Source organism: Symphalangus syndactylus, chromosome 9 (genome assembly GCF_028878055.3).
Source record: "Symphalangus syndactylus isolate Jambi chromosome 9, NHGRI_mSymSyn1-v2.1_pri, whole genome shotgun sequence".
NCBI lineage: Eukaryota > Metazoa > Chordata > Mammalia > Primates > Hylobatidae > Symphalangus > Symphalangus syndactylus.
In genome coordinates this window covers 7,113,709-7,402,066 of record NC_072431.2, presented here as the reverse complement: position 1 = coordinate 7,402,066, position 288,358 = coordinate 7,113,709, and the positions used below count along the sequence as shown (strand labels likewise).

The 288,358-nt window shown below is 35.8% G+C and overlaps 2 long non-coding RNA genes across 2 annotated transcripts; both read right to left on the bottom strand.

Moving 5' to 3' along the window:
* Positions 1-80,866: 80,866 nt before the first annotated feature.
* On the bottom strand, positions 80,867-96,571 carry LOC129490513 (uncharacterized). The gene is made up of 3 exons (XR_008660271.2): positions 96,464-96,571; positions 86,531-86,590; positions 80,867-81,076 (listed from the first exon to the last, which is right to left on the bottom strand). It is a non-coding gene; the product is annotated as an uncharacterized lncRNA (long non-coding RNA).
* A 35,742-nt stretch (positions 96,572-132,313) lies between these two features.
* LOC129490511 (uncharacterized) lies at positions 132,314-247,779 on the bottom strand. Its single transcript, XR_008660270.1, has 3 exons — positions 247,732-247,779; positions 164,591-164,709; positions 132,314-132,387 (listed from the first exon to the last, which is right to left on the bottom strand). It is a non-coding gene; the product is annotated as an uncharacterized lncRNA (long non-coding RNA).
* Positions 247,780-288,358: the final 40,579 nt, after the last annotated feature.

Below are 288,358 nucleotides of genomic sequence, written 5' to 3'. Positions count from 1 at the left end.
AATAAGTCAAATAAGATTAGAGAAAAAATAATGAAAAGGAATGAACTAAACCTCTGAGAACTATGGGATTGTATTAAAAGACTGAACCTAAGACCGACAGGGGTACCTGAAAGAGACAGGGAGAACAGAACCAAGTTGGAAAACATGCTTCAAGATATCATCCAGCAGAACTTCCACAACCTAGAAAAACAGGCCAATATTTAAATTCAGGAAATCCAGAGAACTCTGGTAAAATACTCCATAAGAAGAACAACCCAAAGACACATAATCATAAGATACTCCAAGGTCAAAATGAAAGAAATAATGTTAATGGCAGCTAGAGACAAGGGCCAGGTCACCTATAAAGGGAAGCCCAGCAGAATAATAGCAGAAGCCACAGAAACCCTACAGGCCAGAAGAGACTGGGGGCCAATTTTCAACATTCTTAAAGAAAAGAATTTCCAACCTAGAATTTCATATCCGGCCAAACTAAGCTTTATAGGTGAAAGAGAAATCTTTTTTTGTTTCAGACAAGCAAACGCTGAGGGAATTCATCTCAACCAGGCCTGCCTTGTAAGAGCTCATGAAGGAGGCACTAAATATGGAAAGGAAAAAACTGTTACCAGCCACTACAAAAAAACACACTGAAATACACAGACCACTGACACTGTGAAGTAAAAACATAAATACATCTGCAAAATAACCAACTAGTATCACGATGTCAGAATCAAATTCACACATAACAATATTAATGTTCAATGTAAAAGGGCTAAATGCCCCAGTTACATTTGCCTCAATTACAATTACACAGTAATTGTAATTGCCCCAATTACAGCTACAGTAACCCAGTGGCAAGCTGGATAAACAGTCAAAACCCATGGGTGTGCTGTTGAAGATACCCATCTCACATGCAAAGACACACATAGACTGAAAACAAAAGGATGGAGGAAAATATATCAAGCAAATGCAAAACAGAAAAAAGCAGGGTTTGCAATCGTAGTTTCTGAAAAAATAGACTTTTAACCAACAAAGATCAAAAAAGACATATTGGTAAAGGGGACAATTCAACAAGAAGAGCTAACTATGCTAAATATATATGCACCCAATACAGGAGCACTTAGATTCATAAAACAAGTCCTTAGAAACCTACAAAAAGACTTAGACTCCTATACAATAATAGTGGAAGAGTTTAACATTCCACTGTCAATATTAGACAGATCATCGAGACAGAAAATTAACAAAGATATTCAAGAACTGAACTCAGCTCTGGATCAAGTGGACCTGATAGATATCTACAGATATTCCCACCCCAAAGACAACAGAATATACATTCCTCCTCGTGCCACATGGCACTTACTCTAAAACTGATCACATAATTGGAAGTAAATCACTCCTCAGCAAATGCAAAAGAACTGAAATCGTAACAAAAAGCATCTCAGACAACAATGTCGTCAGATTAGAACTCAAGAGTAGGAAACTCACTCAAAACCACACAACTACATGGAAATTGAACAACCTATTCCTGAATGACTCCTGAGTAAATAATAAAATTGAGGCAGAGGGAGCCAAGATGGCCGAATAGGCACAGCTCTGGTCTACAGCTCCCAGCGTGAGTGACGCAGAAGACGGGTGATTTCTGCATTTCCATCTCAGGTACTGGGTTCATCTCACAAGGGAGTGCCAAACAGTGGGCGCAGGACAGTCGGTGCAGCGCACCCTGTGCCAGCCGAAGCAGGGTGAGGCATTGCCTCACTCGGGAAGCGCAAGGGGTCAGGGAGTTCCCTTTCCTAGTCAAAGAAAGGGGTGACAGACAGCACCTGGAAAATTGGGTCACTCCCACCCTAATACTGCACTTTTCCAATGGGCTTGGAAAATGGCAAACCAGGAGATTGTGTCCTACACCTGGCTCGGAGGGTCCTATGCCCACGGAGTCTTGCTGATTGCTAGCACAGCAGTCTGAGATCAAACTGCAAGGTGGCAGGGAGGCTGGGGGAGGGGCGCTTGCCATTGCCCAGGCTTGCTTAGGTAAACAAAGCAGCCAGGAAGCTCCAACTGGGTGGAGCCCACCACAGCTCAAGGAGGCCTGCCTGCCTCTGTAGGCTCCACCTCTGGGGGCAGGGCACAGACAAACAAAAATTCAGCAGGAACGTCTACAGACTTAAATGTCCCTGTCTGACAGCTTTGAAGAGAGTAGCAGTTCTCCCAGCACGCAGCTGGATATCTGAGAACGGACAGACTGCCTCCTAAAGTGGGTCCCTAACCCCAGAGCAGCCTAACTGGCAGGCACCCCCCAGTAGGGACAGACTGACACCTCACTTGGCCAGGTACAAAACTTGAGACAAAACTTACAGAGGAACTATCAGACAGCAGAATTTGTGGTCTCACGAAAATCCACTGTTCTGCAGCCACTGCTGCTGACACTCAGCCAAACAGGGTCTGGAGTGGACCTCTAGCAAACTCCAACAGACCTGCAGCTGAGGGTCCTGTCTGGTAGAAGGAAAACTAACAAACAGAAAGGACACCCACACCAAAAACCCATCTGTACATCACCAGCTTCAAAGACCAAAAGTAGAAAAAACTACAAAGATGGGGAGAAAACAGAGCAGAAAAACTGGAAACTCAAAAAGGAGAGCACCTCTCCTCCTCCAGAGGAACGCAGTTCCTCACCAGCAATGGAACAAAGCTGGATGGAGAATGACTTTGATGAGTTGAGAGAAGAAGGCTTCAGTTGATCAAACTACTCCGAGCTACAGGAGGAAATTCAAACCAATGGCAAAGAAGTTAAAAACTTTGAAAAAAAACCAGATGAACGTATAACTAAGATGACCAATGCAGAGAAGGGCTTAAAGGAGCTGATGGAGCTGAAAGCCAAGTTTTGAGAACTACAGGAAGACTACAGAAGCCTCAGTAGCCGATGTGATCAACTGGAAGAAAGGGTATCAGTGATGGAAGATGAAATGAATGACATGAAGCGAGAAGGGAAGTTTAGAGAAAAAAGAATAAAAAGAAATGAACAAAGCCTCCAAGAAATAAGGGACTATGTGAAAAGACCAAATCTACGTCTGATTGGTGTACCTGAAAGTGACTGGGAGAATGGAACCAAGTTGGAAAACACTCTGCAAGATATTATCCAGGAGAACTTCCCCAATCTAGCAAGGCAAGCCAACATTCAGATTCAGGAAATACAGAGAACGCCACAAAGATACTCCTCGAGAAGAGCAACTCCAAGACACATAATTGTCAGATTCACCAAAGTTGAAATGAAGGAAAAAATGTTAAGGGCAGGCAGAGAGAAAGGTCGGGTTACCCGCAAAGGGAAGCCCATCAGACTAACAACTGTTCTCTCGGCAGAAACTCTACAAGCCAGAAGAGAGTGGGGGCCGATATTCAACATTCTTAAAGAAAAGAATTTTCAACCCAGAATTTCATATACAGCCAAACTAAGCTTCATAAGTGAAGGAGAAATAAAATACTTTACAGACAAGCAAATGCTGAGTGATTTTGTCACCACCAGGCCTGCCCTAAAAGAGCTCCTGAAGGAAGCACTAAACATGGAAAGGAACAACCGGTACCAGCCACTGCAAAAACATGCGAAATTGTAAAGGCCATCGAGGCTAGGAAGAAACTGCATCAACTAATGAGCAAAATAACCAGCTAATATCATAATGACAGGATCAAATTCACACATAAGAATATTAACTTTAAATGTAAATGGGCTAAATGCTCCAATTAAAAGACACAGACTGGAAAATTGGATGAGGAGTCAAGACCCATCAGTGTGCTGTATTCAAGAAACCCATCTCATGTGCAGAGACACACAGAGACTCAAAATAAAGGGATGGAGGAAGACCTATCAAGCAAATGGAAAACAAAAAAAGGCAGGGGTTGCAATCCTAGCCTCTGATAAAATAGACTTTAAACCAACAAAGATCAAAAGAGACAAAGAAGGCCATTACATAATGGTAAAGGGATCAATTCAACAAGAAGAGCTAACTATCCTAAATATATATGCACCCAATACAGGAGCACCCAGATTCAGAAAGCAAGTCCTGAGTGACCTACAAAGAGACTTAGACTCCCACACAATAATAATGGGAGATTTTAACACCCCACTTTCAACATTAGACAGATCAATGAGACAGAAAGTTAAGAAGGATACCCAGGACTTGAACTCAGCTCTGCATCAAGCGGACCTAATAGACATCTACAGAACTCTCTACCCCAAATCAACAGAATATACATTTTTTTTCAGTACCACACCACACCTATTCCAAAATTGACCACATAGTTGGAAGTAAAGCTCTCCTCAGCAAATGTAAAAGAACAGAAATTATAACAAACTGTCTCTCTGACCACAGTGCAATCAAACTAGAACTCAGGATTAAGAAACTCACTCAAAACCTCTCAACTACATGGAAACTGAACAACCTGCTCCTGAATGACTACTGGGTACATAACGAAGTGAAGGCAGAAATAAAGATGTTCTTTGAAACCAACGAGAACAAAGACACAACATACCAGAATCTCTGGGACACATTCAAAGCACTGTGTAGAGGGAAATTTATAGCACTAAATGCCCACAAGAGAAAGCAGGAAAGATCCAAAACTGACACCCTAACAGCCCAATTAAAAGAACTAGGAGGGCAAGAGCAAACACATTCTAAAGCTAGCAGAAGGCTAGAAATAACTAAAATCCGAGCAGAACTGAAGGAAATAGAGACACAACAAACCCTTCAAAAAATTAATGAATCCAGGAGCTGGTTTTTTGAAAACATCAACAAAATTGATAGACCACTAGCAAGACTAATAAAGAAGAACAGAGAGAAGAATCAAATAGATGCAATAAAAAATGATAAAGGGGATATCACCACCGATCCCACAGAAATACAATCTACCATCAGAGAATACTACAAACACCTCTACGCAAATAAACTAGAAAATCTAGAAGAAATGGATACATTCTTCGACAAATACACCCTCCCAAGACTAAACCAGGAAGAAGCTGAATCTCTGAATAGACCAATAACAGGCTCTGAAATTGTGGCAATAATCAATAGCTTACCAACCAAAAAGAGTCCAGGACCTGATGGATTCACAGCCGAATTCTACCAGAGGTACAAGGAGGAACTGGTACCATTCCTTCTGAAACTATTCCAATCAATAGAAAAAGAGGGAATCTTCCCTAACACATTTTATGAGGCCAGCATCATCCTGATACCAAAGCCTGGCAGAGACACAAACAAAAAAGAGAATTTCAGACCAATATCCTTGATGAACATTGATGCAAAAATCCTCAATAAAATGCTGGCAAACTGAATCCAGCAGCATATCAAAAAGCTTATCCACCATGATCAAGTAGGCTTCATCCCTGGGATGCAAGGCTGGTTCAACATACGCAAATCAATAAATGTAATCCAGCATATAAACAGAACCAAAGACAAAAACCACATGATTATCTCAATAGATGCAGAAAAGGCCTTTGACAAAATTCAACAACCCTTCATGCTAAAAACTCTCAATAAATTAGGTATTGATGGGACATATCTCAAAATAATAAGAGCTATCTCTGACAAACCCACAGCCAATATCATACTGAATGGGCAAAAACTGGAAGCATTCCCTTTGAAAACTGGCACAAGACAGGGATGCCCTCTCTCACCACTCCTATTCAACATAGTGTTGGAAGTTCTGGCCAGGGAAATAAGGCAGGAGAAGGAAATAAAGGGTATTCAATTAGGAAAAGAGAAGTGAAATTGTCCCTGTTTGCAGATGACATGATTGTATATCTAGAAAACCCCATTGTCTCAGCCCAAAGTCTCCTCAAGCTGATAAGCAACTTCAGCAAAGTCTCAGGATACAAAATCAATGTACAAAAATCACAAGCATTCTTGTACACCAATCACAGACAAACAGAGAGCCAAATCATGAGTGAACTCCCATTCACAATTGCTTCACAGAAAATAAAATACCTAGGAATCCAACTTACAAGGGATGTGAAGGACCTCTTCAAGGAGAACTACAAACCACTGCTCAATGAAATAAAAGAGGATACAAACAAATGGAAGTACATTCCATGCTCATGGGTTGGAAGAATCAATATCATGAAAATGGCCATACTGCCCAAGGTAATTTATAGATTCAATGCCATCCCCATCAAGCTACCAATGACTTTCTTCACAGAATTGGAAAAAACTACTTTAAAGTTCATATGGAACCAAAAAAGAGCCCGCATCACCAAGTCAATCCTAAGCCAAAAGAACAAAGCTGGAGGCATCACGCTGCATATCTACAACTATCTGATCTTTGACAAACCTGACAAAAACAAACAATGGGGAAAGGATTCCCTATTTAATAAATGGTGTTGAGAAAACTGGCTAGCCATATGTAGAAAGCTGAAACTGGATCCCTTCCTTACACCTTACACAAAAATTAATTCAAGATGGATTAAAGACTTACATGTTAGACCTAAAACCATAAAAACCGTAGAAGAAAACCTAGGCAATACCATTCAGGACATAGGCATGGGCAACGACTTCATGTCTAAAACACCAAAAGCAATGGCAACAAAAGCCAAAATTGACAAATGGGATCTAACTAAACTAAAGAGCTTCTGCACAGCAAAAGAAACTACCATCAGAGTGAACCTACAAAATGGGATAAAATTTTCGCAACCTACTCATCTGACAAAGGGCTAATATCCAGAATCTACAATTAACTCAAACAAATTTACAAGAGAAAAACAAACAACCCCATCAAAAAGTGGGCGAAGGAAATGAACAGACACTTTCCAAAAGAAGACATTTAAGCAGCCAAAAAACACATGAAAAAATGCTCATCATCACTGGCCATCAGGGAAATGCAAATCAAAACCACAATGAGATACCATCTCACACCAGTTAGAATGACGATCATTGAAAAGTCAGGAAACAACAGGTGCTGGAGAGGATGTGGAGAAATAGGAACACTTTTACCCTGTTGGTGGGACTGTAAACTAGTTCAACCATTGTGGAAGTCAGTGTGGCGATTCCTCAGGGATCTAGAACTAGAAATACCATTTGACCCAGCCATCCCATTACTGGGTATTTACCCAAAGGACTATAAATCATGCTGCTATAAAGACACATGCACACGTATGTTTATTGCAGCAGTATTCACAATAGCAAAGACTTGGAACCAACCAAATGTCCAACAACGATAGCCTGGATTAAGAAAATGTGGCACATATACACCATGGAACACTATGCAGCCATAAGAAATGATGAGTTCATGTCCTTTGTAGGGACATGGATGAAACTGGAAACCATCATTCTCAGTAGACTATCGCAAGGACAAAAAACCAAACACCGCATGTTCTCACTGATAGGTGGGAATTGAATAATGAGAACACATGGACACAGGAATGGGAACATCACACTCCGGGGACTGTTGTGGGGTGGGGGGATGGGGGAGGGACAGCATTAGGAGATATACCTAATGCTAAATCATGAGTTAATGGATGCAGCACAGCAACATGGCACATGGATACATATGTAACAAACCTTCACATTGTGTACATGTACCCTAAAACTTAAAGTGTAACAATAATAATAAAAAAAAATTGAGGCAGAAATTAAGAAGTTCTTTGAAACCAATGAAAATAAAGAGACAACATACCAGGATCTCTGGTATGCAGCTAAAGCAGTGTTAAGTGGGAAATTTACAGTACTAAATGCCCACATTAAAAAGCTAGAAAGATCTCAGTTGACACCCTAGTATCACTACTAAAAGAACTAGAGAACCAAGAGCAAATAAATCCCGAAGCCAGCAAAAGACAAGAAATAACCAAGATCGAAGAGGAACTGAAGAAGATAGAAACACGAAAGACTCTTTAAAAAAATCAATGAATCCAGAAGCTGGTATTTGAAAGAAGTTAATAAAATAGATTGACTGCTAACTAGACTAATAAGGAAGAAAAGAGAAGAATCAAGTAGACACAATAAAAAATGATAAAAGGAATATTACCACTGACCCCACAGAAATACAAATAGCCATTAGAAAATACTATAAACAGCTATGCAAAAAACTAGAAAACATAGAAGAAATGGATAAATTCCTCAACACATACACCCTCCCAAAACTAAACCAGGAAGAACTTGAATTCCTGAATAGACCAATAATTCTGAAATTGAGGCAGTGATAAATAGCCTACCAACCAAACAAAGCCCAGGACCAGATAGATTTACAGCTGAATTCTACCAGAAATACAAAGAGGGGCTGATAACACTTCTTCTGAAGCTATTCCAAACAATTGAAAAGGAAGGACTCCTCTCTAACTCACTCTATGATGCCAGCATCATCCTGATACACAAACCTGGCAGAGATACAACAAAAAAAGAAAAGTTCAGGCCAATATCCCTGATGCACATCAATGCGAAAACTCTTAATAAAATATTGGCAAACTGAAACCAGTAGCACATCAAAATGCTTATCCACTACGAGCAAGTTGGCTTAATTCCCGGGATGCAAGGTGGCTCAACACATGCAAATCCATAAATGTAATTCATCACATAAACAGAACCAGTGACAAAAACCACATGATTATCTCTATAGATGCAGGAAAGGCCTTTGAGAAAATTCAACATCTCTTTATGTTAAAAACTCTCAATAGACTAGGTATTGAAGGAAACTATCTCAAAATAATAAGAGCCATTTATGACAAACCTACAGCCAGTATCATACTGAATGGGCAAAAGCTAGAAGCATTCCCATTGAAATCCAGCACAAGACAAGGATACTCTCTCTTGCCACTCCTATTCAACATAGTGTTGGAAGTTCTGGCCAGGGCAAGCTGGCAAGAGAAAGAAATAAAGCATATTCAAATAGGAAGGGAAGAAGTAAAATTGTCTTTTTTTGCAGATGACATGATCCTGTATCTAGAAAACCCCATTGTCTCAGCCCAAAAGCTCCTTAAGTGGATAAGCTACTTCAACAAAGTCTCAGAATACTAAATGAATGTGCACAAGTCACAAGCATTCCTATATCCCAAAACAGACAAGCAGAGAGCCAAATAATGAATGAACTCCCATTGACAATTGCTACAAAGAGAATAAAATCCTAGAATACAGCTAACAAGGAAAGTGAAGGACCTCTTCAAGGAAAACTACAAACCACTGCTCAAGGAAACCAGAGAGGACACAAACGAATGGAAAAAGATTCCATGCTCATGGATAGGAAGAATCAATATCATAAAAATGGCCTTATTGCCCACAGTAATTTATAGATTCAATGTTATTCCCATTAAACTACCATTGATATTCTTCAAGGAATTAAAGAAAAACTATTTTAAAATTTGTATGGAACCAAAAAACAGCCCGTATAGCCAAGACAACCCTAAGCAAAAAGAACAAAGCTGTAGTCATCATGCTGTGGGACTTCAAACTATGCTATAAGGCTTCAGTAACCAAAACAGCATGATACTGGTTGAAAAACAGATATATAGACCAATAGAACAGAATAGAGAACTCAGAAATAAGATTGCCCATCTACAACCATCTAATCTTTAACAAACCAGACAAAAACAAGCAATGGGGAAAAGGATTCCCTATTTAATAAATGGTGCTGGGACAACTGGCTAGCCATATGTAGAAAAGTAAAACTGGAACTCTTCCTCACAACTTATACAAAAATTAACTGAAGATGAATTAAAGACTTGAATGTAAAACCCTAAACTATAAAAACCCTAGAAGAAAATCTAGGTGTACATGCATTCAAGACATTGGCATGGGCAAATATTTCATGATGAAATCGCCAAAAGCAATTGCAACAAAAGCAAAAATTGACAAATGGGATCTAATTAAACTAAAGAGCTTCTGCACAGCAAAAGAAACTACCATCAGAGTGAACAGGGTATCTATAGAATGGGAGAAAATGTTTGCAATCTATGAATCTGACAAAGGGCTAATATCCAGAATCTACAAGGAACTCAAACAAGTTTACAAGTAAAAAACAAACAACCCCATTAAAAAGTGGGCAAAGGGCATTAACACACACTTCTCAAAACAACACTTTCATGCAGCTAACAAACATATTTTAAAAAGCTCAGCATCACTGATCATTAGAGAAATGCAAATCAAATCCACAGTGAGATACCATCTCATGCCAGTCAGAACAACCATTATTAAAAAGTTAAGAAATAACAGTTCCTGGAGAGGTTGTGGAGAAATAGGAACATTTTTAGACTGTTGGTGGGAATTTAAATTAGTTCAACCATCGTGGAAGACACTGTGGCAGTTCCTCATAAATCTAGAAAAAGAAATACCATTTGACCCAGCAATCCCATTTCTGGTTATATACCCAAAGTAATATAAATCATTCTATGACAAAGATACATGCATGCATATATTCATTGCAGCACTATTCACAATAACAAAAACATGGGATCAACCCAAATGCCCATCAACAATCAGCTGGATAAAGAAGATGTGGTACATATACAGCATGGGGTACTATGCATTCATAAAAAGGAATGAGCTCATGTCCTTGGCAGGGATGTGGATGAAGCTGGAAGCCGTTATCCTCAGCAAACTAATGCGGGGACAGAAAACCAAACACCGCATGTTCTCACTTATAAGTGGAAGCTGAACAATGAGAACACATGGACACAGGGTGGGGAGCAACACACATTGGGGCCTGTCGGGGGGGTTGGGGGAGGGAGAGCATTGGGAAAAATGGCTAATTCATGGGGGCTTAATACCTAAGTGATCAGTTGATAGATGCAGCAAACCACCATGGTACATGTTTACCTGTGCAACAAACCTGCACATCCTGCACATGTACCCCAGAACTAAAAATAAAAATAAAAAAAGAAAAACATTCCATGCAAATGGACTAAAAGAACAGCTATCATAGAAATAGGCATACTCCCCAAAGCAATTTACAGATTCAATGTTATTCCTATCAAACTATGTCATTCTTCACAGAATTAGAAAAAACTATTCTAAAATGTATATGGAACCAAAAAGAGCCTGAACAAAAAAGCAATCCTAAAAAAGAACAAAGCCAGAGGCATAAGACTACTCAACTTCAAACTATACTGTAAAGCCACAGTAACCAAAACAGCTTGCTCTCTTTTCTTACGCTATTTTTCTTTACTATTACATTAGTAAATACAAACCACTTACTCATAAAACTTCTCTTAAAGGATGTAGAAAGTCATCTAGTCAAATAATAAATGCCTTTGAGAGGAAATGTGTGAACCTATTCTATGTAATCTCTATGAATGATCATGAACAGGACACAGCAAATATTTCTTACCTATTTCCTCTGCTTCATATTCACAAAGATATTGTAAGAATTCAAGTGCATAGCATACTCTACATTCACTATTTCAATGGCTTTCTTATTGGTGTCTTTGCCATTATTTTCTCTTACCCTAAATTTAGCCTATATGCTGATGACAACATACATTTTCTAAAGGAGTGACATTCAGTTTTCCAACAAGGAAGTCTAAACTCCTCAACTAACATTCAATAATCTACATGAGTTGCCACCACCCTGCTGTTCATATCTTACTTTTTATTATTATACTTTGTATACAGTATTCTCCAGAGGAAGATGAGTTTGGTTAGGCTGACAATATGCTTAATTTTCCAGTCACTGTCCTGTACTTAAGCATTTCTCCTCCACTGGAAATGATTCTTTCTTCAACTTCATGATCTCTCCTTTTTAAAAGCTTTTAAAATAATCACACCTAGCTCGAATGATTAATTCTCCTATAAACATTCCTTGATAGCTTATATCACTATTCTTTTCCTTCACTTGGGGGTTTCCTCAGGATATTTGTTCTTTTTATTGAAAAATTTTATTCTTAAAGCTAATCTTCTCTACTGGATATTAAGCTTCCTGGAGTATATCCGGAATCTTAATTTTTCTCCAAATCCCAGTAACTAGCAAAGTATCTGGAATATAGTAGGCCTTTGATACACATTTATTTTCATTAAAGATTATAATAATATATATTTATGTGTGTGAAATAGTAAATCAAAAGTAAATAATACTTATATTTCTGAGTGTTATTTCATAAGAGCAAGTATCACTTCATATTTAAAATGTAAATTTGTTTCCTCGAGATAAACATGAAAAGTACCATTGTTGGGAAATACAAAAATAGTATAAGACATAGGAAATAAAAGAATTATATTTTAGGCCGGGTGGGGTGGCTCACGCTTGTAATCCCAGCACTTTGGGAGGCCGAGGCGGGCGGATCACGAGGTCAGGAGATCGAGACCACGGTGAAACCCCGTCTCTACTAAAAATACAAAAAAAAATTAGCCGGGCGTGGTGGCGGGCGCCTGTAGTCCCAGCTACTCGGAGAGGCTGAGGCAGGAGAATGGCGTGAACCCAGGAGGCGGAGCTTGCAGTGAGCCGAGATTGTGCCACTGCACTCCAGCCTGGGCGACAGAGCGAGACTCCGTCTCAAAAAAAAAAAAAAAAAAAAAAAAATTATATTTTAAAATTAATAACATGATTAATATGTACTATAAACATATGCTATTACTTGATGATTACATCTTATTTAAACTAAATCCAATTAAAATTAAGTGCTACTCCTTATTTCAAAACAGTAAAGGATTAGAATTAGGTTTTGGAATTACATTTAAAATTATGTTATTATGTTTAATATTTTGAAATGGCAAGAAAAGTTTTGTATTTGGATATTTTTTTCTATTATCTCTATGATGCTTGATGTGGTAATCCCATGCTTATCATTTTTCTCTGTATTAGCATTATTTATGATTATATGATTTTTGTTTGCTTGTATTTAAGCTCCATTATTAAAACATGTTCACTTAAGTTCTTCATTTTGCTTCTATTTTTTGGTGCATGTGTACATCATTTTGCTTCTATTTTGTGAATGCATATGTACATCATTTGCCTCCATTGATTTTTAGGAGGCGAGATAAATTAGTAGTTGGTGAGAAAATTTATATCAGCACAAACATGCACAACTATGAGGGCAAGAACAAGATAAATTTAATGGAAATAAATTTCCATAAAAGAGAGCAGAAGAGAGAAACAGAGTGATATTAAAGACAGGTCAGAGTAAAAATATACTTCAGGGTTACTGGCTCAAGAGAAGATATGAAGGTAACAATATAGATTGCCAAGAGGAAATAATGCAAAGGCTGATTGACAGGTTAAATTCCAGTTCTGGTACGTACTACAGGTAGGATCTTTGGCAGGTTACTTAGTATCTCTGTTCCTTAGTTCCTCTGGCAAAGTATTATGATAGTGGCTACTCAGCAGGGTTGTGTTATTAAATTAGTTGATTTACATTAAGCACTTTGAACTTACCAGTTGTATGTAAATGATACATGTTATTATGTCATAAAAACTTCAAATATCCAGAGATAATAGAATAATAATGATAATAATGGAGTATAATATAATATCTAACCCTTTTTGTAGAACTAACTCTGCTAGGCACTGGACGCATATTACCTCCTTTAATTTCTTCAATTACTCTCTGGGTGCCAACAGGAAAATAATGGCATAATTTAAACAAATGATACAAGGAGAGCTGAATCTACCTCAAGAAGGGCACTGAAGCATGGGGCTAGCATAGTGGAAGTCTTTTACCATCCCTAGACCTGAAGGGGCAAATGAAAGGAGGAATTAATGGAATCTATAGTTATATGAATTGTTGCCAACCAGAAGCTATGGCCCTTGATTGGTGAATGTAGCCAATGTACAGTAACTTGGCAAGAAGAAAGGAGAATAAATACTCTTACTTCACACTCCACCTCCTTCAGCTCTGGTCCAGTTGGAAGCTATCAGGCAAGAGAACTCAATGATTCCATTCACATGAATAGACCTCCCTGGGCACAGAACAGACTGGAACTAGGTTCAGAGGGGAATCTGGTGGGCAAATATAAGATACACAGCACAAAGCCTTATGAAATAGGAACTACTGTTCTACTCAGGTACAGATGAAGAAACTGAGGATCAGGAACTTTAACTGATTTGATCAGTGCCACAACTACTAAACCAGTGGTAGACTCAAGGTTTGCACCCAGACAGTCTGGCTCTGAGACAATGGTCTTAAACACTGTACCATGCTGCACAGTGTATGTTTACTGGAGGTTACACTCAGCAAAAGCAGAAATCAAATGAAGCCACACCCATTTTTATCAGAAGAGTAATTTTAGAAGATAGAGAAAGTCATGAGAAAGGTATTGCTGCTATATTTTATTTAAACTGATCAGGAGTAGTTGATGGAGGAAGTAGAAGTTTTAGGAAATGGGAGTTTTGAAGTTCATAAAAATCTTTAAATAAAATATAGAGCAGAGTGGTTGTAACCTTCAAGTGGTAAAGAATTTTGTCTAGGGATAGAAGGCTTTATATAAATTGTAAATTTACATAAAATTGTCAGAAGGAGGAATAATGGGAATAATATTTATAGAAGTAGACATCAACACTGTAAGTACAAACTCTTGAAAAAGAGTACTCATTTTGAATGATATAGAGTACTTTATATTTGAGTAAAACCTTAAAAGTGCTAAACAGGGAAACAAGGCATGTTCATACTTTGGACTTGGTACAGGAAGAAAAACTTGGGACAGAAAGTTGTATAGCTTGAAGAAATCTATTACATTATTTGAGATTGTTCCCATTTTCTTCTAACTTCTCTGTTAGGAGCTCACAGTCTGAAGCGAATCATAACAGGGGAATGAATCCCAAGACAGTTAAGGAGATTGCTCAACAGAATTGAGCCACATTGAATGGATTTAAATCCCCAGCTCCAGATAAATTAACATTGTAAGGACATTTCTACAGTCTTAAACTTTTTCCAACTCCATGAAGGACATTTTAACACAATAAAGGTGTCTAATTTTTAACATTTAAAAATAAAAATAGTTCATCTTCCATCCCCAAATGTGCTCCTATTTCTCTTTTTTAGAACCTAGTCTCTTAGTTCACATGATTCTCCCAGTCATGTGTTCCTCCTTGTATCAGCTGTCTTTCCCATTTGATGAATCTGTATGGCCAATCAAGTGCCAGATGCTGACAGCAAGCCTTCCACTATTTCCTAAATCTCCTAGATACTGCGCAATTTCACTCAGGTAATTCTAGCTCAGTCTTCAGTTAAATTAATGCAATAACTACTTATTGAGCATGTATTATGTACTAGGAAATATGATTAATAATATACTGCTTATGCTATGAAATATCTCATACTTTAATCTGTTTGGGTCCCAGACTATTGTAGTCACATCTTTTCTTGTCCTCTTTTACCCATTCTGGAAGCAGTCTGACTTATCCTGGAGATAAGAACGCTAGAAGGATGTCACCAAATTTACATAAAAATTGTCAGAAGGAGGGATAATGGGAATAATATTTATAGAGGTAGACATAGACATTATATGTACAAACTGTTGAAAAAGGATGCTGATTTTGAATGATATAAAGTACTGTATATCTGAGTGAAATATAGTCCAAAATAAAGATCGGATCATGTCATATCCTAATCTTCTTTGCAGGTATCTCTCTTAAATCACCAAAGTTCCATTATGGCTGAATAAATAGCATGAAACTTGTCCTAATGTTTCCTATTTTCTCAATGGGAAGTTCTTGGGAGAGGTGGTGAATAGAGAAAAAGAAAAGTACCTTCTCTTGTAGGAAAATCTCTGAACTCTGAATATCCTACACTGCTAGGTGATGAGAAAAGAAAAGCTTTAAGAAACTCTTTATAGGGCTAAAATCTGGTTTATGAATTTGGACAAACATATATTTTTTCTAATTATTTTAAGGTTTATGATTTTAAAAGTTTTACAGAAGAAAGTGGGACTATAACCTTCAAACATTAATTATGCAACATTTAATAGGATTTTTTTATGCTCACTTCTCTTTTAAGAATACATAAAACAGAGAGAAAATAAAATAGCAAATTGCTGTGTTATAGGCTAAACTATAAAAAGAATAAATGCTTAAGTGGTTTCTTTCCTAGAACTGCTAAAACTGCTCTTAAATTCTATAATGAAGTTATGATTTTATAAATTTAACTACTCTAATGATATTAATGATATTAGATCCAGCCACTTCCATCATTTCTATTTAAACTTTCCTAATTTAAAGAAACAAGAGGGAAGAGAAGATATACAGTGATGGACATCAGGGTGTTGATTTAAAGAAATATTATTGTCTCTCAAAAATAAGTATTTCTCTCCCAAGCAGTGCCCAGATAAGGCAATTCTAATTATTACAATCCATTAGATTTAATAATTTTACACACAACAGCATGAGACAGTTAAAATGTTTTTTCACAGATAAGGAAATTGAGGTTTATCTCAATAAATATATCAAAAAAATTATCTCGATAGAACTGAAATAAGTTGCCCAGGGTCATATTGCTATTAAGAGGTCAAGCTGAAAGTTAAACCACAGTTTTTTTTTTTTTTTTGTCGTATTATACATTCCAAGATCTTTTCACTTTGTACCATTCTTCCAATCAATATTTTTACTAGACTATTTATCACTGCAAATATTCCAAATCTAATTACAGAAGCACTCAGGGGTGAGTTAAATTTTGGCCTCTAATTGCTGTTGATTGGGAATGTGGTAATTTTCCCTCAAGAATTGGATGGATTTATCTTCTTTAGTCTTTCCCCTTGGCTTGTTTCAAAGTGCTAAAATGCTGCTTCAACAAATATCTCACTGTCCTATTATCAACGGTATTTCTAAGACTTTCCTACACCAGCAACATATTCTTTCAGACTCATTTTTTTCTTGACTTCCATTTCTTCTGAATAATCTTTTTTCTATGTTTCTTTCATTTTCTCCACACAGCCTATGACTCACTTTCATTTCTTCTTTTCCATTCTACAACCATTTGCTCCTGTTATTACTTTGCTTCCTGTAGTGGTATTTTATTTTCTGTTTCCAGTCGTCATGTAAAGGATCATTTCTTTTGCTTTAAAGACCTCAACGTTTAGAGTGAAACATCTTATTCCTGAGTAAGCCCCATGAGGAAAACAAATACTCTTGAAAACATCACAAATGTCTTCATTGTGATTCTTTTTCTCCTCAAATTTAAACCACCTTCTGCTCACATGAACATTTACATAAGTATCTCAAAGATTGTTAGAAAGAATGCCAACATGATGAATTAGTAAATTTGACTTTTAATCTTCCACTGCTCACCCACATTTACATGTGTTCAACTTACATTAAACTACATGACTCTTCATGATATAAATTATTTGGTTTACCTTGGTAATTAGGTTTAGAAAATAATACAACGCTGTTAAATAATTGTTGTAGTTTGCATGTGTACCCTCCAAAATTTATGTGTTGAAACTTAACCCCTATCATGGTGGTGTTAAGAGGTAGGGACTTTTGGGACGTTATTAAGTCATCAGGGTAGTGTCTTCATGAAATAATTAGTGCCTTATAAAGGGGCTGGAGGGAAGTAATTAGGCCCTTTTTGTTCTTAGACTTTCTTACCATGAGAAGATATAGCATTTGTCCTCTTTTGCCTTTCTCTCCCTTCTGCCATGTGAGAACACGTAGACAGCACCATCTATGAGCAATAGGCCTTTACCAGACATCAAACCTGCTGGTGCCTTGATCTTGGACTTCCCAGCCTCTGTAATTGTGAGGAATACATTGCTGTTATGTATAAGTTACCCAACATTAAATATTTTGTTATAGCAGCACAAATGGACTAAAACAATACTATTTTGTTTTCAATAACTAAAATCCATTTAAGACTTTACTATTGACAAACCCAGAATAATTTTTATTATTTTTAATTTTAGTTTTTTGTAAAGTTTAGATTCAGAGGTTATATGCATGGTTTTGTTACATAGGTATATTGTGTGATGTTGAGGTTTGGGTTTCTATTGATCCTATCACCCAAATAGTGAACATATTATCCAATAGGTGGGTTTTCAGCTTTGTCCTTTCCTTTTCTCTCCCGTTTTAGAGTCCCCACTATCTACTGCCTTGCATCTTTATGGCCATGTGTACTCAGTATTTAGCTCCCACTTATAAGTGAGAACATGCAGTATTTCCTATGTTAATTCACTTAGGATAATGGTCTCCAGCTGCATCCACGTAGCTGTAAATGACATGATTTCATTCTTTTTTATGGCTGTCTAGTATTCCATGATATGTATGTGCCACATTTTCTTTATCCAATCCACCATTGAGGGGCACCTAAGTTGATTCCGTGACTTTGCTATTGTGGATAGTGCTGCAGTAAACATGAATACAGGTGTCTCCTTTGTAGAACAACGTATTTTCCTTTGGGTATATATCCATTACAGGGATTGCTAAAAATAGAATGGTAGTTTTGTTTTTAATTATTTGAGAAATCGCCAACCTACTTTCCACAGTGGCTGAACTAATTTACATGTCCACCAACAGTGAGTGGGCATTCCCTTTTCTCCACAACCTCACCAACATCTGTTATTCTTAAACTTTTTAATAATAACCATTCTGACTGGTGTGAGATAGTATTATATGGTGCTTTAAATTTGTATTTATCTGATGATAAGTGATGTTGAGCATTTTTTCATATATTTGTTGGTCATTTGTATGTCTTCTTTAGATAGGGGTATGTTCATGTCTTTTACCCACTTTTTAATGTTTTTTCTTGTTCATTTGTTTATGTTTCTTATAGATACTGTATATTAGACCTTGTGGGATGCATAATTTTTGAATATTTTCTCCCAAGTACAAATTTTAAATAACTAGATTTCTTAACCTGAGTGTTCATATTATTTGAATTGCTTGCTCTTTTACCTTTTCTCTGGAAAGACGCTAGAATAAGTATTATTCTAGGGATAGAACATAATAAATATTTCCTAATTATTTCCTCTGATACAAATTATGCTTAGAACAAATCATTTCATGTAATTTCTGTGAATTTTGAGAATATATACTAGGCAAAATAAGAATCATTGAAAACTGTAGGAATTCTAAAGAGTTTTCAGAAAGTTTGTTTGAATAAGCAAGTCCTGCTAAGTAACTCATTAAAATAAAAAGCATACTTAGTATACCTTAGAAAATACCCTAACTGATTTAGTCTTTTGCAAGGCCTGGGTGCAATAGGTATAAGTCTTTTGTTTATATTTTATCAACTTGTATCAATTCCAGAAGTCAGGTAGAGATGCCCTGAAAAAATTCTAAATCAGGAAATTAGAGGATAGCTTCTTTGGGTTATGGAAGATTTTAGTTAAATCCTACCAAGATCACAATGTACTGAGATCTTATGGTAGTAATTAGAGTGTCTGGTGGAATTTTATTGCTGTTTAGAGACTATCTTGGTGTCGCTGATCCAATTCTCCTAACATGGGCAAGTAGTAGAGCAGCAAGGTTAGCTCTTTGATTATCACTTTCTAATCCCTTCACTATGGGTCTTGAGCAGCTACAGTGCCAGACAGGTCATCCGGTAGGAAGTGTATTTGATTTAACTGAAGGGAAGCTAGCAGGTAATCCTAGTTATTTTGCCTAGGGGGTAGGTCTACAGGACAAGGAGTAGTGGTCAGGCACTCAGGCATACAGAGATGAGGTGTGACATTCAGCAAACCAAGTGATGCAGAAATCAAATTCCTATGAAAGTGATTAGTGGACCAACATTCTTTGCACAATCAAAGAGTAATGTGGAAGACTTGGCACTCAGATTATAACTAGATATGAAGTGCATTATTGTTACATAGTAAATATAGCTTACAGTTGAGTGTGTGTGTGTGTGTGTGTGTGTGTATTATAAATAATGACTTTTGCTCTAAGGCATCATACACATTCATTATTTCATCTAATACTTAAAACCACCTATGGAATGTTCCTCTTTTATTGAAGAGAGTAACAGGAGGTTACTGAAGTAACAAGAATGGAGTTGACATTTGGCCATATATTCCCAGGCAAAATCTTTATACAGTTTGCCATGGTTACTTATGGATTCCACATCTGTAGATTCAACCAATTGCAGATCAGAAATATTTGGATGAAATCCAATGAAAAAGTACAAATTAAAAATACAGTATGTGTTGGAAACAGGCCCCAAAATCTGGCCATAAACTGGCCCCCAAACTGGCCATAAACAAAATCTCTGCAGCACTGTGACATGCTGGTGATGGCCTTGACGCCCATGATGGAAGGTTGTGGGTTTACCGGAATGAGGGCAAGGAACACCTGGCCTACCCAGGGCGCAAAATTGCTTAAGTCATTCTTAAACCACAAACAATAGCATGAGTGATCTGTGCCTTAAAGACATGCTCTTGCTGCAGGTAACTAGCCCAGCCCATCCCTTTATTTTGGCCCATCCTTTTATTTCCCATAAGGGATACTTTTAGTTAATCTGTAATCTATAGAAACAATGCTTGTCACTGGCTTGCTGTCTATAAATATGTGGGTAAATCTCTGTTTGAGGCTCTCAGCTCTGAAGGCTGTGAGATCCCTGATTTCCCACTTCACACACGATATTTCTGTGTGTGTGTCTCATTCATCTAGTGCTGCTGGGTTAGGGTCTCCATGACTGAGCTGGTCTCGGCCGTGTGAAAATGACTTACTCAGTATTTACATTGTGTTAGGTATTATAAGAAATCTAGAGATGATTGAAAGTATACAGGAGCATATGTGTAGGTTATACTCAAACTATGCCATTTAATATAAGAGACTTAAGCATCCATTGATTTTGGTACATGTGGGAGAAAACATCAAATTCCAATACAAATACTGGAACCAATCCCACATAGATACAGAGGGATGATTGTACTTGTTTTATGTCCATTGCTATAATTAAGTTTATGCCTTAATTTGCACATGAAGTTTAGGAATATTTGTAGAAAGGTAACCACACAATCCTAACCTTGTGATTTGTTCCTAAGCAGAATAGATATGTTCTTGTATTTGGATGCTCTAGGTCTGATGGGGCAGAAAATTACGTGGAAATCATGTTATGCTCATATTGTGGTAAGAGCTTTTGCGCAAAAACGAGGCAAACTGGATTCCATATGACCAGACTGTAAAAGAAAAATGGTGTTATGGCTGGGCACAGTGGCTCATGCCTGTAATCCCAGCACTTTGGGAGGCTGAGGCAGGTGGACTACCTGAGGTCAGGAGTTCAAGACCAGCCTGGCCAACTTGGTGAAACCCTGTCTCTACTAAAAATACAAAAATTAGCCGGGTGTGGTGGAGGGTGCCTGTAATCCCAGCTACTTCGGAGGCTGAGGTGAGAGAATCACTTGAACCTGGAAGGTAGAGGTTGCAGTGAGTCAAGATCGTGCCACTGCACTCCAGCCTGGGTGACAGAGCGAGACTCTACCTCAAGAATAAATAAATAAATAAATAAATAAATAAATAAATAAAATGGTGTTTTTCACAAGTAATTACTAAACACCGATGCTGTGGCGCTGGAACTAGTGATATTTATCTACATATACATTGATTTGATATTTTGTGTGAAATGAGAAAAATAAATATGTTTAGTTTCTCTTAGGCTCAATTTATTACATATAAAGTACTATTCTTCAGCTTAATACATTTTCTGCACTTCCAAGAAAATTGCATTTTACTCCTCTTTTATAAAACAGGAATACAAAATACTAACACGTAATGAAAATAAGCTATTTTTTAAATAGTAGAGACTATGTGCTAGGCACTGTACTTAGTTCTTTGCAAGTATTACTCCTGAGGTAGATACCTTACAATGGCCAGAAATTATTTACTGCTTCTCCCATTAAGATGTGCAGTTTATTTCTTTCCTTTCCAAATCCTTGTGATTTGCTATGACCAATCCAATGAGAAAGAACTAACATTTTGTTACTTATCAGTCTCAGCCTCAAGGGATTTTTACAGATTCCCCTCTCTCCCACTTGGAATGTTGCTTGCCTCAATGTAAGAAATCCCAGCAGCCCTCTCACCAGACCTCCTGGAGGAGATTCAAGGCACCCAGCTAACCCACCAGATAGATATGCGAGCGAGGCCATCTGGAACTAACTACCTAACTCTTGTGAAACTTCTAGATTGTGACAACTACATGAATAACCCCAGAGACAGAAAGCAGTAGAAACAGGCCTGTTGATTCCAGCCCACATTTTAGAATCCTGAGAAAATTAAATGGTTGATATTTTAAGCTGCTTACATGGAGGCTGGTTTGTTATGCCACAAGAAATATCTGATACACTTTATTATCTATTATCTACTGTGCTACTATTAGACCTTTTTATTATGCTATTATTATCTCCATTTTACAGATGAAGGAACTGAGGCTCAAGATATTAATAACTTGACTAAAGTCCTAATAACTTACCCAATGCTCTAAGAAGTCACATTCTTTACATCCAGATATAGGTGACATTTTCGAACCTAGGATTATAAGAAGATGATTATCTTGTTTTAAATGTTCATACTTGCTAAAAAAATAGTTGTCAATGCTACATTAGTCCTTTATTTTTTTAAAAATTTTGCCTGTTGGTGAAATTAAGAAGCCTAGAAATTAGTCTCTTAATATTTATCATGTTATAAAGTAGGAGACAATTATATTCAAAAAAGACTCTCAATGTGTTCATTGTTGTATGTCTTGTTTCCTGTCTTGTCTCAGGTTCCTGAAAGCCAAGACTAAGGGAGGGTTTGGCATGCAGGTAGTTTATTTGGGAAATGATCTCAGGGAGCAGGAGTTAAGTAATAAAACAGGAAAATGAGCAAACAATCAAGTTGGCATTTGTTACTAGCCACCTGAGCTTTATGCAGGTGGACCTCCCAAGGAGTTTTAGTAAATTAGCTCAGGAAACTGTACAGTTGGAAGGGGAAACATTGATCTCCATTAGTTGAGAGCAGTTTCATAGTTGTTAACTCTCCATACTTCTTGGCAACCCATGTATCCCAGGGCAGAAGAGAAAAAATACAGGACATTGGCATGAGCCAAGGCATTGCCACATTTCCAAGTGCATCTTCACAAAACTGGTCAAAGCTTGCAAGGACATGGTGACCAGAACAATGGCTTAGGAAGCGGCGGAGCCAGAAGGATTTGAGGTGATTATAAGAGGCATCTTATTTACATAGGTAAATACATACATTTCTCTGAAAATGCAAGAACATCGCTTTGTAAAGATGCCCAGTAAGGTTAAATAACCTTAGGTTGAATGCTTTAAAACCCAAATTAGAAATATTAGCACAGCGAAGAAGGCAGAAACACTCTATCTGACTTCTAGACACTTGCTTCCTGCCCGATGTCACGAGCAAGTGAAAAGAGGCCTTAAACTGCATGTGGTATTTGACCTTGCTTGAATTTCACTAGTTCGCAGCCCCATATCATTTTTTTCCGTCTGAAAACCAACCATTAGTAATATATCCATGCAGGAGAAATGCTACAATTCTTCTAATGAGCTACCCTTGCATTCAGTTATATAAGGTCAAAGATAAATGCACTTTATATTTGAGCCAAGCCAACTACTCACAGCAATGTCAGTGCAAGAGAACCAATTCGAACTTAAAATTAATTAGCTTTTTAGTGGGTTGTAAAACTTGCTTAAGGTATGAAGTACTTCCTAATTATAGGAGATTATGGTCATATTCTGAAGAACTGAGGCAGAAAGAGCCTAAATAAAGCAAACTGCATTTAGTTCTTAATTACAAGGAGGTTCAATGTGTTTCATATCTTTGAGAATGTTTGGAGATGATTTTAATATTGTGAGTTTTATAAACTTTTAAGAGACAACAAACAATTGCATTAGACATGTAATGGCTAAAGTGTAAGTTTATATTTATAATTTATAATAAGGTACATGAAAAAAGATTTCTTAACACCTGGTACTGGCTAAATTTCTCAAAGAAATCAGTTTACTCACTGCAGTTATAGTTTGGTACTGACCATGTATTATTTAGCAAGGGCATGCTTTTACATTTATGGGCAAGAGTAATTTATGTTCTCATTTTTGAAAGGGGCAGTTGCTTTGCTCTTCACAAGAAACATAACTTTGCTGTAACTAAATATTCACATGACATACATTGAGTATTACTTCCAAGACAAACACCAATTTCCTTCCTTAAAAAGCATTTTGGATTTTTATCTAGTGTCCCTGAGGTGAATTATGATCAGGAAGGTTGATGCGGAGTTGGTGAAATTTAGAGATAAATGTACATGAGAATAGATACAGCTACTGAGTGACGCAAACTTACTTCTATTATATGCACCTAAGCCATTACTGAAAGTGTAAATAACTTTTGTGAAATGCTTTTGAAATTATTCTCGAACTCTAGTGAAGGATGCAAAAGAGATGTTCAAGTAGCATTCACAAGTGTGTTTTACCAATACTAATTTAGTTTACATTTTTAAACTTACACGAGGAAGAATGAAGCCCAGTGTTTACCCTCCTTTGCTTTCTAAGAACTTGTACATGTTGTGATAGAAGTGGACGTAGCTTACAGATAATGTTTTCCCCAAATCACTGAATGACATTGATTTGGAGTGATATAACAAAGGGCTCCTTGCTTTGCAAAGAAATGTTGATAGCTTTAGTGACTGTATTGGTATGTGAGGTATTAATTGAGGACTCAGTCCAGGAATCTTTCAAATCTGAAAAAGATGCTGACTCATTCGTTAGTGATCAAGTACAGTCTGTAATCAGCCTTCACCTTGAGTCTGCAGAGAACAAGAGTAGTGAAATGGGGATGAAGATAGAAAGTTAAATTTCAAGAATTCACTTGTGTTATTTATTTGAATTCTAAATATTACAGCCATGTTACAGAATTTGTAACGGCATGATTGGTTGGTCCTTCGATTTGATCTAGAAATCAAATGTTTTCTTTTGGAATCAAAAGCCAGGCTTCCTTTCGTGACCCCCTCTTAATTACTCCTGTGAGTGCATCTTTAGATAGAATTCAATGTCACATTTAATATCCATATTATCAGCAATTCAGAACCACAGGCTTAATAAAAAAAATGTCAGTGGTCCCAATATCATCTTTAACTTCTAAGCAAGGCCTGACCTTTACTTATTTGCATAGGTTAAAGGGATCTTTCACACACATATATGTATGTAAATACATTAAATTTTGAAAATATAAAGCAATTTCTTCTTAGTGACTGATAAAAAGACACATTTGAATTTACAAATAAACGCAAAAGGAACGTTTATTACAAAAATAAATCACTAAAAATTTAGGTCCATTTCATTTCAAAAACCACAAACAAGCAATAGATTCTGAGGACAAATGTCAATCTTATAAACACTACAGAATCTCAACATTAGAAGACTTCAAAATTTATAGATTCGCAAACTTTTATATAAAACCTTCAATAAATTGTGAAATGGCACCTATAAACTAATTAATGAAGGTATACCACATATCCAGATACATTAGGATGGCCTAAATGTTAGAATATTTTCCAAAAAACATAATCTCTTACCATCTAAAACTAGACTTTGAAATAGTCGTAGAAACCAGGGCAAATGCTCCATATCCGCCTCCCCGTCACCTTCACCTCAGAGAACATGTTGTTAAACATTTGTCAACACACTACCTTGTTTTAGATTTATTATGTTGTGTTGATTAATAGTTCACTAATTTTTATTGTTGAGTAATATACCAGAAAATTAATATACCATGTTACTCTATCTCAGTGGGTCTCAACTGAGGTAGTTTTTGTGCCCTGATGGTACATATGGCAATGTCTGGAGATATTTTTGATTGTCATAACTGTGAGATTGCTAGAGACATTTAGTGGATAGAGGCCATGGATACTGTCAAATCCTATAATCCACAACATAATTCCCACAAAAATAATTATTTGGTCGAAAATGTCAATATTGCCACTCTTAAATAAGCTGGATTATTTTCTCCTCTTGGTGGAAATTTGGCTTGTTTCCTGTTTATGGCAATTATAAATAATGCAGTCCGAGCATTTTTAATATCTTCCTGGAGACATAGGCATTTATATTTCTCGGATAAATAACTAGGTGTACAGATGCTAGTTGTCAGGATATATGTATGTTCAGTTTTAGTAGATACTGACAACAGGTGTCCCAAAGAGGTTATTCCATTTTACACTCCTATCAACAATGTATAAAAAGTATAGCTATTCTGTATCCTCATCAACACTTGAACTTCTTGGACATTTTTCTTTTTGAGGTAAGATTTACATAAAGTGATAAATTCATATCTTGTATACCCTTTGATGAAATTTGACAAGTGTTACAATGTAGAATATTTCTATCAACTCAGAAAATTTCTTTTTCTCTTCAGAGTAGTCCCAGTCTCCATAAACAATCACACTTCTGATAGTATTATACTCACATATGTTACTTTTGCCATATATGACAATGCTTAAGATAATGCTAACATTATATTGAGGTTCATGCCTGTTGCTGCATAAGTCAGCAATTCATTTTTATTTCCTAAGTAATATTCCACTCTGAACATATCAGAATTTTTAAAACCCATTCTCCTGTTGATTGACATTTGGCTTTTTGGCAACTAATAATAAATCTACCAAATATTTTATCTGTAATCATTTAACAGTACATCTGTTTTACTTGAGGGGATAGCCTAACAAGTGAAACTGTGGTGTCATATGGTACACATGTTTAGCTTAATTTTAAAAAACACAATTTTCAAAGAGATTGTACAATTTTACACAGCCCCAGTAATGTAGGAATGTTCCAATTGCTCCATATCCTCTCCAGTGTTGATGCTGACATTTAATTTTAACTATTCTAGTAGATGAGAAGTGGTATGTCATTGTACTTTTAATGCCATTTCATGGATGACTAAAGATATGGAGCACTTTTTCATACATTTATTCCCAATTTATGTCTTTCTTTAAATTTTCTGATGTTTTTTGTCCCAATTTGGTTGAAATTTTTTAAATGCTTTATTCGAGTTATTCATATATGTTTTGAATAAAAGAAGTATTTTATCACATATGTGAGTTTGCAGATATGTTCTTCCAGTCTGCGGCTTCTATGTTTTTATTTCCTTAATGGTGACTTTTGATGAGCAGAAGTTTATGGTATCAATGGAGTTCAGTTTTATCATGTTTTGTGGTTAGTGCTTTTTCTGACATTTCAGTTTTCTAAGAAAACTTTGTTTACTATAAAGTGTATACTAGGTTTTCTTTCAGAAGCTTCATAGTTTTAGCTTTTTATTTGGGCTTATGAATAATTTCAAATTATTTTACTTTCATGATGTGAGATCAGGGTCAATATATCTCCTGAATTTATGCAAGTGCTCCAGCAACACAACCTGAAAAGAGTTTCTTTATTCCACTGAATTGCCTTGGAGATTTTGTCAAAAATCTATTTATATTATATGTGTAGGTTAATTTAAGGACTCTATGTTCTGTTCCATTGACATATTTATCTTTCCTCATGCCACTACCATACTGTCTTGAAGGTTGTTGCTTTATTTAAGTTTTGAAATCACATAGCGAGTGGAAATAATATTTTACATTTTCATTTTGTAAGATTTTTTTTTTTTTTTTTTTTTTTTTTTTGAGATAGAGTCTTGCTCTGTCAGCCAGGCTGGAGTGCAGTGGCAGGATCTCGGCTCACTTTAACCTCCATCTCCCGGGCTCAAGCAATTCTCCTGCCTCAGCCTCCTGAGTAGCTGGGATTACAGGCATGTGCCACCAAGCCCAGCTAATTTTTGTATTTTTATTAGAGACAGGGTTTCACCATGTCACCCAGGCTGGTCTCAAACTCCTGACTTCAGGTAATCTGCCCACCTCAGCCTCCCAAAGTGATGGGATCACAGGCGTGAGCCACCGTGCCCGGCCCAAGACATTTTTATCTATCCAGGTGTTTTTCATAGCCACATAAACTTTAGAATGAGCTTGTCCATAAGCATGACTTGATATTTTAAATGATATTGTGTTGATACTATTGAGCTATTTGCAGAAAATTTACATATTTACAATTTAATTTTCCCACCCATGAACATACTATAACTTCTCATACATTTAAATATTACTTAATTTATCTTTGCAATTGTTCATGTTTTCAGTTTGAGGCTCACAAGCCTTCTGATAAATTCGTTTCAATATTTTTTTTATCTTTTTTATTATACTTTAAGTTCTTGGGTACATGTGCACAACGTGTAGGTTTGTTACATATGTATACATGTGCCATGTTGGTGTGCTGCACCCATTAACTCGTCATTTACATTAGGTATATCTCCTAATGCTATCCCTCCCCGCTCCCCCCATCCCACGACAGGCCCCGGTGTGTGATGTTCCCCTTGGACACAGGAAGGGGAATTCGTTTCAATTTTGATGTTACTGTAAGTCCCACTTTTCCCCTCAATATTGTATTTTAATATTTTTCTGCTAGTATAAAAATATATACTAGATCTTGTACACTGTACCTTTCTAATTTCATGTCCTAGTCACAGAGGATTTTTGGGTAGACTCCTGGGATTTTATAGTCAATCAAGTGATCTGTGAATAAGACAGTTTTTCTATTTCCTTTCCACACTGTATGTCTTTTATTTTTTATGTGCTTTATTGCACTGACTAGCATCTCCAGTACAGTGTAGAATACAAGCAATGTAAGCAGATGTGCATGCCTTATTTATGGAACTGTTTTAAATTATGAATTCAATTTTTTAATTCATATAGAGTTGTGTCCATTTACTGATTTTTTGAACCTTTATGGTTAACTTGTGCCTTTCAAGAAATTTCTCCAAGTCAGCAAAGATGTTGAATTGATTAGCATAAAGTTGCTCATAACGTTAACAATATATTACTTGATGTCTAAAGAAACTATAATAATTTATCCACACTCAATCTTGGTACTGGAAAACATGTCTTTTCTCTACATCTTTTTTTTTTACTACTATTCCTAGTGATTTAACAATGTTATCAGTCTTTTAAAAGAAATAACTTGTTTTCATTGTTTTTCTCATTTTTTTGGTTTGCTATTTATTTAATTTTTACTTTTTAATTTTTTCTTATTTACACTTACTTATTTTACTCTTCTTTTTTAGTTGTTTAAGGCAGAAGCTTGGATACTCAATTTTAGACATTTTAAATTTTTGAATATGAACATTCGAAGCTATAATTTTACTAGCAGAAACTAATAGCCTGAAACTTAAAGCAAGAGGGATACTGTGAGAGGTCAAAAGACTCAGCAGTCCTCAGTTCCAACAAGACCTAGGTTGCAAGATAAGTTAACTAAATTTATTGCTCATGTATGTATTGACAGTGGGTGGGCAGGCATGGTCACCTCTCATACAGTGATTCCTAATAATGTCAGTTTTGCAAATTACAGAAAGAAACTAATGCCTCAAGTAATGTAAGCCTACAGTAAAACAAGTAATAAAACCAACACACAAAGGATATCTTCATTAGAGTCATGAAACTTCCTGCTACAAAAGAAACTTCTAACTGTAGTTAATTCTTATTACCTACATACAACTGTACTTCTTAGCTGGCCCCTCCAAAAAATTATAGTAAATGAGGTCTTTCCCTTTTCTTACTTACTCTGACCTAAATATTTTTAAAAACATAAACCAAACAGATACGTTAATATAAACCCATACACTTGAGCAGAAATGACTTTACTGTCTCTAGATATTATACATACACAGGGAAAACAAATATGAAGTTTATTGGATATGTGAAAAGACAAGGAGGAAGCCACAGTAAGGAATCAGACACAAATTCTTCAAGTGAGCTTTACCTTGATAAAATGTTTCCTTCATATTAAATTGTTTTAAAATGAACTTCTAGATGTGCAGATAGAACTAAGTGAGAATTATTTATTTATTTGTTTATTTTTATTTTTTTAGATGGAGTTTTGCTCTGTCACCCAGGCTGGAGTACAGTGGGTCGATCTCAGCTCACTGCAGCCTCTGTCTCCTGGGTTCAAGCGATTCTCATGCCTCAACCTCTCGAGTAGCTGGGATTACAGGTGTGTACCACCACAACCAGCTAATTTTTTGTGTTTTTAGTAGACATGGGGTTTCACCATCATGGCCAGGCTGGTCCCAACTCTTGGCTTCAAGTGATTCACCCGCCTGAGTCCCCCAAAGTCCTGGGATTACAGGTGTGAACCACAACGCCCGGCCCTATGTTAAATTTTGAGGAAAAATTAAATTTGCCAGTTGTCCAGTGGATACCCTGTTTATTGGGAGTATATTCCCAATAAAGATAAAGATACAAAAGGTTCTTTTACAGATATGCTGCAAAACATATATTGTTGCAAAATCTAGGCTGGAAAAAGATGTCATTGAATTCATGATAACAGCTGACATAATTAAGAAGAAAAGTTAGATGTCACATCATAGCCAAAAAGCCTATGGTATCATTCTCAATCATTTGAAATAACTTTAAGGTACTCGCGTTACTACTGTTCTTTGAAATATGCTTTATATCAATAAGAATAGTAATTATTATTATGGTCTGGTTTTTATCCCCAGATGATATGGATGAGTAAAATTGAAGTGAATATTTATTAAACAACATTATATGTTTCTATATCAATTTTAATCTTTTGCCATTTCCTTTAATCCACTTTCAGGAAATTAAAGTTTTTCAAACATGTTTAAATGCTAACATTTATGTTTTTAAAACATTAATAATTTCAGATCTGCTGTAAGATTCTTCCAGGCTGGGCAAACTCAACAGTGCCTCCAGGATAAAACAAGTAAACTTGCAGGCAGTCATCCCTTGTTTTACAGCAAGAATAATTCATGTTTGTCCTGGAACTAGTGCTCTTTCCTGAACGAAATTAGTGCCACCTAATTTGCTTTTTTGCAAAACACAAAACATTATACAGTTATTAGTAGATACAATTGGAAGTAAGAGAATGATAGCGTTTTTAGGGAGAGCTTTGTGGGGAGGTAGTAGTAAAAACTGGCTAGAAGAGGAATGATTTAATGAAATAGCATGTTGTCCCAAAGAGTTCACTACACAAAAATCATGCTAAGAAAACTGCAGGCTCCCAACTTAGCGTTGACTCTTCCTATGAATCAAGACTTACTCCCCTATCTGTGTAACTAATAAAGTCATCATTATTACTGGGCGTTAACGTTCAAAAGAAAGCAAAGCCATTCCTTAAAGAAAAAGAAACTAAACTACATAGGAAAATTGAGTATAACCTAGATTGAATTTTTATTTCATTCACACTATATAACTTTAAGAGGCATATTAGCTATTAAAATGAGACTTTAAAAATTTGTTTAGTTCAACTGAACAATTTTTTCAAAAAATTGTTCAATACTTCATTCAAAGGTGTATATTATGTCATTATTATCATTCCTAATTAGGGCATTGTGAAGTTTTGATACATGATCAATTCTAGTTTAATTGTCTGAGCTCTTGATCGAAAGGTACATAAAAGAAGGAAATTTACCCTTAGTGAGGGCTGACAGTGGACTGTTTAATAAATTAGTCATCTTTATACCTTATCTTCCTTAATTCTTCAAACCTCAAAGTTATCCAAATTTAATGATACAAAAAAACAACTATTATATTATGCTCATGATTTCCTTGAGTCAGCAATTCAGACAGCATACATGAGGGCTTGTCTCTGTTCCATGTCTGCAAGCCTACTGGCTTCCCACTGGAATAGCAGGAGTTATTTGAATTGCTGTGGGCTAAGATCATCTAAGAACTTACCTCAAATGTCTGATGCCTGGACTGGGATGAATTTAAGGCTAGGCTATGTAAGGTAGTCACTTGGAGACCCCCAGTTGTGACTTCATGAGATTCAGGCTTCACAAAGAATGGTAACTGCATTTCTGGGGAACAAGTGTTCCAATGGACATAGCCAGAACCTGTAAAACTCCTTCTGACCTAGTCTGAAGAGTCGTATGGCATCACTGTTGCCACATTCTGTTGGTTACAAGCAAGTCACCAAGAGCGGCCCAGGTTCAAGGAAAGAGAGACGACACTCTACATCTTGAAGGGGAAGTGGTAAAGTCACATTGAAAAAGCATGTGGAATGTGAGATACTGTGCTGACAGCGTTTGGACAATAAAGTCGGCTAAATAAAATGTTACAATGTTAATTTTAATCAGAAGAGCTACCGAGCAGATAGATTGGAACCATCACCAGAGTGTTTTCATTCCAAAGCCCATGCTCTTTTACTGTTGTGTAAACTGCAGACCAAGTTCCATAAAAAATGCTGTGTTATGACTTTTTGTCACTTTTTTTTGGCTAGGTAGATATTTCTTCACTTAGCAATAATCTGATTGTGTTGTATATGATTAAATTCAAAAATTTTAAAAAGCCTTATTTTATAAATTAGGGTGCATCTAGAATGCTAGTTCAATTGAATAGGTAAAGTGTTCCTTTTGAAAACTTGTGGCATCTGGTATCTTTAATTGTAGCCAGTCTAGTGACTATTAGACTTGTAATTTAAAAGTTATGGGAAAGCAGGAGAGATTTCTATTAAATTCCCTTGCCATCTTTCAGTTCCTGTTTCACAATTTCCCCTAAAAGTGTAATAGCTTATATAATGGAGATATATCTTTAGTTGCCTTCACGTTAATTTGTAAAACAATACTGGAGTTTGTGAACCAACCCTTTAATTCTTTGTGACTTCGTCCCCCTTGCCAGCCTTTATAGCCAATTTTCACTTACCTATTGCCATTTCCTGTTAACCCATTGCTGTGAAGGTAATAAGGAATATGATTGGTCCAGTGAAGGTAATATTTATTATTCCATTGTCATACCAAGTAGGAAGTGAAGTGAGTGCCCTGATTTGATGAAATGCAACTAAGAGTCCGGGCACAGTGACTCACACCTGTAATCCCACCACTTTCAGAGGCCAAGGCGGGTAGATCACTTGAGGTCAGGAGGTTGAGACCAGCCTGGCCAATGTGGCAAAACACTGTCTCTGTTAAAAATACAAAAATTTAGCCGGGCAGATCACTTGAGGTCAGGAGTTCGAGACCAACCTGGCCAACAAGGTGAAATCTCATCTCTACTAAAAATACAAAAATTTAGCCGGGTGTGGTGGTGGGCACCTGTAATCCCAGCTACTCGGGAGGCTGAGACAGGAGAATCACTTGAACCCCCGAGGTGGAGGTTGCTGTGAGCCAAGATTGTGCCATTGCACTCTAGTAAGGGCAGCAGTGTGAGACTCCATCACAAAAAGAAAAAAACAAAAATACAAAAATTAGCCGGGCATGGTGGTCCATATCTGTAATCCCAGCTACTCAGGAGGTTGAGGTGGGAGGATTGCTTAAAAATGGGAGGTGACTGGGTGACAGAGTGAGACTCCATCTCAATAGCATTGGCTTCAGTCACTAGTTTGCAGAGCCAAACCCAAAATATACACAAATCTATTTAAGTTCACCTGGAACAATAGATAAAGGGCCACAATTATCTATTTGCCAGTAATGTTCTTGACCTTGACCGTTGAGAATATGTTCCAGAGTGAACTGCTGATTCCATGTTACTTGATGGAAAACAGGACTAATTTTATTAAACCTTTGAGTTTCAGAAGAGCCAATCATATTTATTGCTTTTACCCTTTATTTAATTGTGTCTTTAAAGTGTTTTTTGTTTTTTTGCTTTTTGGCTAGGCAGCATATTGGTGACTCACTTTTCTATCCAGTCTGGTACTCTCTGCCTTTTCAATGTGCTGGGTAGGCGATTTTTACATTCAACATGACTATCAGTATGGTTACCTTTGAATCTATAATCTTCCTATTGCTTTTTGTTCATTCCATTTATTCTTCATTTGTTTTTCTCTTTCTTTGCCTTTTTTGTGTCTGGATCAAGTAAGTACATTTTATAGTTCCATTTATGTGTTTTGTTGGCCTATTAGCTATAAATCTTGTTTTCTTATTTTAGTGGTTGCATCAAGGTTTAGCATATGTATAATTATCTTATTTAAGTCTACTTTCAAATGATATATTACCTCATACAAATTATTAAACCTTTCAACAATATAATTCCATTCTTTCTCTCCAAGCCATTTGTTCTTATCGTTATACATTTTAAATCTATATGTTTAAATCTCACAACACATCATTTTTGTTAAACAATTATTTCTCTTTTAAAGACTTATAAATAATACAAAAATACATTGACTTACATAGTTACCATTTTCAGTGCTATTCATTCCTTTGCATTGATTTATATTTCCATTGGGTATAACTTTCTTTCTGCATGAAGGAGTTCCTTTAATATTTCTCATAGTTCAGACCCTCTGGTGAATAATTCTTTCAGCTTTTCAATGTCTAAAAGGATTTTAGTTCATCTTTGTTTTTGAAAGAGATTTTTCACTGGATATAGAATTTTAGGTTTATAGGATTTAAAAAAAATCAGTACTTTTAAAAAGCTACTTCATTATCTTTTCACTTGCAATGTTTTCAAAAGAAATATGCCATTCTCCTTATTTTTGGTTTTCTGTATGTAATTTATGCTTTTTCTCTTTTGCTGCCTTAGGATTTTCTCCATATTACCAATTTTGAGTGATTTGATTATAATGTGCTTTGATATATTTTTTCTTCTGTTTTTGTGCTTGAAGTTTGTTAGACTGGGGGGGATTTCTAAGTTTATAATTTTCTTCAAATTAGAAAAATGTGCATATACTTTTTCTCTCCTGTCCCTCCATCCCACTGTTTCTCCATTAGGGACTCCAATTTTAGTTTCTAGGTCATTTGCATTTGTCTCAAAACTCTCTGATGCTACTGTCTTAATTTTCTTTCTGTATTGTTTCAATTTGTGCTTCACTTGGACTACCATGTCTTCAAGTTCACTATTTTTTTCTTTTGCGAGGTCTAATCTACTATTAATTCCATCTAGTATTTTAATAACAGATATTAGAATTTTCATTATTACAAGTTTGCATTTTTTATATCTTTATGTTCTACTAAGCTTTTGAACATATCAAATAGGGTTCTTACAACTGTTTTCTTGTCCTTGTCTGATTTTTTTTTGAGACAGAATCTTACTTTGTCGTCCAGGCTGGAGTGCAGTAGCACGATCTCATCACAACCTCCGCCTCCCGAATTCAAGCGATTCTTATGCCTCAGCCTCTTGAGTAGCTGGGATCACAGGCACGCGTCACCACACCTAGCAAACTTTTTGTACTTTTTAGTAGAGATGGGGTTTCACTATTTTGGCCAGGCTGGTCTCAAACTCCAGACCTCAGGTGATCCACCAGCCTTGGCCTCCCAAAGTGGTGGGATTACAGGCGTGAGCCACCTCATCCAGCCTTTTTCTCTTAATTTTAACATTGATGTCAATTCTTAGTCAGTTTCAAATTTTGATTTGTTTTGGGGGAAGTGGTGTAAGAATCTAAATATAGAACATACACAACCATGAATTAACTTTAATATACTGAAAGAAATCATATTGTCCACACTGCATAGAGATAAAGTTACCTTGCTAACCTTCAGCAGATATATTCAAGGAGGAAATTTTTATCCTAACACAAAGTTTAGCAATCTACATTAAATTCAGTTATGTATCTGTCATCGTCTATATATTATTAACTTCCTTATATAGTAATCGGTGTGTGGCTGTGTTCATGTGCATGCTCATAACCTTACTCCTAGCATAGTCTCTGCCATGTGGTAGGCTCTCAATTAAAATTTGTTGAATAAATAAATGTACACATGAATTAGTGAGTGAATGAATGAGAACTTGGTGGTTTAATACACTTATTCATTACAGAAATGTTTGGAAAAAGATGTTTTTCCTTGTATGCTGATTGAGGAAATGAAGTTGAAAAATCAGATTAAAGAATACACTGAACTTTCTTTGAGATATATATTACACTCTGTAGAAGCACTGATTAAAATTATTGTATCATTTAATAAAAAACATTCTCTCTACTCTAGGAATCCATGTGAACTCTGGTGTTTAGAAGACTGTTTAGTCTTTATAATTTTTAACAAATGATTTATATTTTATATGACATGAACCTCATCTTGAATAAATGGACCTCGAAAGTATATTTCATTTAACATATTTTGAAAATCAATCACACATGAGATTCATGCTCAGATAAAATCCATAAAAATATAATCATATATAATTTGTGATCATCAAAATCCCAGTATTGTGGTGCTGGGATAACTGGCTAGTTACATGGAAAACATTGAAACTGGACCTCTTTCTTACACCATATACAAAAATCAACTCAAGATGGATTAAACACAAAAATATAAAACCTGAAACTATAAAAACCCTGGAAAATAACCTAGGAAATTCCATTCTGGACACAGGCCCTGGCAAAGATTTTATGACAAATACTCCAAAAGCAATTGCAACCAAAACAAAAATTAAGAAATGGGACCTAATTAAACTAAAGAGCTTTTGCACAGAAAAAGAAACTATCAACAGAGTAAACAGATGACCAAATGATGGGAGAAAATATTTGCAAACTATGCATTTCATAAAGTTCTAATATCCAGGAATCTATAAGGAACATAAACAAATTAACAAGCAGAAAACAACCCCATTAAAAAGTGAGCAAAAGACATGAACAGATATTTTTCAAAAGAAGACGTACACATGGTCAACAAGCATATAAAAATGCTCAACGTCACTAATCATTAGAGAAATGCAAATCAAAACCACAATGGGATGCCATCCCACACCAGTCAGAAGGGCTATTATTAAAAAGTCAAAAAATAAAATAACAGTGCTGTCGAGGTTATGGAGCCAACAGAGTGCCTATACACTGCTGGTAGGAATGTAAATTAGTTCAGCCGTTATAGAAATCAATGTGGTGATTTCTCAAAGAAGTTTAAGAAAGGTACCACTCAACCCAGCAATCTCATTATTGGTTATATACCTAAACGAATAGAAATCATTTTATCATAAAGATACATGAATGCATATCTTCAATGTAACACTATTCACAATAGCAAAAACAAAGAATCCAACTAAATGCACATTGATGATACACTGGATAAAGAAAATGTGGTACATATACACCATGGAATACTACATAGCCATAAAAAAGAAAGAGATCACATCCTTTGCAGCAGCATGGAAGAAGCTGGAGGCCATTACCCTAAGTGAAAAAACACAGGAACAGAAAACCAAATACTGCACGTTCTCACAAGTGGGAGCTAAATATGGAGTACACATTAACACAAATAAGGGAACAACAGACTTTGGGGCCTACTTGGGGGTGAAGGGTGACAGAAAGGTGAGGATTGAAAAATTACCTATTAGGTACTATGCTTATCACATGGGTCATGAAATAATCTGTACACCAAACTGCGGTGACACGCAATTTACATATGTCACAAATCTGCACATATTCTCCTGAACATAAATAGTTTTTTAAATAGCAGAAAATAAAAATATAAATGTGTAAACTTTCAGACTAAAAAAGTATATCATCATTCAGATTTCTTAGGTTAATAAAATATTTTACTTCATGCATAACTTCTAAGAAAATATATTAAAAATTTCTGTTTTCTAAAAGATAACTTGACTTCTTCTGGGACACTTGAGTAATACCTAATTTTATAAATACACTTTTACTATAATATTACTATGAATTTATAGATATTACCTTTTTATTCAAGAATTCATGTAATGTGCAGTTTTTTCTCAGTGCCATTTAGCATTTAAATCAAAACAATTAAATTTAGAATTTTAAACAAAAGCATTTATGATGAATTTATTCTAAAGTGTACTAGGCTCTCAAGAAGCTATTATAACACACAGGTATATTATGTCATATATGTATGACATACATATAGTATATTTGATAATGTATGATTATAAAAATTAAAGATATAAAACATTTTCTAAAAAATAATTTATTCAGGATTTTTGTATCTACGCTTATTTGCAAATGGAAAATGATGCTTTTTTTTTTTTGCTTTTTTTTTTTTTTTTTCAGGCTGGGTCTCATTCTGTCACCCAGGTCTCATTCTGTAGTGGTGCAACCCTCACTGCAACCTTCACCGCCCAGGCTCAAGCAATCATCTCACTTCAGCCTCCCGAGTAGCTGGAACTATAGATGCACATCACCATGCCTAGCTGATATTTGTGTTTTTTGTAGAGATAGGTTTTTGCCATGTTGCCCAGGCTGGTCTCAAACTCCTGGGCTGAAGCAATCTGCCGACTTTGGCCTCCCAAAATGTGGGGATTACAGGCATTAGCTACCGTGTCTGATCAAGAATTATTTTGTGTTATTCATTTAATTCTCACCCATTTCCAAATAGAATGAGAAATTGGTCAATGTGTCTATTTTTGCCATTTGTTTTAGACCAGGTGGCTTGTCAATTCAGCTCACCCAAAGGGGGAGAAACAAGCTAAAAACGAATCAAATATTTGGAAATTAAATTATTCCAATTAGTTGTTTATTAAGATGGCTTTCCTGAGTGTTTTCTTCCTTTACTTGCTAAGTAGACTGTCACTGTAATCAGGTTCATGTGTGATTTTTCAGGTGCCTGGGGCTAGATTACAGAGAGGGATTCCTGTATCATATTTATAAATATAGTCATCTATCACTTAACGACAAGGACATGTTCACAAAAATGTGTCAAGCAGTTTTGTGTTCATGAGAACATCATAGAGTACACTTACCCAAGCCTAAATCGAGTGCACTTACCCACACCTAGGCAATATGGGAGAGCCTACTACTCCTAGGCTACAAACCCGGTATACATCTGGCATATCTCAGCCAATAGAGTAGAATCTTCCTTGTGATCACCTCTGTTTCTGTAGAATACTTGCAGGTTTTCAGAGCAAATGTGTGTGTGTGTGAGTGTGTGTGTGTGGTGGGGGAATGGGTGTTTAACCCTTATTTGCTAAGATCTGCATAGGCCATTGATCTGCCTCTGAATGTATATCTCTTGATTGTACATCTCCATGCCAACTTTCCCAATCAACAGAATGATATTCTCACCATATTAGAATTCTCTGGAGGTGACTTAGGGTGTGAAGTGGAAAATCTTGGGGGTCTAGAGACAGATGGAAGAAAGCTTCCAGACCCTTGCACCTGTTTCACATAAAGATATCTGCTTTTATCTGTTACATATCTTGAGATATTCCTATGATTTCGTTTGAGAAAAAGGTGTTTTATTTCAAACATCTGAAAACACCTGGGCAAATGCCATTAATTTAGATTTCAGGAAACTGTTGTTGTATATTTATGAATCAAAGTCATTGTAAGATTTTAGTCATTGCTATCATTCAAATACAGTTAAATCAAGTATAACCAGTGTCTCTCCTTTTGATAAACTAGAAAAATTTACCTAGACAATATAAACAGAAATTAATACAAATCTTATATCTGTAAAACAGGAAATGAAAAGAAATGAAATGAAATAAAAGGAAATGAAAATTCTTTTATAATTAACAAAACAGGTATCTTTGAGGAGACTGACCGTTAAGGGGATATCCGAAAAAATTTATATAAATTTCACAAAACCTAAGGAATATTGATTGAAGGCTGTAGAAAATGCTTAAAGGAAACTGTCAATGTATTCATCATGAAATATATCTCCTATTATAAACTAGATGAGAGACATTGCGCTGCTTCAACTGCTCTTTTTGTGAGTCTCTCTATGGAATGAATGATACCATTTTTACACACGATTAGCAAACTGGCAAATATTTTAGATAATTGAAGAATCATATTGAAGTAGTTGGGGCTGGTTCATAACTGGAACACAAAAATGATACAGATTTTCATTTAAGAACAAGTATAAATAAATAGGAGCAAAGCTTTTACATATAATGGTTTAAATGGCCTGATACAATTTGTAATCACATTTTATTACTATTTTACTATACATGTATTAAAGGAGACAGCACTAAAATACATTATATCAACAATCATAACTGGTACAGTGACTCACGCCTGTAATCCCAGCACCTTTGCTGGCCGAGGCAGGAGAATAACTTGAGCCAAGGAGTTTTGAGACCAGCCTGAGCAACACAGGGACACCCTATTTCTACAAGAAATTTTTAAAAACAGCTGGACATGGTGGCATATGCCTGTGATCCCAGCTACTTGGGAAGCTGAGGCAGGAGGACTGCTTGAGCTGAGGAGGTGGAGGTTATAGTGAACTGTGATGGCACCACTGGACTCCAGCCTGACTGACAGAGTGAGACCCTGCCTCAAAAACCAAACCAAACCAAAACAAAACAAAAACTAGAATTGTGATTAAGCATGTTTGTTCCCCTGTTCAGCATAAATTCCAGTTCCCTTTATCCCTCTTTAGAAGTGTCTGTTTTTGGCTTCTGACCTGAGGCTATGCTTCCCAGCCTATCAGAATGGCCACCTTGCAGGCTGCAACCCTGTATGAGAAGTAAAGCTCTCCTTTCTAAATTAAAAAAAATGAGTTGTGATTATTCTCATCTCATATTAATGATAAATAACTTCATAAATAACTTTCATAAGCAATGGAAGAATTTTGCTTTAGGAGAATCCATCATTGCAAGTCTTTTAAAATTGCTTCATATTTCTCAGACTGTCTTGCTTGAAAAATTAACTCGTCTCTGTGCCATGAGGATTGTCAGCAAGATTGACAACATGCTGAAGGACAGCAAACAAAGAATCATGAAAAATAGTAGACTGTCAAGTTAAAGGGAGCTCATATAGGGATTGATCTTAGCATAAGTTTTATTAATGATCTGGGAAGTGATGCAAATGGAAACTAAATCTTCAAGTAATATATGATTTACTTAATGTTATAAAAACAGAGAAACACATGTAACCCTTAAGAAGTTAAAAAAGTAACAGAGAAGCACCACATAAGACTGGAATATCAATTGTTCTTCATATTAACAACATTGAAATACACTTCTACTTGTTTAAAATAAAATAAAAGTAGGCAGTAGTAAGAGATATGGAGATCAACTATAAATGAGATTAGTCATGGCCAATTTGGTACCGTTTGGTATCATCTAAATACTAGACGTATACTCAGATAAATATTTTCCTGAGTGACGTTTAGGAAGTAATCTTATTTCCTAGAAAGACAGTTCCTTCTTAAAAATGTGACCACTTTTTAAAATAATAGTAAACATTTCCAAATAGAGAACAGTGGGTATCAGTATTAAAGCCATAAAAACCTGGGAATATTAAAAAATTGTGACTAGACTTTATTTTCTAATAAAAACATGTAAGATATGTACTAAATACATGAACATACGAAACTCTTTGTACTAGTTCCTTCTATAATTGACACTTGAAAAACATCATGTCTTGGTGAAAGAGAAAGGAGATAATTTTTTCCAATGGAAGAAAGTGTGGATTTTATCAAAAGTCAGTCTTATACACAGAAACAAGCCTATCATTTCTATATAACTGTTGAATTATACCAATTTTTAATAAGTACTAAATTTTTGCCAATTTGTTATGGAAGTATTTGTTACTATACAATTTATTTAAAATAAATGTTTATTTTACTATCTACCTATTTGTATTAATGAAAACATTTAACCATATAATCTGATTATTAAACAGCACAGAAATAAGACGGATTGTTCTTCATAATATGTGTTTATAGCATAGTAATCTTCAAATCTATTTTGCCATGTTACACACGAATTTTGAGGTTTTCAGGACAATAAGTGGCTCCTGAATTATACTCAAGGATATGTCTGATCTTTAACATTCTTACTAACCAGTATTGTAGCTTGCATCTAGAAAGCATAGCTCATTAAAATGTGTAAAACTTATTTTTATACAGATTGTTTTGATTAAGTGATCCCAAATCACTATGAAAAATAGAAACAATTCAATGAATGATGTTTTGGCAGTTGATGTTCACATATATACAAAATTATATCCTCATTTCTTGCAATAAAAACAGATTTCAAATAAAGAGAAACATAGAAAAGAAACCCTGAAAACTTTCAGGTTATATCATGGTAGAAAATGTTTATGCATTTCTACTAAAAGTCAGTAAAAAAGTGCACTAGAAGAATGATCAAAAGCCTCTTCCTCCTATTCTCTCCTCTCCTGATTCTGCTTCATCATTACCTTTGTTTCTGAAGACCATCTCCCTTTGCTTCTCTTGTGGGAAACATGGGTGTGTCTCTCCGCAGACTTCTCACTTAAAATTCTAGACTCCATTCACTACATCTCAAGTTCAAGAATCCCAGTGAAAAATAATGATTAATTCAGCTGGCGGTTAGAGTCCCTCAAATACTTTCTATTAATTTTATCTTAAAAGGCTCCAAGGAGTAAACATTACTTTTGCCAGAGATACTGTAAGATAATCGCTCTGTGAAATCCAACCTATTGAAAGAAACATATAGGTTCGGCTTTGCTGTCTTAAAAATTCCTTGCGTACGTTAGCTCAAGGTCTTTCCAGTGGGAACACAAAGACTGATTAAATCCTTCTTCTTAGTGGTTTGAAGCAAGGTTTGAAGATAGCTCAAAGGCAAACAGAAAGGACAGAGTTGGTGCATTTTGGGTTTTACTCCTGATTTCAGCACTTATTTGCTGATGAGCTTCACAAAAGTAGTTACTTTGTTTCCCATCTGTAAAATGTATTCTAAATGTCCAGTATTGCTACATGTTCCTCTGAACAAGTAAGATTAGGTGTCTTACTATTATTTCTATGCTGTGGATGTACTCACTGAAATAAGATATCTGCCAAATACCTGCCTTCATGTTACTTAGCTTTCATTTGGGAAAAAAAATATGGACAAAAATAGTAAAATGTATAGATTATCAGATGGTGGTAAGCGCCATAAGGAAAAAAATGGGGGGTGCTGAGTATGGTTAATGTTAAAAATTGTGCAGTCAGGAAAGGCCTGATAAGTAAGGAGATGTCTGAGAAGACAGTTGAAGGAGATTTGAGGGAGATGAAACAGAAAAGCTGCAAATGCCTGGAAGAAGAGCATTCTAGGCAGAGAAAATAGCAATTACAAAGTTTCTTAGTGAGGCACAGGCCTGGAATTTTGAGAAAAAGCAGGGAAAACATTATGGCTGGGGCAGAGCTAGCAAAAGGGAGAGAGAGGTATGAGACGGGGTCAGATAGATAACAGGAGGCATATTTAGGATAGCCTTGTTTACCACTGAAAGAACTTTACTTCTATTCTGAATGCAATAGAATCTACTGGATCATTTTGAACAGTGGCAAGGTCTGATTTAGGTTTTGAAAAGGATGTCTCTAGTTGCTGTCTTGAGAATAACCTGTGTGGAGGGAAGGGAGAAGAAGGGATACCACTCAGGAGGCAACTCGGGTAATCCAAGGGAAAGATGGATCAGAATGTTTGCAGTGGAGATGGTGTTATCTGGTTCTGCCAATAGCGGGAAGACAGAATTTGCTGAAAGTGTATCTATCTAGGAAAAACTATAGGAGTAAAAGTTGACTTAAAGATATTTTACCTGAGTAATTGGAAAACTAAACTGGACATTCATCAAGAAATTGACAACTATGGAAAATGCAGTTGTTTAGGAGGGAAGGCCACAATTTGAATTTTGAACATACTAAATTTGAGATGTATATTAGACTTAAAAAAGGAGATGTTGAAACAAAAGTTTACTATATGGATGCTCATTTCAGATGAGAGGTCAAAGTTGAAGACAATATTTGAAAGTCACCAGGAAGCATACATGTACATGCACATACATACACCATGAATACATGCTTATTGATGTCTTTATAGTCAGTATTCATCTGTGTTTGCACGCATGTTTATCATTCCCTATGTTCCTCTTTTCTTCTTTCATTCTCTTGTTTCCTTCTGGATCACTTTCTTCCTGCCAGCAGAATCCACTTTACTGGGTTTTTGTTTGTTTGTTTTAAATGCAAGTTTTCTGGAAAAAATTCTTTCACTTTTTATTTGTCTCGAAATGTATTTATTTCATATATAGTTAAAATTTTTTTAATAGTTTTTGGGGTACAGGTAGTTTTTGGTTACGTGGATAAATTCTTCAGTGGTTATTTCTGAGATTCTGGTACACCTATCACCTGAGCAGTGTACATTGTAACCAACTTGTAGTCTTTTATCCCTCACCTGCCTCCCACCCTTCCTCCTGAGTCCCCAAAGTCAATTGTATCATTCTTACGCCTTTGCATCCTTATAGCTTAGCTCCCACTTATAAGTGAGAAAATACAATATTTGGTTTTTCATTCCTCAGTTACTTCATTTAGAATAATGGCCTCCAGCACCATCCAAATTGCTGCAAAGAACATTATTTCATTCCTTTTTTATGTCTGAGTAGTATTCCATGGTCTATTTATATTGCATTGTCTTTATTCACTAATTGGTTGACGGGCACTTAGGTTGGTTCCATATTTTTGCAATTGCAAATTGTGTTGCTATAATCATGCAGATTTTACATACAGTTTTGAAGATTGTTTTTGTTATAAACTTTTAGAATGGCAATCATTTTCTTTCTCCACTAAAATATGTCATTCCATTAGCTTTTGTCTGCCATTGTTTCTGTTGAGAAATTTCTCATCCTTGCTTCTTTGAAGATAACATATCCATATTTGTGCTTTAATATATTCTTTTTTCATCACCATCTCTATTTATTTATTTATTTTTAATTTTTATTTTAAGCTCATGGGTCCAAGTGCAGCTTTGTTACATAGGTAAACTTGTGTTATGGGGGTTTATTGTACAGTTTATTTCATCACCCAAGTATTAAGCCTAGTGCTCATCCTGCTTTTATATATTCTTTTAGCTTTGGGTTTTCAGCAGTTTTACTAGGATGCTTATTATAATGGTTTTCTTGGGACTTTTACTGAGCATTTATTCTCAGGACTTTCAGTTTCTTTAATTTACAGATTGATGTTATTCATGACTTTTGGAACATTTTCAGATGTTTTTCCTTTATATAATGCTTCTGATCCACTGTCTTTTACCTCTCTTTCTATGTGCATACATATAAAACTTTTACTATGTTCTACATGTCTTGTATTATTTTTCTGTATTTTCCATTTTTCCCCTTTTTTATTGCTATTTGAATATTTTCTATTGATCTGATTTCAAATGTACTCCTTTGCTGTATCCAATTTGCTGTTAATTCCATTTGCTGACTTCCCAATTCCAACTATATTATTTTTAGTTCTAATATGTTCACTTGGCTTTTTAAATAAATTAGGATTATTTGGTGAAAATGGATGACCAGTGATGTTAGTCCCTAAGACACAAGGCAGAATTTTGGTGTTAAGAAGGAGAAATAAAAGCAAGCATGAAGGTCACTGAAGCACCCAGAGTTCTCAAGAACCCTCCTCACTACTTTCTATAATGGGTTAGAGGTCTAGAGAGAGTTGGTTTTCTGAGTAAGAGTTCTGAGCTTTTCTACATAATCCTGAAAAGAAACACTTAGCATATGATGCACTTATCACATGAGTAGCTAACACATGAATAAATACTTCATAAATATTACTAGTATTAATATTACTGGACTTTGCTGATATTAGCTCCATGCTTTCACTTCTACGTTCTCTGTATCACTGAAATTTGTGTCTTGGCTGAATAAGATTACTCACCTGCGACTTCTGCTTTGGACCAGTATGGAGTAATGGACAGGATTTATATTGCAGACCCTCTTAGTCCACTTGTGCTGCTCTAAGGGAACATCACAGACTTGGTAGCTTAAACAATAGAAGCTCATCTTCTCCCGGTTCTGGAGGTCGGAAGTCCAAGATCAAGGTGCCAGCAGATTGGTTTTCTGGTGAGGGCCATCTTGCTTGCTTGCAAATGGCTGCCTTCTTCCTGCATTCTCAAGTGAGTGGTCTTTCCTGTGTATGGGTAGGGAGACAAAGGGAGAGGAAGGGAGGCAAGACAGAGAGGTAAAGAATGTATATACTCTGATGTCTCTTCTTACAAGCACTCCAATCCTTTCAGATCAGAACCCCATGTTTAGGACTTCATTTAACCTTCATTACTTCTTTAGAGGCCCCATGTCCAAATATAGCCACAGTGGTGGTTAGGGCTTCGACACATGTATTTTGGAGAGACACTGAATTTGTCCGTAACACTGCCTAAGACAATTTTCAAAAACAATACAAATATATGAGTCAATGCTTCTTAACAACGGACATCACAGCAAAGAACCACGATATCTAAAAAAAGGAAAACAGGTAGATGAGCCCTACAGTATCTCCAGTTTACTACTTAGAGAGAGACACCAGACTGTGGCACTGAGTGAAAAAGCAAGATGGAGTCTGCTACTCTACATGAGTACAAAAAACAGAACTGGGGCTCTAAGAAGGCCAAGACAGCCAGAGTTTGCAGGGCAGAGTATCAGTGATGAGAGAGTTACACAGAGAGAGAACTCCAAAGACGCAAATATCTCATGAGTATTCTGTTGAGCACTAATCAGGATGTGGATGAGGAAACTACCACACCTGGAATAGAGTTCAGAAAGGATTAGAAGGAAGAAAATCCCCAGAGCTCACACTTGGCCAGAAATAGTTCATTTTCTCACAAATCATAGTGGAAAACTTCAAAATTGATAGGATATTTAGTAGCATGTTCAATAGTGGAGAAAAATTAAGCCTCAAATAAATGTTACTATGGTCCCACCCAACAAAGTTTAAGACCAAGATCGCAAAAGATTATACTGTTTTCAACTAGTTTAAAACATCTCAGGATAAGAATAAAACATACTTAAAGAAATACAAAAAAAAAAACACCCATCACCTAACAAAGCAACATTTACAATGTCTAGCATTCAATAAAGTTACAGGCAGCCCCCTTCCCCCCAAAAAAGGAAAATTATGACCCCTCACATGGAGAAAATTTAGTCAATTAAAATCAATTAACAATGATAAAATTAGCAGCATAGGTCATTAAAATAGTTCATATAATTGCATTCCATATGTTTAAGAAATTTGGGGAATGATTTGAACCTGTTAAGTGGAGAAAGGGGAGATTTAAAAGCAACCCAAGCCAGGCGCAGTGGCTCACACCTGTAATCCCAGCACTTTGGGAGGCCTAGACAGGAGGATCACTTGAGCCCAGGAGTTCAGGGCCAGCCTGAGCAACATAGTGAGACTCCATCTCTATAAAAAATTTAAAAATGAGCCAGGCCTGGTGGGTGTGCTACTTGGGAGGCTGAGGGGGAAAGACTGCTTGAACCCAGGGGGTTGTGGTTGTAGTGAGCTGTTTGCCACTGCACTACAACCTGGGCCACAGAGCGAGACTCTGTCCCTAAATAAATAAATAAATGCAACCCAAACTGAACTTTTAAAGATAAAAACTATAATGGGAGAAGTAAAATATATGCTGGACATATAAGTGGTAAATTAGACATTGTAGACGAAATTGAAAACGACAACAAAACCAATATAAAATGAAACAGAGAAAGGGGACTTATAAAAAATTAGCTGGGCAAGGTGTGGTGGCATGTCCCTGTAGTCCCAGGTATTCCGGGGCTAAGATGCGAGGATTGCTTCAGACCAGAAGTTCCAGGTTGCAGTGAGCTAGGATTGCACCACTGCACTCTGTCCTCCAGCTTGGGAAATGGAGTCAGACTCTATCTCTTTTAAAAAATGGAAACAGATGCAAAAACAAAAAGAACATAGCAAGAACAGAGCATCAGAGAGTGCTGTGGAACAAACTGAAAACAGTGTTTCATAGTTAAGCTCTGAGAGATGGTGCTTTGAGGAAGGGGGCTGGGATGAAATTTATTAAGTAAAAAAAAAAAAAAAATCGCGAATAGTCCATAGTCTATACAAGGCATAGCACATTTGCTGATGGTGCAGTTGAGTTAGGGACAACAATCACAAGTTCAGTCGCATGTGGTTTTTCTGTTGGTTTCTGTAGTTACTCTATTTGTGTTGTTCTTGCTTCTGGCATGCTGACAATACTTCTAATTTCTCATACCTTTTGAATTTAGGGTTCTGTATATACTCATTTCCATTTTGCTCAGAATTTTTCTTAATACTGTGAAATCCTTAGAATAGTTTTTGGCACATGCTTAAATATTTGATGAATACTATTTTATTTCTTTAGTACAATCCTCCAGGAAATAATCAAGTTGTTAGGTATATTGCATTCCAACACAACAATTTACAACAAGTGACTAGAACTGGTGTTTTATATCTAATTCAAGGCCAAATATGTGTTTGGCAGACTTCTGCTCTGGGACATAGTCATAGCTAATAGAACTGTTTCAATTGGTGCAGAATGCTTCTTCATTTTTGGCAAATCATCTTAATGGGCTTGGGATGTAGTCAGTTGTCAGGAAGCAGTTAACCAGAAGTTAATATGTATACTAGAAGGTAACATATATTGGTTGGTGAAGATGTGCTGGAGTTATATTCCTGAAGAAGTTTGCTTTATTTGCTTGTGGGCTGGAGTGAGGAAGCAGGATAAATATGTTTTTCTGTGTGCTTGAGTAAGAGAGGTTATTTTTGTAATGAGTGGTTTTCATTATTGAGTTTTACTTTTGAGAGTTACCTGCAGAATTTGAGCAGCAGAGGGGAGATGCAGGAAAAATTACTTTCATGAGAAACTTTTTGAAACTTTGGGCCTAAGTACTGTTGATTTGAGGAACGGATGAATAATTTTAGCTCAGAGTTGAGAAAACAGCCATTCTCTCTGCTTACACTCAGAATCCGGCACTGCACCAAGAGTGGGAATATTGGAGTATCAGGGAGAATATCCTGGACAAGCACATCGCTGTCTCTTAAGAAATTCCACTGCCAGGTGGAAATAGCCAATCCCTTTCAAGTGATTAAAGGGACACTGGGCAGGGGTAGCTGGAGTAGCAACAAAGGAAGACCCTGTGTTGCAATTATAGAGGGCACAATACATTGTAAGAACAAGCGACACTCTCTTTTGTGAACTCTCAGTAATAATTTGGGAGCATTCTGTTTTGCTGAGAAGTTTGAGATGCAGCCAATTATGAGGAGGGAATACAAGCTTCTGTAATATGAAAACATGACTTTATATTTATTTAGATTAGTGAGCCCTGAACATGTGGGCTACTCATAATTTGCACAGCACAGTAAAAAAAAAGAAGTAGGTTCAACCAGCACATTCTGATTCTTGATGTGTATGATCAATATATAACCTTTATAAAATATGGATTATCATTGAGAGTACAAACAATTGTAGCCCAATGATCTGCCAATTGCATTTTGCTAAAGGCATTTATGCTTGAAGAAAACTTGATTAATATCAATATTAACAAAACAACTGAATAAAGAACAAAATAATATTGAAAATCTATCTGATAGTGTACGTCATCCTAAATACAGCCTACTGGCATGTTATATACGTGAATGTCCACAGAGGAGAAAATGGCACAACTGGCTGCAGTTGAGATCTCAGCCCTAAAATTACATTGCTCTCATGTACACAAATGCTAAGGATTTTTTTTTTAAAGGTAAAACATTATAGATTTTGAAGAGAGTAAAATTTGTGGAAATGATGACTTTGCAAAATGAGAAATGCTATCCTAACTGTAGATTAATTAAGCAGGGAATGTGAGTGGATATGAGTTTTAAGTTTGAGGCTTTTTAAAAAATCAGACAGCTGGGCATGGTTGCTCACGCCTGTAATCCCAGCACTTTGGGAGGCCAAGGTGGGCGGATCACCTGAGGTCAGGAGATCAAGATCATCCTGGGTAACAGCGTGAAATCCTCTCTCTACTGAAAACACAAAAAGTTAGCCTGGCGTGGTGGTGCGTGCCTGTAATCCCAGCTACTCAGGAGGCTGAGGCAGGAGAATCGCATGAACCTGCGAGGGGGAGGTTGCAGTTAGCAGAGATCGTGCCATTGCACTCCAGCCTGGGCAACAAGAGTGAAACTCCAACACACACACACACACACACACACACACACACACACACACACACACGCAAAATCTTGAGAATTAATGGGCATTTAACTAAATTCCCGCAGCAATAAGAAAATCGAGTTATTCAACAATTTAACATTTCTTACTGATATAAATGTTGCACTGAACATTTCAAACACTTTCTAAATGTTGTAACCTCTGAGGGCAAAGGATATGGATTGTAGTGTCAGTTTTCTTTCATACACAGATTTAGTTAAAATTATAGTTCACCACAGTCTGTGCCTCTCACAGCAGATCTCGCACTTAGCATGCTTCCCAATCTAACAGGCATTTTTCAAGTGAGTTTTAAAAAAACACTGGATAGGAAACACATTTCCTTGACAGGATTTGACCTCTTATTATTTGAGATTAGTCCCTGTTGCTTTCCCAAGTGGCTCATTTAAGTAGTCAATTTGTACTTTCCCCTACCTTTCAGATAAATATACAAGGGCCAGCAGCACATTTAAGAATCCACATTTTTTTGGGTGTGATTTTTTTTAACCCCTTAACATAAAAAGATGGCAGTAACAGAGCAATAAATAGGCCTGGTAATCTAAAAATATATAAGATTTAATGTGACTTTTTAAAGGCAGAATTTCCTGAAGAGAGATAGCTTATAAAATTATTTGCTACATTTCAATTTAAATTGGGGAAATAACACAGTATTAATTGTGGTCCACAGTATTTATAAGCATACAAGGGAGTGTAGATTTTAGATTTTTTGGCCACAAATTAGTAGCAATTGATTAAAAGTATAGCCTCAGAAGTGTTGAATATGCGTGTCTTATCCTGGAAACAAATGTCACTTGAATATATTCAAAACACAAACTATTTAATAATATATTTAGAAGGTAATAATAGTAAATGTGTAAATTTAGTTCATTAACATTTACCCATAAATTTATAGAAAACTAATTTTATGACTAGTATGAATAAACTCTTGCATCTTCTGACAGAAATTCAGTAAAGTTGAGGAACACAAAATCAACGTACAAAAAAAGTTGTATTTATACATGCCAACAGTTTACAATCTGAAAACAAAACTGAGAAAGTAATCCCATTTACAGTAGCTGAAAATAAAATGAAATTCCTAAAAATAAACTTTTCCAAAGAAGGGAAAGATCTCTACAATGAAAACTCTAAAATACTCATGAAAGAAATGGAAGAGATGAAATGATTAAGACATTCTATGTTCATGAACTGAAAGAATTAATATTGTTAAAATATGCACACTATCTGAAAAAAATGTACACACTATTCAAAAAATTCTACAGATTCAATGCAGTCCCAACAAAAAAACAATGAAATTCATCACAGAAATGGAAATAGTAATCATAAAACTTATGTGGAACCACAAAAGAGACAGAATAGCCAAAGTAATCCTGAGCAAAAAAACCAGAGGCATCACATTACCTGACTTCAAATTATACTACAAAGTTATAGTAACACAAACAGTATGGTATAGGCATAAAAGCAGACACATAGACCTATGGAACAGAATAGAGAACTCAGAAATAAATCCATCCATCTCCAGTGAACTCATTTTTGACAAAGGCACCAAGAACATGCCAAAAGACAGTCTTTTCAATAAAGAGTGCTGGGAAAACTGGATTTCCATATGCAGAAGAATGAAACTAGACTCCTATCTCTCACCATATACAAAAATCCAACCAAAATGGATTAAAAACTGAAATCTAAGAGTTTAAACTATGAAATAACTGAAAGAAATAATTGCAGAAACTCTCCAGAACATTGGGTTGGGCAAAGTATTTCTTAAGTAGGACCTCAGAAACAGGGAACCAAAGCAAAAATGGTAAAATGGGATCACATCAAGTTAAAAAGTTTCCGCTTTTTGGCAAACACAACAGTCAACAAAAGAATGAGACAACTTACAGAATGAGAGAAAATATTTGCAAACTACCCATCTGTCAAGAGATTAATGACCACAATATATAAGAAGCTCAAACAACTCAATAAGGAAGAAAAACCCAAATAATCCACTTTATAAATGGACAAAATATCTGAATAGATATTTCTCAAAATAAGACATACAAATGGCTAACAAGTATGTAAGAAATACTCAACATTACTAGTCATCAGAGAAATTCAAATAAAAACTACAATGAGGTATCATCTCACCCCAGTTAAAATGGCTTTTATCCAAAAGATAAGCAAAAACAAATGCTGGTGAGGATGTGGAGAAAAGGGAACTCTCGTACACTGTTGGTGGGAATGTAAATTAGTATAACCACTATGAAGAACAGCATGGCGCTTCCTCAGTGAACTAAAAATAGAACTACCATTTGATCCAGTTATCCCACTGCTGGGTATATAGCCAAAATAAAGAAAATCAGTATATTGAATATATATCTGCACTTTCATGTGTATTGCAGCACTATTTACAATAGTCAAGATATGAAAGCAACCTAAGTGTCCAATAACAGATGAATGAATTAAAAAAAATCTGTTACACACATGATCTCACTTGTAAGTGGGAGTTAAACATTGGGTACTCAGAGACATAAAGACAGCAACAATGGAAACTAGGGACTACCAGATGGGGGAGGAAGGAAAAGGGGCAAGGGTTGAAAAATCAACTATTGAGTACTATGCTCAGTACGTGGGTGACGATACTCATTGATTCTCAAACTTCAGTATCATGCAATATACCCAGGTAACAAACCTGCAAATGTAAACCCTGAATCTAAAATAAAAATTGAAGAAAAATGTGGTACATAGACACAGTGAAATATTACTTGGCCATAAAAGAATGAAATCCTGTCATTTGCAACAACACAGACGGAACTGGAGGGCGTTATTCTAAGTGAAGTAACTCAGGAATGGAAAACCAAATACTGTCATGTTCTCACTTATAAGTGGGAGCTAAGCTATGAGGATGCAAAACCTACAGAATGATATAATGGACTTTGGGGACTCAGTTGAGGGGAAGTTGAGAAGGGGGTGAGGTATAAAAGACAACATATTGGGTACAGTGTACACTACTCAGGTGACAAGGGCACTAAAATAACAGAATTCACTACTAAAAAACTCATCCACGTGACCAAAATCACCTGTGCCACCGAAAATATTAATCATAAAAAAGAAAAATGAAAAAAACAAAATGTGGTACATATACACAATTAATTACTATTCAGCCACGAAAAAGAATGAAATCTTGTAATATGCAACAACATGGATGAAACTGAAGGACATTATGTTAAGTGAAACAAGCCAGGCACAGAAAGGCAAATTTTGCATGTTCTCATTCATACGTGAGAGCTAACAAAAAAAAAAATGGACTCATGGAGATAGACAGTAAAATGATGGTTGCCAAAAGCCTGGAACAGTAATGAGGAGAGGGAGATAAAGAGGAGATGGTTAATGGTTAAAAAAGGAATAAAGTTAGATAGAAGGAATAAGATCTAGTATTTGGTGGCACAATAGGTGACTATAGTTAACAATAATTTATTGTATATTTCAAAATAACTAAAAGAATGGAATTGGAATGTCCCTATCACACAATACAATTGATGAATGCATAAGGTAGTGGATACCCCAAATACTCTGATTTGATTGTTACACATTATATACTTGTGTCAAAATACCACATATACCCCATAAATATGTACAACTATTACGTATTCATAATTAAAATTTAAAAAAAATATATACTTTAAATGAATTCATCAAAAATATATTCATTCTTTGAAGTATTTTTTCTTAAAATGCTATCCATGTTAAGGATACATTTGAGTCTTGCGCAAAAAATTGGCAGACTGGTAAGGGAAATAAAGATAGTGATTAAAAATCTCTGATAGGCCGGGCGCCGTGGCTCATGCCTGTAATCCCAGCACTTTGGGAGGCCGAGGCGGGTGGATCACGAGGTCAGGAGATTGAGACCATCCTGGCTAACACGGTGAAACCTGGTCTCTACTAAAAATACAAAAAATTAGCCAGGCGTGGTGGCGGGCGCCTGTAGTCCCAGCTACTTGAGAGGCTGACGCAGGAGAATGGCGTGAACCCGGGAGGCGGAGCTTGCAGTGAGCTGAGATCGCGCCGCTGCAGTCTAGCCTGGGCCACGGAGTGAAACTCTGTCTCGAAAAAACAAAACAAACAAACAAAGAGAACTCTGATAAACAAGGAGTTCTGGGTCTTCAGACTTTTGAGTTGTTTTTCAACTATTGAATTAGTTATGCAAAAGAATAACAAATAATTGGGGTACATTTTACTTGCTTGGATGTAAACGCAATCTCAATGCTGTGTGTTTTTTCTTTTTTTTTTTGAAAACAGGTATCATTTGGTTGCCTTTTTCTTTTTATTATCATCCAAGAATATTTTTGGAGATCTTCAGACCACTTTATCATTATATCAATCCTTCAGTATGCCTGCAGAATCCCCAGGGGTTCTATTCCCAGCTGGCAAGCAGACATTCTAAGAATTTGCACTGAATTTAAATCTGATTTACCAGACTTACAAAGCTTTGGCAGAAATGCAAAAATAAAACATTATTTTTGTTACATTACTTTTGTTCAAAGAAATTAATAAACATATAAGTATATGAAATTAATCATTATCAGACAATAGGAAAATAATACTGATGATTCTTGAATGTATTTCTTAGGTTATTTGGCATAGTCTTTGAATAATTAATAAAAATGCATTAGATATAGGCTATAATAGAAATTTAAAATGTTATTTTATTCTGTGGATTGAAGAACAATACTGAATGTGATTCAGCTATATGTGATATTATCACTTCTAATACTTTATTCTCAGTAATTGTACATGAGTATTATAGTTTTAAATTTAGAAAATAGAATGTCTGAATAATTTTCAAACAAATGGTCTTGGACTACTGATTTGAAAATTAAGGAATGGCATAGAAAAAATAGCCTGTGGCAGTTCCGTAAAAAAGACCTATAAATGTCTAACAATACTATTATCTGGCTGGTGCTATTTTGTAATAATATAGTCTACCTTTAAACAATAAACACTAGACAGAAATCACATATACATTCAAGTTTCTCTAATAATGTAGTTTACTCTTTATTTGTATAACACAAACAACCTATAGGTTTGGGACTAACATGATGAAAATAAAAATGTTGAAATACATATGTATATAATATTGGGAGCTTAATAAGTGCTCAAATATGGGTATTAGGGAGAGTTATAAGAGTGCCAAGAGGAACCCTTACCCAGAAGAAAAGCAGGAAGGCACCAGTGAAAGTTTCCAGAAAGAAGAGGCATCAAAACTGAGATATAAGCAAAATCAAAGATTAAATTCCATGTATAAAAAACGGCATAAGAGAACGCCCAGATGTGAAAAACAGCACAGAGTTTTAGAAATGAAAACAAAAAACAAACAAACAAGAAAACCCAGTGGGACTGGATTATAGAGTTGTATGTGAGAGGATGAAGGCTTTCAGGAGACTGATCTGAAAAGATAAAGGGTTCAAAAGAAGTCTTTGCATATTTTGACTTCTATGGTATCTTTAGTTATTTATTTCTGTACCTTTTATCTGTTTCATATTTTTCTGGAATTGATATGATGAACTTTAAAAAATAATTGTATGTGTTTTTAATTATTGAATTTTGTATTTTCAAATATTATTTTAACTTTTTGGAGAGTTTTTTGATTTTATCTCTTATCTTTTATTCTGTTAAGGATATTGTCATCTTTTTAATTTCTGAGAGTCTAAACGTTCTTTGTATGTTTATTTTTTATTGCATAGGCAGTAAATTTTTATATCTTTGCTTTACTTTTATCAAGCAATATATGAACAGCAGTTTCTAAATTAATGGAAATAAAATATTTAAAACAAAAAAGTCAAGAATGTTCTAGTGATGTCTTTTCACTATTCCAAAGGCTCACCCCGCATCTGCAGCATAGACTGAGCTTTTTATTTTCATATTTCCATATATCTGAATAACATATACTGTTATCTTTTGATTCATCAATTTTGGAAAAGAATATTGACTTTCTGTGATGGTAAGTAAGTATCTAGATCTTTGATGTCATTCTTTCTGCTTTTATTTTCCCATTATACTGCTACAGTTATATTAAATTTTAGTAAAGTCAATATTGAATGCCTATACTATTATGTTTACTCAAATATTACTCACAGATGAACACTTTAGTGTGCTGCAATTATGTCTCTTTAATACTTTTTGGTTTAGCTAATAATTGTCTTGTTTTATAATTTAGTCAATATCTTTGCACCCACTGAAAATTGATGGATGCATTAATTTTTTAGGTCAGCCATAACAATGTTTCCTCAAACTAGGTGGCTTAAAATAACAGAAATGTATTGTCTCACAGTTCTGGAGGCCAGAAATTCAAAAGCAAGCATTCATTCCTCAGGGCCATACTCCCTCTCAAACCTGTAGAGAGGGCTACAGTAACCAAAACAGCGTGGTACTGGTACAAAAACAGACACATAGATCAATGTAACAGATTAGAGAGCCCAGAAATAAGGCCACACACCTACAACTACCTGATCTTCCAAAAACCTGACAAAAATAAGCAATGGGAAAAAGATTCACCATTCAATAAATGGTGCTGGGAAAACTGGCTAGCCATATGCAGAAAATTGAAATTGGACCCCTTCCTTACACCATATACACAAACTAACTCAAGATGGATTAAAGACTTAAATATAAAATCCCAAACTGTAAAAACCCTGGAAGACAACCTAGCCAATACCACTCAGGACATAGGCATAGGCAAGAATTTTGTGATGAAGATGCCAAAAGAAATTGCAGCAAAAGCAAAAACTGACAAATGGTATCTAATCAAACTACAGAGCTTCTGCACTGCAAAGGAAACTATCAACAGAATGAGCAGACGACCTACAGAATGGGAAGAAAAATTGCAAACTAAGGTCAATACCCAGATCTAATATAAGCAACTTAAACAAATTTAAAAGAAAAAGCAAACAACCCCATTAAAAAGTGGACAAAGGACATGAACAGACACTTCTCAAAAGAAGACATACATATGGCCAACAAGCGTATCGAAAAAGCTCAACATCATTGATTATTAGAGAAATGCAAGTCAAAAACCCAATGAGATACCACCTCATGCCAGTCAGAATGGCTATCATTGAAAAGTCAAAAAATAACAGTTGCTAATGAGGTTGTGGAGAAAAAGGAACGCTTATACACTGTTGGTGAGACTGTGAATTAGTTCAACCATTGGGGAAGACAGTGTGGCGATTCCTAAGACCTAAAGACAGAAATACCATCTGACCCAGCAATCCCATTGGCGGGAAATATAAATAGTTCTATTATAAAAACACACGTACATGTATGTTCATTTCAGCACTATTCACAATAGCAAAGACATGCAGTCAACCCAAATACTCAGCAAAATCATGGAATCAACATAAATACTCATTATAAACTGGACAAAGACAATGTGGCACGTATATACCATGGAATACTGTGCAGCCATAAAAAATGAGATCATATCCTTTGCAGGGACATGGATGGAGCTGGAGGTAATTATCTTTAGCAAACTAACAAAGGAACAGAAAACCAAATATTGCATGTTCTCACTTATAAATGGGAGCTAAATGAGGAAAGCACATGGACATATAGAGGGGAACAACACACAATGGGGCATATTGGAGGGTGAAGGGTGGAAGGAGGGAGAGGATCAGGAAAAATAACTAATGTGTACTAGGCTTAATACCTGAGTGATGAAATAATCTGTACAACAAATCTCCATGACACAAGTTTAACTATGCAAAAACCTGCACATTCTGTACATGTACCCCTGAACTTACAACAAAAGTTTAAAAAAAAAAAAAAACGTCAGGGGAGTATCCTTCCTTGCTTCCTCCTAGCTCCTAGGGGTTTGTGTTCATTCCTTGGCTTGCAGCTGCAGCACTTCAAATTTTACCTCCTTCATCACAAGGCATGCTCCCCCAAACCTGCCACTCCTGTGTCTGTGTCTCTTTTCTTCGTATAATGACACTTGTCATATTGGATTAAGGGCCCACCCTACTTCAGTATGACTTCAATTTAACTACATACTCAACAACTCTATTTCTAAATAAGGTCACATTTTGAGGTGCTGAGGGTTAGGACTTCAGCATATTTTTCTTTGAGAGCAGGGAGGGTACACAATTTAATCCATAACAATAAATCTTCATTTTTTTCCCTCTTGGAAGCATTTCCTGTGGGAATCTCAATTCTTCTATCTGAATTACTTTCTCTTGGGTATGTTGTGCACCTATTATCCTGGGAAATTTTTCTGCTGTTATCCTGGGAAATTCTCCGTGTCCTTCTCCTGAATTGGATTATAGGGGTCTCATAATTTCTTCCAGTGGCATAATCATGTCTGTCTCATGATTCACATTTTCTCTAATTAAACAGCGACAACAGCAGCAGCAGCAGCAGCAGCAGCAGCAGCAGCAGCAAAATAAAGAGCACACTAGCACAGTCGGCACGAGTGAAGAGGAAATTAATTAGCAGTTATGTCAACAGGAAAAATTCTTTCCAAGTGCCAACAATGAGGAAAGTAAATAGAAAACATGGAAGAAAAGTCAAGAGCCCGAGAGATAATTCTAGAAATGACAACACTAGCAAATAGAACTTTCAGAAAGACAAAACAGGAAATGAACATAAAGTAAACTTCAAGGAAACAATCGAGGGAAAGTGTTCAAAACTAAATAATGTCACATCCTCAAACTAGAAGAATCCTCCTAAGTTATAAGTAGCATTAAAAAGATCAGTACAGTCTCTGGAGAAATATCAGAACACGTAAGTTGTGATGAGAATATCTTAAATGCTTCCAAAGAGAAAATATATGTTGTAAGATATTGTCAAAGTTATGAACAAAACTAGGTTTAAAAATAAAATTAGGTACTCACTCTACTATTAAATGTGAGGTCAAAATAAAGACACTTTTAGACATTAAAATTATCAGAAAATTTACCATACTTAATCTGGAAGAATTACAAAATGAAGATAAATGCCAATAAATATTTATTAAAGTATTAAATATTAAAATGAATCAATATTAATATGGTATAAAATAGACAATGATAAAATTATTATCGTTTCCATTTTGAAATTGAATTTGAATTTTGAAATTGAAATTTCAAAATTTTGTGCAGCTTTACTTAGAAAAATATACTACAAAAAATCTTAGATATTAGGTAAATATCTAAGTTGATATTTTTGAAAAAACTAAAGAGTTTATACAAATACATTAATTATAACATTTGCCAGTTTAGAATGGATCATTTCTCCAAAGAAGACATAAGAACAGCCAAGAGTTATATGAAAAGATCTTTAACATCACTAATCCTCAGGGAAAGGTAAATCAAAATCACAATGAAATATCAACTCATACCTGTTAGGAAGGCTATTGCCATAAAAATAAAATATAATAAATTTTGGCAAGCATATGGAGAAAATGGAATACTTGGTAGGAATGTAAGTTAGCACAGCTGCTATAAAAAACATGGAGTTTCTTCAAAAAATGAAAGGGGAAACTACTGTGTGATCTAGTAATTCCATTTCTGGGTACATATAAAAAAAAATGGGATATGTCTGCAACCTCATATTCATCATAGTTTTATTTATAGTAGTCAAGATTTGGAAAAAACGTAAATGTCCATCAACCGATGACAGGATAAAGACAATGTGGAATAAATGCACAATAAATATTATTCAACTATAAAAAGGAAGAAAACCCTGCCGTATGGGTAAATATGGAAGGCATTATGCTAAGTGAAACAAGCCAGTCATAGAAGGAAAATACTTTATGAATCCACTTACACGTTGTGTTTTAGTCTGTTTTGTGGTATAACAAAATACCTGAGCTTGGTAATTCTTAATGAACACAAATTTATTGGCTCACTCTTCTAGAGCCTAGGAAGTCCAAGAGCATGGCACTGGCATCTCGTGAGGACCTTCTTGCTGTGTCATCCCACGGCTGAAGGACAAAGAGAGGGTGAGGTGAGAGAGAGACAAGAGAGGGCCAAATATTCTTTTATAAGAAACCTACTCCCACAATAATAGCATTAATTTATTCATGAGAGTTGAGGCTTCATGACCTAATCACCTCTTAACAGGTTCCACCTTTTGACACTGTTGCATTGGGAATTAGTTTCCAACGCATGAGTTTTGGGGGAAACATTCAACCACAGCATGAGGTAAATAAGCAATAAGCAAATTCATGGAGACAGAGAGTAGAGTGATGGTTGTCAGAGAGTGACTGTAGGGTAAAACAAGTGGTTCCTGTTTAACAAGCGTGATTTCTTAGTTATGTAAGATGAGTAGGTTGTAGAGGTCTGCTCTAGAACATTGTGCCTGTAGTCAACTGTCAAAGAAAAATAAAAAAGAGTATTCCAAACTGAAAATATTCAAAAGTGAGTCCATGATATTTCTTCTAATATTATTCTCTTTCAGTATTCCCTACTTCAGAATATGTTTTTGTCACCCATTCAGTTATTAAAGCCTCAAATACACAAGTCTGTCCTAGCACCTTCCATTACCACAACGTCGCAAAGTTGGGTAAATTTCACCTGATAAATATATCTTGAATTAATCCTTTCTCTCAATTTCTTTTTATCTTTCTATTATTTTCTGTATGGCCTCTTTAAATTACTCTTTAAAGAGTCAATCTGAATTTTATCCATTTTAATCTCTACCCTGTGGTCAGAGTGATTATTTCAAAATTTATCTGATTATCTCACTTTCCTGCACAAAAATGTTCAATAATTCACTGTGACTTGTAGATAAATTTAAGTCCTTAAAATGCTTTTTGAATAAAATGGCTGTACATACTACATTGCCAAGGCAGTTTCAGTTTATATCTGTTATCTTAGTGGCATAATTTTCAGTAGCAGCCCTTTCATTCATAAGGGTACAAAATTTGACAATAAATTTTATGCTCACTCTAACTGTAAGGCCCTTTATTATCTGCCTTCTTCCTTCCTCTTAGGCTTCATTCTGAACCCTGATCTTTCTCACTCTCATAGCTCCAGCTTTTTGCTCATTCCTTGGTGTATGCCACACTCCCTCCCCACTCAATGTATTTGCATAAACTCTTTCATATGCCAGAGGCTACCTCTCCTTATTCTTCAGATGACAAATTGAGTGCTGCATCCCCTAATGAAGAACTATCTGACCATCTAAAATGTTCAAATCTCCCTATTATATCATGCACTTACCCTTTGTTATACTTATTACAAGAGTCATTTTAAATTATTTGTTTGAGTATTTTGTTAAATTTGCTTTGTCTACTAGAAACTTACTAGTTTCTAGCTTACTAGTGCATAAGCACCATGGCATTGCTAAATAAATAAATTGGTTAATTTTAACTCTTGATGTAAAATGATGAGAAAAAATAAAATTTCCCCCTTGTGCACAGCTCAGTTTCCACGGTCCATCATTTTAATCACTTCTTTGCACAATAACAACTTCCTTGCCCTTTTCTTCCTTTTTCATATGCATATGGCAAAATTTCAACCTTGGAAGAAACCGAATACTAATGACCAGGAGGTCTTTAGTGCCATGAGATAATGTTACTATCTTACTTTCCTGTTTTGTAAGAAAACCATTTCATGTCATATGCTCTCTACGTAAGCTGTTAACACATTCTTCCTATTTTATGCTCAGCTGACCATTTTTCTTCCTATTTCACTGAGAAGGGAACCTGTATAGTCTCCCCTAATATATGAACACATACCACCCATGTATCTTCTCTCATATCCTTATACTCTGCCATTTCTTCTGACAATATTTCAACTAGTTCCCTCTTACCTACTGAAAGGGAATTCTTTATTCTAATTTTGACATTATCATTTATTCAGTCTCCACAAAAGCATTTTAATCAGTAATTACATATTGTTCAGTATTTTTAAGGAAAAAATTATCTCCTAATACCCCATATATTCCGCAACTACTGACCTGTTATTCTCCACCACTGTACAGAAAAAACTCCTCCAAAGTCATGCCTGGACATTCTTTCTCACAAACTATTTAAAGTAGACATTTTTTCCCCCACTGCTCTATGAAAAATACTCTTCATTGGCCAGGCGCGCTGGCTCAGGCCAGTAATCTCAGCACTTTGGGAGGCCGAGGTGGGCGGATCACGAGGTCAGGAGATCGAGACCATCCTGGCTAACATGGTGAAACCCCGTCTCTACTAATACAAAAAATTAGCTGGGCGTGGTGGCAGGCGCCTGTAGTCCCAGCTACTCGGGAGGCTGAGGCAGGAGAATGGCGTGAACCCGGGAGGTGGAGCTTGAAGTGAGCCGAGATCGCGCCACTGCACTCCAGCCTGGGCGACAGAGCGAGACTCCGTCTTAAAAAAAAAAAAAAAAAAAAAGAAAGAAAAAGAAAACTACTCTTCATCACTAATCATTTGGTGTATCCAATGGTGATTGGAACTGATACCTTGCTTGACCTATCGGAGGATTTAAAAGAAAGGATTGCTCTTTTCTCTTTGATACATGTTCTTCACTTGTATTCTGAGGCTCCATGTTTGTCTGGTTTCCTCTTATATTGGTTGCTCCTTTGTCGAACTCTTTTGCTGGTTCCTTCTTATTTCCCCAAACTCTTAATATTTTCATGGTTAGAGCCCAGTCTTCAGACCTTTATCATCTTTATCCATATGAAGTCCCGCAGCAATTTCACTTAGTTAGATGGCTTTTAATACCAACTGTACTCTAATGACTCTCTGATTTATATCTCCATGTAGATGCTGTGATGTGAACTGTACACTTTCATATCCGAAAGTACACACAGCATCTCTACTGAAGATTTATAGCTGTCTCAAAATTAACATGTCCAAAACAAAACTCTTTCCTGTTCCTAAAGCTTGTACTTCCCACAATAAATTCAGTGCTAAATTTATTTTTCCAATTTGCTCATACCAAAAACATCTTTCACTCCTTTGTATTTCCTACTTAATATCCGTTCTGGTTGCAAATCTCATCGACCCAGCATTCAAAAGGCATTCATCTGAACACTTCACATCATTTCCACCACTGTAACATAGTATAAGCCACTATCATCTCTCAATGGAAATTTGCAAAACATCTTTACTGTTCTTTTGGTTCCACCCTTATCTTTCTATATTCTCTTCTCTACACTGACTTTAGAGTGACCCTTTTAAAAACATGTCATATTGTGTCACTCTTTGGCTTAGAATCCCCATAACTTATCGCCTCACTGAAAAGAAAGGCTAAAGTCCCCTCAACACCCTGTAAGGCTCTATAAAATCTCTCTTTCCTTATTTCCTTTCTGGTGATGGCTTTCATTACTCTCCTTTTTGCTCAACTCAATCTGCTCCAGACTTACCAACCTCCTTGGTATTCCTGAACACCCTAAAATGTCCACAGCTTGCGTGTGCTCTGCTGACCAGGATGTTTTTCTCTAACAACATAACTTGCCCCCTTTATTCTTCATATCCCTATTCAAATATAAACTTATTAATGAGAAATGTGTTAATCAACCATTTAAGAATACACACTCCTCGCCCCTCTTCTTATTGTCTTTTGTTTCCTCAAAACAATCATTCCAATTCGCATACTCCATGTTGCAGTTATGTTTGTTTATCTGTACCTTTCCTCTATGAAATTAGGGATGTTTTACCTCTTTTCACTTTCATTTTTACTGCTGCATTCCTCAATTTTAGTAAGGATTTTGGTACATAGTAGAACTTGACATACAAATTGTAAGTGAATGAATGAATAATTAATTAAACTAATACAGAGGCTTAGAGCCACTGATTGATATGGCTGGCTTAATTGATCCCAGCCCACTTCCTGTAGCTGCTATTGATTTTCCAAACACCAGGCATGTATTTTAAGTCAGGCGATTGGAGAGGCAAGTGAACTGATTGCTGAAGGCACAGGAAAAGGCTTATGTCATTTGAATATTGCAGCACTTCTCTCCCAGGGATTAGCGGGAACTAGGATAAATTTGGAGACAGAAGGGAGCGAGTGTTTGATGGACCTGCATAGTAGGTCACAAAGAATAAACATTCAAATTCATTCCATAAATGATAAATTACTTACTTGCACTAGACATAGAATGGAATATTATTTTGTGTCATTACTGGGGGAATTTACCTAGAACTGTGTGTGACTTAAAACCAGCCATTTTCTGATAATGATGTGGGAATTCAAGATCAGGCTGACACAGATAAATTTACAGGCCAGGACCCAGGCAGGGATAAGGGGGTGGCTGGACTGAGTACCAGATTCAGTCTGCTTAAAAGCTTGGCCCAATACTGTGCAAAATGCTGTGTGTGTGTGTGTGTGTGTGTGTGGCCGGGGTGGCGGGGGGGCTTTATATCCTTTACATTCACATTTGATATACACTAGCTTACTGTAGAAATGCAGGTTTAAAAGAGCAGACTTGCGAAGGTTAATTCAGGAAGATTTAATTTGGGAAATTTATAGCTTGCAGCAGTATTTCTGCTTTATAAATAAAGCATTCTGCCAGGAATGAGATGTAAGCTATACACAGAACTTACAACTTTGTATACAGGTATGTATCATTAGGTAGGAGTTTAAAAGATCTGATTATCAGTGCATAAATATTTTAGAGATTGCCTAACTATCTAAGCTACATAAACTATATGTATTCCTTTAAAATAGAAGCAAAAAATAAAGAGTCAGAAAGAGAGAGAGCAAATTGAAATGCATGTGGGTCAGCATACCATAAATATGTTAACTACAACCACCTCTCACAGAGAACAGTTAACACTTTTTGCATTTTGAAAAAAGACACTCCTCACCCCTCTTTTTTTAAAATACAAAGAAGATAGAGGAGAAACACAAATGGATGCAGGGAGACCCGTGAAGGGGTTATTGCATTTGTCCTGATGAGAGATAACGAAAATTGAGTTAATTTAGAGATACAATTAGACACGTATGAGATACATTAAAATGTAGAAGTGCTTGGACTTGCTACTGCTTACCTTTGGTGAAGTGTAGAGAAAGGGAGATGCTGTGAATGGCAGACTTCGGATTTTAGCACTTGGATCAATGGTGGCCCCATTCACTAAGGAAAGGAGCTAATGAGGGCAGTTTTGTGTGTGAAAGTGTGTGTGTGTGTCTGTGTGTGAATTTAAATTCAAAATTATCAAATGTGAATCGGGCTTTGAAATATCTGTGAGACATCTCATTAGAACTAGTGAAAGTGCAAGTGGATATATAGATTTAAAACCCTGAATTGTCATCTAGACTTAGTAAATAAATTTGAAAGTCATCTCTTTATAGATACAAATTGAAGGCAGAGGAGTTGATGAAATTTATATCAAAAACTATTAGAAAAATGAGAAACTGGCCTAATATTTAAAACTATAAATGGAGTCAACATTTTTTTTCTATAAATGGCCAGATAGTAAATATTTTAGGCTTTGTAGGTCAAATGGTCTCCATCGCTACTACACATTTGCCATTGTAGTGCAAAATTGGCCATAGACAATATATAAATGAATGAGCATTGTTGTGTTCCAATAAATTTTTATTAGCAGATATTAGGAAGCAAATTGGACTTGACCCATGGGCCATGGTTTGCTGAACCATGAGCTAGGATTCTGAATCTAAATATCACATAAGTGAAAATAAATTGGTAAAGATGTGGGAGAAGGCAGAAAAAGATCAATTGAGAGTTGTGTTAGAGACACAGATAGAAAAGCAAATTCAAAAAAGATAAAAGTTTTATAAATTTAAAAATCCCATTTGAGTTAGCCACATAATAGTCATTGATCACCTCGTTAAAATCTATTTTAAAGATATAGTAAAAAGTGAATGATTGTAATGGATTGAAGAAAGAGTGGAAAGAGGGTAAATGGGCACAATAAATACAAGTAACTCTTTTATGAAAATTAGACACGAAGAGGACAGGGATAAAACGTACTGGGAAAGAGAAGGGTTTTCTCAACGTACTGATTGTAAAGTGGAGCTAAAATAGACAGTCATTTATATCAAGATTGTATGTAGTCAGTATGTAGTAACATGTTTATACATCCTATTTCAAGCTCCTTACTTCATTTTGTTCTCACTAGTTTATGCTAGAGGCTTTGAGACTTGGTGCAGCAACTGCAGATGACAATGTCAATGCTCAACAAAGGTCTCTTTTCCAAGCCCTACTCATCTGTAAGGCAGTTAAGACCATTTTAGGAATAGACTTCTTTAGGACATGGAGTGGGGAAACTATTTCTTTTAGTGATTATGTCTTGTACCAGTGACAGTTCTGGATAAGAAAACAACAAAAGCGAATGACTTTTATTAAATGTAGTGGTTTTATGTTAATTCGTTAGTAAACCAGTTGTAAGCTGGCACCCCTGCAGATTCAGAAACCCAGTTAAACTTGATTTGTGATCTTTGAGAATCAGGAGGGCTCCTTGTAACTGCTGAAGATTAGCTTGTAGTTAACATGCCTATGTTATCCTCTGTCTCCACCCTGTTCTCCATCAATCTGGAACAAATAAGCAGGTGCTTCAACGTTTTCCACAAAGGATTCCTTGCACCTTGATATGGTTTAGCTGTGCCCCCACCCAAATCTCATTTGAATTGCAACTCCCACAGTTCCCGTGTGTCATGGGAGGAACTCAGTGTTGAGTGATTGAATTCTGGGGGCGTTTCTTTCGTTTGCTGTTCTCGTGATTGTGAACGAGTCTCAAGAGATCAGACGGTTTGATAAGGGAAACCCCTTTCACTTGACTCTCATTCTCTCTTTGCCTGCCGCCATTCTTGTAAGACCGGACTTGCTCCTCCTTGCCTTGCACCATGATTGTGAGGCTTCCCCAACCACGTGGAACTGTAAGTCCAATTAAACCTCTTTCTTTTGTAAATTGCCCTGTCTCAGGTATGTCTTTATCAGTAGTGTGAAAACAGATTAATACACACCTATAATTTATTGTATTCGTTTTCTGGAAATAACCACTTTCCATGACTTTTCTTTATTCAGTTTTAATCTGCTTCACTTTCCTCTGCATATGCTCCCTTGTTTTCTGGAGGGAACATACTCACTTTTCCAACTGTCTCAAGACGAATGCTTTTTGAGAACTTTTCCCTTTTTCTCCTTAAGAGAGAAGGTGCACAAACTACTAACAGTATAACAATTTCTTTATCTCATTATATTTGTGTTCACTCTTCTCTGGAAAAAATTGAGCACAGGATTTATGATAAGGGCCTTTCTCTAGCCAGATTTTTGACCTTATTTAAAAGGCAGTCCAAATTCCTACTTAAATTTATCTTTCAATTAAAAATGCACATTAAAGACTTAAGTGCAAACCTGCAGGACTGCCTTAATTTTCTTCTCTCCTCTACAATCTGAATTACATGAAGAATTAATGCAGCATTTTAAAGTAGCTAAAATACTTCCATGTTGTAGCTTTAGGCAAGCGTTGTCCTTCACACTGCTTACATTGCAGCTTAATATTATCTAACGACAATGGGCACCTTTAATGTACTCAGTTATTTACTTTATTAAGTATACCTTCATTCTAGCCTTAGAGATTGATGACTATTTAGAGTTCTAATTTATTGTAAAATGTTAAATCCATATTTTAGACAAATTCATACTGATGAGGCCAAACTCAGAAAACATCTGTTTATATGTGACCTGAAGCCACTTTATGTCCCATTGATAATGCTGTCAAATCTTTAGCTATATAACTACTTTTAGAATTCCAATTTCTTTCAGGAGATGATGCTATATTTTTATCAAGCTTTTATAGAGAATGGATATAAATTACCTATGCCATGCAAGTTAGGACCGACACAGGTATAGATTCGAATCCCAGAATCAGAATTAAGAGAGTAAGATAACTATATGTTACTAGCAGAAGCCATAGATACAGAAAAAAGTATGCTACCTAGCTTTTTAATTTTTCCAACTGTTTTTGAGAAAAAAAGATCAAGGACTCAAGGGTCCCTTGTCCTGCAATACTCTGGAAAATGTCAGGCTTCTACTTATTTAAGATGAAACAACTGAAGGCTTTAAAACCTTGCCCCCCAATACTGAGCCTAGCAGATGTATCATAACCGTGAATATCCTCCAGCCAATTTTACGTGTTTTAGAAATTACATATTCTATCAATAATTAAAGGATAAAAATGATGGTAACTGGAGATGAGGCAAAGCAGGCTCCCGAGAGTATAAGAAAACAGATGAACAACAACCATTGTTCTGGCCAGAAGTCTAAGTGAAAAAGAGTTTGAGTACATTAAACTCACCCGGGGCAGGGGGTTTCAAAAATCCTGATACTTGGAATGTACCCAGATCAATTAAATCAGAATTTCTGGGAGTGAGACCCAAGTATAGGTATATTCTTAAAGTTATCAGGTAATTCTCATATGGGCTAGGCTTATGAATCATACATTTAGAGACTTTGGCAAATAAATGCTATAGACATCAGTGAGAAATAAAGTTAATATTGTATCTAATTCTGCACACTTAAGCAAGTTTTATATTTTTTAGATTAAAAAAATCCATATTTAAAGACTATTGACCTGATACTTGCAAATAGGATCAGTAGAATTTATTGGAATTATTCAATTATGACAAGAAAGATCTGACTTGTCCTAATGACTAACCAACAACAAAATTGGGCCAGAGCAGATAATTCTAAGAATAAGAAGAGTTAGGTAATAAGTTAGAGGTCATTGTATCTACTTGTATCTAGGTATTTATATTTCTTTAAATTTGGTCTAATTTTGGATATCAGTTAGATAACTCCAAAATACTGTTTTTTTGTTTTGCTGTTTACATAAAAATTAAAACATGTAAATTGAAAGGCATGCAAAACACTTTTTTCTTAATTAATATCATTGTTTCAAGACTTATTTTTTCAATCAAAGAGCTTATGACCAGTACCTTGAGTCAGATTTTCCTATTTCAGGGTTTCTTGAAATGTGGTTTATAGTTCACATGAATCACAATAACAGTCTATTAAAACTGAAGGTTCATGATCTCTGCCTCAGATATACAGAATAATCATCTTCTAGTGAGGGGCTTTGTAACTTATTTACAACCTTCCCAGGAGATTTTGATACTCACTAAATTTTCAGAATCATTACTTTACTTCCCTCGAAGTAAAACTCTAGATTTATACTTTCAGCAGTAGGATTAAATGTTTACATGCCACAGAAGGCCAGGAGAGGGCAGCAGAAAGCTGAAATTTATGGGAAAAAAAGGGACGACTTGAGGGACCTTGGAAGGTCCCCTAGAATTTGAGAGAACATACATCTAGAAAAATAGGTAAGAGTTTGTAACTGCAACTAAAAAGTTAATCTATTGGCCCATTTTGGTAGGTAATTTAAAAAGAGAGCTGAAAAAGGTGAGAAGAGTTCATTCAAAACCATTTGTCAAAGTGGAAAGCAACTCAACTGGAAAACATGCCTAAGAAACTGATTTTTCGGCCATGAATATACCCAGAATAAAGAAGACAGGCACTAGAGGAAAGGTACTAGAAGAAACAAGCTGAACAGAAAAGTACGACGAGTTAGTGGAGATGACTGTGAAAACATAATTCCATTGATGTATTAACTCAATTCCTTAAGAAAAAAATAATGGTGTTGATGATGCTGAGGAAATAAAAAACAGAATCTTAAAGCACTGATTTCCAAAATTTTCGTAAATATAAATGTGTTAGAAAACCTTTAACTTTGTTTAATTTTTTTTGAGATTCCTTACACCTTAACAACTACTTTGTTAATCTTTAGGTTACTACTCACTCTGTGTGTGTGTGTGTGTGTGTGTGTGTGTGTTGTCTGAGCAGAACCTTTAGCTAAAAATTTGAACTTCCTTTATATTTCATGCTTAAATTTTTACATTTACCTTTCATTTTACTAATGTACATTTCCCCATTCTATTTACCTTTGTGCATAAATGGCAATTTATTTCTTGTGGACTGAGTACAAATTGTCTGGACAACTATAATAGTAACATCTCTTGCTAGAATGTTTATGAAGTTTGGCAGCACTGAAATGTTCTCCCAGTACTAAACATTCAATTGATGTTATTGGCAAGTTGATTTTTATTAGAAGGAAAAGCAGTTCCTTATCCCATTCAATCCAAACCTTCTACAAGTAATTAATTTTTTTAGATGTTTGCCTTAGACTTTGTCTGTTATTACTTATGCTGTCATCTTTTCATAACCATATTTAACATTACATATATCCTGCAGACATATTATATACATATTGCTTGTTATTCCATTATTTCATGATTAACATCTCAGTGGGAAGTAGTTTACCCTAGTGTATTGCCAAATACAGAAACAAAAGAGCGAATAGTTGTGTGCATTCAGAAATTTTAATAATATAAATAGATAAATTTTAATTATAAATACAACAAAAGGAAAATAGCTAGTCTATGACTAGTGACTAGTATTTGTTATGTAGCGATGGCAGATGGTTAAAAGATTACAGCTATTTTCAGAAATGGTTTAAGAAGAAAAGAGTGTTGTCTTTTGATGAAAGGCTAGACTTTTTAAGAATAGCTGACAACAAACACTTAATTGGAGGAAGTTTCTTACACTGTTGTAAATATTCTGCTGTATGGTAGTGAGGAAGGAAAATACAAACTAATTTTTTTCAGAAATCATTAATAGCCAATTGATCCTCAAGTAGAAAGACAAATTAAATATTTATATATGGTCTCAGAAAAATAATTCACAGGAAAAACAAAGTAACTATAAAGCTATCATAGTATATAATGCAAATATAAGACAGTCTACACATATAAAAACCTATTTGATGAAACAAACCGTTGAGGTACTTCTACTAAAAGCCCCCACCATAATATATATATGGTATCTATATATGTGGTATATATCTATATATAATATATATGGTATCTACATATTTGGCACATATCTATATATATAATATATATGGTGTATATATACAGTATATATATATATTTGTGTGTGTGTATATATCTGTGTGTATGTGTCTGTATATATATATATACACACATATATACACACACACATATATATACACCCCACACACACATATATGCCTCAAAATAAAAATATAAAAATGAATGTATTTGATTGAATAATTTTAAGTGAAGAATTTAGGAGAATGTAGAAGGTGTAACTAAACTGTGTCAAATGAACAATCAAAATATCTGTCAAAAGTATCCTATAATGATAACATAGATATAACAAACCAAGGACACAGGGTAAGAAGAGAAAATTGATGGGTTAAAATCCACCATCTTTTCAGTGCATTTTCATTACACTAAAAACTTAGGGAACCTAACACAAAGGCAGAGAGAGTTAGACAGGATTAGCTGCATTCCGTTCTTTGAAAAGCTCTTAAAAATAATGATTCTCAAAAAATAAGAAAGTAATATATTCTCAAAAGCAATAGTAGTAATACTTTGCTGAAGTTGCTTACCAGCTTAAGAAGCCTTTGGGCTGAGACGATGGGGTTTTCTAAATATAGGATCATGCTGTATGCAAACAGACAGTTTGACTTTCTTTCTTCCTATCTGAATACGCTTTCTTTCTTTCTCTTGCCTGATTGCCCTGGCCAGAACTTCCAAAATTATGTTGAATAGGAGTGGTGAGAGAGGGCATCATTTTCTTGTGCCAGCTTTCAAAGGGAAAGCTTCTAGCTTTTGCCCATTCAGTATGACATAGTGGGTTTGTCATAAATGGCTCTTATTATTTTGAGGTATTTTCCATCAATACTAAGTTTATTGAGAGTTTTTAACATAAAGGAATTTTGAATTTTATCAAAGGCCTTTTCTGCTTTTTGTTTGTTTTTCTTTTAACAGTCAGGCTCTTCTTCTGTAAGACTGCTGTGATTTGCTGGGGTTCCACTCCAGACCCTATTTGCCTGGGTTCTTCCCGCACCTGGAGGTGTCACCGGTGGAGGCTGCAGCAGCAGCAGATGGCTTCCTGCTCCTTCCCTGGGATCTCCATCCCAGAGATGCACCAACCTGATGCCAGCAGGAACGATCCTGTATAAGGTGTCTGGTGACCCCTGTTGGGGGGTCTCACCCAATCAGGAAGCACTGGATCTGGGTCCTGGTTAACGAAGCACTCTGGCTGCCCCTTGGCGGAGAGGGTGCCCCGCACAGGGTGAAATCCCACTCATCAAGATTGCCTGGATTCTTCAGAGCCAGCAGAAGGAAAGACTAAGTCTATTGATTTATGGAGAACATGGCCACCCCTCCCCTTAAGGGCTCAGTCTTAGGAAGATCAGAGTTCTTTCCCTAAACCCCTGGCTATAGTTGCTGAAACTCCTGCAGGGCGGTCCCACCAGTGAGGAGGAATGGGTGCAGGTCTGGCCTAAAGAGGCAGTCTGGCCACAATCTGCCATAGCTGCTGTGCTGTGCTGTGGGAAATTCCTCCTGGGTCCAAACTATCCAGTTTCCTCAACACTGGCAGGGGAAAAACGGCAGACAGGAGCTTCACTGATGGCTGCTGCTCCTCCCCCAGGAAGCTCAGTCAAATTAGGCAGCAGGCAGCCACAGTGATGGCAGCCGCCCCTCTCCCCACTTACTTGGTAGCCTTAGGCAGTTTCCAGCTGAGTGGCTGCTGAGAATCTGCACAGCTCTGTACTTGGTACCCAAGGGCCTGGTGGCACGGGCTCATGAGGGGGATCACCTGATCCATTGGTTTCACAGATCTGTGGAGAAAGTGTGGTTTCTCAGGCAGGGCAGCATGATCACTCACCACCTCCCTTGGCCGGGGGTGGGGGCTCCCCTTGCCACATGTGGATCCAGGTGGGCCGTCGCACCATCCTGCTTTTCCTTGCTCAGTGGGTCATGCCAACTATCTAGTCAGTCCCAGTGAAAGAACTTGGATACCTCAGTTGCCAGTGCAGGATTCACTTGCCGTTTTCATTCTTCTCAGTGAGAGCCTCTGACTGCAGCTGCTTCTAATTAGCCATCTTGGCCCCTATTTTGGTTTTCTATAAACATTTATTTTGTGTATGTAACCCTAGAATGTTGTATAAAGGATAGTTATGCCAGCTTAGACAGAAGCATGATACACTCTTTACCTATATTCAGATAAATTTAAAAAGCTTTGTATGGCTGCTGAGATGACAAATGGATGAATTGTCTGTTGTCTATTAGGCATAACCACCACATGCAAGACTGGAAACACTTCATTATCATATTCTTTCCTATATGGATCCAGGTTAGAGTTTACCAATGAGAGGAACTAATGCAGGATTTGGAAAACAGAAGTGAAGCAAAGGCTGCAATTCTAAAGAGAACATAGCTGTCAGACTGCCAGATACAGTGGCTTCATCTACATATGGTGACTTCACAGGCTGTTCCATCAGTTACATATCACAGGCTTTTCCACCAGTTACATATATAGTAATGAACTATATAAAACTGTCTATAAGCTCCCAATTCATGATGTCAGTTTGGTAGCTAAACATTTTTCCCCAACCCATAGTAGCTTTTCAAGTTACTCCAGTGCATCAGACTAAAGTAGTAATGACCTTTTTTATAATCTTGTTGTAGCCTTCCAGATCTTTATTCCTCAAATCTCTCCCACATCTGTGCAAACTCAGATTCCTATAATAAAGCGCTTCATCTGCAATAATTTTGGTTGGCTCTGTTTTACTGTTCAGGATTAATAATAGTGCCACTCTATACCATATTGGAGCCTTAGTCAAATGGGAAAAATAAGTATTACTCATTCTTATTATTCTTTATTATTTAAAATTTTATTATTTAAGTTGTTTTAATAATTTAAATATTATTTAAATTGTTTTAATAATTAAACAGTATTTACATTGTTTTAATAATTTAAATATTTAAATTGTTTAAATAAATTATTTAAATTGTTATTTTTAGAATTTTAATATTTTTCTCATGAATTTAAAAAATGTAATTTATTTTTTTAAATATTACTTGAAAATATTATTGATCCAGAGTTTTTTTTGGTGCACCTTAGCTCCCAAGGAGAGTCCCTGACTCACCTCACTTTGGTCCTCACCCTGGCCCCAGCATATGTCATAGGAAGGTGTATCATTATTCACTACTTTTTGTTTACCTTGCTCAGTCAGAACAATGATATCAATGAAGCAAACCAGAATGATATCCAAAATTCATTCCTGAAAAGTAAATTATTATTATTATAAGGCTAGACGTGAATTTATATAGCTCTTAGGTAAGATAGTAAACGTATACTGACATATATTGCATGTTATCTTTGTCAGGAGAAGGCAAACTTATCCTGTTTGTTTCTACTAGCAGATTATAATGTGTGTGTGTATGTGTGTGTGTTAGCTTGAATATTAGTTGCATATCAAGTATCAAGACAAACAGACAAGTAAAATGGGACACAGTAGTAAGAATCACTACCCCTTTCTCCTTTAAGTCTGCGATGGTAACACACAACTTCGCCATCTTTCCAGGGATGTAGCATCGGTTTTGAATTATTATTTTAATAGGGAGAAGCAGTTCTAATTTCTTTTCTCTTTCAAGTCTTACCATAATAGTTCTTACTCCACAGGTCAGGAAACTTGTAAGGAAATTCTACTGTTTGTTGAATGTGTCTATTTCGACTGTGCAGTCTGGAACTGAGATAAATAACTACAGAATGTATTTAGAAACCCATTGAACCTAGCATGAGAAAGACCAAAGCCAAAACATCACTAATAAACTAAACCCACTAGTCCCTACTTGCAGTGGCACACCAAAATAGCATTTTGGGTTTCAAGGAATTAATTTCAGTTCAGAGCCAATTTCAGTAATTTCTGAAAATTCTGAGAAGTAACCTTCTTCTAGATTCAAGTACTCAGCTTAGAAAACCAAAACAAAATGAAACAAACACCTCTATAAAGGTTTGTCACTTACAACTGAAATAAAATTTTAGTAGACTGTACATCAATTTCAACCCAAGGGACATCAACAATGGTAAGTACTGCCCCAACCTTACTGCTCATTATAGTTATTCACAATCATCTTGCCTGATTTACCTTCATGTAAGGCCAAACCTAGCAAGACTTTCATCTGAGAGCCTGGTCTGTTTCACCAGGGCCTCCTCACATGGAAGGTCTCAATTGCAATTTCTTTCTTCTTGGGCTGATGAAACAGCTAAATTCTCTGCTTATTTTTGAGAGGCTATTTAGTTATTTACTTCATTGTAAATGCAACTTTACATTTTGGCAAATGTCTTTAGGGGAAAAAGGCTTACTTATAGGCTCAGCTCTCATTCCTCCCTTCTCATTTGGCTAACTTTTTTTTCATTTTTATGTTAGGTATATGTATTTATGGTGTACATGAGATATTTTAAAACAGGCGTATCATATGTAATAATTACATCAGGGTAAATGGGATATCTATCACCTCAAGCATTGATCATTTCTTTGTGTTACAGACATTACAATTATATTGTTTTAGTTATTTTAAAATGTATAGTAAATTATTTTTGACTGTAGCCAGCTTGTTGTGCTCATTTATTCTATCTAACTATGTTTTTATATCCATGAAACATTTCCCTCCCACTCACTATCCGTGCCAGCCTCTGGTAATCATCATTCTATTCTCTATCCCTGTGAGTTTGTTTTAATTTCGTAGCTTCCACAAATGTGTGAAAAATGTATCTCACTTCTGTACCTTGCTTATTTCACTAACATAATATTCTTTCAGTCCATCCGTGTTGTTGCAAAAGACCATATCTCACTATTTTGTATGGCTGAATAGTACTCTATTGTGTATATTCTTTATCTATTCGTCAGTTGACAGACACACTGCTTCCAAATTATGGCTTTTGTGAATAGTTTTGCAATAAATGTGGGAATGGAGATATCTGTTTAATATACTTATTTGCTTTCTTTTGGCTATATACCACACAGTGGGATTTCTGGTTCATATGATAGTTCTATATTTAGTTTTTTGAGGAACATCTTAGTGGCTGTACTAATTTACATTCCCACCAACATTGTAGGAAGCTTCCCTTTGCACCACACGAGAATTCATTATTGCCCGTCTTTTGGATAAAAGCCATTTAACTGAAGTGAAATATTCCATTGTAGTTTCGATTTGAATTTCTCTGATGATCAGTGATATTGAGTATGTTTTTATATACCTGTTTGCCATTTGTATGTCTTCTTTTGAGAAATGCCTATTCTGATCTTTTGCCCTTTTAAAAATCATATTATTAATTTTTTTCTCTTGAATCGTTTGAGCTTCTTACATATTCTGGTTATTAATCTCTTGTCAGATGGATAGTTTGCAAATATTTTCTTCCATTCTGTGGGTTGTCTCTTCCTTCGGTTGTTTGGTTCCTTGGCTGTGCAGAACATTTTTAACTTAAAGTGATCCCATGTGTCCATTTTTGCTCTGGTTACCTGTACTTTTGGAGTATTACTCAAGAATTTTTTGCCCACCCAAAGTCCTGGAGAATTTTCCCAATGTTTTCTCTTAGTAGTTTCATATTTTGAAGGCTTAGATTTAAGTCTTTAATCCATTTTGATTTTATTTTTGTTATGATGACAGATGGGGTCTAATTGTATTCTGCATATGAATATCCAGTTTTTCAAACACAATTATTGAAGACACTATGCTTTTCCCAGTGTATGTTCTTGGTATCTTTGTCAAAAATGAGTTCACTGTAGATGGATGGATTTATTTCTGGGTTCTGTATTCCATTCCATTGGACTATGTTTCTGTTTTTATGACAGTACCATGTTGTTTAGATTATTATAGCTCTGTAGTATAAATTGAAGTTAGCTAGTCTTATTCATTGAGTTTTGTTCTTTTTGCTTGAGATGGTTTTGCCTATTATGGGTTTTTTGTGGTTCCAGATAAATTTTAGAATTGATTTTTTAATTTCCATAATTAATGTCACTGGTATTTTGATAGAGATTACACTAAATTTGTAGATTGCTTTGGGTAGTGTGAATATTTTAACAATATTGATTCTTACAATTTGTGAACATGGAATATCTTTCTATTTTTTGTATGTCCTCTTCAATTGTTTACATTAATATTTCACAGTTTTCATTGTAGAGATCTTTTTTTTATTATTATACTTTAAGTTTTAGGGTACATGTGCACAACGTGCAGGTTTGTTACATATGTATACATGTACCATGTTGGTGTGCTGCACCCGTTAACTTGTCATTTACATTAGGTATATCTCCTAATGCTATCCCTCCCCCCTCTCCTGACCCCACGACAGGCCCCAGTGTGTGATGTTCCACACCTTGTGTCCAAGTGCTCTCATTGTTCAATTCCCACCTATGAGTGAGAACATGTGGTGTTTGGTTTTTTGTCTTGGAGATAGTTTGCTCAGAATGATGGTTTCCAGCTTCATCCATGTCCCTACAAAGGACATGAACTCATCCTTTTTTATGGCTGCATAGTATTCCATGGTGTATATGTGCCACATTTTCTTAATCCAGTCTATCATTGATGGGCATTTGGGTTGGTTCCAAGTCTTTGCTGTTGTGAATAGTGCCCCAATAAGCATACGTGTGCATGTGTCTTTATAGTAGCATGATTTATAAGATTTTGGGTATATACCCTGTAATGGGATGGCTGGGTCAAATGTTATTTCTAGTTCTAGATCCTTGAGGAATCACCACACTGTCTTCCACAATGGTTGAACTAGTTTACAGTCCCACCAACAGTGTAAAAGTGTTCCTATTTCTCCACATCCTCTCTAGCACCTATTGTTTCCTGACTTTTTAATGATCGCCATTCTAACTGGTGTGAGACGGTATCTCATTGTGGTTTTGATTTGCATTTCTCTGACGGCCAGTGATGATGAGCATTTTTTCATGTGTCTTTTGGCTGCATAAATGTCTTCTTTTGAGAAGTGTTCGTATACTTTGCCCTCTTTTTGATGGGGTTGTTTGATTTTTTTTTTTTTTTTTGCAAATTGGTTTGAGTTCTTTGTAGATTCTGGATATTAGTGCTTTGTCAGATGGGTAGATTGTAAACATTTTCTCCCATTCTGTAGGTTGCCTGTTCAGTCTGATGATAGTTTCTTTTGCTGTGCAGAAGCTCTTTAGTTTGATTAGATCCCATTTGTCAATTTTGGCTTTTGTTGCCATTACTTTTGGTGTTTTAGTCATGAAGTCCTTGCCCATGCCTATGTCCTGAATGGTATTGCCTAGGTTTTCTTCTAGGGTTTTTACAGTTTTAGGTCTAACATTTAAGTCTTTAATCCATCTTGAATTAATTTTTGTATAAGGTGTAAGGAAGGGATCCAGTTTCAGCTTCCAACATATGGCTAGCCAGTTTTCCCGGCACCATTTATTAAATAGGGAATCCTTTCCCCATTTCTTGTTTTTGTCAGGTTTGTCAAAGATCACTGATCTTTGAGGCATGCTATTTTCTTGGCGGCATACTTCATTCTTTTTTCCTTTGCCTTCTCTGACTGTGTGTTTTCAAATATCCTGTCTTCAAGCTTACTCATTTTTTCTTCTGCTTGATCAATTCTGCTGTTAGGAGACTCCAAAGCAATATTCAGTATACTAGTTGCATTTTTGAGCTTGACAATTTCTGCTTTTTAAAGATTATTTTAATCTGTTTGTTAAATTTATCTGATAGGTTTCTGAATTCCTTCTCTGTGCTATCTTTAAAATTTGTTGAGCTCCCTCAAAACAACTATTTTGAATTCTCTGTCTGAATAATCACATATATCTGTCACTCTGGGATTGGTCTCTGGTACCTTACTTAGTTTGTTTGGTGAGTTCATATTTTCCTTGATGCTTGGAGGTGTTCTTTGATGTCTAGGTCTTGAAGAGTTAGGTATTTATTGTAGTTTTCTCGGTCTGGGCTTGTTTGTACCCATCCTTCTTGGGAAGGCTTTTGGAGTATTCAAAGGGAATTGAGGCATCTAAGCCTCTAGATAAAGTTCTTCCCACTCTTCCCTCTCCTTTCTCCTTTCCTCATGCAGAGTTAGTCTTTCCCCATGGCCACCACTGCCCCAGGCCCATGGCGAGTACTGTCTGGCTATTACTGATATTCACTCAAGCCTAAAAGGCTCTTCCGTCAGCTTGTGGTAAACGCTGCTAGGCCTGGGTATCCCTCATCAGGGCAGTGAGCTCCCCTCTGGCTCAGAGCAGGTCCAGAAATACCATTCAGGAGCCAAGGCACAGAATCAGGGACCCCAGGATACTGCTAAGTGCTCTACTCCACTGTGGCCAAGCTGGTGCCTAAGCCGCAAGACAAAGTCCCCTTTACTCTTCTTTCTCCTTTCCTTAAGCAGGAGGATACTGTCTTCATGGTCAGCACAGCTGGGGATGAGCTGAGTCGCACTTGAAGTCACCACGGCCCTGGGTCTTACCCAAGGCCCACTGTGAGTGCTGCCTGGGTACTGCTAGTGTATATTCAAGGCCCATGGATTCTTGAGTCAGCATGTAATGAATCCTGCTAGGAGTAGGTCTTTCCCCTCAAGGCAGCAGGTTCCCTTTTGGCCTAGGGTGTGTCTAGAATTGACACGCTAGCTAGGGCATGGAATGTGGGCCACAGAATTCTGCCCGGTGCCCTATTCTACTGTGGCTGAGCTGGTATCCAAGTTGCAAGACAAACCCTGTTTATTCTCCCGTCTCCTCTTCTCAAGCAGAAGAAAGAAACTCTCCCATAGCTGTGAGCTGTGCTTCTTGGGGTTGGGAGAAGGGTGATGCCAGCATTCTCATGACTGTTCTAGCTGGTGTCTCACTAGGTCTTGTGCACTGCAAGTTCACTGGCTCTAAGACCAGCACAGCACCAGGATTTGCCCAGGAATTGCAATCCTGTGGCCTAAACTGCCTTCAAGTGTACGACCCCAGAGTGCTTTATGCTATGGTGGTGGAGCTTACTGGAACCCTTATTGCACCATAAAGTTGCTTCTGGGGGATGGGGAAGGGGTAGTTTCTGCAATCCAAGACTGTCTTTCCTACCATCTTCAGTGCCTCTTTTCTTGATATGATTTTAAAACCAAGTACTGTGATTGCTTATCTAATTTTTAGTTCTTAATGAAGGTGTTTTCTTCTGTGGATAGTTGTTCAATTTGATTTTCCTGAAAGTGGGACATTCACTGGAGGGTTCTCTTTTTATTGCTTTTTGTTTTTGTTTCTCAAGTCTCTTTAGCCTTCTGAATGAATTGAAACCTCTATTTCTTTTCTGCTTCTCAAAAGTAAGCTTTTCTCAGGCAAAACCCAGATTCTTGAACTCGTGCCTAGGGACCAGAATCAGAAAGTGTCCAGAGGGAAGAAGGCAATAGCCTGTCATGTCATCCCTTCACAGTTCTCTTGTCTCCTCTATTTCAGGTTGATTCTTCAGCTCTCCAAAGTCAATAAAAATATATATTTGTGTATTTTCCATCTGAGTTATTCTCAAAAGGGTCATTGGTAAGCTACAAACAACTCCTTCATACCTAGAAATACAAGTCATGTTAATTATGTGAAAGTAAATAAAATAGTTTTCATTGGATAACTGGAGAATTTTTGGGTCAACAACTGGTATGCACCACGTTTCTTCTCATATTGATTTATAAAGTTACAGATAAAAGAAGGTCATCCTGCTTTTTTTCTCATCACTTTTTTTTTCCTAGAGCAATACACAGATTCAGGTCTATGCATTTGGATATTTTAGGAATTTTACTTTTGCTTCTCTACTGTTTTTTTTTTCCTGATCTGTTATTTTTAGATGAAATTGTTTAATTTTAAAGTTCCTTATGTCCCCCATATCTTTTACTTTCTTATCCTTTGCATATTTCCATTACTGTATTTTGAATTTTGAGAAGAATCCCTCAACCTTTTTTCTATGCCAGTAATATACTTCACTAAAAGGTGAGTTCCATAGTTAGGATTTAATTTTGTTAACTCATTTTTTCTTTGGTATATGTGTCATACACATTCATACTTAAATATCAGCTCACCTTTTCTTATGCCCTTTATTATCTTTCATGAATATGAGTATTGCCTCCTTGTCAAGAATGTCAAATAAATCTTGAACAGTTTTCCTGTTTTTAGCTAAGAACCTTTTCCCAGTTAAGACTTTCTTTGAAACAATAGGAAACTATTTTCCATGCCTTTCAATTAGTTTTCAATAACGAATTATTAGGGTTTTATTTTTCTTTAACTATGTTGTAGACAGAAAAGAGTTATCTGACCAGGAGTTTGCCAATAGACAGGGCATTTGCCTTGCTTATTTTCCATTTTGAGGTTAAGTGAAAATCTTTATCACAGCTACAATGAGAGTGTGAGGTGTGTGAGGTGGTAGTTCAGGTTATACCCAATGTCCAGGACTTAGTGAGCATTCAGCTAGTGCAGAGTTGAAGTGGGTTGTTCCTTGACCACCAGACCTGACTCTTTTTATTAGTTCCTGATTTTTGACAAAGGGAATTTGTCAGTGATTGTTGCTAAATCAATACATTTGTAGGGGGACAGATGGGGAAGGAAGGTCCAGGGCTTCCCATTCCACCATGTTGCTTCTGTGATGATTCTTATATTTATTTCTGAAAATAAAGATAATGAAATGATTCAATGAATGTATCATTGTATACACATACACACACATATGTGTATACATATATATGTGTGGGTGTGTGAGAGTTAAATAATGAAGAAAAACATTAGTGATTAAAAAAAGGATCATGAGAAAACCAACATTTCTGAATTTTGTAGCTGATTTAGCAATTTTTTTCAATTTTTCCATGTTATAATACATTCCTAAAAGTTTCTAAAATAAAGACTTCTAGTATACAATTTTTGTGACTATATATCCCCATTCAGTGTTTTCTTTTTTAATTTTGACTCTATGAACTCTATGAACACTTGATATCAATACAGTACTTGATTCTGTAACAAGTAAACATGACCAAGTTTCATCTCTCTCTTCCTTCCTCAAATGAGTGCTTGTGGCATAAATTAGTCCACACATGGTTATGCATCATTGCTCACTGACATCTCTATGTGACATACAATTTTAAAAATCACCTTGAGACAAAACTCAAGCTGTGAGACACCAGATGGGAACTGGATTTTAAAATATATTCTGTGATTTCTTTTCAAACTTGGCTTACAGTTATCACATAAAACTATAGAAAAATGTTCAGATATTTAAATTTTTACAGGTCAGTCAGAGACAGAGACAGTTGACAACTTTAAATAATCCAGTTATCAAATTGTAACAACGATTTCTTATTGAATGATCTGTATTGCACACATTGGTATTATATAAAATTAATATTCTCAGCCAGGCACAGTGGCTCATACCTGTAATCCCAGCACTTTGGGAGGCTGAGGCAGGTGGATCACGAGGTCAGGAGATCGAGACCATACAGGCTAATACGGTGAAACCCTGTCTCTACTAAAAATACAAAAAATTAGCTGGGCGTGGTGCCGGGCGCCTGTAGTCCCAGCTACTCGGGAGGCTGAGGCAGGAGAATGGCATGAACCTGGGAGGCAGAGCTTGCAGTGAGCTGAGATTACACCGCTGCACTCCAGCCTGGGCGACAGAGCAAGACTCCGTCTCAAAAAAAAAAAATAATAATAAAATAAAATAATATTCTGTGATTTTCTGTTAGTTACATTCTTGAATAGTCTACTTTTTATAATTTTAAATATTTGTGATCCTTCTAGACTCTTACCACCAAAATTTAGAATGTATTGTATTAAAACAATATCTTCTATTTTGGAAATAAAATGTGTTCTTCAATTTTGATGCCAGTTTTGATGCTGAAGTTGGTCGTTTCATCACATAAACTCTGAGCTAAAACCCACTCCACTTGCAAATTTAAATCATAGGAATATTTTTAGGAATACAATCTGAAATTAGAACCTTGAATGTAAGTCTTATCAAGAAGTAATGACTACTGACCTCCTTCACCTCTCTTCTTGCTGACAGATACAATACAAGCAAACTGCTGCCAGACAAAGTCAATCATATTTTGGCCATATTAGCATCATTCCACTTTTTAAAAGGAAATAATTACTTTCCCTTTCTTTTCCTTATCCTGGCTTCATATATACCTACATTAAGACAAATCACTTAATTCTAAATGTAGGCATAGTCATAACAACAGTTGAAAGAAATAATGAAATTTTAATAGTCCCTTATCTAACCCAATCAATTTATGAAACATAATCTTCTTATAAATCAGTCATCAGGAATCTGAAAAGCACATGATTAGATGATCTAAAAGTATTTCTTAGCCATCTGGGAGTGTGCAGTTAGGTAGAGCTACCACTGACATAATGATGAAAGAAACTCCTTAAAGATATTTTGATTTGAGAGGGCAGGCCAGTGGGGCATAGTTCTGGATCAATTAGGAGAAAGGAGAAGAGAAGGGAGAATGGGAGAATATGCACGAAGACTAGTCACAAGGACTAGGAACTAGGCTGGGAGTTAAGATTGAAAACATAGTTTTAGATTTGAGCTGCTTATAATTTTAGGAACGGCACGGACCATTGAGGAGTCTATTCTTGGTACAAAGATTTTATAATTTTTAAAATATGGCATTGAGCCTAAATCATAGATTTGCTAGATTTTTCCCCCAGAAAGAGTAGCTAGACAAAGAGACACATTAAAAAAATTAAGATAATAATTCTGATTCAGTTATTTCATTGATTCCTAATAGTCATTAAAACTGACAAAAAGACCGAGGGTAGCTCTAGCTGTTAAATAAGCCATTTGATACACCCCCACACTGTGGAAACTAAGATTGTGAAGAAGTTAGTCAGGATTAATGACTAGGGGTTTAAATAAATCACTTATCTTAAAAATCCAATCAGAAAAAAAATGTTTAAAAGCACGTAGAAAAATATAGTATGGTAATTGTGGCTGAGATCTGGAGTTCCATCCAGCTGGATTCAGACCATACTTTTCTGGCATTATTTACTGTGTGACCCAATTTAAACTACTTACTCTGTGAAACTCAGCTTCCTTATATAAAATGAGCATAATAATATAAACAGTATGTTTATGAGGATTAAATGAGGTAAAGCATGGTGCAGTACTTGGCACAGTGACGGGTACATATCAAATACATAATATATTTTATTTATTGTCATTACTGTTAATGTAATCATTTTGATGTCTGCTTATAGGTGACAGCTTCCCAGTTTAGAAACATAAAGGGATCATGGTTCAGACTTAAGCAAGAACAATACATTGAAACCCAATCAATCAGCTTTGTCAGGAAATCTGCTGTAGCTAGAAAGGAAACAAGGGTGGAGATTAAAATTGGAAACTAAGTGAGGCATGGCAAACCAGTGATCCTCAAAAAGATAGGGGATCAGGGGTTTGCAACCTGACTGAGCCATGTCGAAGTCATAGGGGGAGGTAAACAGAAATCTAGACAGTTTTTTTGAATGCAATATACTTCATGGACCTGAACAAAAGGAGCAAAAAAAAAAAAAAAAAAAAAATAGGTAATGATGAAGTAATAGTAGGACCAGGAATATACTGATGTCATTACCCAAGCGTGACCTAGTACTCTTTAAGTGCCTCTTGGCTATAATAACACTATTGACCAAAACCTTGTTACCAGCCATAAGTAATCACTAACTGTTGAGAAGTTCTGATATTGCAGGAATTTCAGGATAGGGAGCCACGCAAATCATTATATTGTGGGTCAGAATTTTGGAAGGGTTTTATAATAGGTTTACTTATCTTTGCTAAAAATCTCTGATACTGGCTTCAGCTTAGTCCAACAAGTGATCATGTCTTTTGAAATGCCTACCTATGACCTTACTGGCAATTTTCTTTTCTTTCTTTCTTTTTTTTTTTTTTTTCAAGTTTCTGTTAGCACAGGCAAGCTTTATGTAGATTGGTTCATTTTTCTGTCTTCCTTTATAAAAACTTCTAAAGAAATGTCAAGAGAAAATAATTTCCAATATATGACCGAACTTTGCATTTAGTTTCAAATTTCTAAAACTACAAATGACACGTGAGACAAGGAATAAACACTTTTTATAAATAAATCAAATGATGGATTTATGGATTTGGGAGTGGAAACTTAATAGAATAAATGCGGATTGGGAGATTACTAATATAAATGCTACCCATATAAGCAAATGCAATAGTGAAATCATAGAGGGAAATGAGAAAATAGAGGTCAGATACTATGATTGTAAAAAAAAAATTGGGGTACATTAAGTTTTTTCATTTTTTCTCCCGTTCATTTCTTTGCTATTCCTGTTTTTATCTGTTATAATAACTAAAAATATTACTAAAATGCAAAGGATTCACGTTTATTTCTAGTTTTACCAAAGAAATGGTGAGGTAGAAACTCTGTTTTGTATCCAGTCTTTAAAAATTATCTACAAGAGATGGAATAGGGAGTGGTAGCAATGTAGTGAAAAGCAGCCCAAATCATGTGTATGTACAGTAGAAAATAGATAAATATGAACAAAATTCGCTGATTTCAAAAAAATTTCTAGGATTCTATTTCGTTAATCTTTTCTTCTTCAAAAAAACAGATAAAATGAAAATTTATTATATAGTAGGCTATGTAGGTGACTGCTTGGCAAGATGGCATTCCAGGCTGACATGAAATGCTAACACTATAAAATATAAACATAGATCATGGCTTCTGAGTTAAGCAAAGACAATACATAGAGGCTCAATCTATTAGTCAGTTTATGTAAGAAAATATGGCTGCAGTTAGAAAGCAAAAAAAAAAAAAAGTAAATATTTACATGCACAAAAAGGAGAGAATTTGATGTGAGTGCTTTATGTACAGACAAATGCAGTACTGGCTGAGGATCGTGTAGGAAAAGATTAGTATATAAGATCTAATAGTGGGGAACTATGGTTTAAATGCCCAAAAGTAAGCAGATGATATGGCTTTAAGCCTACTCAAAATGCAGCTCAAATTAAGAAGTTTTCATAAATTGAGAACCTTCAAAGACTAATGAGCATATGAAAAGAAGAGAAGTTTTAAATCTTTGCTCACTGGTTCACGTATATCTGAAAGATTTTGCAAAGAGCCCATTAAAAGAGAACATTCATAGGATCCAACTTTGATTTCACAAGTTCAAGTTAGCTCTGTGCTTTAATACCATTTTCCATGAGAAAGAGGGGTTAAAATTATGATGACATCTAATGTGTCAATAATGATGGATATTTTAGACATGGATAGTCTCATAACGACTTTATAGATGCAAAGGACCAGATTAGTAAGGAGCTCATTCACCAAAACAAGCCAAAAAGTGGATGAACATCTTTGAAGAGTTGTTAACTATGTTCTACGAGCCTACAAATCTACTGTTCTTAGTAAGTAAAATCCTAAATACTCCATGCTCAAATACTTTTGTCGAGAGGATATTTATTTTTATGTCATCACATTGAACTGACACCAAGAATCAGTGTAACATGGGCTTGTTGAAAGCAGAGCTGCATGTTAAAGTGAATTTAACATTTGCTGTCTGCAGTTTTACCACTCTGTAAAAGAAGGATGCCCTGCTTCTCGGCCTTTTGGCTAAGATCAAGTGTAGTAAAAGAAGGATGCCCTAAACACTGCAGGCACTAAGAGAATTATTAATGGATTAGGAAACAGAAAATTAAAATACTCTATTGTGCCATGGGACAGAAAGAAATACGTCATTGTTTTTTGCAATAGAAATGTCTGTTCATAAATAGTAATACTGTGTAAGTGGTTTGTAAACAATTTACTGTTACAGTATCTGTTATTTTATAAAAATGAACAATAAATCATCACTTAACCTCATCAGTAAGTTCTTGGAAACTGTGACTTTGAGCAAAACAGTGTATCATGAAACCAATTTTACCATAGGCTTATTGATATAAACAAGAGTAAAAGTTCCTAAAGCAGATGTGTTGCCACAAAAACATAACCAAACTTCTAAATAGACTCAAAACACTTCTAATATTAAACATTGAAATAAATGTAAGCCATACTTACATTTAAGAAAGATTAATAAAAACAAGTAAAGTAATTATTTACCTTATTTTTGGTGATTTAGTGAGAGACAGTGGTGATGTCAGAAATTGTTAGGAGTTCCTCCTGTCACCATGCAATTGTGTCATTTATTGTCATGCATTTATATGATTATTGTAGACTTATTAAAAATTTTTATTTTACAATAATTTTTCATTTATTTTCTAACCCATATATTCCAGTCAAGGGAGGTGGGTGGGCTGGGCACCGTGGCTCACGCCTGTAATCCCAGCACCTTGGGAGGCCAAGGTGGGCTGATCACGAGGTCAGGAGATGGAGACCACCCTGGCTAACACGGTGAAAGCCCATCTCTACTAAAAATACAAACAACAACAACAACAACAACAAAAACAAAATAGCCGGGTGCGGTGGCAGGTGCCTGTAGTCCCAGCTACTCGGGTACTTGGGAAGCTGAGGCAGGAGAATGGCGTGAACCCGGGAGGCAGAGCTTGCAGTGAGCCAGGATCGCGCCACTGCTCTCCAGCCTGGGCAACAGAGCGAGACTCCATCTCAAAAAAAAAAAAAAGAGATGGGTGGCTGGAACCTCTCCCGGCAGTGCAGGGAACAAGATAGGAACCAGCCAGGACACGGCATCATCCCACCACAGGGTAAACACACTCATATGCCTACACTTTCTCAGACGGGGAAATTTAAACACTGGTTCACCAAACTTGCACATCTTTAGGATGCAGGAGGGGTCAACCTAAGATAATCAAAAGGATCAGAATCTAATTTAAAGAGAATTTGTTCAAGCACAAAGTATGAGGCTAGACCACCTGGAAACACCAACGCCAAAAGAATGGAGTCAGCATTCCAAAGTAGGCACGTTAAGATTTTATCTATAGGCAGAGACAGAGGAGCTTTCAGCAGGATTACATTATTTGTATTATACAAGGCTGGCACATAATTATAGCAGTTGATTGGTTATAGGCAGTGTTTCCTTTTGGGAAGGGTACATTTAGCACTTTATAAAGAGGATGTAATAATCATGGGTTTTCTGTCATCTGGTCTAAGCAAAGCAGGAGAGAAAAAGGGGAAGTTCATCGATAATAAGGGTCGCTAATTAAGAAGGCAGGAGGTTTTTGTCCCTGACATTATTTCATTCTCTCCAGTAATTGTAAAAGAAGAAAGCAAGTTAATCTATAATCTGAGAACAGAAGTTGTAATCATATGAGGCTGAGATTACAGCCCTATTTCTCTCAAAGCTTAAAATGTCTTTTGGAGTTCCAACAGCTTTTAAATTTTATTTCTTTTCACAAAGGAAACTGGTGTACCTAAAGAAAACCCAGGCAGACATGGGGAGAGCTACAAATTCCACGCAGTCAGTGGCCCCAGCCAGAAATAGATTTCTTTCTAGGCAGTGTTATGACAAAATGACATTGAATGAAATGACATTACTTGAGGAACTACTGTATATTAAGACAAAAAATACATTTGGAAAAAACGGCAATTAGAATTGTTAGAAAATGTAGATGTTAAAATGAATATGCAGAATAGTAGACATTGTTTAAGGGAAAATTATTTAAAATACCTGAAACTGTGAAATGAGAGAATGAGTATACTCAAAAAAGATGAAAATATATGGAAGACAATTAAAAGGGAAAACATATGTCTGATTAGAAGAGCCTGACCCAGTAAGTCCAAGAGAAGAGTTTCCTCTAACTATAGGTAATATAGAAATTAGATAGAGGCCTGATGCCATGGCTCATGCCTGTAATCCTTGCACTTTAGGAAGCTGAAGAGGGACGATAGCTTGAGCCCAGGAATTCGAGATCCAGCCTGTGCAACATAGCGAAACCCTGTCTCTAAAAGGAACTACAAAAATGAGCAAAGCATGGTGGCACACAGCTCTAGTCCCAACTGTTTGGGAGGCTGAGGTGGGAGGATCACTTGAGCCTGAGAGGTAGAGGCTGTAGTGAGCTGTGATTGTGCCACCGTACTCCAGCCTGGGTGACAGAGCAATATCCTGTCTCAAAAAAAAAAAAAAAAAAAAGAGACAGAAATACCTATAAAGATAGAGAGAGATAAGGAAGGGAGGGAAAGGTAAAGAAAGACAAATTGGGAAAGAGACTGAGAAAGAGAAAAAGGAGAAAATACGAAGAGAATTATGTATTCAAGTTAAAAAAATAGATCAGATAAATACTTTTCTACTAGTGTTTATAAATTATTATAAATGTTTCTAGAAAATGAACCAGGGAATTTATAGATCTATAGTATTGGATGACATTTAATTATTAATGTGACATGAATACCCCAAAACGTTTACAGGTAACGCTTCACAGTATCTTTGGGGAATAAAAAGCTCTTTCACATAAATAATCTTTCAGAGATTAGAAGAAAATAAAAACGACCCCAGGATGGACTATCTAACTCATGACATATGGGAAATTATAGTTCTAAGATGCATATATAAAATATTCTGGGTTAGATATGTTTTACAATTTACCATTTGCTTTATTTTTAGAGTGGTAATGTCTATATATTTACAAATTATGTAATATTCTCAATAATCTACAACAGTCTATTATAGTAATAGCAACCTGTTTATATGAATATTAATATTTCTATAACGAAATATATAACTATTGGCACAAAGTTAGAAAAGGACTATTATGACTATTGTTAAAGCAAACCAAATATGGCCTGAGAAGGACTCCGTACTTCTATATTTGAGTCCTTGTGAATGAACTGTAACCTAGCTTAATAGTCAGACAAAATTGAAAACTTGGCTGGGCGCAGTGCCTCATGCCTGTAATCCCAGCATTTTCGGAGGCTGAGGTGGGTGGATCATCTGAGTTCAGGAGTTCGAGAATAGCCTGTCCAACATGGTGAAACCCCATCTCTACTAAAAGTACAAAAAGCCTGAGAAGTAGAGCCTGGTTGTGGTGGTGGTGGATGCCTGTAATCCCAGCTACTTAGGAGGCTAAGGCAGGAGAATTGCTTGAACCCAGGAGGTGGAGGTTGCAGTGAGCCAAGATTGTGCTATTTGCACTCCAGCCTTGGTGATGAGCAAAACTCTGCCTCAGAATAAAAAAAAAAAAATATTGAAAACTTAATAGTATGCACGGAAGCATGGGTAGCAATAGCTGAGTGTTGTCCATACTTCAGTGGCCACACTTCCAACCACTCATAGACCACTGAGTGTTCAAACTACATTCAAACAAGGCACATGCTTAGCTGTAACCAATCTCTGTTTCTGTACCTCACTTCTGATTCCTGTACATCACTTTATCTTTTTTGTCTGTAAACTTGTTTTGACCATGAGGGATCTGGAGACATTCATTGCTGAATTAAACTCCTTTAAATTAAATTCAGCTGAAGATTTTGTTTTATCAGATGATGTCAGGAGTGGGATCCAAAATGGAGCTTCTAGAAACCCCCAGGATCACTGAGTGAACACACAAAGTACCTGCAGGACCCACTTGTGTCCATTGATCTCTCAGAGCAGCTGGAATAGTGGGTGAGCTCCTTCTTGGATTTCGAAGCTCCACGGATTTGTTTTTTGCGCTCTCTGAGTTTCTTTGAGCCAATTTCTGATCCAAAGTGGGTTTGGAGTCGAGAAAGAAACTAGACTGGGTCCAGGAATGGATTTGATCTGGGAATTAACTGGCTTAGATCCAGCTAGAGGCCTCTTACATCCGACTGGGTCAGAAAGGAACTGGTAGTAAGCAGTAATATTACACGGGTTATAAAATTTGGCTTTTGAAAATTCAGAGGGATTTTTGTGTTCTACCCCTTTGTTTCATTTTTCTTGCATGCTTAGATAAGAAAAATCATTGGACGAGTTAATCAAGAGAACCTAACCAATATTTTAGGCAAATGGGATCCTTGATTTTGGGAAAACTGAATTCCTTCTGGCTTATACTTTAGGCCTGGGAGGCAGCAAAGTCTTATAGAAACTGCAAAATCTACTAAAGGTAACTTAACAGTGGAACTTCCCGAATGAACAACAATGCATTGAAGTACATTTAAAAGTGAGGGCTCTCGGTAAAGTCCCTTCTGGCTAAGAATGGGTTTGGCACAACAGGATGTCAACTGCTGTTCTCTTTGGAATAATCTGCCTTGCACTCTTTGCTGACGGCTGTGGGTGACAAGATTAGGCATGTACAGGATCGCGGGACACGGGGAGCTTTTTCCTCCCTAAAAGGGGAAACTAGAGGTGATGAGACTGCTGGAAAAAATCCCTTTGCTACCGAGAAGCAGCCACCTGAGCTTTTCAGTGTCACTAAATAGGTGGATCTTTCTCTGGCCTCCCTGATCATTTTGCCTGCCCCACCTTGCACAGGCAATGCTTTTCTCTTTCTCCTTTCCCTTTCTTTCTTTTGTATTACTCAGGGTGACTATCTTGCCCAGAGACCGTGTGTTGAAACCCCTAGTTGGAGGTTGGATTAAAGATGTCGGGGCCCATCTGAAGGGAAATTTGAGTCTTACCAGTTTGATATTGGGTGCTAAGCAGAGTGGCTAATGTCTACCTTTTATCACATGTATTTTGCTCTGGATAATTTTCCTTTATGATGTGTCTTGGCCCCCAGTGCAATGGTGCCGCAAGCTGAGTCACTAGGGCAGCTCAGAGAAAGGGAACCCAGAAGCCTGGCATGTGGGCAAAAGGGTAAAAGTTTCTTACCAGTCAGATTTCTGGCTTCTCTCTTTCTGTGCAAATGGTTGAATGAATGGTAAAAATCACTGTTTATCTATTCTGTAAATTTTTTATTAATGAGAAAAAGAATTGTGAGGCTAGTCCTTAAACTGACATGCTATGAATTTGTTTTTCTGTTTCGAGGGGTACCTTAGGATAAAACTTGGGCTTAGGACCCCATAAGCTTGCACTCAAGACGGCCCAGCAAGCTGGTTAGTAACAAACTTTCCTGAGGTCTCTGAAACAAACCAAAAAACTAGATGCGGTCTCTAACTTGTTTTATGTTCTTGGGAGCTTGACCTTGTAACCACATGACAGTATTTTTGGTCTCCACCTTCCAGGGAAAGGGAATTTTAGGTTTTATGTCATAGTTAGCTCTAAAAATCATCTTGAGTAGTTAAAAACCTTCACAAGCTCAAAATTAACTACTCTAGACTCCTTCAGGGAAGTGTGATGGAGACTGTCCTGTGCTACAGCTCAGTAGCTAGGTTCTTTCCACTTCGCACTGGTGGTCTGAGTGGGATTCCCTGCTTAGGAAGTAAGTCCTTTCTGGTTTCATATCCACCAGACCTGTTGTCTTTAACTCCACGGACTATCTTAAATTTTCCTTTCTCTGAGCACCTGGGAGGTTACTTTGGTAAAATTCAAAAGCCAGAAATATTGGCCATTTGGCCTGGCTAAAATTGGGTAATAAGAAATTTTAAAAGGACTTTATTAAAGAGTGCTACGGTTAAAAGCAAGCTTAATTAAAACTGGATATTCAGGCTTGAACAGCCTGGACTCCATGGGAAAAACAGGAGGCACCAGAAACCCCTTTCCTGGCCCTGTTTTTCCAAGGACTCCACCATAAAGCAAATAACCAGGTGAGAATCTTAAAACAGACAAATGAAAAATCTTTCAACTACTGTAGTAATCTTCCATCTGTCTGTGTAATTATATATTGTTGTGCATAGTTTATATAAAAGAGCTCTAATATATTGACAAACAAAAATAAGCACTTACATATTTTGAAAGCAAAATAAAAAGTGTTCTTGCCTTTTAGTTCATGTGACTTAAGTAATCTTGCGGAGAAAGATAGTTTTAAGCAAGAGCAAACACATTCAAAAGCTGGCAGAAGGCAAGAAATAACTAAGATCAGAGCAGAACTGAAGGAGACAGAGACATGAAAAAACCCTTCAAAAAATCAATGAATCCAGGAGCTGGTTTTTTGAAAAGATCAACAAAATTGATAGAGCACTAGCAAGACAAAGAAGAAAAGAGAGAAGAATCAAACAGACTCAATAAAAAATGATAAAGGGGATATCATCACCGATCCCACAAAAATTCAAACTACCATTAAAGAATACTATAAACACCACTGTGGATGTAAACTAGAAAAATCTAGAAGAAATGGGTAAATTCTTGGACACATACACCCTCCCAAGACTAAACCTGGAAGAAGTTGAATCCCTGAATAGACCAATAACAGGCTCTGAAATTGAGGAAATAATTAAAAGCCTACCAACCAAAAAAAGTCCAGGACCAGATGGATTCACAGCTGAATTCTACCAGAGGTACAAGGAGGAGCTGGTACCATTCCTTCTGAAACTATTCCAATCAATAGAAAAAGACAGAATCCTCCCTAACACATTTTATGAGGCCAGCATCATCCTCATACCAAAGCCTGGCAGACACACAACAAAAAAAGAGAATTTTAGACCAATATCCCTGATGAACATCGATGCAAAAATCATCAATAAAATACTGGCAAACCGAATCCAGCAGCACATCAAAAAGCTTATCCACCATGATCAAGTGGGCTTCATCCCTGGGATGCAAGGCTGGTTCAACATACGCAAATCAATAAACGTAATCCAGCATATAAACAGAACCAAAGACAAAAACCACATGATTATCTCAATAGATGCAGAAAAGGCCTTTGACAAAATTCAACAATGCTTCATGCTAAAAACTCTCAATAAATAAGGTATTGATGGGATGTATCTCAAAATAATAAGAGGTATTTATGACAAACCCACAGCCATTATCATACTGAATGAGCAAAAACTGGAAGCATTCCCTCTGAAAACTGGCACAAGACAGGGATGCCCTCTCTCACCACTCCTATTCAACATAGTGTTGGAAGTTCTGGCCAGGGCAATCAGGCAAGAGAAAGAAATAAAGGGTATTCAATTAGGAAAAGAGGAAGTCAAATTGTCCCTGTTTGCAGATGACATGATTGTCTATTTAGAAAACCCCAGCATCTCAGCCCAAAATCTCCTTAAGCTGATAAGCAACTTCAGCAAAGTCTCAGGATACAAAACCAACGTGCAAAAATCACAAGCATTTTTGTACACCAATAACAGACAAACAGAGAGCCAAATCATGAGTGAATTCCTATTCACAGTTGCTTCAAAGAGCATAAAATACCTAGGAATCCAACTTACAAGGTATGTGAAGGACTTCTTCAAGGATAACCGCAAAACACTGCTCAACGAAATAAAAGAGGACACAAACAAATGGAAGAACATTCCATGCTCATGGATAGGAAGAATCAATATCATTAAAATGGCTATAATGCCCAAGGTAATTTACAGATTCAATGGCATCCCCATCAAGCTACCAATGAATTTCTTCACAGAATTGGAAAAAACTACTTTAAAGTTCATATGGAACCAAAAAAGAGTCCACACTGCTAAGACAGGCCTAAGCCAAAAGAACAAAGCTGGAGGCGTCACGCTACCTGACTTCAAACTATACTACAAAGCTATAGTAACCAAAACAGCATGGTACTGGTACCAAAACAGAGATATAGACCAATGGAGCAGAACAGAGCCCTCAGAAATAATACCACACATCTACAACCATCTGATCTTTGACAAACCTGACAAAAATGAGAAATGGGGAAAGGATTCCCTATTTAATAAATGGTGCTGGGAAAACTGGCTAGCCATATGTAGAAAGTTGAAACTGGATCCCTTCCTTACACCTTATACAAAAATTAATTCAAGATGGATTAAAGACTTACATGTTAGACCTAAAACCATAAAAACCCTAGAAGAAAACCTAGGCAATACCATTCAGGACATAGGCATGGGCAAGGACTTCATGACTAAAACACCAAAAGTAATGGCAACAAAAGCCAAAATTGACAAATGGGATCTAATTAAACTAAAGAGCTTCTGCACAGCAAAAGAAACTACCATCAGAGTGAACAGGCAACCTACAAAATGGGAGAAAATTTTTGCAACCTACTCATCTGACAAAGGGCTAATATCCAGAATCTACAATGAACTCAAACAAATTTACAAGGAAAAAACAAACAACCCCACCAAAAAGTGGGCAAAGGACATGAACAGACACTTCTCAAAAGAAGACATTTATGCAGCCAAAAAACACATGAAAAAATGCTCATCATCACTGGCCATCAGAGAAATGCAAATCAAAACCACAATGAGATACCATCTCACACCAGTTAGAATGGCCATCATTAAAAAGTCAGGAAACAATAGGTGCTGGAAAGGATGTGGAGAAATAGGAACACTTTTACACTGTTGGTGGGACTGTAAACTGGTTCATCCATTGTGGAAGTCAGTGTGGAGATTCCTCAGGGATCTAGAACTAGAAATACCAATTGACCCAGCCATCCCATTACCGGGTATATACCCAAAGGACTATAAATCATGCTGCTATAAAGACACATGCACACATATGTTTATTGTGGCACTATTCACAACAGCAAAGACTTGGAATCAACCCAAATGTCCAACAACAATTGACTGGATTAAGAAAATGTGCCGTATATACACCATGGAATACTATGCAGCCATAAAAAAATGATGAGTTCACATCCTTTGTAGGGACATGGATGAAGCTGGAAACCACCATTCTGAGCAAACTATCTCCAGGACAAAAAAACAAACACTGTATGTTCTCACTCATAGGTAGAAATTGAACAATGAGAACACTTGGACACAGGAAGGGGAACATCACACACTGGGGCTTGTGGTGGAATGGGGGGAGAGGGGAGGGATAGCATTAGGAGATATACCTAATGTAAATGACGAGTTAATGTGTGTAGCACACCAACATGGCACATGTATACATATGTAACAAACCTGCACGTTATGCACATGTACCCAAGAACTTAAAGTATAATGAAAAATAATAATAATAAAAATTATTGGTAAAATAGACATTTGGTCTTAATTATGCAGGTAAGATACTAAGTTTACTAAATGCTTTAAGGTTATAAACTGCTTCTTAGGCTGTTGAAAATTGTTCAATTTACCTACCTTGGAGATATTAGATTCTAGATTAGGCCTGGGAGATGTGGACTAGTTGGTCATGCCCCCTAGCTGTGCAGGAGAGGTAGTCCTTATCTGCACTTCTGCCTGGTGTGTCCTAGGGTAGACTCCACACCTAGTACTTAATTAGAATCCCTTACTTACCAAGGTTTTCACCAAAAGTAAAAGTCTCTGAGAGTTCACATTGTCATATGTAATTGAGACTACTGAAAAAAATAAGTTTACATACAAGATGTGTAAGAAGAATAAAATCTGTTTTTGTAAGAGATTATAAGAAGGTACGGGAATGTAAATTTTTGCCTAGGTTAGAGGGTTAAAGGATTGTTTCAAATTAAATAAAGCTAGAGGTTTGAATAAGTTGTAGAAGGTTTATAAAAATTAAGTGTAAGATATTTTATGTGTGAACATATCGACAAAAGTTAAAATGACATTATTCAGTTTTTTTTTCCATAAATTGGACATTGGAATAAAAGCACAACAGAGTTTTCTTGAAAAAATATTGTAAATGGTTATAAAAGGTTTATAAAAATATTACCTTTTGGTCAAACTAATTAAAACTGAATAGATTTATAAAATGTTATTAAAAACTAGCTTTAATATTTATAGTAATGAAAACATAAAATTTGTTTTTCTCTTTTCAAAATGATTTTTATGTAATAGTAAAATATAATGAAAGGTTTTTGTTTACCTTTTAAGTAAACTACAAAAGAAAATGGGAGGAAAGGAAAGAAAGCAGACGATCAGTTGGCCTCACGCTGTCTTCCCTGGCTCTTTTTTGGAAAGATAATTCTCCTCTATCAGCATAATATTTTTTCCTTTAAAAAATTTTGAATTATCATTTTGGCTAAGTAAATGACTTATGTTAACCTAAGATTCTATTTTATAATATCCAAAGTTTTAAACCTTTGGTATTTAAACCTTTAAAAATCAAGCTCTAGATTATCATGCTAAATCAGCCAATACTAAAATTGCTTAAATACACAATTTGAGTGAACTACATGGTCTAAGTCAAATTACTTATGGCAGCCCATTAGTTATCTGTGCTATGCAGCTAAATCTGAGAAACAACTGGTATTCAAGAGGACATAAGTCCGATGTTAAGCAGGGACTCATAAAGACCCAAGAAGGCCTCCTTGTCCTTCCTGAGTCCTGAAAGCTTTTACTATTAAAGGTTCTGCATTCCATGACGTCATGGAAAAGATAAAATAATCCAAATTGAATATATTGATGTGGTGACTTACAAATTGTGTAAATAGTTTAAAACCAATGTTTGGTTCCATATTCCTGGAAAGACAATCAAAGCTTCAGGTACATTTTGCTACCTGATGGGCCATTTAAAAATTTATAAAGGGATTTCATTCAATTGTTATTTTCAATGCATATTTTCTGGCTGTATAAAGCTTTCCCATGCAAGGGGGCTGATGTTGTAACAGTAGATTATTATGCCACAGTGTATTTTCACCAGGTAAAGAAAGCTTTTTATGGTTCACAGAGGACAGTTTCTTCACAATCTAGAACCTAAAGATTGGATCTTCTGAGAACATCAGAGAAAGACTGTCCTCACCATCCACACTACAGCAAAACTTTGGAGCTTTGAACCTTGGGTTCCTAATCTCACAACTGAGAAAGGTCCCGCCACATTCCTGGAACTGTACAGCCATTGGTACCCTTAAAGTAAAACTAACCAGGATAGTTTCTCCCCAGAAGAAGATGGCATCCTTGATGTGAACAGCTTTTCCCAAGATCATGGCTCAAAATGTCTACTATCACGAGACTCATCTTTGAATATTTTTCTTTGTTTATGCCTCTACGAACAATAGAAATGAAAAGGAGATTATAAGCAGTTATAGGGTATACTTTTGTGAAGAATTTTGCAGCCAGCCTTATACATGAATAAACTTATACTTTAACAGATGAAAGATGAAAACCCAATGTAGGTGAGAAACTTTAGTGGTACATATGCTGCCTCATAATCAGTCAAAACTCTTCTTAACCCACATCATAGATTAAAAAGAACATTGCCAGAAGGCCTTCACTCTTCTAGAAAGACATCATTTGTTAGGTCCTTTTCCATGGTTTAGAATAAAAGAGGAAATAACTAGAAATGTCTCCCTCATAATAGGCTCTACAGCAAATTCTACTTTAAAGGCTATTGTTACACAGTACACTTTAAATTCTCTTGTGAAATTATGCTAAATAATAGAATTGGCTAAATAGAAAAGTACCTGTGCAGCTGTTGCGCTTGTGGCCTCTGGAGAAATATATCAAATGTAGATTATAAAAAATCAGTTGTAGGGGATTAATGAAAAGACCACTTACTCAAAAGAGTAGGCTCTTTTTCTAGCTCATTCTTTAATCTAGTTAATTTTATGTGCTTTGGTTTATGAGGACCCTAGGTAAGGAGCATACTCCCACCTCTTGGTATTATCATCCTGACAGTCATAATAATAGTCTCCCTTGTGTGCTGTACTCTCTCAAAAATTTTAAATGTTTGCATGCATCCATTTCCAGAATGTCAAACGGTTTTTCTTCAACTGGAATGACAAAAGCTGAAAGAAACATGCCACCAAGAGGACACCATAACCTATGACTGACGTGCTGAGATTGGAAACCCAAAATGATGGTAACTGAGAGTGGTGCTAAGGCCCTAAGTTTTGGTCACACTCTCACCTAAGTGAGAACCTGGCAAAAAGGGGGATATCTTTTAAAACCAAATTATGGGAGGCCACTATTTTGAACTGAGCTTACGCACTAGGCCCCAACAAATCAAACCAAACTAAAATGGAGTCACTCATGCTAAATGTGACATCATCAAACTAAGGCTTCAAGAAAACACATAGATCCTGGAACAGACCAGGTTTTGTTTTTTCTCCTGTAAACAGGATGTCCCAACTTAAGCAGGTACCCTCTACTTAGTCCTTTTTCCCTCCTTGCAAAACCCACTGTTCTGTTTCCCAGTGAGTTTCAAAACCATGTAAGTACATTTATGATAATGATACTAAAGGATATGGTCATTCTCTCAAAATTGAGAAAATGACCAAAAGGGGAAAATTGTTAAAGCAAACTAAGTATGGCCTGAGAAGGACTCTGTACTCCCATATCTGAGTCCTTGTGGATGAACTGTAACCTAGCTTAATAGTCAGACAAATTGAAAACCTCGCAGGGCACGGTGGCTCATTCCTGTAATCCCAGCACTTTGGGAGGCCAAGGCGGGAGGATCACCTGAGGTCAGGAGGTCGAGACCAGCCTGTCCAACATGGTGAAACCCTGTCTTTACTAAAAATACAAAAATTAGCCAGATGTGGTGGAGGGCACCTGTAATCCCAGCTACTCAGGAGCCTGAGGAAGCAGAATCATTTGAACTTGGGAAGTGGATGTTGCAGTGAGCCGAGATTGTGGTGTTGCACTACAGCCTGGACAACAAAAGCAAAACTCTGTCTCAAAAAAAAAAAAAAAAACACCAAAAACCTAAGTTAATAGCACGAACTTGTAACAATACCTGAGTGTTGGCCAATCCCAGCAGCCATACTTCAACCACTCATAGACTTCTGAGTGTTCAGACTGCATTCAAATAAGGCACATGCCCAGCTGTAACCTATCTTGCTGTTTCTGTACCTCACTTTTGATGTCTGTACATCACTTTACATTTTTTGTCTACAAATGTGTTCTTACCACGAGGCTCTCCTGGAGTCTCTGTGACTCTGCTGTGATTCTGGGGACTGTCCAATTCATGAATCATTCATTGCTCAATTGAACTCCTTTACATTTAATTTGGCTGCAGTTTTTCTTTTATCACTATTTATGCAGATACTGTATTTTGCTAAAGTGGTAAGTGAAATAGTGGGATAAATATAAACCATAAATACTAGAAGTTCTTATTTTTAATGCATATATGTAATAAAACTTCTCACATATGTAGGTTCAAACTACATTGTATCTGTACACATATGTGCAATACACATTGATTACAAATATTTGAGGATATTGGAAACGGAGCTTTATTATTGCTGCTGTATTTAATGTGGAGTTGGACATCTCTTGACAATGATGGAATAGGGTACTTAGGGATAAAGTAACACTACAATAGTTGTTTTAAAAGCCTTTTAAAACACTATGGTATTGTTATCTGGTCCACTAATACGGTTTTCTGTCTAAGTAATCCAACTTTAATTTAATAAATGCCCTTGAATCTCCTGCTCACTGAAAAATGCTGTTCAAGGGGAGCAGTTAATAGAACATCCATTATTACTATATCACTAACAGTGGTTTTATCACCTGCATTTACATTATTTTATATCATTAACATCTTCAGGAATATCTTACGCTCACAATTATTAAACAACGGTAGAGTAATTTCCCCATTATGCAAAGAAAATATAACCAATATACCATCATCAATGTTTAGCATTTTTTGTATGTCAACTTCTAACTCATTTAAACTTTTGTCTGATAAACTTTTGGAGTAGTACAGTTTGATACTCAGTTCTCATTAATAAAGTTCAATTTCAAAGTTCTAGTTTCAATTTCAAACATTATAGGACAAATTTTACACTAAAATTATGTGTTAAAGTTCACTTATTAACATTAACATTTATTTATTATAAATTTATTATACATGAGCATCCTTAAGATAAAATTATTTCAGGAAATAATGATTCCTTGTCTTTATTCACTGCAGGAAGTATGCAGGGCAAAAAAAGTATTTAAATACAATTTCATGGGGATTAAATGTTTTTCATCAAAAAGCTCTACTTAAAATATCACTTTGGAGCTAAAGTAAATGCTGAAATCCTAGATTTTTGTAAAGAAAACTAGAAAAGGGATCAATGCTTTTCCTTTTGTTTTTTATATTAAGGTATAATTTATATTTGGTACAACTCACTCTTTTTAGTGAAGATTTCTGCAAGTTTTGGCAAATGCTTGCAGTCATGTCTATCAAAATCATTCCCCAAACTCCACAATCCTGCTTTGCAGTCAACACTTCCATTCATGCCCAGTCCCAAGCAACTTCTGCTGCACTCCACTTTCTGTCACTGGAGTTTTGTCTCTTTTAGAATGCGGTATAACCGTAATCATAGATAACTCTTTAATTGTGACTTCTTTTACTCAGCATAATCCATCTGAGATTCATTCATGTTATTGCATAGATTAATAATTTATTTTTATTGAGGAGTAGCATTATGATATAGCTATTCCACTATTGTATGGATGCACCACAATTTATTAATTCAATAAATGAAGCATATTTGGGCTGTTTCCAGTTTTTAGCAAATATGAACAAAGTATACATGTTTGCATACAGGCTTAGTATACATGTTTGCATACAGGCTTTCGTAAACAAAATTTTAATTTACTTGAATATATACTTGGCAGTTAGAATGCTGTGTCATATGGTAAGTATATGTTTACGTTTATATAAATGTGCCAAACTCTTGTTGCCAGACTTTCTCCTTAGTTCAGCTAAAAATCAAGTTCTTATTACACGACCAGTAAAGATTAGGCTCTCAGACACTTTGAAGGGTAAAGGGGAAGGGAATTTATTGGAAGCAAAGGAAAAAGGAAGAACAGCACAGTAAAGTGAGAGGGGTTACTGTTAACAGGCCCCCATCTTACCTATTGAATCCCAGGTTACCACAGCAACAGGCCGGGCCAGGCTCCTCCCATTTGCAAATATGTGTGGCTCCACCCTGTTCTCCCAGTGCGCAGCTGATTGGAGATTCTTCCGGGACCGCGTTATACTTGGCTGTCTCCCTCTGTTCCAAAGCAACTGTACTTTTTATACTTCCAGCATCAATGTATGAGAGTGCCTATTGCTCTGCAGCCTCACAAACAACGAAGTGTGTCCGGAATTGGTGGGTTCTTGGTCTCACTGACTTCAAGAATGAAGCCGCGGACTCTCGCGGTGTTACAGTTCTAAAAGCGGCCTGTCCGGAGTTTGTTCCCTCTGAAGTTCGGATGTGTTTGGAGTTTCTTCCTTCTGGTGGGTTCGTGGTCTCGCTGGCTCAGGAGTGAAGCTGCAGACCTTCGCGGTGAGTGTTACAGCTCTTAAGGTGGCGCTTCTGGAGTTGTTCCTTCCTCCCGGTGGGCTCGTGGTCTCGCTGGCTTCAGGAGTGAAGCTGCAGACCTTCGCGGTGAGTGTTACAGCTCATAAAAGCAGTGTGGACCCAAAGAGTGAGCAATAGCAAAATTTATTGCAAAGAGCGAAAGAATAAAGCTTCCCCAGTGTGGAAGGGCACCCCAGCGGGTTGCCACTGCTGGCCCGGGCAGCCTGCTTTTATTCTCTTATCTGTCCCCACCCACGTCCTGCTGATTGGTAGAGCCCAGTGGTCTGTTCTGACAGGGCGCTGATTGGTGTGTTTACAATCCCGGAGCTAGACATAAAGGTTCTCCACGTCTCCACCAGACTCAGGAGCCCAGCTGGCTTCACCCAGTGGATCCTGCACCGGGGCTGCAGGTGGAGCTGCCTGCCAGTCCCGCGCCGTGAGCTCGCACTCCTCAGCCCTTGGGTGGTTGATGGGACTGGGTGCCGTGGAGCAGGGGGTGGCGCTCGTCGGGGAGACTCGGGCCGCACAGGAGCCCATGTAGGGGGTGGGAGGCTCAGGCAGGGTGGCTGCAGGTCCCGAGCCCTGCCCCGGGGGAAGGCAGCTAAGGCCCGGTGAGAAATGGAGCGCAGCGCCGGTGGGGTGGCACTGCCGGGGGACCCAGTACACCCTCCGCAGCCGCTGGCCTGGGTGCTAAGCCCCTCATTGCCCGGGGCCGGCAGGGCCAGCCGGCTGCTCTGAGTCAGGGGCCCGCCAAGCCCACGCCCACCCGGAACTCCAGTCGGCCCGGAAGCGCCGCGCGCAGCCCCGGTTCCCGCTCGCGCCTCTCCCTCCACACCTCCCTGCAAGCTGAGGGAGCCGGCTCCCGCCTTGGCCAGCCCAGAAAGGGGCTCCTCAAGTGCCGCCAAAGTGGGAGCCCAGGCAGAGGAGGCACTGAGAGCAAGGGAGGGCTGTGAGGACTGCCAGCAGGCTGCCACCTCTCAGACGCACTTGGTATTTTCTCTCTCTCTCTCTCTGTGTGTGTGTGTGTGTGTTTTAAGTCATTTAATTAGTTGTCTGGTAGTACATAGTGATGTAATAATTTACACTTAGCTGATGACTAATGATGTTGAGCATCTGTTGATGTGTTTATTACCATTCGTATTTCTTCTTGGGAGAATTATCTGTTCAAACCTTTTGCCTATATTTAATGGGTTGATTACATACTTACTGAGTTTTGCAAAGACTGTATATATTCTGCATCCGAGCCCTTTTATCCAGTAACTTGCAAATATTTTTCTCATAGCATGGGATGTCTTTTGTTCTCTTATCAGTGTCTTTAATTTTGATTAAGTACAATTTATTTATTTTTACATGGGATTTGTTTTTGGAATTGTAGTATGGATTTTGCTCAAATCATAGCTGTAACAATTTTCTCCTGTTTCTTATAGAATTATTTTCAGATTTTATATTTGTGGTCATGAGCCATTTTGAGTTCATTTTTGTATAAGGAAGAAAGTATACATTAAGGTTCTGTTTTTTATGAGGATGCTTAATTTTTCTTGCACCATGTTTTGAAAATATTATCGTTGCTACATAGAATTGCCTTTGCATTTTTTCAGTAATCAGTTGACCATATATATGTGGTTCTCTTCAGTACTTTCAGTTCTGTTCCATTGATCTGTATCTATACTTCTCCAGTACCACATTGTCTTAGCTACTATGTCTTTAGAGTAAGTTTTGAGTCAATTGATGAGCATCATACAATTTTTAAAAATTTATTTTGACATAATTTTACATTTGCATGAGAATTACAAAAGTAGTACACAGAGTTTACTTACATCTTTAGGCAGCATTCCATCATGTTATATCTCATATAACTATTGTGCATTTGTCAAAAAATAAATTACTATTGGAACAATACTCTTAACTAAACTACAGGTTTTCTCTAGCCTTCCAGGATCTATCCAGATTACCTAGCTGCATATGATAGTAATTTACATAGGTTCATTATTCTGCTTCAGTGCATGACAATGTCATCACCATTCTGTTTTTCTGACTTAGACACTCTGAGAGTAGTAATCAGGTATTTTACAAAATGTCTTTCTCTTGTTGTTTTTTTTCCAGGTGTTTCCCCATGATTAGCTTGAAGTTATGGATATTAGGAAAAAAATAAAACAAGGTGGCATGTCCCCTTTATCACATCATATCAAGTGATACATAATGTCCACCTGACATTGCTGGTGACAGTAATGTTGATTACATGGTGTGGTGAAGGTACTATATCTTGGGTTTCTCCACCCTGAGGTTACTATTCTTTCCTTCCAAACTCCATTATTTAGAAGTAAGTCACCATTTCCACCCCAAAATCAAGAAAAGAAATTAAGCTTCTCCCAGAGAAAGCAGTATCACAGATTTTGTAGACATATGGTAAAACCACGAAAGTAATTTAACACGTATTTTGGACAAGATATTTTAAGCTTTACAATTATCCTTTGTACCTAAACTTTAGCCCAATAATTTTAGTATTCTTAAGTTCATCTTGCCTCAGTAATTGTTTCATTACTGTTCTAAAGGTGATTTTTTTCTGATTCCTTCTATATTTGTTATTTGGAATTTCTCTGTGAAAAATTGTTTCTTCTCCCTCATTTATTTATTCAGTCATTTATTTATATCAACATAGGTCAATAATATGTTTATTTTATTTTGTTTAGTTTTTAAATAATTTTAGATCTTATTTTAGATTCATGGGGTACATATGCAGATTTGTTAAATGAATATATTGCATGATGGTGAGGTTTGGGATACAAATGAGCCCATCACCCAGGTAGTGAGTGTAGTATTCTACAGTTAGTTTTTCAACACTTTCCCTCTTTCTAGCCTGTAATCCCAGCTACCTGGGAGGCTGAGACATAAGAATCACTTGAACCCAGGAGGTGGAGGTGAGCTGAGATTGTGCCACTGCATTCCAGCCTGGGCGACAGAGCAAGACTGTCAAAAAAAAAAAAAAAAAAAGGATGAAATGTCTAATTGTGATTAGTCATAAACAGTAGAATTTTTATTTCAGATATTGTAATTTTCAGCTGTAAAGATTTGACTTGAGATTTGTCTATGTCTCTACCTAACTTCTTAAACATATTGAATTTAGCTCTAGTAACTTCTTTAATATCCTTGTCTGCTAAATGTAACATTTGTTTCAATTATTGTCAAAGTCAATCAATTTATTTTCTCCTCGCTTCAGGACACACATTTGACCCTCTATATTCATGAAGAATTGGTTCTGGGATCTCTGCAGATATAAAAATTCATGGATGCTCAAGTTCCTTATTTGAACCTCCATATTCATAAATGTGAAAACCATGTATACAGAGGTCCAATTGTATTTTTTTGTTTCTCTGCATTCTTGGAGATCTTTGATTTGATCCAGACATTGTAGATATTACATCGTTGTGTGCTGGATATTTATATATTCTTACAAATACTCTTGAGCTGTATTCTGGGACACAATTTTGTATTTGGAAACAATGTGATCTTTTTATGCATTCACGGGTAAAAAGTACAATGTTTTAAAAATCTGTTAAACCAAAGGAGCAGTTGATCTAAGGTTAAATCTTCACCACTGCTGAGGCAACAACCTTGTAGATACTCTATTCAATGTCCTGTAAATTTTTAGACTTTATACTTTGATCAGGAGAAATAGATGTACCGTTTCCTCTAATCCATTTGTTTGGTTCTTTCCCTTGCCTTGAAAGATTTGCTCACATTTCTGTTCTGATCACTGCTGAATAGTCAAGTGATACCCTCTGCAGATAACAGATTCTCTGTGAAGTTCTCGTCTCTCTGGTATTCTGCCTGGTAAATACTGCCTACCTTAGTCTATGCGGGAACCTAAGCTCCATCTTCTCAACTCATGGAGTGAGCTGAACTTCACCTTGATTTCCCTTCACTGTGTCAGTGCTTGTAAACATTTTAAGTCAGTAAGTGGAGGAATTCCTAGCCTAACCCTATCTCTTTCTTGCCTCTCAGTGAACTCTATCCTTTATTGCTTGATGTCCAGTATCTTGAAAACCATTGTTTCATATATTTTATTTTTTTGTTTTTGTTTTAGGTTATTACCTGAAATTTCTACCTCATGAATAAGATAATATATATTTTATTTAAAAAGATAATTGAGTTTAATAGTAGCTTACATCAAGAATAAAATATGGAGATTATGAATTGACTTTAAACAATTAGATGATCAGGATTAATCAAACAACTCTAGCAAATCGGTGTTACATGTATGTACTTACACAATAAAATGTGCAATATAAGAAAGTTTGTTAATAATGTAAGATGACCATTTTTATCGTTATAAGTCAGCTTCAGAGACTATTAACATTAGCCCATCAACCTCATCATAATCAAAATTATCCATTTTTTACTTTTAGAGTACATAATGATTTCTTATGTGTTCACTGTGTGTTCATTTTTCATACTGAGCCAAAAATTCCAAAAACAATATTCAGGCACTGAGAACTAGAAATGCTTAAGAATTAGAACAATATAGTAATGTCTTTTCTATTGAAGAGATTAGTTCAAATTAATAATTAGATTGAGAGAGAGAAAAGGAGAGAAGCCATTATTTGTTCTAGAACATTTTCACTCTTCATATTATCTTTAATTTTGGTGACTTTAGATGTTAGATAACAATTTTTAGTGTTAAATTAATAATGTACTTTTTAATAGCAAATATACAAAGTACCTAAGAATGAGTTTAAAGAAAATATGAAAGATAAAAATAACAAAGTATTGAGAGACATTAAAGAATCAAAATAAATGGAGAGATATAGCATGTTTATACAATCATGCATCATATAACATTTCAGTCAATAGCATTCTGTGTATATTACAGTAGTCCCATAAGATTATGATGGAGTTGAAAAATTCTTATCATCTAGTATTTACTATACTACAATTGTCCCTCAGTATAAGCAGAGGAATGACTCCAGGACTTCTCACATATACCAAAATGCACACATACTCAAGTCCTGCAGTTGGCCTTATAGAACTTGTGTATATAAAAAGATGGCCTTCTATGTATATGCATATTTCACATCCTGCAAATATTGTATTTTTAATCCATGTTTGGTTGAAAAAGATCTGCTTATAACTGGACATGTACATATTAAATCTACGTTATTCATTAGATAGCTATATATTTGTTATTGCTATTTTACAGAGTACTTCTGCTTAATAAAAAGAGTTAACTATAAAAAAACAGCCGGCCGGGCACGGTGGCTCACGCCTGTAATCCAAGCACTTTCGGAGGCCGAGGTGGGTGGATCACCTGAGGTCAGGAGTTCAAGACCAGCCTGACCGAACCCTGTCTCTACTAAAAATACAGAAATTAGCCAGGTGTGGTGGCGAGTGCCTGTAGTTCCAGCTACTCTGGAGGCTGAGGCAGGAGAATTGCTTGAACCTGGGAGGCGGAGGTTACAGTGAGCCAAGATCACACCACTGCACTCCAGCCTCGGTGACATAGTAAGACTCCATGTCAAAAAAAAAAAAAAAAAAAAAAAAACCAGCCTCTGTCAGGTCTTTCAGGAGATATTTCAGAAGAAGGATTGATATTACAGGAGATGACAGCTCTCTCTATAAGTCCTATTGTCCCTGAAAACCATTCAGAGGGACAAAGGGACAAATTGTGAAGTCAGAACACAGTGACATTGATGATCCTTACCCTGTGTAAGCCTAGGCTAACGTGTGTGCTTATGTCTTAGTTTTTAACAAAAACGTTTAAAAACTAAAATAAAATTAAAAATAGAAAAATGCCATAGAATTAGGACATAAAGAATGAAAATATCTTTCTATAGTCATACAATGTATTTGTGTTTTAAGGTGTTTGTACAAGTCAAAAATTAAAATAAATAAAATGTTTATAAAGAAGTTACAGTAAGCTAAGGTTAATTCGTTATTTAACAAAAAATTAAAAAAAAATTAATATAATCTAGGTGTCCATTATTTTCAAAGTCTACATAGTGTCTAGTAATGCCCTGGGCCTTTCCATTCACTTGCTACTCATTCACTGACTCACTAAGAGGAACTTCCATGCCGGCATACTCCATCTATGTTAAGTGCCCTATTTTTATCTTTTATATCATATTTTTACTATAACTTTTCTATATTGATATGTTTAGATACACAGACACCATTGAGTTACAGTTGCCTACAGTGTTCAGTAAAGTGGCATGCAGTACAGGTTGGGAGCCTAGGAGCCAAGGGCTGTATCATAGAACCTATGTGTTTATTAGGCTAGGTTATCTAGGGTTGTATCAGTACACTGTACGATGTTCACACAGTGACCAAATCGCCTAAGGAGGCATTTCTTAGAAGGTGTCTCTGTCATTAAGTGATGCATGGCTGTATATTGAAATTTCTAGTTTTCAAAAACTCTGATACTCCAGAATTTAATTTCAGATTTAACAGAACACTATTAAAAATTCCACCACATTTTTGTGAAATTGATAAGCTGGTTCTAAAATTCTTAGAAAAATGCAAAGGACAAAGAATGCCAGTTTAGTATTTAAAAGAAAAAAAAGAGTATTTACATGATCAGATATATGTGCTAAAGATATAGCTACAGTAGTAAAGACAGCATAGATTTTGCTTGAGGATGTACATGGACTGATAGGATACAATAGAAAACTCAGAGCCACACATATATAGACAATTAAAATACAATGAGGTGCTACTGCAGAACAGTGGGACAAAGATATCATTTTAACAAAAAAGCTGATGTAATTGGGTATCTATATGGAAAAAAATTAAATTATACCTCTACCTCACTTTAAAAAAATGGGAATTCTAGTGAGATCAAAGACTTAACTGTGAAATCTAAAACTGATAATATTCTAGAATGTAATATAGAAAATGATATTCAATAACTCATGGCAAAGAATGACGTCTAGAAGAGGAGGTAATTTATTATAGCCAATTTTGTCATCATTTATTTACTAAACTAAAATTCGCTAAGAGGTAATTTGTTATAGCAAATTTTATCATTACATTTAAATAAATTACCTCTTAGCCAATAAATGCTGATAATAAAAATATTAAATCTTAAAAGAAACTTCACATAAAGGAGAAGATTATTGTTACACACACAATAGAGGACGAATAGTACCTGTAATATATAAGGAATCCACACCAGTCAATGAGAAAAAGGGAGGTGACTAGGACTAGCGAAAGTTCTTCACACGTGAAACAATGCAAAAGGCCAATAAACACAGGGAAATATTTTTCATACTATTGGTAATCAAAAAAATAAAAATTAGAAAGACAACATGTTGCTATTATTTAGCCACCAGAATGGCCAAAATTTCCACATGATAGGTAACTACTGGCAAGATTGTAGGCACCTAGTGTCTTCATGTTCTGTTAATTAGAATGTAAATTGCTTCAACCATCTCAGAAAACAGTTTTACATTATTTAACACATTTTAAGACCCACAAGCTGTCTCAAGTAGCAATTTTTCTCTTAAGTACATATGCAAACATTCTGTATATGTTCTTCCAGTTATATGAACAAATTTTTTAGAGTATTCATTCAATGTAAGAGTTTAAGCAAAGAAAATTAATAAGCAATATAGACTAAACCATAGTTGAATTTCAGAAACTTAACATTTTTGAAGAAAAAAAGCACAAAAGAATTCATGATTACATTAATCTAAAAGAATTCATTCTGTATGCTAGAGGAAATTAACTCTACCATACAGAAGATGTGCGTAATCTGATATACTTACTGATTTTTTATTATAATAGTAATCTCATTCTACAACAACCAGGACAGGAATCTAAGTTTACTGATGGCTTAACTGACTATGCTACAGAAAACTAAAAGACATTTAGCTCTCTTAACCTGTTAAAACCATAGCATAGATCAGAGAAGCAGAGTCAGAACTAGCAGAAATAATTTATGCTACTTATCATTCACTGTTAATGGTCAAAATAAATAGACAAGGTATATATTTTAAAATTTTAGTTAAAGAAAAACAAATAAAATTATTTCTTTAAATTCATAGGAAATCATTCTATTTACTGAAAAAAGATGTTAATAGTTATTTGATGGCATCCAAATGATGACAAGATGAATACAACATAAAAAATTATGTTATAACAAAACTTTAAAAATTTTCAGAAAATAGCTCAAAGAATTAATTTCAACAAAATTCCGCTATTGGGCGTTGTACATACTTTAGCAAAACATGTTCCTTTACATTAAAAAATGTAATCCATTCCTAATTATTTTTTCTTATTTATTCTTTGCCTTACTGTTCTTTTCTCAATATATGCATCTCACAATGTTATAATATTTTCCAATCTTGGAGTAAAGCCAACAATAAATAACCTGTCAGAATCAATTTCAATGTTGTATAATATACGGGCTATTTACAAAGACAGTACACCTGGTTTTTGTGCATCTGTAGTTTTATTCCATGGAAACAATAGATGATTATGAGGAAATAGGAAAGGAGTACTTGTTTTTTTTTTTTTTTTTTTTTGAGACGGAGTCTCGCTCTGTCACCCAGGCTGGAGTGCAGTGGTCCAATCTCGGCTCACTGCAAGCTCCGCGTCCCCGGTTCACGCCATTCTCCTGCCTCAGCCTCTCCGAGTAGCTGGGACTACAGGCACCCGCCACTACGCCCGGCTAATTTTTTGTATTTTTAGTAGAGACGGGGTTTCACCGTGGTCTCGATCTCCTGACCTCGTGATCCGCCCGCCTCGGCCTCCCAAAGTGCTGGGATTACAAGCGTGAGCCACCGTGCCCGGCCTAGGAGTACTTGTTTTTAATATTAACTATTGACAATCAGGTTTGATTGAAGAATAGGATCCAAATATTTTCAAATACCAGGTATCTCTATTTATGTATTTATTTATTTTTAAACTTAAAAAATTATTTTAGGCTCAGGGGTACATGTGCAGGTTTGTTATATAGGTAAATTGCATGTCCCTGGGGATTGGTGTACAGATTATTCAGTTACACAGGTAATAAGCATAGTACCCGATAGGCAGTTTTTGATCCTCACCCTCCTCTCTCTCTCCATCCTCAACTAGACCACGGTATCTGTTACTTCCTTCTTTATGTCCACATGTACTTAATGTTAGCTCCCATTTATAATAAAATGTTTTATTTTCTTATTCCTATTTTTCTTTAATATATAGAAAAGGGCTAAAGTAACAAACTGTTTGACAATTAAGGTGTAACAGTGTAACACCTCCTTTAATTGTTCTAGAAGCCAAAACTAAAATGCTTTTCTTTGTCATTCATATGTACTTAATAGATAACTTTCATTTTTTTTCTTTCTTTGCTTTCTTCTTTCCCTCTCTCTCCCAGCCCCACCAAATTGTCTCTCAAATAACATATAGCATTTTATTTTATGGTTATGTAAACTTGGAATGCACTTTCAGTTAATCTAAACATGAGCAGAAATTCACCACTAGATCTTAATTGTTTTATAACTTGAATATAAAAACATTTAAAAATGATGTCTCTTTTCTGTATGAAATAGTCAACTGTAATTTTGGCCCCTACAACTCATGTCTTCCTGTGGGCAAGTGTTGTTTCTTTCTTTAAGAGAGCGTATAGGACTCATATTATTTTGTCAACAGGCTGGAAAACTAAGTCTGTGGCTTTCACGTAATTATTTTTTCAAATAATGGTTAAATTTGTAATGGTGAGTATGAAAATTGGTGTCTATTTTTTGAAATTTTTTATAGCACTTGACCTATACAAATTTCATTTCTATTTTTATTGCAATTATTTTAGCCATTTAAAAAATTCTACTTTTTAGGCTGGGCACAATAGCTCATGCCTGTAATCCCAGCACTTTGGGTGGCTGAGGTAGGTGGATTGCCTGAGGTCAGGAGGCCGAGACCAGCCTGGCCAACATGGTGAAACCCTGTCTCTACTAAAAATACAAAAATTAGCTGGGCATGGTGGCAGGTACCTGTAATCCCAGCTACTCAGGAGGTTGAGGTAGAAGAGTCGCTTGAACCCCAGAAGCAGAGGTTGCAATGAGCCAAGATCATGCCACTGCACTCCAGCCTGGGCGACAAGAGTGAAACTCTAAAAAAAAAAAAAGAATAACTCTGCTTTTTAAAACAAAGAATTTTACTGTTAGCTCGATGATCAGTTTGATAATTTCATGTAAACTTCAGTGTTTTTTCTTATATATGTACACTGGAGAGTTCTCATACTTTTGCTCTTATGCATTTCCTACAGTAGAATGGAAAAATCCTAGATTCCACTTAAATGTGAATTTACTAAGGTAGATAATAGGAAATAAGAAAAAACACACAAAGGCAATTTTTGTAAACTACTACAAGATGATGTGTGTGCATCTATTTGTGTATTTTCATAGATTATTTCATTTCCCAGCATGGTTGACTTTGGCATTAGGCCAAGCTTCATACAGTTGTCTGCAAAATAACTCAAGAAAGGAGAACATTCTCATTACCAAGTAAGTCTCTGTAGGAGCTAAGAAACTTGGCCCCCTAAATGTTTGCCAAAAAATCACTGACATAAGGCAGATTGATTGCTAGAAGAAAAGACACACAAATTTATTTAACGTGTATCCACAGGAGGATTCAGAATGAAGACCCAAAGATACAGGGGAAATTTGCCCATTTTTGTGCTTAGGTTCAACAAAGTGTGGACAGTTATGTAGAAATGTGATTACACAAGAAGGGTATGATCTCATGCTAACAGGCTGAGTGGAAACCCAGCAACGCCTACCTAGACCTGTTGGCCTCTCTGAACATGCATTCTTTCCTTCTGCGTGCGCATAGGACCCTCTCTGGAATGGGGGTCTTATGACCCACAGTCAAACAAGTTAAGTAAGATTTCTTTATGGCCAGTTTTTACATAGAACATTTTTAGGTTTTATGGCCGGCTTTCGGGAAAAGGGGTTCTTATTTCTATGGCCTGTCTTGGCGAAGAGGGGTTCTAGGTTTAATGGCTATCCTCGGGGGAGAATGACTCAGAAAGACAAGAGGGCAGAAGGTCAGAGAAAAAAAAACAAAAACAACTTTTGTTTTTGAGGATGCTGCTGAGGCCTTCATTTTGGGGTGTTGTTTGCTGAGCCCCAACATTCCCATACAGTAGAGTATGACAGATTGTCTCAAACACAGGGGAGCTGCCGACATTCTTCAGTTCCTGTCTCAGGCTATTAGTAGCTCTGAAATATACACTCATTAATTATTGAAAAAAACATTGTAAAAGGAAAATATTAGTTTAATATGTATATAATCCGAACTTATTTTTCTGATATTTCTTTCCTATGGATTTCTTCAAAATTCTAAAAAGAAACAATATGTTACATTTGCATAACGTAATATTCAAAGAATCTAAACTAATTCTGGTACAGTGGTCCAAATCCCAGATTGCAGTTTTTCTTAATGCCCATTACAGGTTTGAATATTAATGACTTCTCAAACTAAGGAACTGCACATTTCCATCTGCCCTGAGCTCCAAGAACTCCGAATGAAATTCTCAGTTTCTGACAAATATGACAAAGAGGTTCCTCTGAGCTGCTCATATGTTCATATCTAATACGTGTTTTTTTTTATGTTAGCCATCAAGATGGCTGTTTTTCTAAAAGGAGTGTCAGTGTAAGCTACTGAAATGAATAAAACTGTCTCTAGTGTAGTGTTGTTATGGTGCTGTTATGTAAAATCTTGAAGTTACATACACGAAATGAACAAACGAACCAGAGGAGGTGCATTTTAAAATGCTATTTTTAGGCAAGAATATACAGATTAGTATGGCTGCAGCATTTGTTATTTTTTATAGGGTCTCTTTTCATACATTGGTGACTACTGTTTGAAGGAATGCTGTGAGGGCTATAAATTGGGCTCATCACTTCCACACCTTATCTAGATTATGTACACAAGTAAAGTGTAGAGGCATCTGTTCTTAAAAGTCTTTTGTTAACAATGCTAATAGCATCGGTCTTTAATGTATTAAAAGAATAGCCTCTTTAACATTACTTGCAGTTAGCATTTTACATCTCCCATCACATCTGGGAATTTCAATTTGCATAGATTTGAGGAATTGTTTAATTTTGAGAAATTAAGCTATCTCTTTTAGCTTTCATCTCACATAAATCACTTTTATGGCTACATGTTGAATAGGACAAATGTAATAAATGCTTGGGGAAAAAACAGAAGTAACTTATTTCTGTTCTTGTAAGTTGCTGTTTAACAAGATACCAGTAATGGAGACAGGTATTTTAAGAACAAAAAAAGACTTTCGGTTATTTCTAAAGTACATATACATATATGTGTATTAAATAAAAAAAGTTTACATTTAAACAGAAAGGCATAAATATAGTTAAGATTGGTATAGGAAATTAGGTGAATTTATAATGTTTTAAAGGGATGATGAAAAGAGTAACAATGTTAGCTATAATTTATTGAACATTTACTATTTAATAGATGCCAAGAGCTGCGTTAGGTGCTTGATGTGAATTATTCCTAATATTAACAGGAATCATGCGAGACGGATGGGTTTAGCTCCATTTTATGATTATGGAAATTTAAATTCAGTAAATGTAAGTAATTTATCTAATGCTCATAGCAAAGCTGATTTCAAACTCAAGTCAACTTTGTCAAAAGCCAGTGTTTTTACCATTGTGTGAGCTCAGAAGATGACTTTTAGATGAAATTTAACGGAATAACTGCTCTTTTATCTACCTTCTTCCCATATCTCCCCATCCACATCAACTCAGGAAAAGGAATACTGAAACCAAGATTAACCAAATCTTTCTAACAAGAGTACTTCGGGGTTTAGTCAGAAACATGCACAGAGTTTTCAGGGCAACATTTCTGGACACTGTTTTTCCAGAAGGGGTTCTAACACCTAAAGCTTACTGGTTTCTGAATTTTATCCTTACTGAGACCTCTTTCTAGGAAAATTAAAAGTGCCAGTTAGTGGGGTAAAGAAAAGAAGGTGATGGTGGTGATAATGTAGCTCCCAGAGGGTTCTATTTGGGTTTACATAATATTATCTCATATGGGAACCTATATATAGGCTGCTATTTTGATTCAACCAAAACCAAGACAAGAAAAGTAGTGCCTTTTTAACTTACCATCTTATATTTGATAGTCTTACGAAGCCAATTATGATTTTAAGAGCTGTCAGATGCCAAGTAGCAAAAGGAAATTACATGTGTGCCTTCAATTGCTTCTTATTTTTCAGAAGAGTAGTCTGCAGCTACCTTTTCCCTCCATGAGTTCTGAGTGCAGTCCTGTTTCAAAACAAAGGTACATATTAGCAACCCCTTTAGCCTTAAGATTCTTATTTTCAAAATTTCCCACTGTTTTTCCTTTTATCTCTTGATGAATAAAACATGCGAAACACAACATGAAATGGTGAGCAGATTTTGTGCATAGTGACAAGAATTTGCAAAAACAGAAGTTCTTCCTTTAATCTAATTTTTTATCAATTTATTTACTTCATTCTTATTTAGTGTCTGGTGAAATTTTAGAGATGTAAAATGTAGTGAATATGTATTTTATATGAATATATTCTGATTAAACCTGAACAAATTATGACCTTGTTTTTTAATCAGCTGAATGACGTGATTAGAGAATATAAACCAGTGTCAAAATGCTCACCAACAAATCAGTCTCTCCCTTGCCGAACCAGTTATAAATGGACCTCGATCACCATTACAAATACCTGTTTCTTGTTTTAGTGCCATGAGTAAGACATTAGCAAGTCAATCTAAGTTCCTAATGGTCACAAACATGGCTCCTTTGATTCACGTGTCTGTGCACTTTGTTTTCTGCCGACACTGTGGCTGCTGACAACACTCCTGTCATTTCTCTCTCACCAATTTCACAACCCAGGCAGCTGACAAGATCAGTGTGGATTCCTGAGAAGTCCCCAGTTGTGTTTCTCAATAAAACTTTGGAGCTAAAAGCTTATGGAACCCCATGAAGGGAAATGGGACCCAAGGCTTCTATACTGTACAAGTGAAAAAAACAATCCCTTTCAAAAAATAATCCCATGCCTTTCATGAATTCTCAGCTCCTCGCTCCTCTCCCATGTTGGTGAGACATAGTCATCTGGTTGCCTCATTATTTATTGAAAGCACCTTGGGGAGCAATGTGTTGTTTCCCATAGTGTTATTCAATAGATAATGAATTAAAGAACAGAGGAGCAAAGAGATTTGTGCCTCAGGAGGGAAGCAAAATAGACTAGGAGAAAAGAATAAAGAGGAAAAGTTCCTAATGAATGTAAAAAGAAGTCATTTTTGTCCCCATACCTTGCTTTTTTCTGTCACGTAACAAAAATATTAAAACAAAATAATATGTAACAATCGTAATATCAAAGAGGACAGGTGGATGAGGATGAATTGTCATCTTTTGTGTCTTTATAGTGATTTAATAAACACATTGAAAAAATACAAAATGCTTTAATTCAATCAATTGAAATTATTTAGTAAAAATAAATAGCTCAAGAACATCTAGTCGTCTATGTGAAAGCCAATATAGTTTCTCTATGGTAAACAGAAGACTAATCCACAGACTTGGTGGCATTAAAAAACTTTTTTTTTAATTTTTAATTCAACAATGGACTCCTTATGAGATATTATTGCTCCTCTAATGTGAAGATGTTTCCCTTGATCCACTGTTTTCTTCCAGAAGCTCAGAAATGTTAACACTGCTGGATATTCTCTTTCATAAATCTTTCTTGTGGCTTCTTTGGGCATGAACAGATCTGCAGAACTTTTGCTAAATGATCATTTTTTATCATGTCTATTGTGGTTTAATAGATAAAACTTATTCATATAGTGTCCAAAACCAATCAACCTCTAGTGAAAAGTGTTTTATCAAATTTCTTATGTAACTGTTATAATTAATATAAGAATATCTGTTTAAAAATCAAATATTCAGTAAAAAATTACTACATAGAATCCCATTCCAAATATTTCTTACTATAAAGCTGAACATAAGAATGATACTCTCTGATGCTACACTTTTCTTCCCCAGAAAAGAAAGAGTTGTTTCTTTCCACCAAATAGTTTGAAAGGGTTTAGCAATAACACAGCAAGTAGAAACAATGCTTGCTTATGTATTTACGTGACAGGTCAGTGTGCATTTGCATAAAACTGAAGATAATGTTACATATACACATACATATACACACACAGGGGAAGGAGTTAGGAAATCTGCTTTTTAGAGCCATCTAAGAGTTAGGGTGGAAGAAGTTCAAGGATAACTTCCAAAGAGTATGAAATGTTAATAAAAGTAAAATTATTTAAACATTTGAAAGTGTGCAATTGAAATGAGGAGGTGTGCAAAGAAGAGATTATGAATCTATGAGACAAATCAAGACCATCATGAAAAAGTAAGGCATGAAGACAGTGTCTGAAGGGTCAATGTCATTGTTCTTGTATATAAAAATTTATAAGTGGTATTAATTAGAGTTGACTTGCATGAAACTTTTTAACAATCAACTTAAGCACATAAAATAAATATAATCACATGATTATACTTTTATTGTTATTCATTATTTTAAAATATTTTTAATCTTTTTAGTTTTATTTTTTTGTGATCTTTTAGTCCATTTTCTTTAATTTTTGATTCTAGTTCTTCAGTGGTGTTAGTATTTTATTTTCATTATTTCCATTAGAAGTCCTTGTTAATTATTTTTCTTTTATACTTTTTTCTTTTTTTGGTACTGTTATTACTTTTAGCTTTTAATTCTTGTTCATTGGTTTTTTGTTTATCTTATTTTACAGTATTTTCAATGTAAATCTTTAAAAAGATAAATATAAAATGTAATAATGTTTCTTATGAAAATTTACACAAATCTCACCTGCAGAGATTTAGAAGCAATTGATTTAAGGATGGTTAACAATAAGCTCACTTTCTTCACCTGATCTCTGACACTCTATGTCCAGGGCTCTTCAATTAATCACTTTTGCAAGCAAACAAATAAATCTTTCCATGGATTTTATAGAAAACTTGCTAGTTACTTCAGGCCCTTTCCAGAAGATTCATAATACACTCAACATATAGTCCACTTGAATGGCCGAAGTGTTGAGGCTTGATATGTACCATCCAAAATCTTTATTCGTAGCTCTGTGCTTTGAAATCTATCTGATATAAAGGCCCCAAATTTTGCACAAACTATGCTCAGAGTCTCCTCTCATTTTAAGGCATTTTTAGAATCCAGACAAAGGTGAGACAGCTGTTCTTTCCAGATGATTCCCATAATTACTGAGCTCATTAGAATTCTACTACTAATGTAGAACGCATTTCCACTTTTCCATGTCTTCAAGCCTAAAAATCGTAACAGAAATCTCAAAATAATGGCTAACAGCAGAATCCAGGCTTCTTCTCTTGCTCCTGGAGGAAACAGGAAGATGTCCTAATGTTTCATAACCATTCCAATGATATTTTCCTGCCAGCCTTTAATTGTGAAATTCCCCATAGCCACACTCTGGCTGGGGATCTGGCTTTTCAGACATTTCCTATCCAATTCCTTTTACCATTTTCACTGTGATCTCGGGCAAGGCGAGTGAGAGCACTGATACATTGTCTTGCTTATACAGTACATGACTTTAATTCAGTTTCCTTTCATGCCGAATGTAAAATTCTGCCTTACTGTTTATGAGATGTCTTTAGTGATATGACAACTTACAGTTTGCACGAGTCATTCTATTTAAAATAAAAATTCCTCTGAAACTTCCAAATGCTTTGTTTTTTGTCTTTTGGTAAGTATTTATTTTCAGAACTTGGAAGGACATGGTATAATTTTAGTCATTTATTTTATCTCTGTTAAAATATATACAATCAGAATAAAAATAGAAAAAGCAACATAAGATTTTAAGATCTTTACAATGAGACTAAAAAATAGAAAATAGAGATAATGAAAAACTTAAAAATGCACACACCAAATACTACATAGAAACAAGTGGCATATACCATTTCAGATTATTTATCATGTCCATAAAAACATTACTTTAAATACATCAGTTCATTATTTAAAATGTTTCATATATGATATGTTTCACATGTGCTATAGAGGGCTGAGAGTCTTATATTGGAGTTTTTATCTTTTTCTTTGTCCTGAGTTTTCTGCAGGTCATGTTGGTGTGGCTGTTTTTAATATAAATGCTTGGATTCTAACTATTGGATACTTAAATTCTCTTAAGAAAATGTATAATATTTCTTCTATTACTAAAATATATTTCATTATTTTTACCATGCATACAATAAATATTTGTTTATAACTCATGTTACACAAATTCTTATAATGAGGGAAATACCTATACATTATTTATTTCAAACATAAACATGATATACAACTAGCCTTGGCTAATGCTTCTATAGATATTTGTGGGTTTTTGGAAGGGAACCACTAATTCTACACTTTTAATGACTACCAAACACTCCTCTGGTATTAAAATCACAAATGTTAGATTTGGCCTATTTTTCTGAAATAGATTGAGTCTACTTCCAACATTAAACATCTGGGGGATTTAACGTTTACATCTGTATTGCTATTTCTCCCCACAAAATTTAGGGTTCTAACAATACTAGACACATTGGATTATAAGCTGTGACTACCACATTGCAGCTGGTTTGCGCACTTCGGTTCACCACAGTACGCTACTCCCTACTGAAGATACAGACTACTACCCCTCCCTATTAAAGGTATCTTACTCAGTGGTTTTTTTTTGTTTGTTTTTCTTTCTTCTTTTCTTTTTTTAGAGACAGAACCATGTCACCCAGGCTGCAGTGCAGTGACACGATCATAGGTCACTGCAGCCTTAAACTCCTGAGCTCAAGTGATCCTCCTGCCTCAGTCTCCCAAGTAACTGAGACTGCAGGCATGCATCACCGTACCAGGCTGATTTTTTAAAATTTTATTTTTGGGTAGAGACAGGGTCTTGCTATGTTGCCCACACTGGTCTCAACTCCCAGCCTTAAGCAATCTTCTCACCTTGTTCAACCAAAGTGCTAGGATTACTGGAATGAGCACCCGTGCCTGGCAAAGACTGTGCTTTATGATAACCACTTGGCCCCTGTGTACATTTCAAGTGGTGATCCCAGCTTTATTGCTTTTTCCTGTCTTTCTTGTGAGACAATCACTTTGATCCCCTGAGGTTACTACATTTTGTCATACCTGGTTAAACAGGCTGCTTAACTGCTTAAATGTAACATGCTCATTATATCAAGGCTGTAAATACATTTATAACAAATATGATTTTCTTTGTAAAGGCACAGGAGTATCCTTTATTTTCCAATTAGAAGCACTAATGACTTCTGATTGTGATTATCGTGGAATGTATCCCTGAAATATAGTAGATCATTGATTGTATTAAATTATACTCTTCTTGTGGTAGTAAGATAATAGTAAAAGCCTAGCTTGGGCTCATGCTCACAAATGTTCCATCAAAGGCAAAATGCAAAGGCAGACCTCAGGGATCACTATTACACTACTTAACCTTGGAGATGGTTTTGTGATAACAAACAGCAGGGGCTAATGAGAAATGGCAGCTTTCCACTTTCATGAGGATCAGCCTGGCCATCAGGGCCCAAAGACTGCTAAAATAAAGCCAGGAAGTGAAAAGGTTTGAAATCATTCCAGGAAAGTCCAGGGGAATTAATAATTCAGGAAAAGCTAGAATTAGAAAAATATAATATGTGGAAAAGAGAATTTGGTGAAATTTTGTAAGAAATAAAATAGGCAAAATGTTGAATGGTGTAATTTGTAGTGACTTTCGAGTAGGAAAATGTGGGTTTAGATCCTTATGCATTTGATATTTAGCTGTTTAGATATGTATTTGTTTAGCTGTTTGATAGTTATTAGACTGGCAAAATTTGTTATCTTCTCTAATTGTTTCCTCATCTCTATGTGGCAACTATACCTGCTTAGCGAAAAAAATTTAAGATACTTTCACATATTTATGTGTGTATGTGTATTTTTATATATGTACACACATATAGTAGGCATATAATTAATTGATATCAGGCAGTGTTGCTACTATGTCTATTATATTGATCCCTCCTACTCCTATTACCGTGTGCTGTGTTCTTCCACCTATCAGTCTCTACAACATTGAGCAAAAGTTGTGAAGTGGGATAAACTTTTCCATGTGCTATATGGAGACAACTTTTCACAATCTAAAATTGATGATCCATATGTTTTATTTCATTAATTATTTAATTGTATTTAATTACAACTTCTAGAAGAGTCTATTTTAAAAAATCAAAAACAAAACAAGATGACCTCTTCTAATTCCTGATGAGATTTTAGGAATTTTGTACCAATATTCATATTAGACTTGCTCCCCCATTCAGCACCCGACTGTGTGAACTCTTTTCCAATATTCCAGTATCAACAAAAATAATCCCAATTACTTATAAATCCAACAAGATATTTGCTAGAAAAAAAGAGGAATGCTATGTATGAAAAACAAACAAACAAACAAAGACCTCTGTTGCTACTGACTTGAAAGGATCTCAGGTACTCTTCTCCCTGCATAGCTTCCCTGAAATTCAGAATTCTGTATCTTCACCCTTGAGCTCAGGGAAGAAAGGGAATCTAGAAGCTGGATTTGGTTCATGAGGTCCCATGCAAATCTGTAGCCCATGCCCAGGGACTTTCTTTTTTTTCTTTTTGATCAGACTTAGAAACGTATCTTTCAAATGGTCCTTGCCATTTATTCATTGGTCATTTCAGTCAGAGAAGGAAAGGAATATTAGTTGGATTCTAAACCTCAGAAAAATTTTAGAAATTTTGTTTTCTTTTTACTAGAGGTGATATCAAATGTAGGAATGAGGACTGAGTTAAACTTGGATTAATGTAAATATTTGGTATTATCAGCTGAATATATTTACTTTACCTTTAAGAAATCATACGTTTTTATTTTCAAGACTGCGCTTAGAGGCTTTTAGCATGCCTCAGCCACTTGAGAATATAAAATAGTACAGAAAGAACAACTCTGCGAGCTTTATTTATTTTATTTTATGTATTTTTATTTCACTTTAAGTTCTGGGATACACGTGCAGAACGTGCAGGTTTGTTATATAGGTTTACATGTGTCATGGTGGTTTGCTGCACCTATCAACCCATCATCTAGGTTTTAAGCCCCAGGTGCATTAGGTATTTCTCTTAATGCTCTCCATGCCCTGGCCCCGCAACCCCCGAAAGGCCCCGGCGTGGGTTGTTCCCCTCCCTGTGTCCATGCGTTCTCATGGTTCAGCTCCCACTTATGAGTGAGAACAAGCAGTGTTTGGATTTCTCTTCTGTGTTAGTTTGCTGAGAATGATGGCTTCCAGTTTCATCCATGTTCTTGTAAAAGATATGATTTCATTCCTTTTTATAGCTGCATAGCATTCCATGGTGTATATGTGCCACATTGTCTTTATCCCGTATATCATTGGTGGGCATTTGGGTTGGTTCCATGTCTTTGCTATTGTAAACAGTACTACAATAAACATACGTGTGCATATGTCTTTATAGTAGAATGAATTATAATCCTTTGAGTATATACCCCGTAATGGGATGCTGGGTTAAATGGTATTTCTGGTTCTAGGTCCTCGAGGAATTGCCACGCTGTCTTTTGCAATGGTTGAACTAATTTACATTCCCACCAATAGTGTAAAAGTGTTTCTGTTTCTCCACAGCCTTGCAAGCATCTGTTGTTTCTTGACTTTTTAATCATCACCATTCTGACTGGCCTGAGATGGTATCTCTTTGTAGTTTTGATTTGCGTTTCTCTAATAATCAGGGATGATGGGCTTTTTTTTGTATGTTTGTTGGCCGCATACATGTCTTCTTTTGAGAAGTGTCTGTTCATATCCGTTGCCTACTTTTGATTGGGTTGTTTATTTTTTCTTGTAAATTTATTTAAGTTCCTTGTTGATTCTGGATATTAGACCTTTGTCAGATGAGTAGATTGCAAAAATATTCTCCCATTCTGTAAGTTGCCTGTTCGCTCTGATGGTAGTTTCTTTTGCTGTGCAGAACCTCTTTAGTTTAATTAGATACCATTTGTCAATTTTGGTTTTTGATGCAGTTGCTTTCGTGTTTTAGTCATAAAGTCTTTGCCCATGCCTATGTCCTGAATGGTATTGCCTAGGTTTTCTTCTAGGGTTTTTATGGTTTTGGGTTTTACATTTAAGTTTTTAACCCATCTTGAATTAATTATTGTATAAGGTGTAAGGATGGGATCCAGTTTCAGTTTTCTACATATGGCTAGCCAGTGTTCCCAGCACCACTTATTAAATAGGGAATCCTTTCCCCATTGCTTGTTTTTGTCAGGTTTGTTAAAGATCAGATGGTTGTAGATGTGTGGTGTTATTTCTGAGGTCTCTGTTGTGTTCCATTGGTCTATATGTCTGTTTTGGAACCAGTACCATGCTGTTTTGGTTACTGTAGCCTTGCAGTATAGTTTGAAGACAGGCAGCGTGATGCCTCCAGCTTTGTTCTTTCTGCTTAGGATTGTCTTTGCTGTATGGGCTCTTTTTTGGTTGCATATGAAATTTAAACTATTTTTTTTAATTCAGTGTAGAATGTCAATGGTAGTTTGATGGGAATAGCATTGAATCTACAAATTACTTTGGGCATTGGGGCCATTCTCACGATATTGATTCTTCCTATCCATGAGCATGGAATGCTTTTTCATTTGTTTATGTCCTGTCTTATTTCCTTGAGCAGTGGTTCGTAGTTCTTCTTGAAGAGGTCCTTCATGTCCCTTGTAAACTGTATTCCTAGGTATTTTATTTCCTTTGCAGCAGTTGTGAATGGAAACTCATTCATGATTTGGCTCTCTGCTTGTCTATTGTTGGTGTATAGGAATGCTTGTGATTTTTGCACAATGATTTTTTATCCTGAGAGTTTGCTGAAGTTGCTTATCTGCTTAAGGAGTTTTGGGCTGAGACGATGGGGTTTTCTAAATATAAAATCATGTCATCTGCAAACAGAGACAATTTGACTTCCTCTCTTCCTATCTGAATACACTTTATTTCTTTGTCTTGCCTGATTGCCCTGGCCAGAACTTCTAGTACTATGTTGAATAGGAGTGGTGAGAGAGGGCATCCTTGTTTTGTGCTGTTTTTCAAATCAAATGCTTCCAGCTTTTGCCCATTCAGTATGATATTGGCTATGGGTTTGTCATAAGTAGCTCTTATTATTTTGATGTATGTTCCACCAATATCAAGTTTATTGAAAGTTTTTAACATAAAGGGATGTTAAATATTTTTCTAAGGCCTTTTCTGCATCTATTGAGATAATCATGTAGTTTTTGTCATTGGTTCTTTTTATGTGATGAATTACATTTACTGATGTGAGTATGTTGAACTAACCTTGCATCCCAGGGATGAAGCCAACTTGATCATGTTGGATATGCTTTTTGATGTGCTTCTGGATTTGGTTTGCAGTATTTTATAGAGAATTTTCACATTGATGTTCATCAGGGGTATTGGCCTGAAGTTTTGTTTTTTTGTTGTGTCTCTGCCAGGTTTTTGTATGAGAATTATGCTATTCTCATAAAATGAGTTAGGAAGGACTCCCGTCTTTTCAATTGTTTGCAATGGTTTCAGAAAAAAAAATGGTACCATCTTGTCCTTGTATTCTGGTAGAATTCAGCTGTGAATCCACCTGGTCCTGGTTTTTTTTTTTTTTTTTTTTTTTGGTTGGTAGTCTATTAATTACTGCCTCTATTTCAGAACTTATTATTGGATTCAACTTCTTCCTGGTTTTGTCTTGGGAGGATGTATGTGTCCAGGAATTTATCCATTTCTTCTAGATTTTCTAGTTTGTTTGCATAAAAGTGTTTATAGTATTCTCTGATTATAGTTTGCATTTCTGTGGGGTCAGTGGTGATATCCCTTTATCATTTTTTATTGGGTATATTTGATTCTTCTCTCTTTTCTTATTTATTAGTCTATCTAGCCTCTATCTATTTTGTTAATTTTTTCAAAAAACAGCTCCTGGATTCATTGATTTTTTGTGTCTCTCCTTCAGTTCTTCTCTGATCTTAGTTATTTTTTTGTCTTCTGCTAGCTTTTGGATTTGTTTGATTTTGCTTCTCTAGTTCTTTTAATTGTGATGTTAGGGTGTCAGTTTGAGATCTTTTCAGCTTTCTAATGTGGGCATTTAGTGCTATAAATTTCCCTCTTAACGCTGTTTTACCTGTGTTCTAGAGATTCTGGTATGTGGTCTCCTTGTTCTCCTTGGTTTCAAAGAACTTCTTGATTTCTGCCCTAACTTCATTATTGTCCCAGGACTCATTCAGGAGCAGGTTGCTCAATGTCCATGGAAATTATGTGGTTTTGACTGAGTTTCTTAATCCTGAGTTCTAATATTTTTGTGCTGTGGTCTGAGAGACTGTTTGTTATGATTTCAGTTCCTTTGCATTTGCTGAGGAGTGTTTTACTTCTAATTACATGGTTGATTTTAGAATAAGTGCCATGTGGCACTGAGAAGAATATATATTCTGTTGATTTGGGGTGGAGAGTTCTGTAGATGTCTCTTATGTCCACTTGATCTAGAGCTGAGTTCAAGGCCTGACATCTTTGTTAATTTTCTATTTCAATGATCTGTCTAATATTGACAGTGGGGTTTTAAAGTATCCCACTATTATTGTGTGGGAGTCTAAGTCTCTGTAGGTCTCTAAGAACCTGTTTTACAACTTCAGATGCTCCTGTATTGGTATATCTATATATATATCTATATCTATATATCCATGTATATAGATATATATATTTAGAATTGTTAGTTCTTCTTGTTATATTGATCCCTTTACCATTAGGTAATGCCCTTCTTTGTCTTTTTTGATCTTTGTTGGTTCAAAATCTGTTTTGTCCAAGACTAGGGTTGCAGCCCCTTATTTATTTATTTATTTATTTTGCTTTCCATTTGTTTGGTAAATATTCCTCCAATCCTTTATTTTGAACCTATTTGTGGCATTGTATGTGAGATGGGTCTCCTGAATACAGCACACTGATGGGTCATGACTCTTTATCCAATTTGCCAGTCTGTGTCCTTTAATTCGGGCATTTAGCATGTTTACATTTAAGGTTAATATTGTTATGTATGAATTTGATCCTGTCATCATGATGCTAGCTGGTTATTTTGCACATTAGCTGATGCATTCTTCATAGTATCATTGTTCTTTATATTTTAGTGTGTCTTCTGCAGTGATTGGTACTGATTTTTCCTTTCCACATTTAGTGCCTCCTTCAGGAGCTCTTGCATGGCAGGCCTTGTGCTGATGAAATCCTTTAGCATTTGCTTTTCTGGAAAGGATTTTATTTCTCCTTTGCTTATGAAGCTTGGTGTGCTGGATATGAAATTATAGGTTGAAAATACTTTTCTATAAGAATATTGAATATTGGCCCCACTCTTCTGGCTTGTAGGGTTTCTGCTGAGAGATCTGCTGTTAGTCTGATGGGCTTCCCTTTGTGGGTGTCCTGGTCTTTTTCTGTGGCTCCCCTTAACATTGTATCCTTCATTTCCACCTTCGAGGGTCTGATGATTTTGTATCTTGGGTTTGATCTTCTGGTGGGGTATCTTAGTGGTGTTCGCTGTATTTCCTGAATTTGAATGTTGGACTGTCTTGCTAGATTGGGCAAGTTCTCCTGGATAACATACTGAATTGTGTTTTCCAACTTGGTTCTATTCCCCCTATCTTTTTCAGGTACTCCAATCAATCATAGGTTCGGTCTTTTCATACAGTCCCATATTTCCTGAAGGTTTTGTTCATTTCTTGTCATTCTTTTTTGTCTAACCTTGGCTGCATGCCTTATTTCGGCAAGGTGGTCTTCAAACTCTGATATACTTTCTTCCGCTTGATCAATTCAGCTATTGATACTTGTGCATGCTTCATGAAGTCCTTGTGCTGCGTTTTTCAGCTCCATCACATCATTTATGTTCCTCTCTAAACTGGCCTATTTAGCAGTTCCTATAATCTTTTATCAAGGTTCTTAGCTTCTTTGCATTGGGTTAGAATATGCTTCTTAAACTGTGATCTTTAAATCAAGAAGGAAAATGAGAATACACCACAATTGTGAAGGACACCTCAGATCCTCCAGATCCTGGCGAGGAGAACATAGACAAACAGCCCCTGTGATGGCATCTGCCTAATAAAATTGAGTAAAGCACCAGTACATGAGAGAGACGGAGAACTTCCCTCTGTGACTCACCTTTCCACTGGGGATCCAAACCACCCATGCCAAGGGAGAGAACTTTGTTTCCTATCTGCTTATATCATTTCTGAGTGCCTGAGCTTGCTCACCTAAGATCAATGGTGCAGCAGGACCCTCCCTACTTCATCCCTTGGCAGAAATCTTAGAATTTGGAGCACACACTTGCCTGGATCAGCAGCTTGAGCCACCTCACCATTCTGTTGAAGAGATTGTGTTTCAGTGGTGCCGTCTCTGCTCCACACCCAGGCAGATCTTCAAGCATTCAGACCATTCAGATGCTATAATCATGCTTACATAACTCAGCAGCCTGAGCCACCCCACCCTTCCTGTGCATAGATTATGGTGCAGTATGGGCCCTCTCTGCCCCATTCCCAGGCAGATCTCTAGGAATTGAGAACACCTGCTCCCCCAGAACAGCATCATGAGTCACCCCACTCCTCCTGTGGCAAGATCCTGGTGCATGATGGCCCTCTCTACTCTATTCCCAGGCTTATCTCAAGGAATTGAAAGCACTTGCTCACCCAGAAAAGCACCCCCACTTAAAGCACAGAGAGGCAAGTTGAAGGAAAAAAAAAAGACCTATCTGTTTGCTATCTTCAAGATACCCATCTCACACATAAGCACACACATAGGCTCAAAGTAATGAATTGGAGAACGATCACTCAAACAGAAAACAAAAAAGAGCAGGGGTTGCTATTTTTATATCAGATAAGACATACTTTAAGCCAACAACAGTAAAAATGGACAAAGAATAACATTACATAATGGTAAAGGGTTTAATTCAACAAGAAGACTTAACTATCCTAAATATATATGCACCTAACATTGGAATATATATGTATATCAACCTAGATTCATAAAGCAAGTACTACTAGACCTATGAAATGACTTAGACAGGCAAACAATAATAGTGGGGGACTTTAATACCCAACTGACAGCATTAGACAGATTATCAAGGCAGTTCATGATGTGGGTAATACAGATAAAACTAACACTGTGGCACACTGGAGATACTTCTAAATTGAAAAGGTAAATTTCTGTGTTATAATCTTTTCCCTATCACTAATCAACAGATTAATCTGACATGTCATGAAGCCATGGAATATCAAGTAGTTTTATTTGCCTAAACGTAAGTGGGATCAGGGTGGAGGAGGTTGGGGGGAAGTGGAAGGAGTAGTAGAGTTATGAGATCCGAGGCTGGGCACCAGATCCTAGCACCAGATCATGTCATACTTTAATGAGAAATGTTTAGAAACTTGCAGTTGATCTAAGAAGTGATGAGGAGAGAAAGAAATATTTTAAATTTGACATTATCAGTAATGTAATTTAAACAATCACTAGCCAGGCTGTTGAAGAGAGTTTTTACATTGTACTTAAAGACAGAATACTAAGCAAGCTGTGATAGAAAGACAAATAAATAGAATAAGTCAGTAGTAGTGGAAACATAGAGATAAATGATGAAGACTTAGGAAATATTAAGAGGTTTAAACTACTGGACTTGATGCTTAAATATAGGAAGACAAAACATGGGAGACATGGGATCCAATTTACAGGTTTTTCTTTTTTTAGGATGAATGATTTTATGATTCATTGAGATGGAAAATACAAGAGGAGTAAGTACAATGACTAAGAGATATAGAACATTTTTCTTCATTACTTAACAAACTAGCAATTCTAGTTTTCTGTTCTGCTTTTTTTTTTTAACTGAACTGATGATCTGATATTTGTTTCAATGGTTGGATAGAGCCAATCAATTTAGATCTGTAAAAGACTTGTGATGTTGTATTCATGCTTTACAGAAATCTCCATGAATAAAGAGACCCTCTTAGGAGAACTGAGCAGTTTAAACTAAATAAACTAATTTCACAGCTGATGACTTGAAAAATCTAACCAGGCTCTGTATGACAGCTTCTTGTTCGATGTTTTAAGGGGATTCTATAATGTAAATAAAATTTCTAGAGGAAAGCTGTCAGTCTTTCAGTTTTGCTTGGCTTTAATCTGTGGAAAGACTCTGATAACCAGAAGCACAGGATTGAAAATGATGCATGAAATAAAATGTACAAAATATATTGAAAAGTGAAAAGAATGATGAGTTTAGATATGTATAGTAGTTATCAATCTGTCTCTCTTCCTAAAGAGCCACATCTAACAGAGACCTAACATTTCTTCCAGTATACTTATGCTGTCCACCTTAATCCATACTCGTACTGGCATACCCAATACAATAGAAATTTTGGTTGTTCTAACTCTTTGTGATTAAAAAAAAAGTTCCTTCTTACCTAATTTCTAACTTGCTCCCCGCATCTTGCTATATAAATACCATGCAAACCAGGAGATAAGGGACATCTAATACAGTGAATGGCTGCAAAGGATGTGTGAGATTAGTAGACAAAGAAAATGCATCTGAATGAAAACAGCATGAAATTTGACAATAGATATATCTGGGTTTATATCTAGGTTGTGAGCCTTTGTGGCTGTGTAATGATGATCATATATCAACGTTACTTTCCTCGCGTAAGCTGGAACTAATACTGAAGACATTTTAGAAGTAGTGGGTTAGTGCAACTAAATAGATATCTGAAATTTAATAGTATTAGAATGACAATATCATTAGAACATTTATAAAATAATTGGTCTAACACAAATACTACTTAAGACAATGTTAATAATGCTTTGAGAAATTTGTTGTTCTCAAAATGTTAATACCATTAAGTATTTTTGCTTAATGCACATTTTTTACATACAGTGTTAAATTTTTTTAGTTTATTACATCTTACTTTAAACACCATGTGTTAGGCTGTTTGTGTTGCTATAAAAAGTATTTGAGGCTGGGTAATTTATAAAGAAAAGAGGTCTAATTGGCTCACATTTCTGCAGGCTGTACAAATGTGGTGCTGGTATCTGCTTCTGGTGAGAATCTCAGGAAGCCTACAATCATGGTGGAAGGCGAATGGGGAGCAGACATCTCACATGGCAAGACCTGGAGCAAGAGAGCAAAGGGGGAGGTGCCACACACTTTTAAACAACCAGGTCTCACATAAACTAGCTGAGCAAGAACTAACTTATCACCAAGGGGATGGTGATAAGCCATTCCTGGGGAATCCACCCCCATGATCTAATTACCTCCTACCAGACCCCACTTCCCACACTGGGAATTATATTTTAACATGAGATTTCCAGAGAACAAATATCCAAACCATATCACACCATATTTGGAATAATTTCAAAGTTAAAAACTTAAGTGGAAATTTTAAAAAATAATATCCATGAAAATTATATACGATCAAAATAACCCTGGGACTGAAATATCCAACATTTAAAATTATTTTAACTTTAAGAACAATTATGTAGGTTTAATATATAAGTGAAGCTTCATATGTACTCTACTAAAAAGAGTTAAATAAGAAGTACAAAATTACTTAAAAACTGTGATGTATTGCATTAAGGATATTCAAGTTTATTTTACTAATCTCTGTTGGTTATACAATCTCTACTATACACCTCCTATAGAAAACTGTCTTGAATTTTTGTATATTTATCTGTGTGTATGTTCCTGTCTGTATGAGAGGAGGGATTGTCTATTTCCCCTGAAATATGTATGCATTTTTCATTTCTATTTGAAGAATTCCAAAACTGAAAAATACACTAGTGACATTCCTTAAATTTGAAGTGTTTCATGCTTCTAGAATAAATTGTGTTTAACATTATTATTTTGATACCATCATGATTTATTTTTCAGTATTGCTGCCCAGTAAATAGGTATTAAAGAAGGAAAAAATAAGAGGAGAAAAGAATTCATTAAAAAGCAATAAAATCCGAAAAACAATGCTGGAAACTTGATGTAAATAAATTTCCAGGACCAGATAGACTTTTCTCAAGAGTTTTGAAAGAAGTCAAGGGTGAGATTGTTAGCCAAAGTACATTACCTGTTGGAGTAAAATCTGCAGTGTCAGGGTACAAAAGCCTGCCAATGTTATCGACACACAGAAGGCACTCTGCAAACACAATTGTTGAGATTTCATTCTTTGGTGCCTATTTTGGTGTAATATATATCTTAAAAATGCATTATGAGAAAGAAATTTCAATTCTAGAAGCACAAATATACCTTACTAAACTTTTCCTTCATAAATTAATGTATCCAGTATTCCAATGGGACTTTTTTACATGATCTTTTTCCAAAGATTATGAAATACTTCTCTTTCTGGGAGGATTATTTTCATCATGTGTACTATATACAGACAAGAATTAAAAAACAGTTCATATGCCTATATGTCAATGTCAATAGTGATGCTTCACTGTAAACCATGTTGTCTTTAGGCTTACCTATATTTTAAAACATTATTAGGAAAATAGAGTACAAATAGTTAAATTCCTATTTTACTAAGTTCCTAAAATTCCTAGTAAAAAAACTCTTAAAAATAATTTTAAGAGTTTATGGAAGGTTAGACAACACATTTTAGGTATGGAAGTCATTGCCAAATGGCGTTACCTAGTCACACATACACATGCACAAATGTACATAATGTAGGACTCAAGTCCTACACTGAAATAAGCACTATTTTTGTCAAATAAAACCAGCAGCTGACAAATTTAATAGTATCATTATCCAAAGTGCCACTGAACGCTGAAAATACAGACTCGAAGACGCTGAACTTAACTCAGAGTTAGCCAGGTTTTAACATGAAATCGGAGATACCCGCCTGAAAGTTCTTAAACCTTGGAAAATTTCTGGGCTAGACAGATTATTGATTAGACACAGGGTATCATTAAGTTATTTACCTGATCATACAGACATGTCTAATATCTAATTTTTGTCACTTTGTTATAAATATATGGAAAGAAAATCAATCTTAAAGGTTTGGGATCACATTGAGTATTTAAATAATAGTGTATTTAAATAAGTTATTTGGTTTGTTAGTGACTGATGATAGAAAACCAATAGGAGACATTTCAGGTCCTTGAAGGTCACAGTTAGGCATTAAATACAGCAACACTTAGGTAAATATTACATCTGTCTCTTTACTTGTGGCTTTAGTCATGACACCAAATGTGAGTGCTCCAAAGATGCATTTTATCTAGTGTTTTCTGGGAGGTAAAGAGCGCTTTGAGATACTAAGGATCTGGATCCACACTAGGCAAAGTCCTGGGCCTAATTCTCTATAGGGGTTATTCAATCCTTTATCCTATAGTTGATTTCTCTTTAATCTAATGAGAAAACAACAACAGAGAAAGGGTTGGGGGGAAGCAATCACCATTTGTTTGATATCGGTGATAAGGGTATGGCATGTAGAGCTAATCTCTCCTATGAACAGAATTTTCTTATAGTCTCAAGTAAGAAAAAAAATCTTTCAAGGAAAAGGGAATTCTCATTCACCAAAAGGGAATGGCACATACACATATATTTGGGGGTAAACCTGAAACAGGTATCAGAAGTGAAACGTACCCAGAATGAAAGTTGGCTTCTCCAGGAGGTAGCATGGAAAATGCAAAAGAAAGAAAAATGGAAAGTAAAGCTGTTTCATTTTGTTGAATTTTCTTGAGAGATGTTAAATTTCAGCAAGTTGTTTTGTTTTCAAAACATCTGCCCAAGTGTGTTCTCCTGTGATTCTTACAATTGTTTTGATAGTTAGCACTGCTTCTGGGTTTGCATATATGGAACTGATTATTTGTCACAGTGGGAGTGGGTACATTTACATTTCTTCTTGGCTGCAGAGAAAAAAAAAATGTGCTGCTTTATGACAGTACAAAGAGGGGTCAGAGAGATCCAGATATTAGAATCATTTCCAAACACATAGTGCTTGCTATTCTTTAAGTTGCAGGGTGACATTTTTTTAATGCTATTTAAATGCATCAGATTCTACCACACTGTTCAGCATGCATGTATTCATGAGAAAGTCTACATTTTGTGCATAATGCATGGAGTTTTAAGCTAATCATGTCCCATTTTTACATAGTTATTAAGTATCAAAAATATGTTTTCATTAATCAGCTAGCATTTAGTTAATATAAAATATCCATATGATTATATCTCAATTAGTTGCCTATTCAAAACAGTGACATTTTGTGTATTATTGGACAACCTTACTGCCCACACATATGGTATGCAATAAAAACATTAGCCAAATATTATATCATGACTGGTTGAACAAACTAAAGCACATTCATCTTAATAAAATACAATATAAATCAGGCCTCTGCAGAAATCCAACAATGAAATCATTATCAAAACAGATTGGTGTTCACTCTAACATATGCTGCCAATTGAACATATTTTGCATTTGTGTGTGTAACAAGCAGATGCAGATGTGTAATATTCTGTCTTTGATCTTGAGCCCATTTTACTTAACATTAAACAACAAACACAAAAGCAGATGGATTATAAAGTTATGAATTTGAGTATATCTTATGACCACTTGGAATACACATCATAAGTATGCTATTAAAATTATTTAAAATAATTATTAACTACCATGTGAATACTCATTAGTAAAATAATATCCTTTTTTATTAGTAGTAAGATATTTGTATGAAAATATTCCTAAAATAGAACACAATTCTTAGTAATAATCATAATAAACATTCATTATTAGTATTAGTCTTACAGTTTTTAACTAGATTATGCCTAGGTTTTTATCTAGGTTTTATCTAGATTATGCAATTAAATACTTATAAAAAACGGAAAAAAGATTAATTACCATCTAGACTTTTCTGATGAAGAAACAAGCATAAAGAGATAAATTAAATTTTCCAAAGTTATACTAAAAATAGCTGGTCATGAGGGTAGGATTCAGATCTAGGTAGACTAACTCCAAAACCCATAGTTTAAAGAAACAGCTATACTTTCTCTTCAAATATATTCACTCAAAGTCATGACATCAGTGTTGAACTTTATTATTACTCTCCATAGAACCACTTTATATAATAAACCTTAAGGTCATCAAGTAAAGAGATAATTCTTATTGATTTCTGTAACCTGGATACCTAGCATATTGCCTAAAATAAGAGTAGACATTCAATATGCTTAAATGATTGAAAGACTAAATGAATGAGCTACTGATGGTTGAGTTGCTGATATACATGGTGGTGTCCTGGGAAACATCGACTTTTTAAGACATACTTGTTGGTTGTATCCTCACAAATATGTGCTGATTTTCTGGATTGAGACTTAAAATTGCAAGAGCCCTCAGAAATGCACATATATAAATGTATACAACTACACACATATTCATAAATACACATTACACATATATGTACACAGAGATGAAAATATATTTTACATATTATTGTAATGAACAAAAATATTGAACTATTTGCCATTTGCAATAGATTCTCTTACTCTTGTCTATTCTCCTCGGTTAAAGGAAAAATTGTTTACAATATAATTTTAGAAACTGAATGCATTTTGGCAAATGAGTGAAGGCAGTAATTGCTGACTTATCACCTTATCTGTGACAAAAATCTCTCTTAGCCATTAGCTGGTATGAAAGCTTTTGTTTCTCAGTTTTCCTCTAATGATGCAGCTCTACTTATTCTTTTTTTTCTGAAGAGCAAGGGTGAGTTGGTTAAGATTCATATAAACAGTGTCTTGACAATGAAGAATTACATGGCCCTGTGGAAACCATATACTAAATAGCACCCAATGCTTATATTTAAATACCCATATACAATTATCACAAACCTTAAGATTTATTTCTGTTTTATTTCCACATGCTTTTAATTAGTGGAGCTATCAGGCACATTTTCAGTATTTTTTAAAGCAGTGATCTCTGTAGTTCACAGAAATCCATTTTTCACCATAGCATTTCTCTAAATTATGATTTGGTAAAGTTATAATCTTTCTAATTCTTTGTTCATCATTCAGTGAATTGTTAAGTCTAAAATTTCCTTCATAAGCAGAAGCATTTCTTTGGTAAGTATTAGTCTATCTGATTCCATTTTTCTCCAACTCTCTCTTCTAATTCATTTTTCACATCACCTCTAGATTGATGTGGTTTATAAAATGTCTCTATATGTAACTATCTATCTTCCAAAACCTATATTATCATCATTGCTACAAGGACAAGCTCCCAGTTCCATCTCACAGCAAGAAATGGACATCAAAGTTTGATTCTTTCTCACCACCCTTCTTCTTAACTAATTATTAACTTTGTTCATTGGCTGCAATATTCTTCTCTATTTAGGATTTGTCTCTGAGACAAAAAAGACCAATTGAATGGGCCTCAGGATCACCTGTGACTTGGAGGTTCACAAGAAATAAAGTCAGATTGAAGTAGCATTCCTAAAAGAAATTACTAGAGTATTTCTGAAACAAAGACACAAGGCTGTATTCAAGAGGAAAGCTGTGTTAATAATCAGAAGAGAGTTATGTACTGAGGTCTGCTGAGAAGGCAAATATCAGAATAAGTAGAGAAGTCAGTGAACTGGAAATCTAAGAAACATAGGAACAAGAGCAAAGTATGAATTCAATTGAGCAGTATGAGTTATTCATCCAACTGTGATATATTATAAGACATCCTTTTATTCAGTGTCCACACACTGGATTTAGGTGTCGGGGGGCGCGGTCAGCACAGCTGCTTAAACACTGAGTTGGAGGGAGCTTAAATCCACTAAGACTCTCATTTACAAACTCTTCTAAATGTGCTCCTTGAAAGGCTGTAGCACATTTAAAAAATCCTTTAAGAGTAAAATGTGAGCTCTCCCTGACCCTAAAATTGAACTGACATCTGTGGTATCATGAAACTTGAACCACTCCTATGGAACACTTCAGTTCTTTTTTTAAAGCCTTTAATCTTGATTGTCAAGGCAGAATTGTCAAAATGGAATCACGAAATCTGGGTTCAGAAGAGAACAGTAAAATATAGGCTGAGTATGCTTGAGGGTAAGTAACTATAAGCTCTAAAGTTGGGATTGATAAGACTTTATATATTTCCTGGAATGGACCAAAGCAGCATGGCTGAGTACTGGAATGGGATCCTCAGGAAAAAGTATTTCACAAAAAGACCTGATAGCAGTGTGGTCCCTAGAAATGGCCTTTTAGAATTTTATAAGCCTAGATCACTTTAGTTGTCAGGAAGTTTCTTCATTCTATGTGACATTTTAGGAAAAACGATCAATGGGTAAGGGATCATAATTGCCATGGTGGTGAGTTGAAATTTACGTTGCAACTTTCATAGGTAGACTTGATTATGAAGAAAGGGTTGACATGATTATCTGATTGGGAGGAGACATATCACATAAGGATGCTCAAAACATTAACAGCATCTTCCATCTAGATTTTGGTCTGAAAGGAGCAAATATTGGAACCAATAATTTCTAGAGGGACATGAAAAGAAACTGACTAACATGTCCAAGAATACTATAAAATTTATATTGCTATTTTAATAACATATTCTTAATTATGTTTAAGCATCTCTATTGGTGTATAGAAATGTGAAATAGAAATATTGATCTTTTATCATTTTGTAAACAGAAAACCTCAATGGAGCTATAGATTTTATTGGAAATTATAGGAATTTTACAAATGATATAATCATTTGTAATGAAAAATGAATAGCAACAGTTTTGTTTCTTTCCAACCCTTATAACTTTCATATAATTTTCTGAAATTGTTACTTGGCTAAGTCCACCAATACATGTTCAATAGGAACTATGTCAGATTTCGATTTTTGTTGATGATTTAAAAATATTATCATATACTTCACTAGTGTTATAATTGTTGTAAAGTTTGATAGGTACTTGTTAGCAGATTTAGCATGCTGCCTTCTGTTAATATTACTAATTTTCTAAGTTATAATTTTTTATTAGTTTCAAGAATGAAAGATGAAATATATTACTTTTTCTGCATCATTTGAAACATTTTTTCCTTTAAGCCCGTTGTATAATCAGTTACATATTTTTAAAAATAGTTTCATTGTCTTTTAAAAGTCATCCTAGATTGGGTGGGTATTTGTTAAAAGCTTTGCATCTGTCTTCATTAGTAAGATTAGTTTATAATTTTGATTGCTTTGACAAACAAGATTATCTTAGAGAGATGAAATGGAGTTTCTCTTATTCTTTCTTATTTAAAAGAGTTTATATAAGACTCACATTATCTCTTCTTTGATACTTTGTCTGAATTCACCTTCATACCAACCTGAGTTGATATTCTTAACTATTTTTTCAAGTCCTTAATGTCTCTGTAATTTTAGGGGCTTTTTAATTCTTTGTAAGATTTCACTAGTTACATTCTTTCTAAGATTTTATCTTTTTCATCTGCTTTTAAAGTTACTGGCACAAAGATTTTAACAATATTATATATCATATTTTTCCATCTTTGAAAACTTTTTATTTCTAACTTGGTTCATTTGTCTTCAATAATTGATTAATATCACCAGATGCAGGGCTTTATTACCAGTCTTTAACAAAACAACCTGTGCAGTGATATCAGCAAGATGGCAGCGTAGGAGGTTCCCTGTTCATATTCCCTCAAAGCAACTACAATTTCACAGCCATCATGGACAAAAGAGCCTTTGTGGGAGCTTTGGGATTTGGGTAGGAAACCTGGTGAAGCCGAAGACCTCAGAGGACTCTTTTAAGAGGACAGACCTCCCCACAGGTGGTAGGCTCACCGACTGTACTCGTGAATCCAGATACAGAAATGGCCTGTCACCCTGTGGACTCAGCTACAGTGTTATTTGGCCTTGGTCCTGCTACCAGAACCATCCACCACTGGATCTGAGAGAAGTCATGCCCACTTGTGCTTGCATGACAGGCCCACTGACATTGGTTCCAGCTGTGGACCCTGAAGCCTCGTAATACAGTCCAGCCCTTCTTGGCTGCGGTCTGAAAGTAGCGCTGCTGACACAGGGAGCTAGCGCCCATTGTGTCCCTAGGACAGGCTTGCAGACTCCAGCCAAAGCAGATTCTGAAATGGTCCTATAGCGTGGCCCCCACCCCTCAAAGCTATGGTCTGAGAGTAGTTCCATCTGCTCACTGACCTAGAAGACATGCCAGTGTGTTCCCTCAGAGACGGCCCTGTGACTCAGTTCCAGACCCTCTTAGCCATGGTCTAGGGCTGAAGACTCACCCAGTGACCCAGGGGGAGCCCTTCCAAGGAATAGAGGAAGTCACACTGGCCACACATCTAATAACAGCCTTGCTGTCTGTGGACCTTGAAGTGCATGCTCATCCCACTGTCAGCCTTACTGATAAAAGTATTAGAGGCATTCCAGTCTACCAAGAGAAAAGACAGGATGAATGCCCACTTGAGCCCCTAGTAACAGGCCTGCCAACTGCAGACCCTAGTGTGAACCCAGTAGCACCACATGATCCAGCTCCAGTTCCACTCAACCGTGATCCCAAAGGCAATCCGATGAGCCTGGAAATGCAGCAGGAGAAGGTCTTTACTTACTGAAACCAGTCTGTAAGGACTGGAAGAGGTGTTTGCTCCTTCAAATGCACAGACACCAACACAAGGCTACACAAATGAAAAAGATATAGGCAAACATACCACCAAAGGAAACTTGTAAATCTTCTGTAACCTAAATTTGTGGGATACAGCAAAAGTAGTTCTAAGAGAAAAGTTTATAGCAATAAATGCCAACATTAAGGAAAGGGTAAAATCTCAAATAAAGAACTTAGCTTCACACCTCATGGTACTGGAAAAGAAAGAATAAATAAAGTCCCAAATCAGCAAAAAGAGGAAAATAATAAAGATTGTAGCAGAAATAAAATAGAGACTAGAAAGACAATTGAGTTTTTTTTTGAAAAGATAAATAAAATGGATATCCTTTTAGCTAGACTAACCAAGAAGAGAGATGACTCAAATAAATAAAATTATAAATGAAATAGGAGGCATTAAAACTGATATCACAAAAATATAAAGAATCATAAGAAACTACAATGAACACTTATATGCAAAAAAATTGTCTAACCTAGAAGAAATTGATACATTCCTAGAGATACACAACCTACCAAGACTGAATTACAAGGAAGTGGAAAATCTGAACACAGCAATAGCAAAAGGAGATTGAATGAGTAATCAAAAAATCTCCCAACAAAGAATATTCTAGAACCAGATGATTTCATGAATAAATTATGTCAAGCATTTAAATAATGATTAATCCAATCTTTCTTTAATTCTTCTAAAAAAATTAAAGAGGGAGACAACTTCAAAACTTTCATAAGGCCAGCATTATCCTCAAAGCAATGCCGTCCAAGAACACTGCAAGACAAGAACACTACAGGCTGAAGAACTTGATAAAGATGGACGCAAATTTCCTCAAATATATTAGCAAACTGATTCAACAGTACATTAAAATGATCATGTACCTTATTCAGGTAAAATTTATCCCTGGGATGCAAGGATAGTTTAACTTACTCAAATCAATACAAGTGATACTCCTCATTAACACAATGAAGGGCTAAACATCACATGATCATCTCAATTTATGCAGAAAAAGCATTTGACAATATTCAACATCCTTTCATGATAAAACTCTCAACAAATATGGTATAGAAGTAATGTGCCTCAACACAGGAAAAGCCATGTAGGCAGCTTACAGTTAAAATTGTACTCAGTAGTGAAAAGCTGAAAGCTCTTTAGGAAAACAAGGGTGCCCACTCTCACCATTTCTTTTCAACATAGTGATGGAAATCCTAGCCGGAACAATTAGACAAGTAAAAGAAAAACATCCACAGTGAAAAGGAAGAAATTATTTTTTTTCTGTTTGTAGATAACATGATCTTATATTTTAAAAAGACTTTACCAATAAACTGTTTGAAATAATAAATTAAGTCAGTAATGTTGCAGGACCCAAAATCACTATTTTTAAAACATGCCATGTACTTTTGAACAAAGTTATATTATCTGGTATTTGGGTGCAGAATTTTATGAATGCCTATTAAATTAAATTGCTTACATGGTTTAAGTCTTCTATATTTTTACTGCTAAGTACTAAGCAGAACAATAATTGAAATAACTGTATCAAAACCACCCAAAATGATGTTTGTCTACTGGTCACTTTACTTCTTCTTTTTTTTTCTTAATTTTTTTATCATACTTTAAGTTTTAGGGTACATGTGCACAACGTGCAGGTTTGTTACATATGTATACATGTGTCATGTTGGTGTGCTGCACCCATTAACTCGTCATTTAGCATTAGGTGTATCTCCTAATGCTATCCCTCCCCCCTCCCCCCACCCCACAACAGTCCCGGGAGTGTGATGTTCCCCTTCCTGTGTCCATGTGTTCTCATTGTTCAATTCCCACCTATCAGTGAGAACATGTGGTGTTTGGTTTTTTGTCCTTGCAATAGTTTACTGAGAATGATGATTTCCAGTTTCATCCATGTCCCTACAAAGGACATGAACTCATCATTTTTTATGGCTGCATAGTATTCCATGGTGTATATGTGCCACATTTTCTTAATCCAGTCTATCGTTGTTGGACATTTGGGTTGGTTCCAACTCTTTGCTATTGTGAATAGTGCCGCAATAAACATATGTGTGCATGTGTCTTTATAGCAGCATGATTTATAGTCCTTTGGGTATACACCCAGTAATGGGATGGCTGGGTCAATTGGTATTTCTAGTTCTAGATCCCTGAGGAATCGCCACACTGACTTCCACAATGGTTGAACTAGTTTACAGTCCCACCAACAGTGTAAAAGTGTTCCTATTTCTCCACATCCTCTCCAGCACCTGTTGTTTCCTGACTTTTTAATGATGGCCATTCTAACTGGTGTGAGATGGTATCTCATTGTGGTGTTGATTTGCATTTCTCTGATAGCCAGTGATGATGAGCATTTTTTCATGTGTTTTTTGGCTGCATAAATGTCTTCTTTTGAGAAGTATCTGTTCATTTCCTTCGCCCACTTTTGATGGGGTTGTTTGTTTTTTTCTTGTAAATTTGTTTGAGTTCATTGTAGATTCTGGATATTAGCCCTTTGTCAGATCAGTAGTTTGCGAAAATTTTCTCCCAATTTTTAGGTTGCCTGTTCACTCTGATGGTAGTTTCTTTTGCTGTGCAGAAGCTCTTTAGTTTAATGAGATCCCATTTGTCAATTTTGGCTTTTGTTGCCATTGCTTTTGGTGTTTTAGACATGAAGTCCTTGCCCATGCCTATGTCATGAATGGTAATGCCTAGGTTTTCTTCTAGGGTTTTTAAGGTTTTGGGTCTAACATGTAAGTCTTTAATCCATCTTGAATTAATTTTTGTATAAGGTGTAAGGAAGGGATCCAGTTTCAGCTTTCTACATATGGCTAGCCAGTTTTCCCAGCACCATTTATTAAATAGGGAATCCTTTCCCCATTGCTTGTTTTTGTCAGGTTTGTCAAAGATCAGATAGTTGTAGATACGTGGCATTATTTCTGAGGGCTCTGTTCTGTTCCATTGATCTATATCTCTGTTTTGGTACCAGTACCATGCTGTTTTGGTTACTGTAGCTTTGTAGTATAGTTTGAAGTCAGGTAGCATGATGCCTCCAGCTTTGTTCTTTTGGCTTAGGATTGACTTGGTGATTCGGGCTCTTTTTTGGTTCCATATGAACTTTAAAGTAGTTTTTTCCAATTCTGTGAAGAAAGTCATTGGTAGCTTGATGGAGATGGCATTGAATTTATAAATTACCTCGGGCAGTATGGCCATTTTCACGATATTGATTCTTCCAGCCCATGAGCACGGAATGTTCTTCCATTTGTTTGTATCCTCTTTCATTTCATCGAGCAGTGGTTTGTAGTTCTCCTTGAAGAGGTCCTTCACATCCCTCGTAAGTTGGATTCCTAGGTATTTTATTCTGTTTCAAGCAATTGTGAATGTTAGTTCACTCATGATTTGGCTCTCTGTTTGTCTGTTATTGGTGTATAAGAATGCTTATCCTTCTATGAATTTTGTAAATGCATTCGAGAATTTATTTCATGAAATTTCATAGTTGTTATTTTGATCTAGTAAATTGTACTTTTTAATCATTTATTTTGTATGTATAATTCAAAATCAATTCGAGAGAAAAAACATAAAACTCAATATTATATATATTTAAAAATACATATTTAAAAGTGTTAGTTAATAGATATGTAAGATATGAATGGGAGATGGAAAACAAGAGGTCTATTTTAACAGTGAAGACAGTTTAACTGAAAAATAAAACAGGAATGGTACCTCATTCAAACTGGTAAATTGCCATAAATTGAAGGATAAGACTCACTCCGTGAACTATGTACCTAAGGCCCAAGAGAAAAAAAGAGGCTGGGCACCGTGGCTCACAGCTGTAATCCCCACACTTTGGGAGGCCAAGGTGGATGGATCACTTGGGGTCAGGAGTTTGAGACCAGTCTGGTCAAATGGTGAAGCTCTGACTCTACTAAAAATACAAAAATTAGCTGGGCGAGGTGGCACGTGCCTGTGATGCCAGTTACTTGGGAGGCTGAGGCACAAGGATCACTTGAACCCAGAAGGTGGAGGTTACAGTGAGCTGAGATGCATCACTGCACTCCAGCCTGGGCAACACAGCAAGATTCTGTCTCAAAAAAAAAAAAAGAAGAAGAAGAAGAAGAAGAGAGAGAGTTAGTGTAGAGGAAGAGAAGAAAAAAGATTACTGTGTATTAATTACTGAAGTTGGTGGCAATGTTTTTTGAAAAAAACTCTCTAAAATTCTGAAAAATTGTTTAAAAATATGAAAATAAAATCTAAGTGCCAAATCATATACAAATGATAATGTAGAATAATCTTTTCATTGAAAATGAGACAGAAAATGCAAAAACTAGGATATTCCTTGTTTAAAATCTTGGAAAGAAAAGCAAATACCATTACTTTCCTCATCCCCATAAGGAAAAGCTAACGTGTAAACTGTCTTTGTGGTAAATGTTTTTCCAGCCTGTTAAATATTTGCCTACACATTAAGTTATCGATTTATTGACAAATATTTTCCTCACCATAAACATGGCAATCAGACTTTATAACAATATACACTCATCTAAGAGAAGGACAGTGGGCTTTACTAACTATTGGAAATCATCTATTGTTTTTGGATTTAAAAACAACTTCTTAATTATAAAAATAATACACGTTTATTTTATCAAAACTTTAAAAATACAGATAAGCAATTAAAAACAGTGAAGAAAGACTTAATTTCTAGGAGAGATAACTATAGTTGGTGTACAAACTTACACACAGTCTTTGTATGTATATGGAGAGACAGGTCATGAAGGTCATTCCATATCAACGAATGTCAATGACCAAACTGAATCTTAATAGGTGAAAGTATCCCATAGCGTGTTGATTTATTTACTTTGGGCATTTGTGTTGTTATTTACCACATGATTTCAGTTACTATCCTATATTGCAGGTTGAGCAGCCCTAATCAGAAAATTTGAAATGCTCTGACATCCAAAATGCTCCAAAATCTGAAACTTTTTGAGTGCTGTGATGGTGCCACAAGTGGAAAATTTTACACCTGCTGTCATGTGACAGGTCACAGTCTAGATGCAGCCAAAACTTTATTTCATGCACAAAATTATTAAGCACAAATTACCTTCAGATTCTGTGTATAAAGTTCCATATGTATGAAGCATAAAAGAATTTCCTATTTAGACTTGGGTGCCATCCCCAAGATATCCTATTATTTATATGTGAATATTCTAAAAAAATTCCAAAAGTCTGGAACACTTCTGGTCTGAAGCATTTTGGATATGGGCTATTCAATCTGTATTTTCTGAGATTTGCCTTCAGAAAAAGTATTACTGGAGTGAACAAAACAAATGCTTTTAAGGATTTTAAAAAAAAATTTGGTAAAGTTGGACAACTTAAGAAAAGTCTGTGTCTCTGTACACCTGTGAACATTGTGAGGGATTTTTCCTTTGAAAGTGAAACTCTGAGAATTATATGTAACTGTGCATGTATGTGTATAAATAGAAAGGTGATAGACTTTATTAATATTGTTGCACAATTATCTGTTTGAATGGAAAATTTCCATATTGAATAAAATAATTTTATATTATAAAGTAATGAATCATTAGTCATAGATGGCAGAAATATACTGATGACTGTTTTTTCTTCTGAAATATATTTTACATATATTTGATTTTTATGTTTGTTTTGCTGTCATGAATCTATAAAATATTTATTTAATTTCTTTCTTTGGTAAATGATTAATTTTGATTTTAACTTTATGTATTTAAGAATTATTGGCTTCCCTACATGAACAAATTAGAGCTTACTGAATGTACTGAAAGATGATAAAAATAAATAAATATATTTTAAAACACGGGAGTTAAAAGTGCTTTCTGTTTTTGAGCATTTGGCTTGAAATAAAATCAAACAACATTTAAATTTAAGAAAAAGTAGGGGGTTGGTTATGAATATTATTGTGAGATATGAATAAACTTTAGAACTATGTCAACATTTTAAAATATTTTATTGGGATTTTATTAGATTTTAAACTGATACAAATAACTAAGACATTTCTTAGAAAATAGCTTTCAGATAGTAAACTTAATTTAATGAATTGTTAGTAATCATATTGTTTGTGATACTGTCACTGTGAATTCATGAGAAACATGCTACTTAATATGGAAATTAATAGCACTGTATTTCCTATCCCTGATTCCAAACTTTTTAATTTTTCTGAGAATAGAAATTAAGGGACTTGTCAAAAATTAAATTGCAGTCTAGTACTTGCTCTATCATTTAATTTTGGTACAGCAGTTTTATCTTCATGATGTTACTAAGTAATTTTATTACTTTTGATACTCCCCCCTGCCCCGGGGCAATCGTTAGTTCGGAAAACTCAAGCTAAATAAAGTCCACTGACACAGAGCCCATAATATTTCATCACAGCATCTGGTTTTCAAAATCTTTCAAAGGAAATATCATTATTGTAACCGTTTCTTTATTTTTTAGCTGGGACTATCTGACTTCTCTACTAAGCTCCATGAACCTAAAAGCACATCATCTTGATCACTGCTATATCTCTTGAGATAAGTGATTGTATGAACAACATACTCTTTTATGTTTAAATTTAGATACCAACAGAATCATGCTTACCTCTATTTAAAATTGTTTCAAATTTCTACAAAGAAGAGAAAAGAGGCAAGTGGCTAATGTGGGGGTGGGAAATGGTGAGATGTTCCTCAAAGTTTCAGTGTACAAAGGGTATAAAGTTTCAGTTAGGAGGAATAAATTCTGAGAGTCTATTGTACAACATAGTGACTATAGTTAATAATAATGTATTGTAAATTGAAAATTGCTAAAAGACTAGATCTTAAATGCTCTCACTACACACACACAAAGATAAATATGTGAGGTGATGGATATGTTGATTAGCTTGATTTAACCATGTCACATATGTCAAAACATCACGTTGTATACCATAAATATATGCAATTTTTATTTGTTAATTATATCTCAATAAAGCTGAAAAATAAATAAATGAGAAAATAATAATACTGAAAATTATACTGTTTCCTTGATAGTTTATGTGGAACAAAGAACCTAGCATTTCTGTTGGTAACAACAACAAATAATTCCTAAAAATGTGTTCTAATTAAATTATGTCATCAACCTATAGGTAGTTGCTTGGAGATGAATCAGCACATGATTCTAGACTGAGCGTTTTTAAAATCATTCTTTTGAAATGTAGAGGTAGATCAGGAGTGGTGGCTCACACCTGTAATCCCAGCACTTTGGGAGGCCGAGACAGGAGGATCACTTGAGGCCAAGAGTTCGAGACCAGCCTGGCCAACTTAGCAAGATTTTATCTCAACAAAAATAAAACATAGAAACAATTAGCCAGGCGTGGTGGTGTGCACCTAGAGCCCAGCTACTTGGGACACCTGAGCCCAGTGTTTCAAGTCTGCAGTGAGCTATCACTACACTCCAGCTTGGGTGACAGAGTAAGGCTCTTTCAAAAAAAGAAAAGAAAGAAAAAGAAAGAAAGAAAGAAAGAAAAATGTGGAGGACTAAAGGGTGGGAAGGTAAATTTTTATCTACCAATGCTGGCTGTGCTAAAGTTGCCAGAGAAGGTATAGTGGACTTTCAAAGAATTAGAATAAGCTACCCACATTAGGAAGTATAAATGTGGTTATAAAATGTATCCTTAATATCTGTATGGCTATTTTCATGCTTATATCTTTTGTTCTTTTTACTTTGCAGTATTTTCTTCTAAATACTTATTTTGGAGTTACTGTTTGAAGAGTTTCTTCTTTGAAATTAATACTCTCATAATACACCTTGCAAAACTTTTCAATATTATCTTGTACATTCGATTTAGATAGTATCTTTCATATACATTAATATCATGAATATGAAATCTGCTGGATTCTCCCATAGAACTGATGTTTATGGTTATTTTGAATCAACATAGAAATTGCCCCTCTCAGTCTTAAAAAATAAGAAAGTTATAGTTGTCTTATCAGCATTCCTTTCTGAGGAGACCAACTCTCAGACCTCCCAGATAGTAACAAGGATCTGAAACTTACCAGAACACCACATCTGAACAATGAGATGCCAGACCCCTCACCTGTCATGATTGCCTAACCAATCACCTGCTCTTGTTGACCAACTCCTCTTTCTCACTCCTCCCTAATTCCTATTTACTTGCATAAATTTACATTCCTTCCCTACTATATAACCCCCCGGTTGTAGTTGGACAGAGAAATGGATTTGAGACTTTATCTCTCATTCTTCTTGGCTACAGCACTTGAATAAAGTCTTTTTCATCATCAATGCTCGTTATTTCAGAGATTGGCTTTCTTTGATGTGAGCAACAGACCTAGACTGGATCCCTGGTGTTGCGTAATGAATAAATATCTATTGAGTTTTATTTTTTTCAGTGATGTGACTTGACTACTATTTTTCTTAGTAAATGTAAGTTACAATTTTTTTTGGAACTAAAAAGTCACAAATAAACTGTAAAACTTCCTTCAGGATTACTATTTCACACAATTCATTTTAATATCTATATATACACATTTTTAATGAAAAATATTAAATATGTTCCATAAAAGTCTATAATGGATGTGTAGTAATTTTATTAAAGCAGTCTTTTTTCCTTTTTCTTTTCTCTCCCTTTTCCTTCTATTTTCCCCCCACCCATATCAAGTAACCCATATTAACAACCTAGTTTGTACCCTTGTATATTTTTCTATTTGCCCTGATAGTTCTAGAAAGATTTTTATAAATATAGTGGGTTTGGAGGTCAACATTTGACAGAAACATGTTCATAGTATGGTTGTTCTGCATCTTGTTTTTCTTACTCAAAACATGTCATGGAAATCCACGTATATAACCTTGTATAACTCAATTATCATTCATGTAGTCTCTTACTGACTTCCGAAGATTGTATCATTAATCTTAAAGTTATTTTTGTGTGTCATGTGAGAGCCAGATACAATGATTTTTCCCAAATGAGTAGCCAATTATGCCAAAACTGTTTACTAAGTCATCTATCACATATTAAATACCTTTATGCATTGGGACCGATTTTGAAATTTTCCTAACCATTGAAATATATTTCGATTACAGTGGCTTTGTAATATGTCCCTCCAACTAGTCTCCTTTACTCAGATATTTGCGGAATAGTCTCAGCAATTATTCTTTCATATTATATGTAATATTGCTCTATCCATATTAAGCATCAATGTTATAATTAATATTAGGGAAACTGAAAATACCGTGATAGCCCTACCACTGAAGAACATGGTACATTTTCCATTTTTTTATGTTGGTATTATGTCTTTAAGTATTTCCTAAGTGTTTACACTTATTTTTTATTTTGAATTTTTCTATTTTATATTTCTGAGTTCCCATTTCTAGTCTAAAGAAAATGCTGTTTTTGAATATATTTACCTCATATCAAATCATATTATCTTGTAAATTATAGTAGATATTTATAGCTATTCTTGACATTTTAGATATGTGTTAATATTAGTAGCAACAAACACATATATATATATTTTTAGTAGCGATGAGGTTTCACCATCTTGGCCAGCCTGGTCTTGAATTCCTGACCTCAGGTGATCTTCCCGCCTTGGCCTCCCAAAGTGCTGGTATTACAGGCATGAGCTACTTTGCCCGTCCTGGAAAAAAAAAAAAATTCTTCTCCTTGATCTTCCTGGCCGTAATTTTATGTCAACAGTGACAGTTAACTCGTTCATATGACTTACAGTTTTAGTTGGGAACTACGCATTTTTGCAATTTGTATTTTTATGAATACTGTTATTCTTATTTATGGTGTTTTTTGCTTCCTCTGTCTTTCCTATTTTAGAGCATACTTTGTTTTCTTCTGTCTTCTCTTTCTTGAGTAGATTGGCTTTGCAAAAACTATTGTTATTTTCCTCTGTCACCTCGTTGGGGCTCAGGTTTAGTTGATGACCTCAGATAAAGAGAATCTATGGGCAGGCTACTATTCCTCCATGAAAGCACCAAAAGGAAGTCATCTCGCTCTGTGGTCTTCTAGGACTTTGCCAGTCCAGGAATAGCAAGGATCTAACCCCATCTCTCAGTCCTTCCTTAGGTTCTTGGTGGCCTGTGAGACTAGACCCATTCATGTTGGGTGGTGCCAAATTTCAACAAAGGATAATGATTGTAAAGGATAGACTGTCTGGAATCCCTGTGTTCTAATCTTTACCAAACATATCCTTAGTAATAGAATGATCTCTAGGCCATTATCTACTGACCCAGAGAGAAGAAAGTGCCATAGTAGCTCTTCCTCCTGGGAATTCTGTACTGTCCCAGACCTTATTATCAACCAGGCTCAGCAGGCTCAGTAGATTCCAGGTTCTGGAGAGACATACAGATTCAGAGGGAGGGTGCTGGGAAGAATTCAGTTTCACCATTGTCACAAAAATTCTCAACCACGATTCCACTGATTAGGTAGAAAAACATGAGCTAGCAAAAATGACAGGTTATAATCAAGTAAATATTTTTAAAATAATAGCATTTTACTCGCATATAGACAATGTGCCTTTTTTCTCTTCAGGGGCTGAATAAACAAGCTCATACTATTTCAAAACATGCACAAAAACATGTATATGCACAGGCATAATTCATATTTATGATCATATATACATACTCCTCATTTTATTTTGTTTTATTGCTTACAATGCCCGTTGTAGCCATCAGCCCTGGTACACTCATAGAAGGGAATAAGAATTCTCTGCTTGTGTTTGGAACTATTGCACTATAAACACAGTTGTATGTTCTCTAGAAATAAACCTCTCTTTATTGATTCTTTAGGTTGTTTTCTACTCTAAGTTATCAGAAACATTTTTACTGGGCATCTGCATCAAAATTCATGTGCAGCTAGCCTGCCTAGTGAAGCATTATATTCTTTACTGTACATTCAAGATAGTTGAGTGATTCCACTTCGTTTGAGTGGCACTCTGCCACACACACATTATCGGACGAGAAGAACTCAGAAGAATCACTGAAGCTAACCATACATTACATGCATGGCGCACTCAGCAGATGTCTCTTCTCACTTTGTTATGGTTTCATAAAGCTACACTGACACTGTCATTACGTTCAGCAATTTGATTCTGCTCACTTTGCCATCTTTCAAATAGATACCTCTGAAGGTTGTTGCTTTAACAAATAGAATTTGCACCTACAGTTCTATCACTAACATTTGTAAATAATTATGTTATTCCACTTATTTATAATAAGTCATAAGAGAGTAAATGCGGGAAGAAGAAACCATACCAGGCAAGAGCATGAAGAAATTCTGTAAATTCTACCACTGAGCTTTCTCTCCTACAGCATTCTAAAAACGACAACAACAGCAACAACAGCAACAAACCGGTTCCTGCCTCTTTTACTCACTTACGGAGGTGTTTGTTTTTTATGCTACATATTAACATATATGACTGAGACTGTAAAATGCCACAAATTGGATCAGAGTGAAGCATTCTCCTCATTAAAGTTTGTGTAGCTCAGTCACATGGCTGAATTTGGCTTTGTGGTATAAAACTAGAAATACTGATCTCAATTTTGCCATTGTGGGCGTTCATTCTTCTGGACCTGATTATCTAAGCCTGCCTAGGTGATGCTGTGACTGTCTGAAGCATGGGGAAATACTCTTGCTTAGAGCATTGCTTTTCCATCAGGCCATATACACTACAGGTATTTCAACTATTGACGTTTTCCACTAATCAAAAAATCATTCAAGATTATATCATATCATTTTTATAAATAACCATTATATATAAGGATTGAGTGTGGAGATAATTAAAGGATTCAATTTTTTTCATTTGTTTGTGTATTTTTGCATAAGGTCAGCTTGGGATTAACTTATTATTAAACAATTTCTGTATTTATTCATTATGCTTTGATAGCTTTCTGCCAATTAAATTGTGAATTTAAAAATATATATTATTTAAATACATTTCACTGTCATTGAATTTACTACTAATATCTCACTTATTTCATTTCATTCTCCAGTTTACATGTTTAGAAATAAGAGTCCTGGAGACTGGTGCTTGATTACTAGCCCTCAGTACTTCTCCTCTTCAATATACATTTATTTGGCATTGCAAGTGTATGTGAATGACAATTCTTCTTAAGTGATTAGATTTCTTTCCATGGAGCATAGATATTTATTTGTGTTTTTTCCTATTAAATATGCTATTGTAAATTGTTAATTCTAATGTTTATGGAGAATAATTTTTTATGGTAGTTTGGACTTAACCTCATCTATTTATTTTCGGCATTATCTTGCTTTAGTTTACTTTTCCTGCTCCTTCCTGCCCTTTAGATGTCACAGATATTTAAACATGTTAAAAGTAGGGTTCAACAATACATATACTACTCATTCCATTTTGATTTTCAATATATTTTGAGAAAGCTAAAGTGGAAAAACCTCTTATTCTCTATTTGGATTGTTGAATATTGTAGTTTTTCACCTTTATTGTTATTGAATAATAGTATTATACAAAGAGATGTATTTAAAAACTTATGACATGATAAGAATTCCAAATTCTCTAGAGATGACTAAATTCGTATTATGTCTATATTATGGGATAAAATTTACTAATCTTTTTCTATTCAATATTTAATGTGATTCATTTTCTCTTGCATTTTAATAATAAAGCTATAGTGGTATATATTAATAAACTGTAACATATTATGAAAGTAACTTTATTTTTGCCTCTGACTTTCCTTTTAGGTTTCAGCAAATTGTCCTTTCATGCCCAAGGTCAATGACTCAATAATCACTCTTAAATAATAAAGGTTGCATTTTATTTCTATTTAAAAAACAAATGTTCAGCTCAATAATTAAAATGTCTACTCACATGTATTAATCAGAAGTTCTTTCTTGATTTAAGGAGACCTCTCTCGACACCCTATATGGGATGCTTATAGGTCCTGAGACCATAGATGGGAGCATGGCATGGCTAATTTTTAAATTTTTCCTTATCTAGTGTTTCCACTTGTGACTTCTTGAAGATGGAAGCATATAGAGGTAAGAGGTATGAGAACAGGATAGTTCCTTCCTTATAGATACGTCAAGGTGATCTGGCATCAGTGCCCTCTGAACTAAACAAATGCTCAAAGATGACGTTTTGTGGGCTGTCTGTTAACTTCTGATTTCCAAGGAATCTTTTGTCAGCTCCTCGTAACCAGTTTTTGGGTGGCTGTGAAAGTTCTGCCAAAAATGTATAAATACTGTATTTCTAGTGGTAGCAAAGCATTTCAAAGTTCTTGTCAATTTTCTTATTCTATCTCATATAATAAGCAAGTATATTTTATATAATAAGCAAGTATCTTATTATATCTGATATATCGGCAATGAATTATCTTTGTGTGTTTGCCTATGTTCTCCTTCAGCGGAAACAAAGCTCTGTAATGATATGAACTGTTTTGTATCTATTAATACCCTTTCAGGTTTTATCACTATTTTAAAATAGCTAGTTCATGGATGTTTGCTGCTTGAAGGGAATAGTTTCCTACTTTTCATTTTTATTTTAATTTATTGTTATTATTTTTAAATGTTTGGGAAATAGTCCAAGCACTGTTGTTTGTTTTTGTCATAATAATATTTCATTAATTTTCCTTTGAAATCTATTCATTCGTAGGCCACGTTTTTTTTCTATGTGATTTCCTGAAACATAGTTTTATAGATAAATATACTTATTTATACTTATTTCTGTGGTAAGGATAGAAATATATATTATTTTTATATGATAAAACTTGCGTTAATGTGCTCTGTGACTTTGAAATGCATTGCTACCACTAGAAATATAGTGACTATACATTTTAAAAATATTTTGAAATTGTGGGAGGGACTCTATCCTGCTCACATAAAAATCTTCCAACAATTTTTTTTTTTTTTTTTTTGGAATTGGAATCCTTTTCTCATTGCCAATGCAAAAACAAAATAGGATTTATTAAATGTCCTTATTTGTTAAACTGACTTGTAATAACATGTTCTTTACTAAAATTGTACTTGTGAAGAAATATCCACTTGGTTTTTGTATCTACTTTAGAAAGTGGTGGTTTACTTGTTTAAAGCTAAGATTTACAGTCATCATTAGGAATGGATTGTAATTACTGACATGTTGGTGCATGTACATCCTAAGAGATAGCATGGCGGAATTAATGAGACACATGCATTGGTACAGAATTTGCAAATCATCATGACTAATTTTATCATAATAAGTTAAATAATATCTCCTGAGTTACCTTCAGTTTAATTCTTAGTATTAATCTAATTTATGTCAGAAATATATGAACTATAAAAATTTTCTTTTCAGAGATGTCTATTTTTAATTTACTTAATAATTACTAAGCATGAGTAGAACATCCCCTATGTACCATGCACCATGTCAAGCACTGGGGATACATAGATGAGTCAAACAGTCTCCATATTAAAGGAGCTCAAAGCCTACTAATGAGAATGAAAATAATGAGATAAAGTAATTTACTAGAGTAATTACAAAGCTCTTATTATGCAGAAAACATTACTGAAGCAGAGAGAAGATTGTGTACAAATTCTGGTGAAGTCAGGAAAGTTTTCCTGATCATGAAAAAACCTAAGTTGAAACATAAATATGTCTATTTTTCTTAATTCTTATTTATATCTTAAACCAAAACTAAGCTGAATCTACATGGCTGTTTTGCAGGTAAGAGCAAAGCAAAATGTGCTGCTGAAATCTGTTTACAATCAGGCTAGAGAGCAGGGAATGGATGAATACATTTTCATTGCATTCAAGAACTCAGGAACAAAAACGATCTCCTCATTCTTAAATTTGTCTATGATATTTAGATAACAAGTCAGTTTGACAAATTGAAAAAATATGTGAATTGTTTGAGTTGGCCAGGAATAGAACAAGAAGGGGTATGATAGCCAGCAAATGTAAGATGAAGAAAAGAAATCAATCATTGCAAAAAATTGTTAGAAAGGTAGGACATTTTCTTTGAAGAGAAAAGAATTCCTAAAATGAAGAAGAAGCTGAGCAAGATGAGAACGATAATTATTTTAAAATTCCATTCATTCAAAAAATCAAAATCCTACAAAGATGCAAAAACGGTTCATATGATACAAGCAGACATGTCAACTTTCTTTCCCTAGTCTCATTAGGTCTATTGAATTCTTAATTCTGAATAATCTGTTCTCTTATTTCTAAATTTTGAAATTCTGAGACTGACCCTGTGGTAGAGTGTTGTTCATCTAAATGCTATTTTACATTTGTTTTCCTCAAAATCTGCTAAACTTTAAAGGTACAAGTTCTGCTAACATCTAAAATATTTCAGAGTGAGATCACAACTTTCATATGCAGTTCTCAGATTCACTGCCAGCTTTTGATCACTGTTACCTTGGATAACTACTGTCTTTTATACTTTGCAGAACACTTTAGCTTATGTGTTCTAATTTTACATCCAAATAACATTTTGAAAGTTATTAAAAATAATTTCAGATAAATGCATTCATTCATTCCCTACATTGCACTGCCGCTTGTATAGACTACACAAGCAGTACTGACTTCCGGAAATTTAATTATGTTACTTATTATTTACATTCATGCTACCAGCTAACTACATCACAGAACTACCATATATTTATTAACTTCTTCAGTTATTCTATTTTATGTAATTCATAAAACTTCACAATGTAACTTACGGCAGAGGCTGGAAAGTCCTGAAAGAATGACATGAATGGAATCAAGATAAATAATATAGCGGTAGGAAGAAAGGAGTAAATATAAAGAACAATGGAAGTTGTATCCTTAATATAAAAAAGAAAATTAATTTTGTTTCTTGTGTATAATTTTATAGCTGTGGTAATAATTCCATTAGAGCATTTCTGAGATGTTTTAAGATTCAGCAATATTATTTGAGTAAGATTTCCACTTTTCTGAGTAATTCTATAAAGGATGATTGTGAAGTAGGGGGTTATATTTTGATATTATTCTGAAAAAAAGAAACTCCAATTCAAACATTAAAATTCACATAACAAGAATGAAAATGGTGTCATAAAAATAAATAGGCTATTTTAATAGAGGATCAACATATGGATCTTAATATATTTTAAAGGTACCTGTGCTTGAGATTGAAAGATCAAATTTAGTTGATTTTCAGACAAAATAGGAATTTCAAATCTGAAATTACTTAGCGAGCATTCAAAACAAATATGAGACATTTTGACCATAAAATAATTTTACATAAGATTAGATGTAAATCTTACAGACCATTAAGGAAAGTAAGAATTTGCTATTGTGTTATAGCAGCAAATGAGCTCTCTGTTCTTTACCATTAGTGTCTCAAGAAGAAAATATATGTTCACTTCTGCACCAGTCATTACAATAACCAATAAATTAAATGCTGTTGGCTGTCAATCATAGGAGAAATTCACAAAATTGAAAAAGAAATCAACAGAAAATTGTAGAACTGTTTCTAAAATTGCCGTTGGATAAACCAACTTGTTTTTTAAAACTTCCTTGAAGAGATCAGTGAAACATTATACAAAAAAATCTTCCATGATTTTGGCAAAGGAGTTTCTTTACTATCTAATTTTGCCATAAAAATAATGTAGGAATTATATAAACAATAACTATTTCTTTAAAATATAGGTTCAGTAATATACTAAATCAAATTGTACATAATTGATTTCTAATATATCATTGTTGGTGCATTTTTAAATTATTTTAATTTTTATAATACAGCTAAGCATATGTAGATCAATAATTTGCCTAGTCAATTTAATTATTCTTTTTATAACAAAATACCAATAAGAAGTCTACTCTCTAGATAGTAAAATCAAATTTGAATTTATCAGTTCAAGTCCCAGCAACTATTAGAGAATAAAATCCTATTTAAACAGGATAACTCTATTCTGTTTGAGATTTCTTCTTTGCATGATTTTTTGATGATAAATATCTTTCTTCCTGTAGGGACATAAACTTGAGATCCTTTTTATAGCATTTTGAAAATAATATGCTGATGATAGCATATCCTTCTCAAATTGTGAAATGTTGAACATATCCAGTCAATAAGAGACACTTGGGTAGTGAATTTTGTTCTAGATTCTAAAATTGTGAAATAACAGAACAAGTGTGCAAGGACCCTGAGGTGGGAGCATCCTGGATAGTGTGAGAAACAGTGTATGATGCTTGAAGGGTGGGGGTGGAGGGAAATCTAGGGGTGAAGGTAGTGGCAAGAGAAGAGAAGGAGAGTAGAATGAGACAAATTTAGAGAAGTAACTGGGTGGGGGTAGTAAACACAAATAATGTAAAGTCCCTTTATTTGTAAATTGACAATAATCATATAGCCTATGGCATGGCATTCTGGTGAATATTAAGTGAAGTAATATTTATATCAAAGACCTTAGCACAATTCCTTGCAATTAGCTAGTACTATTATTCTTCTTTAAATGCCAGCATTAAACAGTAGCATTATATAGAATGCTACTGTTGTTTTTGGTCTATATATTTATAGTCACATTTAAATGGAAAATAATTAAATTTTGTATTCATATTACTGGGTGTGAAACTCTTCAGTTTGTTTAAATCAAAGACTAACCTACTGACATCAGGACACATTTACAGAATCATGGGCTAAGAATTTGGATATAACAAGCATGTTTACAAAGCCAGTCAGGGTCACTATGTACAATAGGATGTTAAACAATGAATGATGATAAGGTAAATTTTATTTCTTTCATAAAAGAATTTATAGATAACAGTGGTTTTAAAATAATAAGGTGATAGTAATCACAAAATAAGTAAATTTGAAATCAAAAGATGAAGATGAAAAATGTTATTAGTATGATAAAAATGCAAATGGTAGAAAGTGCAGTGTTTTTGTATATAAAAAACTGTAAAGGTTAATTGAGAACAAGAACTGAAGAAAACTATTAATGAGAATTTGGCAATTTTCAGAACATTGTGGAGAAACGATTAAATTTCAGTCAAATGCCTACATCTACTAAAATTCATATGTATATTTCTCCCCTAATAAGCTTTGTGAATATTTCGCAAGCATTTATAATCTGCATGTTTTATGAGGAAAGTTAAGAAATTTTAAAAAAAGACACTTGAAAATTTAAAACAGAAAATAGCATTTTGAATGGATTACAGGTTGGTGGGAAGACATTATAGATATCTATCCATGGTAAAATTAGATTACATCCCTCAAGTACTTATCCAAGGGTATATAAATAATTATAATTCTATACTTTTCCTTCTATAGAGATGCTTACAAACATCTCTATAAAATCTGAAAGATTTCCTCTTTGGGATAAAGCATTGCCAGGTCCCAACACTTCTTAAGGAATGTATCTATGTTAGCTTTCCAGCTGTCCAGAAAGCCAATCTTCTGCAAAAGTAAAATAAGACAAAGAGTAGGAATAAAATATGCCTTTTAAATGTAAAAGCTAATTATATGTATTTTCCAGATCAAAATCCACAGTGTTTTATTTCCTGATTTTAAATTAAAATGCATTACTTTGAAATTCTCAAATTCACCTGATTTGATAGCCAAACATTGTATTACTGAAATGATATACTCTGATGAAAAAGTCTATATTTCATTGATTTACCTACCTAAAATGTGCTTTATTTTTCTCTGATATTCCACTATACAGTAATTCCGTCGCAAATAGAATATCCTTATTTCTTCCCTGTGATTTTATAAGCTTTGTGTCTCTAAATAGCAATTGTCAAAAGCAAATTAGCTTTAACAATCTTCTAGTAGGCTTATTTTTATCCCATGGTAAATAATTGATGGGAAATGCTTTTTACAATATAACAACTCATTATTGTTCTTAAGTGTGCTAGTATCCTATGAACTATGATTACAAAAATAAATGAACTAATTTAATATTTAAAATGCTATTTTCCCAAGCAATGTACCTCTTTATGTAGGTTGAAAATTGATTCAAATGAATTGTAACTGGCTCGGTAACAACTGAATATTTAGGTAAATTTCAGCTTTCATTTTATCAGATGTTGTTTTCATTCATATGAATAGTTTATTGATTAAAGAAGAATTGGACCCAATTTTACCACTGAACTTGGGATAAAAATTATGGAGTATTATCTTCGACAGTTGCTAGTTATATAGCTTAGGAAAGTCACTTAGCCTCACTTTCTTAAACCATTATGAAAATTTCAACGCACTGACTCCCTACTATAAATTTCTGGCTCAGTTTTGGAACTATAAAAGGTTTTTTTTCTTTTATTTTCCTTCTAAACACTAAGCTGTGACATGTTTACATAAAGTGAAGACCCACTGATTCCATTCTTCTGTAATATTGTACACTAGGATCTAAGTATAAATGTATTGATATCAGTGCTATTTATAATTGCCCCAAACTGTCCATATGGTAATTAACAGAAGAGATAAAAGTATTAATGCGCAGTTCTTAAATGGAATTATATACAACAATAAGAATAATCAAACGAGGTACATAGAATAACACTTATAAATCTCTATATTTTAATGCTATTTTTCTGTTCTATAAAACAAATAATGTCACCCTAATGCAATATTTCTTGAGGCTATAAAAAATTATAAAGCATTTGATCAGACAAATTCAAAGTGATTTATTTTCTAGTAAAAGGCATATATTTTGATAAAAGCTATATGCCTAAGATGGGTCTAATTAAAAGTCCCATTATAAAGATTTTAGATCTATTAGAAAGACATTAAAATTTCATGATTATATGAAAGCAAATAGAAACCTATTATTGTTGCAGTCAGAAAAATTGGAACTCCTGATTTCACAAACATGTTTTTCTTCCTTCTTGCCTTTGTTCAAGTGTTGCCTGTACCTGGTGTGCTCTAAATCCTATCTGATTCAGTTCAAATTCTTTTTTCATGGACTGTTTAATTTATTGAAAACCTATCATGCACCCAAAATCACGTTTGGTTAGACTAAGGCTTTCTTCTAGTATGTTAGATAAACCCACGCCAAAAGAAGTTAATGTTATATTTTGAAGTTTCTGCCCTGAATCATATCACATTTCCAGTGAAAATATAATTCTCTTAAGATAGAGTTAGAATCGATCATCAGACTAAAAGGAAAAAGAGAGTCTGATGCATATTCCTCTTACTCTGATGTATATTAGTCTGATGTGTATAAAACGCATAATTGTTGCAAATTTTCAGCATGTGAAGGATAGACTAAAAATCCTGATTTTATTTAGTTCAAACATTTTCTAAATAAGCATGAAGATGACTTTCCAAAGAAAGGACTTGTTTTGTAGCAGTTGGCAAAAGGTACACAAATGTGTACCAGGTAGGTTCTCACTCCTGCAAAATAACTTAAGAGTAAGTACACTGTGATCCTGTAGAGCTTCTAAGTGTCCTTAGGTTTAGTAAGTAGCTCCTTCTTATAGGGTGAATGACTGTCAAGTGAAGTCTCAAATCATAGGCTATGAGCTAAAGAAACTCCTGAGATAACCAGGTAATTAGCAGTCTAGGTAGATAGCACAGTGGTTTTCAAAACAAAGAAAGCAGACTAACTTTAATTCTGTTATACAGTACAATCACACAGAGAGCTTATTTCCATTTGAAATTAAAAACTGAAACTGAGTGCAAGCTGATGGATATAACATTTTGTTTGATATGCACAAATTTTAGTTTATATGGAAACTTTTACTAAAGTGGAATATAACCTTCAAAAGTAAAATATCTCTTAAAATTGCTTCTTTTGAAACTAAGGAATGAGTAATCACTATACTGATTATTTCATGGTTATTATTAAAGACAATTTTTCATTGAAAAGGAAGGAGTATAGAAACCCAAATCCATTCAAGTGTCAAAAGTGCTAAGCATGCCACTGATAAAAGAACAAACCATTTTTCCAGCTTGGCTAAATGTTAGGTAGAAACTTAAAGATTGATATGGAGATTTTAATAGAGATGGTTTTGGAACTCTGTCTTGATGTTTTTTATCTCTCTCTTTGTAATCTATTTACATAATTACTTACTTTTAATGTGTGATAAAGCAGATGAACAAATTTATGCCCCAACTGTGGTCATTAAAGACAGAGGGAAGCCTGATCTATCTGACAAGTTAATAGGATCAGCTTATGTAGTTCTATGCGTACAAAGAAATCAGTGACCTTCTGGAAAAGAACTGATTAAAAGAAAAAAAATAATTGAGGGATATAAGTTGGGATCAGGGTTCAGGGAAGAGTAATTTGGATTCAGTGTTATTAGCGCATATTATTCAGATTATTTGCCTGCTTAATTAAATAAGCCCACAACTATGTGCTATAGTTAGGAAAGCACAATAATAACGTGTAGACTAACTAAAGCCCCTAAGGGATGAACTAAAGTACTTATCTACAATTTCACAGGATGTTAAAAACAAAACAATTAGAATCCAGGATTGCCATTTGGTAGAGCTTTCAGTCGCATCAGCTACAATGGCAATGGGAAGTAATGTGGCAGGTGAATAGTATCACCACATCTCAAGGCTTTGGCAGCAAACACTGGTGCTATTGGCCTGTGTCTTTTGCCCTGTGGATTGATCTCCACAGCAGCTGTATTAGACAGATGATTGCCTTAACAATAGCGAAGTCCATAGATTTTGCTTCAATGAGCCCGAGTGGGAAGAAAATGAAAGCCAAATATCATGGTTCAGACTATTAGTTCTCTGTACTTAGGTAAGACTTTTAGTTAACTATTAAGAAGAAGTTAGCAAGGAATGAGAATACCAAGTGAAGATGGAGCTGGAGAAGATGAAATAATATTGTCTTTATTTTTTTCAATGTACTTATGATGATAGAAAATATAAACTCAGCCAAGTTTGTTACTTTAGGCTATTTTAATCCTAGGGAAATTTCCCTTCATATGTAATAACTACTGTGTTCTTTAAGGCAACTAAGATGAGAACTAATGCCTTAGTGATGTCTATTCTGTAATATTTATTATTAAAAGATTTCTATTTTCCCTTGCCACATTTTTTTCCTACTGACTAATGGTTAATTTTGTGATTAATAAATTTGAAAGAGAACTTTAAGTATTGCTTAAATGTTGTTAAAATGTAACTTTTCTAAGCTACTTTTAATCAAAGTGAGCTCACTAAGACTCCGGAATTCCACTCGTTATTTTCCCCTGGAAAAAAATTAAAAACTGACAAGATAAGTATCCTATGCTACTACAGTTTAAGAAAGCAAGTAAAAATAGTGTTTTATCCCTGGTTTTCTAGGACAGCTTGGGCTGGAAGCATTGTAAGTCTTTCTGCAAGAAGAAAATGGTCATAAATTGTCCAGAAGGTTAAAGTAAGTGAGTTCTGGAAGAAGCAATGTTTGATCTTCTTAAATTAAAAAAAAAGTACATTGAAGTTTTAGAAAAACAAAATGAGTTTATTCCAAAATTCATTATAAAATGGACCTTCCTTTTTCATCACACACTACAAAAACATGTTCTGATTATTAATATATTATTATATATTGATATAACATTCCTATTGGCCATATTTTGCTGATAGATTGATTTATGAAATATTCCTGTTCTCACAATTTAGATTTCTTAACCCTCAATTAAATATTTATATTAAAATTATACAGAGTGTAGATAGGAAATAGGCAGAAAGCTTGCATACACATTGCATAAGTTTAACCCTGATCTTATATACAAATTTTGTTAGCTTTATTCTTGTCTTGTTTCCAATGCACACTTCTTGCTAGTCATCTATATGGCACCCTCTGTCCCTTAGGTTTGTGATCTGTATGTGTCAGGATAAATTTATTTATGCTGGTAAGAAAGATATCCAAAATATCAATGACTCAACACTATATAAATTTATTCTCCCACATACTGTAGGTTCCATATAGATCAGGTAGTTCTTCGATAATCAAAGTCACTCATATTCCCAGGGAGTCAGAGGCACTGCCACAGTGTAGTTACGTGATTATGTAATAAGTACCTTCCTCTGTTGCTTAAAGATGGAAAGACAAACCTGGGGAATCACCCGTGGGGTTTTCAGCACCTTAGCTAGGAAGTGTCAAATTCCTTCCACTCAAGTTTCACTGGCCAGAACTAGCCACAAGATCTCAATCTAATTGCCAAGGAGGCTAGGAGAGGTAAGGGAGGAAACGGGGGAATTTGGTGAACGCCACTATCTTTGTCACAGTGTTCTTCTTGTCACAATGTTCTTCTTGCCAATAACTAAATTTATATATCTGAAACCAGCACAGTGTCTTGGAACTAATCTCTCATCTTTCTCATCCTTGTGCGAATTTTCAAACATTGTCTGCTTCTGTATTCTATACCTCAGCTTTTAAAATGCTCTCCTGATAATCATGTATTGGATGTAAGAATTCCTTATTACCTGTTGTAAAAATGACTATACTCATTCAGTGTCTCTGTGCTCTCTGATATGTGCAAAAATCTCAAAACAGACATTAAAATCGATTTTTAAAATGTGTCTCTATTCTAAAATTTGGTAAACTTTTTATTACAGCTAATTCCTCTGATTTCTGTGCCCAGAGTTGTTTGGAAGAGTTTGAAATCCTCCAATGATAGATATACAGAGTCAAATTTTCCTTCTCTTCCTCCTCACGTGGTTTTCTTGTTCACAACCCTTCCTGCCCAGAACATTGTTTCTCTATTTATATGAATTTTGAAAGTACATTGAGGAAAAAGACGAATTAAATTAAGTCAAGAGACGAATGTGGAATTTGATAGAGATTCAGTTGGTAGGTTGGTTTCCCTTTAAGAAAATTTGCTCTTGAGATTTTCATGATACATCAGTGAAGTGAAGATTTAGGTGAAATATAGGAACAGATAAAGCTTACATTGTGAAGGATACAAGTATGGGTATGCTCTGAAGATAAGCTAGCAGGAAAAAGAGATAGGAGAAAACAGGCTTAGTTATGGCACCTAAACTGTTCAATCAAATAAATAATCACTCCTGCCTTGAAGAGAAGACAGAACTGGGGAAAATGGTAACGAGTGCTATTCTAATGAAGGGTCCTTCACATGAAAAGTAGTAAGAAAGTAGAAATAATATTCTCTAGTTTTTAAAATTCTTAAACCTTTACAACTTAGCCATCTATAATTAACTGAGGATATGCTTAATGCCCCATAAGAGCTTCTGTTCCTTTCTTCATGAGGCCAACTTCCTGGAAAGACCATAGTTTCCTGTATTTATCATGCAATAAACCATAGGAGATAGCTTAGCTAGCCCACAATGAATTCCTTCTTTTATTTTTCATCTCAAATTGTGACCAGAAAATTCCTGTTCTGACTGATAATGGGTAATAGAGGCCGAATACACCCTGCCTGAAATAACAGCAACAGTAGCAAAAGAATGCCAAAAAAGTTGTAACATTTTCACAATACTGGACATTAGGCAATGAAGGAGAAGAAATGGGAAATAAATAAGGTGAGCCCTAAGATTGCCCAATCTACTGCTTTTAAGGAGGCTCCAGGCCACAGTGCAGAATCCAGCACATTTCCTAAGTTGAAGGGACAAGGCTAAGAGTCGGGAGAGACCTAGGCAGCTAAAATTCACAGGGCAGAGTAACAGAAAGAGGAGAGCATAACAGAGAAGGAGTCCAGGAGACTTACAGAGGGTCCTCCGAAAATATTCAGAAAAGTTCTAATCAGAACATCCATGTGAAAAAGAACCCAAAGGCAGGGTAAAAACAATCTATTTAAAAAAATAAGATAATAACACTCAAACAAGGCCATGGACAGTGTCTTCTCCCATCAGGTAACCTGAAAAAGTTCATAATTTAGGGAACATTGAACAGTGTCCAGAATGATAGTGATTCAGCAGTGGGGAAATGAGTCCTAGACTAAGCAGCACGCCAGACCCACAGGGCGAGGCACAAGGGCAAGCTCCCGAAGAGCACACCATTTCCAAGTCACTTCGTTGCACTCAGAACACAGCTCAAGAAACAGTTTAAGAAGAAACAATGACTCATCTTGGAACAAGGTAAAATTCACAATGTCGGAACTCCTTCAAAGATTACCAGGCTTACAAAAAGGCAAAAAAGGAACCCATGAAGGGAAGATAAATCAATCAATCAAGACCCAGAATTGGCATTCATGTTTGAATCCCCAGGAAACAAAAATTGTTAAAACAGTTAGCAAAATCGTAATAAAATGTAGAGCTATGGAAGATATTTTTTTTTTTTTTTTTTTTTTTTTTTGAGACGGAGTCTTGCTCTGTCGCCCAGGCTGGAGTGCAGTGGCGCAATCTCGGCTCACTGCAAGCTCCGCCTCCCGGGTTCACGCCATTCTCCTGCCTCAGCCTCTCTGAGTAGCTGGGACTACAGGCGCCCGCCACCACGCCCGGCTTATTTTTTTTTTGTATTTTTAGTAGAGACAGGGTTTCACCTTGGTCTCGATCTCCTGACCTCGTGATCCGCCCGCCTCGGCCTCCCAAAGTGCTGGGATTACAAGCGTGAGCCACCGCGCCCGGCCGGAAGATATTTTTTAAATATAAAAAATTAGTTTTTTAAAGAGGAAAACTGTGATGCTTGAGAAGAAAAAGTACTGAATGAGGTAATGGTGTATTTGACGTTGTAAAATAAAATATTAATGATCATGAGGACACAGCAATAGAAACTATTCAAAATGAAATACAGAGAGGATAATTTTTTTAAGAAATCAAAGGAGCATCAGTAATGTGGGAAAGAAGGTGCCAGATGAGTTGGTCTCCCCTGTGTAAGACACCCGTGGGGAGCCATGGGTGGCCTGTGAGGAGAAAAGTCTCCTTATTGCCTTCATGTCTTTATGCCCTGAGAGCATAACCACTCAGGGGCATTCCACAGGTTGCTCAGGGAAATAACACTCCCTTGAAGCAGTGGAGTAAAATCAAACATCCTGGCTCCTTCTGAAACCTGCTCCCACCCATTTCAGTCCTGATAAGTTAAAGATCGTAAGTAGTTTAGAGAAAAGCTTAAAACAGCTGAAGATAAAGCACATGTTTTATACAGAGAAGCTAAGATGTGGATGAGAGAATTTCTCATCTGAAACATGCATGGAAGAAAAAGGTAATGAAATATCTTTAAAATAGTGAAGAAAGGTTAAGAGTGGAAGATGAGGTTATATATGAAGATATAGCCCTTATCATGGGGACTGTTATCAAAGAGATAACATGATACTCGACTCTGCACATTTGTCAAAATCTGTGAAACTGTACACTACAAAGAGTGATTTTTAGTATCTGTGAACAACAAAAATAACAGTAAAAACAAAACAGATAGGACGTGGACTTACAAGAAATGTGTCTAACCATATTACAAATTATTCACATAGTCACACTGAAGTGAATGGGGAAGAAAGTAGGTGACTTAAGTAAAATTAGAAAACAGTGTTTTGGGCCACATGGAGTGGGTCATGCCTGTAATCCAAACACTTTTGGAGGCTGAGGCAGAAGGATCACTTGAGCCCAGGAGTTGGAGATCAGCCTGGGGAATATAGTGAGACTTCATCTTTACAAAAAATTGAAAAATTAGCCAGGTGTTGTGGCGAGCACCTGTAGTTCCAGCCAGTCAGGACTCTTGAGACGGGAGGATCTCTTCAGTTAGGTAGGAGGTGGTTGTAGTGAGCTGAGATTCTGCCTTTGCACTCCAGCCTGGACCATAGGGTGAGACCCTGTCTCAAAAAAAAAAAAAAAAAAAAAAAGAAATAAAGAAAGAAAACAATGTTTTGACTGCATATTATAAAGCTGAATATAAAACCAAGTAAAAAAATTAAAAATGGTATATAAAAACAGTGTACTCATATTTTTCTGCATTTAACATGCAGAGCTTGATATTAACTACCAAATGAACTGTCACTAATATTCTCCATTTGGGCTCTTTTTATCCTGTATTTCACAAAAATGGCTAGAAAATATCTTCAGATTTGCAAGGTATTTGGTATTTGGGGTTTTGGTGTGACAAACTTATAAACTATAAGATAAGCTGTAATAATCAAAACTAGTTTTCAGGAACCCTAGGAAGCACCTGCATTAAGACTGAAGTGCTGTGGTTATGATATGACCTTACCGTGTATGTCAGTTAAGATGGGGGCAGATACAGGACCATTGGTAGTGAGTAGGTCTAGGAACTGATAAGCAGAGCTATTGGAAGGATGATTTTAATCACATTACTATGGTGTGATTTATGATGACAAAAGTAAAGGTTACCATATGTGTTATTTGCTATTGAGCATTTTGAATTCCTTGTATATTTTGAATATTAATATTTTATCAAATATGTAGTTTGCTAATATTTTCTCCCATTCCATGGATTGCCTTTTCATTCTGCTAATTGTCTCTCTTGCTGTGCAGGTTTTTAGTTTGATGCAATCCACCTTGCCTCTTTTTTGTAACATAACCAGTTGCTTGTGCTTCTGGTGTCATATCTAGCATAATTATAATAAAAAAGACAAAGGCTAACAAATGTTAGAAGGGACGCAGAGAAACTGGAACACTTGAGCACTGTACATGGAAATGTAGATTGGTACAAACATTTTGGAAAACAGTTTGGAGGTTTCTCAAAAAGTTAAAAATGAAACTATCATATGATATAGCAATCCTACTTCTGGGTATATATCCAAAGGAAATTAAATCTGGATCTTAAAGAGACAGGTGCATTTTTATGCTCATTGCAGCATTATTCACAGTAGCCATGATATGGAAACAATCCAAATACCTAAATGTTCATCAACAGATGAATTGGATAAACAAAATGTAGGGTGTGTGTATATGTGTGTGTGTGATTGAATATTACTCAGCCATAAAAAAGGAGATTCTGCCTTTTGCAATGACACGGATGAACCCGGAGGACATTATGATAAGTGAAATAAGCCAGACACAGAAAGACAAATCCTGCTTGATCTCAGGGATACATGTAATATAAACTAGTTCAACGTATAGAAGCAGAGAGTAGAATGGTGGCTGCCAAGGATAGGAAAGAGGAAACGCTGAGATGCTCGTCAAAATCTTCAGTTATGCAAGATGAATATGTCCTGGAAACCTAATGTACATCATGGCTACTACAGTTAAAAATACTGTATTGATCATTTTCAGTTTGCTAAGAAAACAGATCTTAAATGTTCTCACCACAGAGGAGAAAGAAAGAAAGAAGAAAGGAAGGAAGGAAGGAAGGAGAAAGAAGAGAGAAAGAAAGAAGAAAAAGAAAGAACTATGAAAAGTGATGGATATGTTAATTAGCTTGGTTGTAGTGATCATTTCACAATGTATACATATATTAAATGATCAAGTTGTATACTTTAAATATATACAATTTCTATTTGTCAGTTATAGCTCAATGAAGTTGAAAAAAAGAAAGCAAATATGGTTATATTGAACGGAGAGACCTGAGAGTTGTTAAAACCTAAGTAAGGAACAAAAGGAACAGCAATTAGAACATATAGAGGAGAATTGAACTTACCCAAATTGTCTTTGTTCATGTGGGAAAACATTACAAAAGTACAGCTATTTATTTATAGATAATAAAAATATCACTTTGATAGGCCTTATATTATCAGTGTTAAATAATTCTATAGGAAACAATTCTTATAACGAACTTCTTAACCTAGCAAAATATTCAAATCCTGCTGATAAGAAAAAGCAGAAATTATATTTGTTTAAAGACCATAAAATCTGGCTCCAAGGAGCACATTTATCTTTCCTGGAAGTAAGATTTACCTGAACAGATGCTCTGGTACTTTTATTTGAAGTAGTAAGTGAGGCCTCATGTATTTGCAGAATTAGCACATATAAAAGATGAAAATTGGAAGTTGTACCCATTTTCACTGTTATGGGGTTTGTTTTATGAGACACCCCAGATGTTACTCTTTGGCAAACAATTGTTATTTTTTTTTTTGTTTTGGGCTCAGAAGATTATCTTATGATTCTGGATATGTACCAAACTTACTCTCCAAGCATCTGGCCTAATTTAGTCAAGCAGATAATATAAATGGACTTCCTTACTAGCAAGGTTATGTGTAAAATGACGGTTCACATGGTTTGGGAATCGTTCATGAATAATGCTGCCTCTCCCATGCAGGGTGATGTACTTTACTGTTTAATGAATGATGGCTGTTTGTAGAACAGAAGGCTCCATGTTCAACACAGAGACAAATTTCTTAATTTATACTGTGTGTTACAACTTCCTTTGGGCTCTGCTTGCTTTCATTATAGTATGAGATTTTAATAGATGCTGAAAAGTGGGCTGATTTTGATCCAACAGCATTATTTGGTTAGATTTCTTTTCATATACATGTGTAAAATGTCACATTTTTCCATAATTTCAATTTGTATTTTTAATATTATTTATAATATCCTTTAATTTATTTGCTTAGCATTCAACCTATTTATTGAATCTTGGCAATAAACCAGATAGGTGCCACACATATATCTGTGTTCTGTCATTCTCCTATCTCGGTTCAATATCCAAAGTTGGTTTCATCTAGCCAAAATATGTCATGTGGAAACTTTCTTTTTGCCTCACTAATATTCTAAAGAGATGATGCCTCACTTTTCATTCCAAGTACTTAAAACGTTATCTAGGCTGCTGGATGAATGTTTTCTCACGTGGGTCAGATGGCCACAATAAAAGAGCCAGAAGTACTCATCTGTTTCACTTCAGAAATCACAACCAGCATAACATCCAGTACTACAATAATTACCACTTAATTAACATCATACTAGTCCATTTGAATCTATCATGATCCATCTATTTTTGCACAGGTCATGCAGGCAAAATGAATAGAGATATGTTGAGAATCACCACTTTGTATGTAAGATTTTAAATGTGGCTCTAATCTCTGCAATGCCATCCTATGTGTATTGTAGCTTATCTTGGCTAGGAAGAGAAAGCAGTTTCAGGAGTTTCCATTTCACTATTCTTAATGTGTGATTCCTATAGATTAGGGAAATAAAATCAGAATTCTCTTAACTTCAAAGCATAACCATGACAATTTGGTACTCATAATGCAGGCAAATAACCATAGGTTGGGACCAGAATTCATTGGAGAATCTGTGAGACATATTTTGGCAACAGTACATATATCAAATGAACTTCATAGTCTGCCAACTTAACCTGAGGGTCATGGCAGCATTTCATATAATCTAGTAGTAGAAACTATTCGCACATTGTACGCAAGGGCTTTCAGAAGATCTGGGTATTCTCTCTTCCCCCAGAGTATACATTTAGTCTGATAATGACACCAGGTACATTTGGAGAAGGGTTGGGAGAATATTTACTTGTGGTGGAATTATAGAGTTCTTTTTAAGATTTCCGTTTTAATTTGATGGCCTCTGACTAGGAACTGGCCCAATGTTGGAAACTAGATGGAACTTACACTCACTAGGGTTTTTTTATTTATTATTATTATTGTTATACTTTAAAAGTTCTAGGGTACATGTGCACAATGTGCAGTTTTGTTACATATGTATACATGTGCCATGTTGGTGTGCTGCACCCATTAACTCATCATTTACATTAGGTATATCTCCAAGTGCTATCCCTCCCCCCTGCCCCCACCCCACTACAGGCCCCAGTGTGTGATGTTCCCCTTCCTGTGTCCAAGTGTTCTCATTGTTCAATTCCCACCTATGAGTGAGAACATGCAGTGTTTGGTTGTCTGTCCTTGCCATAGTTTACTGAGAATGATGGTTTCCAGCTTCATCCATGTCCCTACAAAGGACATGAACTCATCCTTTTTATGGCTGCATAGTATTCCATGGTGTATATGTGCCACATTTTCTTAATCCAGTCTATCATTGATGGGAATTTGGGTTGGTTCCAAGTCTTTGCTTTGTGAATAGTGCTGCAATAAACATACGTATGCATGTGTCTTTATAGCAGCATGATTTATAATCCTTTAGGTATATACCCAGTAATGGGACAGCTGGGTATATGGTATTTCTAACTCTACATCCTTGAGGAATTGCCACACTGTCTTCCACAATGGTTGAACTAGTTTACAGTCCCACCAACAGTGTAAAAGTGTTCCTGTTTCTCCACATCCTCTCCAGCATCTGTTGTTTCCTGATTTTTTAATGATGGCCATTCTACCTGGTGTAAGATGGTATCTCATTGTGGTTTTGATTTGCATTTCTCTGATGGCCAGTGATGATGAGCATTTTTTCATGAGTCTTTTGGCTGCATAAATGTCTTCTTTTGAGAAGTGTCTGTTCATATACTTCACCCACTTTTTGATGGGGTTCTGTGATTTTTTCTTGTAAATTTGTTTAAGTTCTTTGTAGATTGTGGATATAGCCCTTTGTCAGATGGGTAGATTACAAAAATTTTCTCCCATTCTGTAGGTTGCCTGTTCACTCTGATGGTAGTTTCTTTTGCTGTGCAGAAGCTCTTTAGTTTAATGAGATCCCATTTGTCAATTTTGGCTTTTGTTGCCATTGTTTTTGGTGTTTTAGACATGAAGTCTTTGCCCATGCCTATGTCCTGAATGGTGTTGCCTAGGTTTTCTTCTAGGGTTTTTATGGCTTTAGGTCTAACATGTAAGTCTTTAATCCATCTTGAATTAATTTTTGTATAAGGTGTAAGGAAGGGATCCAGTTTCAGCTTTCTACATATGGCTAGCCAGTTTTCCCAGCAGCATTTATTAAATAGAGAATCTTTTCCTCATATCTTGTTTTTGTCAGATTTGTCAAAGATCAGATGGTTGTAGATGTGTGGTATTATTTCTGAGGGCTCTGTTCCATTCCATTGGTCTATATCTCTGTTTTGGTACCAGTACCATGCTGTTTTGCTTACCAAAGGCTTGTAGTATAGTTTGAAATCAGGTAGCGTGATGCCTCCAGCTTTGTTCTTTTTGCTTAGGATTGTCTTGGTAATGCGGGCCCTTTTTTGATTCCATATGAACTTTAAAGTAGTTTTTTCCAATTCTGTGAATAAAGTCATTGGTAGATTGATGGGAATGGCATTGAATCTATACATTAGATTTGGGCAGTATGACCACTTTCACAATACTGATTCTTCCCATCCATGAGCATGGAATGTTATTCCATTTGTTTGCATCCTCTTTTATTTTGTTGAGCAGTGGTTTGTAGTTCTCCTTGAAGAGGTCCTTCACAACCCTTGTAAGTTGGATTCCTAGGTATTTTGTGCTCTTTGAATCAATTGTGAATGGGAGTTCACTCATGATCTGGCTCTCTGTTTGTCTGTTACTGGTGTATAGTAATACTTGTGATTTTTGTACATTGATTTTGTATCCTGAGACTTTGCTAAAGCTGCTTATCAGCTTAAGGAGATTTGGGGCTGAGACGATGGGGTTTTCTAAATAGACAATCATGTCATCTGCAAACAGGGACAATTTGACTTCCTCTTTTCCTAATTGAATACCCTTTATTTCTTTCTCTTGCTGATTGCCCTGGCCAGAACTTCCAACACTATGTTGAATAGGAGTGGTGAGAGAGGGCATCCCTGTCTTGTGCCAGTTTTTAAAGGGAATGCTTCCAGTTTTTACCTATTCAGTATGATATTCGCTGTGGGTTTGTCATAAATAGCTCTTATTATTTTGAGATACCTCCCATCAATACCTAATTTATTGAGAGTTTTTAGCATGAAGCATTGTTGAATTTTGCAAAAGCCTTTTCTGCATCTATTGAGATAATCATGTGGTTTTTGTCTTTGGTTCTGTTTATATGCTGGATTACATTTATTGATTTGCATATGTTGAAACAGCCTTGCATCCCAGGGATGAAGCCCACTTGATCATGGTGAATAAGCTTTTTGATATGATGCTGGATTTGGACTGCCAGTATTTTATTGAGGATTTTTGCATCAATGTTCATCAGGAATATTGGTCTAAACTTCTCTTTTTTTGTTGTGTCTCTGTCAGGCTTTGGTATCAGGATTGTGCTGGCCTCATAAAATGAGTTAGGGAGGATTCCCTCTTTTTCTATCGATTGAAATAGTTTCAGAAGGAATGGTACCAGCTCCTCCTTTTACCTCTAGTAGAATTTGGCTGTGAATCCGTCTGGTCCTGGACTTTTTTTGGTTGGTAAGCTATTAATTATTGCCTCAATTTCAGAGCCTGTTATTGGTCTATTCAGAGATTCAACTTCTTCCTGGTTTAGTCTTGGGAGGGTGTATGTGTCCAGGAATTTATCCATTTCTTCTAGATTTTCTAGTTTATTTGTGTAGAGGTGTTTATAGTATTCTCTGATGGTAGTTTTTATTTTTGTGGGATTGGTTGTGATAACTCCTTTATCATTTTTTATTGTGTCTATTTGATTCTTCTCTCTTTTCTTCTTTATTAGTCTTGCTAGCAGTCTATCAATTTTGTTGATCTTTTCAAAAAACCAGCTCCTTTATCCATTGATTTTTTGAAGAGTTTTATGTGTCTCTATCTCCTTCAGTTCTGCTCTGATCTTAGTTATTTCTTGCCTTCTGCTAGCTTTTGAATATGTTTGCTCTTGCTTCTGTAGTTCTTTTAACTGTGATGTTAGGGTGTCAGTTTTAGATCCTTCCTGCTTTCTCTTGTAGGCATTTAGTGCTATAAATTTCCCTGTACACACTGCTTTAAATGTGTCCCAGACATTCTGGTATGTTGTATCTTTGTTCTCATTGGTTTCAAAGAACACCTTTATTTCTGCCTTCATTTTATTATGTACCCAGTAATCATTCAGGAGCAGGTTGTTCAGTTTCCATGTAGTTGGGTGGTTTTGAGTGATTTTCTTAATCCTGAGTTCTAGTTTGAGTGCACTGTGGTCTGAGAGACAGTTTGTTATAATTTCTGTTCTTTTACATTTGCTGAGGAGTGCTTTACTTCCAATTGCGTGGTCAATTTTGGAATAAGTGGGATGTGGTGCTAAGAAAAATGTACATTCTGTTGATTTGGGGTGGAGAGTAGATGTCTATTAGGGCCACTTGGTGCAGAGCTGAGTTCAATTCTTGGATATCCTTGTTAACTTTCTGTCTTGTTGATCTGTCTAATGTTGACAGTGGGGTGTTAAAGTCTCTGATTATTATTGTGTGGGAGTCTAAGTCTCTTAGTAGGTCTCTAAGGACTTGCTTTATAAATCTGGGTGCTCCTGTATTGGTCGCATATATATTTAGGATAGTTAGCTCTTCTTGTTGAATTGATCCCTTTACCATTTTGTAATGGCCTTCTTTGTCTCTTTTGATCTTTGTTGGTTTAAAGTCTATTTTATCAGAGACTAGGATTGCAACCCCTGCTTTTTTTTTTGTTTTCCATTTGCTTGGTAGATGTTCCTCCATCCCTTTATTTTGAGCCTATGTGTGTCTCTGCATGTGAGATGGGTCTCCTGAATACAGCACAGTGATGGGTCTTGACTCTTTATCCAATTTGCCAGTCTGTGTCTTTTAATTGGATAATTTAGCCCATTTACATTTAAGGTTAATATTGTTATGTGTGAATTCGATCCTGTCATTATGATGTTAGCTGGTTATTTTGCTCGTTAGTTGATGCAGTTTCTTTCTAGCATCAATGGTCTTTACAATTTGGCATGTTTTTGCAGTGGCTGGTACCGGTTGTTCCTTTCCATGTTTAGTGCTTCCTTCAGGAGCTCTTGTAAGGCAGGCTTGGTGGTGACAAAATCTCTCAGTATTTGCTTGTCTGTAAAGGATTTTATTTCTCCTTCACTTATGAAGCTTAGTTTGGCTGGATATGAAATTCTGGGTTGAAAATTCTTTACTTTAAGAATGTCGAATATCGGCCCCCACTCTCTTCTGGTTTGTAGAGTTTCTGCCAATAGATCCGCTGTTAGCCTGATGGCCTTCCCTTTGTGGGTAACCCGATCTTTCTTTCTGGCTGCCCTTAACATTTTTTCCTTCATTTCAACTTTGGTGAATCTCACAATTATGTGTCTTGGAGTTGCTCTTCTCAAGGAGTATCTTTGTGTCATTCTCTGTATTTCCTGAATTGGAATGTTGGCCTCCCTTGCTAGGTTGGGGAAGTTCTCCTGGATAATATCCTGAAAAGTGTTTTCCAACTTGGTTCCATTCTCCCCATCACTTTCAGGTACACCAGTCAGAAGTAGATTTTGTCTTTTCACATATTCCCATATTTCTTGGAGGCTTTGTTCATTTCTTTTTACTTTTTTCTCTAAACTTCTCTTCTCACTTCATTTCATTCATTTGATCTTCAATCACTGGTACCCTTCTTCCAGTTGACTGAATCGGCTACTGAAGCTTGTGCATGCGTCATGTAGTTCTCGTGTCATGGTTTTCAGCTCCATCAGTTCATTTAAGGCCTTCTCTACACTGGTTTTTCTAGTTATCCATTTGTATTCGTCTAATCTTTTTTTTTTTTTTTAAGATGGAGTCTCGCTGTGTCACCCAGGCTGGAGTGCAGTGGCACACTCTCGGCTCACTGCAAGCTCTGCCTCCTGGGTTCTTGCCATTCTCCTGCCTCGGCCTCCTGAGTAGCTAGGACTACAGGCGCCCGCCACCATGCCGGCTAATTTTTTGTATTTTTAGTAGAGACAGGGTGTCACCGTGTTAGCCAGGATGGTCTTGATCTCCTGACCTCGTGATCCGCCCACCTCGGCCTCCCAAAGTGCTGGGATTACAGGCATGAGCCATGGCGCCCGGCCTCGTCTAATCTTTTTCCAAGGTTTTTTGCTTCTTTGCAATGGGTTCCAAGATAGTCAAATAGGAACAGCTCCAGTCTACAGCTCCCAGCGTGAGCGACGCAGAAGATGGGTGATTTCTGCATTTCCAACTGGGGTACCGGGTTCTTCTCACTGGGGCTTGTCAGACAGTGGGTGCAGGACAGTGGGTGCAGCCCACCGAGTGAGAGCAGAAGCAAGGTGATGCATCACCTCACCAGGGAAGCGCAAGGGGACAGAGAATTCCCTTTCCTAGCCAAGGGAAGCTGTGACAGATGCCACCTGGAAAATCGAGTCACTCCCACCCTAATACTGTGCTTTTCCAATGGTCTTAGCAAATGGCACACCAGGAGATTATATCCCACGCCTAGCTTGGAGGGTCCCACACCCACGGAGCCTTGCTCATTGCTAGCAGAGCAGTCTGAGATCGAACTGCAAGGTGGCAGGGAGGCTGGGGGAGGGGCGCCTTCCATTGCTGAGGCTTGAGTAGGTAAACAAAGCTGCCAGGATGCTCGATATGGGTGGAGCCCACTGCAGCTCAAGGAGGCCTTCTTGCCTCTGTAGACTTCACCTCTTGGGGGAGGGCATAGCTGAGCAAAAGGCAGCAGAAACTTCTGCAGACTTAAATGTCCCTGTCTGACAGCTTTGAAGAGAGTAGTGGTTCTGCCAGCACAGAGTTTGAGATCTGAGAACGGACAGACTGCCTCCTCAAGTGGGTCCCTGACCCCCGAGTAGCCTAACTGGGAGGCACCTTCCGGTAGGGGCCAACTAACACCTCACACGGCCGGGTGCCCCTTTGAGACGAAGCTTCCAGAGGAACTATCAGGCAGCAACATTTGCTGTTCTGCAATATTCGCTGTTCTGCAGCTTCCGCTGGTGCTACCCAGGCAAACAGCATCTGGAGTGGACCTCCAGCAAACTCCAACAGACCTGCAGCTGAGGGTCCTGATTGTAAGAGGCAAAACTAACAAACAGAAAGGACATCCACACCAAAACCCCATCTGTGTGTGACCATCATCAAAGACCAAAGGTAGATAAAACCTCAAAGATGGGGAGAAACCAGAGCAGAAAAGCTGAAAATTCTAAAAATCAGAGTGCTTCTTCTCCTCTAAAGGAACGCAGCTCCTTGCCAGCAAGGGGAAGAAAGCTGGACGGAGAATGACTTTGATGAGTTGAGAGAGGAAGGCTTCAGATGATCAAACTTCTCCAAGCTAAAGGAGGATGTTCAAACTCACTAGGGTTTTTTTTTTTGTTGTTGTTGTTGTTTTTTCCTGGTTCTACAATTAAAGTTATACATTGTTGGCGACCTACTATCCTATACCAAGTTTATTAATGGATTTCTAGTTTCCATTTCACACTTTCTTCTTATGATAGTAATTATATCCACCTTGCCTCTGAAATGTAAGCAGTATAGTGACTGTACTTTTCTAAATCCAGAATTCTATAACTCATATTGGACTAATGAGGTCAGTTCCAAGGCATCATCTCATTCTATCAACCCTGGGGTTTAGGAGACAGCGCCCCAGAGCTCGTCAAGTGTGCTGCCACATTTGTTCACTCCTTATTTTATCTCAAATTAAAAACACAATTTTAACATGCCCATCAGACTGAGCCTTTAGATGCCTTTACAATACACTAGGACTCATCACTTAAAACAAATGAGGTGGCACTTACGTAACTGGTGAGTGATTCATTTCTAGAATGCTATCACAGAAACTGCTTTTAATAATTTATTTCACAAACTCACTTAGTTTGGGTTTTCCTGAAAGCAGAACCTGAGATAAGCACTTAAGTGGAGTTCAAATTTTTTGGGATGTGACTCCAGGAAGTCAGAGTGAAAAAGAGGAAAAATAATTAGGGAAGCAGTAAAGCCAAAGAGTGCATTACTGAGGTACCACCACAAGCAGTGGAGATATAATTTACCATACTTCCTGAAGGGTCTTCAGAATGCCCACCAGAGGTGTCTGCTTGAAGGGAGGGATGCTTAAATATCTATCCACAACTCCCATTGCCATTTGTATGAGCTTTTGCCTTCTGGTCTGTACTTACATGTTGAATGAAGCATCAAGGAAACTTTGGAGGAGAAAATGAAAATGTATGAATGGTCTGCAACCTTTGGAACCAAATTCTTGGTGCAAGGGAAGTCTGAGTTTGCAAGCAACTATGCATTGGATATGTGGCTGAAATAAAAAGTAAGTCAATGTACATGAGGCTAGACTCTTATCCAATGACAAAGAAATAAAAAAAAGTTTAATGTAATAAATCAGAGAATACTGTACTTTTGAGCCCTTTTTGAAGAATATTTTATAGGATGAATTTCACCCAACAAAGAAAGAACTTGGGAAACTTTAACAACAACAAAAAACAGCTAGCGAGAATTAAATATATTTGATTGGAGATTCAAGACTAACATAAAATGGGAACAAAGGTGAAAAATAGTATGTAAATATTATACATCCTGAAGAAAATAAAATAACACAACTAGGTAATAGGTGGAAGCTAAAGTGTATCATTTGAATATGGCAAGCCAAATTGTTGGAGCCAAAGTAAGAAAAAAAAAAGGAATTAACAACAGCAACTAGGAAAAAACTAGAAAACCTTTCAATGCAAACATAAAAATTGAACCACATGAAAAAAGAATGAGCAAATATGAATAATATGGTAAAGTTTTGAGCAAACATTTCAGTCCTCTTTGTTAATGTAAATGGGTATTACTCATCTATCAAGAAAGAGATTCTCAGAATGGCTCAAAAAAAGAAAAGCCAGACTCCATTCTTTGTGTAATAGAAATACCTAAGAAAAGTTTTTAGAAAGTTAAATAATAAATATACGTATATGTGTACTTACACAAACTCAGATGGTATAGCCTACTCCACACCATGGTTATGTGGTATAGCTTACTCCTAGGCTACAACATGCTTCTGTACAGCTTGTTACTATACTGAATACTGTAGGCAATTGTAACACAATGGGATGTATTAGTATATCTACACATACCAAAAATTGAAAAAGGTACAGTAAAAATATTGTATTATAATGTCATGGAACCATATGTGGTCCGTCATTTACTAATGATGGATATTTAGTGGCACATTGTTATGTAGCACATGACTCTCTCTCTGTGTCTCTCTCTCTCTCTCAGTGTGTGTGTGTGTGTGTATGTGTGTAGTGCTAGCCTGTTTCATTAAAGAAACTAAAAATCTAACAGCATAAACACCATTATATCAAAAGCCACAGCTAACATCCATGTTTTCTTTCTAAATTCATCTTTCAACTGAAAAGAACCAGGGATTTGAAGAAATGGCTGATATCAGTCCTAAAACAAAGAAAGAGCAGGGTGAGTCTGAAATAATCTTAGGAGCAAAAGCAAGGGCATATTCCAAAAACTGACAGAGGCATGTCAAAAGTTCAAGTGAGCCTTCCTAAGGGCTCCTACCTGCCAAATTTCTATGAGTAAAGCATTAAAATAAAAAAAGATGGCAATTAATTAATTTAGTACAAGAGAATAATTCATGAGTTCATAACGATATTCAAAATTAAAGTTGAGAGAAATCCTATTTTCAGAAGAATACCAGCAATAAATGTATAGTAATAAGGGAATTAAAAAATCACCATTTCATATCCACCAGTGTAATTAATGATACTGCTAAGACACCAGTAAGGATAATCAATAGATTCTTAAACCATTCAATGAAATGTTTGGGAAAACAAATACATTCACGTGGTCCCAACTATAACCTATGGGTTACTCATGTATTAATTGCAAAACTGAAAATGTGCACCACCTAACCCAAATGATCTAATTTAACATTATCAACATGGGACAAACTGATATTGTGTATCTCCTTGTGGAATATAATGTCAAGTACAAGATGTCACACAAATGGCATTCCTGTCAAAAGATTTAATCTGAAGTTCATTATTAGAAGTCAATCAAATCCAGACTGTGGGACTTTTACAAGATACCTGGACAAGACTTTTTAAAAATGTCAACGTCATCAATGTATTAGATTATACATACATATATATTACATATATGTTACACATATATGATGTATTTAGAGAATATAAAGAATGTCTTCTCAAATATATAAGCTATATTGGCAGAACCTGAAAAATTTTATATATATTTCACATTAGATAATGTTATGCCAATGTTAATTTTTTTGTTTCTGATTTGATTTTATAGAACATATAATCAAGTGGAGTGGTATCCTATTCTTGGGAAATACATGTTGAAGCATCAAGGGAAGAAGCTCCATAGTATTTTTGACTTATTTTAAATAATTCAGCAAAAAGGCACACACACATATGGATGATGTATATGTGTGTATTGGTTGTGTGATTTACGTACAGAGATTGAGAAAGAGAATGAACAAAATGTTAACATTTACTAAGTCTAGATAAGATTTACACAGTTGTCAATTATATTGTTCTTCCAAATTTTCTGTAGGTTTAAAATTGTTTTTAAATAGTTGAAAAAATTTCAATGTTTGGAAACACATCTATAAGTAATTTGCTTTATCATCCCACCATGAAAAGAACACAACATAGCACTGTTGCTATCCTTAAGCGCCCTCAGTCTAAGTCATCTTATATGCTGCAAATACTCTTCTTTTCAGAAACAGAAAAGGAATTGTGAGCAATCAATCATAGGTCTTCATGCATTTAGCAAATGTAGCTTTTAATTGAAGGACAATGAACTACATAATAAATCAATAAAATTTTAATGTTGCAAGCAAAATAAAATAAATATCTTTTTTTTTTTTATTATACTTTAGGGTTTTAGGGTACATGTGCACAATGTGCAGGTTTGTTACATATGTATCCATGTGCCATGTTGATTTCCTGCACCCATTAACTCGTCATTTAGCATTAGGTGTATCTCCTAATGCTGTCCCTCCCCCCTCCCCCCACCCCACAACAGTCCCCGGAGCGTGATGTTCCCCTTCCTGTGTCCATGAGTTCTCATTGTTCAATTCCCACCTATGAGTGAGAACATGCGGTGTTTGGTTTTTTGTCCTTGCGATAGTTTACTGAGAATGATGTTTTCCAGTTTCATCCATGTCTCTACAAAGGACACGAACTCATCATTTTTTATGGCTGCATAGTATTCCATGGTGTATATGTGCCACATTTTCTTAATCCAGTCTATCGTTGTTGGACATTTGGGTTGGTTCCAACTCTTTGCTATTGTGAATAGTGCCTCAATAAACATACATGTGCATGTGTCTTTATAGCAGCATGATTTATAGTCCTTTGGGTATATACCCAGTAATGGGATGGCTGGGTCAAATGGTATTTCTAGTTCGAGATCCCTGAGGAATCGCCACACTGACTTCCACAATGGTTGAACTAGTTTACAGTCCCACCAACAGTGTAAAAGTGTTCCTATTTCTCCACATCCTCTCCAGCACCTGTTGTTTCCTGACTTTTTAATGATGGCCATTCTAACTGGTGTGAGATGGTATCTCACTGTGGTTTTGATTTGCATTTCTCTGATGGCAATACCATTCAGGACATAGGCGTGGGCAAGGACTTCATGTCTAAAACACCAAAAGCAATGGCAACAAAAGCCAAAATCGACAAATGGGATCTCATTAAACTAAAGAGCTTCTGCACAGCAAAAGAAACTATCATCAGAGTGAACAGGCAACCTACACAATGGGAGAAAATTTTTGCAACCTACTCATCTGACAAAGGGCTAATATCCAGAATCTACAATGAACTCAAACAAATTTACAAGAAAAAAACAAACAACCCCATCAAAAAGTGGGCAGAGGACATGAACAGACACTTCTCAAAAGAAGACATTTATGCAGCCAAAAAACACATGAAGAAATGCTCCTCATCACTGGCCATCAGAGAAATATCTTTTAAAATATTTTCTTATTATTCCTCAGCCAAACATTTTCTGACATTATTCACACTTTCAGTGAATAAAGCATGATTTCCCTGTGTGGTTTGTGCAATACATTGAAGTTTTAATATTTCGTAGTTTATTTTTGATTTTATGAAGTATATTACTGTGAGTCTATTAACTTATATAGCCATTAAAATTATGAACTTAATATCGGATATTAGATATCCATCCTTTGAGACAAATCTCTGCCATTTACAACCTTACTGAGTTTCCTCAAAATCTCATTTTTTTCATCTGTAAGACGAGGAAAATAATGTTATCTATATCATATGTGATTAATATTTTAAAATGTCCATCTAAAACACATACACCAGGATTTGGCACATTATACACACTCAATAATCATTAATTACACTTATCGACCGTTATATAGATATGATTTACCATACCTGCAGTTTGAATTTAACCCATTTACATATATCCTTATTTATTGTTTTTTCAAATGTCAAGATAACTCTCACCTATCATCTGTAACAAATGCCCGCTTCTAAATAAATGACATGAACAATGTGCAAGATAATTCCATTTGAAGACTAATTATAAGTTATGAAGCTGTTTCTTACTGGCTTTTCCAGTTATTGACCACTAGGGTCTTAGATTACGCCAAAATCTCTGATTAAATACTGGGAGCTAGAAAGAAGGTTACTGAAATTGCTAGATTGTAATTAGGGCAAAATATACCCTTAGAGTTAAAAGTGCTTCTGTTACTTGGCAAGAAACTGAGTAGTTCACACCCTTAGGAATGCTCTTTCAGTTCCTTCCTTGTCTTCATCTGACAATTTGGGTGCAACTATTGCTGAGAACAATTACAGTCCTGGTTGGGCAACATGAGAAAAACACTTTAGTGAAAAGGTTGCTCTTTATCAGCCTACATTCTGCTGGGGCTGCCCTGGATTTATTACCTGGATCCATATTTCTAATTTTCTCTACCTTTTATCACTCCAGCCTTTTATCCCGGGTAACTGATATATGCCTATTGTCTCAGTTTCGGGTTTTCTTGCTTCCTCTCCAAACAAATCTACCAAGGCTAACCTAGAGTAAACAAATACACGTATACACATATGACATGCTTGCATATGTGTCTCTGTATGTGTATATGTGTGCATATGTTAAAGTTAGCTTCCTAACACTGAATACATTTGTCCAAGCTATAGAATCGTTGGTGGAGGGAAATCTAAAGATCTAAGTCTAGAATCTGGGGCTATTTTTCTGTGGCCTAACCCTGCATTGTTATGTGCAACACACCATGTTGCATGCCTTACTCACATAATTTTTGGTCCATGGAACTTATAATAATAAATTTTGAATTAATGATAGCTTAATCTGCATATATGTTATAATCATAGAATTTGATATGGGGTGGGATTTAAAAGTTATTTGGTCCAATCTTTTCTGTCAAGGCAGGAACTCTGTCTGGCACATCCCTGACAGAAGATAATTTAAACTTTTATTTATAGTATGCAAGAAAGAGGTCCCTCAAAACCTCATAAATGAGCACGTAAGAAGAAAATTCTATTCACATAGAAAAATACTTCCTTAATTTGAATTGCCCTTATTTTTCTCAATATATCTGCTATGGCCCTAACTTTTATTTATAATTGGCTAATTTGCTAATGTATATGAGAGTGAAGCAATCTCAAGTTACTTATTATCTATCTATCTATCTATCCATCATCTATCTATCTATCTATCTATCTATCTATCTATCTATCTATCTATCTATCATCTATCTCTATCCATCCATTCATCCAATTACCTACCTATCCCTATCCATAATCTATGTATTCAAAGTAGGTAAGAAAGACAGAAAATTCTCTAAATCCATATATAATCTAAACGTACACTTTAAACAGACAAGACTCCAAGAACACTAGGAGAAAATGAAGGAATACAAAGCTTTTAACCACATTTAAATGAAAAAAGCCTCATAATCTACTTTTGCCTCACAGAGGAAGTCTTAAATACATAAATAGCAATTTTCCACCTGACAAATGTGACTACGAACAGAGCACATTTTACAATTTTAATTCTTTACATGAGCTTTCAAGTACCCCGAGCTATAATAAATGACATTTTGGTGTCTGTCTTAAAGCATTCGGAGAAGGGCTTTCTACATGATCATGCTATTTTTCTTATTTGCTGAAAAATAATAACCTATGGTGTGTATATATATTTCCCCAAGATTTATAAGACATATGCCTGCCTCTATTATTCCCAAACACAATCTGTTACAGTACTTATGTTTATCATTATTATGCCCGTCAATTCTTTTTGTTATTATTACATATTTACCTCAAAATTTTGATGCATCACAGAGAGAACATTCCTGTTGAGTCAGACTCAGTTTAAAAGTATAAAAAGAGAATAAAAAATATGTATGTTTTGTTAAAGATTTTAAATCAAACAAGAGAATGTGATATGGGCATCTATTCTTAAAAAAATCCAAATATTTCTTATAAAATGTGCTTACCTTTTACTACTGGAATTGTGAAACTTCAGGATTCATTAAATCAGTGCCATAGAGGTTAGGATAACTCCTACATTTAAAAAGCACATAAGTTTTCCCATTAGGATATAGTATATTCATTATAATATACCCTTTCTTCAGCATATCTAAGGCTTTGAACTTCAAATAACTGCAATAAAGAGGTGAGAAGAAAGGGTTTAGGGAAAAAGTTGACATCTTGCCCATACCATGGTAGGAAAGGCAGATAAGAACACAATGGACTCCCTTGTTAACAACTATATCTCCTCTAAACAATGGAAACGAGGATCTGATATATTTTAGTTATAAGCATTTTATTTATCTCCTTATTCAAAAATCTCAGCAGGATCACATTCTTCCAGAATAAAACATTCTCATCAATACTTACAACACTGAATAGAGTGAAGATACAATGTGATACAATAAATAATAAGTTAAAGAAAAGATCCCTGATGTAACTATTTTTTCCTACAAACCAACTTTTTTTTTACAATTGTGCCATTTGCTGAACATATTTTATGTATTTAAATAGAAGCTGTTGACCTCTCTTACCCCAATAATATTCACTCACTACCTAATCAAAACTCTGTATGCAATTTCTCACATTTGTTTCTTACTAGAATTTATAACTTATTTCTTCTATATGGTGGCTCAAAGAAGAGAGTCTTTTAAAAATGTGTGTACTATTAAAATTTTATTTCCAAAACAGTCAAGCAATGTTAATTTTTGAAAACAATTAATAACTTTTATTTATGTGGTTCAATTGATCATGGAGATGGAATACCACAAAAGAAACATTTGAATTTCAAGTTATCTATATCTAATCATTTTAAACTATAACAATATATTATTGTAGTATAAATAAAACACACAATTCAACTAGTGATAAAGGTCTAGTTATCCTTCCATGCCTTCTCTATTGCTCATACAAACATACACAACCTATATACACTTAAGTGGGAGTTTTGCTGTTGATTTATTTCCTAAGTGGAATTATACTATATATAGTATCCTGCCTTTTAATCTTACCCATTTTTAATGGATATCTCTGTAAGTTAGTAGATAGAGACATAACTCAATATTTTCTAGTCCCTTGTGTACATAAATAGGTATACATATTATCACACGTGTTAATGCATTTAGTTTTCTTTTCTCTTTTTTTTTACTTTTTTTAAAAACAGTTCCTCTCTTCTCTCCTCTGCTTGAGCCTTTTTTAAGCCAGTTAACCTTAGTTAACAGTTCAGTGTATATTCTGTAGTACTTTCCAACACGCTCAATCTATACTTACAGAAACATGCACAAAGGGTTTTTTTCTTCACTGTGTAATATCTTATTTAAAACAGTCTAATTTTCTATATGGGTCACATGAGTGTGACACATAATTTGTATTGGTTAGTTCCACCATCATTCTAAGTCCTGTCAAGCATAACTTCTTGTAATGAAGCAGCGGAAAGAGCTGACACCGTGTTTTCCTGACTTCTCTGTAGCTAGTGTTCTGCTGTGGGAAAGAAGCTGAACACAAGGCAGTCATTCTGCTGGCATGTTTCAAGGTGGAGACAGTAAGCTTTTGGAGTAGTAGCTTTGGCAGAACCTTTATGATTCCTAAGGTGCTTGATCATGGCTCTCTGACCTTGCCAGTTGAGCAGTGTGGTTTTGGAAATCACTCAGTGGTGTGCTGACAGCCAGCTCACACCAGCAGATGAGGGCTTATTTTGCATATCTCATCTCTACCTTGTCATATTGGTGGATTAAAATGGGCCATGGTGGGGGTGTTTGCACTGCTACCTACAATGGACAAATTATATGAGGAAATTTCTAGCTTCATGATTTTTTTTTTTGAGACAGAGTCTCGCTCTGTTGCTCAGGCTGGAGTGCTGTGGTGTGATCTCAGCTCACTGCAACCTCCGCCTCCTGGGTTCAAGTGATTCTCCTGCCTCAGCCTCCCAACTAGCTGGGATTACAGGCACATGCCACCACACCCAGCTAATTTTTATTTATTTATTTTTTTTGTATTTTTAGTAGAGATGGGGTCTCTCCATGTTAGCCAAGCTAGTCTTGAATACCTGACAGGTGATTAGCCAGCCTCGGCCTCCCAAAGTGCTGGGATTACAGGTGTGAGCCATAGCACCCAGTCCGGCCTTAGGATTTTACCCTTTTAGCTTAACGTGGTTGTAGAACAATGGAGGGTTTTTTTTTTTCTTTTTAAAATTTCCGGGAATGTAACTCACCACTTCTTTTAGAGATTCTGAAACTATAATTAGGAGAATTTGTGTCTCTCTGCATGGAGTTTAATTTTCAGCGTCTTCTATTTCATTATGTGACAAGTAGAAAATGAATAAGAAACATTGGAACCCACAGAACTACAACCATGATGCTTGGAAGAATTGGAAAACCTCAAGGTAATCCATATTAGCAGACTCCCTTGAGCTCCCATTAGTGACAAAATTGGCCTTTTCTCACCTGTCTGAGGATACCAGTCTTGCCTTCCTGGAAGACCATATAAGAACCATCCAAGTCGATAATCTTTTTTTTTTTTTTTTTTTTTTTTTTTTTAATTATACTTTAGGGTTTTAGGGTACATGTGCACAATGTGCAGGTTTGTTACATATGTATCCATGTGCCATGTTGATTTCCTGCACCCATTAACTCGTCATTTAGCATTAGGTGTATCTCCTAATGCTGTCCCTCCTCCCTCCCCCCACCCCACAACAGTCCCCGGAGCGTGATGTTCCCCTTCCTGTGTCCATGAGTTCTCATTGTTCAATTCCCACCTATGAGTGAGAACATGCGGTGTTTGGTTTTTTGTCCTTGCGATAGTTTACTGAGAATGATGTTTTCCAGTTTCATCCATGTCCCTACAAAGGACATGAACTCATCATTTTTTATGGCTGCATAGTATTCCATGGTGTATATGTGCCACATTTTCTTAATCTTGTAAGACGATACCAACTTCCTTAATGCCCCACCACTACCACCTGTCACTAACTACAGATCTATAACTTGAAGTCAGATCTGTGCATGGTCCAGGTACAAATTATGAAGTATAATTAATTCTGAAGGGGAGACACAGATTTTACTAACTTAAGTCGCTCTCAAGCTGAAGAGTATATACAGAAAATGAATTTAGAGTTTACTAAACAAAAGAAGATGACATCAAGTCATAGTTCAGACTGAATTTATTACTACTGATGTACTTCCCAGGGACTATTAATTAATCTATGTGGTAAGAGTGGTCTCATTATGTGTTTGGCTGATTGGCCAAACCTACACTCATGGTGGCCTATGACGAATAAATTTGAGAGGAAAAACTTATTTGGTTGTTATTTAGTGTAGAACACATTTTCTCCTATTAGAATCCACGTGTGTGGTGATATTGATCCACTCAGACTACAATGTAAAAGTGTGAAGGTGAGACTTAGGGTGGCTGGAAGTCCAGCATGACTGCCAATATTATCATTTTTTATGTGTGCCACCACAGTTTTGGAAGGCTTAGGAAGCCTCAACTGAAAAATGCATTTGCAAACTTTTGAACATGACAGTGTTATACTGAATTTCCTATGAATACTCTGTTATTTGCGATTTAACTGTTTTCTCTGGAAAGCCGAGATAAAATTTTCTTTAACAAACCCTAGAAAATACACTGGAAAAGAGAGTACAAGTGTCCATGACAGAATCTTCCATAACAGGAAAGCAGGTTCATCCTCTATAGTCTGGAAATAAGGGTGGGAGATGTTACCACTGTAACAGGTTTACTGATTTCAACTTGGAAAAAGAATGCCATGAGCTCTTAGGGTATCAAGATCCCTTTGAAGGAAGAGGAGACAAGTTACAATTGAGAAATGGCCTTACTAACATCATACCTGCTATGCCGTAAATGTTTCTTCTTTTTATCTGCAAAGGGAGCTGTGCTCTTTATCAGAGTAACTATGCAATATAAAAGAAATAAGCAAAATTTAGGGGATGCTTAGAGAGACGGTCACGGTGATGTACTCATGAGAGGGGGGCTTATGAAATTTAGATAGTAAGTATAGTTGTGGTACAACCTTGTCTCATGTTGGTTTCAGCGGGATAGAAGAGGCAATGAACCCATCCTATGGTTATTAGTAACCATTATAGTTGGTATAAATTTAAAATAAATGGGGTACTCACCCCGTTTCCATGACTCATTTCCAAGAGTGCTATCAGGATAAAAAGGTTCAAGTGGAAACCTCTAGATCATTCCCTCCTTATAAGGATTACTCTGAAGACAAGGCACGTTTTGTTAGAGTATCAGAGAGACAGATCACCACTAAAGACTTGAAGCTCACAAGTGTAGTGATGGTTATTACATCCATACTTAGCTACCATATTTATACTCAAAGGAAACATGATGGTGGAGAATGGTATTGATAATTGAAAACTGAATCTTATGTGATGAATCCAATTTCTTCTGTGTTTCAGATATGTTATCCTAATTGGAACAAATCAACAGTCTCCATCATCTGATATATAACTACTGAGTTGGAAATGATTTAAATTTACTTTAAAAAAATGTCTCCCCAAATTGATTTCTCTGGCACCACTGTGCCTTTTGTTTGCATCAATTTTCCTTGTCTGTGCCATAATTTAGTTTTTCCAAGTACAACTATTTTCGTGAAATAGGTAATAATCATCTCAGTGCATGTTTTACCCTTTTACTTCATATGGACGTATCCACAAACATTAGGTATTATTTTAAAATTTGTTACATAAACAGTGGTCTTCTGTAACAGGCTATGATTTATTTTCCTTTAAACAATGTTTTTCAGATTTATGTATGCTAATGCATGTAGCTTTAATTTACACTCCATATTTAACTTTTATATTTGTTAATTATATCTATATCTACACATGTATAATTTTAACCATTTTTATTAGGGACATTTATATTTTTTCAAAGGTTTTATAATACGGATTACTACAATGAATATTCGTCTCCCTGGGCACATGGGCAAAATTCCTTCTAGATTACAAAATGAAAATAGGATTATTGAGTCATGGGATATGTAAATGTTCATTTTACTATTACATTCAAAATTACATTTATAAGTGGTTATGCAAATTTATACTTACTAGAGTATTGTATAAAAATTCCCATTGTTCTACAGCTTGCCAAAATTTTGTATTGTAAGACTTAAATAATTGGCAATCTAATGTGTATGAAGTTTCGTACCAATTGTATTTGGTATCAATTCATATCCTTTATATATAGGAAATTTGGGCATTCTCTGTGTATTTTATGTTCATGTCCTTTACTGGGTCAAATGGTAGTTCTGGTTCTAGATCCTTGAGGAACTGCCACACTGTCTTCCACAATGGTTGAACTAATTTACATTTCCTCCAACAGTGTAAAAACGTTCCTATTTCCCCACAGCCTCACGGGCATCTGTTGTTTCTTGACTTTTTAATAATCACCATTCTGAACTTGCGGGAGATGATATCTTATTGCGCTTTTGATTTGCATTTCTCTAACGATCGGTGATGTTGAGGTTTTTTTTTCATATGTGTGTTGGCTGCATAAATGTGTTCTTTTGAGAAGTGTCTGTTCACATCGTTTGCCCACTTTTTGATAGGGTTTTTTTTTCTTGTAAATTTGTTTAAGTTCCTTGCAGATTTTGGATATTAGACCTTTGTCAGATGGGTAAATAGCAAAAATATTCTCTCATTTTGTAGATTGCCTGTTCACTCTGACAGTAGTTTCTTTTGCTTTTTAGTTTAATTAGATTCCATTTGTCAATTTTAGCTTTGTTCTAATTGCTTTTGGTGATTTCATAATAAAATCTTTGCCCGTGCCTTTGTCCTGAACGGTATTGCCTAGGTTTTCTTCTATTGTTTTTATAGTTTTGGGTTTTACATTTAAGTCGTTAATCCATCCTGAGTTTATTTTTGTATAAGGTATAAGGAAGGGGTCCAGTTTTAACATATGGCCTATGACTAGCCAGTTTTCCCAGCACTATTTATTAAATAGGGAATCCTTTCCCCATTGCTTGTTTTTGTCAGTTTTATTGAAGATCAGATTAATGTAGATGTGTGGTGATATTTCTGAGGTCTCCATTCCATTTCATTTGTCTATATATCTGTTTTGGTACCAGTACCATGCTGTTTTCGTTACTGCAGCCTTGTAGTATAGTTTGAAGTCAGGTAGTGTGATTTCTCCAGCTTTGTTCTTTTTGCTTAGGATTGTCTTGGCTATACGGGCTCTTTTTTTTGGTTCCACATGAATTTTAAAGTAGTTTTTTTCTAATTTTGTGAAGAATGTCAATGGTAAGTTGATGGGAATAGCATTGACTCTATAAATTACTTTGGCCAGTATGGCCATTTTCACAATATTGATTCTTCCTATCCATGGGGATGGAATGTTTTTCCATTTGTTTGTGTCCTCTCTTATTTTCTAGAGCAGTGGTTTGTCGTACTCCTTGAAAACGTCCTTCACATCCCTTGTTAGCTGTATTCCTAAGTAGTTTATTCTCTTTGTAGCAACTGCAAGTGGGAGTTCATTCACGACTTGACTCTCTGCTTGTCTATTGTTGGTGTATAGGAATGCTTGTGATTTTTGCACATTGATTTTGTATCCTGAGATTTTGCTGAGTTGCTTATCAGCTTAAAGAGTTTGGGGGCTGAGACAATAGGGTTTTCTAAATATAGGATCATGTCATCTGGAAACAGAAACAATTTGACTTCTCTTCCTACTTGAATACACTTTATTTTTTTTCTTTTGCCTGCTCGCACAGGCCAGAACTTCCAATACAATGTTGAATAGGAGTGGAGAGAGAGGGCATACTTGTCTTGTGCCAGTTTTCAAAGGGAATGCTCCCAGCTTTTGACCATTCAGTATTATATTGGTTGTGGGCTTGTCACAGTAGCTGTTATTATTTGGAGATATGTTTCATCAATACCTAGTTTATTGAGAGTTTTTAACATGAAGTGATGTTGAATTTTATTGAACGTCTTTTCTGCCTCTATTAAGATAGTCATGTGGTTTTTGTCATTGGTTCTTTTTATGTGATGGATTACATTTATTGATTTGCGTATGTTGAACCAGCCTTGCATCCCAGGTATAAAGCTGACTTTTTTTGTGGTGGATACGCTTTTGGATGTGTTGCTGGATTCAGTTTGCCAGTATTTTATTGAGGATTTTCACATCGATGTACATCAGGAATATTGGCCTGAAGTTTTCTTCTTTTGTTGTGTCTCTGCCAGGTTTTGGTATCAGGATGATGCAGGCCTCATAAAGTGAGTTAGGGAGAAGTCCCTTCTTTTCAATTGTTTGCAATATTTTTATAAGGAGTGCTACCAGCTCCTTTTTGTTTCTCTAGTAGAATTCAGCTGTGAATCTGTCTGGTCCTGGGCTTTTTTTTGTTGGTAGCCTATTTATTACTGCCTCAATTTCAGAACCTAGTATTGGTCTATTCAGGGATTCAACTTCTTCCTGGTTTAGTCTTGGGAGGCTGTACATGTCCAGGAATTTATCCATTTCTTCTATATTTCCTAGTTTATTTGCATAGAGGTGTTTATAATATTCTCTGATGGTAGATTGTATTTCTGTGGGGTCAGTGATAATAACCCCTTTATCATTTTTTATTGTGTCCATTTGATTCTTCTCTCTTTTGTACTTTATTAGTCTACCTAGTGGTCTATTTTGTTAATTTTTTCAATAAACCTTCTCCTAGGTTCATTAATTTTTGAGAGGGTTTGTGTGTCTCTATTTCCTTCAGTTCTGCTCTGATCTTAGTTGTTTCTTGTCTTCTTCTAGCTTTTGGATTTGTTTGCTCTTGCTCCTCTAGTTCTTTTAATTGTGATGTTAAGATGTTGATGTGAGATCTTTTTAGCTTTCTGATGTGGGCATTTAGTGCTATAAATTTCCCTCTTAACACTGCCTTTAGCTGCATCCCAGAGATTTTGGTGCATCATCTCTTTGTTCTTCTTGGTTTCAAAGAACATCTTGATTTCTGTCTTAATTTTGTTATTTACCCAGGAGTCATTCAGGAGTAGGTTGTTCAATTCCCATGTAGTTCTGTGGTTTTGAGAGAATTTCTTAATCTTGAGTTGTAATTTGATGCACTGTGATCTGAGAGACTGTTATGATTTCAGTTCTTTTGCATTTGCTGAGGAGTGCTTCACTTCCAATTATGTGGGTAATTTTAGAGTAAGTGTTATTTGGCACTTAGAAGAATGTGTATTTTGTTGATTTGGGTTGTTGAGTTCTGTAGATATCTATTAGATTCACTTGATTCACAGCTGAGTTCAAGTCCTGAATATTTGTGTTAATTTTCTGTCTCATTGATCTGTCTGATATTGACAGTGGGATGTTAAAGTCTCCCACTATTTTTGTGTGGGAGTCTAAGTCTCTAAGAACTTGTTTTATGAATCTGGGTGCTCCTGTATTGGGTGCATATATATTTAGGAAAGTTAACTCTTCTTGATGAATTGAACCCTTTACAATTATGTAATGCCCCTCTTTGTCTTTTTGGATGTTTTTTGGTTTAAAGTCCGTTTTGTCAGAGACTAGGATTGCAACCCCTGCTTTTTTCTGTCATCCATTTGTTTGGTAAATTTACCTCTATCCCTTTATTTTGCACCTATATGTGGCTTCGCATATAAGATGGGTCTGTTGAATATAGCACACTGATGGGTCTTGACACTATCCAATTTTCCTGTCTGTGTCTTTTTATTGTGGCATTGAGCCCATTTACATTTAAGGTTAATATTGTTATGTGTATATTTGATCCTGTCATCATGATGCTAGCTGGTTATTTTGCATACTAGTTGATGTAGTTTCTTCATCGTGTCATTGGTCTTGATATTTTGGTGTGTTTTTGCAGTGGCTGATACCAGTTTTTCCTTTCCACATTTAGTACTTCCTTCAGGAGCTCTTGCAAGGCAGACCTGGTTATGATGAATTCTCTCAGCATTTGCTTGTCTGAAAAAAAATTATTTATCCTTCACTTATGAAGCTTAGTTTGGCCAAATATGAAATTCTCGGTTGAAAATTCTTTTCTTTAAGAATGTTGAATATTGACCCTCACTCTATTCTGGCTCATAGGGTTCCTGCTGAGAGATCTGCTGTTAGTCTTATGGACTTCTCTTTGTAGGTGACCTGGCCCTTCTCTCTGGCTACTCTTAGCATTTCTTCCTTCATCTTGACCTTGGAGAATCTGATGATTATGTGTCTTGTGGTTGATCTTCTTTTGGAGTATCTTAGTGGTATTCTCTGTATTTCCTGAATTTGAATGTTGGAACTGTCTTGCTAGGTTTGGGAAGTTTCCTGGATAACATCATGAATTGTGTTTTCCAACTTGGTCCCACTCTCCCCATCTCTTTCGGGTACTCCAGTCAGTCATAAGTTCTGTCTTTTTACATAGTCCCATAGTTCTCGGATGTTTTGTTCATTTATTTTAATTCTTTTTTCCTCTAATTTGTCTGCCTGCCTTATTTCAGCAAGATAGTCTTCACTCTGATATTCTTTTTTCCACTTGATCTATTTGGCTGTTGATACTTGTGTATGCGAAGTATACACGAAGTTCTTGTACTGTGTTTCTGAGCTCCATCAGGTCATTTATGTTCCTGTCTAAATGAGTTATTCTAGTTATCAGCTCCTGTAACCTTTTATCATGGATCTTAGCTTCTTTTCATTGGGTTAAAACATGCTCCTTTACCTCATTGAAGTTTGTTATTACCCATCTTCTGAAGCCTACTTATGTCAATTTGTCTGTCTCATTCTCCATCCAATTCTGTGCCATTGCTGGAGAGGTGTTGTGATCTTTTGGAGGAGAAGAGACACTCTGTCCTTTTAGGTTTTCAGTTTTGTTGTTGTTGATTCTTTTTCATCTTCATGAGTTCATCTAGTTTTGATCTTTGAGGCTGTTGACCCTTGAATGAGGTTTCTGTGGGAACTTTTTTTGTTGATGCTGTTGTTTCTTTCTGTTTGTTTGTTTTTCTTTCAATCATCAGGTCCCTCTTCTGCAAGGCTGCTGTGGTTTGTTGGGGGTTAGGTTTGCTATTTTGTTGAGGATTTTCCCCTCTATTTTTGCCAGGGATATTGGTCTGTAGAGCGTGTGTGTGTGTGTGTGTGTGTGTGTGTGTGTGTGTGTGTGTTTGTCTGGTTTTGATATCAGGGTAATGCTAATTGTGAAGAATTTGTTAGGGAGAATTCCCTCCTCTTCAATTTTTTTTGGAATTATTTGAGGATAATTGGCGATAGTTCTTCATTGAAAATTTGGTGGAATTCAGCAGTGAAGCTATTCAGTCCTAGACTTTTCTTCACTGGGAGACTTTTGATTCAATCTCTTCAATCTCACTACTCCTTTCAGGTTTTCTATTTCTGCCTAATTCAAATTTGATTGATTGTATGTGTCCAGGAATTTATTCGTTTTTCTCTAGGAGTTTCTGATGATCTTTGTGTTTCTGTACTATTCATTGTAATGTCTCATTTTTTTTTAGTTTGTTTGTTTCTGATTTTGTTTATTTGGTTCTTCTCTCTCTCTTTTTTTGTTAGACTAGTTAGTGATGTATTGATTTTCTTTATATTTTCAACAAACTAACTCTCGGTTTTATTGATCTTTTTATTGTTTTTTTATTCTAAATATATATATTTTTTAGTTCTGCTCTGATTTTTATTATTTGTTTTCTTCTACCAATTTTGGGTTTGGTTTGTTCTGCTTTTCTAGTTCCTTAAAATGAACAACTAGTTTATTTGGAATCTTTCTACTTTTGTGAGGTAGATGTTTATTGCTATAAGTCTCCCTTTTATTACTACCTTTACTGAATCCCATGGGTTTTGGCATGTTGTGTTTTGATATTCATTCGTTTCAGGAATTTGTTTTATTTCTTTCTTGACCCAGTGGTTATTTAGGAGCATGTTGTGTAATTTCCATGTATTTGTACAGTTTCTAAAGTTCCATTTGTTGTTGATTTCTAGTTTTATTCTATTGTGGTCTGAAAATATAATTGATATGAAATCAGTATTTAAAATTTTGATGAGACTTGTTTTGTGGCTTAACATGTGGGCTATTTTGGATAATTTTTACTGTGCCGATGAAAGCGATGTGTATTCTGCAGTTGTTGGATACATTTTGTGAATGTCTGTTTGGTCTGTTCAGTCTAAAGTCCAGCTTAAATCCAGTGTTTCTTTGTTGATTTTTCCATCTAGATAATCACTATAATGCTGAGAGTGGCGTATGAAAGTCCCCAACAATTACTCTAATGAAGAGTATATCTCCTTTTAGATCTAATAATATTTGCTTTATATATTTTGTGGCTATGGTTTTCAGTGCATAGATATTTAGAACTGTTATATCCTTTTGCTAAATCAATCTTTTTATCATTATATAATGACCATCTTTGTGCCTGTTTATTGTTTTCTACTTAAAGACTGTTTATCTAACATAAGTATAGCTATTTCTGCTTTTTCTGTTTCTTTTTGAATAAAATATCTTTTTACATCTCTTTACTTTATGACTATATGTGTTTTTACAAGTGAAAGGAGCCTCTAGTAGGTAGCACAGAGTTAGTTAATATTTTTTTAATCCATCCAGCCAGTCTAATCTTTAAGTGGAAAATTTAATTCATTTACACTCAAGGTTATTATTGATATGTGATGACTTATTTTTGTCTTTTTGTTAATTGTTTTCTGATTGTTTCATGTATCTCATGTTCATATCTTTCTCTCTTACTGTTTGCATTGGAGTTTGGTGGTTTCCCGTAGGGGTAACATTTTAGTCTTTTTTCTTCCTCATTTGTGTGTTTGTTCTACCACTAAGTTTTATGCTTTTGTGTGTTTTCATAATGGTAGATAGTGATAGCCTTCTTTTGCTTCCAGATGTAGGACTGCCTTAAGTATTTCTGGTAGGGCTGATCTATTGGGTGAAATCCTTCAGTTTTTTCCTGGTCTGGGAAAAACTTTTTCTCCTTCGTTTGTGAAGGATAACTTTGTTGGGTATAGTATTTTTGACTGGCAGTTTTTTTTTCTTTCAGCACTTTGGATATATCATTCCATTCTCCCCTAGCCTATAATTTTGCTGCTAAGGAATCTATTTTTAGTTTGATTAAATTATCTTACATGTGACTAGACGTTTTTCTCTTGCTGATTTTAGAATTCTTTTTCTATGACTTGACAGTTTTACTCTAATGTGTTGTGACGGTTAATACTGAGTGTCAACTTGATTGGATTGAAGGATACAAAATATTGATCCTGGGTGTGTCTGTGAGGGTGTTGGCAGAGGAGATTAACATTTGAGTCAGTGGGCTGGGAAAGACAGACCCACCCTTAACATGGTTGGGCACAATCTAATCATAGTTGCCAGTGCTGCTAGAATATAAGCAGGCAGGAAAATGTGAAAAGTGAGACTGACCTCACCTCCCAGCCTATATCTTTCTCCTGTGCTGGATGCTTCCTGCCCTCGAACATTGGAATCCAAGTTCTTCAGTTTTGGAACTCAGACTGGCTCTTTTTTTTCCTCAGCCTGCAGATGGCCTATTGCGGGACCTTGTGATCATGTGAATTAATACTTAATAAGCTCTCCTATATATATTCCATTAATTCTGTTTCTCTAGAAAACCCTGACTAATACATCTGCCTTGGAGAAGAAGTTTTTGGATTATATCTACTCAGGATTCTTGGTGTTCCTGTATCTGAATGTGTAACTCTATTCTAGACTTGGAAAGTTTTTTGCTAATATTTCATTAAATTGGTTTTATATGCCTTTGACCTTCTCCTCACCTTCTAGAACATGAAAATCTTGAATATTTGGTCACTTTATATTGTCCCATATGTCACATAGGTTTTTTTCTTTTTTTGTTTTTTTTTTTTTAGTCTTTTCTATTTATTTATTTATTTATTTATTTATTTATTTATTTTGGTATGGCTGGGTTATTTCAAAAGACATGTTTAAATTCTGATATTTTTCTTCTGCTTGATATAGTTCGTTGTTGAAGCTCTCAACTGTATTTTTAAATCTCATTCATGGAATTATTCAATTACAATTCAATTTGTTTCTTTTTAATAATATCTATCTCTTTGGTGAATTTCTTATGTATATCCTCAACTGTTTTTCTGATTTATTTGTGTTCTTTATCTATGTTCATTTGTGTCTTTCTGAGCTTAACGTTATTATTTTTTTCTTCAGGCATTTTCTACATTTTTATTGAAGTCTGTTATTGAATAATTATTGTGTTCCTTTGGTGGTATCATTTTTTTTTTTGCTTTTTCATGTTTCTTGTGTCCTTACATTGACATCTGCACATTTGGTGTAACAGTCACTTTTTTTCCAATTTTTTGGATTGGGTTTTATAGGGGAAAACTTTTTCCTGTCGATGTATCTATGGTGTTGGCTGGGTAAGTTACTTTAGCTTTGATTTTTGGTGTGTGTAGAACTGTAGTTTCTGCACGATTTCTTTGTCTTTAAACAATGTCAGTAGTGTTTGTAAATATCTCAGTGGCTTAAGCTGCACTTCTTAGTGGAAGCTGCAGTGAGGCTTTGCTGAAGATGGGATGCCAGGTAGGCTAGTCCTTGGGCCCCAGTGGTACCTGCAGTAGACTGTGTTCCTATCCTTGAACCAGTGGACATCAGACGTGATCACTAGTGTTAGCAGGTCTATGTGGCCTAATTCTTGAGCCTCCAGGTGGCTTACTTGGGTACTGGCAGTGGTCTCAGTGTGCCAAGTAGGTTGATCATTCCTTGGAATCTATAGCAGCATGTGTGGCATAGACAATGGCAGTGGTGGCATTACCCTTGGGCTTCCAAGAGGCACACACTTATGTTAATTACAGCTAAAATGGGGAGGGTGAGTGAGTCCCAGGCCCCCAGTTGGTGCATGCAGGTAGATGCTGGCAGTAGTAGTAGTTGCAGGCTGGTTGCCCAATCCTCAGGCACCCAGGAGAAGTTCACAGATGCCAGCAGTGGTGGCTGGGTGTGAAGATCCCCAGGCTTCTTGACAGCATACTCAGCATACTTAGGCACTGGTAGCAGGTGTTCTGGGCCAGTTGTTAGGCCCCTGGTGTTGCACACCCATGCTTGGGGCCAGCAAAATGGCAGGGCAATGCCCAGATCTCCTGGTGGACTGCATAGCCACTGAATGGAGGCAGTGCCAGGCTGAGTGATTCTGTCCTTAGACAGCCCCAGTGTTGTGCATGTGCGTGGGTTGTGGTGAGCAGAGAAACCATATGTAGACAATTCCTGCAGCCAGGATAAAGAATTTTAGTGATTTTCTCTGCATGCCATCATCTATAAAAGTGTGAGAAGCACTGCTGTAGGGGACCTGAAAAATTCAATTACTTTATGAAAGATAGTATAAATGGATACACAATTACTTTATTTGTTTACATTTATCAAATAGTTATTATTTAAAATATATATTTATTAAAATTTATTATTTAACAGTCATTTATTAGATAAGAGTTTTCCACGGCACACATTTAAAATTATATATATATATGTGTTTGTATGTATGATTATGACTCATTAATGTTTAATAAAGGCATACCTAAGCTATATTCCAGGGAAATGGAAACGTTGCCAAGAATATATTTTAAAATAACTTTAAAAGAGCAAACCAGAGGCATAGCTTAAGGGCAATAACAGTCATCTTACAGACAAATTGGTGTTGAATTTTTAACTATTATGTATAAAAAGAAAAAGAAAAACATATTGATGACTGGCTGTTAGTACATAGCTCAGAGAGAAGGAATCTAAAATAGTACTGGGAAAATATTAACCTACTTCACCTTAATTGTTGATGAAAGATTTAGGCATGCCTCAGGACTTGCTTAACATGCAAGTTATAAAAGTAAGGTGTTCTTATGTCTACGAAATACATTAATAAACTCTATATTTTCCCAAGTGTTACAACTTGCTATAATACTATGGTATTTATTATACCTGTAAAAGATAAAAATGATGATTGAAATAGTTATCCACATGATTCTGGAAATGACATGTGTGTCTGTTTTGCCTTAAGTTTTGTGTTGGGTCTTGTTTTGTTTTGAGTAAGTGTATCATATCCTGGATAATAGATAATATCCATTATTAGAAATATGTCTAATATGACTTCTTTATTTTACTTGTAGGTAAACTTATTTATGGAATAATAGAATCTTAGAACCGAAAGGCATCATCTCTCTCTGTCCCTTATATAGCTATGAAAATCAAGCTGAAAATAGGTGAAGTACTTTCTTCACTCTTTAACCTCTCTAATTTTTATGTATCCTCCCTTCATATCATTGAAGATAATGAGAGTAGATCTCAATTTTTTTCAGCATACAAGGACAACGAAACAAGAGTTAATATTCATTGAATATGAACATATGCAAGGCACTGCTCACGGTGCTTTACACATTTTATCATTCAGTCCTCGCAACAATACAAACACTTTGAAAATAACATCAATACTTCACAAAAGAGGAACCTTTATCTATCAGTGAAGTTTTACGTATGATAACCAATTTGTAGCTATTAAGTAGCAGACGTAAAATTTGAAGCAAAGACGTCTGGTTCTCTAGATCTGATTTTCTTACCACAGTAAAAAACCCTTTCCATGAGCACAAGATGGTATTAGTGACAATTCTTCAGTTATATTCCTTTCTATTCCACTTTTACGGAAGCATATATGATAGTTCATGAGCAAAAGTAAAAGTTTAAGATTGTAAGAGTGGTAACTGGTGTGTGTGTGTGTGTGTGTGTGTGTGAGTGTGTGACAGGGAGAGAGAGAGAGGAATAGAGAGAGATTCATAATTGGAGCTACTGAATTTGGGCTTATGTATCAAAATGATACAAGACACAGTTTAAAAGTGAGAAGTGTGTTTAATTAGAGCTCATTGATTATGCTTGAGTACTTAAAGCACCAGATTTTAAGGAGAGTCATCCCTCTCAAGAGGTGATCTGAAACCTGAAGTGTTTATGAAAGCTGGGGCCCAGGGGTTCAAGACTGCAGGGAGCTATGAGCTCGCCCTGCACTCCAGCCTGGGTGACAAAATAAGACAAGACCCCATCCTTAAAACAAACAAATAAATACATAAAATTTGTATTAAAAGCTGAGACTTTCATTTTTACTGATTAAAAACTTTTACCTTTGAGATTTAAAAGGCCGATTCTTCACATTCCTGTTTACTTTTTTATAACCAGAATCCCAAATTTTCCAGATGATTCATTATCACAAAGATGCTTATTACCATACTCCTTTTATATTATTTAATCTGGTCCTAGTAAACTTCACTTTCTGCTAGCCCAATCCTTTCTATTCTGACCTCTGAAGTGCAATGTATTTTTCCAATTTTCTTTTATGCTATGGTGATAGCTCACATCGTAACACAGTAAGGTCAAAACAGTGACAATTAGTGGGGTAAGACCATTCCACTTAAACATACAAACTCAATCGCTTGGTGGACTCTGGAAAAATATGTCACTGTAGGGGAAGAGTATTCTAACAAAAACTAGTATTCTTAACTACAAATCCCAAAAAAACTGAAGTATACATTTTTTTCTTATTTTTAAGTAAAAGAGAGATTTCCAGAGAGTTGTTCTTTTTACATACAATAAACACTGGTAGTTGTGGAAGAGAATATTGCCCTAACTGTAGAAGAGAATTCCAAATGCCCCCAGATAGTTAGGTTGGTCAATCACCAATATTCTTTTAAGGAACTGGCATTTTTTTTTTTATGTTCTAAGTCCATCCCATATGGTATACACACATGCACACCCACATACACTTTAAGTTACACACACGTTGTGTATAGAGATGTGCATGTGTGTGTATGTACAGGCCATTTGGCCAATTAACTTCATTTCCTTCCAGTCTACATATCTGTGATAGAATAATAGACTCTATCATCCTATTATCATCTAGAATTGTTTCATCCCTAAAATTCATCTCTAAAACTATTCTTCTCCCTCCCTGGCCATTTCACTATCTATTGGTCTGATCTTCATTCTAATTATACTTGTATTATTCCCATACCCTACTACTGGACTTTTTTTTTTAATAGTCTGCACAAAGCCCCAATGTACCATCAATCCAATGGCTGTTTTGCTAATACTTGTTCTCCTTAACTCTGGTATTCCATTATTTTACCAGAAAGAATCTCATCCCCAATTGATTCAAGTTTCATCGTATGTGTTTCTTTGCACAAAAATGATACATGCATCAAGAAAAAATTACAAAATATATCAATGTTTTAAGAAATACAATTTTCATCGAAATGATAAAATAATGAGTATAAAGACAATCTTGCTAGCAAAAACAGGAAAGTACATTAGTTTTCTCAGTTGCTCACTTATTTGTATGTGAAATAGAATCCCAATAATCTGTTGCAAAAGTAGAAAGAATATGAGATGTGTGGCACACAGAAAATATTAATGGACATGGGAGAAACAGAAGTTATGTTTTATTTCTATATAAAATATAAATTACCTTTGACTCTTGTTACTTCTATTTTCAATGAGTTATGTTCTCAGATTTTCTGAGAACACAGCAGAACAAGAGAGACAGACAGCACTTACTCTCAAGAAGCTTAGAATCTATGAGGAAACAGAGGTACTTTTAAAGGATAGAAATTATAAAAATAATTATTCATTTATAGTTGTAATAAGTTCCTCAAAGCAAAAGCAAAGTGTACAGTGAGAGCATGAAATATAGGTGACTGAATTGACCTGAGGTAATTTCCTGAAAATTGATGGAAAAAAAGTTGCTAGTTAGAAGAAAAATATTATGGGGAAGGAGAAAAGAATATTGCAGCAATTAAGCTTAGCATGTAAGAAGACAATAAAATAGGAAGGAGTTTGTTTGCAAACGAACAAACTAGGCTCCTGGAAACAGTGATCAAGGGGAAAGGGTGTTTCCCGAGGACTCTGGGTGATTGACAGGAGGCATGTTGTAAAGTTATCTTTGCACATTTTAAAAATTTGGAACACGTAACAGGAAGATATTTACACTACAAGCATTTGAATAAGATTGAAATATCTACATGTGCCAGGCGCGGTGGCTCACGCCTGTAATCCCAGCACTTTGGGAGGCCCAGGCGGACGGATCACGAGTTCAGGAGATCGAGACCATCCTGGCTAATACAGTGAAACCCCGTCTCTACTAAAAATACAAAAAATGAGCCGGGCGTGGTGGCGGGCGCCTGTAGTCCAGGCTACTCGGGAGGCTGAGGCAGGAGATTGGCGTGAACCCGGGAGGCAGAGCTTGCAGTGAGCCGAGATCGTGCCACTGCACTCCAGCCTGGGTGACAGCGAGACTCCGTCTCAAAAAAAAAAAAAAAAAAAAAAAAGGGAAAAGAAAACGAAAAAAAGAGAGAAATATCTACATGTTAGCAATTTAATTCTAGCTATTTAGCTATTCCAGTGACAGTTGTTGGTTTGGAAGAGAAGACAGGATTACACAGGTAGAAACTTGTTAGTAGATTATTGCACTACTTCCATTTAAAAAAATGATAAATTGCTTCTTAGAGTGCAGATAGTGATGGTCTTTCTTTTTCCTATGCGTATCTGGATGTAATGCGTGAAACAGCTGCAGCCATCATGCAATCGGCTGAGGATGAAGCCACACAAACTATGAGCAAGCAAAAAGAAAGAACCTAAGTCCTATATAATGTCATTGAGTCCTAGAATCAATTAAGCCTGACGTTGCACTAGGATTTCTAGCGACCAGAATTGAGGCCTAGTAAAAAGACCTCTGTGGTAGAGTACAGACTTTAGTGAAAGCTGAACAAATGAAATTTCTTCAGAAGTAAAGATCTCTTCTTGTGTTAGAAAATTCCGTAGAGAGTTATAAGCAATGCCTTGAAAGTTTAGAATTTGAACTAATCCTATTTGAATCTAGAGTATCAGATGCTGTTTTGATCAGAGGCTCAGGCTTGACCTTATAAATGAAAGGTCATTTATAGGCAATTATAAGGAACACTGGTTTACAGTTAGAAATTAATAAAATATATTCTTTCTATCTGAAGCTCCAATATAATGAAAGACTGAAAAAATATATTGGATATGTCAAAATCCAAGAGAAGTAGTTGATGATGATAATGACATGATTTAGTTTCCCGGATTTTCTCTTTACAAGTCCAGAATTATCATGAAACAAATGCTTGCACTTAGGAGCTACTCTATATTTGTTCTTCAGGGCAATCTTACCGATTGTGAAGTTGATGAACTCCTCCAGATAATCAGAGTCCAACAGAAGCACTGACCTAAACTTATCAGAGAAGAATTAGCACAGCTAAAAAATCAGATATTGAGTGAATCTTAGTAAGAACTGATGAATCAAGAGCACTCAATGAAGAAGGAAAGATTTGCAGAGAGCTGTGACACTAAGTCACCAAGAAATTGACATGGAAGATGAAGAAACACATCTCCATGAGGGTATTTAGCTCAGTATGCAAGGTAGTTTCAGAATATATTTCAAGATAGTTTCAGAATATGTTTCAAGATACTCCACAGACATCAAGTATAAATATTGCTACAGAAGAGAAGAGAAGCCTACTTAGAAAAGTAAAGTAATTACTTTAAAAAATTAAAATTATATAGATACATAGCTAAATAGCTAGACAGCCAGATACTTAGATACATAGATGTTAGCTTGGGATATAATGGCAGCAGTTGATCTCTGGTCAGAGGAAATTGATTAGAAAGGAGCGTGAAGAAGCTTTTTGGCGTGATGAAATATTGTATGCCTTGATCGGATTGGTCATTACATTGGAGTATAAATTTATCAAACTCAAACAGTACAATTAAACTATGTACATCTTAGTACATATTATTTATTATGCTTCAGTAAACAAACTATGTAAACTTCAGTAAACAAATTATGCTTCAGTAAACAAACATTTTGAAAAAGTTAATTTATTTCATGTAAAAAGTTGACAAAGAAAGTGAGGAAAAATAAGTATGATTCAACTCCTGTTGCCTCAATAACTGTTCTGAAGAGTAATTTCAGTGAAGAAAGATAAAGCTTGGTGATGTGTGGTAGATTAGGGGAGAGGATTTTTTCACTTATTGAACTTTTTGTTCCTGAGATTATACAGACAGACATAAGGAATTGGATCTCAGAGAAAATTGTAGTTCAGTTATAAACCTGGAAAGACTGAAGTATGTGGGAATTGACAACCTAGGGATAATGTTGTGTGTGTTGAGTGTGTCTAGGGTGAGAATATAACAATGAACAGAGAAAAAAAACCTAAATTCAGATCTGGAGGACTTTCAAGATTTTAACATTAGGCCAGAAAGAGAGACTAATTAGGCAACAGCCATAATAATGAGAGAAAAACAATTTAAATCTCAGCTTTCAATAAGGAGAAGATGACCAAATCAATTAGTTCTAATAAAAATACAGAATTAATGAAGACCGAAACACGTCCATTACATTTAGGAAATTGGAAGTTATTAATGATTTCAAGTATAGTAGCTGCAAGGTTATGTCATATACAAGGAAGCCTATAATTCTTAAGTCTGGAGATATCAGAGAATGTTTAAATGCTGATGGAAATTATCCAGTACGAAGTAAGAGGATTGAAGATACAGGATAGGAAGAGATAGATAAAGGTTTAACCTTATTGAAAGAAAACAAGGGGCTAAGATCCAGAAGAACGGTAACATATGAGACTGGTGATTGGCGTTTTTTTTTTCATTTTTATTGGAGGAAATAATAATGATAAGTAGAGATTAAGGTAAGTGCATTGATTTGAAGCCAAAATTGCAGAAGTTTTAATTGGATTACTTTTATTTTCTAAATGAAGTGCATTACAAGGTCACCTTCATAGTGTATGGTTAGAGAGTGAACACAGTACAGTTGGTCTGATAGCTCCAGGGAGATGCGGGAGTGAGCTAAGGACAGATTACCTTGTAGAATTGAGGATATGTTTGAACTCTTCAGTGAATTTCTTTACATTTTTACAACATATAAATACATGGGGATAAATGCAATTGAAGTTCAAGTGTGGCTTTTTCTTAGACAATAACATTTTAGTTACCTAGAATTTCCATATGGAAATAGAAAGATTTGCTTGTCACACTAATATTTTGTACATATTGACTAAATATTTATAATGATGTGTTAAAAGTATATCTGGGGGATTTTAATTGATGGAGGCAACCTAGTGCCAACATAAAGAGGTCAATGCCATTGAAAGAAGATTTTATTACTCACATTTCCCAAGAGAAGGGGACATGCCAGGCCACATAGGACCACAAAGGAAATTCCAGGTTTGGTTAGCCAGAAGCAGGAGCAAGGGAGAAGCCTACACCAAATCCTTTACTGGAGTTTCTGCAGGAAAGGTAAAGCATGGCAAAGTAAAATGTTAAGGATTGGCTGGCTTCAATAGTTTCCAGGGACAGTAGGGGTGATCTCTACTGGAAACTAATCCTCCAGTGATTCAGGGCAGGGAAAATCTTGGGGTGTGAGAGTTAAGGAGGTGGTTGGACTACAAGATTGGGATTGGCTGGTTTGCATATAAAAGACATGCTCCTACCTGGCCAACCTTTTTGCCATCTGGAATTGGCTAGACCTGGGAGTGGCAGTCTATCAACTGATAGCAAGTTCTTTTAGATGTCAAAAACATAAAATATAGAAAATTTAAAAACATAATTAATTTAAATGGTGTTAATTTACATTTTTGTGTTAGTTTTCTCTGAGAAATTCCAATCATTTGTTTTAAGTCAAAAAGAAAATGAATTTTGAATTTTCCAGGAATTCTGAGGACAAAGAGCAAAGGATTTAAAATAATTTTGAGAGAATTGATTACATTGACAAAAAGTGAAATTTAAGGTAGGTAGGAAGAGACAGTTACAGAAGGAGATAAAGGAGAAAATGACAGGTGGGTTTCTGAGTAAGAAAATTGGAAGTGTTAGAGATTTTGTTCAGAAAATGGGATGTTTGACTTACTGATTTTGTGGGTAATAAGTTTGAATATTGACAGGTGGAAAGATTTAAGAAAGGATAACTTCACTGAAAATAAAGTGTCCAAGGATATGAGAGGTTAGAATTGGACACATCATCAGTGTGGAATTTGAAGACATCTAGGATGATGACAGAAAAACTGTGGGAGAGAGAAAAGATTACAACTGAGTGATTGAAGTTTTTAAATAATGAGAGATGGCAAGAAACTATGTATCAGAAATAAGAAGACAAATGTAATTTTATAACCTAGAGTCTCAGTGGAGCAGGGGATGGATAAGTAATATAATTAGAATGACTTTGGGATCAAGACGTTGAAGCAGTACAGGTAAATGGTGTAAGATGGTCATCATTTGAATTTCAGAGATGGAAATAAAATTCAGAGATGGAGAAGAAAGAGAATTTCAAAAAATATTTCCAGTAGGAATTCTGAAAGACATAAAGAAAAATTTAGCCAGGAGATGAGGAAGTGGGAATTGGATACAGAGCAAGAAAGAACAAATCATTTAAAGGATTATACTAGACTAGAATATAAATAACAGGAAGTGGTGTTACTATGGTGGTCATTGATCCATAAGAGATGCATTGGAGTCAGCATAGATATTTTCTTGATGATGCCTTGGCAGGTTTGTTATTTATGACAAATTCTCTGTATTCTGAGAAGGGAGTCCTGCTGTTTGCTATGAAGTAAAGTATGATTTTCTTCTGTAGGAGTTGGCATCTGCATGGGTACAATAAATATGAGAGGATGACATAAATGCTTTTTGGTCACTGGAAGAAACAAAAGTTCTCTAAGAATATAAGCCTTAACTTCAAAAGAAATTCAAATAAGATTATTGTCAGTGCATTACTGTTAAAAGTCCATACGCTGCCTGGGCGACAGAGCGAGACTCCGTCTCAAAAAAAAAAAAAAAAAAAAAAAAAAAAAAGTCCATATGCTAAATATTATTGAAATTATAAATCATTCTATTTCAACGTAGAATTTATTAATCCTGTCTTGATGTCAGCTTCTTGGAGGATTCAAGCTAACAAGGATACCAATTTTCAAAATACTATTAGAGATAAGAACACTATAGATTCTAAAGAATATGATGTCATTGAGTTTTAACATTGGGCATATTTTGTATGTCACAGTAGGCATATACTTTTGATAATATTCTATTTCTAAATAAACCATGTTTATATTACTATATTTAAATATAGCTTTCAAGAAGTAGTAATGAAATTATAGTTTTATCCTAAAAAACGTAACTAAATTTGCCAAAATGATCCTCAGTAGGTGTATACGTGAAATCTGTAATGACAGTCAAAAGATGCCTACAATATCATTTATTGCCAAATAATGTATTAGAATATTAATTTAGGAAACTTGTAATTTTACAAATGTATTTTATGTAAGAATGTCATGGAAACGAAAGCAAATATGTCGAACAGTTGATATATAATACATCCTCACAAAAGTATGTTTTAATGTGTCCTTTTATGTAAAAATTGCTTTTTTGAAGCTAAAAAGAAATCATGGATGTCAAAAATAAGATAGGCATGGAAAAATAAACTTTGTGAAACAAAATATAATTTCCACAGAAAATATTTGCAAAAGATATCTGATAAAAAACTGTTATCAAAAATAGACAAAGAACTCTTAAAACTCAATACTAAGAAAACTAACAACTCAATTAAAAATGGGCAAAAAGATCTGAACAGACACCTCATCAAGGAAGATGTACAGATGACAAATAAGCATATGATATGATGCTCCACATTGTATGTTACTAGGGAAACGCAAATGAAAACAACATGAGATATCATCACACACCTATTACAATGGCGAATATTCAGAACACTGACAACACAAAATGTTGGCAGGGACGTGGAGAACCACGCACTCTCATTCATTGCTAATGGAAATTTAAATAGGCACAGCCACTTCGGAAGAAAGTTTGGCAGTTTCTTACAGAACTATCTTCTTATCATATCATCTAGCAATTGCATTTCTTCCTATTTACCGAAATGAGTTGAAAACTTATGTCCACACACAAAAAAACACACAAAGATTTATAAAGGCTTTATTCATAATTACCAAAACATGTTAGCAACTAAATGCCCTTCAGTAGGTGAATAGATAAATAAATTATGGTACACCCAAACAATGGAAAATTATTCAGCATTAAAAACAAATGAGCTATCAAGCCATGAAAAGATGGATTAAACTTAAATGTATATTATCTAGTGAAAGAAAGTGTATTCGTCCATTCTGCGTGGCTAAAAGGAATACTGATACTGGGTAATTTATGAAGAAGAGTTTATTTGACTAGCATTTCTGCAGACTGTACAAGGAGCATGGCACCAGCATCTGCCTGTGCTCAGGACTTCGGAAGTTTTACTTGTGGTGAGGAGTGAAAGGGAGTAAGTGTGTCGGATGGCAAGAGATGGAGCAAGAAATGAGGACAAGAGAGATGCCAGGCTCTTAAATAACGAGATCTCACACAAACTCATTAGTTTGGGGAGGGCAGCAAGCCATTCATCAGGGATCTGCCCCCATGACCCAAACACCTCCCACCAGGCCCCACCTTTAACATTAGGGATCACATTTTAACATGAGATTTGGAGGGGACAGGTATCTAAACTATATTGGAAGGCAATTTGAAAATGCTACCTACTGTATGATTAAAACTATATGATATTCTGGAAAAGGCAAAACTAGGAAGATGGTAAAAGGATCACTGGGCCAGGCGTGGTGGCTCACGCCTGTAATTCCAGCACTTTGGGAGGCCAAGGCGGGCGGATCATGAGGTCAGGAGATCGAGACCATCCTGGCTAACACGTGAAACCCCGTCTCTACTAAAAATACGAAAAATTAGCCGGGTGTGGTGGCGGGTGCCTGTAGTCCCAGCTACTCGGGAGGCTGAGGCAGGAGAATGGCGTGAACCCGGGAGAGAGAGCTTGCAGTGAGCCTGGGCAACAAAGCGAGACTCCATCTAAAAAAAAAAAAGAGATCATTGCTAGGGGTTGGAGGGAGGAGAGGGATAAAGAGGTGGAACACAGAGGATTTTTAGAGCAGTCAAACTATTCAATTTGGTGCAATTATGTATTCAAATTGGTGTAATGATGATACTATAATGGGGGAAATCTGCTAGAAACATGTTATGCACACTAAGAGTGAACTCTAACATAAAACTTTGGGTGATAATCACATGTCAATGTAGGTTCACCGGTTGTAACAAATGTGCCACTCTGTTGTGGGATATTAGTAATGGAGAAGGCAGTGCATATGTGGGAGGAGATACATGGGAACTCTCTGTACTTTCTGTGCAATTTGCTGTGAACCTAAAAGGGCTGTTAAAAAGAAATAAGGTCTATTAAGAAATCAATCAATCAAGATAATCCTCTGATAAAGTAGGATTCAAATACACAAACCATAATGTAATCTATGCCATTATATATAAAACACCCCTCAAACAAATAGGCTGTTCATGAAAAAGCTTAGAGTGAATTAGCTGGAATGGTAATGTAGCATAGTTTAAAAAAAAAAAAAAGAGGCTGGGCTCGGTGGCTCACACCTGAATCCCAGCACTTCGGGAGGCTGAGGCGGGCAGATCACCTGAGGTCAGGAGTTCGAGACCAGACTGGCCAACAAGGTGAAACCCCATCTTTACTAAAAATACAAAAATTAGCAGAGCATGGTGGTGGGCGCCTGTAATCCCAGCTACTTGGGAGGCTGAGGCAGGAGAATTCCTTGAATCTGGGAGGCAGAGGTTACAGTGACCTGAGATCGCACCACTGTACTCCAACCTGGGTGACAGAGCAAGACTCTGTCTCAAAAAAAAATAATAATAATAATAATAATTGCCTAAAAATTCATTCTTCCACCTATCTACATATCAAATTCAAATGAACAGAATTTAGAACTGTCTCATTCTCTCCACGATGCAAGGAAGGAAGCATTAGCTGTACCTTGAAAACTGTTTTCTTACCTCCAACTATCTGTTTTGCAATTATGTCAATGCACATAATGCTGCGTCCACTATTGAATTAAAAATGCAAAATGCAGGCTTTGTCACAAACATCCCCATTCAGAGTTCAATGAAATAATCCAGTATTTGAGCTGTTTTAGATGTGTATTGTTAACTTAAAAAATAAATTGGGAAAGGAGAGGAGGCTTTATTTTCCATAAAGGGTTACAGCCTGCAAGGCAGCCATCCTTCAGGTTGGGAATCGTAGCCTCCAGCAAAGACCAGAGACAGGCACTTCAAAGGAGGAGCAGTTAGGGTAACAGTTTTATACTGAAAAGGTTTGTTCAACATACATATTCAACAGGTTATAGGAGAGGTTATGAATATTCAGGAAGGTGGTCCTGACACATGCATATTGAACAAACATGCATGTAACGTATGACCCACGTTTACCTTGGGGTGGAGATTTAACATTCAAATGTATTACAAATAGGCTCAAGAAGGTATGTTCAGGACACGAAGGCACATAAGTGTGCAGCCTCTGTAAACTGGCCAGAAGCAGTCCGTGGTTGGAGGTCTTCTTATCAGGAGAAAGCTACTGAACTCAGTCTCTTGTGCAGTCAAAGCTGTAGTTAATGGCTGGTGGAACAGGGGTTCCGTTAACAGCTGTGAGTTGCGTAAGTTGTAATTGTTTTAATATTGCTTATCTAGAGGTCAGTGCTTATTTAGCTACTACAGAAAAGGAAAAGCCTCCTAGCAGTTGAAACAGTTTATGTGTGTCTAGGAGTGTGTGAATGAACCCTTGCCTGGACGTGCTCTCAGGTCCTGTTTATAATTTGGCATCTTCCTGCCACAAAGAGTGTCTTCTGTCATTGTTATGGCCTCTGTTTGAACACGAATCCTGGACAGTTGTTGTGTCTAAACTGGGAAAGGAAGGACTTCCTGTCCTGTCATAGGCAGGAACTCAATTTTAAGGATGTATATGCCCAAGAGGGGGTCCATCCAATCGTTGGGGAGGGGATTAGGATTTTATTTTTAGTTTTAGTTTACAATATGCTCATCTAATTCCTTTACCTTTTTCTTTCTGTTCTATGATGAATGCGCTCTTATAATTTTACACTTGGTCATGTGCTCCGTAACACATTTTGGTCAATGGCAGATTCCACATATGAACTTGTTCCCATAAGATTATAATGGAGCTGAAAAATTCCTATCACCGAGTGATGTGGCCATCCTAACGTCACAGGGCAACATGTTACTTGTGTTTGTGGTGATGCTGGTGTAACTAAACCTACCTCACTGTCAGTCATATAAAAGTATAGCACATATTATGTACAGTACATAATACTTGATGATAATAATACAAGACTAAATTACTGGTTTATGTTTTTACATAAACAAAAAAGAGGCATTACAGAAGAAGGCATTATTATCATGAGATGACAGCTTCATGCATGTTATTGCCTCTGAAGACCTTCCAGTAGGATAAGATGAGGAGGTAAAAGACAGTGATGTTGATAATTTTGACCATGTGTAGGCCTACGCTAATGTGTTAACAAAAAGATTCAAAAATTAGGAAAAGTAAAAAAGGAAAAATAGAAAAATGTTATTAAATAGAATATAAAGAAAGAAAATATTTTGGTACAGCTGGACATTATGTTTTAAGCTAGATGTTATTATTAAAGAGTGAAAAAGTTTAAAAAATTAAAAGTTTATAAAGTAAAATGTCACAGTGAGCTAAAGTTAATTTTTATTTTAAATAAATTGAGTGTAGCCTAAGTGTACAATGTTTATAGTCTCCAGTAGTATAAAGTAATGTCCTAAGCCATCACATTCACTCACCACTCAGACACCAACTTGTAGTCCTGTAAGCTCCATTCATGATAAGTGTCTTACACAGGTGTACCATTTTCATATTTTACACTATATTTTAACTGTATCTTATCTATGTTTTGATACACTTAGATACATTAACACTTACCATTATATTACAATTGCCTAAAATATTCAGCACAGTAACATGCTGTACAGGTCTGTAGCCTAGGGTCACTGGGCTATGCCAGATGGCGTAGGTGTGTAGTAGGCTATAACATCTATGCGTAAGTACCTTTGTGATGTTCACACAACGATGAAATCATCTAATGACACATTTCTCAGAATGTATCCCCATGTTCAAGCAATGCATGAGTGTATTTTCATATTGTGTTAAGGAAGCCATAAAAGCTAACTGCAGAGGTGAATTTCTATCTCCCGTAATATCAGGAATTAATACTTCTGATGTGACTGTTTACTGAATTAAGTCATGGAGGTCTTTTAACTAAACACATATCTCTTTTCATTAAGTTCTAGGTGCCATTTGAAGTTTCAGGTTGCTGACTAAATGGAATATCTTCCTCATTAGTGTCTCTCAGGATATCACTTTCCTTATTAATGCCTTAGACAAATAGAGCATTAAGCCACTGATTACATTTGCTCCAGTTTAAATAAAAGCACATGTAATAGAAAGCAAATTTTCATGGTGTGTAAGATAGAATTATCCTAGAGCTTAATAAGGACAGTTCTGTACTTATCATCAAGAATGCCATGGTAATGAATTTTGTCTAGGATAAGGATAGAATGAGCTATCAAATAATTTATAAAATGCTATTCATAACCTCAAGTTTAAAACCCTAAGACAGTCCCCAGGACCAGCTTGTTTAGAGTTATAACTTGTAAATCGATGACAGAGACCTGATTTAACTGGTTACAAAGTCCCACTTGGCTGCATAATCAATGGGGCAGAAAAGACCCCACTAAAAAATCCTACTCAAGCTCTTGAGAAACCAAAATTTCTCACACTCATCTTAGTGGCTTATACTCCAGAGACAAAGTGTGTCCTGTGTAACTGAGAAAGAATCCTGTGGAGCTGTGGACGTCTCTCAGCTCCTGATGCCTGCTTGTGCTTTCTTTCTCCCGCTATACTGTATTTATTACCTTGATTCAAGCCTATCATTAGTACCCCCTGAGAAGTCTTGCGACTGCTTCCAAATACCTGACCCTGGCGAAATTGTTACAGATGGCTTTCGAAAAAATAGTAATAATTTCTTTAGTATTTATTGAGCTCCAAGTACATTTCTCCCAACACTAAATTTCCATTCGAAATAAAATGTTTTGGGGCTGGGCACAGTGGCTCTCGCCTGTAATCCCAAAACTTTGGGAGGCCCAGGCAGGCGTATCGCTTGAGGTCAGGAGTTGGAGAGCACTCTGGCCAACATAGTGAAACTCCGACCCTTCTAAAGATACAAAAATTAGCTGTGTGTGGTGGCTAGTGCCTGTAATCCCAGCTACTTGGGAGGCTGAGGCAATAGAATCGCTTGAACCTGGGAGGCGGAGGTTGCAGTGGCCCTAGATTGTGACACTGCACTCCAGCCTGGGTGACAGCATGAGACTCTGCCTTAAAGAAAAAAAATTCAAAACATTTGACAAAGGTCAACACTTTCTTTTGATAACAACCACAGCTAACTTTGTAATCAATGGGAAGAAATGGAAAACTTTTCCTCTAAGATCTAGTACAAGGCAAAAATGTTCACTTTCATTACTTCTATTCAACATAGTACTGACATCCAAATGAGAAAGTAAGAAGTAAACTTATTTCTTTATGCAGTTGATGTACTGCATATGGAGAAAGCTCTAAAAACTCCTTCCAAAAACAATTCAGAACTAACAAATGCATCAAGTAAGTTTGCAGGATACAAAATCAACATACAAAAATCAGTTGCTTTTCTTTATACCAATATATCCAAAAAGGAAATAAAAACAACCTCATTTACGATAGGATTGAAGATAAAATATTTAGGAATACATTTAACCAAAGAAGTATAACCTTCATGCTGAAAACTATAAAACATTGGCCTGGCACGGTGGCTCATGCCTGTAATCCCAGCACTTTGCAAGGCCAAGGCAGGCAGATCACCTGAGGTCAGGAGTTCAAGACCAGCCTGGCTAACATGTTGAAACCCCGTTTCTACTAAAAATATAAAAAATTATTCGGTCGTGGTGGTGTGTGCCTGTAAACCCAGCTACTCGGGAGGCTGAGACAGGAGAACTGCTTGAACCTAGGAGACGGAGGTTGCAGTGAGCCAAGATCACGCCATTGCACTCCACCTTGGGCAAGAAGAGCAAAACTCCATCTCAAAAGAAAAAAAAAGAAAAAACCACCTACAAAACATTAATGAAAGACTTCAAAATTTATTTCTCATTTCTAACTGACACTTTATACCCTTTGATTAGCAACATCCCATTCCCTTTCTGCCTCCCAACACCCAATCTCTGGTAACCAACATTCTACTCTCTACTTCTATCAGTTTAATTTTTTTAGATTCCACATATAAGTGAGATCATAAAGTATTTGTCTTTCTTTGCATAGCTTATTTCTCCTAACATAAAATATTCTCTGGGTGTATCCAAGCTGCCACAGAGGGCAGAATAACTTTCCTTTTTAAGGTTGAATAGTAAGTATTCCATTGTGTGTGTGTGTGTATATGTAGATACACACACACATATATGTATACCATATTTTCTTTCAAATAAATAGAAAGATATCTGTGTCCATTGATTTGAAGAATAAATATTGTTAACCTATTTATACTATTCCAAGCAATATACAGATTACATTATATATACAATATGTAGATTACAGAATTGGAATTTTGCTTGCAAAATTCCAATGACATTTTTCAAAGAAGTATGAAAAAAAATTCTAAAATTTGTATGTAACCAGAAAAGACCCTGAATATATAAAACAATATTAAACAAAAACAACAAAGTTAGAAGCATCACACTTCTGATTTCAAGTTATATTACAAAGCAATAGTAATCAAAACAGTATGATACTGGCAAAAAAATAGAAATATAGGTCAATGGAATATAATTGGAAGCCCAGAAAGAAACCCAGACATATACAGATAACAAGTTTTTAACAAGGCAACCAAGAAGTCACACTGAGAAAAAGATATTCTCTTCAATAGAAGGTATTGGGATAACTGGAAACCTCCAAGTAAAAATTTAAGTTAGAACCTTACCTCACACCACAAACAAAAATCAACCCAAAATGGATTAAAGACCTAAATTTAAGACCAGAAACTCTAAAACTCCTAGAAAAAAAAATAGAGGAAAAGTTATTTATCACTGGCCTTGGCAATAAGTATTTTGGATATGACATCAAAAGCAAAGACAAAGAGGTAAAATAAACAAATGGGACTACATCACATTAACAAGCTTTTGCACAACAAAGGAAATACTCTACATAATAAAAAGGCAGCCTACATCTTGGAAGAAAATATTTGTGAATGATATGTCTGATAAGGGATTTGTATTTAAAATATATGGAGAACTCACACAAATCAATAGTAAAAGATAAATAACCGAATTAAAATATGGGCAAATAATCTGATAGACGTATTTCCAAAGAAAACATTAAAATGGCCAACAAGTATATGAAAATGTGCTCAACATCACCAATTATCAGGCAAATACAAATCAAATGTAAATGAGATATCTCCTCACATCTGTTAGGACGGCTATTCTCTAAAAGATAAGAGATAGCAGGTTTTGGCAAGGGTGTGCATATAAGAGATCCCTTGTATACTACTAGTGGGAATGAAGATTGTTGAAGTCATATGAAAAACAGTATCAAGGTTCCTCAAAAAAGTAAAAATAGAACGACCTTGCCACCCAGCAATCCCTCTTCTGGAAATATGCCCGAAGAAAATAAAATCACCATTTCATAGAGGTAACCGTGCTCTCATGTTCATCGCAGTAGTATTTACAATAGCCGAGACATAAAAATAACCTAAGTATCTGCTGATGGAAAAATGGATTTTAAAAATTGTGAAACACACACACACACAGACACACACACACAAGGGATATAATTCAGACTTTATAAGAAAGAAAAACCTGCCTTTTGCAACAACTTAGATGAAATTAGAGGACAGTATGCTTGTAACATAAGCCAGACACAGAAAGAGAAATCCTGAATAATCTCACTTATGTATGGAAATTTTCTTTTACCAGTTAAAAACATAGAACCAGAGAGTGAAACAGTGGTTACAGGGGGGTGGGAGGAATGGGGAAATGAGGTCAAATGAGACAAAGCTATAGTTATTTATGTAGGATGAATTAACCTAGACAGATAATGTACAGGATAAAACTATAGTTAGTAATAACTTAATAACTGGAAACTTGCTGATAATTGATTTTAGAGCTCTTATCACGTTCTGCCTCACACCCCCCCCCACAAACACACACACAGAGTAACCATGTGAGATGATGGCTATGCTAATTTTCTTGAATGCAGTAACAATTTCACTGGATATACCAAAACATCATGTTGTATACTTTAAATACGTAATAAAAGTTTAAAATATAAACACAATAATGTTGTTTTTAATTAAAAAGAAAAAAACATTTTAAAAACACATGAATACACACACAGAAAACTTATTTTTCATTTAAAATATATTGGAGTCAAGAATTAAGGTTCTGGACCCTTTTCTAAAGAAGACATACATGAGGTCAAGAAGCATATGAGAAAAAGCCCAACATCATTGATCATTAGAGAACTGCCAATCAAAACCTCAATGAGATACCATCTCACACCAGTCAGAATAGCTGTTATTAAAAAGCCAAAAAATAACAGACGCTGGCAAGGGTGCAGAGAAAGGTAACAGTTATACACTGTTTGGGGAAGTGTAAATTAGTTCAACCATTGTAGAAAGCAGTACGGCGATTCCCTGAAGAGCTACAATTCGACCCCGGAATCCCAATACTGGGTATATAGCCAGAGGGATATAATTCATTCTACCATAGACATAAACGTGAATGTTCATTGCAGCACTATTCACTATAGCAAACACACGGAATCAACCTAAATGTCCATCAATGACAGACTGTATAAAGAAAATGTAGTACATATACACCATGAAATACTATGCAGCCACAGAAACAAAGTCATGTCTTTTTGCAGGACCATGAATGGAGCTGGAGGCCACTGTCCATAGCAAACTAACACAGGAACAGAAAGCTGAATACCACATGTTCTCACTTATAAGTGGGAGCTAAACGATTAGAACTTATGAACATAAAGAAGAGAACTAGAGACACTGAGGTCTCCTTAAGAGTGGAGGGGGAAGCAGAGAGAGTAGTAGAAAAAATATCTATTGTGTACTAGGCTTATTACCTTGGTGATGAAATAATCTGTATAACAAACCCCCATGACACAAGTTGACCTATATAACAAACCTGCACGTGTACACCCAAACCTAAAATAAAAGTTAAAAAAAAATTAAGGCTCCATATTCTCCATTCAGCATTATGATTAAGAGCCTGAAATTCACATTCTAAGCTAGATTTTTATCTGACAAGGCCTCTTATTAACTCTGTGACCATGGGCAAATAATATAACATCTCTATCCTCAATTCTCTTTTATGTAAGATGTGGATAATACTAGTATCTAACTCATAAGTGTCTTGGAGGAATATATTAAATAACAAATTAGAACTATGTAGATAAGTGTATCATAGCATTTAGATATGTCATTATCATTTTTAATAAACAATAATCTGGTCCTCTTTATAATCCTATAATCTATGTAGACAAAGCCAGAAACACCAGCAGCTAATTATAAGTTTTTTTTATTATTTTCTGGCTACTTCATCTTCTTCTTGAGGCAGAAAAACATAGTTCCTCAGAGCAGTTGTTAAAACATTCAAGCTTGCCATACTGCCATGAACCAAAAAAAGGACAATCCAATTTCTGTATGAATTAACAGCTTGTGGGATTCACTGGATAGAGAAATTCAGTTTCTTTTATCCACATCCAGTTATTTACTTGGAATATCTAAAATAGTTACAATATGTATGTACTTTGTTCTTGACACTACTCAAAGGCTACTAAGGATATAAAGTCTTAAATAAGAAATGTATGTTTCGCATTATTTAAGCACAAATTTGGGCTTTGATAAATATTGACAGATTCTATTGATCATGCAAATAACAGAACCAAACATATATAGCATACTATATTGTTCAAAAAACCCAAACTTTTCATTACATGATGCATATCATTTGACAGGCAGTTTTTATTATATAACAGCACATACCATTTTAGCCCTCTGCATTTTCACTATAGATTTACCATGCACTCTGACAGTAACTCAAAACATCATATGCAAAAGACATTTATTATGGTGCCATTGAAATTATCAAATAAATTGTGAATAAATCATAAGTTCAAAACTAAAAAAAATTTAAGGACACAGTAGTATATCTGCTTATTTTAATGATTTATAAAACCAAAAATGATAGTTTTCAAGAATATGTTACAATTTCCTCCATGATACGCCCATGTATAAAATAAAAAGGAAAAGTTGCGAATATTGAATCCATACTATGATTAGAGCCAGGTTAAAAATAATTGAAAATGTAAAAATGATTAAAATGGCAAATTTTATGGTATGTGTATTTTACTTTAATTTAAAAAATAATAATTGAAAAGACTTTTCACTTCTGCCTAGGATGTAGAATGCCAGAAAAAGTTTCACTATACTTCAATCACAAGTAAAGTGCTAGATAATCTTTAAAATATATCACATTTCTGCAGATAGGTAGGAACAATAAGACTCAATGGGGGGAAAATGGTAACAAAGATAAAGAAAGACTTCAATGAATTCATCAGAAAATTCAATAAGAAAAAAATCATCCATTTTGATGACAGGTCAATAGAAATTACCAAAACTAAAACGCAAACATTTTAAAAAGTGAAAAAAGATTTTTAAAAATGCAACATTCACACTTTGTGGAAAACCATCAAATGGTCTTACATACATATAATTGGAATTTCGGAAGAAGAAAGAAACAAAGGAGAAGAAAAATTCTTGAAGAGAAAATGCATTAAGGTTTCCCCAATATAATGACATTTTCTTAAATCCCAGATAGATAAAGCTCAGAGAACACAAAGGAAAGAAAAATACCAAACAGAAAAACTTCCCAAAAATGAAGCTATATATAACATTTACAAACTTGTAAGGAGAAAAACAGAAATTTCTTGAAGGCAGCTAGAGAAAAAGACAAATTATATATATAGGAACAAAGATAAGAATTATGGTAGACTTCTCATCAGAAGATATGCAACATAACTATCAATGAGGCAACATCTTTAAAATACTAAAATAGAGAAATCGCCAACCCAGATTTCTACATCCAGTAAAAACATCTTTCAAAAATGAAATTACCAGGAAATATGTGGTAAGCACAATGTTTGAAAGTTAGTATCTAGTATCTAGATAGTAACTTGAATATACCAAAAAGAAACTAAGATCACTGAAAATGATTAAAATGAAAGTAAATGTTAAGAAAAAAGTTCTCAAATGTAATCAGTTTAAAAGACAGTTGAGCATCTAAAGCAAAATGTCATCAATGTCCTCTGGGTTTAGAGCTTTTGCAACAGCAGGATCTGTGATTATAATAGTGCAATAGAGGGCCGGGTGCAGTGGCTCACACCTGTAATCCCAGCACTTTGGGAGGCTAAGGCAGGTGGATCACGAGGTCAAGAGATCGAGACCATCCTGGCCAACACAGTGAAACCCCATTTCTACTAAAAATACAAAAAATTAGCTGGATGCGATGGCACACCCCTATAGTCCCAGCTACTCCGGAGGCTGAGGCAGGAGAATCTCTTTAACCTGGGAGGCGGAGGTTGCACTGAGCTGAGATCGCACCACTGCAGTCCAGACTATTGACGGAGTGAGACTCCATCTCAATAAAACAAAAAGTGCAGTAGACAGGAGGGAAAAATTAGGTGGATCCTATGTAAGTTTCTTACATTACATCTGAAGCAGTATAATATTATTTACAGAACTGTTTTGATTAATTAATTAAAAATAGATTTTAGACCCCTGGAAGATCTTCTATGAAGATCTTCTAAAAATTAAGAAAACACTTAAACAATCAGTTAGGAAAATATTAAATATAATCAGTCAATTCAAAAGAGAACAGAAGAAAAGAGAAACAGAAAAGGTAAAAATGAAACAAATGAAAGATGGCAGATTTAAATTCAACCATTTCAATAATCACATTAAAATAAATATTTAAACAAAATTTTAAAAGACAGAGAATATCAGAGTAAGTAAAAGAAGCAAGACAACTATCATTTATATAAAGTAAACCAATTCTGAATATAAAAAGAAAGGGAAAAAAAGATGACCATGGAATAGTAAACAAAAGAGCAACGGAATACCTCTATGAATATACAGCCAGATGAAGTGAACTTAAAAGCAAGGAATATCTCTAGGAATTAAAAGAAAGAGTATGCAATTCTCTAAGAAGAGTCCCTTCTCTAAGAAGGGTCAATTCTCTAAGAAGAAACTCTTAAATTTATATGTGTCTAATAGCAGAGTTTTATAATACAAACAACAAAAACTGATACCACTAAAAGGAGAAGTAGACATATACAAAGTTATAGTTGGAAACTTCAACACTTCTTCCTCAATAATGGATGAAAGAGAAAGTTAGTAAGGTTGTATATGACCTGAACAATACATCAACAACCTTGATCTAATTTACTTTATGGGGCAATCTATACAACACAGCAGGATACACAGTATTTTCAAGTACATATGAAATGTTCAAGAAGATATATAGTATTCTGGGCTATAAAACAAATCTCAACAATTTTTAAAATTTAAAATAATATATAGTATTCCATGGTGTATACATACTATGCAGCCATTAAAAAGAATGAGATCATGTCTTTTGCAAGGACACAGATGAAGCTGGAGACCATTATCCTTAGCAAACTAACACAGGAACAGAAAACCAAATACCACATGTTCTCACTTGTAAGTGGTTGCTAAATGATGAGAACACATAGACACACAGATGGGAACAACACATACTGGGGTTTTTCCAAGGCTGAAGAGCAAAAGGAGGGAGAGAATCAGGAAAAATAACTAATGGGTACTAGGCTTAACACCTGGGTGATGAAATAGTCTGTACAACAATGCCCATGATGCAAGTTTACCTATGTAACAAACCAGCACTTTTACCCCTGAACTTAAAATAAAAGTTAAAAAGTATAAATTATATTCTATAACTGCAATGGAATTAAACTAGAAATTGAAAATAGAAACAGCTGAAAAAAATTTCGAATAGTGTAAATTCAATCAAAATGCTTCTAATCCCTTGGGGAATAAGCAGATTTCAGAGAATATTATAAAATATTTTGACTTTAATGAAATTAAAAATACAACATTTCCGAATTTGCTAGACACAGCTTAATCAGAAATTCAAGGGAAAATTGTAGCATTAAATGCTTACGAAACAACAAGAAATATCTCCAGTCAATGATCTCAGCTTTCATGTCAAGAATCTAAAAAAATAAATGAGCAAATTAAGACCAAACAAGGTATGAGTAAGGATATTTTAAGCAAAAGAGAAAAAAAATCAATAATTTTTTAAAAAGAAAAAGAATAGTGAATTTCAGTGAAACCAAACTCTGATTCTTTGGAAAGATTGTTAAAATTGATAAACCTCTAGTAAGAATAAACAGGAAAAAAGATAAAAATTTCCCATATGAGGAACGAACACAGAAATATAACTATTAATGTTCTAGGCAGTAATATAAGGAAAAATTACTGACAACATCATGTACATATGTTCCACAAATTCCTTGAAAAAAATGCAAACTACTAAAGGTCACTCAAGAACCAATACATTATCTGAATGTTTCTCTCTTTTGATGAAATTAAATTTGTAGCCAAAATCTTTACAACCAAGGAAACTGTTAATCTAAATTACTTCACTGTCAAATTTGCAGACATTTAAGAAGGAAACTATATAAATTTTAAAGAAATTCCCCTGGAAAATATTACTCAAATATCAAAATCAGACAAATAAGGCAAAAGAAACTGCATTGACTTAAACAATCCTCAACCAAATATTACCAGGTCAAATGTTGTAATATATAAAAAGGATAATACATTATAGCTGATTTCATTCAATGCTAAGGTAGACAGGTTTTGTTAAGCTAGATAAAAAGAATCTATCAAAAACGACAAGAAGAGAATGTCAAAGTGAAGGAGGAAAACGAAGAAGAAAATGGAGAAGAACAAGGAGAAGAATAAATAAAGCCCTGACTACAACATACTTATTGGTAAAGGGCAGAATGCTTTATCTAAAATCAGAAACTAAGTAGTGACATCCATTTTCATTACTCCTATACATCATCATACTAGAGATCCTATCCAATTCAATAAAGCAAGAAAAAGAATGGCAATGCATACCATGTTTACAGTTCAAAAGACTCAATATTGTTTAGAGGTCAATCATCCACAAATTTATCTATATATTTAAGGCAATACCAATAAAAAATCCTAGTAGTACTTTAAAAAAAAAATCCAAGTTTATATGGAAAGGTAAATGAAATAAAAGAATCAAAGCAGTTTTGATGTAGAAGAACTAAGTTGGAGGTTTCACAGCACAGCATATGCACTAGTAGAAATCCTAAGAGAACATGGTACAGTTGGAGAACAGAAGTTTTGTTGTATGGCAGAATAATTTGGTGAGGCTGACAGAGTTTTCATTGCAATACCACTTGCATGCAGATGACTTTAAAACCTGTATCTCCAAATTAGATTTTGCTTCTTAGCACCAGAATTGCAGATTTATCACTTCTAAGTCAGCATTTTCCTCTGTAACAGACAAACCTCAGAGATACTGCAAATTTGTTTCCAGACAGCAATAAAGTAAATATCTCAATAAAGTGAGTGAAGTATTTTTTTGTTTTCCAGCGTATATAAAAGTTTTTACAATATACTATAGTCTATTCAGTGTGTAATACCATTATGTCTAAAAAAATACAATGTACATACCTTAATGAAAGTCGGGGCCGGGCGCGGTTGCTTACGCTTGTAATCCCAACACTTTGGGAGGCCGAGGCAGGCAGATCACGAGGTCAGGAGATCGAGACCACGGTGAAACCCCGTCTCTACTAAAAATACAAAAAAAAATTAGCCGGGCGTGGTGGCAGGCGTCTGTAGTCCCAGCTACTCGGGAGGCTGAGGCAGGAGAATGGCGTGAACCCGGGAGGTGGAGCTTGCAGTGAGCCGAGATCGCGCCACTGCACTCCAGCCTGGATGACTGAGCGAGACTCCGTCTCAAAAAAAAAAAAAGAAAGTCGGGGTGGCTGTGTCACTTTATTAAAATAAGAAACAGTGAAGTTTGGCACATAAATTGACTCTTCCTTCCACAAAAGATTTCTCTATAGCATGAGATGCTTTCTGACAGCATTTTATCCACAATAAAAATTTCTTCAAAATTTGAGTCAGTCCTCTCAAAACCTGCTGCTGCTTTATTAGCTAAGTTTACATAATATTCTAAATCCTTGGTTGTCATTTCAACATGTTCACATGATCTTCACCAGGATAGTATCAAGAAATATCTTTCTTTGCTAATCCATAAAAGTCACTCCCCATTCATTTAAGCTTTATCATGAGATTTCAGCAATCCTAGTTATTTTGTGATTTCTACAACATCTGCAGTTACATTCTCCACTGAAATATTGAACCTCTCAAAGTCATCCAGGAGAATTGGGATCAACTTCTTCCAAACTTCCATTAATGTTGATATTTTGACCTCCTCTAATGAATCAAGAATGTTCCTAATGAAATGTAGAATAGTGAATCATTTTCAGAAGATTTTCAATCAACTTTGCTCAGATTCATCAAAGGAATCACTATCTATAGCAGCCATAGCCTTATGAAATGTATTTCTTAATAATAAGATTTGAAAGTGAAATTATTCCTTGATCCATGGGCTGCTGAATCGAAGTTATGTTATCAGGCCTGAAAACAACATTATCCTCCTTGTACATCTTTATCAGAGCTCATGGGTGACCAGGAGCATTGCCAATGAGCAGCAATATTTTGAAATGAATCTTTTATTCTGAACAGTAGGTCTCAACAATGGGCTTAAACTATCCTGTAAACCATGCTGTTAACAGATGTGCTATTATCTAGAATTTGTTGTTCCATTTTTAGAGTGCAGGCAGAGAAGGTTTCACGTAATTCTCAAGGGCTCTAGGATTTTCAGAATGGTAAATAAGCATTGGCTTTAACTTCAAGTCACCAGCTGCAATAGCCCCTAACAAGAGAATCAGCCTATCCTTTGAAGCTTTGAAGTAAGCTATTGACTTCTCTTTTAGCTATGAAAGTCCTAGATGGCATCTTCTTCCAATAGAAGGCTGTTTTGTTTACATAGAGAATTTGTTGTTTAGTGTAGCTACCTTCATCTATGATTTTAGCTAGATCTTCCAGATGACTTGCTGCAGCTTCTACATCAGCACTTGCTGCTGCAACTTGAGCTTTTATGTTATGGAGTTGGCTTCCTTTCTTAAACCTCGTGAACCAGACATAACTTTTGACTTTTCTTCTGTACCTTTTTCACCTCTCAGCTTTCAAAGTGTTAAAGAGAGTTAATGACTTTGCTCCCATAACTTTTCGTTTGCATTCATAACTTAGCTAACTGTTGGGTACCAGAGGCCTAGCTTTGTCCTATCTTGGCTTTCCACATGCCTTTATCACTAAGCTTAATCATTGATAGCAAGCACTTAAGGGCATTGCAGGGTTATGAATTGGTTTAATTTCAAAATTGCTGTGTCTCAGAGAATGGAGAGGCTTGTGGAGATGGAGAAAGACAGGACAATGACTGGTTGGTCGAACAGTCAGAACACACAAAACATTTATCAATTAGGTTCACAGTCTTATGAGGGTGCAGTTCATGGCACCCCAAAACAATTACAATATTCACATAGAAGAACACTAATCATAGATCACAATAACAAATATAATGATGGTGAAAGAGTTTAAATATTGCAAAAATTTCCTAAGTGTGATACAGAGACACAATATGAGCACCTGTTGTTGGAAAACTGATGACGATTAGACTTGTTTGATGCAAGGTTGCCACAAGCCTTTAATTTATATCTTAAAAAGTCATCTGCAAAGTACAATAAAACTGAAGTGCAATAAAACATGATATCCCTGTATCTCAACTCAGTATCTCTAAATCTTTGTCCAATCACCCTGCTCTCAACTTCTTCTTTTTCTAAGTTCTCACTGCTGAAATTAAAGTATATCAAAACAAAAGCAGAGGAATAGTTTTTTACTTCTCCCAATCTCCACATATTCTTCTCCCTAATTTTATTACTTTTATGCAAGCGCTAAGTTTATCTTCTCTCCATGTGTCTCTCTTCCTAGTTTAGACCTTCATTGTTTTACTTATTTATTATAAATATTGATAGAATTTTAACTTGCCTCCAGTCTTGTTTCCTCTAGTAACCATTCTTAGTCATGTAACTCAATCTTCTATTTAGACACCAGAATGTGCTTGTGTTTGTGCATCTGTTTGTATTATTATAAAATACTACCCTACAACTCTGAATTGTGAAATCTCTCATTAGAGTACTTTCTTTTTCAAAATACAATTTGTGTCATGGCATAAAATATACTTTATGATAAAATTCCTGTCCACATTTTGATGGTTCACTTCTTGTGCTTGCTTATATTATATAAATACTGAACTACACCCCATTTTTTGTTGTACCATAAGCTGGGCTTTTACACCTGTATATTGAATTAATCCTCTTCCTACAGCTGTTTCATTTTTTCTTCATTATTTCATTGTCTAACTTGTCCTCATATTTCAAGCTACAGCTCAGTTTGTACTATTTTGAAAGTCTCCTATAATTCCCTAATATGAACTTTGATTTAAATGGTCTGTAACAATTTAGATGGTTTTCTAAGGATATTGATTGATGACTCTGAATTTAAATTTCTTCATCTGCAAATGAAAAGATTCTTCCATGAAGAAATAACTCTGAGAAGTTAAATGAATATGGATTATAAAGTTGTAAAGTTTCTAATGTGGTGCATGATGTTGTTTTCCAGTGGCAAGGATAAAATTGGAAATAAAGCTTTTAACAGAAAAGTTCTAGGAAATTGTGTGTTCAAATAGTTAGCCAGAAAATGTAGCTGTGGTTTGCTATGGCCATATATTGGAGATAACGCTGTCAAAATCTATGTTTAAAAAGTATAATTGAAATCATAACATTGGATAAAACTATTGAAAGAGATTGTGTACATGAAAATGGCAAACCCAAAACAGAATTAATTATAGAACTGGAAGGGCAAGTCAGGAAGTGAATAGAAGTATCATGGATAATAATAGCTCTGAAAAAAATAGACAAAAAAATAGGAATCAGGAGAGTCCAATCTCTTAGAAGATTGGGGAGAACAGAATTTCAATAAAAATAGAAGAGAATATAGTATCAGAAAATGGTGAATGCTCAAGGAAGGAAAAAGCAAAGAAGAACATTTGTTTTTGCAAATAGAATACTGGTGACTTTGGTCATGCTTTGTTAGCTAGGGATGCCCAATATGTGAATGAATCTGCTTAAGAAATGAATAGGGCTTGAAGGGTTGGAGACAGGCTTACAAAATTTTTACTGTGAAAGAGATAGTGGAAATGCAATGCTAGCCAGAGAGACGACAAATGAAAATATTTTGTTTGTTTGTTTTAGAAAGATCTATTCAATTTCACAAATTGGAAAGAGATTATGTTGCACAGAAATTAAATTAAATGAATGTATGGCATTGATACCATTTAACTTAAATCCTAAGATTCTTCACTGACAATTTTAGATTTTTGTTGTTTAGGACTCACTGCATTTTTTTCTTCTTTTTGTTGTTGTTTTTCAAACCTCTTTCATACACCTGGAATGCTACTTCAAGAGTATGCATACAGTTTCATATTTGGAAATTGTTCTTGAACTTTCTGAAGACTTTCAAATTTATAAGATGACTAAACATCAAAAACATATATTGTTTGTAAAAAAAATCTCTTGCATAATTTTCATAGCTGAAGAAGGAAGTGATTGCTAGTATATTCCAGAATCATCTTGTATCACATGGGCCAAATTCTCAAATAGAAAGTTTGAGGAGTTTTCTAAAGTCTAGAATAGCAAATTAAACATTACATAAACTATAATTCCATATGTCATCACAAAAGAGACTAGCCTCTGGAACATGTCCTTGCCCAGGCCTTGGTAACTGTGTAGAAGTGATGAGACCGGACTGTTCATAGTGAGAATCAAACATGTTACCAAAGCTTAGGATCTTTATATTTGTTTGACAGCTTATGTCTCTGTTGTAGGAAGTGCCACTTAAATTCAAAATACTAAATATGATTATATTTAACAAAGAGGTTGAGGTTGTCATTTTCATTTTACCTGAAAATATAATATAGGAAGGCTGAAATTTCTGTAGAGCAGTTTGTCAAATTTTAATGTGAGTATAAATCGTCTCTGGAATCTTTTAAAATACAGATTCTGTCTTGGTAGGTATGAAATAGAGCCTTAAATTAGTTACTTCTAATAATCTCCCAGGTAATGTCAATCATTTTGACCTTTGGGCCATATTTTGTAAAGCAACAGGCTAATACATCTTGATTATCTAAATGTCAGCAATCTGTACAAATGTAATAGAACACATTCAAAGAGGAGAAAACTATAAAGGAACAGTATTTTTAAGTCTCTTCCTACTCTTTTCTACTTCCCAGCCCTTGCTAAAGCACATCTATAATATGCCTAACATGCCACCAGGTGGAGTAGAGCTATGAATTCCAAAAGCCTGTTTAAGAATAAATAAAAGAAATAAAGAAATCATAAATACATCTCAATACACAATCTTGAGAATAATTTTATTCACAATCTTGGTAACAATTGGCACAGAGATGCTCAAGGTGCTATTTTCTCATCTACTACATGTTTTAACTAATGTTTAAATTATAATTTATTGGACAAACTTCATTCCAATTCCATTAATGACAACAACGATATTACCGATTCTGTACTAAGCTATTTCAATAATAATACTGCAAGGAAGACAATAGAATTATTTCTACTTTACAGATGAGGAAATTGGGAAATGGAGATGGTCAATGGCTTACCTAAGATCTTACACCTAGTAAAGAGGAATGATTGATCTCAAGGCTCAGTATGTCATGGTAATGCAATTGTATTTTATTCTGTAGGGTATGGGAAATGAAAGATGAATTCCTGTTTTAAAAAGGTCATTCTGGGTGCTGTTTGGAGGATGGTTTGAGATAGAGAAAGAAAAGAGGCAGGAAAATCAGTGAGGCAGTTATTAAACAATCCAAGTAGAAAACAATAAGGCTGGAACAAACGACTTGACTGAATATGGGAGAAACGCTCATATTCTGGGGATTCTAGGAATTTAGGTAAGACTGGATGACTGATTGGTCCCAAGATGTGAAGATAAAACAGACATCAAAGATGACTGATATCTTCTGTGGGCAACTAACTATATGTTGGCAGCCTGCATTCTGAATTGTTATAAGAAGGCCAGTTATGGGTTGGAAAAGATAGGGAAATGGCAATGATCAGTAAAGCTTTAGACATGCTAGAATTAAATTTGCCTCTGAGACTCAAATATAAATATCCAGCGAAGAGTGTGATAAAAGTGTCTGGGACTCAGGGGAAAAATCCAGTTGACTGGCAGATGTAAGAATCAACAACAGGAATATGGTAGATGTAGACACTGGATGGAAATGAAATCACCCAGAGATAATTTAGAGACTATAAAAAAAAATGTTTGAAGACTGAACTACCAACGTGTCTGATGTGAGGGTCCAATACCCTGTGAAAATTAAATAAACACAAAAAAATTAAGAGCGGAGAACATTTCAAAAGGAGGTTGTCAGCAGTGTTAAATTTTGAGTCAGATGATCATTTTAGGTGAGATTAAGCTATGGTAACTAGAAAATTTTTGTCTGTTATTAATTGCAGGCAGCTGACAGATGCTATATTGAAGTGGAATAAGGAAAAACTGGAATGACAGACTGTTGGGACCATGAATATTAACTACTAATTGCAGCTATAACAATGGAATAGCAAAGAAAAGACTATTTAAGATAGTAAAAACCTGTGTGTGTATGTGTGTGTGTATGCATGTGTGCTGTCAAAGAAAAATTGCATCTAAAGGGTTATATAGGCAAAGAAGACTTTATTCAAGTCTCTTGCAATAAGGGGTCAAGATTATTGCAATAAGGGACAGAGACCGAACAGAAAGACACTGAAAGAAAACACAGGAGTGCTTTTAAATACTTGGGTAAGCTAATGGAAAAACACTGGAGGGCATTAGGAGGAGGTTGGTCAATAAGATGAAGCCATCCACATTTGCTCATTGGCCCTTAAATTAAGCTCCTACTTTCCCCCAGACACTGGGAAATAGAGGCCCTGTTATTATCTTTTTTGATTATTACATTTCAAAGAAATTGTTCCCAGATCCTTGAAAAAGACATTTCTGTGTGGCATAAGATTCACATCTCAAAGGAGAAAGGAAATAATTTGTAATGGCAAGTTTTCTAAGTCAAATGCTCTACAAAAATAGAGGTAGGGATCCAATAGTCAGAAAGAGGTATGTCTCAAGTTTAGTTGGGCTGAGGGAAACCTTAAGGTGGTCTTGGACAGCGTATGTGTGTGTGTACAAACTAAGATGAGACATCTTAATCTAAGGGACTAGTACCTGGGTGGAAAGTTCTTTGGAATGAGTTTTCAGAGGAAACAAGATGGTGTGGGGGTCAAGATTTGGCAGGATAAGAACAATCTATTTCTTTATGTTTGTAAGAAAGCATGAGAGTGGGTGCCAATATAGTGACTTTTATCTAAAAAGGCAGAGGAAGTTCCCAGTGATGAGCCTAAAAATAATTTTACTTCAATAGTAACCTAAACTTAGGTGTGAACCTATTTAAACTATTTCCTAAATTCTCAGATCATGCACAAAGAGACAAAGGTTTTAGACGAGAAAAAAAGAGATAATTTTGCAGTTAGAGAGGCGTCTGATAGATGGAATAACTTTATAAAGCCCCAGGACAAGATGGAAGAGCAGGTAAGTGAGAAAAAGGAAAAACTTACAGGAAAAAATAAGGAATTTACAGGAAAAATAAATTAGTTAATTCAAAATATATGAGGCTGAAATAAATCAGAATACTTTACTGCAAAATATGTTTCTTTGACATATTTTGAAATGGCTGCTGCAGAGTCAGCAAACAGAAGTGGCCTTGCAAATCTGTCTTTGTGGGGAAAATTTGTATCTTTAGAGAATCTCCATTAATATAACCACGCCTCTCCTTTCTGTTTCTTTCTGGGATCCAGGAGAGATTGAGAGTCTGACATGTTTAAAAGTCTGAAAAGAAACATTTACCATCTGTCCTCTCTGAGGGAAGCTTCATCTACATAACAGTGTCACCTTTGATAGTCAAGCTTCTCCCTTACTTTCCGTGATAACCCATTTTGCCAATAAACCTGATTTATCAACATAACCTGTTTGGAGCCATGCTCTGTGTCTGCATTCTTTACTGTGGCCTCAGGATGGTATTGTAAACCAAAAAGTATCTGAGACAAATCTCAATCAATTTGGAAGTTTATTTGGCTAAGGTTAAGAACATGACCATGGCATAGCCCCAGGAGGTGCTGACAACGTGGACAAAGGAGGTCAGGCTACAGCTTGGTTATACACTTTAGGGAAACATAAGACATCAATCAATACATGTAAGATGTACATTGGTTTGGTCTGGAAAGGTGGGACAACTCAAAGTGGAGGCTTCCAGAGTATAGATGAATTCAAAGATTTTCTGATTGGGAACTTGTTGAGTTTGTCTAAAGACCTGGAATCAATAGAAGGGAGTATCTGGTTTTATTCTGAAGCTCCTGTGTATATACATTAAATAAATATGACTGCCTTCTCTCCTTTTAATCTACCTAATGCCAGTAATTTTTCAGTGATCCTTTAGGGGTTCAATAGCCATGGCCCCCACATGACCAACTAAGTGTAACCAGACTATGTGCAGGGAACATAGATGGTTAGGAGAGAGACAGACAAGCAATGAACAACAGATTGTGCAAAACAAAAAAAAACATTTGGTTATATTGGGATGAGGGTTACATAACAGAAGAGGATAAGAGAGCAAGTTTTTTTTCCTAGAACTGAATATTATACCTTTGCTTCCCATCAGAAGAGAAAATAAACCTGTTAAGCTGGAAAAAAGCAATAGCTGCTTAAAAAAAAATTGACCAAGCCCCTGACTTCTCCTGAAGCCTTCCTATACTGATTACCCTATGCCCATCACTGCAAGAACAGCATAGATCTGTGAAAGAAAAAGAACTAGCTTCATTTAATTAAATGATTTCTTTTTCTACTGTTTCCCTCCTTCTTGTCCCTGAGTAATGTAAGAGCAGGACAGAAGTAATTCAGGAAACTAGCGTTTTGATTATGTCACTAAATAATGTGTAACTTTCTACAAATTACCTAGGTTATTTGTACTATAGTTTTGTTATCTGTAAAATCAGGTGTGGGCTAGGATGTTCTCTAAGGGAAACTTTCATGTCTGAAACTTTGTGGTTCTTGCTATCTACATACCTAGGTATTAGTGCCACCCCATGACACCTTCAAAGAAGAATCTGCTTTTCTAAATATAGTACTTGTACCTAAGAACACTACGAAGACTATAATGTAATAAATTAAAATTAGGTTGTAAATCTTTCAGTCCTTTTGTTAACCAGTATTTCAACCAATAATCACTAGAATTTTTTTCCTTCCTTCTTTTTAGTCTCCTTATCTTTGAATAAAATTTGAAATGCACCTGTTTCAGCCTATGCCACCTAAAGATTTTAATTTTCACAGAACAGATGAGACTATATTTTCTGGTGTTACTCTTTTAACCAAACAGTGGATGAATATAAAATCTCTACCAAAACTGTGTACAAAGTAAATATAAATGTTTTAATGTTGGTAATGGTTTAACATAAAATCTGTGAATTCACTATGCAGGTTTAAAAAACAAGAAATAAAAACAAACAAAGAAACAACCACAAAACCCAAATAAAAACAAACCAAAAAAACCTTGAAGAATTAGCATAAACCATCAAACACTGTTTGAGTGTCCTTTGTAACACTAGATTACAAGGTGGTTAGTTAAAAATAGATAAAATAATAAATCTAGAAGAAAATTCTGTTCCTTTAGGAATCAAGAAAATAAGTTTTAACATGGTGGGCACATTCAATCCACTCTATTGCTTTAGGTTGTAGACCCATGAGAGGAGTATGAAGGCGTGACAAGTAAGCTTCAGAGGCTGCAATCACTTACGATCGTGCAGCTAGAAAGATTAAAAACAAGGCGTCCCTGAAGGGCTCAGAGTGGGAGACAGTGAAGGAAATAATTTGTTGAAATTGTTTAAGAACATTTCCTAAGAAAGCAAGCAAGCAAGCAAGCAACAAAGAAAGAAAGAAGAAAGGAGAGAGAGAAAGAAAGAAAGAAAAGAAAGACAGACAGAAAGAAAGGAAGGAAGGAGAGTGAAAAAGGAGAGAAAGAAACACGAGAGAAGAAGGAAAGAGAAAGAAAAGGAGAGCGAGAAAGGAAAGAAAGAAAAAAGAAAAAAAGAAGAAAAAGAAAGAAAAAGAAAGACACAAAGAAAGAAAGGAAGGAAGGAGAGAAAGAGAAAGAAAGAAAAGAAAGAAAGGAAGAAAGGAGAGAGAAAGAATGAAAGAATAAACGAAAGAAAGAAAGAAGAAAGAAGAAAAAAGAAAGAAAAAGAAAGAGAAAGAAAGAAAGAAATTAGCTGGGTAAGGTGGTGTGAGACTGTGGTCCCAGCTGCTCAGGAGGCTGAGGTGGGGGGCAGTTCTGGAGCCCAAGAGGTCAAGGCTGCAGTGAGCCATGTTTGTGCCACTGCCCTCCATCCTGGGCAACAGAGTAAGACCCTGTATCAAAAACAAAACAAAATCCTTTTCTTGCTCAATTTCATTTAGTAACATGGCATAAACTTTCATCCTTGTAAAACTGTTTTTAATTAAAATATCTGAAATTTTTTGAAGTGGTTTTAATTAAGATGAGCACAAATGATTTCAGCTATTATTTTTTATTACATACATCTTCTCTTTTTTTTGTATTTATAACAAAGTCATTTATAGTGGATTTGCCATTCAACTTGTCTTGGATTGTTTTATATAAAGATATCTACTGACCTTTCAGTATTTTCAAGCTTTGTTCATGAACGTTTGTTAGTATAGATACCTATTATGTATCCTGTGTTGTCTTGAATTATAGAGAAGAATATGTGTTTAGACAACAATTAATAAGGGCAAAATACAATGTTTATTTTATAATCTTATTATGGTACTTCTCAAGGATAAAGGCCTGTGAATGGTCCTGGCATTTCCCCAAAGGGTACAGCATTTAGAAACCTCTGGGAAAGCCATGTTCTATCAGTCCTACCTACTCAGTGCCCTTCCTTTCAGTAGCATCTCACTTTAGAACTATTCTGGAATCAGAGCTTCTCAAACGTTTGGAATGTAAATATTTCTGAAATGAATTATTTAGCCAGCTGCCTGCTTTACACACAGGATGAAGCACGCATCTTGACTTCTTTGGTGTAAGCCAGGCTTTTAATTTTGAGCTTCACCATAGTGCAGTAACACCCTGCCAAGCCAAGGAGGCCCTTCATCGAACATCCCCAGGTTCCCTGTTTACATCATTCTGATGGTTGTGCTTACTTGCTTTGATTCTGTAGTGGGATTCTCTCACTAGCACCCTTTGGTTTCTGTAACACTATCACTTTTTATGCCTTTCAGTTACTCTTTGTAATGTGAAAGGCTGCTATTAATGTGACTAGCCCAAGATCAACTAATACATATACGATAGGCTCTTGTATAATGGAAAGCCTTGAATTATTCTACATTTCGTTTGCTGCATGAATAAAAGCTTAAAATAGCTTAAGAACTTGTGATCTGGAACCACACGACCTGGTTCAAATTGTTACTCTGTCAGTAGTTATATGAAATTGGCCAAATTACTTAACCTCTATGTCCCTGGGTATACACATCTGTAAAATTGGGCATGAATAATATCACGCACTTAATAGGTTGTTATAAAAGTTACCTGAGTCAATATTTATCAAGTACTTAAAATGACATTTGTCACATAATAAGTACAAGTAGGTATTTTTATCTACTTAAGTTGTACTGAGATTTTTGCTTTTCTTCTGTTTTCCCAATGGTATTTAAAAATTAGAGCTATCAAAAAATGCTTCTGCTAAATCTTATTATTATGCTAACTAAATGTCTCTGAAAGTTATTTAAACTGCATGCATTAGAATTCAAGGAAAAGAAGTTCTTCTGAACTGTAAGTGATGAGCAGCTATAAGGCAACTTTAGGTAGTCGTCTTCTCTTACAGAATATGCTTGTGTCTTTTCCCTCACTAGATTGTGAACTTACTGATTATGTGGACTTTTCATTTCCTTTTGTGTTGTAAATTTTTATAGGATTTATCAATTTCAATGCCTTACTTGCACATGGCTTTCCTTCATGAAAAATTCTCCTGCCAGTAGCCCTGCTTTTCTGAAGGAACAAGCTAAACAAATGTTTTCTGTAATGTGAGTCCCTGCAGATATGGGTATATTAGTTATAAGATACAGCCAATGACCAAGATCATTGAAAAAGGTAGGATCGAGATATAGGCATATTGGTTAAGGACAGGCCAATTAAAGACTGATGATGTGACCTGGATACAAGAGCTCTCTCCAAATGGGAATGCTGATGATTAGCTCAATTCATTATAATTTTTTTTTAAGTATTTGAATTGGGAGGTGGTCTGCATGTTAGAGTCTCAGTAAGAGTTGAGGGAATAAATATAACCCCACCTTTTCTTCTTACTCTATTTTTAAGTAGCTCCTTAATTTTACTTACTAGTAATAATTTGAATAGATGTTTGTTAAAAATGTCTTTTAATACTTGTACTTTGAAACAAACAATGAGACATGAACAGGCAACTCATGATGCATTAGTCTGTTGGTTTAATTCCTTAATATATAAAAAGCTTTTGAGTGAAAATATTTAACCAAATTCCTGACACAACTATATTCCATGGCTGCCCTTCTACCTTTCCATGTGGGGATAGTAAGATCCTGAAATTTTTTTAAGAATGTATTTTATTAACTAATTCAATTTATTCAATAAAGTTTGTCCTAATCAGAGATTTTATGTCTTTTGGTCAGGTCTGGTAAATTGTACCATTTCAAGAATTTGTTAATTTCATCAAAATTGGCAAATGTATTGGCATATAATTATAAACAATTCCTCTTATTATGTTTTAAATATTTATAATATCTTTAGTTATGCTATCTGTTTTATTCTTTTGGTAACTTGGGTTTTCTCTGTTTTTCATGAAAAATCTTGTAATATAATTTTGAATAAGTATTATCAACTAAAGTCTACATTTTACTCAGATTTCCTTGATATTTACCTATGTGACATTTTCTGTTCAGAATCTCATTCAGGATAGTTTATTACATTTCATTGTTATGTTTCATTATTCTTCTACAGTTTGTGACAGTTTGTTAGACTTTCTTTGATTTTGATCACCTTGACGATTTTAAGAATAATGGGTGGTATTTTGTAGGAGATCCTTTATTTGGGATTTGTTAGATGTTTTTCTCAAGATTACACTGGGATTATGGGTTTTGGGGAGGCAAACCATAGAGATAAAGTACCTTTCTCATTGACTCACTGTTGATGTTAAACTTGATCACCTGGTTGATGTAGTGTTTGTCAGGTTTCCTCTCTATAAAGTTACTCCTTTTTTCTCCTCTTTCCATACTATATGCTTTTATAGGAAGTCACTGTCGTCTACAATATGGAATAGGAAGTTAGGCTTCACCCCCTTAGAGGCTCTCTTAGTATTCCAGTCCTTGTCTTTTAGTTGGTTTGTGCTGCTGTAACAGAACATCACAGACTGGGTAATTTGTAAAGGACAGAAATTTATTTCTCACAGTTCTAGAGGCTGGGAAGTTCAATACCAAGGTACTGGTATCTATGAGGGCCTTCTTGCTCTGCTCTCACATGGCAGAAGGCATCACATGGTGGGAGGGCAAAGAGAGGATGACAGAGACCACACCTAAAAACTCTTTTATTAAAGCATTAAATCCAAACATGAAGGTGGAGCCCTCATGAACTAATCACCTCTTAAAGTTCTCACCTCTTAATATTGTTACAATGGTGATTACATTTCAACATGAGTTTTGGAGGAGACATTCAAACCATAGCACCTTGTGATTAAATTTAATGAAATACTGCAACGCAATTCAGACAGGACTACTGGTGGTCCAAACCCTTTATGAATTTGCCTGGCTTGGGTCACCCCACCAGTTAATAAATGATGATGAATACTGAGGGCAAAGGGAAATATGGAATGGGTAGTGGAAGGAGATAGTTATAAATAAAGGCTAACAATCACATGACTAGTTACAGAAACTAGACCTGTAACTTATATGAATTTTTAAAATTTAATTAAAAGGATGCTATTGCATATGTGTGCAGCAAATCTTTGTTTTCTACCCACCTTTATCCTCTTATTATCTAACATAAAATGTATTGACTACATCATGTATTTGAATATTGTACATACATTTACACTGCATTTAAGTTATAGGCTATATAACTTTACAATGCATTTAAGTTATAGGCTATAAAGGAAAAGATTAAATGTTGTTATGGACTTTGCATCATTTTCCAGGGAAAGACTTAGAGCATTTTTTGTTGTAGGCAGGATAGTTATTATCATGTTAGGTGGAAGTATGAATTTGCTCTTTTTTTATTCGTAGATTAAGTATGATGTAAGGAGATGAGTATGGGTGGCACACTGACAAAGGGCGGACATGCGATGGTTAATTTTATATCAGCTAGCCTGGTCCGTATGGCTCAGATATTTGGTCAAACCTTTTTCTGGATGTTCTGTGAAAGTGCTTTTAGGATAAGATTAACATTTAAGTCAGTAGACTTTGAGTAAAGCAGATTATCCTTCATTATGTGGATAGGCCTCATCCAATCAGCTAAAGGCCTTAACAGAACAAAGACTGACTTCCCCTGAACAAGAAGCAATCTTGACACCAGGTGGCCTTTGGAGTTTGTTCTTGACTCTTCCCTAGATCTCCAGCCTGCTGTCTATTACTGCATATTTTGGTCTTGCACCTCCACAGTTGCATGAGCTGATTTCTTAAAATTTCTCTGTCTCTCCCCATACATACATATATATGTATATCCTATTTGTTCTGTTTCTCTGGCGATCCCTTATGAATACAGAGCCCTTAATATATTAATCATATTTGTTTTAAATTTTCTATCTGATAATTTCAAAATTAGTGTCCTATGAGAGTTGGCTTTGATGATTGCCTTGTCTCTTCAGGCTGTGTTTTTTCTTGCCTGTGGCATACCTTGTAATTTTTAGTTGAAAGTTGGGTATGTTATATGAGGTAATAGGAAACTGAGATATATAGGTCTTCAGTGTGAGGATTTATATTATTTTGATGAGGATTTGGGCTGTATTTAATAGTTATTCCAGCCACAGACACCAGAGGTTTCAAATTCATCTAACATCTTTCTTTCCATCTGCCCTCCTTATCTTGGCCCTCCCGAAGTGCTCCTCTTCAGAGAGTGTCTGCATCTTGCAGCCCTATCATTCTCTGTTCAGCTATTGGTGTGGTTCTTGGTGGTATGGTGATAAGGTGTGAGGGAAGAGGGGTTTCTAGAATCTTCTGATGAAGTCTCAATCTTTGATTGGCTTGTGTCTCAGGGCTGCAACTAAGAGATGAGAGAAAAAGGAACGAGTTAGGCAGAGAGCTACAGCAAGTCCTTGGTCGAATTCCTTTTTCAACAAAGGAACAGCTTGAAAGACCAAGCTGCAAGCAAAGATAAAGGGGCTAGGTCCACCATAAAAATGCCTTTTGTATAACCAACAAGGGTCACAGACAAGGGGAGTTGCACAGAACCAGGCACGTCCATCCATCCACAGTGGAGAACTGCACCCCCTAACACATGCACAATAAGGGAAATTAAGCAACATGGAGTAACTTAGGCTAAGAATCTGCATGCACACGAAGTCCTTGCCCGTGCCTATGGCCTGAATGGTATTGCCTAGGTTTTCTTCTAGGGATTTTGTGATTTTAGGTCTAAAATTCAAGTCTTTAATACACCTTGAATTGATTTATGCAGCCATAAAAAAGGATGAGTTCATGTCCTTTATAGTGACATGGATGAAGCTGGAAACCATCATTCTGAGCAAACTATGGCAAGAACAGGAAACCAAACACCACATGTTCTCACTCATAGGTGGGACTTGAACAATGAGAACACAGGGACACAGGGTGGGGAACCTCACACACTGGGGCCAGCCAGGGGGTGGGGAAAGGGGGTAGGGATAGCACTAGCAGTTATACCTAATGTAAATGACGAGTTAATGGGTGCAGCACACCAACATGGCACATTTATACATATGTAACAAACCTGCATGTTGTGCACATGTACCCTAGAACTTAAAGTAAAATAAAAAAAAAGAACCCACAGAATGAGAGAAAATATCTGCAAATTATGTATCTAATAAGGGATATGTCTCCAGACCATATAAAGAGCTCTTATAAATTATCAATAAAAAGTCAACCTAAAAAAAAAAAAAGAATCTGCACCCACACTAAAAGGACAGGAAGGAGCTGTCAGGAATTCGCACCTTATGCAAATGAAACACTTAACCCTAACCAGTTTTTTATGCCTTATGTAAATGAAACACTCCTCTCTACTAACCTGTTTATAAAAGCCTTTGTATGCAACTGTAGAATGGCAACCCCTTTTTGTCTTCACTGCAGAGAGCTTTCTTCTTTCACCTATTACATTTTCACTCCATCCTCACCCTGTGTTCATGCTCTTTAATTTTCTCTGTGGTGAGACAAAGAACTGGGGTCTCACTTCAAACAATAAAATTGAAACATTCTGGTGCATTGGCAAGACTGCAACGTAACTTTTCACAAATGTTTTTCCAGTGATGTGGCTTGTGCATTCCCTGTCTCTTACTCCCTACTTTGGCCATAGTATTCCAAATACAGTTCCTGGTATCCCTGATTCCTGCTAATTATATTTTTCCTCCTCTCCTTCCTTTTCCTCCCCACATTCATCCCCTCACCTCCATAGGTGAGATAGCAAGGCTGGAAAGAGCTGTGGTATAAAGTAATTTTCTCAGAACTGTTCTCTGGGCAAAGTCCTTTTTACTGGAGATTAGACCTTCATTATGGGGAAGGTTGTGGAGATATTTTACAATGGTTACTGTTTCTCACCTCCTGCCAGAAATAGGAGGGGATCTTTCTTGGATCCTTATCGTGAGAACCAGATAGGGTTCACTGAGGGAAAGCATGGGATCCTGGTGGCTCCCCTAAGACTGAAACCCCCAAAACTTTGTGTCTCTCACTCTAGTCTTACACTCAGCCATCATCAGTAGGAATACATCATAACTGACATTTAAGTTTATGGCTACAAGGGCTTCTCTTCTGGATAAGCGGATCTTGGCTGTGGTGTCTTTGTTTTTACCTGTTCCTCCAGGTTTTGCAGTACCAGTTGGCCTCACAACTGTAGTTCTGTGATAGGTTTGAAAAAATTAGTTTGTCTGAACTTTTCTCATTTTAAACACAGGAATGATGACTACCAAGTTCTTTACATGATGGAAATAAAATAGGAAGGGCTAGGAAATATTTTCCTGTGGTCAAAGAAACAATTCTGAAATAATTTAGTCATTTCATTTTTGTTGATGTGTGGTTTACAAACCAGCTTATCTTCAATTTTGTGCATTTGAAAAGAATGTAAATTCTGTATTCTCCATTTGGGGTGTCGTATAAATGAGATCAAGTTTTTAATCATGTTGTTTAAATTTCCTAAATCTTTACATGAGTGTTATTCATTTATTCTATTATTTATTGTGTTGAATATATTTATGAAGTTGACTATTTCCATTTTACTACATTTCCTGAGGATAAAGCGTTCATGCAACAGCAACACATATCTGCATATATTGCATTATGCATATAATGGCTTAACTATATGCAGATTTGCAATTACTATATGTGTTGCTGTTGCATGAACTCTTTATCCTTAGGAAATGTCCCTATTTACCACTACTTATAATTTTTTACTTCAAATTTTATTTGTCTGATATTTATATAGCAACTGAACCATTCTGCTCAATGCTTGTTGGCATGAATTTTTTCATAATTCTACTTTTGGTCTTTCTTTGTCTTCATACATTTATGGAAAAGGCAATTGCATTTCGTTTCTGTTTACTAGTTTATTTTAATCAATTTCCATCATCTTAGCCTCTTATTTGGAATATTTAGTCTCTTTACATTGCTAATTTTTCTGATTCAAGATTTAAGCCACTTTTGTGTTTATTATTCCTTGAGTTCGTAGACACTTTTAAAACCCATAGGTTCGTATCTTTCTTCCATTGTGGAAAATCCTTGTTCATTATCCCTTTAAATATTACTTCTATCCCATTCTCTCCTCTCTTTCTGGGAGCTCAATCACACATATGTATGAACATTTCAAAACCACATCACAAGTCTTTACACCCTTATCACATTTTTCATTTTTGTCCTTTCTGTGGATCTGTTTATATATGATGTATTGATCTATTTTTTAGCTCACTAATATTGTCTGTACTATTTCTGATTTATTTTTAAATCAAATTTTTAAGTTCCATGAAATGTTATACTTCAAGTTATGAAACATTTTATTCTTTTGTCTACAAGTAATATTCTGAGGAAATTAGTATTTTTCTGCCTCATATTCTACTCTATTTTCTTCTAAATCTTGTCTGATGACTCTAATAGATGGTCAAATTTATTTTGTTTCTACTGTCAGTTTTTCTCTTGTTTATCCACCATATGATCCTGTCTCTTCACATGCCTGGTAATTCTTGATTGAATGCAGGGAAGCATTGTTATATATCATGCTATCTTTCTCCAGCAAGAGTCCACTCTTTCCTTTGTAAGGAGGAAGCTGATTAGGTTAACTCAATCAGGTATGAAGCTGAGGCAAGGCTGGGGATTTGTTTTGGTAAGAGCTAATCTACCACTACATTGTTCCTTTGCTTATACAGAATGTCAAGGCATTCATTTTATGTGTTCACCAGGATGCCTCTCCCTGGAAGAATCTAACCTCTAATCTTTTCTCTTCAGCACTAGAAAACGATGGTCTAATTTCCTGAGATAGTACTGTTAGCCCTTTGACCTCCTGTGCTCTGTAGCATAGGAATTTGATAAATGTCTTGAGGTGTAAAGTGATTGTATGTACCAATTTTGTTACTCCAGCTCTATAAAACCACTAAAAATTCTCCTGGTCCTGCTGGCCCCCAGCTGGAGCCCTCTGTCCAGACAAAGCCTAGACTCTAATCAATTTGCCCTCACCAGAAACAGAAAATATCTCCAGGGAGGAAATGGATGCGGACAATCAGTGTACCAATTTGTAATTCTCACATTTCAGAAATAGTCCCTTTTATTGAATATTGCTTCAAATATTTCTGATGTTTTTAAACATATATCTTTAAAAAGTTTTTTAAAAGTCTTTTCCTGCATGTCTGCTGGACACTTTGCCATTATATTAGGCAATAGAAATCTGTTCATATAACCACCACCATTTGGTACCTCCAAGCAGGGCCTGAAGCCTGCCCTGACCTAGGTCTTTTGGTAACCAGTATCTTTTCTGGTTCTCCTTATTATTTCCCTTTGCATGATCCTCTCCAAAATTAAATATATTCATGCCATTCTTTCATTATACTTATTGAATTTTTTAAAAATCTTTGCTTCAAAGTATTATTCAACCACAACAACTATTTTCTAGGCATTGACTAAAGGAAAAAAACCACGATCTCTGTATTCCAGTAGATAAATCTATGTATACGAAACAGTATATGGCTATTCGACATCTCACTTTAATCAACATTACTTTCACCATGACTACTCCTCATACTGCAACATACTATGTGTGTTAGGCTGTTCTTGCATTGCTGTAAAGAAATAACTGAGACAGGGTAATTTGTAAAGAAAAGAGGTTTAATTGTCTCATGGTTCTGCAGGCTGTACAAGAAACATGGTACCAGCATCTGCTTAGTTTCTGGAGGGGCCTCAGGGAGATTTTACTCAAGGCAGAAGGTGGAGCATGCATCTCACATGGGGAGAATGGAAGCAAGAGGGAGTGGGAGGAGATATTTAATACTTTAAACAACCAGATCTCCTGAGAACTCACTGCTGCGAGGACAGCACCAAGGCTTGCAGCATCTGCCTCCATGAACCAAACACCTCCCATCCAGTCCCACCTCTGACAATGGGGATTGCATTTCTACATGAGATTTGGGCAGGGACAAATATCCAAGCTGTATCACTGATGTCTCAAATTATACTTTTGTTTTCTAAAGGTATAGAGCTTATTTTGGTCTTACTGTCTTTAGTGTATAGATCATATTTCCCCGCTCTCTATATAACTCTTATTCTTCCTTCAAAATTCTGCTCAGTAAATACAGCTTTAAATCTCATCTCTTTCTTCCTCTCATTCTTCCGTATGCTGATTAGGGAAAAATAATCCTTTCAAAATAATACGTATTTCAAAAATTCACAATTGCTTAGGAAAAATAATTATTTCTTCTACATATATAACAGTTCGTAATTTGCATCAAATTCCACATAATAGCTAGAATAGAATAGCTTCTATTAAAAGGTAAATGGAAATCATATTTTTAAAAAGTATTAGTTAATCTCATTATGTCCTTGGTAGTAATTAATCTAAGTCACACTTGGAAAAGTATGAATAATTGCCAAATACATTAAAAATTATATTTCCTTTTCTTAGCAAATTTATATAAAATATCTATTTACAGCAATATACTTAAATAGATTATTCTACTGAGATGCAAGTCATATTGAATACTAACTTCTCGGGCAAAAAAGCAACTATCTTCAATTTAACATATGGAGTAGCATTTTAAAACTTACCCTAAAACTTATTTACAAAATATTTTTACCTATTAATTGGAAGACCAGATCATTGCTACCACACTAGTAACTCCCCCTATTTTAGGTGTCATATTTGTCTATGAAATCAAATGCTTTTTGTAATATGAATATCTTTGTTCTCAATAAAGTGAGTTCTGTGGGTTAAGTTCTGTGGGTTGAACAAAGTTTCTATGTAAAAAAGGCTAAGTTTTTTTTCTTTGCCCTAGCAAAAAATATTGTTGAAAATTTATATTTTTAATATTTTGTTACATCCAATAATTTGGCAGGGAGGTGGGAGATGGTGCATCTAAATCAAGTGTACATTCCATAGCTCTGTTACATATACAAGGGGAACTACTGAAACCAGGTCATGTAAAGTTAAATTATTGCTTATTGGAAGAAATTAAAAAGCAGCAAAACAAAACAAAACCCACAGTGCACGTATTTCCCCATTGTTCCATTGTAACACAGAGAGATATACTTTAACTGGGTATTGCTGAACCAGTTGAACCGTAGAGAAAGCTTCAGAAGAGGAACTGAATCCACATAAAACTGCATTATTTGTAAAGAAAGCAGGGCAGAAAACATCTGGGAGACTGGGAGCTCCTTGGTCTAGAAAAGGGATTTGTTAAAGAAGGGGAACTTCTGAAACTCAGCGCTTCTATCAAATTGTTTTACTTTGAGCTAACTCAGGTTTGCTGTGGCAGCTCCTTGATAATCAAAGAAAGGGAAAGCAGTGAGCCTTCAGGGCATCATTCTGATCTTTATATAATACTGAATTTAATTTAAAAACCTCTAAAATGCAGTTTTGAATAATTTCATAGTGCAAAGATGCAAAGTTATGTTGAGTAAATAAGCACATGTATAAATATATGTTCAACATCTATATCTCTTTGACCAGATTCGTTTAGATTAAGGTGTTTGGCTAATTTATTATTTCTAGTTCATTGAGGATTAATTCATTTATGAAGATAAATAATTTTCATTGTGATTGTATAAAAGAACAAAATGGAAGCAATGTAATTAAAATTCGCTTTGGAGATATTTTCAATAAAGGGAAATTGGTTATTAAAATTTACAGTATAAATAACAAATTAGATCACTTTGAAAAGAGAGGTTTGGAAGGTTTTCTTGAAATTGTATTATGCATGGCAAGTCAGTTTCAATAAGATTGTATATATATTTATATATATAAAATATTTTTTAAAACCGTAACAATTTTGGGTATAATTTTATTTAATAAAGAATTACATTGCTTCATTCACATACTAAATCTAGGAACTCAGATCACTTCTGAGCTCTGCATTTTGTTCCAGGCATCTGGTACAATAAGATCACTAGAGTGTTGCCATTGTTCTTACTTCCTCTTTTTCTCCTACCAGGTTATTTAAATGCTCTCCCATTCTTGAAAAATACAAATTGTATTTTCTTTTGTATAGGCAGACACCCCCATTAGAAAGTTCCCTTAAATTGATATTTGCCTCCCTTCTCAATCCTCAATTCTAGCAAAGCTAATTATCCAATCTTGGCATCTGTGAAGAGAGCTCTAGCTTCTGAACACAGTCTGCAGAAAAGTGATCTGTGCTGTCACAGAGATAGTAACAACTGTGTATTCCAGGAGTTCAAGGTCTGAGAACTTTTAGGACAACCTTGATTAGTCATGAATTGCCAACTCGAGTTCTAGTTTCTTTTCCATGTTGGTGTCTAGGACTTGGAAATCTTTACAGCATTCTGTGGCCACTGAGAGGGCATTGGAGGATGTTCCTACAGATTGTTAAATTACACAAAGTGGTTTTGTTTTAGGCTATTTTTAGAGTTTACAATGTCACCAAATAAATACCATTACAGCTCTAGCTCCAGTAATTTTTCTGATATGCAATGAATGCTTTGATTTTTTTTCCAAAAGTGCATTTTACAGAATGTGTTAACTCCAACTATGGTAGTTCTTTGGTCTCTTTGTATTGCAATCAGTGGAGGGCTTTTTTTTTTCTCCAAACATTTATTTTAATATCTATAAAAGATGTCTTTTCAACGAAGTGGTGGACCCTGTCGTTGAATGTAATGTGTCCTTTATTTTTTCAGTGTGAGAGCTGATAATAGTTTTATCAGAAGAGAGTAATATATTGAATTTATTTTCTTTCTTTTTAACAAATATTTTCAGATTTATTTTTGAAAATTTTCTACCGGATGAATTTAAACTATTTTTTCTTTGCATCCAAAATGCAAGTTTTGGGATAAGTTTTCTTATTTCTTAAACTACCACAGGGATTTTAAGAAAATACCATAAGAGTTTTAAAAGCCAGTATTTTGGAAAGTGTTCTGCCACACCTCATGTGCAGATCATGGATATGAAGCTACCCATGGCAGAAAATTAATAGACCATCTTAATGACCCTCTGATTTTTCCTGTTGCTCAAGCAGCTGACTCAATCCCTAACAACTATAATTAAACAGAGCAATATGTCAAGGAAGATAGCTGTTCTTGTTAATTTGGTAAACCACCATATTCGCTTTTCCTATTATGGTCTGTGGCTGACACAGTCTTTAGAGCTTTTTGCCAAAGCAAACTGCCAGGGATTAAAACTCTAAGCAAACAGCCTGTAGAATACAGTTGAAGATGCTGGAGAATTGTGGCATCACCTCACTATTTTCAGTTTTGAAACTAGATGTTCTTGGGACAAATACAATAAAGAAATATGATTATGTTTTTAAGTTGAAAAAAATACCACAAGTTTCTATGTTGTTGTTTTCTGTAACTGAATCTCACAATGGATCAGTTGGAAGCTACTCTTTCATAATACTGGAGAGAGGTGCTCCAAGCAGTTTGTTCACCTGAAAACTATTATCAGGTAAGTCAAATTATCTTGTTAAATGGACACCTCCTATTCTTTGGTGCCCTCACAGCTTTCCTCCATTGTAGCCCTCACCTATAGTCCACTTTGAGCAGGCAGGTCCTTCCTGTCTGAAAACCAACTTACACGAAACAGAAATAGTTTAATTCGGAAACAGGACTAATGCATATGCATAGGTGTGAACATAGAGCAAAACACTTTGCAGCACAGTTACCAGGTAATGTCTATGTTTCGGTTGTGGTAGGTAAATAGCAGTGACAATCAGAAGAAGGTTAACACTTTCTAGTTAAAATAACCTCTAAGAATTTACACACTGAATATATACAATTGCTGAGCTGATGTTGCAACTAGAGGTTTTATGACATCCTTATCTTCTTGATTGAGATTTTCACAAATAAAATGAGAATTATAGCCAGGCGCCGCAGCTCACGCCTGTAATCCCAGCGCTTTGGAACGTGGAGGCGGGCGGATCACGAGGTCAGGAGATCGAGACAATCCTGGCTAACACAATGAAACCCCGTCTCTACTAAAAATACAAAAATTAGTCGTGCGTGGTGGTGCGCGCCTGTAGTTCCAGCTACTCTGGAGGCGGAGGCAAGAGAATCACTTGAACCTGGGGGGCAGAGGTTGCAGTGAGCAGAGATCGTGCCACTGCACTCCAGCCTGGGCGACAGAGTGAGACTCCAAATCAAAAAAAAAAAAAAAAAAAATTACAAAGCCCACTTCTTTCTGACTACACAGGTATGCAATTATTATGCCAATTAATTTACAAGCGTTGGCCGGGCGCGGTGGCTCACGCTTGTAATCCCAGCACTTTGGGAGGCCGAGGCGGGCGGATCACGAGGTCAGGAGATCGAGACCACGGTGAAACCCCGTCTCTACTAAAAATACAAAAAAAAAATTAGCCGGGCGTGGTGGCGGGCGCCTGTAGTCCCAGCTACTCGGAGAGGCTGAGGCAGGAGAATGGCGTGAACCCGGGAGGCGGAGCTTGCAGTGAGCCGAGATTGCGCCACTGCACTCCAGCCTGGGCGACAGAGCGAGACTCCGTCTCAAAAAAAAAAAAAAATAATAAAAAAAATAAAAAAAAATAAAAAAAAATTTACAAGCGTTAATAGTTAATCTCCTTTGTTTTTACTCCTCTCGTTCTTCCTTATCTGTAAAATTTAAGCTCCCAGGTAATGACAAGTGTAGTATTATTTATTTTCCTTCTTGTCTTCTACTACCACAGTTTGCCGTCCAGCTATTAGTTAATTTCTAACTTTGCTCATCCCAATTTTTAAAACCAGAAAATAAGGCAATTTTTGGGTGTAGAAATATGTTCTACATCTCTTGAAATATTAGAACTCAAAACCAGAAACTCAAAAAATTGCCCTCTCTCTGTGCAAAAGTTTGTGCTTAACTTTATGTTAAAAATCAGAGCTCCTATGCTTTGTCCCATTTTAAAAACATCCTCTTATTAAAAACCACTTTATTAAGGATGTTCCATTACAGGAGAAGAAAACTGGCTCTCTAAACGAAATATATGTGTTTCATACATTTTCATTGGCAACGGCTGGACAGGAAAATCAATTTTAATGAACATTTTCTGGGCATTTCTGGGTCATTGTGACTGTACTTTGGTTGTAAAAGCTAGAAAAATGTGTTGGCAGACACAAAGTGATACATAAATTTATTTTTTATAAATAATTTTAGAAATGCTGCATAAACTTTCATCCCTAGTAAGATAAATCTCCCATAAAGCAATTTTATAATACCTGGTATCCTGATTGCCCAAGCAATAGACTTGTATGAGTAATGAGTGGCTTATTAGTTATGCCACTGTGCACTTTAATGTTTCTTAAGTAACCTGGATGAAAAGACAAATTTTAGAAAATTTCTCCAGAGAAAAAATGTATGTTTGAAAAAACTTGAAAATTGTGTATGTATGGTATCCACTGAAAGCCAGATTTGAACCTTTTACATTACTCGGTGACCTTTTCACCGAAAGAACAAAAGTGAAGACATTCAAAGACAATAATAATCCAAAAACAATAACCGGCGTTCAAAGACAATAGTCAGCCAAATGATTGAGTTGCTTTTCTCTAACTCCAAATATCTTTTGGTCTGTTTCAATCATTTTTGGACACTCTCTGTTTTATTGCTCCAATTTATTGTCATTGCTATGGAATTAAACATATAAAATGCTCTTTTTAAACCTAAGTTATTGGGGTGATATTTCAGAGTATTGCCAAGAAGGCTGTAGGATCAATTGGGGAAGATTTGATGATTAGAAACCCAGTGTCAGACTTGAAATTTTTAGGCAGCTGTTAACTTTCCAACCAATCTTTCCAATTCATCCATTACTTGGATCAATAAAAAGAACCCCAGGAAAGAGAGCATCTGTTTCACCACTTTATGTCACCTGCTCACCCCTGGACTTCAGATGGACAAGACGCTTCAAATATGGAGCCACCCTACTCCCACAAAATGAAATGTAAAAGAGAAACGAGGTGTGATGTAAGGAAGTGTGGTGAAAAGAAAACTGTCTAACCAATTAGCAACAGCAGTATCCAACAACCAATATTCACTATGCTCAGTTTCTGAGGTGCTGAGCTTAACAATATGTTATTTAATATTAAAAATACTCAGCTGCTTTTTATTTTGCAAGGGTGAGATTTCTGAGTTTTAAATTATTTATCTATTTAGAGAATCAAGTAAGAAGAATACAAATGTCCTTTTGTATCACCCTAAACAAGAATCAATAAAATAACCCCCCGCCAAATGCTTTGCTTGTATGCAGAATCTTTTGCTGTTTACAAAGCATTTTAGCACCTATTATCTTATTTGTCTCTATTCAATCACAGGTTTAGTGGTAAAAGCATGGCTTTTTGTATTATTTTACAGATGAAAATGACTCGATAATCAGAAAAATAGCTCTAAATGTAGAAAGGGCAATTCGAGAAATAGAAACAATACTGTCTTGTTTTCACGGAGGTAGGGGAAAGAAACAGAGAGGGCTGAATCAGTAGGCGCTGCATGAGCCTCTAGCGTGCTATGTGTTTTCGCAGTTACTGAAGTGTTCATGCAAAGACAAGTCACAGTCAGAAACGTTTAGGGTGGCTTGGCAAAAAGACAAGACTTTAAATGAAGAAAATGTTATATTCAACCTTTAAATCACTTGGCTAGGCAGGGTGCCATGGCTCACGCCTGTAGTCCCAGCATTTTACGATCGCTTGAGGCCAGGAGTTTGAAACCAGCCCAGAAAAAATGGCCAAACCCTGTCTCTAGAAAAAAAATTAACTGGACGTGGTAGCATTTGCCTGTGGGCCCACCTACTCTGGAGGCTGAGGTGGGAGGGTCATCTGAGCTGGAGGAAGTTGAAAGTGTAGCGGAGCGGAGATTACGCCACTGCCCTCCAGCCTGGGCACAGAGCGAGACTCTGTCTCAATAAATAGATAAATAAATCACTTGGACACTTGGATACACGAAACTTTGGTCTATTTTTTTTTTTTCCATCCAAGAAGTCCGTGTTAACCAGCATTGCTTTTATAACCTTCCTTGCATGCTGAATATATTCTGTACTCTTTCAGCATGTTTGTATTTTGTATACTATATAGTCAAAATTTAATATGGAGAGTATTTTCCAGATGAGAAAATATAAATCTATATCCAATGTATTGTTGAAGATATAATTTCAGATGGTAGCCAAAACCCAGAAATGATTACTTACGCTTGGCTGATTAGTCAGAAAACAAATTTCCAATCTTTCTGGGATGTAAGACTAAAATCCAAACATTTGCTACTTTTAAGAGAAAACTGAATTTCTCCTTGATGTTACATAACATAGAACCAAATACATATTTACTTTCAAGCAGATATATAACTGATTTTGCAGAGAAACTACCTTTCTGATCAAGTTTCAATTTTTAAAGTTTCTAATTTCAGTATGGAGTAGACACAAAGGGCTATTTACAAAATTTACATAATTTAGAAAGAATAATGTTACAATGATCAGCAATGTACTTACCACTGAATTTAAATCGAGACTATTATCATTTTTGAAGATCCTTTATGCCCTGTTCCTCTACTTCCTTTCTTCTTCAGAGGTAACCATTATCCTAAAGTTTACACTTTTCATTTTTTGCTCTTCTTAGTAGTATTATTGTGTCCGAAATTGGTGGGTTCTTGGTCTCACTGACTTCAAGAAGGAAGCCGCGGACCCTCGCGGTATTACAGTTCTAAAGGCTGCGTGTCTGGAGTTTGTTCCTTCTGATATTTGGATGTGTTTGGAGTTTCTTCCTTCTGGTGGGTTCGTGGTCTCGCTGGCTCAGGAGTGAAGCTGCAGACCTTGGCGGTGAGTGTTACAGCTCTTAAGGCGGCGCGTCTGGAGTTGTTCGTTCCTCCTGGTGGGCTCGTGGTCTCGCTGGCTTCAGGAGTGAAGCTGCAGACCTTCGGGGTGAGTGTTACAGCTCATAAAAGCAGTGTGCACCCAAAGAGCGAGCAGTAGCAAGATTTATTGCAAAAAGCGAAAGAACGAAGCTTCCACACCGTGAAAGAGGACCGAGCAGGTTGCCACTGCTGGTTCGGACAGCCTGCTTTTATTGTCTTAACTGACCCCACCCACGTCCTGCTGATTGGTAGAGCCGAGTGGTCTGTTTTGACAGGGCGCTGACACAGGGTGCTGATTGGTGCATTTATCATCCCTGAGCTAGACATAAAGGTTCTCCACGCCCCCATCAGATCCGTTAGATACAGAGTATGGACACAAAGGTTCTCCAAGGCCCCTCCAGAGCAGCTAGACACAGAGTGCCGGTTGGTGTGTTTACCATTCCTGAGCTAGACATAACGGTTCTCCACGTCTCCAGCAGACTCAGGAGCCCAGATGGCTTCACCCAGTGGATCCTGCACCGCGGCTGCAGGTGGAGCTGCCTGACAGTCCTGCGCCGTGAGCTCGCACTCCTCGGCCCTTGGGTGGTCGATGGGACTGGGCGACGTGGAGCAGGGGGTGGCGCTCCTCCGGGAGGCTCCGGCCGCACAGGAGCCCACGGAGGCGGGGGAAGGCTCAGGCATGGCGGCTGCAGGTCCTCAGCCCCGCCCCGCCCCGCGGGAAGGCAGCTAAGGCCCGGCCAGAAATTGAGCGCAGCGCCGGTGGGCTGGCACCGCTGAGGGACCCAGTACACCCTCCGCAGCCGCTGGCCCGGGTGCTAAGTCCCTCATTGCCCGGGGCCAGCAGGGCCGGCCGGCTGCTCCGAGTTCAGGGCCCGCCAAGCCCACGCCCACCCGGAACTCCAGTCGGCCCCGAAGCGCCGGCGCACAACCCTGGTTCCCGCTCGCGCCTCTCCCTCCACACCTCCCTGCAAGCTGAGGGAGCCGGCTCCCGCCTTGGTCAGCCCAGAAAGGGGCTCCTCAAGTGCCGCCAAAGTGGGAGCCCAGGCGGAGGAGGCACTGAGAGCGAGCGAAGCCTGTGAGGACTGCCAGCAGGCTGTCACCTCTCACTATCACATATGTTAGTATTATTACATGTCACATATGCTAGTAGCCCTAAGCACTTTTTTTTCATTTTTTTCATTTCTAACTTTATAAAAAGAGAATCACAATGCATTCATTCTGCATTTTTTTTTGACTGAGCATTCTTTTTCAGATTTTTGCTCTATGGTACTTATAATTCTTTAATTTTTCTAGCTGGGTAGTGTTATGAAAACAATAATTTATTTATCCTTTCTCATTTTTCCATTTATTTGCTAACACAAAATGGAATATTGTGAAATTTTTGGAGGTGTCTCCCAGTGCACATATGAAGTTGATCCTCTAAGGTAAATACCTAGGATTGGAATTGCTGTTTTATTGATATTCGCATCTTCAAATTTAGTATGAAAATGCCTATAATAGTTTGTGTTCCTGAGAAGCAGGCCATGAAACAACGAACCAAGTATGAGTAGTTTATCTGGAAGGTGATCCCAGAAGAAAGAGATATAAAAGGAAACAAATTCAGCTAGTTCAAAACAATTATTCAGCCAGTAATGGGTGAATTTTCAAGGAAGTTACCATTGTGGATAACTGGTACTTAATGCTACTGAGACCCTGTCATAATCAGTGTAGCATGTGGCTGGGCTTCAGAAATATCCAGTCTTAAGTGTGAGGGAGCTGGAGCATTTATATACCAAATTTCCTGTTATTGGTTGAACGCTGCTCCGAGGGCCATTAATTCTCTAGCGCTGCTGGCCTGCCCTGCCTGTGTGCTGTGCTGTGCATTCCTGGAGTGAGTCTATGTAGATAAAACTCTCATGCAAAAATATGCAGATGCTGGCAACTTGAAGCCAAGCTTACTTACACCAAAATGGCGGGGCCAGAGAAGATAGCACAAAAACATCTGTTAAGTATTAATTTTCTCTTTCTCCAAAGCGTTGTAAAAAGTCACATGTTAAAAATATTCGGATTATGCTACATTGTCAACAACATTTGACATTATCAATTTTTTTTACTTTAAATCTGTTGAAATGAAATGATATTAATCCCTGGATTTCCATCATCTCTTAAAGTTTTATTGTACAGTGGCAGTACAGACAGTATTTCCAAGAAGATGTTATGTGAATAGAAGGAAAGCAATGCGGCAGGAGAAAGAGACAGGAGAAATATGCATAAAGAAGTTTTTTTGTTCTTAAAAGTAGGGATAAACAACAGTATATCTGTTTCCTTTTAAGAATTATCCAGTAAAATGGGAGAACTTATGATGCAGGTCAAAGAAAGAGTCGATGGAAAGATTTCCTTGGTACATTAAAAAGATGGAATCTAGTGCACCAACAAAAGTTTTGTTTTTAGCTAGGAGCATGGGTAATTTTCCCTTAGCAACTGGATGAAATTCCCCAGTCAGGCCATCTGAACCATGATTTTTCTTTTTGGGAGGATTTTAAAGTACAAATTCAATCTTCCATAAATTTAGGGATATTCAAGTTATTGATTTCTCTTAAGTGAGTTTTCCTGATTTTTCTCTTTGAAGGAATTTGTCTACTTCATCTCAGGTTTTAAATGTATTAACATAAAGTTGTTTATACTATTATTGTTATTTTTAATCTCTGTAGAATCTGTTGTGGTGCCTAATATGCCTTCCCTAATACAAGTTGAGTTCCTGTTACGTGAAATGTTTGGGACCAGAGATTTTTGGGCTTTAAACTTGTTTTTGGATTTCGGAATATTTGTATAGACAATAGGAGTTATCTTAAGAATAAAACCCAACTCTAAAAATGAAATTCATTTATGTTTCATGTATGCCTTATTACACATTGCCTGAATGTAACTTTATACAACATTTTAAATAATTTTATATATGAAACAAAGTTTGTTTGCATTAAACTATCAGAAACTAAACGTTTCATTATCTCAGCCACCCACAAGGACAATCTGTGGTTGTGTGACATCACCATTGTTCCTGATACTGAATTTATATGTTACTAATAAGCAATCAGTTTCTTGCAATAATTCACACGTAAGTATTGAACGGTAAAAAAATATGTCATACCACTAATACTATGAAAAAATAATAAGTGCAGGGTAAATAAGCAGCACGGTTGCATCTCCAGAATCCCTGTGTCAGCTGTCAAACAACAGCAATAAAGCAATAACAAACAATGGCAGGCTTTCAGTCTCTAGTTACAATTCTGTGTTTTAATTTAAAGGTTATGGTACGATGCTTTTTTTTTTTTTTTTTTTTTGAGAAGAGACATCAGAAATAGTTGAGGGACCAGGAGGTGGTTCCTTTAGGGATAAGGACGCATTCTTTTGGGTGGTTTTTAAAATATTTTCCCCAGAGTTATCTGACTAATTAACAATAGGTTTTGTCTTAAAAGTCTCTCTTTGATTTTATAACCTGGCGTAATTTCTTGTACTTGTCTTCAATAAGCCCATCACACATTTTCACCATGTTATCTGTATTCGTCCATTTTTGCATTGTTATAAAGGTATACCTGGGACTAGGTAATTTAAAATGAGAAGAGGCTTAATTGGCTCATGGTTCTGCAGGCTTTACAGGAAGTATGGTGCTGGCATGTGCCCGATTTCTGATGAAGTCTCAGAGAACTTTCAATGGCAGAAGATGAAGAGGAAAGCCAGTGTCTCACATGGCTAAAGCAGAAGCAAAAGAGAGACAGTGGGAGGGAAGGTGCCACACACATTTAAATCACCAGATCTCGTAAGAACTCATTATCATGAAGACAGCACCAAGCCATGAGTGATCTGCCCCATGATCCAAACACCTCCTGCCCGACCCCACCTCCAGCGTTGGGGGTTACATTCAACATGAGATTTGAGTGGGGACAAATATACAAAATATGTCATTATCTCTAGGCGCTTTTTCTGCAGTGATAACACCATTGTCTTCATCATCTCTGTTATCACTATCACCTTGATTCAGAAACATTTTGGCAATTTCACCATCAGTCAATGAATGAGCAAATGGACACTTGTTATTAATTTTAAAAACTTCTTCAGCATCCAGTTCTTACAGCTTACTGACAAGCTGTGAAGGTATATTTTCACATATGTAAAGATGTCAGATGCCATTTTTTTTCTCACTTGACATGCAAAATTCTTTAAAGTCACTATCTTGTTCATCATCATCACTAAACGTAGTCACAGGCCAGAGGTTGTGCTAGGCATGCACAGCTGTGTCTTTAGTCACTGTGTTTCAAGCATTGACAACAGCATATTTGGCATTCTTCACTAAACTCCTTTTGAAAACCTTCCACACCCACACCTCTGTTCACTGCTGCTAGCATAATGTTTAAGAAAATGTTTTTATATGTACTTTACGTTGATGTAATAATGCCTTGGTCGCATGATTGAATTAATGAAGTTTCATTCGGAGAAAGTATGTGGCATAAATATGATTTTTGATGAGAATTTCAGCTGGATAATGAGCAGAACAGTTGTTAAGGAATAATAAAATCTTGCATTCATTGTCCAGTTCAACTTTCCTGCAGGGAGCATGAGCTGTCTGTACAAAATGTGAAACCAAACAGAAAAGATGTCCCTGGTGATCCATGCCTTTTTGTTAGCATAATAATGCACTGGTAAGAAATTCCCTCCTTGAAAACAATGAGGATGCAAGTTTTACCTATCACAGCAAGTTTACACTTATGTTTGCCCGTTGCATTAGCATATTTATTACTTATTAGCACAGTTATTCTGTCCTTGACATGCTTAATTCCTGTAAGGGCTGTCTCATCAGCTGTAGTCAGTGTCTGGCCAAGGCAATAATGCCCAAATAGTGATGTTTCATCGGCATTATAAGCCTGTTCTAATGTCAAATTTTCATCATCAATGAATTTATCTGCTGCTTTGTGATCACCACAAACAGCAGATGCTTTATTATCACAACTCTTTAAAAATGTAATGCCTTGTCTTTTCTTACATTTCTGCAACCAGCCTGCTGAATATTTATAGTTCCCTTCAATTTTCAGGTCACTGTGATAGATCTTGCTTGTTTCATGTTGAGCACCCCATTAAATGTCAGGCGTTTGCTATGACCCTGATGGATTTATTTTTTCAATACCTAATTGATACCTTTATTTTTACCTTTACATAGTGTTTCTATATTTTTCTATTAACTTCTGTTTACCTCTTTCAGCATGGAACTTCAATAGTTTATCTATCTGTTTCTTCAAGTTGTATATAATAGTCATTTCAACACCATACTCTTCTGTGAGGCATTTCACACTTAACAACACTGTGCAATTTCTTTAACAGCTTGATTTTTCTGTGCTATAGATAAACATCCTTCCTCTTTTTCTTATCATTGTTACTCATAGGGATATTTGCAGACCTTGTTGACATTTGAACAGTGTCTCTACACCACAGAGGAGAAGATAAAAGAAAGAACAGAGTGAGTAATGCATAAGGGTCTTGGCCCCACATGGGGAATGGTTGAGAAACCGGTTGTGAGCATGTTTGGCCTTCACATGTGCCATTATGTACATTCTGTTCCCTTTGTGGAAGTGCTTGCATGGGGAAATCTGGGCACATACAGAAAAGATACATCACAGCTACAGGGGATTGGGATGGTCTTTTGTCCTTTGGGGATTATCAAGGAAACGTGTTTTGACTACGACACATCACATAAGATAAGATGTGAAATTTTCCACTTGTGGTTTTGAATCGATACTGAAAAAATTTTATATTTTGGAGCAGTTCAGATTTAAAATTTTTACATTAGAGATGCTCAATCTTTATTTATAATTTACATCTTCTTATAGTCTGATTAGAGATTTATCAATGGACTGAACTTTGCAAATAATTTTTTCCTATTTTTTTCTACTTATATTTCATCAATTTGCATTTGAATCTTTAAAATTTTCTATTTTGCTTACCTTTTTTAAAATATGCTTTTCTTTTTTTCAGTTACTTCATGTGGAATTTAAGGTCACTAAATTTAGATATTGCTTCTTTTCTAATGTAGTCAATTAGTGCTATGAATTTCCCTCTCGAGATTGTTGCAACTGCATCTTGTGATCTTTTTTCCTTTTCATTTGTTCTCATTTTCATTGAGTAAAATTACTTTTTAATATTAATTTGAACTTCATTTTTGACCCATGACAACTTAGAAAAGTATTGTTTCCAAATATTTGAGTATTTCTAGAGAACTTCCAGTTACTGGTTTTTATATTTAGTCAATTTTGTTAGATAATTACTTCATATAATTTGAATCCTCTGAAATTTATTGAGTCTTTCCTAATGATCTAAAATATGATTACTATTGATAAGTGTTCTATGTGAACTTTAAAGCTATGTGTACACTGCTGTCGTGGAGAGTGCATATAAAGCCTGATTAGGTCAGGTTTATTAAAGATGGTGCTCAAGTATTCTATATTTTTTATTATTTTACAGTTCTCTTTTGTTTGTTTGTTTTGGATTTTTTTTAAATTATACTTTAAGTTCTGGGATACATGCGGAGAATGTGCAGATTTGTTACATAGGTACACACGTGCCATGGTGGTTTGCTGCACCCATCAACCTGTCATCTACATTAGGTATTTCTCCGTCCCCTAGCCCCCTACGCCCTTACAGGCCCCAGTGTGTATTGTTCCCCTCCCTGTGTCCATATGATATCATTGTTCAACTCTCACTTATGAGTGAGAACATGTGGTGTTTGGTTTTCTGTTCTTGCATTAGTTTGCCGAAAATGATGGTTTTCACCTTCATCCATGTCCCTGCAAAGAAAATGAACTCATTCTTTTTTATGGATGCATAGTATTCCATGGTGTATTTGTGCCACATTTTCTTTATCCAGTCTATCATTGATGGGCATTTGAGTTGGTTCCAAGTCTTTGCTACTGTAAATAGGGCTGCAGTAAACATATGTGTGCATGTGCCTTCATAGTAGCACGATTTATAATCCTTTGGGTATATACCCAATAATGGGATCGCTGGGTCAAATGGTATTTCTAGTTCTAGATCCTTGAGGAATCTCCACACTGCCTTCCACAATGGTTGAACTAATTTACACTCCCACCAACAGTGTAAAAGTGTTTCTATTTCTCCACATCCTCTCTAGCATCTGTTGTTTCCTGACTTTTAAGTGATCGCCATTCTAACTGGCATGAGATGGTATCTCATTGTGGTTTTGATTTGCATTTCTCTGATGACCAGTGATGATGAACATTTCTTCATGTGTCTGTTGGCTGTAAAAATGTCTTCTTTTGAGAAGTGTCTGATCATATCGTTTGCCCACTTTTTGATGGGTTGTTTTTTTTTCTTGTAAATTTGTTGAAGTTTTTTGTATTTCTGGATATTAGCCGTTTGTAAGATGGATAGATTGCAAAATTTTTCTCCCATTCTGTAGGTTGCCTGTTAACTCTGATGATGGTTTCTTTTGCTATGCAGAAGCTCTTAAGTTTAGTTAGATCCCATTTGTCAATTTTGACTTGTGTTCCCATTGCTTTTGGTGTTTTAGTCATGAAGTCTTTGCCCATGCCTATGTCCTGAATGGTATTGCCTGTTTTCTTATAGGGTTTTTAGGGTTTAGGTCTAACATGTAAGTCTGTAATCCATCTTGAGTTAATTTTTGTATAACGTGTAAGGAAGGGGTCCAGTTTCAGTTTTCTGCATATGGCTAGCCAGTTTTGCCAACGCCATTTATAAAATAGGGAATCCTTTCCCCGTTGCTTGTATTTGTCAGGTTTGTCAAAGATCAGATGGTTTGCAGATGTGTGGTGTTATTTCTGAGGCTTCTGTTCTGTTCCATTGGTCTATATATCTGTTTTGGTACCAGTAACCTCCTGTTTTCATTACTGTAGCTTTATAGTGTAGTTTGAAGCTAGGTAGCATGATGCCTCCAGCTTTGTTCTTTTTGCTTAAGATTGTCTTGGCTATATGGGCTCATTTTGGTTCCATATGAAATTTAAAGTAGTTTTTTCTAATTCTGTGAAAAAGTCAATGGTAGCTTGATGGGGATCATATTGAATCTATAAATTACTTTGAGCAGTATGTCCATTTTCACAATATTGATTCTTCCTATCCATGAGCATGGAATGTTTTTCCATTTGTTTGTGTCCTCTCTTATTTCCTTTAGCAGTGGTTTGTAGTTTTCCTTGAAGAGGTCCTCCGCATCCCTTGTAAGTTGTATTCCTACATATTTTATTCTCTTTGTAGCAATTGTGAATAGGAATTCACTCATGATTTGGCTCTCTGTCTGTTATTGGTGCATAGGAATGCTTACGATTTTTAGCTGGTTTTTGGAAATATCAACAGCATAGAAAATGGCTAGCCAGAATAATAAAGAAGAAAAGAGAGAAGAATCAATTAGACACAATAAAAAATGATAAGAGGGTTATCTCCACTGATCCCACAGAAATACAAACTACCATCAGAGAATACTCTAAACACCTCTATGCAAGTAAACTGGAAAATCTAGCAGAAATGTATAAATTCCTGGACACAACACTCTCCCAAGACTAAACCAGAAAGAAGTCAAATCCCTGAATAGACCAATAAGAAGATCTGAAATCAAGGCAGTAATTAGTAGCCTACCAACCAAAAAAAGCCCAGGACCAGTCGGATTCACAGCCTGAATTCTACCAGAGGTGCAAAAAGGAGCTGGCACCATTCCTTCTGAAACTATTTCAAACAATAGAAAAAGAGGGACTCCTCCCTAACTCATTTTATGAGGCCAGCATCATCCTGATACTAAAACCTGGCAGAGAAACAACAACAACAAAAAAGAAAATTTCAGGCCAATATCCCTGATGAACATCAATGCAAAAATCATCAATAAAATACTGGCAAACCGAATCCAGCAGCACATCAAAAAGCTTATCCACCACGATCAAGTCGGCTTCATCCCTGGGATACAAGTGTGATTCAACATATGCAAATCAATAAACATAAATCCATCACATAACAGAAACAATGACAAAAACCATATGATTATCTCAATAGATGCAGAAAAGGCCTTCAATAAAATTCAACACCCCTTCCTGATAAAAACTCTCAATAAACTAGGTATTGATGGAACATATCTCAAAATAATAAGAGCTATTTATGACAAACTCACAGCCAATATCATACTGAATGGGCCAAAGCTGGAAGCATTCCCTTTGAAAACCGGCAAGAAACATGGATGCCCTCTCTCACCAATCCTATTAAACATAGTATTGGAAGTTCTGGCGAGGGCAATCATGAAAGAGAAAGAAATAAAGCGTATTCAAATAGGAAGAGAGGAAGACAAATTGTCTCTCTTTGCGGATGAGATGATTGTGTATTTAGAAAACCCCATCATCTCAGCCCAAAATCTCTGTAAGCTGATAAGCAACTTCAGCAAAGTCTCAGGATACAAGCATTCTATATTTGTACTAATTTTCTGAGTTATTTCCTTATGAATTATTGACAGAGGGCATTACAAATCTCTGACTGTAACTGTAGATTTATTTATTTCTCCCTGCACTTCTTTCAGTTTTTGCTTTTTGTATTTGGTAGAACTTTTCTTATATGTTTAAATATTTAAGCTTATTATATCCACTAAAATAAATAATCTCTTTTTCATTATGAAAAGATTATCTACATTCTTTTTCATTCTAAAATTTTTATTATTATTTATTTTTTTGAGACAGTGTTGCTCTGTCACCCAGGCTGTAGTGCAATGGCATGATCTTGGCTTGCTCCAACCTCCGCCTTCTGGATTCAAGCGATTCTCTTGCCTCAGCCTCCTGAGTAGCTGGGATTACAGGTGTGTGGCATCACACCTGGCTAATTTTTGTATTTGTAGTAGAAACGGGGTGTCACCATGTTGGTCAGCCAGGTCTCGAACTCCTGACCTGGTGAGGAATCTCACTCTGTTGCCCAGGCTGGAGTGCAGTGGTGCTATCTCGGCTAATTGCAACCTCTGCTTCCAAGGTTCAAGCGCTTCTCCTGCCTCAGCTTCCTGTGTAGCTGAGACTATAGGTGTGCACCACCAAGCCTGGCTTATTTTTGTATTTTAGGTAGAGACAGGGTTTCACCATGTTGGCCAGGCTAGTCTCAAACTCCTGACCTCAGGTGATCCACCCGCCTCGGCCTCCCAAAGTACTGGAATTTCAGGCGTGAGCCACTATGCCTGGCCAAATTACGTTTTCTAACATTGAAATAATGTTAGCATTGTTTATCTTTTTCCATTTTTTTAGATGTGGAAAGTCAAATTCTCCCTGCGTTTCTGCATTCCTGGAAAGTCTGGCCACCTGAGCCATGGAAATTGATATGCTCTAAAGATATTGCATGTTTTTTTTCCATTTTCCTAGAAACATTTCCTCTTTAAAGACATGAGTTTTGAACCTGCAGCCCCTTGCTTTCTTTATTATGGAAGTATTTGTGTCTAAACACTCAAACAACAAATAAACAAAGATCTCTGTGTTAGCCCATTCTCACACTGCCATAAAGAACTACCTGAGGCGCAGTGCATGCCTGTAATCCCAGCACTTTGGGAGTTCAAGGTGGGTGGATCACCTGAGGTCAGGAGCTTGAGACGAGCCTGGACAACATGGTGAAATTCTATCTCTACTAAAAATACAAAAATTAGCTGGGCGTGATGGCACACATGTAATCCCAGCTACTTGGGAGGCTGGGGCACAAGAATCACTTGAATCTGGCAGGTGGAGTTTGCAATGAGCCAAGATTGTGCCATTGCACTCAAGCCTGTGCGACAGAGTGAGACTCTGAAAAAAAAAATTATCTGAGACTGGGTAATTTATGAAGAAAGGATGTTTAATTGACTCACAGTTCCACAGACTGTATAGGAACCATGGCTGGAAGGTCTCAGGAAACTTACAATCACGGTGGAAGGCGAAGGGGAAGCAAGCACATCTTACCGTGGTGGAACAGAAGACAGAGAAAGTAAGAGGGTAACTGGCACATACTTTTAAACCATGAGATTTCCTGAGAATTCACTCACTATTATGAGAACAGCATGAGGGAAATCTGCCCCCATGATCTCATCACCTCCCATCAGGTCTCTCCCGCAACATTGGGAATTATAATTCAACGTGAGATTTGGGTGGGGACACAGAGCCAAACCATATCCATCTTCCACCCCAAAACAGACACACACGCACACACACACACACACGCAAGCACACACACACACTCACAGAGAGACAGCTTCCCTTGTCTCCCTTGAATGTAGGGATTATCTCCTTATACATTTATATTTCAAAGGAGGTTAAACTTGGAAGATAATAGTCTTGCCTTCCTCTTGGAGATACTTATTAGAATTGCAAAGGGTGATAACCTAGGATACTGTCTATTCTAGAGGAGAATTTGTATTTGGAAGCAAAGGTTTCTTTTCTTTTATCAGGAGTGGAGAGAGAACAATTGCCTCTCTTCTACACTAACTCTCAGATTCATACTTGTGTTTACTGTCATTTGCTCCTACCATGGAGATAGGATTATCCATTTTCCTCTCCTCATGCCACTTGCAGGGTACTAGGCATGGGGGGCCATTGTGATAGTGTTACTTTCCATTCTGTTTTGCTTTAAGTAAATAAACTATGTGCTCTGGTCTCTGACTCAGTACACTATTTCTGCTAGAATATATATATCTACATACCTGTCTATCGATGCACCTACCTATTTAGAGTATAACTGTACAAGTAGGGTGACATCTCAGTACCTCATTCTCTTCCCAGCTTCTGATTTAACACTAATCTCTTTGTTTGTCTCTGTTTAATATACCATTCATAAATACAGTATATAGTTGGGTTTTGGTTCTTCATGGAATCTGATCATCACTGCCTGTGATTGAAGTGTTTATGTCATTTACATATTATTTTTCTCCTGCCTAAAGCTCTTCCATTTTTTAAAAAAATAATTGAATTTTGCTGGTGTTGAATTTCTTCAGCATTTGCATGTGTGAAAAATATTTATTTTACCTTAAATTTTGCAAAGTATATTCTGATGGTACGAAAGTCTACTTTGACAGTGGAATCACTTGATGGGTTCCTCCTGCCCACTTCACAAACAAAACAAGTTTACTTATACCATGGTAAAGAAAGAATTTAGTTAGTGCTAGACTGGCCACAGGAAAGAACTGGAGTCATCACTCCAATCTCAAAGGTTAGGGTTTTTCAAGGACAGTTTGGTTGGCAGGAGACTAGAAAGTGGGTGCTGCTGATTGGCTGGAGATACAATCACAGGGGTGTGGAAAATGGACCTCGTGAGCTGAGTCCACCCCTAGGTTGGGGGCCACAGGACTGGTTGAGTCATGAGCCACAAGTTTGGGTGAGATCAGTCTGAAAAACATCTCAGAAGACCAATCCTAGGTTCTACAGTAGTGATGTTATCTATAAGAGCAATTGGAGAAGTCACAAATCTTGTGACCTCTAGCCACATGAATCCTGGGGCAGTAGGGCATTATGGAAACTACTTAGCAGAATTCAGGCCCGTGCTATAAAACTAATCTTGAGGCCTTTCACTAGTCTTACAAAGGTAGTTTCAGCCCTTGAACAAAGAGGGGACAGTTTTAGAGAGGGGCTATTATCACCCTTGCTCCAAAGTTAAATTATAAACTAAATTCCTCCCATGGTTAACTTGGCCTATGCCCAGGAACGAGCAAAGACAGCCAGCCTGGGACCATAGAAGCAAGATGGAGGCAGCCACATCAGATTTCTCTCACCGTCATCATCTTTGCAAAGGAAGTTTCAACATATTTATTTCAGTTCTTTAATGATGTTGCTCCAGTATCTTCTATCTGGCATTTTTATCCTGACAACTGCTGCCATCCTTTTCTGGGTTATCTATAGTGATGTATCCTTTTCCTTGAACTTCCATTAAGATATCATCTTCATCTTTGGTTTTAAGCATTTTGCTTATTATACAACATAGTTGTAGTTTCCTTCATGTTTCTTGTACTGAGAGTTTGTTGAGTTTCTTTGACTTGGGGCCTTATCGTTTGTTAAAATTCAAACTTGGAAATAAGATCTGCCATAATTTCTTCACATAGTTTTTTCATCATCTCGCCTTTTTTGTTTCCCTCCTCCCTTTGAAGGGACTCCAATTCCATGTACGTTAGACAACCTGGCATTGTTGCACAGCTCACTGATACTCTATTCATGTTTTCTCTCATTCTGTTTCCTCTCTGCTTTCTATTTTGGATAGTGTCTATTTATTGGGGTTCAGGCTCACCAACCTTATTTTTCCTGCAATATCTTTTCTTCTCTCAATACATCTAAAAATATATTTTCTCTCACAAATATTGTAGTTTTTATAATTGGAAGTTAGATTTGGGTTCTGTTTTAGTATCTTCTTTTTCTCTATTAATTCAGTTAATATTTTCTCTAGCTTCTTAAGCATATACTATACTTCTGTAACAACTCTTTGTATGTCCTTGCTTACTAATTCCATCATTGTCTCTTTCTGGGTCTGTTTCAATTGACTGATTTTTCTCCTTATTTTGTGTTGGATTGTCCTACACCTTTGTATTTTTGGTAATTTTTTATTGAATGACAGACAATATGAAACTTGTTAAGTGCTAGACAATTTTTGTTTTAATAAATATTCCTAAGCTTTATTCCAGCATGCAGCTAAGTTACTTAGAAACAATTTGATTTTTTCAGGCTTTATTTTTAAGAATTGTTAGGTAATGTGAACAGCATGTACTCTAGAACTAATTTTTTGATTACTAAGGCATTACCTTTCTGAGTACTGTATCCAAATGAAGCGACATTGTTGTCTAGGTAAATACCCAAAGTTCATCATCTCGTGCCAAGAAAATTAAAAACATGGACACACACAAGGAGTGACTTTAGGAGCGGAGGTTTAATAGGCAAAAGAAAGAGAGAGGAGAACAGCTCTCTCTCTTGAGAGAGATGTATGCCCGAATGGAAATTCCAGCCCAAGGAGGAGTGCACCGGATACTATAAACAGGCTTGAGGAGGTGGTGTCTGATTTACACAGGACCCACAGGTTGGTTGGACCACTTGTGATGTTACATAGCCACAGGGAAGGCTGGCCATCCCACCCTAATCTTCTTATGCAAATGGACTTTCCACTTGGCCTGTGCCATGTTGTCTGCTCCTTACTGTACATGTGGCTGGCAAAGAGAAGGGAACAAGGAACTACCATCTTGAACATGCCTAGTCCCCGGAAGCCTTCTATTGGCACAACTGCTGGCATTCACCAGTGCAATCTTCTAGCTTGCTTGTCTATGTCTGCAGCTCAATTTCACTGGCTGCTGTCTATTAGAAAATAAAATGATTTGGGGACTGCTTTTCATTAAAAGGAAAGCCTTACCAAGGACTGCTATACTTTCACTATCTGTCAAATAATTTCCTTTTAACTCCTATATTACAATGCCTGGTGAATTTTGAGTCTTTCTAATCTGAGTAGCGGTAATTGGTACTATAGCTGGCTATATGTTGAGTTCTGCAATTTTTTTCCCTCTGATTATTTTGAGTGGTTCTTTTCCTTGGTGGTAGTTTCCTCGAATCCTTATGTATACTAGAAGACTGGAGAGAAATGCTCTTCAGATTCCTGGAGTCTCTATATGTGCAGCTCATTCTTCTACACTCTTTAGTATGAACTCCAGCCTTTTTGGCTACTCAGGACTTTCAGCTCCAGCTCCTCAGCTTATAGCTTTGCCTGGGTTCCTCTATCTTTGCTGCAGGTGGAATCTTTCTTAGGTAGTAAGCAAGTGCAATCAAAGGGCTCATCTTGTTTGTGTTCTGCCACTCAGGGATCACCATTTCTAATTTCCTAATGTTCATACAGTAAAAACTGTACTGTTGTTTTAAGTAGTTTGTCTGTTTTATAAGTCGTTTCAAGTAGAAAGATAAAGTCAGTCCCTGCCACTCCAGGTTGGCTGGGAATAAAAATCAATATCCAATTTTTAATAAATATTTTTATGTAAGTTAAGAAAGTTCATGTAATGCATATAATGTGGAAATAGAGAGGTCTGTGTTAAAATAAATTTCCTGTAAAATTAGCAGAACCTGATTTTAGATGATCTGTTCCAATTCCAAGATATAACTTCCTGATCGGTCATTTTGAGCTGTTACCATGTATGAATATGAGACTGGACTATTTAGGCAGAATAAACTGACAATAACTAAAAAGTCAATTTTTCTGGAAACTCCTCTTCACTGTTACTTAAAAAGCAATTGCAATTTTGAAATATTGTGAGATATTTATGTGCACAAAAATGAGAATCTGTTTTTGTATTATGTCCAAAAATTGTGGGGTAATTTTAGCTTCCTTTGGTTGGCATTAAATAGAAATGTGGTATTGCTTATGTTGCTTCATAATACATTAAAATGATTTTTTAAAATGTTGTCTTAATTATGATAAAGTACAACTGACCTTAGTAGAACAGTATAATCTAGTAGAACGGTACAATAAATTAATGTGAAAAATCTTCTATCTGGTAAAAAAAACTTACACATCATTCATTAATATTATACATACAAAAAGGAAAAATTAGTCCAGATATTCAAGAACATGTTTCCTGAAATAAGAAATCAGGAAAAAACAAACTTGTATAAGAGCCATATCCCTAGGAATCATTGCCTATCTCCGAGTCCAAGGTTTCTTATCTCCAGGATCACAGAGCAATGAATTTGTCATCTCTGGAGGCAAATATATTTGATAAATGCTTCTATTAATTGAGTCCACAAATTAACTACTAATCCAGAGCTTTTGATTATGGTACTGCTAATCAATTTATTTGATAGCAAACTTTCAGCAGTTTGTAAGTTAAAAACTGCCTACATTTTTCTTTGTTGGCTTAATTAACAGATTTATCCCAGTTGTGAAAAAGTAAGATCTCTACTTTTAATTTCCTGTCGACCTGCTTTCTCTCTCCACAGGTTCTTCTTCAGAGGTTCTTCAGAAGGAGAAAATTAAAATGCTGTCAACAGATTAAGACACTATTTAGCCCAGAGGAATTATTTTTTCAAAGCCTGCACATTATGTGGAGTCATATTAAGACTGATTTCATGGGAAAAATCTTCCTCCAGATAGCCAGGTTATGCTTCACACTAGCGCACGTGAATGAAAATTGTCTCCTCTGCTGGGTCAAAATGCTGACATCATTATTGTTGACTGCATTCTCTGTTAGAGAACCAAAGATTGTCTGACACGCTGACTCCCTGGTTGCATGCTCCTGTGGTTATATACCTTTATCTGTATGGAAGGCAGACTAGGAAGAAAGTGTAATCAGCGTAAATGTTTATTGCATTGCTCAGAGCCACTCGACTTCAGGAAGAATGAGATTTTAGAGACAGTAATTGTGGATCTGTGTCTATCAATCATTTATATCTATCACAAAATTATTTTTGCCTCATTCATCTGCCATTTGAATAAGCAAAGCCCAGGTATTTCTTACATGTTGAATGCAAATGACATTTAGAATTTACAACTTGTCAACATATATTCATAATTTTAAGTTCAATATAGTAAACACATTTACTTTCATCATAAATATTAAATTTGTACATATTTTTAAAAGGATGATACTTGGGAATCTTGGACCAAACATTAAGTGTTATTGCTAAAATCCGAAACGTAAATATAAGGGCAATTCCCATGAGAAGAACTAAGAAATTTTTAAAAATATATATTTTTCTAGAAATTTGATAGAGTATAGGCAGAATTACAAGATGGCACCAAGATTCCTGCCTCCTAGTATATATAGCCTCTACAGTTATTCAACTAAACAGTACTCGAGGTGTTGCTATGAAAGGCTTTACAGATGTAAGTAAGTTCCCAAAGTAGCTGACTTTAAAGTAGGAAGATTATCTTTGTGGGCCTAAACTAGTCTTTTGAGACATTAATGGGCTCTTCCTAGTGGAGGAGGTTAAGACAGTGAAAGAGGCTCAATGTAGAGAAACCTCTCCATTGCTAGATTTCAAAATGGTGGGGGCCATGTGGCAAGGAAGGTGGGTGAACTCCAAGAACAGAGGTATCCAGCAAAAAGATGATAATTTTAGCCCTTCAGCTGCAAGGAACTGGATTCTAGCAATAAAATGAATGAGCTTGGAAGCAGATTCTTCCTTACACAAACCTCTAAAAGATAACACAGCTCAGGCAACACCTTGTTTTCAGCCTTGTAAATCCTGAGCAAGAACCCAACCACACGTTTTCCCAAATAATGACCTAAAGATATATAACTTAAGAAATGGGTGCAACTTTGCCATACATTTGTGATTATCTGTTATGCAGCAATAAAAATTCAATACAATGTCTAATATCTATTATCCTGGGAAATCACGAATCTTCTTAATGTTGTGCTGCTAAAATGGACCAAAAATTTTGCATGATGAAGTATTGGCAGTGTCTTGTCTGCTTTTGTCATGGCAATAGTTTCCTATTGCTGCTGTAACAAATTGCCAGAAATTTGGAGCCTTAAAACAACAAAACTGTATTAGTTCACACTCTTCTGGGTCAGAAGTTTGATAGGGGTCTTACAAGGTGTCAACAAGGCAGTATTTGTTTCTTTCTCCCAGAGGCTGTTTGGGATTTCTGTTTTAGATTGTTGGCAGAATTAAGTTCTTCGTAGATGTGTGACTAAATTTTATAATTTTTTAGATCAGAAGTCTGACAGGGGTTTCATGGGGCTAAATTCAAGGTTTTGGAAGGGCTGTGTTCTTTTTTGGATGTTCTAAAGGAACAACAGGTCCTAGCCTTTTCCAGCTTCTGGAGGCCACCCGTTTTTTGTTTTGTTTGTTTTTGTTCTTCTTTTTTTTTTTTTGCAGGTGTTTCTTCTTCCTTCATCTTACGGTCAGTATTGAATATAGTTTAGGATGCAGTAACTTCCACTGTGGGTGAACAATCAAGACATCCAGAAAGAGATTGTTAGTTAACGATAAAAAACAAGACTTGGAGGAGAAAATGGAGTCACAGAAAAATCTCAGAAAGAGGCAACAATAATGGCACTTTGTGGCAGGATTCTGTAGGACTTAGTGACGGATTTAACACAGCACGAAGGAGAGGAAGGAGACTGCAATTTAGGAAATTTATGTTGCCATTAACAATATACAAGATCATAAAGGATAACAGATTTGGAATGAGATGAGAGCATTTTTTCATTTTGAGGTGACAGCAAACCGCCCAGCAGGCATTTGAATAAATAGTACATTTTGACATTTGAGAAGGATAGACCACAAAATAAAAATCTCCACATTTGTGAATACCATGATGGCACAAAAGTCATCTATTTGACGATGTTAACTATCACCAGAATGTTAGAAATGTTTTTGAATTATAAACTGCATGGCTGCTTTGTAGGAGCAAGTCACATTTCTTCAGAATGGGTTGGATTATATGTGTTAAATCTTAAAATGCCAAAGAGTTACTGTGGTGGTAAATTTGTAAGTTCACAAATTTACATGTAATGCTGCTCGAAAGTAAATATAATAACCATACTTAAATATCATATTCAAATGAAATAAATATCATAAATACATATTCAGAAAAAGTTTTCAAGTATGCCTCAAAGAATCTATTCTTGAAATAGAGTTTTAAAAAATTAATATTTAGACATATGAAAAACTAACTTATTTTTCTAAATGTTTAATATAAAATTATACATTAAAATAACTCTATTGTTACTTATACCCAAATTTTTAATGTTAAGATTATTGTGTGAATAAATGCATATACCCCAAATCTAGCCTGTTGAATGTCACAGAAAAAGTTAGATTCATGTTTTATAAAATAATAATGAAACACATTGCTTTAAACGCACAGGTCTAATACCATTGTACGATAATATATTAAATTATGAGCCTTTCCCTTTAGCATAAAATTGGGAGGATGGAAAAAATCTTGTGGACAAATTTATTTACGGAGTGAATCTCCTGGAGGGAATCATGAGAAATACAGTGAGCATAATCAAAATAAAAAGTTTGTTTGTTTTGTAAGAATCCTCACACTATTTATTAAGAGCAGGCCATTTTTTCAATATCTTTCTTAAATTTCTTTTATCTGCTCTCATCAAATTTGTCATAGACAATTTTTCATTTACACAGGAATGTTAATCTGAGACTACCAAATAGGAGACAGAGTGTAGACAAACTTTCTATTCTAATTCTTTCATGGTGACAGTGCGGTGGAGAATGAGGGATATGCAAGAGAAACAGTGGCACAAATAGAATGATTCGTTCTGAATTAAAATTTGGTAGACCACTGCATCTCAGTTCTTTTCTTCAAATCATATTTTATACGTGACTATATACTTGCATTTCCTACTTAAAAACAGTTCTTTTCTGAAATTCATTACTGCAATGGGTTTGAATATAAACTGGAAATTAGTATTGAATTATGTATTTTTAGTTTAATAAAAGTATCTTTTTAAAATGCTAACACTCCATTTTGAGCTGAAAATGATTTTATGGAAAAAGTCTTTACTTTTATCTTTAGTTCTTATTAATTAAACATTAATGAAAATTAATTTTAAGAATATTGACTAGCTTCTCTTAATTTTTGCTTACATGGAATAGGTGGGATAAATCTGTTTTTGATGTACCACTTAGTCACTAATCAGCCAAGAACTTGAAGGATGAGTGTATTTGCTTTGAGCTAAGATGTATAACACTGTGAAAAGTTTGTAGCATGTTCCCACATGTATGTGGAATTAGTAGAAAAATGACTGATACACAGATGACTCTTGGTGGAGGTGGAACTCCTTAAGAATGCCAGCAGTCATTTTGGATGAACATTAAGGGCAAAAATGGTGACTGTAAGAATGACAAAAAAGTGAGCGTTAAAACTTTGGAATGAATCTTGCTAAAAGTTTTCCCGAAATATGTTATTCTAGATTGAGAAATCAAAGAATTGTGAAAGTCAAGGTACAGAGGAAATGAGCTAGGAAGATAAGAGTGTGTAATCAGAGAAAAGTTTGCTTGAAGTTGAGATTATGGAGTTGATAACATGACCAAGGGGGTCAGTGGATGAGAAAAATTGAAGTTTAAGATCATTGGAATAGATATTGGAATATATAGAATCAAACAGAGAAATCACTGGAATAGGTAGAAATGTGACATGTTTCAATATAGTGGCCGTACAGTTTACAATTCAAAATGTCCTCAATCTTTTTTCTTGTTAATTTCTACCTTTCAGCAAATGCTTTATCAGGTCCCCCTAATTTATTTCCTAGATTAAGCAATAATATCCATATTTATTTTTCCTAGGTCAGCCACAAAACTTACTCATCATCCCTGTGACTTCCATAGAGATACATATTTCAAGGAATTGTTCCATTTCATCAAAGTTTTGGAATTTATGGGGATAGAGCTGTTCATAGTATTCCTTTAATATCCTTTCAATGCTCATGGGATCACTAATGATGACCTCTCTTTCATTTTTGATATTGGTAATTTGCTGGGGAGGGGAAGCATTCTAAAATCTGATTAAACCCTAGTCTTTCAGAAGGTATGTCCTGCAGGCTGCAACTTGTCAGATGATTTATAGTTCCCTACATGCTATGTGAGACAGGAAGACCAGATGAGGCTGAGGACTGGATATTTCCCTCTCCTCCTGTGGAAGATTCTGCTCTGGGAAAGTTATTTCTCTTTGAGAGCAGGGCTTTATCATCGATACAGCTCTAGCCTATTTCAAAATTCTTTTTTTCCCCTCCTTCCTCCCATTCCAGAGCCAAAAAAACAGTTTTTCTTGGCGCATGTATGTGAAATCCTGGTGGAATTCCTTGAAGTAAAATCCATGTAAGTTTTGGAGGCACTTAAGATTGTGACATCCAGGAGTTTCTTACAATTAACACCAGCACAAGCTCAGTCTCTAGGTCTCAAAATGACCATGTAAGTGTCCAGTTTGTGGATCCAGACGCTTCTGCTCCAGGTAAGCACATTTCAATTGCAAATTGCTGTCTTCTTCTGTCTTTCCAGTTTTTAGGTGACAATTTATCCTGCAAACATTTCTGCTATGTATGAGAACATCACTGATATTCAGCTTGTTCAGCATTTTGTTGTCGTCCTTGTAAGAATGAAGGTAATGACGTCCCAGCTTTTTACATTTTAGAGCTGAAATGAGAATTGGTTGTGTAAATATCTTTAAACACTAATTTCATGATTTTAATACATCCATTTACAATTCTTCAATGACTCCAATTATGCATAGGATGCATATGAAACTGTAATATAGTATAACTCCATAGTATAGTATAGTGTAGTGTAGTATAGTACAGTATAGTACAGTACAGTACAGTATAGTACAGTACAGTACAGTATAGTATAGTATAGTATACAAGCTCCTTAAGATTTGAGCATTGTTTATCTCTCAAGTTAAGATTTTATCATTCCTTGGAGGTCCCTAACCCTAATTTAATATGAAGTTTACAATTCCTTGAATGGTCTAGTCCGTATTTTCTCACTGATTAATTATGCACAGTTCTTTTTTTCTTCAAACAGGTCATCAATCTTTCTGTTTGCCTATTTTTTATGCCTCTTTCAGCTCCAGCATTTTATTTCAGAAATTCTACACATCCTCAACCTTCTCTTCTCTATTATTTGAGCCAATAACAGTTTATGACTTTTAAGTAGAGAATTTATTTTGCTACTGTACATGTTGTTCTTCTGTTCCCCATTTCAGAGAGCAAGAATTTTGAGAAGAGAAACTCTTATCTTTTAATTTTTATCCCAGAGCAGTGGCCAAATGACAGAAAATATAACATGAATATATTTTTGAATGAATCAAATGAAGAAGAGCTAGATTTAATTGGGTTATGGAGTTTAAGGAGATGGGTAAGTAAATAGCACATATTTTGGCTTTTATTTCACAGTCTAAAAGGGTGTAAAGATATAGTTAGTCCTTTATTCGTGTATTAACATATATAAGTATATACTGCGTTGATTCTGGTTGGGGTTAACCTGAAAAATGAGTGAAAATTGATTTTAATCTTGGCTCATAAAAGTTAGTGAAGATATTTAGGTAGGTTTTTAAGATCATGTTTCAGCATGACTTGCAAAAAAGTCTTTTAAATAAAAGTCCTACTCAAATAAACTTTTTTCTTGGTATTTTCCCCTAATTATTCCAGTTTTTCCAGAAGCTTCTCGTTGCTCTAAAATCTTAGTAATTTTCAGTGTACGCATTTGTTCATGGCAACGTTACTCTTTATTTTTATTTTATTAATTAATTAATTAATTTATTTATTTATTTTAGAGATAGAGTCTACCTCTGTTGTCCAGGCTGGAGTGCAGTAGCAGGATCATAGCTTACTGCAACTCTTGACCTCCTGGGCTCAAGTGATACTCTCACCCCATTCTCTTAAGTAGTTAGAACACAGGTGTGCAGCTATTGTGCATGTTTATTTATTTTTTTTTAATTTTGTAGAGACGAGACTATGTTTTCCAGGCTGTTCTGTAACTCTTGGCCTCAAGCAATCCCTTGTCTTAGCCTCCCATCACATTTTGTCTCTCAAAGCAGAACACATGACTGCACATAGATTCCTGTGATCCATGTTTTCATTAAATGGTCTTTGGTCTTAAAGTCCTTCAAGGTGTGTAATGAATGTGCGACCCTTTTCTGAGTTGGAGATTTTGCATTTGAATTACTGAGCCAGCTGGAAGACATATTAAATCAAATTGAACATGATTACTTTCCATTGACTATGTATCAAAATATTCTCTTATGGGTTATTTTAGCAAGGACAGCAGTGAATTATATGTAGAAGAAAAGTTCCTTATACTTTGTTTCAGATCTTTTAGGTTGTAATCACAGAAGAGGTTAGTTGTTGTTTTTAAATGACACCAGCCATGTAATGATGTTATTGCTGCAGAGGATACTCCTTTTAAGGATACTGCTTATATTTCTGTTTCACAAATGGTTTAAATTCATCTACAAATAATAAGTGAGTTAATAAAGTGTATACAGAGAGATGACATATGGAGAGATTTGATATCAAATAATTAGTAGTTATTATTCTTTAAATTTTATAAAATCTCTACCAATTAGGCAGTGTGTCTCACAAGATGAGGGGTCCACTATTGCACCCATAGTTAACCCCAAACCCAATTTGTATTTGACACCGCATACATCCATCTCCTATTTTCACCTTGACGCCTTTGCTGATCTCTATTTTATCATTCTTCTTTCTTTTGCATCTCTTTTCTGTCTGTTCAGAAAATGACAACTGTTGGATTATGCTTCTGTGTTTCTTCCTCAATACTGAGGCACTTAAATAAAGTATTTGCCAACTAGGAACACACACAAAAAGACTTGTGCATTTGATTTTAGTCAGTATACATTATGTACACATCTCCTCCCCCACCCTTAGACAGTTTAAGGCCATATTTCAAAGATTATTTGTGAATTTGCTAAATGGATCCATGTGTTTCATCACTATAGCAGCTTTTTTAGGAACAAAGATAAATGATTGGAAATTCTGTTCACAATTAGAAATTGTGAACTATTGAAAATGTGAAAACAGCTGGGGCAATTCAATAGAGAGAAAAGTGGACTAATGTCTGAAATTGTAACTTATCAAAAATTTTGGAAACCGGTTGAAAATTCATGGTGTGAATTCTTGGCACAACCAGGAAGTTTGACTGGGGTAGGAAGGATATATTGTGTTATTTGACATGTAAGTAGCTGGCACAGAGGTTGACTGAAGGCAGGCCAGACACAAGCTGTGTGGACAGCTGGTTCAGGGTTTAGCAAAGGTCAGGCTGGAGTCGGGGAAGGTGGTTCATATCAGGCCAGAAAGACCAGAGATCAGATTTCAAGGCAGCCAAAGAAGGATTCAAGACTAGCAAATAATCAAGCGGCTAACTACCTGAAAGAAAAGATCCTCTAAATTAGTCAGAAACATTTATTCTATGAGAAGTAGTTATTTTCTTTTTTTAAGAAACTGTTACATAGGACTACTAAGTGGCTACTCAGTGGCCATGTGGTTTTCTAGGACTAAAAAATTATATATGAAAAATATGAAAATTAAGAAGATACAGCCTTTGCATTAAAGATTTTAGAGTCAGTCGATAGTCACAGAATTTGAAATACCTAATAAAATGAAAAAAATTAGAATTACGGAAAAAGTACACAATAAAAAAGAGAGCAGCTAATTGGTGAAATCAGGACAAGGAGCACCATCTTTTAGGATAAATGGACTTCCAATAATACTCATCCTGGAAAAGGTCTTTCTGGGAAAAAGAATGAATAAGAACAACAACAACAAAGTAGGGCATATTTGGCAAAACTTGAGAAGCTTGGGGCAGGTTTTAAGTATGCAAAATAAAATTTATTTTAGAAGTTTATTTCTCTACAGATTTCCTTTAGAATTCCATCTGTCTTCAAATTCACTTCCATCTTAGAATTTATAACTCAGAGCAGGAATATTTATAATGAAAACCTGATGGTCCTAAGAAAGCCACATTAGTAGCCAAGAAAGGTGAAACTGAGTGTCTCAGAGAAGATTCAGAGGAACTGTGTCCTGTACCAATTCTATCTTCAAGAAGCGTAAATAGAAGAGAATAAAGGCTTTGGCAGTGAAAGGATAAAGCTAGATATAACGTATCTATTGCCATAGAATGACTCAGTTTGACTCTAGAAGCTTTCACATTTGACATGCTCATTTGATTTTGTGAGGTATTAAATCAATAAAGTTTCTAAGAGGCAGCAGATGCTTTGAATTTCCTACATAAGTTCCACCTTCAGTGCCTCCAACTTCAGTGTCTTCAGCCCTGCCATAGTTCACTATATTCACTTATCAGACAACACCAATTCTTTTTGATGGTATGGATGAGATCTTGGCTACCTCAGAATGACAGTATCTGCAATGAGAGAGTTCCTTAAGAATCCTTAAAACTATACTATTTCACAGCCCAAAGCAGTCACTTAGAATTGTTGATGGGCAGCGTTTTGAATAAATCTGCTACAAAAGTAATGAAAAGAAACTTGTGATTTGAAAACCACAGGAAGAGATGAGTTGTGCTTCCTCTTTCAAGTGTTCTTTTTTATTTATACCTGTGCATGACTTTAAAATACTTAGTAATTTAGATCTCTGTAAAAAGAAATACCACCTATTTAGTATAGGTAGTTTATTGACTGATTTACATGTTTACTCATGCCGTTTGAAATTATTTCTAAACCAGAATTTTTATCATCCAGAGTAATTCTAGAAGATTTCACAAAACTAATCTCAATATTTGCCGAGAGATAAAAATGCAGTTTATTTGTTATCTCTCCTATGGATGTTAATTTTGAGCTTATACAAATGATTAATGGCATCCCTCAGATAAGAGAGGATATACATTTCTATCTCTGCAGTTATCATCTTACTGCTAAAATGAACAACTGATTTTGTTTCAAATCAAAATTAATGGGAATTAAGGAAATATATATGAATATATGTCCCCTAACTGATAAGGCTTCCCTCTCTTTCACGTGAGGGTTTTTTTCTTGAAAGACTCAGGTGGACTTATAAATAAGTTCCACAGTTTTATTAATTGTGGGCTTGTGTATATCCAGTTGTAGGCAACGTGTAACTTTCTTTTATACAGCTTATTTTTAAAGTGTTTGCTTCATGTACTTTCAGAATCTCATCTTTGTTTTCATGGCTCTTGTTCTTCTTCTTCTTTTTTTTTTTTTTTTTTGCTAGTCCCTTTTCCAAGAGCCAGTTTTCCCAAGGTTGTAGGACAGACAGACCTTGGAGTAACCTCCCAGACTCGGCATACTGCTAGGCCTTTCTGCAGGCCTGCAACCTGCCACTAGCTGCCGTTTCTTTTCTTTTTTTTTCTTTCCTTTTTTTTTTTTTAATTATACTTTAAATTCTGGGGAATATTTGCAGAACATGCAGCTTCATTACATAGGAATACACGTGCCATGGTGGTTTGCTGCACCCGTCAACCCGTCACCTACATTAAGTATTTCTCCTAATGCTATCCCTCCCCTAACCCCCAATCCCTCTACAGGCCGCGGTGTGTGATCTTCCCCTCCCTGTGTCCATGTGTTGTCATTGCTCAACTCCCACTTAAGAGTGAGAACATGCGGTATTTGGTTTTCTATTCTTGTGTTAGTTTGCTGAGAATGATGGTTTCCGCCTTCATCTATGTCCCTGCAAAGGCCCTTGTTCATTTTTTAAGGCCTTTCTCTATTTCCCATGGCCCACAGTGCCAAGTCACTTTGTAATGCAGTTTCTGGTCTTTGACTCAAGCTTCTTAATCTCAGTGCTATCAGTAACCCATCCCATTCTTTCATTACTCACTTTCTCTAAGATAAATGAATCGAAGCTAATTTAATCCAGATATTTCTACTCATCTTTGCATTGCTGGTGGATTTTTTTTTTTATCCAAAGGACTTTACTGAAATGTTTGCTCTGTAAATGGTATAATTTATAGTCAGCATAAAAATTGCCTTTTGTTTTCTTCTCTGTCTTCTATTCTTCTCTTAAAACACAACCTATTTCCAATTTCAACACTTTTGTACACATTCTGTTAAACAGAAGTAGGAAAGTGCACATGCCTCATATTCTTTTCAGATCTCACTCATAATTTCACAGAAAGAACCAAGTTAAAATTTCAAAAGAAAATGTCACTCAAGGATCACAAGAAAGCCATCCCTATCATTTTATTAAATATATGATGACATTCTGATGCTTAGAAATTGTAAAATATGTGCAATTTTACTTGAAAGTCTGCCTCTGTTCTATTTAATATATATTTTAACAAAAATGTGTGTGTATATGATTGCCCAAAGAAATATGAATTTATACTCCCATGACATAGAAAGTGACTTTTACTTGATGGAAAAACCCAATGTTAAGACCTAAAGAAATTAACAGCCTCATGCAGAGAATTGTACACATCCCTTAAAACACATGAATGGGGAAATGCAGATCAACATGAAGAATATGATATAATTTTGGGTGAATAAAAACCGTGTATTTATGTACTTATTTTAAAACATATAGCATATTTTTGAAAAAGTGCATTTTGAATCATTTTAAGTTTTTACTTTAGTATAAACTTAGGATAAACAATGGGGATCCATCATATTTACCTTAGTGTAAATAAAATATAGGCCTATACGTGTCATTTAAATTCATTGCGTAAACATATGTTTCCATTGAAATTTTAAAGTAATAAGAACATAAATATTAGAAAGATATTTTTCGTGTTTATTTATGCATTTCACATTAACTGTATTAGTCATGACAGTCTTGGTTATGCTGTAGTAACAGAGTCCTAAAACCTCAGAGGCCTTCAAAACCAAAAGCATGCCTATCTCCCATGCTATTTTCCTGCTACAAATTGTCCGGGATGATAGAATAGCCTGAGTTGTGAGAATATACAGTTCTTTAAGCAGGGGGAAAGAGAATAATAGCAAACCACCTTTTGGTTCTTAAAACTTCCGATAAGATGTGACACACATCACTTCTGTTCATATTTCATTGGCTAAAAGATGTTATTTTCCCATACCTGAGTGAAACAGAGCAGGGATGAGTAATAGTTCTCTAGGGTAGGGTACTACAGACGTGGATATTGAATAGAGCCCTTTTCAGTTCTCTACAACCTCTTGACCCTCTCAAATTCAGTCACTGGCCTTTGAAGGCAGAAAACAAGTACACTACAGTTTAGCTGTCCCCCACCCTGAACTCAGTACTTGGTTTCTAATAAGTAAAAAACAAGCCTCCATGATTGATTTATTAGTGGGTTCACAGTTTAATTTAGACTTATTGTGTGTATTTATGTCCACAATATGTACTATATTTGCAAACTATGTGTTTACCATTGATACATATAAAATTTTCATTTGACTATAATTCATTTAGCAAATTAAAAAATGTGACTGCTTTAACTTTATTGATACTTTGGAATTGTTTAAAAGGTAGTTATTTAGTCCTCAATTATGACCATTGTTATACAACAAAAAGCATTAAGATATGAGTTTAGCTGAAATCAGAACATGGTGGGGCACATCTATCACTCTTAATCATGTTTTGCATATAGTGCAGTGTGGATAAAGGCAAGAATTATCTGCTTACCATGAGTAAAGCCTATCTCAGTTATGGGTAATTTGTGATATGGTTTCCTCACTTAACATTTCCCATTCATGGATAGTTTTTATTCCTTTAACTGCATTACACAAGGTTGTAGTTTTTAAAATGTGATGATTCAAAGTTTCAAAAGGCCATTTTATAAACTATTCTAATACTTATTAAGTAGTGAAGCTTAAAAATGCCTGAATTTTTCTATAGCTGCTATAATATTGAGGAACCCTACAGGCAAAGTACAAAAACTAAGAAACAGAAATCTAACTTTGTAATCTAGAAATGTTTATATACTATTAGTAAGTTCAGCTAGTGTGTGCAAACGGAGACGTCTATGTATTTATGCCTTAAGAGTTTTATTCCTAGACTTTGTACACGAAAAGCTTTTATTGAAATCAGGGTTAGAATGAGCGATTTCTTATATTTTTCTCCTGCAAAATTAAGTGATTGACATAGCCAAAGAAATTGTTAGACACCTAGAAATACACAAACATTCACGAATACAATCATGTACTACCAACTGTTATTTGGTAGCATGTGATACAATGACACAGTAAAACAGGAAAAAGAAACCATTCATACAAAAGTTTACGAAGCATTATTACTAAAAATTATTATTCCTATTATAAGTAAGAATGAAACAGTTTATCAACACTTTTCTGGAAGGTGATAATAAGAGTGAAAATTAATAAGGGAAAAGCAATGTACTGTTCTATAGGTATTGTCAAATGATGGCAAACAGAACGCTGGTGGCCCCATAGCCAAGTTTATCTCTCACTGCATGAAAGTACGCATTTAACTGAGAAATGCACAGAAAAGGCATGCTACAGGTAAACTAACTGAAATGAACAGGAAACATATGCTGCAGGTAGATACTGAAGAAATATTAACCCATTTATGCCTGAGGTTGAAATTTTTTGAATTTTTGCAATCAGACCTTGGCGATGACCTTGAGCAGTAGGATATAAATAACTCCCAATGTTATCCCTCCCTCAGCCCCCCACCCCCCAACAGGCCCCCAGTGTGGATACCCCCCATCCTGTGTCCATGTGTTCTCATTGTTCAACTCCCACTTATGAGTGAGAATATGTGGTGTTCGGTTTTTCTGTTCTTGTGTTAGTTTGCTGAGAATGATGGTTTCTAGCTTCATCCATGTCCCTGCAAAGGACATGAGCTCATCCCTTTTTATGGATGCCTAGTATTCCATGGTATATATGTGCCACATTTTCTTTATCAAGTCTATCATTGATGGGCATTTGGGTTGGTTCCAAGTCCTTGCTATTGTGAACAGTGCCACAATAAACATACGTGTGCATGTGTCTTTATAGTAGAATGATTTATAAGCTTTTGGGTATATACCCAGTAACGGGATTTCTGGGTCAAATGTTATTTCTAGTTCTAGATCCTTGAGGAATCGCCACACTGTCTTCCACAATGGTTGAACTAATTTACACTCCCAATAGTGTAAAAGCATTTCTATTTCTCCATATCCTCTCCAGCATCTGTTTCCTGACTTTTTAATGATTGCCATTCTAACTGGTGTGAGATGGTATCTCATTATGGTTTTGATTTGCATTTCTCTAATGAGCAGTGATGATGAGCTTTTTTTCATATGTTTGTTGGCTGCATAAATGTCTTCTTTTGAGGAGTGTCTGTTTATATCCTTTGCCCACTTTTTGATTTGTTTTTTTTTTCTTGTAAATGTGATAGCATTAGGAGACATACCTAATGTAGATGACGGGTTGATGGGTGCAGCAAACCATAATGGTACGTGTATACCTATGTAACAAACATGCACATTCTGCACATGTACCCAGAACTTAAATTATAATAAAAATAAATAAATAAATAACTCCCACATGCTTAGCGTTCCAATAATGGAACACTAGGCATAAATGTTGAGAGCTTTAAATAAAATAATTGCTCTCATTTCTGTTCAACAAGTGCTTACTGCACTCCTAATGTGCCAGTCCCTGGAGTAGGTACTGGGAATATAGCAAGGATCAAACAGACCAGTCACCTGTATTCATGGATTGTAAATTCTAGTGAATTAACACTTACATAGGAAAACTGTAGCCTCTAAAATTAGTGTTTGAAGTAAAAAGTAAATGCTTATGTTTCCTAAGTTTAACACCAAATAATGGATAACTTATTTTGTGTTATTCACAAGATTGAAGAGATTGAGAATCATCTGGTTTAAAAAGGAACAATCAAAATCTGGTAAAATGTATTATAATATTAATACATTGATGGTGAGAATGTAAAATGGTGCAAACACTTTGGAAAACAGTTTGGCATTTTCGTAGAAAGTTAAATATCAGTTTCACATGAGATCTGGCAATGCCACACCTGGGTATCTATCCAAGAGGAATGAAATTGTATATCCAAACAGATTTGTACATGGATATTCATAGCAGCATTATTCATAATATCCAAAGTGGAAACAATCCAAATGCCCATCAACTGATGAATGAAAAACAAAATTTGGAATATACATTCAGTGATATGCTATTTAGCAATATAAAGAAATAAACTACTAATACAACATGGATGAACTTAGTGCCTTCTATGAAGCACTCTACAGGAAACACTGAATTGTGAAGACCGAAAACTTTCCCTCTGAGTGATAAAGAAAAATGCCCACATTCCTCTATAGTCAGCCTTGCAATTGGTAGTAAAATAAATGACAGGCATAAAGTTCAGAAAGAGAGAAGTAAAAACAATAATTTTTGCCATGGATATAATTGTTTGTATGGAAAATCACAAGAGGTCTACAAAACAACCGAGAGTACTAAAAAGTGACTTTTGAAAGATGGATGGAAGCAAAAATCCATAGTAATTTTATGTGCTAGTAATTAAAAATAACTAATTGCTGGGCTTAATATCTAGGCGATGGGTTGATAGATGCAGCAAACCACCATGGAACATGTTTACCTATATAACAAACCTGCACATCCTGTACATGTACTCTGGAACTTAAAATAAAAATTAAAAAAATAAAAGCTGAAACTATTCAATGTATAATAGTATCAGAAAAGAAAATATTGAAAAATAAAGTTATGTATATTAAAAACAACAAAATACTACTGATAAAAAATTTTAAACTCAAGTAAGTAGTGAGACAGACAATTTTTATAGATCAAATAACTCAATATTATTATGATGTCAGTTCACCCCAAACTGGATCTATACATTCATTACAATGCTAATCGTAATACCATGGGTTTTTTTTTTATAAAATTGGCAAACTGATTCCAAAATTTATATGAAAATTCAGAGGATTTAGAATATCCAGAATAACCCTAAAAAAAGAAAACTTATATTACCTAACTTCAAGACCTAATATAAACATGTGGAGCAACCAGAACTCTTATACATTGGTAGTGAGTATATAAAGTGGTACAACCACTATGGAAAAATCTTTTCATATAACACTAAATATTTAGCTGCTCTAAAACATAGAAATTCTACACTGGGATATGTGCCCCATCAAAATAAAATCCTGTTTACCAAAATACTTGTCTAAGAATGTTTTTAAGAGTTTAAATAAAAAATAGGCTAAAATTTATCTGGATACAGATATTTTTAGATATCCTATTTGATATATATCCTGGTATCTATAATTGTAGATTTATATATTTTTCAACAGTTCTGGAAAAATTTCAGCCATTTATCTCTTTGAATGTTTTAATTTCATGAATTCTATAATTGACTTTTTCAGACTTACATTTTTTCATTTTATCATAAATATATATTATTTTCTTTTGAATCTATTTTATCTACTTTTCTCTTTATTGCATTTAGGATGACGTATTTAAATGTATCTTGAAGGCTAGGCATAGTGGCTCATGCCTGTTATCCCAACAACTTGGGTGTCTGAGGCAGGAGGATTGCTGAAGCCCGGGAGTTCAAGAACAACCTGAGCAGCAAAGTGAGACCTCCCCTCTACTTAAAAAAGAAAAAAAGAAAGAAAAAGAGAAATAATAGCCAATCATGGTGGTGCCTGTGGTCCCAGCTACTAGAGAGGCTGAGGTGGGAAGATCGCTTGAATCCAGGAGTTTGAGGTTGCAGTGAGCTATGATTCCACAACCACACTGTACACACAACTACAGAGCAAGACTCTTTCTCAAAAACAAACAAACCAAACAAGCACATATATCTTTAAGATCAGTAATATTATGCTTTACTCTAAAAAGAATCTATCAATTAACCCTTTCATTGATGTTTTAAATCTCAGTGTATAGCCCTATTTATAAACCTCTGGTCCTTTTTATGTATTTTCTGCTCATTTCCAGTATTCTATTATACTCTGATTATTTAAAAAATCCTTTCTTTTTAACCATTTGCTATGTAACTACTTATATTCCATATCTAGTATTTCCAATATTTGAAATCTTTGGGTCTTCATTGTATGATGTTGTTTGCTGATTTGATCCCTAAAGTTTTTATTTCTTTTTGTTTTGTGTTTTAATTTTAAAGGAATATTTTATTAAATTTAATCTGTGGGAATCCTGAGGGTCTAAATTAGTGATGTTGTCACTAATGGAGATTACTGGCATTTTTTGTGTGTGTGGTGGGAACTGTAGCATAATTCACTTGGTACTACATTCATTACTTTGGGGCCCTGGTTATATATAGGAAATTCAGATTCAGTTCCTCACCTTATTCTGGACTTGAGGCTGAGTTCCTAGAGCTGTTATTGGAACTTTGACCCCTTTCATTGCTTACTAGCTCATAATTTTCTCCTAAGTGATCTCGGAAATTTTCCAGTTTACTTTTATCCAAGTAATGCTTTAAACATACATGTTTGTTGTACTGCACACAAGATCTGGTTATATTGTAACATGAAATTCCATTAGAGAATTCAATCTATTGCTGGCTACAGATGTCATATTCTACTTCTCTTTTTAGCTACCTTTCTGCTTTTCATAGGACAGAAAAAATGGCTTATAATTGACAGATACAGGAATATTCTCAGGAATTGAGTGGAGTTGTTCTGTAGATAGTATTAAGGATTCCAAACTGACATTATATATTGTAGAAAATATTGTGTATATATGTGTACATTGTAGGTAATGTAGGTGAGAAAAATTTCATAATGAAACACAAATAAACACCACTTTAGGTATCAGCCAGAAACCTTACAGGGAAGTGAAGTTGAACCACAAAGCATAACCCAGAATCAATAGATCAGCATCTCTGCCCTGCAAGTACTGTTGTGGCAATTGCTTTCAATACTCCCTGAGGACATTAAGAGGTAGCTACACACACACATGAGTTACCATAAAGTGTATGAGTCTCTCTAGAAGAATTCAAGGGAGTTCCAGATTGACTCTAATTTTTCCAGGACTTTCACTGGGACTTGGAATGCCTGGCAGCTCCCTAACATTTATTTCCCCAAAGGATTGCAGGCTCAGAAATGAATGTGACCCCAGAGCAAGGGCTACTATTTGTAAAGTTTTGGTTTTGTTTTTTGCTTTTAAACCCAGTTAAAATTTTGCAAACTTCCTCTTCCTTAAATTTTCTCAATATTCCTAAGTAGAATAAAGCATAGTCAAAGGCACCAAAGAAGCACGTACCAAATAGAATATGAATCAGGGCTCTATTCATTCTAATAATTCTATGTTATATTGAGTCAGTCAGGCTTTTGTAGTGAACTGAGACCTGCAAAGTCTTTATTACAATAAACTAAAGTGGTATAGCATATTAATGGTTCAGAAAAAAAATATATGTGATATATGTCTTTAAAAATAAGAATAATGAATGTAGATTTTCTAGTTTAAGAAGAGAGAAGTTACATTATGTAATCCTGGCATTTAACATTAACTCAGCAAATATTCATTGCACATCCATTATTTTCTAGGCACTACCCTAAATACTGAAGATACAGTGCTAAAAAAGGCAGGTGAGGTGCTTATGTTGATATAGAATAAAACTCAATAAAGTCATCTTTGTGATGAGTAATATGAAGAAGATGATCTAAGAGTCTAACACTTGTTTTATCACGAATATTATTATTTTTATTCATTTATTTTATTATTATTATTATTACGTCTTTTTTTATTTTGAGACAGAGTCTCGCTCTGTCTCCCAGGCGGGTGCAATTTTGGCTCACTGCAAGCTCGGCCTCCCAGGTTCACGCCATTCTCCTGCCTCAGCCTCCCAAGTAGCTGGGACTATAGGCGCCCGCCGCCACGCCCAGCTAATTTGTTGCATTTTTAGTAGAGACGGGGTTTCACTGTGTTAGCCAGGATGGTCTCAATCTCCTGAACTTGTGATCCACCTGCCTTGGCCTCCCAAAGTGCTGGGATTAGAGGCGTGAGCCACCACACCCAGCCCACTTAATATTATTATTTTTATAACACATATTATTTTATGATCCTCCAGATTACAGTTGAAAACTGCTGATATATGTTCAATATATTATTATAATTATATATATACTAATTATAATTATTATAAGTATATAATAATTATAATTATATAAATATATAATAATAATAAATATAAGTATATAATAATTATAATATATAAGTATATATAAGCATATAATTATTATAACATAATTATATAATTATAATTATATAATTATATATAATATATATAATTATAAGTATAATATAAAAATAATTATATATATAAATATAAATAAGTATATAAAAGGACTGCTGTTAAAAGTATGAATTACCAGTTAAGAAACATTTTACTTGAAAGTTAACCCATGTAGCCACGTATGATAGCCCATTTCTTTCTTGAACAAAATCAGAATTCAGATACAGTGGTGCATTTTATTTAAAATAATCATAAATTGTAAAATAAATATAATAATTATAAGTATATAATTATAATTATAATAATATACTAATTATAATTATATAATATCATTATAGTATATGATTATATTATTATAATACATTGAACATATCATCAGCGGTTTTCAACTGTAATCTGGAGGATCAGGAAACACTATTCTCATAAGTGACATTAAAGTTGAGAACTAAAGGTTGAACTAGTTGGGACGTGAGACCAGCGAAGTAAGTGGGTATACCACTCTTGCTTTAGGAGGCGCAACTGAGAGATTTACTGTCATGACACTTCAGATGTGGGCCTTGCCTCACAGGTTCCAGGAAAGCAGAAGGAGAGAAAAAAAGATGTAGCAGGGACTTAGGAAGAAGTCGAGAGAAGCAGAAAAGACCTGAGAAGTAAGTAAATAAATGCTGGTAAGCACAGACTAGTATCTGGAAATAGAAACCCATCACGGAATAGTATACTTAGGTCTCTGATGAGAGGGGAGAAATTGATGGATTAAGAGAAAAGAAAACTGGCTCTGAAAGAAAAACAACTCCTGAGAGAGAAGGTCAAATTCCAAGAAAAAAACAACCAAGAGAGGTGGGCAGGAATTTGGAGCTAGTCCCAGATCAGCTGCATTTTATCAGCTTCCAGCTTCTGCCATCCATTAGAGAGTTATGGGAAGGAGGGAACCCAGGGTCCACCGAGGCTCATTGAGTTCATGGATTGATATTAAGATTTCCCACGTTAGAAGTTTGAAAAGTTGGTCTGTCTAACTTGCTTTAACAGTACCACACACAGTTGAAAAGAAAAGATAGAATTCATTATTTTGAAGTTGAGAAAAGGCTGTACATATGGACTAGTATATCATCTACCGAAGTGTCACTGGTCAAACTCTTTATTGCATATATTTCCAGATTTCTTTTTTAAAATAAAATTTTACTGCTTATTTTTACCTAAGTAAGATTTATTTGCAAATAACTGTATGTAGACCAATAAACTATCATTCATCTCATCAAAATATAAATATTTATAAAATACATCAGAAACTGTGGAGAAAAAGTAATGCATATAAGTTTTAAATACAAAAATTAAAAATAATTATACCTTATTCTATATTATCTAAAAAATTACAGGTCCTTTTAATAAATATATAACAAAGGTGTTTTGCAACTAAGAGTGAATGAAAAGGAATAATTCAAGATTAAAGAATTGTAGGACAAATCGAAGAAATTTAATAGGAAAGAGAAAAATAACTTTTTTTAATGCCAAATATTCTGGAACATAGACAATAAAAGGTAGTACTGTAGAGCTGTGATTTCCAGTCTTGTTTTTTAAAGCCAAAACGAATTTGGAAAGTCAAAAAAGACTTCAGTGATTCTATCTACTTAACAACTGCTGAGTTAAGTCAAATAGTCTTTACTTGAGGACTTTATAGAGGCTTTAATAAGCAAGTTAGCAGAATATACAAGCAAGAATAGAGTGTAGAGTATAAGAATTCCTCACACTTACTTGGATGCATAATATTAACCATTAGCTCATTTCGTTAAACAAAAAGATAATTAATATGTTATTTGCTAGCAATATTTCCTAAAATATAATTTGAAAAGGACTGCTGTTAAAAGTATGAATTACCAGTTAAGAAACATTTTACTTAAAAGTTAACCCATGTAGCCATGTATGATAGCCCATTTCTTTCTTGAACAAAATCAGAATTCAAATACAGTGGTGCCTTTTATTTAAAATAATCAGTTTAGTGTTTGTTTTTTAAGTGATATCTAAGTATTGTTTCCTAGGATTCAACTGTTTTATGTAAAGAAAAATTTAAATTATAATTTCTTATATTCAAAGTGCTCAGGCAATGCATAATTTAAAATGTCAGTTCCTAATATGTTAAAAAAAAAAAAAAAAGACTCACAAGATAGCCACAATAAACCTAACAGTCAATACCTGTACTTTTTAAACAAAGGGAGTGCCCCCCAAAAATACACTACAGTAAGCCTGAAAGAAGTGGGAATATAGAAGACTCCATGTGCCATAGAGTGGGGAACACAGAGGTGTGGTGAGATATAGAGTACGCCACACTGCATCCATTCATACTCATGTCCGTGCTGTCTCTTCCTGCCCTGACACTTTCTTATCCAGCTGATAAAGCCTTACTCATCAAATATCAACTTCTCTAAGAGAATTAACTTACCTGCTCAAGAAACATTTGCTCTTAGTCTCTGTGTCTTTGAGATGCCTTTGAGGTGCTTTGTACATTTGTAAATATTCCTTATGTTAAATACAAATATGAGTAAATGTGAAGAAACATGGTGAATCATGTATTTTCTACCCTAGCACATAGCCATGCATGGAGTAAGGTATTCAACTTATGCTTCTTGAGGTTCTCAATAAGAATATTATGGGTGGAAATAAATTTTGTAAAGGGAGGATAACAATACATCTAACTCAAAATCAACTTTCCTAAACCTCTTAGCTACAATTAATCAATATGCTTATGGCATATTTCATATGGAACAGAAGAGAGAGTGGCAAACTTTTTCTGTAAAAGATGAATAATAGTAACTCTTTAGGATTTGCAAGCCGCTAAGGTTGTTACAGCTACTCAACTCTGCCTACTGTTACAATGCAAAAGTAACCAGGCAGAATCTGCAAACAAATGCACCTGGTTCTGTTTCAATCAAAGCATTTTTGAAAATAGGAGGAAAGCTATATTTGGCCTTAAGGCTACGGTTTGCTGACACCTGTTATAGAAGATAGAATTTGAATTAAAATTTTGCAATATCTGCCTTAGTAAAACTTTTTTTGTAGATTATGATTAATTAAAATGTCAACAGTTATGTGAAGATGTTACAAAAGTGTTATTTAACACAAAGGAAATATAAACAATTGGTAGTATAATAAAAACAATAGAGAAAAGTAACAAAGACAAGTTAGTTATTTGAAGAGATTATAAGATTGAGAACTGCCCCCTACCCACACACACAATGAATAAGAAAAAAGAGAGAAAGGAAATTACAGTATCAAGAATTAAATTGAATATATCACTTTAGGTTCTATAGTCATTAAACAGATAATAAGAGAACAGCAAGTAATTTATGGTAACACATTTGACATTTTAGTTAAAACAGAAATATTCTTAGAAAAACAGGTTAACAAAAGCTAACAGAAAAATAAAAAATGCTGAATAACTTTATATCTAACAAAAGATTAAATCATTAAATAAAAAGAAACTTCTATGCAGGAAATTTCAGCCATATATGCTTTTACTGAAACATTTATGGAAGAAATAATGTCAATCTTATATATACTTCCCTAGAAAATACAGAACAAATAATTTTTATTAAAAGTTCATCAATAAATATATATTTTTTCTTTAATAACTGTCCTTCAGTAATGTCTCTGTTGAACTCCAATTTTTCATTACATTCTAGGTCCTTTTGCCACACCATTTTTGCCAGACTACATAAATTTTCAGTTACTATAGTGGTCTAATAGTAACTCTTGGCTACTGAAGCGGCCTAATTTTGGTATTTAGAACTCATTCTTTTTCATTAAAAATCTCTAATCCTGAACTTGATTCAGAGGTTATCTCATATTCTCCACGGCAGCACAGGTATCCCTGCTTGTAGTAAGCAGAGGGCGTGATCTGGCTTGGAGGTACTCCTACCCCCACCTAAGACCTGGGTGCTTCATTGTTGGGGCCCTGAAGCAGGATAGGAGAGACAGAGATCTCCATGGCTCCATGACTGGCCACATGCTAGTGGTGGAGAGGTATCCCTGGACCCCTGAGGTTTTGTCAACTGGTGTGATGGCCTCTGCTGAGGTAATTATTTACACTTAGATACCAGGTGGCCTTTTCTTGAAGACGTGTTCAGTTCAGTTTCAGCTCCACTATTGAGAACTATTTCTTGTTCAGTATGTTTCCACAGCCTCTTTCCTGGGCTGGTTGTCTCCTTGACTTGGAAGTGCCTCTGACTGTTGTTCATTTAATAACTTTTGTCTTCCTTCACGTAGAACGATGAAAACCACTGAACTCCGCTTCCAACTTCTAGAGGCCATAATGAAACACCTTAGGTGCATTTCATGGTAATGATTATGGTTCCTAGAAAGCAGACTGTGACGGATACTTGAATGCAGGAAATATTTGGGGATTGCTCTCAGGATTATTGCCCAAGATCAGAGAGCTGGTTGGTAGTGGATGTAACTATGACTATTAGTAGAATTATCTGATTATAAAATCTGTACTCTTAAATTTCTAATATATCACGTTGTTTCGTCAAGTCTCACAGTGTTCTGCAGCCAAGCTGTGTATCTCCATGTTATTCTTACTAAGTGTGAAATATGTAGCCCTCAAGGTTGTGATGGCAGGTAAGAGGCACTTCCCAATAATTTTCACAAGTCAAAATATATCTGATACTAAAACCTGACTAAAACATTGTAAGACAAAAAATTAAACCAATTTCCCTCAGAAATACAGCCTCAAAAAATAAAATCCTTGGCAAAGTACTGGCAAGTACAATCCAGCAAAACAAATAAATAAAAATATACGATGAGGGGGGTGGAGCCAAGATGGCCGAATAGGAACAGCTCCGGTCTCCAGCTCCCAGCCCCAGCGACACAGAAGACCAGTGATTTCTGCATTTCTGCTTGAGGTACCGGTTTCATCTCACTAGGGAGTGCCTAACAGTGGGTGCAGGACAGTCGGTGAAGCGCACTGTGCGCGAGCCGAAGCAGGGCGAGGCATTGCCTCACTCGGGAAGCACAAGGGGTCAGGGAGTTCCCTTTCCTAGTCAAAGAAAGGGGAAACAGACGGCACCTGGAATATCGGGTCAGTCCCATCTTAATACTGCGCTTTTCCAACGGGCCTGGAAAACGGCACACTAGGAGATTGTGTCCCGCACCTGGCTCTGAGGGTCCTATGCCCACGGAGTCTCGCTGATTGCTAGCACAGATCAAGCTGCAAGGCGGCAGCGAGGCTGGGGGGGGGGGGGCGCCCGCCATTGCCCAGGCTTGCTTAGGTAAACAAAGCAGCCAGGAAGCTCGAACTGGGTGGAGCCCACCACAGCTCAAGGAAGCCTGCCTGCCTCTGTAGGCTCCACCTCTGGGGGCAGGGCACAGACAAACAAAAACCCAGCAAGAACCTCCACAGACTTAAATGTCCCTGTCTGACTGACAGCTTTGAAGAGAGTAGTGGTTCTCCCAGCACGCAGCTGGAGAACTGAGAACGGACAGACTGCCTCCTAAAGTGGGTCCCTCACCCCTGAGCAGCCTAACTGGGAGGCACCCCCCCAGTAGGGACAGACTGACACCTCATTCAGCCAGGTACTCCTCTGAGACAAAACTTTCAGAGGAACTATCAGACAGCTGAATTTGTGGTCTCATGAAAATCCGCTGTTCTGCAGCCACCACT